The sequence below is a fragment of the Pteropus medius genome, unplaced genomic scaffold, assembly GCF_902729225.1.
Source record: "Pteropus medius unplaced genomic scaffold, Ma_sr-lr_union100, whole genome shotgun sequence".
Classification (NCBI taxonomy): Eukaryota; Metazoa; Chordata; class Mammalia; order Chiroptera; family Pteropodidae; genus Pteropus; species Pteropus medius.
Window position 1 is genome coordinate 24,104,520 of NW_024340696.1, and position 252,172 is coordinate 24,356,691.

General features: G+C 35.4%; 1 protein-coding gene, 1 long non-coding RNA gene, 2 other non-coding genes and 2 pseudogenes across 15 annotated transcripts; 3 read left to right on the top strand and 3 right to left on the bottom strand.

Moving 5' to 3' along the window:
• The first annotated feature begins 44,764 nt into the window (after window positions 1-44,764).
• LOC120609346 (piezo-type mechanosensitive ion channel component 1-like) lies at window positions 44,765-105,446 on the top strand (annotated as a pseudogene).
• A 13,101-nt stretch (window positions 105,447-118,547) lies between these two features.
• On the bottom strand, window positions 118,548-196,597 carry HACE1 (HECT domain and ankyrin repeat containing E3 ubiquitin protein ligase 1). Of its 12 annotated transcripts, none has more exons than XM_039869431.1 (24): window positions 196,263-196,577; window positions 190,639-190,693; window positions 189,760-189,849; window positions 189,152-189,256; window positions 182,267-182,342; window positions 177,208-177,351; window positions 166,652-166,734; window positions 163,074-163,170; window positions 162,060-162,161; window positions 161,334-161,440; window positions 157,200-157,446; window positions 151,446-151,780; window positions 150,257-150,325; window positions 149,916-150,003; window positions 143,701-143,812; window positions 143,505-143,602; window positions 143,232-143,319; window positions 139,444-139,593; window positions 138,770-138,966; window positions 130,240-130,371; window positions 124,797-124,895; window positions 124,443-124,513; window positions 120,856-120,969; window positions 118,548-120,299 (listed from the first exon to the last, which is right to left on the bottom strand). In XM_039869431.1, the coding sequence occupies exons 1-24, from the start codon at window positions 196,336-196,338 to the stop codon at window positions 120,197-120,199; spliced, it is 2,838 nt and encodes a 945-aa protein (XP_039725365.1). In that variant the 5' UTR covers window positions 196,339-196,577; the 3' UTR covers window positions 118,548-120,196. The 12 variants fall into 12 exon arrangements, with proteins under 12 accessions (XP_039725365.1, XP_039725373.1, XP_039725380.1 ...); XM_039869439.1 differs by having other exon boundaries at window positions 177,220-177,351; window positions 196,263-196,576; XM_039869446.1 differs by having other exon boundaries at window positions 157,296-157,446; window positions 196,263-196,576.
• On the bottom strand, window positions 168,959-169,077 carry LOC120610751 (5S ribosomal RNA). Its single transcript, XR_005654998.1, has one exon. It is a non-coding gene; the product is annotated as a 5S ribosomal RNA (ribosomal RNA).
• LOC120610784 (U6 spliceosomal RNA) lies at window positions 169,393-169,496 on the top strand. The gene has a single exon (XR_005655004.1). It is a non-coding gene; the product is annotated as a U6 spliceosomal RNA (small nuclear RNA).
• On the bottom strand, window positions 170,997-174,647 carry LOC120607758 (uncharacterized). Its single transcript, XR_005654231.1, has 2 exons — window positions 172,253-174,647; window positions 170,997-172,219 (listed from the first exon to the last, which is right to left on the bottom strand). It is a non-coding gene; the product is annotated as an uncharacterized LOC120607758 (long non-coding RNA).
• Window positions 196,598-227,308: 30,711 nt separating the features above from the next.
• On the top strand, window positions 227,309-227,954 carry LOC120604453 (nascent polypeptide-associated complex subunit alpha-like; annotated as a pseudogene).
• Window positions 227,955-252,172: the final 24,218 nt, after the last annotated feature.

Sequence of the window (252,172 nt, forward strand, 5' to 3'; positions counted from 1 at the left end):
CTCTTTCAATACCCTTTAAATGGGAACTTAGTCTCAAACCCAGTCCCAGCCTCAAAGGAAACTGGGAAATGTCTCCTGCACTGAGGTTGACCACCTGGCCCCGGGCTGCATATGAGTCTATGCCTCTGTTACTAGAATGCCGAACTGGGGCATATTGACGCCATTTAACACTCTTCATATGATGCTGGTAGCTAGTAAGGTTTACACTGATTCATTATTTTGAGAAAAAAATATATATAATCCTAAACACTGCATTATTCCCAACCAATTTAAAGGCAGTTGTAAAACAGTGTAGAGACAGAAGAAACCAGGACAGAGAGCAAAGAAATCTGTTTCATTCCAAGAGCTGTCTCCAGGTGACATTTGGCTGGTCGTTTAACCTCTCCAGAATGCTATTTTTTCATCCATTACATGAAGGGCTCAGACTAGATGATGACTCAGCTGCCATTATACGATTCCAGACAGAAAGAACCTTTTGAAAACAAATCAAGTGGAACAACAGCTATGATGGAAGGCAATCTATCCTAGTACTGAAAGTGTGAATCTGAAGTTGGAGAGGTTTCAAGATCCAGCTGGATGGACTTGAAAGAATCACTTGTCTTCATCTCACAAGTTGGTAAGGATTCAAAGATATTTTATGTCAAGCACTTAGCACAATGCATGGTACATGTAACTAAATCAATGATAACAGTTATTAATATTTTATATTTGTAGCATATAGTTTAGGATCTAAACAGTATGCCAGATTCTTATATTCTAATATTATAACAATAAAGAAGTGTTGACATGACCCACATTATATCCAGATCCTAGGGGAGGAAAAAAAAGAAGAGAAGTCCGAAGACTGAGGCCGGGGGCATTGCCTTAAATAGCATCTGAGAGGAGTGGAAATAACGTATGCCAAGCCCTTATAGACACTCACTAATGGCTAGCTTTTAGTCCACTGGTGAATATTGGAATATGTTAAATAATCAAACCCATTGTCTTGGTTCACTGTAAATGATTATATCTGCATTACATATACTATCATGCTTTAAGATTTTCTTTCTTAGATTTTATACTGAGTCACTTGGCTAAAAAGAAATTCAATATAAAAAGGAGATAACACAAAATTAGCAGAGGGAAAAATAGTATACTACCAAAAAACAGTTGTATTTGGTTCCTTTTTTCAAATCACCCCTCAGAGAAACTTAATTCAAATACTTCTGGACTTCTGAATGAACTGAAAACTCGCAAAGGAAAGTAGATGTGCAAATAATATCTTAAAGAGTAGTTAGAGTAAAGATTTATTAAGATGGGGGAAAACGTAAAGAAACAGTTATATTTTTTCATTACAAATATTGAAAGATAGCCAATATCTGTTTACTGGATATAATACTTGTAGTTCCCTCCACACAGCCATTTCACATTTGTTGTGGAAGCAATTTTCTCAGTTTCTGGTCGTACACCAGAATTGAAATAATAAGCTAACTTTGCAATACAGGTTAATGTTATCCTCACATATAAGAAACATACTTTCTATAATGATCATCACACTCTCCTCTCCCTCTTTTAAAAATCGATTCCAAATATTACTTTAAAAGCAATCCCCTGCTGTAATGATTATACATATCTAAAGCTCTCTTTTGACGTTGTATGACCTTCAAAATCAAAATTAGATTTCTTGCCTACATGGTCAACATCATTTATCATAGTGCTTCTAGAAATTGCTCTTCCACTGTTTTCCCCATGTAAGTCTCACTGCTCAGATGTGGCCTTCTTTCCTCCTTCCCTCTTCCTTTTTATTCTCCAGGAATTTCCTCCCCCTCCTTTCACTCTTCCCTTCAGCCCTGTATTCTGAACGCTTCCTTCCTAATATTTGTTCTTCTCACCTTTCATCTAATACAAGATTTTCCAAGCTCTAAACTTGCCCTTTGCAAATATATTTCATGAAAAAGAATCTTTCTCCCTTGTCACTCACCTTCTCCCTAAAGAGACCATGCTAGTGCCTTTGCTATTGACCAGGAAGCATGCTGATTGCAAGAAGAGCTCCAGCCTTCGATTTCTTCCTTGTCTTGTGACCACAGGCCAGTATGTTGATTTTAGCTATTAATTGTGACTCTGGCTGACCACTGCGGGGGACTCCTATGGACGGATTCTCTGACGAATCCTTATTCATTTTTCTTCTCGTATCCTGTTGTTATTTTATTTCCTGCTTTATATCATTTCCATGGCCTTGTTCTCCAGCCCAGCTGATATCACCTGAGATTTTCTCAGAGTCAGAGTGGAAAGAACCTGGGGCTGAGGCAATAAGTTGGGGTTCCATACATATTTGAAAACTTTGTGACTTGGGTACATTACCTGACATCTGTCTTCAGTTTTCTTATCTTAAAATTGGGTGTAATAATGATTACTTCATGTGGTTGCTGTAGGGCATAATGATGAAACTGATATAAAAGCCAAAAAGGGTGGGGTGGAATTTCATGCCAAAACATGCTATATAAAATTTCCACATGGGACATGCATTTACTATCAAAAAAAAAAATCTATGATCATTTCCTGTGATTTTAACTAAAATAAGATTTTTATAGGTTAATTATCTTGCTGAGAGGAAATAAATTATATATCCCTAAGGCACAAATGATTTTGCCCAGATTAGAAGACTACCTACTCTCTTAAAAAAGATAAATTATGTTCTTAATAATTATGAAATCATAATTAAAGTTGGATTTTGCCAGAAGACCCTAGCATAATATTGGTCTTTTAGAAATCAATTTCTTCCTGAAATCTTAGGAAATTAATAAAGATAAGTATAAGAGGCACTAGAAGCTCTAAATATTTAATTGAAAGTATTTATTACTTTTGTTTTCATTAATGTTATATAAATGACAAAAGTGATTATTTTTTGTTGAATTTAGTTATTTGTTTGCATATTAGTGGAAGGCAACATTTTATTCAATTATATAATTGGCAAATTTTAACTGCCAAATTAATTTTTATAATATCTGTACCATATTTCTTACTTCATTTAGTGCTGGATAAATACAAAATTATATTATTCTTAAATACTGAGTTTTTTCTTATATTTGTATGAAAAACCTCTTCAAGCAAAATTCCTTATATAACATCTATAAGACTTAAGTTTACATTTAAGTTTTTTAAAAATGTTCCTATTATTTATAGTATTGTTGATATTCCTGAAATAGTTGTCATTTTTTCCCACTGAAATACAATATTCCAAGGAAATAAATGTAAATGAATAGGTGGCACTCCTCTCTCAGGCTTTAGTTTCCTTTTGACAGAGATAAAAACCAAGGAATGAAGGTAATTATGGAAGTTCTGAAGAATATTGGTGGTAGGGGAGGCTCTCCTAAAATGTCATCTCTGCCTGCATGGGAAGTTACACTTGCCTTGGCAGCAGCTGAAGGCCAGTGACAGTGGTTGAGGCCTCACCATTAATTTTTTGGTTTCAGGCAAGAGAAAACGTGGATCTTGGGTCGAATGCAGGGCAAAGAAAATAAAAAGGAATGTTACCAGTTGGCTCTGAAATAGCATCATGCTCCATATCCTTCACAGGATTTATGTGAAGGATATTTATGCCATATAAATATTATGGCAGCCAGCAGAAGGCATCTTCCTATCACGTTGTCCTCTTGGGACCACTTGCAATACAGAGAGTCAAAGAGGGCAAATGGAGCCAGAGTCAACAGGGGTTGCAGTCTAGCCCCATGATGCCCACCTAGATAACACTCAAGACCCTGGCTGGGCCCAGGTTCCATAGTGGGACATAGAAACTTTAACAGAAGGTACCCAAAGCATGGTGGGCCAACTGAGGCACAGATCCTGGAGTAGGAACCCTATTTGCCCCAATATAAAGTCAAAATGGCAAGTGTCATCTAGTCTGGAGGAAGGGAAGAAACAAAAGAGGCTTAACCAGAGGATAAAGTCACTTGGGAACCAAGACGCTGCAGACTCCTATCTTAATCACTTCTTTTTCACATGGGATGTTGGTTGTGTGGAGGGAAAATCACCTATACTTGAAGAGAAATGAAGAAAACCAACTCAGGATCTTCTCTCAAAGTTAGAACAGTGGTGACACACACCCAATTGCATCTAATATAAGACCTTAAGCAATTATTTAACTACCATTTAATATTTGCCTCCAAGAATTGCTGCGAGGATTTAATAAGCTAATATAGGATACATGTCTTGTTTATGGGACACACTGAATGCTAAAAGTTATTATGAATATTTTCTTCTAATTATGTAATAACCATGGACTGGACATTAAGTATAAAAAGCAGCAAAAGAAATAGAAGAAAAGCAATTTCTCCAATAACCAGGAACTTGTCATTAACTGGAGCAATAATAGCTTGGGAAACTATTAAGAACTACTTAAGTATGAATCCATTGAGAAGAGTGAATGGGAATACAGTAAAGAGACAGAGAAAAGGTACGCACAAACATTATTGCATTTAATAGGAATGGCATCCTACAGCAGGAGAACTTTTGAGTCCGACATGTTAACAAGATGAGAAACAAAAGTGGTACAGAGAAGGAAGAGCCCTTGCAAAGGAGACATGAGACAGACTCAGACTGATAGGTATGGCTTTCTTGATGAAAAATAAGATCAACATCATCGACGCAGCTTTGGTAATTCTTTCCTATTGTGACAATTGTCAGAAGCAAACCCAGAAAACACTGTCAACATCTTGAAGGCTATTTCATGTGTTGCAAATAAACATAGCAAAAATCTCTGAACACTGATAGTTTAAAAACAAAGCCCTCCTGGCTTTTATACCCAAGAAAGGAAAGCATGTGAATTTCCTAACTCGATCAAGATACAAATATATCCACACCGAGTTTACAAAGGTTGGAGCCTCAGGTGAAAATGATGCCAAAACAACCAATAGAGGTGTGAATATCAGCTAAATTAGTTGTTTGGCACCATGAAGACTGTTAGAGTCTTTCAGGCTCTAAAAAAAAAAAAAAAAGAGTTTGATTTGGGATACGGTAAATGAAAAATTAGGGCTTAGGTAATGTCCACACAGCTCACCAAGATTAGTATGCCTCTAATCACACAGAAGTGGTCCAGTAACCCTTCAGGAACCCTGTTATCATTCCCTTCCAAGGGGCATCCATCACTGGCTACTCGAATGCTCTACACAGTGGTGTCTGGTAAATGTCTAAGATGGCAAGCACCTTGAATATTCAGTACTCTATAATGTAAGCAATTAAGTGCCTGATCTGTGTTCATGTTAGAAAAATAGCTTTGGTATCATTTGGAAACATCTTCATCTAGACTCCATTTCTGATGGCTTGTCCAGTTTCACACTGATCGGTGTCGTTCCAGAGGTGGAGGTGCTGCAGTGAAATGCCAAGAACTCTGAATGGGAGATATAAGACCTGGACCTAGCTTCAGCCAACGATTACTTTGTCTCTTTTTGTGACCTTAGACAATCTCACTTAAACTTTCTGAATCTTAAGTTTCCTCACTTATAAATGAGATCATTGCTCCTGCTCTACCAAATCCCAGAAAATGTTTTACTGGAGAGAAAAAGAAGAGGAGTAGGAGAGCTGTCATCATAGAAAGGAATTTAAATTTCTTTTAAAGCAAAGTTAACTTTTCTTCCCCCACCCCCCCGCCCCCCACCAAATATATGGGTCTTAAGTGTGAAATTGGAGCTACTCTGATTAAAAGAGACAGCAGCAAGAAGGAACTAGTACCCTACCTTTTTGGCCCCCTTCCTTCATGCTCTGCCCTCCCCCAGTGGATGGAATCCTGGAGGATCTCAGAACATGGCTGGAAAATGACTAGCCTATACAAATGTAAGATATTTTTGATGTCCAGAATTTTTCTTCCAGTGTCAACTTGGAATGAAAAAAGTATTTATCCACAAAAACATTCAGTAATCCTAGAAACAAATAAACAACAAAAGAATCTCTGGCAAATTTTATTGTGAGAAAAATAAATTGAGAAATATTTTAAGAAGAAAGTGTCGAGGCTACTAGAATCACAATTTCTGATCTCCTGCTGGGAGCTAAGTCATGAATTGCCCTTATTTCTACAAAAGATACAGTAAAACATGTGGTATTGTTGTTGCCAAAGGGAGGAATAGAAAAGTAATTTTACCCTAACCTATCCTATTCTGCCACCTATATTTCTTTATTTTTTAAATTTTCAACAATATTTATTTGTTTTTATTTTTTATATTAGTTTCAGGTATACTGTACGATGGTTAAACACTTATATAATTTATGAAATGATCCTCCTCATTACTCTGGCACCCATCTGGCACTACACACAACCATAACAATAATATTGACTATATTCCCTATGCTCCTATATTTCTATTTATTGCAACTCATACACATACTGATCTGAATTAGAATGAGCAGAAAAAAAGCCACATATACACAAGTGCTTTTATTATTGTCGTTGTTGTTAGTACTATTATTAATATTACTAGATTAGCCTCCGAAAAACCATTTTCTTGACCTTATCAATATTTTGGATATTACTGGATAGGTAAATACGAAAGGATGCTTTAAATGTTTAAAAAACATTTGAGATGTTAATTTTCTGTACAGCAAAATGTCAGTTTTAAGTCTTTCTATTCCTATTGAGGGTATAAGTCTAGTCAAAGTGAAGATTGTAGAGGAAGAGAAATATACACTAATGTTAACAACAATATTAAAAGTACGTTCACACTATAATCTTTTACAGTCATCTTTAATCAGATTAAAGTAGACCAACAGTGTTTTGTTATCAATAATTTCTACAAAGGTAGAAGCCGTAGGTAATTTGATCATCTAGCAGCCCCACATCAAATAGCCATTGTATAAGTCAGGGTCCCAATAGAAAAGGAATTATTAGAAAAAATTCCAGGAAGGATTATTTACAAAAATACTAATTACAAAATTAGTAGAGTGGGTAAGGTATGAGGGAACTTCCAGGGATAATGCAGAAACTCAAAACTGGCAGCGAGAGCCATCACAGCACCTAGGCCTGAAGGGATGAGGGAAAGATGAGATTACAAGTGCCAAGAGGAGAAAGAATTCCACAGACCAGTGCTGTTCAATAGAAATAGAATGAGACCCACAAATGTAATTTAATTTTTTCTAGTAGTCACATTTTTAAAAATTAGACAAGTGAAATTAATTTTAATTAGGCCTTTTATTTTATCCAATGTGTCATTTCCACATTGAATAGAAAAATTATTAATGAGGTAATTTACATCCTTTTTTTCATAAGCCTTTGAAATCCAGTGTGTATTTTACAGTTACAGCATATCTCAATTTGGATTTGCCACATTTCAAGTGCTCAATAGCCACATGTGGTTAGTGGGTTCTGTGCTGGACAATACAAGTCCGGCGTACAGACTGCTTTGTTCTCCAGCTGGGGTAGGGGTGGAAGGAGGGACATCGACCAATCCTAACTGTAAGCCAGAGGCCAAAGAGCCCACCAATACAGTCCATATGGCTCAGGAAATCTAAATGGAATAATTTCCATTATCTTTAGCCATCATGTTGACTGACAGATATCCTCAAGATCAGAAATACAGAAGCATGGAGGTAGAGAGGTTTGTTAGTTGGCTGTATCTAGTATTGTGTTAATTGTACCTTTTGAGTATGACAAACATTCCTGGAAGTGCTAGGAATGAGGAGATAGGGGCATGAATATGCCAACTAGGCAACATTCCATGAAACTAATTACTTGGGATGATTAGGACAAAAATATGCTGACACAATAATTCACTCAACATATTAAGTATCCTCCATGGATGGGCCCTGTGCCTAGGTAATGACACTCTTCAACATTAAATGAAAAGAAAACTACTTTAACCTATTATAATGTCATCTAAAAATAGACATAAAGGAGAGAGCCCAAAAAAGTTGTTTCCTAAGCAAAGTTCTTATTTTTCGTTATTAAATTAGATCAATGCTGTGATTATATAAAATATGCATTAATTTATGAAAAATAATCTATCACTTTAGCATCAAAGGTAGTCCATAGATATATGGAAAGGAAGAACTTGGATTCGAAATATCTCAATCTCTTCTACTAATATTAGACTGTAAAGTTGAACATAACGGTCTCTCTGAATCAGTCTCCTCATCTATAAATTGAAAGTATAAGAATACATATTCCCATATATATTATGTATCCAATATTTTCATTCATTCAACAATTTAATAAGCATCTACTATGTGCTAGGTACACTGAGTATACCCAGACAAGCACGATATGATGCTTGTCATGAATTTTGCAAGAAATACAGATATATTAATCCCAAGTCTGCTCACAAGCCTGGGTCACTTGCTGAACATTCTTATTTTATTTGTCTGCCTATAGATTTCCTTGAATTATTTTCTCTTTAATCCGTTTTATCTTTTTCTTTTTAATCCTTACACCTCTAATTACTTTGTCTTGTCTTGCTTCATTGTCTAAGATCTCCAACATAAGCTGGATAGAAGTAATGATAGCATAATTCTTTGTCTTGATCTCAACTGAAATAGAAATCATTCTAAAATCTCACCATTAAGTATACATACTGTAGGCATTTGATATATATGCTTTAGCAGGTTAACGTAGTTTTTTTTTTGACTCCTAATTTGCTAAAAATTTTTGTCATAAAAAAATTTTAAATTTTTCCAAATGCTATTTCTGCAACTAACAACTAACATCAAGAACTGTGAAGGGTGTGAGATTTTACCATACTTGCAGGTTAATGAGTTAACTTGCCACAATTTCATGGATGCTGACAGAAGACCTGAGACTGCAAGGTCAGAGTCAAAAGACTTTTTTACCCATGGCATAGCACACAATATGAATAACAGCATATTTCTGTCAGGTCTTCCTGACCCTAATTCTCAAGGGAAAACCACATAGATGGGCCCTGGTGGATGCCTGCTCAAGCAGTAGGTTGCATTACAACAGTGAAACCATGAGCTTAGGGAACCCAAATCTTAAAATGCCTGTCCTCTGCTCTGGAGGGAGACAGTATCATTATTAGACTGGCCAGTAAGAATGCCTGCTTTTTGCTCCAGAGGGAGATACTATCTCTGTTTTCCAAAACTGTTCACTTTAATAAAACTCTTAAAAATTTTTAGTCCCAAACAAAAGTCAATCAAGATTGCAAGATGTGCAGAAACATAAGAATTATGTCCCAACAATTCTTCTAATATGGTGCACAAAAACAATACATTTTCTAGAGTTGAACAACCTCTCACTCTTCGGAAAAATTCTATTTTATCATGGTTCAATTTTTATACATTTCTAGATTATGATTTTCTATCTTTTAACTTTTGTTTTGCATCTATGATTTAAAAAGAATTATAACTATAATTTACATTTCTTTTATTGTTTTTATTCAGCTTTGGTATCAAAGACATACTAGCCTTATCAAAATTTTTCTCTTCTTGTTGCCAAATAAGTGTACATAAAACAAGAATTTCTATTATTTGAAGGTTAGTTAAAATTAGCCTGGAAAACCATCTTGACTCTCTGTCTTTAGGGGAAAGGAAACTGGATTATTAATTTCATTTCTTTGGTAGATATACATTTAATTTTCCTTGTGTTGACCTTGGTAATACATTTTTTTCTGAAAAATTATCCATTTCCTTTAATTTTTCAAACATAGCTGCATAAAGTTGTTCATAGTATTTATTTATAATTTAAAAAATCTTCATTCGATTTGTAGTTATATATATTTAATATATCTATATAATCTATATATACCTTATATTTTCTCTCAAAAAAATCTCGAATGGTTCTTTATGCCTTTTTTCCCTTATCATTCTTGCTAGGAGTTTGTTACAGAATTCTTTCAAATTACTGGTTTTGGATTATGTGGATCTTCTCTGATTTGGCTTTTACTTCACTGATTTTTCACTCATCTTTATTTCTTCATAAACTTTTATGTTCATTTGTTTTGTTTTTTATTCTTCTAGTTTCTGGGATGGAACATGAATCATTTACTTTCAAACTTTCTTTAATAAAGTAATAAATCCTGCATTACATGCATCCCACAAGTTTTGATATACAGTAGTTTTATTTTCATACAGCTTTTGCATTGTTTTCTTTCTTAACCCATAAATTACATACAGTCATTATTGAGGATGATATAGATACAGATATATAGGTGTAGAAGTACATGTGGTACATATAGAGATCTAGAGATAAAGATGTAGAGAAAGAAGGATTATTGATTTTACTCTTCACAGCTCCCATAATCTTTTTGGATTATATATTCTTGATCTATCAATTTAATTATAATTGAGGGTTTGTTGGTTATTCCTTTTAGTTCTTGCTTTATAAAATCTGAGGGTTTTTTTATATATATATAGATGATAGATAGATGATAGATGGATAGATAGATAGACTGTTGTGACATCCTGGTAGATTATTTATTTTAAAAAATATTTGGTAATGTTTCTCTTTATGTATATACATATATTATTTTATACTTTAAATTCTATTTCACTTGAGGGCCTTGGCCTTCTTTAATTTTAATTTGCACATTACATCTTTTGGCACCTCTGCATTTCGACCTTTCAGGGTCATTTTGGTTTTGGTATTTCTCTTGGATGCAAGGCAAAATGGATCGAGTTTTTTAAACAATTTAATAATCCAACTTCTAACAGATGAGTTTGATCAATGTACATTTATTGTGATTATGGCATTAATGTTGTATATTGGACTTACTTCCATTATCTGATTTTTTTTTCTTTATTCTTTTTTTTTTTTAATATTGTTTCATGGTCCTCTCTTCACTGACTTGCTTCCTGTTGGACTGATTCTTTTTATACCTGTATTTTTTCCTTCTGTTCATTTAAAAGTTGTAGTTTGCATTGCTATTTTTTGGTGACTCACTTTAGCATGTTAATATTCAAACTCTACTAAAATTGTTTTTCTAGCAAGATCCTGAATTACATAGTACTTCTATCCTACTCACAATTAAAACAATGAGTACAGCATACGGAGAACCCTTGAACAGCTGCGCATCTTACAAATTTTATATAGAGTTTCACTACTAACTATTTAAAACAAAGAAAGCATTTTTTTGTAATCAAGAGTTAGATTTGCTGACATATTTCACTCATTCCTGGTTCTCATGTTTCACATCTTCCCTCTGTGTTCATTTTTTCTTACCAAAGAAAAATTCTTTTAGTGAATATGAATGAGAAAGTCTCTTCCTCTGTTTCAAATTCTCTTTATTTTTCCCTCAGTTCTGTATGATTTTTGTGTATATACGTCTAAGTTTACTTATATCTTCTCTTAGCCTTTTAGGATGCCACTCCATTCTTGCTGGCATCTATTGCCACAGAGTAAAAGGTTGCTGCTTGTCTAATTGTTGTTAACTTGGAGATAATTTGTATATTTTCTTTGATAACTTTTAAGATTTTCTTTTATTCTTAATGACCTAGTTCCATTATAATATGTCTAAAAGTGAATTTATTATGATTTATACATTTTTTACTCAGAATATGTGAGTGATAATCTTAAATTCTAAAAATTTTACTAACAATTGTATTTCACATATTGATTCTCTAATATTTCTTCTATTCTCTCTTTTGCAACTAGTATTAGAAAAATATTGGAACCTCTCAATTAATCTCTCACGTTTCTTAAATGCTCTTCCATATTTTTCCTTTGTCTTTGCTGAATGATGAATGAGCACTTCAGTTCTATCTTCAAGTTTATTATTCTCTTTTTGACTGTGTCTCTTCTAGAGTCTATCCAATATATTGCATTTTGATTTCATTGACTACATTTTTATTTCCAAGACAGTTGATTAGATCTACCAGTACGTTATTTATTCCTCTCTGGTTTTGTCTTACACTTTTCTGTTCTTTTAACGATCATTACAGAGTTTTTCTCAGGCTTCTCTAAAATTAATTAATCAGAACATGAGTTTACGTTCTGATCATTTGATCATTTGGTTTTTGCTCACTTTTATTTTGGCCATCTTCCTTAGCATCAGGTTAGTTTTCATGAGTTTTGAAATTTTGATTCATAAGCTAATTTCTAATAAAAATTTTTATTGTATTTCTCTTTCTTACTTCTATGCTTATACCTACATGTCTAGTGGATTGAACTGCAGTAGCCTCCACCCAGCCAACAGAGAACCAGTTCTTTTGACGACAGTGACTGCCATGATGTGTGAAATTAATACATAGCACACTACCCTCAGAACACATTTTGTGAGGTCCAAATCTACATTAAGTGCCACTTCAATGCTCTTCCTCTTGGATACTATAATACAATTGCTATTTACTTTTGAGTTCTCCCTCAGCAAGGCTGTATGATCTATAAGGGCAAGTACCCTAGCCACCTGGTTCATTGGCACCAAGAGCAATGCCTGAAACAAAGCAACATTCATTAAATAGTTGCTGAGTGAAAGAAACAAATGTTCTCATTACTGAGTAATGTGTAGGATAGTATGGCCATTGTAACATTTTCTCAGAAGCCATGTGGTTAATTTTGGAGCTCTATCAGTCATGACTTTCCTAGGTGGCACATACTTACTTCTGAAGAGTCATATAGTAAGCACTGGGCTGATCGTTCAACCATTCTTTATTTCTGAGTTATTTTCACATTGGGTACATCTGATAGGGCCAGCATCTATGAAACTTGGCAAGGAAAGGGGATAATATCTCCTACTCTGTATTTTGTTGCATTGGTATAATTGTTATGAAGATTGTAAATTAAACTTGCTCCTAGTTATTATAACTCCCTCTTTGATGCCCAAAGATGAGGGGTTTCATTCTACACAAAGATCTTCTCATTTCTTTCTGAACAGAAACCAACTAAAATTAGCTCCAAGTCATTACTGAGCTGTCAAAATGGAAGTGTCTTCAGCATATTTATTTCCTGTCAACACTACCTGGCAATCCTAGAATTATTTAAATCTTCTCTCAAGTGGCTACTGGGAAGCACATCGTTTCGCTGTACTTTTATAGCTTACTGAAAATTATATTAAGATAGTTTATAAAAATATGGAACAATGTTTCTTGATGTTTATAAAGTAATCTAATTTTATTTACATATATTGCTTTGTTTTCAAGACCTCTAATAATTACCATAATAACAAATAAATATATACACTTTCCCTTTTACCTATAGGAAAGTTGTTTTTATTTTGTTTTGTTTCCTGTTAGGTTTGGTAGTAATTTCTATTCCAATATTTATGTTACGATTGTTTTCAAAGAAAGCTTAATTTTTATCAAACATGATTCCTTAATGAAGACAATATTGTCATTCAAATATTTTTAAATCCTTTAGAATAGACACAGAAACACTGTCTAGTAATATACTTCATATCTATTTGCCTCTAAGATAACACTGAAAAAAAATTCACCCTATTTGTTTTTTTTTTATATATATACAATGGGGGGAAACAGCACTGTGCCAAAGAAAACATGATTTATAAGGTTAGGTTGTGTCTATGAAGCTAGTTCAAATTAATTCGTCCAACACTATGCTGACCTTCTTAATTCACAATAACTTCCTAGCGAACAAAATATCCTTGGGCAACAGAGACGATTGAGATAATGTGAAATGATCCCAGCAGATCCAGAAATTTGTTCACTGAACCCTGCATTCTAAAGCAAATAAGAAAATTAAGCAATCTAGAAGCCAATTGCTCTGCATTTCCAGAAAAAGTTTTTTACTATGGCAAAGAGAAAAAAGAGAGACAAAAAGAAAGAGAAAGAATTTCGCCCAGATTTTTAAAATAGTTGCTTGTCGAACTTCTAACATCTGTTTGTTACAACTGCAAAGAAAATTAAAAATATCATTGTGCTTTTTAAGTCCCCAACACTGCCTACTAAGACGATTTTTCTCTCTTTGCTTAAATTTTTGTAAGCCAGCGGGAGTCTAAACACTGCATTTACTTACTGATTCAAAAAAAAAACTCTAGAACATTTTCAAAATAAAAGTTATAGTAACGATAGCTCCTATTTATTGAGCATCTAGTCAGTACTGGGCACTGTGGTATAGGCAAAATATGTGTTGACTCATTTACAAAAACCACATAAAGAAGTATAATTCATCCGTTTTCACAGATGGAACAAGCAATGTGCTGAGAGATTATGGGGCTTTCCAAATATCCCAAGTCTGCCAAATAAGAAAACTTAGACTTTGAACAAGTGTATCTGATTTTAAAGACCATGCTTCACTCCCTGTCTCACTACGGCACATAGCAAGTGCTCAATAAATATTTTTGTGTAAATGAGCCAGCTGTGGCCAAACCCATTTTTATCTTAAGATGTTGAAGCTATTCATAAAAATGAAGATTACTGACACTACACCAGATTTGGCTGTCTAAAATACCTTGCTAAGGAATGTACTTTAAGGTTTAATCACATTACTTTCACATCAGTGGCCAATGCAACCCTGAATGTTTAATTATGCTACTAGTTTTATACCTAATCAATCTTTTTCATTAAAACCCAGTGAAGCAGACAATTGAGATAATGACTGCAGAATCATCTTAATTAAAAATTTTAGCTTCTAATTAAGAGTCATTGTTTATCTTATCAGGAAACTGTTAGGACTCATGACGGGGTTGCCCTGTTCATTACCTTTTCAGCCTTTTCTGAGGTGACACATAGCATATGATATTCTTGCCTATGTGTACATTTATGCTTACACATATGCTTGACCATATTTAGGAATGTTTTAACTGTATCAAAGGAAAAAAATTAATAAAATGCATGAAACTAATGGAAACTCAGTGAAATCCTTGATCTAGTATTTATGTCTCAGCTAATTGCAAAACATTCAAAAGTTAATTATTTATCCCTAATTGCTAGTTGAATACAAAACTATATTTGCAACTGAACAAGAGCTGCCTCAAAACTTTTTCTTATAAGTTATGAATTTAAACAAAGACTGCTAAACATCCACTCAAGTCTAGCAGCAAAAAAGCAATAATTATTATATCCCTAGACTCCTTTTTCTGGAAAATTTCCTTTTACCATGAGAATCATGTATGTAGAACTTCAGAAGTAAGTCACAGTCTCCTTGGAGTGCAGGAACCTCCATCCATTCAGATTGTAAATACAGCCATGACACTTTGAGCCTTGGGAAACCCAGCTTCATTACTCACTGCAGTTACACTGCAGCCTCCAAGTGTATATGGGTTGTGTAATTCGTAACCAAATATTGGCAAATATTTTAAGTCACTATCCTTTGCCTTGACAGCAAGAGATCATTTTTTAAATCTCACAATCATAATCCATGAAACTATTATCCTATTAAACTTGATTACAGACTTAAAGGAGAACCAAAGGTAGCCATGGGGAGTGGGAGACAGAAGAGCTGACCAAATTTCTCTAAAAAAAGATCCAAATAACATATCTGATCCAACCTATTACTGAGTATCTATATCACGAAACCCGGAAGCAGGGCAGAGATGCAGACAGAGGAGGGAAGAAGGGAGTGAAACACTGGAAGGATAAAACCATTCACTGTAATTGGCTTAAGTATAGTTTAAATGTTATGCATTTAAATCACACTGAAAAGTTTCTATGTGGAAATATTTGGAAGCCAAATTGCTTCCATCAGCTATAACAATGACCGGCATGGCCCCTCTCAGAATCAAAGCTGACATAGGCAGTTCAAACATTTTAAGCTTAAGTGGAAAAGTCTCATTCAATTTTTTCATGCTAATAGTTAGCTGACATAAAATATAACAGGGGCTGGGGAACGGGGGGAGGCAACAAATAAGGGTCAAGTCATCATCCACAACAGAAGTCTTAAAACTAACCTCTGAAGAAGGCACATGCAGAAATCTGGGGAGGTGGCAACTTGCCCTCACCCCAACAATAAAGTACTTACTTCCTCTCCCTACAGTCCTCATTACCTCCCACCCCAGGAACAGCAGACACTAACTTCCTAACAAAGTAAGCAAATACTTTGCACTCACCCTCGGGCAATGAACAAACATAGGATGATCTGTTTAGCATCTTCTTAAAGGACTTCAAAATTCAATTTAAATTGGAAAGGGGACCAGGGTTGGGGGATAAAAATTAAACCCTTCCTTGAAGAAGTCTCGAAAATAATTACTACTCTCAGTATGAAACAATGATGGAGGTAGGAGGGAGAGTTATAATCAGCGGTCCCCAACCTTTTTGGCACCTGGGATGGGTGCTTCCATGAGAGTCTAATGCCTGATGCTCTGAGGTGGAGCTGAGGTGCTGATGCTGGCGCTGGGGAGCTGCTGCGAATATAGATGGAGCTTTGCTCTCTGGCCTGCCACTCACCTCCTGCTGTGAGGCCCAGTTCACAGGCCCTGGTTTTGGGTGTTTGTTTTTTTTCACCCAAGTTACTAAACATACCTGATTATATTATACCAGGCTCCCTTTTTATGAAGCCTCATTCCTTAGACATAAAACAAACAAAAAGCATAGATTTAAATATGCATACAAGCCAGACTTCCAAATGAACACCAGCATTCGGATTTGTATACAAACTCAAAGGTGCATTTTCTTCTGGAAACAGTTTGCGCATAGTTCCAGATGTTTTCTCTGCCAGAAAATAGCAACCTCTGCTTAGTATCCATTTTGCTGGTGTAAGCGATGAGTACTTTAAATCCTGTCTCCTGCATCGTGGCCCACTGTTATTACAGCCAATGCTTCACCTAAGCCTGTACGGTATATTGATGTTGAAGGAATCCATTCAGATAAATTACTGACTGGCAGCAGATGAGCTGATAAGGAGGGCATCATTATTTTGCAAAATGGCCAATGCAGGGTGCTGTAAAATAAAAATATAACCAAGGAATGCTTCACAGACATAGCACATTTTATGGCAAAGGAGCTGATGAATAATGTGCCTCTGGAGGCCTTGCACTGACTGTGACACATAGTACAATGTTTTGCTGCTAGAAGTATCTGGCCACCAGGGTTAATTGGCTTATAAATTCCTTTGGCAGCAGAATACTGATAGCTTGATAAAGAGATTATTAAAATAAAGGGGCAGAGGTGCATTGATGAGGAAGACTCTCAGACAGGTGTTGAGGCTTCTCACTCCTAACTCAGCTGTTCTGGAAGAATAAGGATAACCATCATTATGGTCACCATTTCTTGGTACTTACTACATTCCCAAGCCCTGGGCTTACATAGTACAATAATTAATTTTGTGTGTTAATTTGACTGGATCACAGGGTGCCCAGATATTTGGCTTAACATTATTTCTGGGTGTGTTTGTGAGAGCATTTGAATCAGTGGACTCAGTAAAGTAGATAGCCCTCCCCCATGGGGGGGCATCATCCAATCCACTGTGCGCCTGCATAAGACAAAAAGGTGGAAGAAGGAAGAATCTGGTCCTTCCTGTCCGGTTGCTTAAGCTGAATTGTTGATCTTCTTCTGACTTCAATGTTCCTGGTTTTCCTGGGTCTCCAGCTTGCAGATGGCAGATCCTGGACTTCTCAGCCTCCATAATTGCGTGACTCAATTCATTATAATAATCTCTTCCTAGGTATATTCTATTGATTCTGTCTTTCTAGAAAACCCTGACTTATACATATACATTCCCTTACTTAATCTATGGGGATACACCTATGAAGAAGATATTATTCTCATTTCAACGACAAAAAAAAAAACTAAGCCTTAGAGCAGAGAAGTAACTTGCCCAAGTTAATACATGGCCAAAATAAAGAATTAAAAATTAGTACTGCTTGATTCCAAAATCCATGCTTTTAACCATTTTGCTCCACTAAGTCTGATATTCAGTATACCTTAGAATATAAAAATTCCAGTTTTCTTAGAAGGCAAGGTATTGCAATTCCCAATACAGGTGCTTGATTAAAAAGGAAAAACTATTAAAAAGAAAAACAAGAGGCACTTAATTCTAATTTTTAAAATTATCCACTAGCAAAAAAAAAAAATTATTCATAGAATATCACTAATTTAAGCTGAAATGCAAAGCAAAATAATTTTTGTGAATTTCACATTACATTTTTAGTATTATTAACATTGGCAAGCATGAGTTGATCCAAAATCTTTCAAAGCAATACCCCACACATATACAGATAACGGAAAAAAAAAAAAAACATAAAGAACATCTAATGGAAACACAGAATAAATTATTAAATTTCTCTTTGTTTGTAGATATTATATTTATCCACATGCACCTTGTCCAACTGCACCCTCAATTGTGAAATGAAATAATTTATTCAAAAGAAAGGAGAGACCTCAGCCCATATGGTATAAGTCTCATGTTCACAAAGTAGTAATAGTACCCTGGAAAGCTGGACAATTTGTAACACTTATGTAATTTCTTTTTAGTTACTGGGTAGAGAGAAGATGGAAGAATGGATGAATGGATGGATGGATGGATGGATGGATGGATGGATGGATGGATGGATAAACGATAGATAGATAGATAGATAGATAGATAGATAGATAGATAGATAGATAGATCGATAGATAGATGACACACAGAACAATAGAAAAGAATTTTCATTTACAAGCAAACATCAGTATTTTAGTTACCTATTCTGTAATTTACCCATTCCTCAAGAGTTACCTATTCTTAATTTGGCAACATACACTTTAGCCCCTACAGGACAAAACAGTCTATATTTAACTTAATAGTTTCCTATTCCTGCTATGACAAACTACCACATACAACACAAATTTATTATCTTACAGTACTGGAGATCAGAAGTCCAAAATGGGTTTTATGGGCTGAATTCAAGGTGTTGGCAGAGCTGCATTCATTCTGGAGGCTCTAAGAAAGAGTCCATTTCCTTGCTTCTTCCAGCTTATAGAGACTACCTGCATTCCCTACCTGTGACCCTTCCTCCATCTTCAAAGAACATCACTTTAACTTCTGCTTCTATCATCACATCTTCTCCAACTCTGACGCTCTTGCCTTCTTCCTACTATAAGAACCCTTATGATTATACTGGGTCCACCTTGGTAATCCACGATAATCTTCCTATCTCAAAATTCTTAATTTAATTGCATCTACAAAGTTCCTTTTGCCATGTAAGGTAACATATTCACAGATTCTGGCAATTAAGATGGGAACATTTTGGGGGAGCCATTATTCTGTCTACAACAAACTCTTTGTAAGTCAACTACTGCAGCTTGCTGGGTGAAAGAGGGCAGTCAGGACATTCTTTATCTAAGAAAGTAACTTATTACTAATCACAAAGGTAGCCAAAGGAAGCTAGACCTCAGGGATCATCCCAGAACTTTTCTTATATGTTCACAGTATTTGGTGATCTTATCCAGTTCCATAGTCTTAAATATCATGTGCAAGCCAAGAGTTCCCAAAATACCTCTCCTGATCAAATTCTATATCCAGCTGCCTATTCAACTTACCCACTTGGATGTGTAATAGGCAGACATCTCTGGCTGAACATGTCTAAAATTGAGCTCCTGACTCAAACCTGCTTCTCTCAAAGTCTTCCCTACCCCGCATTAATAGCAAAGCTCTCCTGCCAGTTGTTCAGTCCAAAACCCTTGGAATCATCCTTGATTCCTTTCTTACTTTCACAGCCTACCTCCAATCTATCAGCAAATCCTGTCAGCATTCCATTCCAAATGTATTCAGAATCCTATATTTTATCTCCTCCACTGCTATCACCCTGATCCAAGCCACCATCTTCCTCCTGGGATTTTGCAATAGCCTACTAACTGCCCATCTTCTTTTCACCCTTTCCCCCAAAGCCACATTATCAGCATAGCAGCCAGCACAGTCTTGATAAAATTTAAGTGTAGTGGATCCTATGGGGCACCACCCATATCCTCCCTTCAGAACTGAGGTACTTGCTACCCCAGCAGCTTGAAGTGTTGGTGATCGATGGCTCACATTTGAGTCCCCTCATCCAACGAGAGCTGCCTCACTGAAGTTTTGACCTTTCCTTAAGGTATAAACAATGACTAATCAATGTAGAGGTATGAAACTCATTCCTTTTACTCAATTTGGGACAACTTGAAGGGCTATGCCAGCACAGGTTTCCCTGTGGATCTGCTGAGGACTCCGCTGCAACTGTATCACATTTCAGCTTTTCCCTCTGCCCAGTCCTACTCCCCAGCCCCCTCAAAGGTGTGGCTTCTGAGAACATTTCCAAAATAAATCTACTACACACAACTATACATCTCAGAGCCTGTTTCCAGGAGAACTCTACTTAAAACACTAAATCACTCCTCTGGTCAAAACTCTTCAATTACTCTCCATTTAATATAAAAACCAATGTCCTCATAATGGCCCAAAGGTTGTAAGTGAAATGGCCCCTATTGCCTCATCTCCTACTACTCATGTCTCCCCTTCACTGGCCAAACCATGCCAAGCACATCCCTTCTATTGGCTCTTCCCTCTTTTTGGAATGCTCTTCATCCACATTTCCACGCAATTTACCTCAACTCATTTCCTTCAAGTCTTTGCTCAAAAGCCGCTTTCTTAGAGAAGCTTTTCCTGACCATCCTATGGCACTAGAATTGCCCTGCACTCCTATACTCTATACCCTACTTTTTTTTTCCTCCATAGCACTTACCTGGTATAACATTCGCTATAATACACTACTTACTATGTGTTATCTCATTTATCTCACTATAAGCATTTTGTGTGTGCCTTTTTATTCACTGCTGTATCCTCCATGGTTTGAACAGTGCCTGGTACATAGTAGGTCCTCAAAATACTTGTTGAATGAATGAATGGGTACCAACTATGTATTAAAGTATTAAATGAAGTAATATATGTAAATATGCACCTCCCTGGGCATAGTTACATATATTACCTCATTTAATACTTAAGACAATCCTGAAAGAGAAGTATTATGATATCTGATTTTTCAACTGAGAAAAGTGAAACTCAGATAATCACGCTAGAATGTCACATTCATGAGAAGTGATAGAGCCCAGATGTGAGCCCCTTTTGGACCAAATTCAAAGCTACATTCTTCCCACTATTCTGGGTGTTCAGATACACGTTTTGACCTCATAAGTATTACAAAATGACTCGCTCGGAGAATCTGCCCTACTGCAGCTACACTACTGTCTTACCAAACATATCTATCTCAACTGAAAAAATAATTCCAAGAAAGAGGTGGAGAATTTGAGTGAGACAGAATCATGAACATTCATTTTATAAAATGTCCATGTGTTCACTGTAACCATAGATGCACTACAAAATGTTTTAAATTCCTAGACTTGTATTAATTACTGATGGATATGCCCACAAGGGACTAACTAACATGCAGGTAACGACTTGCACACATGGAAGGAAAACTTATCAAAAGCTAATTACATTGTTAGTTATATTTGAACCAGTAGGGGGCGGGCAAGGGGTATATGTGTTGATAGAAAACAAAAGTCTGGGTTTTATATCTGAGTTAATGGGAAAAAAATAACTCACTCTCTGTCTTCCACTTAGCCAAAAAAAAAAAAAAAAAAAGCTTTATAGAGGAAGTGGGGTTACAAGAGCTTTCTGAACTCCAGAGAGGAGGAAGTTTGGCAAGTTGACACTATGGTCTTATCCCGTGCTCAACACCCATTAACTTCAGAGAGTGCTTCTAGTCTGGATCAGTTGGGCAGGATGCAATGCAAATGGGAAATGAGCCTGACCCCATCACAAAAACCTTTAGCTCCACACACATGTGGGTCTGATGGAATCCACTGACATAAAAGGAAGGTGAGAAAGCCCTAAATTGGCTTTTACCATCTAAGGATGTTCACACACAAAGCGTGCATTGTACCCACTAATGAAAGACATGTGCTGGAGTGGGTTACACATTGCAACTGAATGAAAACTAATGACATGAAACAGCCACAGTGCCTCTAGACTGACCCCTGTAAAACCTCAGACCTGACTTGTAACAGGCAGAGCTAAACCAATTTATCACTGAATTATGTATCATTTAATAAAAACTAGTGTGACTCAACCTGCCACAAATGCTAAAAGCTTGAGGAAATGGCCTTCAAAGTCCTCTTGTCCTTACACCAAGCTCATCTTTAACCCTTCAGAGACTGATATACTGATGAAAGTAAGTCTAAACTTTATAAACTATACTAAATAAACTTAGGGTAGTCTGACCTTGTGATTCCTGGAATCACTTGAAAATTACTACTCTGGCAAAGTTAACTCCTGTTTCTGTAATTCAACGGAGTGTGAATTAAGTGAAAAGATAGGCATTCTCTCTTTTGAACTACCACTGGCATCTTGAAACTGTAGTTAAAGTATATTTCCACATGCCAAAAGTGTTGACTTTTCTAATATCATTTACACAGTTATCATAAAAATATTTTTTAATTTCAATAAAAATGAATTGTATAGGCTTTTAAACTCTGCCTATAGTTTTATATTTAAAAAAAAAAAATCCTGCTAACTCCATCCCTGTCATAGAAACAGAAAAAGCAATGCATTACAGGAAGATGTTTCAATAGAAGTGAATCATGCAGAGCTGAGAATAGGGATATCCACATCAATTTATAGACCACTGGAGATAAATGATTTAGAAAAATTCAGCTGAACTCAAAGAAATCATAGCAATTTCTACCATCACTCCCATACAAGAGCTTTTTAGTAATAGCCAAAAAACATAGTTAGAGATGGTCTAGAAAGTTAAGAAACTTCCCAAAATCTTTTCTTATTTTATTTCTCTTTTCAGTACACAATCATTTTTTCATGAGAACAAATCTGTACCCCTGTAGAAACATTTAGGTGCCTTGAAATTTTATAAAGCTTTTTTTTCTTGACAATATACCTAGGATCATGTTTTTCTTTAACTGAACCAAAAAAGTAGATGAAGCCAAAATGAATTTATTATTAAGTTCACCAACAATAGATTACATTGAAGACTGAAACGAATGCTCCTGCATTTGGGAAGACACTCTATTAAAAATCTGCCCACTGTGCTTTTGCATTTCATTCCATCTTTTTCTTTCACCAAGGTAATGAAAGCATCAAGAGTCTATGAAATATTGGATAAAGAAAATCGAAAGGAGCATTCACAGCACAGAAAACTGTTACTAATCATTAAGGGATTGTCACCATCTTTTTATTAACCTTTATTTTTCTTGAACTACTTTATTATTTAAGACATTTTAGACCAGGAAAAATATCTGAGATGAGAGGCAGAGACTTTTCTAAGCACTTTATGTATCAACTCAATTTGTACTCACAATGACTTTATGATAAATGTCCTAACATTACTTCCACCTTGCAGCCGAAGAAATCGAGGCATGGAAAGGTGACGTAATTCACTCAAGGTCAATAACTATAAGTGGTAGAGACCAGATTCCAATCAAGGCAAGTCATACTCCAGAACCCATGCACTTACTCATGCCATACTGTCTCTAGACAGGCAGTGATGAAAACTTGAAGATTCCACTTTAATGATAAACCGAAAAGAAATTCTTTAGTCTCCATGCACTCTATTAGGTCCCAAAAGGTGAGATTATACATTTCAGTACATTTCTCTCAAGTAAAACAAAGTAGATCCTAAATTCATCTCAGCATTTTGTACAAAATATGAAGTATTCTTTCTCCAGAGTAAAGGTAGGTTTATTCTTGTTAAGAAGATAAAAATATAATAATGAGAAGAGCTAGGATGAGAAGTTCAATCTTTCAGCTTCATTATTTTCAGTGTTTAGTATCATGTTTCAAAATTACCACAGCAGAAAGTCTCAAAGCAGATGTCCCCAAGCAACTTTTGACTATCTCCATTCCAATCATATTTGGGAGACAAGCAAGATACAAATTTGAATGAAACCAGAAAATAAAAACAATGCATGTCTTTTTGCAAAAATTGAGTGAACCCAAGATAATAAATTTTTTATTATTATGGTGACATTGGTTAACGAAATCCAGTAAGTTTCGAATGTACAATTAATTCAACAGTATGGCATATCTATATTTTTATCTATAAAATGGAGTGTTCACTGCCCATAGTTAAATTTTTAATTTTAGAATTCAAATTTATAAAACAGAAAAAAAAATCAGAAAATAATATCTAGCAATAGCAAGTGTCCATTCTCTCAACTCTACTCTACTCCATACAATTTATCCCAACTTTTCCTCTCCCATTTCTGGATGGTTGATTACCTAGCAGCTTTGATTTCCTACTGTCATTCTTTGAAATGACTTTATATACCTTTTAAGTATTCTGATCATTTAAATGGAAAATTAGAAATCACTATCTCCAGAGACTCTTGAGAAATCTGAAGGGGGAAAAAAAGTCTAAAATTGACTTCTAAAAATAAGTATTTATAGGAAACTCTAGAGTGGAATAACTAAGTCAAGTCCACCAAGTAGACTTGTAGAAAGTTGACAATACTTATTGTCCTCTACAATGAGTATTCTTTTCTTTGACTATTTTGCCCTTTGTTATTACAAAGAATAAAAACAAATATATATGCACATATGTGCTCACACTCATGCACATTTTTCTCTTTTGAAAGGATAAACCTTTGGCAGAAAAGACCAAGAATCCTATTGAAGGTCTTAAATTATGGGAAAGTAGATAGGTGACTACTCTCTTGGCTTCTGTTTGGTGTCTGCATGTGACCCAGAAGTGACACCTTAGAGAACAGTCTCTCTCCAAGGTGCTGGAGGCCTACAGTCTATTCTCTATTTTACCTTCTTCAGATCAAGTATGGGGTTCTGCACTTGGCAAGAGATTGATTACTGTTGACTAGTTTTTATCACCTGGCAGAGTTAGAGGGAAATGTGAAAGTTAATGGACAATTTAATTCTCTAGAGGATGTCTGAATCATCTGGAGAATTTTGGTAGTATAGACATGACAGCCTTTGAATACAACTGGGATAAAAGTAATTTCAAATAACATTAGAGGTAGCTTAAAGCTGTTTCTTATCATGCAAACTGCTTTAGAACGAATCTTGACAATGATCGTAATGATACATTATGGGTGGCATGCCAATAGAAGTCCTATTGTGAGATATCAACTATGAGCTAATGCTTCTCTGATAAGCATGATTAAAGATAGACCATTATGGCCTTCAGCTACCCATAAAGATTCATTTTATAAAATATTATTATTATTTAATTATCAGTGTGGCAGTAGGCTCCTGGTTTTTATGTATGCCCTGAAGCTATCGCTAAAATATTTCAGATAATATAAAAGCATGTATATGCATAAATATTAATAATAATACAGTAGCAGAGCAGAAAGTTAAAAAAAAAAAGATAAAGCCGAATTGTGCGTGGGGGCTCTGGTAATTGGAAGAGCCGATGGCCATATGATTCAAGAAAATAGTCTCCCTTGAGAAGGAGACTGATTGTCCTGCATTTATATAGCAGCTAACCAACACTAAGCAGACTTTCTTTTGCATATTATTGGTGCCAGCCCGATGAGGCAGAAAATTACATCGTGTCATTTAATTTCCCAATCTTTGTTTTCATTGTATTAATCTTTTGGCTTTGCTTCACTTTATAATTTGAAGGCTCAGCAAGAAGCAAACCAAATGGAAATTCAGCTTACTTTCATGTCTAGCTGAATGTGTTTGGTGCAGTTTCCAAAAGTTTAATTCTACGTAATACTGTCCATGAATAATAATAGGCTGCTTTTGCATACAGACTTATTAGTGTTTGTTAAGGGTTGCCTTAAAGTTTCTGGGAAATGTGCCCAAAAATCAGTCATCAAAGCATGATTAACAAATTGGTTACAGAAGGAGAACAGATAATTCTTTAAAACAGAAGTATATCATCCTGTCGAGAAATAAGAACTAAAACCCTCCAAAACTAATTTACCCTAAGTGAGCCCATCTTTCTCCTTTTTACTTTCTTTTTTCCTTCCTTCCTTTCTTTCCTTATCTTTCTTCCTTCTTTCTTTTCTGTCATTCCAATAAAGAAAAGAAAAAGAAATAAATATGAAACAATAAAGAAGATTCGGATTCCAATGAGTTGTACTCAGAGTTGGTATTTTGGAATAGAAATAAAAGGCATTCAGTTTGGGGGGTAACAGTGCAGTGTACAGCTCTGAATTGTTTGGACTTTGGAATCAGACCAACCTGGCTTCATAGCCTGCCATCTCTACTTGCCAGCTATGGGTCTTTCGGTGAGTTATTTAATTCTTCTCAGCTTCGCTCTCTCATCTGTAAAATAGGGAATCTGTAAGGAGTATCTGGCAGAGTTGTTAGGAAGAGTAATTGTGAAATCCATGTCAACACCTCGTGCTGTGCTTGGCACCTTGGACACTCTCAACAAGAGGCATGTGACATTGCTGTATGGGCTGCTCGCTGTTGCTGCTACTATCGTCGATGTGTACTCAACAATAAGTAAGTGGAGGGGGATAAAAATCAGCCAGGTCCATTACCTCTACCACAATAACTCTGGTATTTGCATTTGAGATTGGGCCTTGGACATGGACTTTTCTTTTCCTCCTGACTTGTGTTATTTGTAATGATTACGAGCCTGTAATACATCACTGACCTCGAAACTGGAATATATCTATTATGTAACTCTCACATTATAACAACCATTTTATCAATGTATCAGCTTCACCAAAGATATTGAACTATTGATTCTTCTGTGTTTGTGAGTACATCCAAAATGATTTATAATGAGGCATAAATAGCAAAGAAATAGCAGAGAACCAAGGAGGAAGGTGTAAAATCTTATACGGAGTAAACAGCGGGGTTGGTTAGCTTCTCAGATCTCACAATTGCTAAGTCCCTCTTCAAGACAACATTTTAAGAAATCCAATGGTGTTACAAACAGTGGTCAGAAGAAAAGATATGTAGAGGGAAATTCATTACACTCTTCAAATAAAAGCAAGGTTTCACCTGAAACTCCCTTTCTGATTAAAATTGTATAGTTCTTTACTGATTTTCAATTCTGCTGATAGATCTTTACTCATGTTACACACTAGCTGTGTGGCTAGTATTACTGGTATTATTGACTCTATTTTAAAGATTAAAAAAAACTGAGGATGGGGAAGATTATGTGACATCTTCAAAGCTATATAATTACTAAGCAGCAGATAAGAGTCTTGAATCAAGGTAATCTGACTCCAAATCCCGTGTTCTTCACACCTCCACATTGGCACTGAACACTTAGAAACGTAAAACTCCTGTTATATCTATTCAGAGAAAAATACAGTTGTTCAAGAAACAGCCTTAGTATCCATAGAAATGGACCAGTAAAGTCTACTTTTTAAAGAAGAACATAAACCTTGACTTAATTGTGTTTAAGGAATATATCGGTCTGGGAATAGATGTGGGTGAAATTTTGCTATTTGCTTTTGTTAACATTCCTGTAAAAAACTTCAGCATTATACTTTTCCCTTATTTCGAAAGATAGGAAACTCTTTTTTTTTTCTCATTTTCCTCAGATTCCCATCATGCTGTTTGTGCCAACCAATCTGTTGCATTACAAACTGTTGAAATGACATTTCTCCCTCACCTGAGCAACTCAGGAGTCCACAAGTAGCAACTGAAAGTCCTTAGGCTCCTTATGACTTAGACTTCACTTTTCCAAGAGTCCCTGGAAACAATGTCAAATTAGAAGAATTTGCACTCCTAGTCAGCTCAAAATACCTGCTAAGTTTGGTACTATACATTCTTCTCAAAGTGAGTCATCACTGTTAGAAAATGAATTGGTCTTATATAAATGTCAATTCTGGGTTATATTTGTCAAGAAACTCAACCTGTTTCTAATACCTTGTTTGAAATCAGAGGATGGATGAGCTTCCGTCATATGGTATGACATGGTATAAATTTATTGAGCCTATTTTTTGCCCAGTAGTAGAGGTGCCTTAGGAAGTTAATTACCAGCACTTCGTGCTACCTGACAAGCAACTTCTTAGCTTCATGAATGCTATCCCAAATAGTTAATCATGAAGCTAATACAGATAAGGTGGAGACATGCATACATTATCAGGACAAGCAAATTATAAAGCAAATTATTTTTTAAAAAATCATTATGAACTCTGTAGCTAATGTTTAAGGTTGTTACTGAATGCTGTTGCCAATTGCCTTTTCAAAATTTTCCCCGAGATTTTTTAACTGCCAAGGTATCTTTTTATTAGCTCAATTCATTTCCTATTAGTCTTGGAATTTAACAAGGCTTCATGGTAAAGCAGGTCTGGAAGAGATCTTATTAACTTTCCCCCAGGATAATAAGTCCCATATGGAATAAAGAAAGAAATCTAACTCCCAAAAGACAGAGTCATTAGAGTCAATGGAGGGTTAATGTGATTTTTAATAGGAGGCCCATTATAATTCTCAGGATCCATAAAGTTGGTACCACACTGGGCATCTATTTAAATATAATCAGAGCGGTTCCTTTATTATTCTCTTCTAAAGAAAAAGTAACATCTTGTTCCCTACAATCTCATTTTTTCACAGGGAATTATATAAAACCTGTTATCCCTTTTCTTGTAAATAAACAAGACAAACATGCTTGTCTTTTCTTACCATTTTTCACTAGTTAAAAACAAAAAAAAAAAACACTTTATTCGGTTGCTCATTAGAAAATGAATTTAAATTAGGAATTAAGATAAGTGGCGCCAGTGTGAAAAGTAGTAACATGTAATTGACGTTTTATATAATTTTATTTCAAGTACATGTATGTAATACATTAAAATATATTTTCCACCATATATATTGCTGAATATCCATACTTCATCTACAGCATTCCCTGAAAAAACACCAAACCAGGGAAGAAAAAAGTAACAACACAATTCAAATAATTAATTCATGAAACTGAGAATGATTTCCAATTTCTATCATTGAAATAGCATGAGAAAATAAAGATGGTCATTTGGAAGGGCCTTTGGAGTATAAAAGTATAGAGAAAGAAAACTTTTATCAGGGATGACAGAACAAACGCTAGTTTAGGACTCAAAACCTGGGCTTAGACCCCAGCTCTGTCCCTAACCAGAAGAGAGATTTTAGCCAAATTATTTCACTCCTAAGAGCTTTCAGCTCCTTGACTGTAAAATAAAATGCTAGACATGATCAAGAACAGCAAACAGATCTCACCTGAAGTCCCACTAATTGTAAACTGGTAGTGAAACCGCGGATGACAGTGTTTCAATGCTCAGATTAAATTCAGGCTCAGTAGGAAAGAGTATTGTGTTTAATTAGTAATGTCTGCTATGGAAGGGGAACGTGTAGCACAAATTCACTATCCTTAGGTTAAATGGTTCCTAAAATTCTCTTTCAACTCCAACATTCTGTGATTCTTTTAACTATAACATAGAAGAGATTTTTCTCATCCTGAATTCTCACTTGCCACAAATGATTAAATCTTCATCTCAACTCATAGCAGAACAATCCAAGCCACTAAATTTGGAAATATTGAACAAGATGATGCCCAACTTGACAAAAGAGAGACTCAAAATAAAGCAAATGTGTAAGAAAAGTTGGGTACAGTAGGCTTGTAGACTTCCAATGAGTCTGAGAAGTTTCTAGATGGAAAAGATCACTGTTAATCCTACTCACTCTCCCTCACAGACTAACAGATAAATACCTAATTAACTCTGTAGAAGAAGAAAATTGTTTAAGTTGGTGAAGATTACCATGGAAGTGATTCATCTCCCCGCAATCAAATGACATAGCAATATTCATTGCTTATAATGAAGTATAAAGACTGGATAATGCAGATTAAAGTATCAGCAACTCTAAGGTTTACCAATAAGCTGATTTGCAAGACAGCAATATTTCATATCATGTGCTGTAATATTATTTATCAATGTTTAATAAGCACTTCATAAGTTTTGACAAGCAAATAAGAAATGAATTACCATAGAGAGGTGATGAAATATTTACAATGCACAATAGCTACTATTACACTGTAGCTGTTCAAGAAATCTTAATAGTAAGTTGAATGGAAATATAATACTGTAATGGATGTGAAAGTGTTCAATCAACCATTTGTAATGAAGTAGAAAAGTATTTAAGAGAATAAATACATTTGTAATGGTTTTTGATTAGCTATAACTACATATGATCCAACCATCCATTATGAACAATGTGTGGATATCATGAGGGTTTATAATATTTATATTAAAGTGGTAGCTTTGGAAAAAAATTTTAGAAATCTTTGCATGTATTACTAACTTTTAATAATTAAATCTGTATCCTTACTTTGGAAAAATTCTTTCACTTATCATACATTCCTAAAATATTAAAACTATATTTCTTTAATAAGTGGTCCTTATTTGTGATTATGGCACTGTTTCATTTTTTATAAATCATAAATCTGAGCCCTGTTTTCGCTATGTAAGACTTTCTAATTATAGCCAATGGATCAAAAACAACAAAGAATTACACACACACACACACACACACACACGTGCATACGCACACACACACAACAGGTAAGGAATTATTCTCTAAAATTAAGACACTTGTGTAGAATTATCAAGCATTCCAGTTTCCCTGTACAGTTTAATACAATGATCATATCTGTAACTCAGAACAGTCCCTCATTCCTTCAACAAACACTTCATGCTTCTGCTTATCACTCTGCAATGGCCTCTCTATTGCCACAGGAAACAAGCAACAGGTGCTATTGGGCCTACACAGGGTGACAAAGCTCCTCCCCAACCCTGCAGCCTCATACCTCACCCCTCCATTCTGGCTCACTAAGCGCCAGCCACACTTGCCTTCTTTCAAGGCCTCAAGATAAGTTTATCTAGTTCTTGTTTCAGGTGCTTTGTATCTATTCCCTCTGCCTGAGACACTTCTCCTGCCCCATCAGCCCTATTCTTTCTTTAGAGCTCTGCTCACCATCACTTCCTACAAGCTGGGGCTAGCTCTCCTACTAAAGGCTCTCAGTACTCTCTACTTCTTTAAGCATTTGTCACAGTCATAACTAAATGATTAACTGTGTAAGTTGTCTCACATCTAACTCTTCTACTAGAATGTAAATTCCATGAGGGAAGGGACTGTAAATTTTTATCTCCTAATAATCTCCTTCCTTGAGAGATAATCCAGTGTCTTGCACATAACAATGCTCAGTGAATATTATTTATTCTTTGATATATAAACAAAAAGCCCACTCACAATGTGTCAGTTACCAAGAAGGGTGAACAAGGTAGAGCCCAAAATTACTTCATTAAATCTGAATGTGGTTTGATAGAGGCCAACTGTTATAATCAGGTTATTATTTAGAAGTTCAGGTATTTGTTTTTTTAGGTTTGTAAAGTGTTCTTTCTAGCAGATTGTGACTCAGGACCTATGACATTTTCACCTAACATACCCATTTGCTAATCCTCCTGCTTCTAACTTTGCTACTGGTATGAGAGCCTGGTTTAGGATCTGGCCTATTTTTCTATCCTTGACTCTATTAATTAACTAGAATTGTACTATCTTAAGTCCTCCTACTATATTCTTGTATACTTTACCCTTATACTGGGCAAAGTAACAACAACAACAACAAAAAGCACAACAAGAACAACAGGACTATATCAGTCAGGGATCACCAAAGAAACAGAACCAATAGATAGAGAGAGAGAGAGAGAAAGAAATTGATTTTAAGGAATTGGCTCATTTATTTTAAGAGGTCAGTTGGCCCCTAAACAGTGGGGCCTGGCAAGTCTGAAATTTAAAGGGTGGGTCAGCAGATTGGAAACTCAGACAGAATTTCTATGTTACGGTCTTGAGACAAAACTCCCTCTTCTCCAGAAAACCCCAATTTTTGCTTTTAAGACTGCCAATCAATTGCAAACAGCACCCTCATATTATCGGGGATAATCTCCTTTACTTAAAGTAAGCTGATTGTAAATGTAAACTGCATCTACAAAATACCTTCACAGTAACATCTAGATTAGTATATTAGTATACGGTAGCTCCATAAATTGACTACATGACTTGCTTTGGCAAATGCGACATATGATCATTCTGAGACATATAATTCAGTGTGAATCTGTGGTTTGGTTTAGCTCAGTTTGGCCGTTCCCTACTGTCATGAGAATGGTTTTTTTTTTTTTTTCCCCACATAGAGTCTTCTCCTTTATTTCAGAACTAAGCATTAAGACAGCATGTGGAGCAGACTAAAATCTAACCTCCGACCTGGAGAGCTGAAGCAAGAAGCAAAGCCATGTCATTGACCCATTGCAGCTGACACATGAACAAAAATAATGCTTATTTATTTCATAAACTACTGAGATTTGAGGATTTGAAATTTGTTTGTTACACAGAAAAATTACTAGCAAAAGCTAACTAATATGACACTTTTGTGAAGCCTAACACATTTCTATAGTATATGGCATTATATCCAGTCCATTTATACTACCACTGATAAATACACATTAGCTATAATGAGACCGATTCTTACCTGAACAGGCATATAGCATGGTCTCTGTCACAGAGACTTTATGTCTTATAAAACATCATATAAGTATAGCTACTTAAAACGTGTTTAGAACTTAGTATGTTTCGGACAATCTTCTGAGCCCAGCATATACAAAGGTGAATGGGACATAGTTTCACATTTCAAAAGCCAATAACTAGTGGGGAAAACTGTACATGTCAATGTGTAGAATAATGGGATTTTGACATTTAATTCCCCCTCATGAATTCTGGCTATCCCCCTCTGCTAACTAAAGCCTTCCTCTCATGCCTCAAGACTTGACTTATTACTACTTCCTTCTATTGGCTCCTGAGAAAGATCCATTCCCTGAAAACCAACATCCATGTACACATCTTTTCACCAAAACAAAAAAATGGCTTTATTAAAAGAACACAACTGAATGAGTATAATACTATCATGACTTAGAATCCCATCTTTCCTCCTAGTCTCTAAGTCTCTTATGAAATTCAAGTCTAAATGGCTCTTTCTACCATTCGAAGTTGTCTATCATCTGTCCCCGCCAACCTCTATAGCCTCATCTACCATCGCACCCGACATGAGGATTCTGCTCAAATCACATTCCCCACTGCTGCCCAACTGTGCTGATTGTGCTGTTTATTAAAAAGCTTTTGTCTCTCAGCTTCACTCGCCCTTCTCAATTTGGCTTTCTGGTGCTGGAACTGAGATCTGCAAATCACATTTCTGTTTTGCCAGCTGGGCGCTGCCAATAAGGGATATTAAGGGAAAGGAAAAAGATCTTGCTCCTTCCTATTTGTTCCCTGTGCCTGTCAGCATCAGGAAGAGTTCCTTAGCTTGGAAAGGAGCAATTAGCTGCTGTAGAAATCCTAGTTTGGTGTGTTGTTTGACTCCCAGAGTCAGCCTTATCATGCCTCCTCAGAGACAGCAGCACCGGGCCCTCTTCTGAGGTTCGAGTCCTACTTTCTTGGGATCACTCCTCCATACTTCTAGTTTCTACTAATCCCAACTTTTCCTTGTTTCACCAACCCTAGAGATGATTGCTGCTTCCTGTGGTTACTGCCTCTGTGACATCTCTTCATCCGCTTGTGCCTTTTCAGTTCTCTAATACCTGGTTAGTAATACTCTATATTAAATTCTTCCTGCTAAATGAATGATATGGTTTCTATTTCCTGATTGGATCCCAATTGATATATCCCAAAATAGCATATTTACTATTAACTTTTGATTTGCTTTTGGTTGTCCTTTTATTCCACGTTTCCCCCTCAAACCAAATAAATAGTTACTCCTCCTCTCATCCTCTAGTCTTTGATTCTAGTCATGTATCCTCGATGAAGACTTCAACCCAAACTGTCCTCTTCTTCTGAACTCCAACGGTATCATTATCACAAGAAGATACACCATCTGTAGAATGAGATGTGGAGGACTGGACTAGGGCTCAGAAAAGCCAGGTTCAAGAACAGCTCTGCTACTCACTAGTCCTGTGAATTTGGATCTTTCCGAGATTCAGATTTCTCACCTATCAACAGGGAGAGTGGATTACTCTGGACCCCCTTACAACTCCGTTCTTTTAGAAATCTGTATCCTAAGTTTCTCATTGGTAAATCCTATCTTTCCAAAAAGAGTATAGCTCCCTTAAGGCCAAAATCTTTGCCTCCCATCTTTAGTACGCCTGGCACAGTTTTGTGGACTGAAGACACAGTGAGAGCTCTTTCAATCCTTTCTTACTAAAAATCTCAGAATTATATTGAAAACTTGTGTGAACCAGAGTCTGCAAATTGTGGTCTGGGAACCAAAGCTTGCCCACAAATATGGTTTGTTTGGCCCATGGTGAAAACTTTTGTTAACTAGTTTCCATGATTTTTAAAAGTGAGAGATTTTATATATAAATCCAAAGTATATCTTTCAGACTCCACGGATCAGAAAATTTGTGATGAGGAGGTAAAGGAAATTGTCCAATGTCAAAGATCCCAACAAGAGTAAAATGGTAAGAATAAAAAAGTAAGATTCGAGAGTCACTCAAATCTGAATGCTTCTTGATTTTTTTGGGATCCTGAACCACCTTGCCTCTGTAAAGTGACACCATGAAGTGGGGGTGGAGAAGAGAGTGCTATAACAAAGGAAAGTTTAAATCTTAAACTTTATTTGCCTTTGTTATTTGCCAAATCCTCTCATTGATCATTGATGTACCGCAGGTTTTAAAGCTCCACATGATACCGCTGGCTTTAAAACTTTTTCAATGCAATGTTATTTTCAAGTAATTATAAATGATCGACATTTCATTTCATTTGTATTGGCATTCGTAGCTCACAGAATTCACTGTGATTGATTTTGAAGAAAACTGATACCAAGGTATTTGTTCTTTGCAATGTAAAATTAACAGCAGATGCATGACTGAGGGAAATTTTTTCCTGCTGTTTTCACAGTTATCAAAACTCTTGGACTCCACTCTCTGTTTCGATCCCACAAGCTTTACTGTCTCTCCATTAGTCTAATTCCCTGCAGCAACTAAAAGTGGTGGCTACTTGCTCTTTCCTAAAATCCTCTCTTTCGTTGCTTTCTGCTGGGAAGTAATAACAGCAGCCACCATTTGCTAAGCACTAATTATGTCCCACATAGCAGAATAAGTCCTTGATAAATGCTATCTTGATTAACACATGAGAGAAGATTTGAAAATAATATTAACCCCATTTTACAGAGAAAAATCAGTGAGGATCAGCGACAATAGACTGACATCGATGACACTGCCAGTGTCTGGTGGTGCCAGCGTTACTGACATGATACCATTTCTCTTGATATTTTTCTTCCCGTTTCCTTCATAGCCTCCTTCTTAGCCTCCTTCATAGGTCCCACTTCCTCTGCTGGACCCCAACAGATTGATGTTCCCAGGCTTCCATTTTCACCCATGTCATAGACCAATATAATATGCCAAATGAACATGTCCAGCCCAGACCTGACTTCTAAGTTTAAGTCAGTACATGGTTGTAGTTAAAAATTGGGATCTGGAGCCCAGTGATACTGGCTCCTTCCCTTACCAGCTATATGACCTTAGAGAAGGTACTTAATCTTTCCAGGCTTCATTTGCTCGTCTAGAAATAGGATAACGGAGCTATTCCAAGGGTTAAATGAGAGACTGCATGTAAAGTAACTGGCACTTAATACATATTCAATAAATATGAGCTGCTATTATTATTATTATTATTACTATTATTATTATTATTACTATTATTATCTCAAACTGCCTGGTCATCCCAACATAAGTGCCCCATAGTCCTTCGAACTCGACACATCTATAACAGAGACTTTGTTTCTTCTTCCGAGCCTGTTCCTCTTCGACATTCTTTGTCACGGTGAAAGGCATCGCCGCTCTTCCTAAATTTACTCAAATCAGAAATCTAGGTAAATCCTGTTCCTAATATATGCACTCTCCTAGGAGATAGAAGAAAAATTGCCCCAATTTTTTAGCTAACTTCTAAAATCTATCATCCATACTTGTATAAGAGAGATCTCTTTCTAAATTTCAAATCTGTTCACCTCCGCCCACCTCATTTAAACTCCCTCAGTGGAACACCATGACCTTTAGAATGAGGTCTAAACATCTCAGCACAGCACACACAATCCTTCAATATCCAGTATCTGCTGACTCTCCAGTCTCACCGCCCACCCTCTCCACTCTCCAAAAGGACAAAATTACTACTGCTGTCCTGAACAGAAACTAGTCTTTCATATCTTAGTATGTTGGCAAATGCAGTTTCCAGGAGTCAAAAGTACCCTCCTGGCTAACTCCTTTCTACCCTTCTAAATGCTACTCATTTCCTCTTCTTTCTATGTCTTTGATGGCTCCCGAAGTCCTAGTTCAGCCTCCTCCTCTGGGTGGTCCTCACGGCCTGCTTTTTTGCCTCTTTCCCCGCTCTTTCACAGAGGACCTCAGTATTACTGCTAGTTTGCTGCTCAGTCTCACTTCCTGGACTCTAAAGGTCCTGAATTGAGTCTATCAACTCTGCGATTTGGCATCAGGGACAGTATCTTAGAGGCACTCGACAAGTGAAACTCGACAAGAAAAGCCAACTAAGCTCTAAGATGAAAAGTAGGCATGTTGATGGCACAATTACACATTTGTCCATACAAACACAAAATTTTAGTGCTGAGGACAACTTTGCAAGTCTAATCAAATACTTTTAATTTGCATATGAGAAACAGAGAATTTGGGACAGTTAAGTGACTTATTCAAGTTCATACAGCAGTTCATACAGTCCAGGTTCATACCAGAGCACCAGTCAGGGAACGATTCGTGAAATGAACCTAGGACTCAAACTAGAACACGATCACCTTCTGAGTTCACAGAAATAAATGATTACTTATAATCTGTCATGTTACAGAAAGGACTTTAGACAGTTTGGAGGAATATTTAAAAGGAAATAAGACTTTAGTTTTTGTACAGCCAATGATGGAATCCTACAATGTTGGAAGATGGAGATTAGCTGAAAGAGGCTAAAATCTCTAGTGAGATTAGTATTTAAAGCCCTGTTATAAGAGCTGGTACATTTTCTGAGAGTGGATTACAAACGTGCCTGCACACAACTTGGCAGCCAACACAGCGAGGTAGGAAGAATCTATTCCTGAGTCACAGTGTAAGACAAGAACAAACCAGTGGTTCAGGAGAAACACTCCTGATGGTGAAATCCGAAGGGAATTTCTCCCATGGGTCTTTGTGAAGAAAAAGAAAACGAGAAACAATGTCTTTTAAAATAGTCTTGAGTTTCATAATGACACTTTGTAAAATATTATTCAATGAAGGCCCAAAGCCTAAAAAGGGACAGCTCAGGAAAACTGGGGAATTGGGTGGAGGGCAAAATGCTATGGGCAATATACACATTTCTCTATACAAAACAGGCCCTGTGCTTCATGAGGGCAAGAAGCCCCTGTTTTGTTCATTGCTGTGTTCCTTAGTACACTGTCTACCAGAGCAGAGAGTCTCAATGGTTCAAATGTGCAACAGAAAAGCAAATGAATAAATCTACATAAACAGTTCATACCGCACTTAGTCAAGTGAGAAAAGTAAAATGTGAGAAATTAAAGCTTTTCAAGGCAGAACCAGGTTATTGACTGGGATCCCAGCAGACATCAGTTCCAGGCACTACATTGGTATGCAAAGAATTTGAACAACAGTTTCAGAAGAAACATTTCAACTTTGCAGTTAATACTAAATTGGAAGAGACAGCAAATAATGAGAAACAAAGCAGGCAGATAAAAGGGTTTTAGATATTTCAAGTACCTACCCAGCTAATAAATGCAAATGAAGTTCAGTGCAGATAAGCACAGAATTATGAGTCTGGAAGCAAAAGAAGAAAAAGGAGGACTATCTGCTTAATGGAAATGAGCAGCACGGTACTGACCAGGAATGAGATCTAGGGAATTATTGCAGGAGAAATCCCTCAAGCTTTCAACCCACTTTGTTGCAATGGAAAAGAAACAATGATGAGCTGTATTAAACCTCCATACGTGACTATCAAGGCACGCTCCACACCGGGTGAAAGTGAAACCAATGCAAGGAAGAATAAGATTTTTTTTTTTTTTAATTTAAACTATCATTCTATTCAGGGCAAGACCATCCTCGATGATTTTTAAAAATCTCAACCTTAAGCAATTGCCTTCTACAGATTTGTTGGAATGGAGTTTCTTATGATTTGCTTTTATTCTCTATCATTTTTCACGCCATTTCAGAGGGTATCCAGAACACAGCCATCATACCTGATAGCAGGAGATGTCACTGTAAAAATCAGAAGGCATTTCAATTAGAAAGATTGGGTGCTTCTGTCGTCAAGGCCTTACATTTTTTTTTTCTTTTTTTGTTGGTCAAGGGAAAAAAATCATAGATTCACAGCTTTTAAAGCTAGACAACATGCTGAGTGCTTCTTTACAGCCTCCTAGCTAGAATAGCTAAATACCAGGACCACGTTACAGTTGAACTTCTCAAACTCAGGGTGCCAGTGGTCAGCTGACCATAGTGGAGTCTACTCTAGAACTGTTCAACTCAACACACTGTTGAAAGAGACAGGTGTGATGGAAAGAGAACCTGGCCAAAACAATTCTCCCTATTCCTGTTTTAGTTCCTGAAATTCCATATTTGCTCATCTAGCAAATATTTCTTGAGTCTCTACTATGGGCTAGGTACTGTTCTAAGCATCAATGATATAGATACAAACAAAAGAGATAATATCTCTGCCTTCATTGAGCTTAAATTCTAGTGAAAGGAGACAACAGGCAAATAAACACAGAAATGAGGTGAACACTCTCAAGTAAGCGGAAGGTAACAAACTGCATAATGTGGAGAAAAACCAGAGAGGTGTGTGGGAACTATTTAAGGAGGATGGTCGAGAAAGACTATTCTGAGGAGGTGACATGTAAGGACTTAAAGATTTGAAGAATGAGGAGCCCACAGAGAAATTCTACAACGAAATACAGTTATGACCTGGATAAGTAAAGTCATTTAAAAATTATCACTTGCTAAAATATCATTCTGAATTAATTTCTCAAATTCTTTAATCCAGTCACCTTGTAGAACTGTGCAAAAGAACACGCCTGGTTAGTACTTGGATGGAAAGGGAGACCACCTAGGAAGACCAGGTTCTGTAGGCCTAAAAAATAAGGGATTGTAAGCTGACAAGGTCCTTGCAATCTGTGAGGTCAACTGCCATGGGGGGCGGCGGCGGGGAGGGGGCTGTTACGAGTTGTTCACGAAAAAAAAAAAAAAAGTTTGTAATTCAAATGGAATTACTTACTTTTGGATTAAACATCATCGTTTTTCTAGTATAAACTCAAGTTTATTTAGGTGAGCTTAAAAGGAGCTCTTATTATATCTAAATAAATAACGCCCTCCTTGCTTATCTATGAAAAGCTACGAAATTTCTCCAGAACACTGTACAAGGTTGCTCCCACAATCCCAAAATAAATACACACTGATCAAAAGAGACAGTCCCTATATAGCACTGCCACTGGCTGTTAGCAACAGGCTCTACACAGTAGGTCTTCATGACCACAGCAACCATAATGATATCAGGTTTTGCAAATTCAAAGAGGCAATTATGGACTACAGAGAACTCCTAAATATAAGGACCAAGAGTACATTTAAAGGACCTTGGAAAATATTCCTCCCTTCCCTCCACGGCCTCACCATGAGAGGGACCAGTTCAATGGAGCCAATTCGAAGGAGGAAAGCCTGAGAGAACTCCCTTACTTCCAGCTCTTTGTTTTAATCTCTCCACAGCACTGACCTACATAAAAATCAGTACACACGCCAACCTTTCATCAACAGTTCTTTTAAATAGGCCTCTTTTGGGGAACGGACATAGATTTGAGGCCAAGCTCTCTGCTCTAGCACCACTGAATGCCAAGCAAAATTACCTAAATTAGAATTTGGTCCTAAAAACACTGACACTCCCTGCCACCATTTAAAATTTACCTTCAAAAATGGAACTTTATGGGAAGCGATGGGAAAATATGCTTTTCCTGTAAACCTCTGCTTGATATATTTCATCTACAAATGAGGAAATCTAATTTCAATTTTAAGGTTTCCTTTGCCAAATTCAGTACAAGTTCAGGCCCAAGCTTTTTAATCTGTGTCCCTTACATTGACACTAATAACTCTCATTTTCACCTTCCTGCGTATCGTTTACCTTTTAAAGCTCTTCTTGGTGAAAATCACACCGTATATCCTAGGGTTAAAGTTTGGGAAGTATTTTAGATTAGGTATGTATTTAAATTTCACTTAAATATAAACAGTTAGATAGTACTTGCTTTTTTGAGAAAAAATGAGAGCAAAATCTCAATCCTATTGAAGCAACAGAGACTATACCTTCTCTGACTCTCCACTGCATTAAGTCATCAGGAGCTTTTTAAAGTTAGAAATTCATTTTTCCTTTTTTGTTTGAATCCTGCACATAGGTGCTTTATGTTCTGTTCAGCCTAGTGCTCAAGTATTTATGAAAACAAAACATTTGAAAAGTCAGCAATCCAAGATAGCATGCCTGTACCAAACATGGGGAGCACAAAAGGGCAAAGTGAGACAAAGGCAATGGTCCTCTAAAATGCATTAATATTGCTAAGCTACCAAATAAATTGAAAAAAATATGAGGGTTGATATAACATCTTTTTATGAAGAAAATGAAATTACACTATTTCCCCACACACCTTTGTATTTATCATTTTATTCATCAGATTGCTGGTTGTGCTTTATATGCACTCTTTAAAACAAAAATTATTCTAGCTTTCATCAAAACTGTATTTTCCATAATACGCAAAATTCAATAAGCTTACAGGAAAAAGCTTGTGGGAGAGTCACCGAATTTAAAGATTGCAGGATAAAAGGACTGTTATAGAAATTACCTTATATCCTTACTCCTGACTTGTAAGAAAAGTGAAACTGCATTCATTTGAAAGAAATATTCATGTAAATAATATTGTATTCATTATAAAGAATAATTAAAATTGGGCAGAATAATCAATTCTATACACCAACACTAAGATGTCGAATGTTTTAATGTTTTCATCTTATAAAATTATTGAACATTCGTTATTAATTTTCCCTGAGAATCTCCCCCAAAATATGTCTATATTAGACTGCCAAATCTTTTAAAGGTATAATTTTATTTTTTTAAATAAAATAATTCTGGACTCTAAATAAAAATGTTTTTAAAATCTGTTCTTCACAGGAGGAAAAACTTGTGAAATCCAAATAAAGTCTATAGTTTAACACTATTACATCAAAGTTAGTTTCTTAGTTTGCTGGAAGTACCATGGTTATGTAAGATCTTATTATTAGAAAAAGGAGGGTGAAGAGTATACAGAAACTCTCCGCGCTATCTTGGCAAGTCTTCTGTAAATTTAAAATTACTTCAATAAAAGTTTTTTTTAAAAAAATTATTCTTTGAATTTCAATTTAAGATAGGCAATTGGAGAAAAAAAAACTTCTAACATTTTATTTGGAGTCTATTCATAAACATGCAATTAACAGAGAACATGTGTTCTCACTTGACTTCTGACATTAAGCTTATTTTATAGTTCTAGAGACCACACCAAGGCAAAAGGGTTATGGCTCCAACATGAGCACGACATATTTGTATTCTCACTCAGACCACGGCCTTCCAAAGTCTCTGCAAATCGACATCTATTTCCAATCTCAGAAAAGCAGAGGAAGCAGTTATTTCTGGAATAAAATTCTCCATACCAGTAAAGCCTCTTAAAAAGCACATATTATGAAAAATCTGTATTCATGGACAAAGTAGAGTATTGAAGTTACCTGTCTATTTTCATTACCTACATGGAAATATTGCATATAGAACTAATATCTGTCTTGACTCATGAGAATTTTGAAGCCTTTGTGACTGGCAGACATGTTATGTAAACCCTTAATAAATAGTGAAATCTCATTATACCAAAGTATAATGATGTCTACATGTCTGCCCAATGAAGAACCCATTGTCAACTCAAATCCAATATGGAAATTATTCTCCTTAGCAAAAATCAAAAGAAACCCATAACCCTCTCCACTTCAGCACAGAGGTAAACAAGAGAATGACTCAGATGCAAATGGAAAAATGCATAACTGGGAAAATAGGCAGAAATGTTATATCCAATTAATTATGAATATACTTTACAGTAAATCAGAAGCAGCAACCCATGAAAGCAGTACACATGATAGAGGAACGAGAAATCAAATCTTTTATTTGAGCAACTGCAGATATAATGAAAGTCCTCTGCAATTAGTAAAAAGAGTTCTTATAACAGGAAGTTTTGATCCTAATGCAAATGAATGGGACAAGAACAGAATAAATAGCACAGAGAGAAGAGAATGTGGAAAACCTGAACAACTAACAAGGGAAATGGGAACCAGACCAGAAGAGAAACAGTTCCCATAGTGATTTGAGATAGAAAATTATGAGTCATCATTTCCTAGTCAGGAGGGGCCAGAAATGAATAGCTGAGTGCCCTGGTATACCATTTGATATTTTTACTTAATATAACTGCACTTAAACCAATAGTATGATAAGGCATGTGCAATTCACATTCCACAGTATGGGTCAATCATTCTCAATACATTCATTGTCTTAAACCAATGTTAAAGAAACACTCCAGGTATTCAAGATCCTGCCTGGTTGCTGGACAGAGGGAACACACTGACCATGGTGTTGTCTGTGTGCCTGGAATTGCCCAGAGAGCAAAGCAGCAGTATGCTGACCTGCCACTCATCCTCCAAAGCAGACTGCTGCTCTACCAAGGCTTATTTCTGGGTGCTACAAACTAAACTTCATTCATCTGGCTATGTTTTACATTTAAAATGAAGTAGTAATTGCCACTTGGCTCACAGCAACATAACGAAAAGTTTGTTTTTAAAAAAACTTCTAAAATTTATCCATGTTAAGGACGACTTGTTTATTATTACACTTAATAACACTGAATATATGTTACAGATGTTATTTTGTATAAATATTTCAAAACTAAAAAAGGGAGTCTGCTGAAAGTTCTAAAACAACATTTACATTTACAAATTTACATATATATGTGAATATATCTATATATACACATATCAAACATATATATTAGCCTTTATATTTGCTCTTCAAAAACCATATTCTAGAAATATTTTCAATTTTGCTCTACAGTCCTTCAAAGAGGTAGCTAAAAGTGCTGCATATTATCTTAGTTTTAAATACTCAAATATAAAAATTACAAAGCTCTCTGCATTATCACACACTGACTCAATGAAAGACAGAATAAGGAATAACTTTCAAAACATTACAGTAATTCCACAGTTCATAAAAGTTTTATACTTTATCAAGATTTCAACATAATTTAATATTAGTAAAAATAATTATTTTTAGATCCACTAAATAATAGATGTACTACATTTGTAGATTATAAAGTCCATTACACAGGTCCCTAAAAGTTTTGAGCATGCATTGAATAATATGGACATTTGTATCGTTTTCTTCTCACTTTTATGACTTGAGGTTGGTTAATTGTAAGCTTCTAAAAACAATCCAGGCTTTACTTGAACTACCTTCAAATGAGAGGTCAGCAATGAAACAAGCAAGAGTTTTTAGCTAGAGGTCTGGTTTTGATAAACAAGAATAAAAACACTCAAATCTTTAATTCCTTGAAGCATTTTTTTTTTTTAAACCAAGTAATTTAGTAAAAGCTTTTGGCCTGATTTCCTAAAAGGAATATAGGTGCTAAGAAAATCAAACTGTAATAGAACTGGAGGGTATTTTAGTGAAATGCAAAATCATTAGACTATTCCAGACTAAAACTCACGCTCGCCCAAAATATCTCCACATCTTCATAGTCCCAGGTAGGGCAGCCCTCACCAGAAGGAGGAAATGGAAGAACCAAAGAGGTCCAAACAGTGGACCCTTGAACTTCCTGAGCTCTCTTCACTGTTCCTCAACAAATACTTGCTAAATGCCATGTAGGTGCTTAGCTCTGGGCTACCGGGAAACGATGAGTTAAATGATATGGGAGACCTTCCTCCTAGAGTTAACAACAAACCAAACATTTGATTTACTCTTCTAATCATGGCTAAAACAAGTTTGAGAAGGTGGAGCCAGCCCAGAGAGAAGGTTCAAATACATTTAGGAGATGGGGCAATTAAAGAGAGGAATATTGATCTCCTTAAATAATGACAATAATAATCAAAAACAGCTTCTACTTGGAGGGATCATTCTGTGTTAAGAAGTATTTCACATGCATTATCCCATTTAATTTTCATAGAGGGGCATGGGAGCGGGGGAATGTAGGTGGGGATCGGTAGGCTTTATTATCCCAGTTATTCACATTAGAGAATTGAGGCCCAGTGAGTAAAGGGACTCACTCAAGCTGCCACAACCTAGGTGATTAACCCTTCCGTGAATGGTCTCCACTGTGGTGAACCCAAAGGGGTTCATACTGCCTCATCGCACTTAGAGGAGTTTGCTGGGCTGCCTGCATGATGGTGGGGTGCGGCTTAAGCCATTCCCAGGAAACTTCCCCAGGACCTGTACTTTCCTCCGTCAGTGATCTGGAGAGTGTGAGATTAGGCATCTTAGTCCTTGGAGGTCCCACCCCGCCATCCTAGAGACCCAAGCAAAGCAGAAGAATATCTTACAAATGTACTTTGTCCAAAAGAGACCAGGTAAAATTATTTCAAAATGTGATATTATTTCATAATAAAATAAAAAGTTGAAAGAGAGAGAGAGCAGGGCAGCTAGCACATTAGCTCTCTTTCATTAAACATTTTCTTCAAGGAAAATTAACCAAATTAATCAGTCCAAAAACACTTCCCGTATCTACCATCGCATACTGAAAGGAGAACTTTCCTTTCTTCCACCACCTCATCCAAAACTTCAGCATTGGAGGAGATTGGTAGGTAACTGAATAACCTTTGGGTTTTTTCTTTTCTTCTCTTAAAACTGTCATGCTGCACACATCTCAGCAATGTGTCTGTCTTCTCTTTATTGAAAGCAGCTCTATGAAATCGAAATACAAGGTAAAAGATGACCTCAAGCGAGACTCTGTGGTTTGGCTATAAAAGAGGCGGTGGTGGCGCTCTACGTGCAGTTCCTCCGCCGGCCCCCGGCTTCCGGCTCCCTGAGAGCTTTGCAGGACTGCAATGCAGTGCAGGGTCGCAGTAAATAAAAGGAGGCGGGAGAGCGAGAGAGCGAGGTTGCAATTTCCTTGTGTGCATTGAGCCTGAGCATTTTCTATTTTGACTGAATATGAAGAATCACGGCCTTGTTTTCAGGATTTAAGAAAAAGAAGATAGTTTAAAACCCAATGCCTGCTGTCTGCTATGGCAGTTCTAGTGGCAGACTGTAATTTGTCGGAGATGGATAATGGAAATGCAGTTATGTTTGTACAATCCATGGGCTGTTGATCAGCTAGGTAAAGCCCAAAGATACTGGTAGCAGCAAATCTTTCTGTCTGGAAAAAAGAAAATCTTTCAACTCTGTAAATGAAAAAAAAAAAAAAATTCTCACCATTTTAATATAAAATGCAGTTCCATTTCGTTTCTTTATAGGTAATTCTGAAACAAAGGGAAGAGGTTAATGGAGGAAAAGAAAGAATCTGTGGGACAATAGGCATGTTTCATATCACATATGGCACATGAATGTGCTTTTCTCAAAAAGAGATATTTCCATTCATGTCCTGACATAACTTCAGCCCATAATTTGGAAGCAAATACCACAAATGACAGCTCCAAACAAATCATTCCTCTGATACTAACAACCAGAAACCTTTTTGGAGGGAGCGGCGAGGAGCCAGGGGAGGTATTGTAATCAATGCAGGCAATAATTTGTTCCCATTTTTTTCTCGTTATTCTTGGCTTTTCTAGAAGAATCAAGTCCTCAATAAAACCTCATCCTTATCTGAAAGCATTCACTAGTTTTATACAGTAGTGAGAAATAACATACACAGATATAAAGGTAATAGGTTTCTTAAGAAACATGTAAAGCGAACTCTGAAAATTGCTTCTTTATTCACAGATATCGGTATTTACTTCTGAGTTTCTGTCTCTAGGCTGCATGTTTTACTCCGAGATATAATCTTGCTTCATCTTTTCAATGTCAGTGTGTCAGTCTTCGATTGAATCAACAACAATGAATGTAGAGTTTATTTAGTAATAAACAGGAGGTACATGCACAGACTACAAAACCACCATGTAAATACATCTCAGAATACAGTAGCACTAAATTTCCATTTCAGCATATCTTGCAATCACACTACATAACACTGAAGAGACTGGAATGAAATGACATTTCAGACCAGGGTTTCCCTGCATGGTTTCCATCCTGATCCGTGTCTACACTGTTTAAACGAAAAGAGAAAAACACATAAATCATGGGCTTTTTTCTCTTGCTTTAACATCCCTTACTGTTATTTCATTCTCTGCAACCTCAAGTGAGCTTCAAAAAGTATTTCAGCCATCAGTATCCAGCCACACAAATAGCCAACCATAATAGCTTTTATTCTTCTGATTCTTTGGGAGGAATACTTGCTACCTGAACTAACACAGTCCAATTTTACCAAGCTCCTAAAGACACTGGGGTGCTTTTTCACAGGGTCCTTGTTAGGATTCAAAGAAGCAATCCTCATAAAGACCATCACACAGCACTTCACACATACGAGCACTCATTAAACCATGATATTTTCAGCACCATATTACAATTAGTGATTTTCTAGTTGTTTTTTCAGACTGAGATTTCTAATTTGATGGTTATATGACACACCCAGAGAAAGACTGCAACGAAGGAAGTTGTATAATTTTTAGGGGACCTGCATTCAAATTTTGGGCTTACCACTTAATGGCGTGATCTTGGGTAAGTTATTTTAACTCACTGAGCTTCAGTTTACCTATCTGTACAATGGAGATGACAATACTTAATTCATAGGTTTGGCATCAGGACTCCACATCCCAAGAGGCAGTATGGCAGAAAGGTATAGAACACGGAAACTAGGTACAAATGCCAGTGCTGCCAATTACTGTGTAACCTTGAGCATTCTTTTTCTCTCTCCATCTCAGTTTCCTTATCTGGAAAATGGGCATAATGACGGTGAATATGCTTAATATGGCTGTTGTGAGGATTGAATGCGTTATAAATACATTCCAGAAAAGTGTGTGAAAGGCAGCAAGTGTTAGTTATGATGATGGTTGCCATGTTTTCATTTAGTAATGAGATATTTATTGAGCAACTACTGTGTGTCTGTCACTGTACAAATTACCGAAGATACAAAAACAGACATGATCCCTGTATTCATGAAATTTAAAGTCTGATGGGGAAAAAAACATTTACCCAATAATCACACAAACGTATACTTATAAGCTGAAATGTGTGCTTTGAAGAAAGGGAACGATTTTATAAAAGCATAGTCAAACAGTGGAGTCTTCTCTGGGAAAGAAGCGTTGGAGCTGAGAGCTGAAAGATGAGAAGTTCATTAGGCAAAGAGGTCTAAGGAGATGGATGCAGGGAAAATGAGCTGTATGTGCAAGAGCCTTGAAACGAGGGAGTATGTCGCACCAGAGGAAATGACTGGACACTGGAGAAAGGGGAGCACAGTAGGAGCTGAGGGTGGCGATGTATGCAAGTGCCACATCATGCAAGGCCTGTGTACCAGGGTGAGTACTTGGGATTTTATCCTAAGAAATTAGGAAACTTAGCAGGAATTTAAGCCTTGGAAGGCAAGGGGTGTCGGTAGTGACATAATCAGATTTGCATCTTGGGAAGATCTTCCTGACTGACATGACTTGGATATAGCATAAATATATTCAGGACAGCAATTAGAAGGCTAACGTGGATGGGACCAGTGGAAAAATGTGAGTGAATTCAGTTTATGGTCTGATAAGAGTGCACTGTGACAGTTCCCTTGCCTTTAGCTATCATTGCCTTATACATGTTTTTCATACCTAAACCCAGGGCACAGCTAGAGATAGACATTTATTAACACACCACAGAGTAGGACCAGTTTCCATGCTCTATATTTGTCAGCCCTAAAGATGGTCTGGGTCAGAAAAAAAAAAAAAAGGTGTAGAATGACAGCTGAGGCAAGCACTCCTGAGGGAGAGATTACTTGTGCAGCCCAACCCCACCCCAGCCAGAAGAGAGAGCCACCCTATCCTCCGGAAGTTCTGGAGACCCAAGGAACTCTAAAACAAGACCACAGCTGCTTTCTGCTCCCATTACTGCCTCTTTGCTACCTGGCAAAGGAAATCATCCCTGAACCACCTAAGATCCACTTCTTGGTCTACATCAGCGACCAACTGAAGCAGCATGCATTCATCTTTTATGTCCTTCACTTTTCGCTAAAAACTCTACATAACATAGCTTGTGAACATTATCTGGTTGGTCTTCTCTTCGTTGAGAATAGGTCAAATGTTGGTGTTGGCCCCCGTCATTGCTGACACATCCCGTGGAATACTATTTCTAAGCCAGACTTTCTGTAATGAGGTGTGTTTTCTTTTAAGCTGCCGTTAACTAGTTTCAGCTAACTGTTTTACACTGACTTTTATAAATACACATTCTCACTCAGAAAGAATCAAACATTTACTGAGCACGTATTACATGTCATGCCTGTGTCAGGCGTGGAGGACCAGAGGGTAAGTGGCCCATCCCCAGAGTGAAGTATCAGCCTTCTAGTGGGGAAGACAGACATAAACTGACTAATTACAACACGAGATGGAAGTGCTATAATGAGGGCATGAATAAACCATGGAACTCTAGATCTGGATATAATTAATTTCTGTCTGGGGTGGTACATAAAAACTCCATAGAATTTGTTGCAAAGCACAATAAAAATTAGATAGCCTTTAGCTTAACAACTTCCTTCTGGCATTTTGTTCTTATCCTTTAACTTCATTTCAATTGCCTAGAAGTTCCTGCACACTATTATTAATGGAAGTGTTTCTCCTCATTATCCAGCAACTTTGTCACACAGACGATTCTGTTCTGAAAGATGTTTGAGAACTTTAGTTGATAAAAGAATTAACTTTTTAGACTAAAGCAACTACTTACCACTGGGCACAGCTCTCAAGGATTCTGATTACTTGGGAGCATCTGTTTTACATGTGTATGCAGTGTAGCCTAGCAAATAACTATTTAAAGAGTAAAATTTTATTACAGTTAAGGGATTAAAGAACGATAATCTTCATAATTATGCTACTAAAACAATCAAATGTCAATTTGGGGGGGGCTCCCAAAGAATAGAAATGTCACCAAAAAATAATCTTTGTGACCCAGGGCCAACATTATAGGAAGCAGAAGAGGCAGCCATCTGCATAAGATGACTTCAGAATTGTTGGAAAACTATTTGCTCAAAAAATATATTCTTCAATGAGAGGTTACTTAGTTGTTAGAGGGAATGTGTCTTACGTTCTCTAACTGAGAGAGAAATGAATCAAATTTAAGAACACAAGAATGGGGGGACAGGTGGCATAAACAGATTGGTGACTCATACCCTGGGTCCTTTGGAAACATGTCTTTCTTTTATCCTATCACATTCCATAACCTAAAGAATAGAATCCAATGCTTTACCCAAGCATTCAAAGCCCTCTATAATCTAGTACCAACTTACATCTGCCAACTTGTATCCCGCCTTCCCCATAACAAGCACTTTACTCCAACCAAACTAGCATAATCACTGTCTTCAGTTCCTGCTTTTCTCTTTCCCTCCAAGTGGAGTCTGGGGCAGGCAGAAGTGCTGCTAGAACTACAGAATCAGCTCCATTACTTGAGGGATGTCTCAGCGTCATTAGCAAACGAACCAAAGAGTAATCTCAGAAATAAACATCTGGAAGTAGACACCTGACACTAAGGAATGAACAAAAACAACGGGTAGCCTTCCTGAAGGATCTAGGCTCTATGCCTTCAAAGGCATTAAAGAATGGATCAGGCTTTAATCTGAAAATGGCATGTTAACCAAAGATCTGATTAACAAAATCTTTGTTACCAAATGAAAGATAAAGACATAATAATAACAATAATAATAGCTGGCATTTTTTGAGAACTTGCAGTGTACTGGGCACCGTTCTAAATGTTTTACATGTTTGATTCATTTAATCCTCACAGGAGCCCTCTGAGGTAGGTAATGTTTATTATGCCCACATTATAGGTGAGAAAAATCAGGTCAGAGGCTGGGTATCTAAGTAGTAGAATCAGAATTTGACCTCAGGCTGTCTAATTCCAGAATCTATGCTCTTAACTCAATAGCCAGGTAAGGAAATGTGAGACTATAGGTAGAACTATTTATGTGAAATGGATCGTAATACTTCAAGCTTTCTGGGTTAGAATACTTTCTGATTAACAGTCAAGGAAAGGGATATGCTTGCTATTTTCTATAATCGCTAAATTTATTTTACCCAACCAAAATGCAAAAAATTAAAAAGCCTTTCTACCAAATTCATCTTCAGGCACTGGAAAAGTGAGCAATGCCTTGTCCCAAATTGCAGTAAAGTTTACAGAACTGGGTCAAATTCTTTTCCGAAAGTCTAGATAAAAGATACACAGCCTGACTTCTGAGGTTTACTATGAATTTATACCATTTGGCAAATGTCTTAATCTGAAGCAAGGTTAATTAATTTTAGATAAGTTTTCGCTGAAAGAAAATATTTAAACTTATCACACCTTACGTTTCTCTTAATAGTTCTAAACAGTAGTCATAATAATTGATTTATAAAGTGAGTATTTCACGTTTGTTTCTAAGTTACACAATGGAATAATATGCATCTATTAAAATTAGCTTTATGAATAGTGTTAAGTGAAAAGTGACACAAAATTTTATATTTAATATAAATATGTCGCTGGGAATATACAATCATAGGAAATAGGCTAGCAGAAAATGTTCGTGTCAATAAAATGATTGTCTTTGGGTGGTGGCATGTTGGGATTTTTTTCATGTTCTTATGTATTTCTGTTTTTCTAGAATAAACATCTTTACATTTGTAAGGAAAGAAAGTAAAACTTTAAAGTAAATGTGAACAAGAAAGTCATTAACAATCCACGTTCTGTTTCTATGCTCAGCTCTTCTAAGGAACATTTTACCGTCTAGTTAAGAAAATTCTCTTTGAACCACACACCAGACATAAATTTGACTTTATGAGGCCTTTCAGCATTTTATAGACAACTGCTAATCCAGAATAATAAAGAAAATCAGGCATTCTTTCTTCAGGGGGGGAAAAAACACTTTCTCTTTAATTTAGAAGAAATAAAATGGGCTTTGGATGGCGTTTGAATCCTGGTTCAAATACTTCAGCAAATTAGTTAAGCTCACTGAGCCTTAGTTTTCCCACATGTAAAAAAAGTTGCTATTAGAATCAAATTCAATAGCATCAGTCAAGAGGCTAGCTCAGATGACTGCAGCCCCAGCTGACGTCTGACTGCAACAGCAATGCTGGTTTCTTTTCTCACTCTTGGCCCTTAAAACGGCTGCAGCATCCAAAATTGGGAGGAAACACAAGTAAATATCACATAAGAACTGTATTTTAGATTTACCTAAAATACCAATGGCTCCAAATTGAGAGACAGAAAAAACTCAATACTCTTTTCCAGTCAACATGTTTACTGTTCTTGTCGATATAGAATGATTACAGTTCTTAATTATATTTAACATTTCTGAAAAATGATGTTACTTGATTTTAAACATTTTTCATAAAGTAATTTGTGTTAAATTTGCCCATCTTATTTATTTTCTGATTTCTCTTCTTTTTGTCTTTCTTTCTTAGATTATTTTGGACACAGGGAAAATGCAATAATTACTTTGTTAAACACTCAAAATGCTAAGTATTTTCTTATAGCTGGATAATATATCAGGTACAATTTGATCTCTAATGATAAAATGTGTTATAATCCACATATGTCAAGAAATATATCATAGAAAAATTTTCTTTCTGTGTGTAAATGATTAGTGCAAATGATTATTAGAATGGGTTAGAACCCTCATGTGATATTTATAACAGGCACTTTCTCCTTGCAAACATTTACAATCTCTGTCTCATCTCCTGACCTGCAAAGTTTAAAATTTTCTAGTCCTTCATAATATACTTTTTTTAACCAGGTCCTTCCCTAGTATCAGTGACAAAACAAGTATAAAATAGGATTAGATGACCATAATTGAGATTTTATCATAAGTATGTTATTTCTATAAGCATTCATTATTCTTAAATATATGGAGTTGGTAATGCCTCTCTCTGCCTTGCTAATTCTCACTTATTTTTTCAGATTTTATATTAAATAACACTCATTCTGGGAAGCCTTTGCTGACCACGTCCCACTCCCATTCCTCCCTGCGACTCACCACCTAAGATGAGGTTGGGGGCTCTAATTATATTCTCTCATTGTACATACTAGATTTTCACTTCATACCACTATTATGACGGTAACTAAATTGTTACTAGTATAATCCTCTGTTTAATCTATCCAGATGGACTGTGATTTCCATAGGACAAAGATGTACTGTCTTGTTCATCTTTGTACTCCAAGCCTTCCTGTGATATCTGACCTATAAAAGATGCTCAATAAATAATTATGAATGAATGACGCCTTTCTTCCTGTCTGTGGAAATAACCAAGTTTATGCTTTCAGTTCTAGGTAAAACAGTCTGATTCTCAAGGGCCCATGTAGAATCACATGTATTCAGTGTGTAGTTTAGTAAAAAGTGTCAAGGAACCATTTTTCAGCTTCCAGTAACTATCTACACCAAAGTAAGCAAAGTTTGGCTGTCATTCACTTCAAGTATTTGCATTTCCAAAAAATATTTATAACTGTAGAGTTGACAGCAAAGGATGCTTTCTAAATCCAGGTATGTATGATATGTATAGACTATGTTTATCAAGTTGTTTTTTTCTCTTGAGGATTTACTATGAGAATTGATGGAACGTCTGTCTTCAGACGTAACGAGGGCTATTTCTGACAGTTATCAGAAAAGAGTATATTCAATAAAGATAGAGTATGAAAAAAATTAAAATCAGAAGAATTAAAGTTAGTGCACTTAGAAAGAATATAAAATAGAAATCTGTCTAGTGAACCAGGGCCAGATCCTCAGCCTTGCCCTAAACACCATAACAATAAACAAGCCCAGAGAGCCAATAAGATCAGTTTTATGGAGCACAGTGAGTTTTTTAAGCTGGTGGAATGTTTACTGTGGAATTGCCTCTAGGTTTATACATTACTTTAATAACTGGATAATTCAGGTTACTCTACTTGTCTTCTGAAGTCATGATAAACAACTTCATTCTGGGACAGAAACCAGGCATGGTGTCAAGTGGGCAGCTTAAGTTCCTGCTGTGTGCTAAAAAGGAAATAATGAGAACAGAAGAGTGGAAAGCAAAGCTTGTAACCCTCATTACAGCAGGCACCAAACAGTTAACAAAAAGCAACACCAAAGGTTTTGAGACAATGATGTAGGCTTTTTCCTAACATTGTTCAACAAATAATTATAGACTATGCACTGAGCATGACTTTACTGATTAAGACAGGTACGGTGCATGTCTTCACTGAATTCACAAAATGTTTTTTTTAAATACCAAATAGCAGCACTGGTTTCTAAAGAGTATTAATAAATGTCCTTTACCCGTTTATCATTAATGAAATGTTATAAATGACATGTCGTGTGTACCAGTCACTTAGAAACCTACCTTTCCAAGAGGTGAATTAGACTTTGGACTACAATCCAAGTGATAAATGAGTGGCCTGAATAATACAGGCTACGACAAGGAGGGCACTCGAGTTGCCAGGGTGGACAGGTTCTCAGGTCAGAGAGGTGTGACTTGAGTTTCGAAAGAATGGAAAACTGAAGAAGAGGGAAGAGGACACTGAGGACGTGAGGAAAGGCACGAAGAAGACGTGAAAGCAGAAGTACTGATGGCATCAAAGAAATCAGTAGGTGAACTTGACTGAAGCAGAAGGTACCAGTAATGAAGAAATAAATGAAAGACAGAGTTGGAAAATTGGTAGGCAGACTCCTCAAATACTTTATATCTTAGAATGTGAGTCCTGAGCATTCAGAAGAGAAGGCTGAAAAAAATCCTTGCATGAGAAGGACTAATCTGACAGTAGTTCCTAAATCTGGTTTTAAAAAATGGTACCAGCTTAATTAGAATCACCTGGAGTACTTTATGAATTATTAAGATTCCTAGAAATTTACAGTATATATTTTCTATATATAGCCATTATATATACTATATATGTATTTTTTTAACTAGTACCTTAAGCGATTTCCTATGTGATTCTAGGGCATAGCCAGGCTTGAAAAGCACTGCTAAAGAAGATGAAAAGAAAGTCCCTGACTACATTGGCTTAGGAAAAGCGACAAGGGCCAGGCCTAGGGAGAATTTGGACTGGCCTGACCTGAAAGACAGGCAGACTGCTCAATCTAAGTCAAAACTATAAGGTCTAACTGACATTCGGAAATATTTGTAGGAACTTTTGACCCTTAAAAGTACATTACTCTCACATCGCTTTGCTCAATGAATAAAATAAAAGATTTACAAGAGAGGACTCTAAATGAATCAACTACATCTGCACATCTAGACTCCATCTGTTTTCTCCTACCTCATTCCATGAGAAGTCAAGTTCCTCAAAGCAGAGAATTTACTTCCTGCTCTATCCCAGCCCCTACAAAGGCATTAGCACAGACGAGGTAAGCGATTGTTTTATTTTGTTTTTAATAAATGCTTAAATGAATGAAGGAATACCAGTCTTTTTGATCACTGGAAAAAGCTGCTGACATTCACAGATCTTTGGATTCCTTTAATCGAGATTTTAAAAAATCATCTTAATTTGGCACAGTCAGAATGACCATGTTGTGAAGTAACCTGTCTAGCTCCCTCGATAATGACCTTTAAGAACGTTGACCTGACTTTAAAATAGGAGAAGGAAGCCCCAGAGAGCTGATACTGCTCCTGAGGTCTCAACGGTTCATCAGTCTCAGAGCCACCACTACACAGAGGTCTTTGCAATCAAGAGGGAATTCTACAATGGAACACTGCCTCTCTTAAAACAAGACTAAATAAAACAAAGCCTAAGATTTAAAGTCATTTACTAGTGCTTTCTTATTGCATAGGAATTTTTCCTTCAGTAATCAAGATGAAACAACTCAATGAGAAACTAGTTTTAAATTTCTGTAGATAAGATTCCTAATTTTAAATAACTCGATTTCACCAAATTAGAGAAATTAAATTGCCTCTGAGACAAGCAGGGGGGGGCAGGTATAAAATGTAAAAATATAGTATGCTTAGTTTCTCCAGCACAAGTTTTTGATAGAGAGCTTCTGGTCGGGGGGTGGCATTTGCTCCTACAGGTAGGAGGACTTTTATTACTGGCATTGTTTAAAGTTGACAGAGCATGATAACAATAGAAAACAAACTGGCCTGGTTTTATTACTGTTTTTAAATTCTCTGCAGACAATATACTTCTGACCGATTGCACCTGAGGTGGCTGGTTCCCATTACTGCCCTTGGTAGACCTGCAGAGGACCAAGTGGGAGGTGTGCTGAGGTAGCCCAATGACACGAAGCACTGCCACATATATTGTCCCCAGAGGTAGAAATAATATTGGAGAAACATCAGAAAACATTAATACCTTACTAAAGGGGATAAAAATGGGTAGCAAGAAACTCAAAGCACTTCAAAGCATATCTCGGTAATATGTTAGATGAGAGAGCTCTGAGCATATGGCACATGAAAGTTCCACAGATTGGAAGAAAGACCATTCTGGAGCAGCTCTTCAACCTCCTAAGACCAGGAGAATTAGCTTTCAGCTTCCCCATTAAGATCAGGCCCCAGCTTGCCCTTGCCATCCATTCATTGATGTATTAATCATTAATTGATAGGTTAATGTAAAAAAAGAAAGAAAGAAAACAGACAGTGGATGTAAATACTACAGAATAAATTCTATGAAGCTGAAAAAAACAGCTCAAAATGTGACATGGAGGAAGGGTCCCCATGTACCTCACCTGGCCTCTCACGTTCCTGGCTTTGCGCTGTTCAAGATACCTGTCCAGGCCATCCATCCTTCAAAAGCCTATCTCTGTGGCAGTAAAAACACTTTGGATTCCTGAGCAGGAGGCCTGTGACCTGGTGTACTAGATGGATGTGAGCTTCCTCACTCATAGTTCAGATTCTAACCCTCATCTGAGGTATACGATGAGTTTAATAAATAGGGAAACTGGTTTGGAGCAACACATTTTTCCATTCTATGTTCAAGGATTCCTCTGTTCAGAGTTTCATGTCCAAAACATTCAGGTCAATGCTAAGGGCTACATACTCCTCCAAGAGAATCAGAAGGACTTTAAGCTCTAAGAAGTCGCATGTTGAAACATGTTTAACTTCGTTTTACCAGATGTTCCTGCAAAATTAGTAGAGCACAGAATCCTTTTTCCACAGAGCACCTATTAGTATGAATGTTTCTGTGGCCAGCATTCTGCATCCACAACCAAGTGGAATTAGGGAATTCAATCTTCCTCTTACACATATTTTCTGAAACAGAGCAGTCCTGAGCAAAAGCAAGTACTTACACTTGGTTGTATGAATAAAGGAATCACTTGAATTATAGAATTCCAAAATTAAAGACCAGGCTAAATGACAGCCAAACATGGAAGTAGAAACCCTTTGTTGCATTACTGGCCTTCACGCATATGTGAAATTAATAGTAGAACAATGAATATTTCATTGATTGCATTCCACATACACAAGGATATACAAAGCCTGTGAGCATTCAATTGTTCACCTCAACTCTCCCTCCCCAAGAATCCTTTCTTTTTCTGGTCATGAAGTATTATAAGATTAAAGCGTAGATTTTACTTTTTTTTGTTCTCCATTTACATCAATGAGAGTTTTCTATTATAATGGAATTCAGAGTATCTCTACTTTATAAAAAATACTACACATTTTTTCAAATCTACGAAATCATTTAATAGGAAGTTTTAAAGTTTTGAAAATGCATGAGTATCAATTTAATTAATGTGCTATTTAATACATTAACCACTTGTTAGTCTGACACTACATTTAGCAAATGTTATCTCCAAGGCCAATTAGGTTTTTCTGTCTCATAAGGGTGTGGGAGGTGATAGATCACTGTTGCCTTGTAAGAGGAAAACTTCACATTCATTACTATGAATTTACAGCCTATTTTTTCTGGCGCCTCTAATTTTTTCTGTCATATTCTTTCCTTTACCCTTTTAAACAACCTCTCATTAGTGAACATTCTCTCTTTGGGGGATGTTAGTTACAAGATGTCCTGAATCAGATGTCATTAACTGATCTGGCATTCATCATCTTTCAGGACTAGAAGAATCACCAAATAATGATTAGAGACAGAAGAAGACTTTTAAATATCTTAACCATATATCTCAATTCCATATTGATTTAAGTGATAAATTTTTCTATGATGATACAGCATCCTGACCAATCAAATATAACGTTTATAAGGTGCATTAATCATAGTTTACAGTTCTCTTTTAGGAATGATGGATAGTGAGCGTTTTATGAATCAATAAACTGGCAAAAAAAGTATTCAGAACTAGAAACATGGGAGAATACACAACCTGTTCAATCTTTGTTTCTAAAATTCCAGCAGTCTCTTAATTATAAGCTTTATTTTAGTTTATATTAAAGGGTTTCTTTTATCAGTTTGTTTTTATCATTACAGAGCAATGGAAAACAAGTTCAAAACATGGAGCTATTTCTGCATTTTAATGTGATGTCAAACCGCAATGATAGCTATCAGTGTGATTTACCCAGAGAAAACAATATTTTAAGTAGAGCTGTATAAAAGGATCTGCATATGTTTTATTTCCTTGAAGAACAGTCAGGATTTAAAGATTAAACCTAAAGTACGGTAGAAAAAAAATGGGTCACGATTTTGCTAAGCAGAAAAGAGATATCGTGACAATAAAACTTTCCTCTCACAATTCTGAATTAGCATATTTCCTTTTGTTGTTTTTTACTCTTCAGTCTAATTCATACGTTCATACCATTATCATACAGATAATTCATTGATTTTTAAATTGATTTTTATGTAATTTTGCTTGTTGTCACTTTCATCTTATATACTTTAGGTCCAGTTTTTTTTCATCCTTCTTCTTGGGATCCAGGAATTACATACACCCAGAGTTTCAGAGGCCCTTCCAGACCTTCAGCTTATTCCTAGTCCTAACATGAGGAAATTGCCTGCATTGTTCCAATGGCTGCTCCTTCCATGGAGCAAGTTTTCCAAAGGTAGAATTTTGAGCGACAGTCTTTTTATCTTACTTGTGCTTGGAATAAAGATTCTAAATATGCAGAACTGGAAAGGGGACATAAAAATAAGTATAGGATCGTATCATTTGTTTCCTTGCACCCCCTAAATAGTACTACTGCAAAAGAGCATACATATATGAGAACGAATATCGAGATGAAAGGTGATATAGGACCAGTCTCACATTCATGAAACATGTAGCTCCCAGAGCTTGGTCTGATCTGCCCAGTGGGCAAGATGGGAGGAAATGGTGTCCACTGACTGTCCACAGTTAGGACAAGGACTGAACCCTAGGCAGTGTGCTTGAGCTTAGGAAATAGACTCTTGGAAATTTATCTGAATTCAAAATGTTACTTCTCTGAGTTTTGCATTTAACTGGTTTTCTCTGAGTTTTAACCAAGAGAGAGTTTCAATTTACTCGCAAAACAGCCCAGTGCTTGAGAAAAAAGAAATCTGAAAATTCTCTGATGCCCCCAATTGTATCCCAAATATGGAATTCATTTATGAAAGCATCCTTTTGGGGTACAAGATTAACATTAGAGAAGGCAGCTTGAAAACACTATCTTAAGACAGCAACTTTTCATTGTGTTTTACTCAGCAGACACATATCCAGGAACTGTTATATAATAGACATATTTTTATACCAAGCACTGAAAAAAAAACAGGATAAGACACATTCCTTACTCTCAAGGAGCTCAGAGTCTAGTGCGAGAAGTAGACCAAAAAAAAAAAAAAAATACACACACAAATATTTTGAAATAGAAGCAATAGCACCATGACTTAAAAAAAATAAAGAACAATAAATGTTTAAGGTCTGAGCAACTATACTGCCTACAGAAGTCAAAGTAGATCCCAGAGCGGAAATAAATTTGAACTAAGTGTTAAAGAATTAGTAAAAGTTTTCCAGAAAAAGAGGAAATACATTCTAAGAAAAGGGAAGAGTATGCACAAAGTACAGTCATGAGAGAATCTGGTATATCCCAGGAATTTTAAAATCCCTGAGACAACAGTGTGAGGTACTTGAAAATTAAAACACTAGCAAAAGATGAAAGTGAAGCAGACAGATATGAAGCCCCTTATAGTAAAGATGTGTTGTCTATCTACCTATTGTTGGGTCTTTTAGGAAGCACTCCTAGTTGGAAAGTCTGACTTTTGGCCCCAGTTGTGGACAAGGGAGCCAGGCCTGGCCAACTGGAGTGCTCCATACACTGGCCCAAGTGATAAGTTCATGGTAGATGGGTAGATGCACAGCCCAAGCTGGGCCAATGAGAATTCTCGTCAGGGCTATCGGCACGTTCAGCTTTGTGTGTGTGACCTGTTCAGTCACAAAGTCCCCGTGCTCCAAAAAGTACTGCACTTCGTTCAATGCTCTGCTGCTGCCATTTTGATATTTTTAATAATTTTGCCTTTGAACTTGTGTTTTATAAATGTAGTCTAATGAGAAAATAAGGCATGCACATGAGCTGAGGAAATGCACACTCCATTTGGGGTACAGCATTTATGACATCCCATGAGCACAGCATTCCAGTGGACCCACAATGTGTGGCAGTTTTGTGAGAATCAAAATGAGTACAAGGGTCAGCATGTTACATTTAAAACCAAATAAATGGAGGTGCTGACAATCCCAAGAGGCTATGTTCTTCATTTGAACCATAACTTGCTTCCAACGCATAGTTGATGGCATTTTAAGAAACAGAACGAAATAACTTCACCATATCCTTTCTCACTTATATTACTTCCCATTATGAGACAAATTCACTGAAAATGATGACATAGAAGGAAAGATAAGGCAACCATAGTTCCTTTTCCTTTCAATTCTTCCTTATCAGTAAGCTGAAGAGCACTGGCAGAATGTGAGTATACCAAGAAGTGAAAGAAAAACAGTTGAGTTCATTTTGTACAACATTTCCACTGGTCTAGAAAGAAAAAAATAAAGATGCATGTGTGAAATGTAAAGTGTGCAGTTTCAATGCTTCCCTGTATGAGTTATCTGCTCTTATATTTGCACTGAAAACTGCCATTGCACAATATAAAAACAGCAAGATTCATGCTCATGATCTAAAATTTTAGTTTTGCTTTACTTAGAAAGACATTAAATAAGAATTTTTTTAAAAACTCAGCATGACAAGTTAAAAAAGAGAATAGAGAAGAAAGGAAAACACTTTAAATTTTGTTCCTTTAATGACACTCTTTTTCCTGGATTTTGAATAAGAGGCTCCACAAATTATGCAGCCAGCCCTGGCTATGCAGAAAAATGCTTATTTTCTGCTGGGATCCTGAGTTAGAAGGATAATGTTAGCTAGAATTGCATGTGACTGTCTTCCCTGGCCAGGTGAATGAAGTCGTCTACAGTAAGGGAAACTGAAGCCAAAAGCAAAGAGAAACATGGCTGAGAAACAGAAGAGAGAGAATTCATACTGTAGTGCGAGCTCCTGGGTCTGCCCAGTCCGAAAGTTAAGGGCACTCCTGTTTTCTGTTACATGGGTGGGAGGCCTTAAATAATTTGAATGAGATATCTGTCGCTTTTAATCCGAGTATTGACTATTACAGCCTTGTATGCTAAGCAAATATGGAGTTCTTAAATTCATACTCCTAGAAGCTGAAAAACCAAAGTGTCAGAGAGCTATGAAGAAGGGTGATCTGGGTTCTTTTTTAAATTACTTTTAAAATTTCAAATGATAAGATATTTATGAAAGGTATAAATAATATCTGTAAAAGGTAGAAAAATATCAATAAAAATGAATATGTAAGTATTTATCATCCAGTTTAAAAATATCAGTGCCTTTACCGATGCTATAAGGCCTTCCCCAATTCTGAGCATTCCCATCCACCTACCCCAAGGTGACCGACCCTATAAACTTCATAATAGCCTTTCCTTGCTCTTCTGTATAATTTCATAGTTTTTTTTTTTTCTCGTGAACTGTGAAAGAGGAATTGAAGGAGGCTAAGCTGTAGTGTGATTGTATGTTGCAATCCTGAGCTCGGCTGATCATCACCTGTGAGTGCTTTGCATAGTCACTAGATCATGTTTTGTCAAATTAAATTTTGAAACAGATGAATTTATAAAATTACTTTTCCCCCACAAGTAAAACAGCTACTTTGCCTTTTTTTTTTTTCATTTTAATCATGGGCAAATATTCATGCAGGTCTAGTAAAATTCTCACTATGCCATCACCCAGTTACTTGAGCACAGAAATGTGGTTGGGCTTGGGCTTGAGCTAGGGGCACAGAGAGTAGTGGATTTGGTACCTGCCTCACCAGTGAAAGGGCAGTGGAAAATGAGAACGAGGAAGGAAGGGAGGAAAAGCACCGACAATTCCACGTCTCATCCTACGTTCTCCTCTCTCAACGTGTAAAAAAGCTACCTGATACATATTATGGTGCTTCTTGAGGCTTTATTTAGGACTGCCCTTCTCCCTCTATCAAATTAATTTTAAATGAATCATAGGAATAAAAAAAGAAAGTTATCCCAGAGAAATAATACCTACCCATGTAACTTTGTGCAGTGTGGCGCTTAGTTGGAGGTACATAGGAACTGAGTTTCCTGGTGTTAAGTGGAACCTGCCTTTCGCATCCTCACATTCTTGCTGGCTCACAAAACAACAACTTCTGCTCCAGCTGTAGACACTGTAGCTATCTGGATCCTACTGGTAGGAGGAACAATTTTTCTATGTTTTATGTTGAGAGTTTGCCATCCATTGGTCCACTTTTCACTGTTGGATGGATCACTGAGTTAAAGCTGCTATATATGAGTGGCCTCTCACTCAAGTTATCTGAGCCCAGTAGGTGTGAGTTGGGCCACAATCCTTCAAGAAGATGGCAGGGGAAATATCATTCTGCAGGCCCATGAAGGTCCCACCAGCTAAACTTGTGGAGGAGGGAAGTAGGAAGCCCATTTTGGCCTCACATCCAAAGTACATCCTCCAATTTTATCCATAATAAAATCCCTGTCTGTTTCTGTGTTTTATTCTCAGTGTCCATTTCCTGTGTCTCAAGCTGATTCAGAAGTCAGAGGGGAGATGGAATGGACTGACTGGCCCCTTCAAACTCCAACACCCAACATCCCTCAGATTATATAGTTTAGTTAACTATTTATAAGACTGCCTTGTAAATCACAGAAATTTTTCCCTCCTTCTGAAGAAAATTAAATGGTACACTTATATAATATGACTCTGAAGAGTAGAAAAAAGATAGACGTGTAAACTCTTAATACGAAAATTTATTTTCTCCCTAACTCATAAAGTCTTCAATAAAACAATATGATTTTTTACCCTCCTGTTTTTCTATAAGCCATAGCCTCCTCGAATAGACTCACGATTCATAATGCTCTCCAGACTCCATGTAACAATCTCCAAATACATAAGTCAGCAAAACAAATTTACCCATGAGCAACCTAGGAGCTACCAGCATCAATTAAAAATAAGTGGTGTAAAACGAATTGATGAAGGATAATTTTAATGCAACACCATTTCAGTTTACATAATGCCTTTTATCTCTAAAAATAAGCAGACCTGAATAACAAAAAAAAATTCCCTAAGAAACAAACATTTGTTCCATTCAATAAAAACAAATTGCTTTTATGTTATCTGAAAGGGTTCAGTCAAACAGAGATTTTGGCGTTAAACCACAACATTTGAATGTTTTGGCAGAAGGGCTTTTAACCCATTCCTTTACATGAGTTAGTAAAAATGGCACTACCACTGGAAAAATAATGGCACAGAAAACTTTGCAACATACAATCACATGACCATAAATTGTAAACATTATAAAATCAGTTATTTTACTGTACTGCCAATGGTTAATAAGGGCTCATTCCTAAACGTCCTTGAAGTTATATATTTTTAAAAAGTAGGTATTAAAATAACACAAGATGACTGCAAATGCTATAAAACATAATTTTCTATAAAATAGGAACGGTTGTTTCCAAATAAGTAAGGAAAAGCTATTTCTAAATAAGTCAGAAATCCTTACATACTCGGTCGTCCTCTTTAGGGCATTTCCCACCCCACACCCTTGAGTCCAAGTTTCTTTTCGCTAGTCCTTATTATGATTGTTCCAAATCTTCTCCATATTGTTCAGACCCCTGTGCTGTATCCCCCACCTAATTCGCAGTGAAGAGCCTGTGATACTGAGGCTGACAGGCTTTCATCTTCCCTTCTCTCTTCCCCGAAATCTCTATCTTCATGCATCCTCTTTTCCCTCCCCACTTCTGTGTTCTTCTTATTGCAGACTAACCCTGAGAAGCTCTTCCTTATTCCACTACCCCTCTACCTGTTCCAGTTCCCTGATCCCCCACGACAGCCTTGACACAGACTTCTCCCTGCTCTCCTACAGCGTGCTCCAGGCTTTTCCTTGCCCTTTCTCAGACAAACCACCCAACAGACATTTGGATCTAATCGAAGGCCCACATTCACTTGCCTAGAGGCCAGGGAGGCCATGAAAATGAGAGAAATGAGCTGGGGGGAGAGCATAACCGCTGGGGATGGGAAAAGCACTTTATTTCTAAGGCGTACAACCACACCTCTAATGCAAATTGCTGTTTCCAGGGTCTGCCAACCACTGTGGCTCCACACATTCATTCAAAAAGGATTTCTGAGTGCTAAGATGTGCCCAGCACCATGGTCTAAAGGCAGGCAATGGAACTGGCTGAGCCAGGATGGGTTGTTGAACATCCTCTCTCAGATTAGATCTTATAGAATCTGAATAAACTTTTCTATGAAAGTGTTTGTTTCATTGGAATGTAGTTTGTAGAACCTTCTATCATACCAAGCCTTTTCCTTTGGCTTGTAAATGGAAACCTTCCAAATCTGTTCTCTCTCTCTCTGATACTTAATACCCTTATAAACTTTACTTTTTCATTTCCAACTGCCTGGTGGACGTTGCCACTTTTCTTCTCCTCCTCCCAATTTTCCATTATTATGGAAGTGTGAAATCATGACACAATCCTTGACTTCTCCCTCTAACTTCTCCCTTACATCTAATATTGATTCTTCTCTCACACTGTTTCTGCCATTTGGCTATGCCTCCCCATTCCCACTACACCTTCCAACATAAGACATTGCTACTTTGTGATTGGCCTACGGCAATGGTCCTCGGTACTCAGTCCACTGTGCAGTAGAATTGAGTTTCCTCCTTCTCACAAACTCTGTTGCACCTTGCAGGAATCGGCTTAGACAGGCCTACAGCCTGGGTTTGCTGAGCTGTGTCACTCTATCACTCAGTCTCTTGAGTAAAGATTCACAGCTGTGCTGAGTTTATTTTGGAACAGTTTTGTACACCTGGTGAACTGGCAAAGACAAGCCAAAGTCTACTTCACAGTCAGGTAGGTGGCCGGGAGGTTACAAAATCCCCCAAGAATGCAAAGATGAACCTTTCGCTCCTGACCAAATTCTCACCAACAGAAGCAGATTCAGCAGCAGCAGTGCCCAGTCTAAAACTATAGGAGACTCATGCTCCCATTTGGGAACATGCCCAACCATCTTCTGCTTTAGATAGTTACTTCCAAATGGGTAGGTTTCTGTATCTTTTAACATTAAAGAACTTCTCATCCTCTTGTTCTGTTTATTGGCATCTGTAGTCCACATCACACTCACAAAGTGACAGATCAACAGATCTCCAATATTCGACATCTAAGATCCATTCTCCTTGGAGGTGGCATTCCAGGATTCCCAGTCTGGCTTCACTAGTCTCCCACTATGCCTATATTTCTACCTGGAGCTCTGATCCGAAAGGGCTGCTTGCAACATTCATTAAGGCCCAAAAGAATCTGAATCACTGAGATGCTCCATCCAAGAAAGGGTATGGCCTTTTACATTTTCTATTTATTGAACTTTATTATAAAAACCAAATATTCCTGAAGCTAAAACTCTAGCATAATGTATGCAATGTTAGAAATTATAACAAAAATTATTCCTGTTGATTTAATAACTTCTGTCTATTTCTCACTTTAACATTATGATTATAATTTACATAATGGTAACGCTTGACACACTACTTCACTTATACTATCTCTTTAAGTCACACAACAATCCTGTGAACATTTACAGATGAGAAAATGGACACAGAGATATTATTTTGATTTTCCTATGGTCACATAGTTTATAGGAGGCATAAATGGTTCCCAATCCCACATCTTCTGATTTTAAAATCTCACTAACATTCTATGACCCAGTCTTGCTTTATTTTCTAATGTAAATCTCTATGTTCTAAAATTCACAATGAAAACTAAAATTCACAATGAAAATTAATAAAATAAACTACCTGTATTCAAATACCTGAATTTCAATGCAAAAGCTATGCTTTCCTGACACCATTCTGACTCTTTTAGACGGTAATAAGGATATATGCCTCTCTCTAGATCAGTGTCGTTAGAAACCTCATATACCTAACCAAGACTGTCCACAAATGGAGAAATAAAAGCATATAAAAGGCATTGGAATTGAACAAAACTGATAGAAATGAAAAGGTAGAAAGACAAATGGCATTTCTGCAATTACACTGTTCTACACAGAAAGCTGTCCATCAACAAAGATTGGCCTCTTTATGTTGTCATGTAAAAATTTAATTGAACCATTTACCTTCTATAGTGCTGAAGAGAGACCAAAAAAACTAAGCATCATTTCTTTATTTTTGTCATTTGCCATGATTCTAACACCAGAAGGAAGGAGTGGAGAATATATGAAACTGTAAGAACCACTCTGTTCTAATACTGGTGAAGATAAATGTATGTCCCTGGAAAAGCCCTTAGCATCCAGATTAATACATAGGGCTGGAAACAACTTAAATGACTGAAAGAGGCATGGTATGAATTTCCAGAACCTGTCTCATGGCGCACTACTAGGAGGGCTCAAATGGCTCGATTTAAAAGTAGTCAAATATAGATATTTTTCAAGGATGAAAAATTTACTCACTTTTAAAAAGAAATGTCTTGCACATCTTTGACTCAACTCTCACTTCTAGGAATTAACCTAAGGAGAAATGCACATATATGCACATACACACGTGCGCGCATACACACACACTCACATGCTCATATGTGATAACAGTAGTAGAGACTGAGGAGGGTGGCAGATGGAAGACAAGAGGGGTTGAAAGATTTAATTTTTATTGTATCCTTTTGTACCTTTGAACTTTTGTCCAAAGAATACCTATTACATGTGCAAGAAATTATCTAATTTAATGGAACTTTTTTCAGCCCATGCTTCAAATACACATACTCTACAATCCAGAAATTTCTCTTTTAAAAATGTTTACAAATAAGCACCAAGAAGTCTGTATACAAGGATATTTGGAGCACTAATGTTCATAATACAAAAGATTAGATGGAATATAATTTCCCATCAATAGGAGCATGGCTCAATAAATGCCAGCATACCCACTCAGTGTAAAATTCAGCAGCCACGTAAAAGAATAGTATATCCATGTGCAAAATACTTTTCAAAATAAGTTGTTTTTTTAAAAAAAAGCAAAGTGAAGATCAACATGTATGGCTTGCTACCAGTTTTTGTAAAACATAAAAAATATATAAATATGTAGATATAAAAATTGATGTAGATATAAATATTCCTTACATAGACTTCCCAGAAGGAGACTAAGGAAACTAGTAACAGTAGTTAACAGTTGGGAGGGTTTCTGAGAGATTGCAGGTTTGAGGTATATACATACCCCTTTTTGTTTTTAATTTTTAGTATTGGTATGCATTAATATATCAAGTAAAAAAAAAGGATTTTTTAAAAAATCAGTGTCTCACCACAATGACACAAAGAAAATCCACATTAGCTATCTATATTAATCAACCTTGTTCTTTATTCATAAATCTGAGGAATCAAGTGTTAACAATATCTGAGGAACAGCAACAATCTAAAATAAAAGAACCAAGATGAGCAAAGGAAACTACTGTCCTGAGATGAGAGATACTAAGTAATCCCAGACGTAGTTGAGATGATATTTCAATCCTCCCACCGTCCAAAAAAAGAAATAAGGGAATAAAAAACAAATTGTTCTTGGAAACTAAAAATACGGTTGATATATATAAAAAGATCACACGTATCATACAATCAAAACAAAAAGAGAAAATATGAAAGAAAGTCAATATATAGAGGGTAATCTTCAAAAACACACAGTTATCTAATAAAAGTTCCAGAAAATAAGAACAACAACAACAACAAAAAGAAATAGAGATTAAATGATTGAAGAAAATCTCCTAGCACTGAAGAAAGACATGAGTCTTCATACTGAGAGCCCCAGTGAGAGCCAAACAGAAGACATGAACGAATCCTCATGAAATTTAAGAACCCTAAGGATAAAGAGAAGGTGCCAAAAGGCCTTCCTGTGGATAAAACAAAGCAACAAAACACAAGTCTCTTACATAGGAATGAGAAACAGAATGGCATCAGATTTATCATCACTTGTACTACATCCTGGAAGATAGCTAAATAATGGCCTTGAGTTCAGAGGAAATAATTTTGAACCTGAAATTCAATATCCAAGAATCCTATCAAATGTGAGGGTAAGATAGATATATTTTCAGAAATAAAAAAAAAACAACCAGAAAGTTTATTTCCTTTGCACCCTAATATGGCACCCTTGTATCTAGTATGATTAATCTATCTATAATAAAGAAATATTATGATTAAGCAGCTGGACAATCTTAAAATATGATGTCTTTCTTACATAAAAAAGAAAAAACAATTAGAAGTGTTTGGAAAACACTTTCTTACATAAAAAAGAAAAAACAATTAGAAGTGTCAGGAAAACAAAGATAAAAGTAATACGGTACAAATAAAAAGTGGTATGATTTTAAACAATTGATAGAGTGTTTAAAAAAATTAAAGTCTGTTTGAACTCTGTGCTTAGAACATTTTTTTATGAACAGCACAAGCTTTGTGAAATTAGTATTATATCTTCTCCATAGGTCCAATTATACTATTTGGTCTTAAAAAGAAAATATTTATATAATCATAATATCAAAAAAACTTTATTGATTTTCAATCTTCATAATCAACATACAGACCAACATGGAAGACATAAATATAATTACAAACTGAAATAAATATAATATATCTTGAATATATAAAAGTAATAACAATATCTGATGATAGTTGGGAGTTAGTTATTTGGGAAAAGGAATTAGAAAGGACGGGAGTGCTAGTGTTAATAGTGGGAGCCAGGATTCTGTCTGAAGTCTGCAGATCAAGAAATAGGGCTTAAGTATATATAATTTAAAGTTATAAAAGTAATCAACAGAAAAACTAAAATATAATTAACCCAAATAGGGTTAATGGGGGAGGAGTGGAAAGAAAATGTGAAAGTAGACTACATTTACCAAGTTTTGTGGCATGTAGTCAATAGACACTGCTTAAAGTTGATAAATCATCTTAATGAGTGAGAGATCGTTTACATAACAATTTTAAAACATTTCTCAGTGGCTTCTTTTGAAAAGTGAGTTTAGGTTGTAGGCAACAAAGTCTTTTCATTTTTGTTTTACTCACATTTATGCTGTTTGAATTTTTATTTCAATGTTTTTGTGCTTTTTTAAATAATTTTTTTAAATGTTCTTGTATAAATGGGCTGCCTCATAAACTCTAATGAAGATATTTATATTAGTATTGTTATTACTAATTATAACAGTAATAATGAATAATAGCTAAATTTTACTGAGGACTTTTTATGTGCTAAAGGTTTAATGAGCACTCCCATTGAATCATCATAATAATTATGACATAGATATTATTATTTCCTACATTTCATGAGCAAAATAAGACTTAGGTAATTTTCCAAGGGAACAGAGCAATAAGAAGCAAGGAGTCAAACCCAGGACTGTCTGACTCCAAGTTCATGCTTATAACCACTAACCCCCACTGTCTGCATTTATCCTGTGATTCTGAACGTGCACCTCACAAGTCTATTGTCTCTGATGGCTACGTCAGCTCTGACAGATCTTTATTTGAATTCAAGGGTGGCTCCTTCGACTAAAGACAATTTCCAAGACTAGTATTTTATATATCAGTTGCATTAACTGCCAGAAGACAGCAAAACGATGGCCATAAATTCAAAGAAGAGATAATGTTGACTAAAATTCAATGCCCAAGGATGCCATCAAACATAAGGGTGAGACAGAGACATATTTCCAGACATAAAAAGCAATGATAAAGTTTATTTACTTTGTACCCTTTCACAAAAAATTACCTGAAGATTTATGCTAGAAATGGGGAATACACGGGTCTGCACAGTTGAAATTCTCAAGCTGAAAAAAAAAAAAGTCATTCTCTTTCTAGAAGGTTTGCAATTAAAGGTTTACAAATAGGAATGCATTCTGGTAATTCTGTCACTCAACAAGTGTTTAGAATCACATTGCTTGGTGCTGGTGACATGGCAGTGAACCACAGACATGATTTTAAGATCACTATAAGCCAAGGAGTGGCTTGAGGCCCATCACTTCAACCAGCCCCCACGGCAACCCTCACTACCATTCTTCTGATAGTTCATGATTATTTCAATACTGAAAAAACAAAACTTCAAGCCCTTTACACATTTCTTCCTTTCAAAGAGATTGCTGCCCCAATCCTACCCTATATAAAAATTCAGAAACCGTCTTTAGAATTTAGAGTCCAGTGGGGTTAACAAGCAATTAACCAGAATTATATAATTCATTACACATACATGGGTGATGAAGTAAAGGGTTCTAAGTTTTTGATTATAAGATTTTATTATATTAACAGGAAGAACAAGAAGTTGTGGTCAAGCCATGCAACGTAATTACAAAGTAAAGGATAAGAATAATCAGTCACATTTCTTATCTTTGATGTATTTTAATATGTTATGAATTGTAGTTTTCCAATTCAAAAATATTTTAAATTTCCATATTTCCCATATAGGGATGTAGTGTACACCAAAATCTCTTTTAGAAATATGTTTCTGTTTACCAACTTCAAACAAGCCTCAGGATAGTACATATTATTAAGATAACATGACATGCATCCATTTCTGAATTCTTTTGATAAACTCCATGGCCAGATATTTTGCAGAAGGCTCTTCAGCTTAAAATAGAAATTCACTTCTAGAGATAGCTAAAGAAAGATTTGTGATGAAGAAGGTTAACCTCTCTTTTGTGGGTCACAGCGCAAATGTGCTTTGGCCCTCAGAGCACAGCTGAACTTTTATTCATTGACTTGGTTCCCATTTTTTCTTTCCCTCAATGTCTTTAAGCTCAGTTCATTGTGGCACATTGGTTTATTAACATGTGGATCCATATGTGGTAAATTCACATGATAGTTCCTCCCAATCTCTTCATACTGTTTTAAAGTTTGATTAAAGATGGAAAAGTGATGCTACCCATATAAGAGACCAAAATCCAGCCCTCTCCTCCTTTCCCTATGTGTCAAAAGTGCCTGTGTTGTTTGGATGTTCCATCTCTATTTTCTGGTGCTCAGAGAGGTAGGGAGACCTACCCCACAACCCCTGCTTTTCTGTTTCTATTGCCAAGGATTAGTTTCAACAAGTGGCATAATTCTGGATATCTAGAAAAGGCTCTCCTTATTAACAGTAAAAATGATTATTGGGGATAAACACCCCTGCTGCTGGATGTCACTGTGTCTATGATGATTCCTATGGCAGCCAACTTGCGACCTCTTGAGGAACTAAGCCAGGAGATCCAGGAGGGCAGAACAGATAGATGCAAAGAACTTAAAAGTTCCTGCTCTTCTTGAGACATACTAGTAACAATGAATCAACCAATCTGGAGCTTTCCCACATTCGGACTTCCTGTTACGTGAGAAAATAAATGTTTACTCATTGGTTAAGCCATTTCGAGTCAGGATTTTCTCTTACTTAGCAGCTATACATATCCAAATTGGTACATATGGATTAGCTCTCCCTGGTATCCCTTTCTTCCTCCACCAGTCAACATTTTAAATATTCTGAAGAAAATTTAATTGGTATTAACATTTTTACATAGGTAGACCTTAGCTTTCTTCGGTGATAAATTTAAATTTGCCCTCATGTTTTATACTTTACCTTGGCAATCTACTTTAAGAAACAATCTTATCAAAGATATCTAGTTACCATACCTATGGGGCACTAATTATATCCTTAAGATCATAGAAATAGCAGTATGAGACTAGAGGGTTTTTTGATAGCCCAATAAATCCATTTTGACGAAAGACATTTTTCCCCTATTAAAAAGAATTAAAAAAAGAAAACCCTGAGTTATATGTGGAAGCTTTCTAATTCTTATTTCACATTTTTTTGATAGATTTTCATTACAGCAACTCTTTGAAGCCTGACTATTTGGCTTTCACAATTTAATTTCGTAGCTTTGAGTTAATATTATTCCCTAATCTCACTAATCCCCTAAGGAAGATGAACGTAATGGTGAATTTCATATAAGAAATATTCTATTGAATTCTGAATGATTAAATTGTATACATAAAAATAAAATATGAATCCACATTGAATTTATATAATGTCCTGCCCAAGCTCCTGAATTTTAAGCCATCTTTTCACCAGCACCACCTACAAATGTCTCTCTACGTGAGCTTTATCAAGTGTCAGAATCCATAAAATCAATCGGAGCAAATTGAAAGGCCTATGTTAATTGCAAATCATAACACAAGTCAAGGTTAATTACGATTAGATTTTAAATATTTTGCTCGAGGATGCTAAGTTTATCTAGTCTGGAACATATTTTTTCAGATTAAATGCTTATGTGCGAAAGATATAGTAGTATGCATACTACAGCTGCGGAGATGGGGGGAGGAAGCACTACTCAGCACTATTTAAATTTACATATTCATCTCAAAAGTAACAAAAATAAGCAGTTTTGATGTAAATTACTCTCAGGACTTGTTAGCTCTCCAGAGAAAATGTAAAGGCCATAATCTCTTAAGTACGTCTGGGCACTAACAATTTTTAAAAATTCTAACTTAGATGAAGCTAAAATGCCAACATTCATTTCTGGAGTTTGTAGCCAATTTTCTCATACAAGTGCTTTACTAATATTTTTTCACTTCTGTGTTCTGTTCCAAGTGGGGTTCTCCAGAACAAAGCCTTACATTTAAATCAAAGTCAAGTTATTCAGAACCCACCCTACAATATTTTTAGTGGCTCTCTAGTTCCTTAGAAGGAAAAATATCAGAGATGGGATTAGAATCTTTAGAGGTAGCTATGAGGATATGACAGAGAACAATCTTACCCAGTCTAAAAACTGAGCATAGGATTTCTAAAGTCCAAGAATAGTAGGCAGTCTAATGTGAAAGTGAACAGAGATATTCCTTAAGAAAAAAATGAAACACTTTCCTTAAGGAAAATTTGAAGGAATTTTGAAAATTATACTTTAGGCAAGATATAAATATCTAGGGGACTGGAAAGAAGGTGTACAGAGTTCTTATTTTTGTAATTTTTTTGAAAAGTCTAAAATTATTACAAAATAAGAAATTTTAAAATATTTTAAAATGTTTAAAAATATTACTATTTTGGCATGAGAAATTAATTCAATTGTCGAAAAGGTTTTACTTTCTGACCAGGATTATACTAGTTAACAAGAATATTGTGCTGCAAAGGCTTCAACAGTGGTCCATGGCCTTAATTCTCATCTTGGTTCTCGGTGGTATTTAAAGACATCAACTCCAGAGACAGACAATTTTTTTATTTTCACACAGCTGAGTTCTCCATAGAGAATTATTTTTCAATTAGCCTGAGTCTGGTTGGTATTTAAAATCTGACTTAAATACACTGCTCTTTTAATAGATAGTTTATCAGTTCCTGTCAAATTCAAAACATTTCTATTTTTAATGTTTCTTAAAAATAAATCACAAAATTATAGGCCTAAAATTACCTATAATTATAGACTCAAAGATTCTCAGAGCTCAAAACGATACTACAGATCATCCTATACCACCCATGAATGTAAAGGGACTTATCCAAGTCCACACGATACAACCCAATACATCACATCATATGTCAGTCAATTGCTATGTGAGAACCTAGACTGGCTCGTGTAAAAGACATACTACTAACAATTGGGAAAATTTAACTATGAAATGGCCACTGAATAATGTTATAATATCACTGCTAATTTTTTTAAATATAATAAAGTATTTCCATTATTTTTATTTTTAGATAAAAGAATGTTGAAATATTTACAACTTTGGAACTTATTACTAATTTTCAAATGATATAGTACCAGCATGTGTATGTGTTAATGGGTATGTGGGTGTTAATATATTTAGAGAGAGCAAGACAAAAAATATCTGGGAAAATGTTAACAATTATTTTATTTAGGTGAAGGGCACATGGGAATTCAAATTTTCTGTATGTTTGAAAACACGCAGTAGCACTGTACTTCACCAAAAGCCACAATGGCTCTCATAAAGATTATATTATGGCCTTTGTTTAGAGCTTTACTCTTTTTAAGCAGACCGTTCTTAACAAAGTTGATTTTTCTGTTTTTCTAGAATACAACAGATAAGAAGCAGAAAGTTAAAAGAGAGAAATAGATGTTAGAGACAGTCAAGATCCATTTGACGAACATTTATAAAGAGTCTATCAGACTTGGAACACAGCATTAGCCAAGATATGATCCTAGCCCTGAAGGAGCCCACAATCCAGCTGGCAATAGAGACGTGTAAACAAGTAGCAGTAATGGTAACTAAGATACCTAATATAAAGAATATCGAGCAGTAGCTACAACTGCATTAACATCCAATGAGAAATGAAACTCATAATGGTGATGCCAAATCATAAGGAAAAAGTTAAATTTTATTTCATATGCATTTAGAAGGCTAGAAAAAAATTAATGTCATATTTTATAAACATTACTGTGAAAATATTTTATTATCAATGCTTAGAGCTTACAGAGAAATATTTTTACATTTTACAGAGAAATGTATTTTCCTGAACAGGAAGATTCAGTATTCTTAGGATGTCGATTCCTCCCAAGTTGATGTATAGATTCAATGCAATTCCAATCCAAATCCTAGCAAGTTATTTTGTGTGTCAACAAACATATAAACTAAAGTTTATATGAAAAGGCAAAGGATAACCAGCACAATATTGGACAAGAATAAAATCTGAGGACTGACACAAACTGACTTCAAGTCATATATTATAAAGCTATAATAATTACTAAGACAGTGTGGTATTGGTAAAAGAATAGACAAATAGGTCAATGAAACAGAATAGAGAACTGAAAAGGAGAACCATACAAATATAGTCAACTAAACTTTGAAAAAGGAACAAAGGCAAATCAATGGGAAAAGGGTGTCTTCAACAAATAGTGTTATAACTGGACAGTATCCAAAAACAAAAAAGAATCTAGACATTGGTTTTGCACCTTTTTCAAAAACTAACTCAAAATGGATCGCAGACAAAATGTAAAACTCAAAATATAAAACTTCTAGAAGATAAAACAGGAGAAAATCTAGGTGGCCTGGAGTTTGGTGAGGAGTTTTTATATTGAACACCTAAAACATAATCCATGAAGGAAAAAACTGATAAGCTGACTTCAAGAAAATCAAAAACTACTCTGCAAAAGAGAATGTTACAAGAATGAAAAGACAAGCTAAAGACTTGGAGGAAATATTTGTAAAACATGTCTGATGAAGAACTTGTACCTCGAATATATAAAGAACCCTTAAAATTCAAGAAGAAGAAAAGAAACAACCCAATTACAAATGGGCAAATGATCCAACTAGATACCTCAATAAAAAAGATATACAGGTGGCAAATAAGCACATAAAAAAAGTTCAACATCATATATTATTAGAGAACAACAAATTAAAAAATATTATTAGAGAACTGCACATTAAAATACTACATACCTATTTAAATGGAAAAAATATAAAAAACTAACAATATCAAATGCGGTATGGATGTGGACAAAAAAACTCTCATTCATTGCTGGTGGGAATGCAAAATGGTACAGCCGTTTTAGAAGACAGTTTGGCAGTTTCTTACAAAACTAAACAGTTTTTACCATACAATCCAATAATCACATTCTTTGGTACTTACATCCACAAAAAAACCTATACACAAATGTTTACAGCAGCTTTATTCATAATTGCCCAAAACTGGAAGCAAACAAGATATTCTCCAAAAAATGAATGGACAAACTATAGGATGTCCATAACAATGGAATATTATTCAACTATAAAAAGGAATGAGCTACCAAGTTATAATAAGAATATAAATACATAAAGGAATCTTACATGTGTATTCCCTAGAAAAAGGAACCAATTTGAAAAGGCTACATATTATATCATTACAACTATACAACATTCTAGAAAAGCCAAAACTATAGGGACAATGAAAACATCAGGAAGAGGAGTGGAAAAGGGATGAATAGGTGGAGCACAGGGGAGTTTTTAGGGCAGTGAAACTATCCTGTAGGATTCTATAATGATGGACACAAAACATTATGCATTTGTCAAAACCGACAGAACTGCAGAACACAAATGTAATCTATGGACTTTAGTTAATGATAATGTGTCAACTATGGACTTCAATTAACTCTATGGTATCAATGTTGGTTCAATGTAACAAACATCCCACACTAATACAAGATGCTATAAGAAGGGAAACTGAGCTGCTGACGAGGGAGTATATGGGAACTCTGCACTATCTGCTCAGTTTTCTGCAAACCTAAACTGCTTTAAAAAATAGTCTAGTAATTTTTTAAATTTATTTTTTATGTAATACTCAGTTTCCCCAAATGCCAATACCAAAGCTCTATTAAAATAAGCATATGTTGCTCACAGTTAAGTTTTTATCTACATTAAACTGATGTTTTATGAATTGTCAGTCACTTTTAGATATTCTCAAATAATGAGCGCACAAATTATGAGTAGGCCCTGGGCAGGGTTTCAAAAAGTATGGTCTTCAAACTACCTGCACCAAAATCGTTTGGATGCTTGTTAAAAATCATATCCCTACTAAATCAGAACCTCAAGGGGTGGGCAATCTGCATTTTTAACAAGTTCCCCGGGGATTGTGATACACGACAAGTGTGGAAAGCACTACATTAATAGTGTATAGTGATACTTAAGGAATACTTCTATTTTACTGCTTATAAAAAGCAAACAATTAAAACACACCAGCTGCCCGGTAATTGAGAACAGGTTTCCCTTCATCTCCCTGGCACAAGATGACAATCAGTGACTCATTTTGCAGTTTCAGGAATTCCAGCCATAAGGACTAAATTCTCAAGAAGCACTTTATTATGTAGCGCCATGTTTTTAAAACCGCTAGTTTTTCAAGAAAGAAATAACTAGATAGATGGTGAAGACCGGAATGATGCTCATGGCCCTTTTGTATGTTTTCCTAATTCGAGACTTATGAATCATAGTTTTAATTAAGGTTTAAAGAAGCTTTTTGAAGTTTTATCATTTATTATTCCCCAAATCGAATAAATATCTTAATAAAAACTTCAGATGACATTTCCAATTCCTTTTATTCCCCAAGAAAATTAATTTCCGTGAAATAATTCTGGTCTTGCCCTTTTCAAGAAGATATAATTTTACTGTATCTGTATCAAAGAAGGTCACAGAGTCAGAACAGAGGACAATGCTTCACGACAGTGAGCTAGAACAATCACACTGTGGGCCTGATCCATCCTAGCTGTTGTCATTTCTTTCAGACTCTCCACCTTGCCCTTTTGTGACCTTGGCAATCCACCTTTAAACTGTACGGTCTTACTGTTACTTTAATTTATCCAGTGGTCAAACTTCGAGCAATCTTAGCCATTCTGAACACAACAGAGACATGTGTCTTTCAAATCTTTGCCTTACCTTTCTGCATCCTTTCCCTGTCCCACCGACATATCGGTTATAGTCCCTCCTAAGTGGAAACAATCTGATGTTAGTCATTTATACTTACATCTCAGGCAGTGCCGCTCAAACCTGAGTGTGCATCACAATCACCTGGGAGGCTTGTTTTAAAAAAAGATTCCTAGCTCCCACCAGAGCTTCTGAATCAGTGGGTCCTGGATGGGGCCTGAGAATTTGCATCTCTAATGAGTTACCAGGTGATGCTGCTGCTGATGCTGCTAGTCAAGGGACCAGTCTTTGAGAACTACTGATATAAGGTGATTTGCCACTTTAATTCTGGTATTTGTTCCAGATAATGTTGTGCCAGGTGTTGCAATTTATGTAAATTATTCCAAGACTCATCAAAGTAAGAATCCGAATTAACAATGCCTAGGTGGTATATTAGGGATGATACAAATTGACAACTCTTTCTGACAGTGGTCAGGGCTACCACACATAATTATTTTTCTATTTTCCCAAAGATGATCATGCTACAAAAATCTCAAGTTAGCACATGAGAACTCTGGCCTTTTATTTGTTAACCAAATCTTAAGTGCCAGATTGTTCATCTGTCTCCACGATAAGCACTCTCCCTCAATTTCCAATTGACTACCTGTATTCTCAGCTACTCTGTTGGACTTGGACCCACTCAGGAAGACCTGCCTCTTCTCACCATGAAACCATACCCCTACCCCACCCTGTCAAAACCAACCTGCCTTTCTGTTCTCTAGCCATGGATCCTCTCCATCTTGGCTCTCTTAGGACCTGAGGCATTCCAGCCCAACTCCTTCCTGGGCTCCCAGGCTTCTAGGTGTGTGATACATCTCTGGCATCAGTCCTCATGGCTGCCTCCCCGAGAATGATTTGGCGAAAGATGTTTACTCTCTTTTAAAGCACGCCAGAAGAGAGGTGAAAAAAGGGCCACACGGAGAACTGGGTAAATGAAAGAGCCCCCTCGATAGATGGCAGGAGAATAAAAGGTAGCTTTCACACATAGGAGTATATTGTTGAAGAACTATCAAGTCCTACTTTCTTTGATTTTCTCTGATCTTTTCCCTAAGTTAAGTGCCAAACAGAATGGTTACTCACCTTCACATAAGAGTGGCACACTCTGCTGAAAGATACTGCACGAGGAAAATTGAGGTTAAATCCAGAGAAACCCAAGGGACAAGAAAGGTGGGCTACTTTGCCAGCAGAGGGCGGCAGACCACATTGCAAGAGGGACCCCATCCATCACCAGCACTTCCCACAGGAAGTGCAGGTCTGTAATTGCTGGGAACTATGAGGACACTGAAGGGGGTACATTGGACTATTATTATTGCTTCCACATTATTATTTCCCATAGCTGGAAGAACAAGAAGGAAATGTCAGTATTGTATAAGAAAAAAGCATAGAATTTGGAGTCAGAAAAGCCAGAGTTTCTAGCTGTTCGACTTGGCCAACAACCCAGAGCTTCCATTTTTTCTTATCAGTGAAATGGAGTGAAAAAAATAATAAAACCAACAGCAATCACCTGTGGCACATCTAATTCATAGGTTTACTGTGGGGCTATTAAGTAAAAGGAAAAAAAATGTATATGCACAAACATTAGTTATTTCCCAGGTTGTGAACTCAAAACAAAAGAAGTGTGTTAACCCCAAAAGACCACCTCAGGTCTTCATTCTACAGGTGTCAATGCCTGAGAATTCTTAAACCTTATTATAATTGTGGAAAGATATCTGGGGCATTGGCCTGCAGAGATCGAGGGGATTTCTAGAGTAGGAGCCCATTCGGGGATCCAACAAATCCCATTCCGCTATTAATGGCACAGACCACTTCACTCCAATCCCAGGTACTTAAGTGAAGTTAGCAAAAGGGAAGCCAGGAGCCAGGGGGAGAAAAACCAAATGGAGAGCTGTCTTTCCTAAACAAAATTGCAGAACCAGTCTGCCCAGGAAACCTCAGGGAAAATATTACTTTGATTGTGTGATTGCATCTTTCGCAGAGGACACAGAGCATTGCTGGGCACTGCAAAGCAGAAGCTAAGAGATCTGATAGTTATTATGTTATGCCTTTATGGGGTTGTTATGCTTAGCTAATATTGAAAGGAGCACAACATTTAAATGCCAAAGTTAAAATCACCAATTCCGGACTAAACTACAAGGCAGAGTTCCAGATGATTTCACTCTATTTTTAATGTGACAGGCCATTAATTGTAATCACTGCACAGAATTTTTATTTTAGGACAGCTAAGGTTTTTCTTGTCTCCAGGTCCCAATGAACATTGTCCTCCCTGCTGGAGAAATTTCTCTAACCAATCTTCCTGTCATTTGCCTCACGGGCTTGTTTAAATTGACACTTGAGAGTTAATGTATACCTTCCTATTTTACAGAAACAATCTCAGACAAAGGTATCAAATGATCTATCCCATTTGAATTAAAAGTATAAATTCTGCTACGGATTATATAAATGGGAACACTTGAGGGGATGCTCAGATGAACTAGGAAAATTATTCTAGCCTTTAAATTATTTTCTCAACATATCCATGCTGATTACTTTTAAATCTACTTCTATCTCATCCTTAAAATCCAGCTAACAAGCAAATCATTATAAACAGTGCCTTTTTAGGGAAACAAAATATATCACCACTGAATTCTTCTATAGGAAAGACACTAAAGTATATAACAGAATTAGAACAATCTCTAGAATAGTCACGTCTTTACTGAAACTTAGAACAGAACTAGGGACCTTTTTAATTGTAACAAATATATATTGGAATTTTTAAAAACTAAGGTATATTTAAAATCAACATAGTTTTCTTTTGGATACATGCTATTATGCTACTACTGACACTGCTTGTTTTCTGTTTCTGCATTCCAAGAAGTGGCGGGAACACAATTCTCTTCCCTGAAATTAGAGGCTGTGGGACGGGTGGGCTGGGGGGGTGCGGCGGGGGGGACACGGCAAGTGAATTGCTTTGGCCAATGAAATGAAAGAGGAAATGCATATGTCATTTCCTGGCAGAAGGCTATATAAGAGCCAATGTCCAACTGGCTCATTCCCCTGCCTAGTGACAGTATCCAGCTGTGTAAACTGGGCTCTCAGTGAGGAAATCATGAATCAAAGGACGCTGGAAGCCCAAATAGACACGAGGTGCCAAGGACTGATGGAAAATAAATCTTTGCTGCTTTAAGTCACTGAGAAATTGGGGTCACTTATACTACAAAAAAAAACCCAGCCTATCCTGACACCATATCAGAGAATTTTACCTCAATAATGCACCAGAACACAGGCATCTATACCTGGCAGAGATCAGAGAAGGTGTCACCAAGCAAAACTGTAGAGGAATTTAGTTCTCAAAAAATGGTAGGAAACTATCGAAAGAGCTAGGCTTTAAAAATCAAGATAGTCTAGGTTCAAAATTTGAATCTGATACTTACTACCCTTGAACATACAGGCAAGTTCTTAAATTCTCTGAACCTCCAATGCCCCAAATATCCTTCCACAATGAGGGTAATAACACCTTCCTTAAATGAAAGCCTATATGCAAAATACCTTTCATATAGTAAATTTTTCATGTAGATTAATAAAAGCTGCCATTATTATCACTTGTTCTTATAGAATTAGAAAGTGCAAGAAAAAAAATAAACATCTCCACTTGTTCATCTTCGAAAAATGTTACATTAAGCACTGCCACTTCTATTTTCTAGTTAAACCAGCCTTGTACAGGAAATATAAATGTTATTAATAGTAGTACTGGCTTCTTATGAATGCAGAAAATAATGAATATATATATATGTTAAGTACACAAAAAATCATGATAAAGAGGGATTTATTTATTTACTCAATTTATGAAATTGTGACCTTGAAACTCTTATGCAAAACAGCCATTAATCCCAATTTGTAAAGTACATGAAACTAACAACAGAAGTAGTAACACAGATAAAAGAACAACATGAGAAGAATTAGAATGGCTTTTAAAGCAACATTTCTCTGCTACCTTCTCATTAAGCCTGTTTTAAAAGGTGAGGTATATTCCTGACCTTAAAAATTAAAATTTCTCACCCTAATCAATTTGGTTTTGTACATGAGATATATTGCCTTCCTCTACACGCTCTAAGAGATTTCATAAACCTTGGAGTAATCAGAGATGAATTTCTTAATAAAATTTCAATTTGTAGGTTTTAGATATTATTTACTTCTTAACTGGAGAGCAATACGTGAGCCCCACCCAACATGGCTCCATAACTTCCTCTGGCAAAGAGGGTAAAACTGATTGGATCTGTTCACGGAATAACATGTGGCTGATCCAAGTTTTTTCTCTCCTAGCTCACATATCGCCTTGCTATTTATTTCCGTCAAAATAATCCTACCACACCAGCCACCAGGCAAAACATGGATTTTTATCTAAGAATTTTCATCTTTGTTTAGTAAATGATTCTGTCTATAACAGGTTTCCTCTGCTCACCAAATCCACACAGAAGAAAAAAAAATAAAAAAGATAATTCAAGCTTGTCCATTTGTTTCACCTTAGATAAAAAATATGCTGACATAAGTGCTTGCTTCTCATTTGTTCTAAGTACTCCTCTCCCTTATTTTGCACTTCCAGAGCTATTAGTTCTCTTCAATAATCACTCAGGACTTAATTATACCCTCAGCGCCAGAAAAGACACATCTACCAGCCGCAGCCATGTCCCTGCCTGTCAGTTCCACAGGCCAGTTGGAGGCTCTGGCTCTCTGGACTCAGTCATGTTCCACTCATGAAGCACTGGCAAGAAAAGACAATCCATATGGCCATTGCAACACAAGACTTTCAGAGCCTAAAGGAAAATAAATCCTATTATGTTCTCTCTGAATTTATCAGTTCAGGTCATAAATGCTTGGGCAGAGCTCCTCTGTCCCCAGAGGGAATCACTGCTAGGAATGATAAGCGTGAACACATGTGGCTCTGCAGTAGCATCCCAGTAAGCTGTGCCCCAAATGACCTCTCTAACTAACTGTTAATCATCCAGCTAAACTTAAGTGAGGGGAAGAATAACAATAGTGAAACTAAAATCTCATAGCACCTTTTAGGAAAATTTCAGGCAGCACCCATAAGCCAAATAATGTGGATAGCGTATTTTAAAGTTGAAAACCGCTTTTGATTCTCTCTGGAGCTAGGACAGAGGACACAGTAAAGGAGATATCTAATAGACACTGTCCAGAAGCCTCCAAGTGCTTCGGGCTGAAAGTCACCAAGCACAATGTGGAAACTGGCTGGGTAGTCTGCATTTCCTCTGGGCCACATCCTGGGAATCTGGTTGTAATCATGGTCGCTAATGATCAGAACCGGACTTTGGTTGATGATGTATGAAGTGGCATAAGGATGTGGGCTCTTGTGTGCAAATGTAAACAGTTCATTGACTTTACTCTCAAATTCCCACGCTGTGCTCATCAAAATGGTACAGGAGCTGCCCCAGAGAGGAATATCCATCCCAAACAGTCAGTTATAAGACATGCCAAGGAGACTGCAGCCAGAGAAAGGAATTCCAACATGACAGATGTTTGACTGTTATAAGTTCAGGAAAACAAAGAAAATGAGAAACAGAAGCATGAAGCTGAGGTTAGAAAGTCTTCTCTCCTGAAGTCCTAGACCACAACAGCAGCTGCTCGGAAAGCACAAGGTGCCATAAAGGCACGGCTAAGAAGGGAATCAATAAGAAGGCTTTATCCCAAATGCTAAAGATCAGAAAACTGCAGACATCTTGGTCCCAGCTTAGAATATCATAGGTCAGAAAGACCCAGCTTAGAAAGCCTCTGGCAAGAAAAAATAATAGTTTATTTTGAGAACATGCAATCCAAATAAAGTTGTGCCTCCTCCACCTTTAGCACCAGCCTCACTACAGATCTATTTTAAAAAACAAAAACCTTACTGAAGATTTTCATCAAGGGGGCTGGTTGGTGAGCAACAGAGGTATAAATTACAACACACAACATACAGTAACATTTCTAAAAATTCTCTCTACTCATCTCTGTCCCCCAAGTCCTACTTCTTCACACAACTGTCCTGTTCTCATTCTCTGTCCCTTAAAATATTCCGGCATCCATGAGCTCTACTTCTCACTAACCTGTCAGCATCTCTCTTTTTTTATTCAGACAGTTTCAGCTTCTTTCTTATGATCAGTCATCAATCCTCTGTGGCTTCTTCAGCTTTTATCGCCGACCATTTCCCCAACTGGATCTAGTAGTTCCGTAAGGAAGAATCTCGGCTCCTGACAAGACAGAAGAAGGAAAAGGTTTATATAAATTTCTCTCTGAATATTCATTTTTCATTGTACACACACACACACACACACACACACACACACACACACTCACTCATACACCACAATTAACACACACACACCCACAGGTACAGTCACTCATATACCAGAGGCTATATGGAGAAGCTAAAGTCATTATTCACTAATGAGCTGATTCTGTCTACCCACACACTCCTCATAACCCCATCTATGCACTGCCATGCTCTCTGAGTGCACCATTTTGGTTAGTATCATATTACTACATACTAAGTGCCTTAAAATACCAGACTTATATTCTCTCACAGTTCTGGAGGTCAGAGTCTCAAATGAGTCTTGAGGGGCTAATATTTAGGTCTTGTTTTTTCTGGAGGTTCCGAAGGAGAATCCATTCCTTGACTCTTCTAACTTCTAGAGGCAGCAGGCTTTCCTTGGCTGGTGGTCACATCATGCCAATCTCTTGCTTCAAATATCACGTTTACTACTCACTCTGATCTCCCACCTTCCTCATAAGAACCTCTGTGATTACATCATACGCACCCAAATAATCCAAGATAAAATCCTTAGGATCTCAAGAGCCTTAACTTAATCATATCTGCAAAGTCCATTTTGCCACATGAGGTAACATTCAGAAATTCCATGGATTAGGACCTTTCTCTGTCATAAAGGAATAGATACAGTGACTGGATGTGTAGACAGAGTACTATGCTAGAAAGATCAAGAGCATAAGGGAGAACATCCAGTTTAGGCCCTTTTCAAGACCATAATTAAGTCTTGAGTCAAGGCGGATGGATTTTTCACGATATCAGATGTCACAAACTTTTAAAAAAATCAGTACAAATTCAATGTAAGACAATTTCAAAGTGAAATTGCCAGACTTGGGAAAAGATGAATGAATTCATAAAGTCGACAAAAGTTATGGGTGAGAACTGCTAGAATTATGAGCAAAGCCACTGACAAATGATGATTCAGCAGAGAGAGAACCCTTTACAATTGAGAAAACAGAAAATCAGCAGGGATAATAACAGCTGGCTACAGCAAAGAAAACATTATTTAAATAATACCTGATTAAGAGTGAATCTTAGGAAATCTCATGAAGCTCTCAAATTTTTGCTTATGATGCAAAAATGTGAGAAAATACATAAGATGATAGAATTGTCTTAGAAAAATTTTTACCAAAATGAATCAATCTTGATCAACTTCACAATCTTTTATAATTGTAATTAATGTTAATTTTATTTCAATAAGACTTATTTTCATAACTTTTAGTTTTATTTTTGAAGAAAAGTAAGCAATTTAAACCTCTTTTCGCTATTCACTATAAAGTTTTTGGTCCCTATTCTAAGCAGATTCATTTTAAATAACCACTTGCTAATAAAAATTAGCCTTAGAAAAAAGACGGGGAAGGGTAAAAGCTTCCAGTGAAGAGAAAGAGTACTCCACAGCTCCAGGCAAGAGGCCTGAAGCCATGAGCAGCGGAAGAGGGAAAGCTGTGGAGAGCAAAGTCATGTACCACCCTTTCTCTCTCTGAGCCAAAAATTTTCTCCTTATTACAGCCTGAAACTTTAGATATAGGGAGAAAAAATCACTCTCTGGTAAACTACACCATACAAAATTAATGATGTCACATGAGAAAGTAACATTTCCAAAGGAGGGGGAAAAAAACAAAATATTTATTGAGTGCTTCCAATGTGCCAAAATGGATAGAGTACATTCTCACTAATCCTCTACAAATTAAGTACCATCCATTTCTTGAAGAAGCAGCTGGATTTCTACAAAAGTTGAATTTTCCTGAGATCTCACAGATAGGAAATAGCAACGTCATGGGAGAACTGGAATCTTCCTCCCCCTAAAGGTGTTTTTACCATTCCACATTTCTTAGCATGATTGCATGCGACAACAGGTGTACCCTTAGTCTCCAGACCCTGCCTCTCCCTGACACAAAGGAAAAGATAGAATGACTGGCTGTGTAGATAGTGTACTATGATAGAAAGATCAAGGATGTAAGTGAGAACATCTGGTCTTTTCAAGACTTGTCATTTCTGTGACTGTAAGGAATAAAGATGTTTGAAACCTCTCAGAAGAGCTCTGCTTCCTCTATTAAATGAGAATATTTTTAATACTTGTCCTCATACATTTGTTGGCTTCAAGAAAACTCACCTTACATTTCAGATGAATAGCTAATAAAACTCAGTATTAATTAAAGATGTCTATTTCATGCTATCCTGATAAAGATATCAACAGGAATATCTGAAATGAAGCAAGCTAATTCTAAAGTTAATATGGAAAAAATAAACTCACAAGAACAATCAATATTCTGAGAAAGGAGAGTAATGAGAAGGTAAGCCCAACCAGAGAGGAAATTATATGATAAAGGCATACTAATTAAAGCAGTAGGGTATTATATGCCTGAAAGGATAAGGCAACAGAAAGAAAACACAGAGTCCAGAGATGGACTAAAATACAAATAGAAATTTAAGATATGATAAAAACGCCCATCTAAATCAGTAGGCAAAAGATGAATTGTCCAGTTAACAGAACAACTGAGCAGCCATCTGGGGAAAAATGTATATCTACTTCTTACCTTTCACAAAAATAAATTATGGATGGATAAATAATTTCAACATACAAAATGAAACCATTATAATTGCTCAAAGAAAAGACGGGAGAAATTTTTACAATCTCAGATAGGATGGTCTTAAAATTACTTTAAAACTGTAATATAACATATAGAAATTTTACTATGTAACAATTTTTAATTTCTACTTGAAGAGAAATAACAAAGTGGAGAAAAACACCCCACTGTTCTTTCTATTCTTTTCTCATACCTCAGGGTAATCACTTGCTATTCTTTCTGCCTCAAAATGCTCTTTCTCCAGCTTACAAACAGGAGAAAATATTTTCAATATATACAAAGATTTCAACAAATCAATAAGAAAATATCAACAACTCGAAAGGAAAAAAGTGGGCAAAAACAGTAAGTCATAAAAAATGAAAGACAAATCATTTTCCAAAATATCAGAAAGTAGTCAACCTTGCTCAAAATAACTGAAACTTCAATAACACTATGATTCCTGAGTTTTTAACTATCAGAATGAAGAAAAACAAAAATGTGATTGCATACTATACTGAAGATGTGAAACAATTACTTTCATACAATGTTGGTGGGAATGTAAGTAAAACAACTTCTATATAGAGAAACGTGGGAGAATTGATTAAAAATATAAATGAACAAATTTTTGACACATAAATCACACTTATATCAAAATTAAATATTTCCAAAAATTTGCATGTACATATTCTAATCCTAATACATCCTATAAAACTACTCTCATATATATACAAATAAGTATGTAAAGGGAAATGAAAAGGTAACTTTTTTTGTAATAGAAAATAATGAGATAAAAATCAAATACCCTTCAGTTGAGGACCAGTTAAAAAAGTAATAACAAATACACACAATGAAATACTCTGCAGTCATTAATAGCGAGATATGGTATGCTACCATTTATGACTGTTTTAAGGGATATATGTGTACAGTTACATGTATACATTATAAGATCAAGCTTGAATAAAAACTTTTGAATTTTTTATCATGTTCATATATTATCTATTCAAGAAATTGAAAAAATAAATGTTCAAGCAAGGCCTTGAAACATTTGGGTAATTATCTGTGATTTACCATAGCCAGCACCACTGACCTTTATTGTTGACATAGATAATGAGGAACTGACTGCATATAATCTTTAATTGTTCATGGAGAACTGAATTCAGTGAAGTCTGCAATTCAATAGGAGATAGCATGATGCAATGCGAATGCACAGTAAGCATTTGGAGTTAGAAGACCTGTGTTCAGTTTCCAGGTCCATGTCTTAAAAATTGTATGATCTGGAAAAAGGCACTTATATTTTGAACTGCAGTTCTCTCAACTAGCAATAGGGACAAATAAGATAGAGGTTTCTTGTGAGGTTCCAATTGGGTGATGATAAAATTGAAAGTACCATGTAAACTTAAAGTGACATAAACATGCTATTTAATATCAAATTAATAAATATCTGATTTTCTTCCTTTTTTTCTTTTCTTCTTTCTTTTCATCGTATCTATATGAGAAGATGGATGTTAGCTAAACCTATTGTCGTAATCATTTTAGAATAAATGTAAATCGAACCATCATTCTGTATGCCTCAAACTTACCCTTTGCTGTATGTCAACTATTTTTCAATAAAACTGGACAACAAGTAAATAAATAATATCTGAGAATTTAGTGCCCTATATTCTTAAAGTGACATAAACAAGCTAGTTAATATATAATTAATTTTTAAGAATTAAGAAACTCAGTGGCCTGAGTAGAAGACAATAACCTAGAAAATCTTGATGAAGGCCACATGACAGTGAGGATTAAATAGAAAATCTTGAGCTGCAGCACACAAAGAAAATGTTCAATATACCCAGGCAGAGGCCACTGTTCACACATTTGTCCAAAGGATTGTGATGGAACATACACAGTTTCTACATACACACTTTTTCTTTTTAGCTCGAACCCCAACCAAGAAGTTAGTCTTCCTCATCGAGAAATTCATCTGCCCTGGCAGACGCTGAACACAAAGAAATAGAACCCAGAGGCAGCTGGCCACAGAGCAGAAAGTTCACTGAAAAGCAGAAAACTGACAAGCCATTTCCAGGTGGGCCACAGCATTTCATCAAGTAAATCTGAAATTCATGTTTCTGTTCAATTGTTAAAGACATATTAAAATCAAAATTTGACTAACCTCAAATAAAAACTGGGAAAAACGTGCAAATAGTACCAACGACCCTAATATAAGGGAGAGACAATACACAGGAAGCAAGAATGAAGAGATTCATCAGCAGAACACAGAAAAGTCAAAGAAAGAAGGAATCAAAAGAATCTGGATGTGAGGATTTTAATACATGTGCGCAAATTCTTTGACACACCTGTCATCAAAAGATGGGTTCTATGTTCCCTCTCTTTGAATTTGGGTTGACTTTAGTGACTGTTCACCAACAGTACAAAGTGAGAGTAACACAGTATGACTTTCATACTCATGGGTCTATAAAGTCATAGAGCATAAAACCATGCTCAGAAAGTTTTAATGCTTTTCTGTTTCTATCTTGGAATTCTTAATAATCTTGGAACAAGGTACCCACACTTTTCATTTGGCACTGGGCCCCACAAATTATGTAGCTAGTCCTGCTTCTGAGCCTGGGTCACAAAGACAGTGCAGCTCCCCCTTGGTTCTTGGAACACTCACACTAGAGCCCTAAGCCCCTACAGGAGCATCAGGAGTATCCGAGTTACCCTGAGGCCACCATACTGTGAGGAAACCAAACTCTTCCACCCAAAGAGACTACAGGTGCTGAGATGACATGAAGAGAGAGGTGCCCAGCCAGCCCCAGCTGCCCTAGGCACATGTTACAGTTCCAGCCATTGTTTGCACACAAGCACATGAGAGACCCAAAGCTGGGATCTATCCAGTTGAGCCCTTCCCAAATTCCTGACCAGAAACTGTGAAAGAAAATAAAATGGTTGTCAATGGTGCTGTCTTAAAAGTTTAGGATTTTTTTTTTTTAAATAAAACAATAGTTTTATTTAAAAAAAACTGGGACTCTGAATGATGCCATAAATTCTTAATCAATTTGGGGGCAATAAAGGAGAGAGGAAGAGGTAAGAAAGAGACATTTTCTTTACACCTTTTGCTCCAACTATTTGCCATTAAAGAAGAAAGGGAGATATTTTAGGGGAGCAACTGGACCTGGAACCCAGGAAATGAGGCACATTCCAAGTCACTGCTTGAGATGAAGCCTCTACCTGGAACCTGATAAGCCAGGGGTGCATCGACTCCAAGAGCCTAATAAATGAGGTAAAGAGAGTGAAAAGAGACCATATCTTATTAACCTAACTAATCTCCATTTGGTTTGCGTGTCTCCAGGGATCAACCCTCACACTCCTGAATGCTTCCGCAACTCCATCCTCTGATGAGGTCTGTGGGGCTAAGGGATAAGGCTGCTATTCATCAAGGAGTCATCCTGAGCCAGACTCTTGATCTGCACTAGTTCTAATTCCACAAACAACTCCATGGAGAGGGTTTTACTGCTTTCATTCTAGGAGTTAGGAAAGGAAGCTTAGGGTAATGAAGTAACTTTATAAAGCTGACATCTATTGAGTGCTGATTATGTGCAGGCTCTGCTGCATGCTCCATATGCATTATCCCACTGAATGCTCACAGCTGCTCTCTAAAGTAGGGAATGACATCATCTCCGTTTTACAACAGATGCACCTAGCTTCAGAGAGGTTTGCTAACTTGCCAAGGGTCACAGAGCAGTCTTAGGAAAGCAGAGAGGCTGGTTTGACACCCTGCTCGGAGCTTCTCTGCTATGGCAACTCCAAAAACCAGGCTTGGCCCTCGGGACACCTTATTGCCTCTCTGGGGAAGCAGTGGCCTCAACATCAAGAGTATGGTCTTTGGAGGGTGAAAAGGGATATCTCCCATCAACTCCCACGGCCCTGTGATGAAATTATTGGAACGCATGGATGTTACAGGTTGGGGGATGCATGAAGCCTATTATATGATAGGTATCATCATAAAACTTTGGTAAGTTCATTTTGTGCCCCACAAGGGCTCCCATCAATAGAGTCTGCCATTCAGACTAACTGTAGCAAAGAGTACAGACTTGGCAGTGGCCTGGGGAAAGCTCTCTGGAAATATACTAGTGCATCTTGCCTGCAATTGCGTGAAATGTCTTTGTGTGGCTGGAGACCTGACCATTGTTTGGTTCCACTTCTCGCAGGCAAGTAGGGTAGTGCCCTTTAAAACAAATGCAGTCAGCAGTGCTGTCCAGGCTGAGCCCTATCACCACTATGAGAGTAATGTGGATCAACACAGAATCCAAACTTTTCCTGTCTCTTTGGCTTATATTCACAAGCATTTTATAACTTTCAGAGCTGATTATGCTGTCAGTTGCTGTCAGGTTAGCGACATCACCCCCATCAGACACCTCTTCTCCATGTCCTACGTGGGATCTAACACCATCTATTCCCAATCATGGCTTCTTGCTTATTGTGTAAATTGCATTTATCACTCTAAAAGGACTTGAAACATCCTGACTATTTCCTCCTATGTGAAACTTGAAATGCATTGATTTCTGTTGCTACAGCCCTAGCTATTGTTTATTATCTGTCAGTTCTAGTTTACTTAGAAGTTGCCTCTACAGAACCTAGCAGTCTAAAACTAGCTCACAGAAAAAAGAGACTCAAAAGTCGTATTTCATCCACATGTTGACACTTGCCATCCGCCTTCCCAATTCTACTCAATTTGTTTCTACTGGAAAGGCCCCTGGCATCCCAGGGTTCTCTCTCCTTCGGCAGCCAGCAAACAAGCCCTCTTAATGCCTCCAGTTGCTAGAAGAGAAGAATGTTGTCACTTCTTGTGATCAAATTCAGAACTTCTTGTTATTGCTGTCACAATCAGGAATGTGTGTCACACAGCAAAGCCATGTGAGCTTCAGTTCCCGGGACTCCCATAAAGTCAGAACAACGCTTACTCCCACGGAGGTCCTGGGGAGCTAACTGCCTCAGAGAAACGAGAGCAAGTTGAGAGCACAGAGGATGGACTTTGGAGCCAGAGAGATGTGGTGTTGATAAAGTCATTTAATCTCTCTTGAAAGGTAGTTTTCTTCTCTATTAATGGTGATGATGATAGCTCACTTTCAGGGTTTATGTAAAAATTAGAAATAATGTCTGCTTAACAGAAAGTCCTAAGTAAACAGTAGCTATTATTGTTAGGAAAATAAACTGGCATAACACCTTTCTTTAAAATGTTACACATGCACGTTTTTTAATGGTCAGATAGGGCTATCAGTCTTGTTATAAAACACTACCCTTTAGGTATGCCACAGGCAATACCAAACTGTTTTCCAAACTGGTTGGGTGCATTTACACTCCCAAAAGTCCATGGGCTCTTTGATTCTAAAAAATCATGTCCTTCAATACTGGGATATTTTTTAAATTATTTTTTGGTCTACATTCTGGCTGATTCCTTCAACTTTATATTCCTGACCTTCCACTGAATTTTTATTTCCTCTCATAGTTTTATTTGTCTAGATATCTTATTGTTTTCTGAATGTTACATTTTTATAGCCACTATTTTTTGTCTATGGTGGTAATATCTTTTTTCATCCCTCTGACTATATTAATAACTTTTTTTGATCATTTTTTCTTCTTCCTATTGCCTTCCTATTGCCTTCACCTATTCCAAGATGACTTTTTAGGTGCTTTCTGTCTCTGCCTTATTGAATGCTTTCCTAAAATGTCTGAAGATCCCTGGTTATCTGCCTCTATTTAAAAGTGTTGCACTAACAAGTTTATTAAAAACTGTGTGCATGGGTGAGTCTTGCAAGGCAACTTCGTTCTTTAATGTACTCATCAATCTAGGCTGTTTCACTGGCAAACACTCAATGTCAAAAGATAAAGATGTTTTCTCTCGGGCTGGTCACATTTTTCAGACAAGACTCTTCTAGTCTCCTGCATATAGGTGCAGCCTGACTACAATCTGGGAACCAGTGGGAGAAGTGGAGAGAGAGTGGAGCCACAACTGTCGGTATGTAAGCATTCACTTACTCTCTCTATTTTTACTATGGTCCTGCACAAATAAACCTCCAGTCTCCTGCCAAGGTTGTGCAGAGTGGAAGAGAAGATCTTAAGGTCTGTTTCTACGTTCATTAGGAAGAGAGTTTATTCCTCTTTCAAGAACTAGTTCAGAAGTGGGCAGAACTAGTTCGTGAATGGGTACACTTCGCTTTATGAAATAATCCAAAAATCCAAGTGTATTCTATTTGTTGCTCCACTTCTCCTAGGAAGTCCTCTTCATCTACATGGTCAAAACTTACTAGTCGCATGTTATCTACATTCCAGCCTACAGGAAGAGAGGAGAGAGATAGGACAGTTAGCTTCTTTTCTAAGGACCCAACATAATCACATCCCATTAGCTAGAATTCATGTAGCCATATCTCCCTGCAAGAAAGACTGAGAAATGGAATCGCCAGCTAGGCAGCACGTGCTCAGCTGCTACTCTGTGATGAAGGGGTTCTATTCCAAAAGGAAGAAAGGGAGGTTGGATTTGGGGATGGTAGCTTTCTCTTCTACAGCTTCTCAGATTTTCAAACAGTCCTCCTATCCTTGGCCCCACCACTACACTTTCCCTTCCAGAAGAATCTGTGACACCAATTCTGTGGCTTTCTTTGGGTTTTACGGTGCTAATCTGATTGTTTTTTTAACTTTCCCAATTCTGGGTCAGGGTTCAGATTTCTTGAATCTGCTTTACCATTTGCAACTAATCTATCTGCTCTCCAACTTCCAGAATTTCATGGCTGTTGTCTTCTCCTTATCTCCTTTTCTGTGAAGATTTATTCCTCGTTAAAGAAAATCTTTCACTCTTATTTTAGTGGGGAGGGATGTGGAAAGGGGTTAAATATGTGTGCTCAGCCAATTTTGATCAATTCCCATTTCACCCATTCTGACTTTTAATCAGGATTAAAGGTGATAAGCATCTGCTTGTGGTCTTTCACTCGTCATCTTGCACTTACTGATTTATTCATTGTAGGTATGTATCTATTGCATATTTGCTACATGGCCATCATCGTGACAGACACTGGAAACACACTGGCTTTATCAACCTCAGAGCCCAAAGGCAGAAACAGAAAATAAATGGATTAAGAGGTAATTATGAAATAAAGTAAGAAACATGCAATAAAGAAAACAAACATTACCCTGGAATAAAAAATAAAGAGGTAAGAGAAAGCCTCTTTGGAATGGTAACATTCCAGGGAAGCAAGGTACATACGCTAAACTTGTTCTGACTGAGGAGCTAAAAAGGCACTACTTGTGACTTTACGGCTTCTTATCTTTACAACTGCTTACCTTCTGACTTTGAAATAGTTTCATATAATTTTTCTTGTTTTTCCTTCTCAACTTATAGTTGGTAGTGTGATAATGAAGAGAACATTATACTTTGACTCAAAAGAAAAGGGTTCAAATTCCAATTCTGCCATTTTCCAGCTATGTGACTTAGCCAGGTTATTCAACTTCTCAGAACTTAATTTCCTCTATTAAAAAGTGAAAAATCACAAAAGGCTTAAATGAGATTCAAATTGGATAGTTCACATGGAAGTGCTAGGCGTATTGTACGTACACAGAAATTATTTGTTAAAATCTGAATAACGAATACATTCTCAGCTAACATTAAACTTGAATTCTCCTCAAAACTGGCAAAAGACTCGAATTAGTTTTACATTCATGTGAGAAAAAAAAACATGTAAATGTTGCAAACATTTACTAGGTAATGAAATCAGAATGACTGTATCAGATTCATGGCTTCCTTCCCCATCCTAGAATTACTTCTGATAGTGACATCCAAACCATGTTGTGTAAGGCAGAAATATGCTCCCTGACATTTGTTTCAGGGGTAGGGATGTAACATACCTCAACACTCTACCTTCCCATAGCCTATTACAGAACTACAGTTAATGGACTTAATGTGTTATGATTCTCTTTTTTCATCACTTATGAACTCTTGGAAGGCATAAGCTCCAAAAGTCTGGATGTGAAGTAGTCTGTTTATTTTTCCATGACTTATGTTTTGAATATTGTGAAATGCCCATAGTGGTATCATTTAGATTTAATTCAACAAACCTTTATCATTCACCTTTTAGACACATAACGCGGTATTAAGGTGTTGGGAAAAATACGAACATGCTCCTAATATTTGTGGTCTAGAAAATAATAAATAGATTACTCCAAAGTCTTTTATTCAGTGATTCAGAGGGCACTTTACGATCTTACAAAATCTCAGAGTAATTATTAACATCAGTTACAATTCTATATGGACCTGCTTATAAGGAAAGGCTGAATAAGGTCTATAAGACAAAATATTGGCAAAAGAGTGAGTTGCTCTCTTCTCTGTGCTCCCACGATGCTCTGTTCTGCATGGAACTTGGAGATTTTGTGTTGTAGTACCCCAAATGCAGACTGCCTCCCAGATTCTAAAGTGTTCAGTGGCCAGATCTGTGTCCTGTTCATTTTTAAACCTCAATAGCTAAAATCAGATGAGGCATACAATGTACACTCAATAAATATGGAGCACTGGATGAATGGATAAATTGATAGATGGGTGGATATCTAAAGGCTTTCTTTCTAATGATTGCCCTATTAAATATTCAGTGGTAAATGTTAAAATTAAAGACATTCCAGTGGCACAATGAAGCTTAGCACAGCATTACACATAGTGATGCTACCATTTCAACAGCAGCATGTGTGAGTGTGATTAAAGGGTTAATATCAGTCCTAGCTGAGGAAGGTCTGCCTGAGAATGACCTCGGTCTCCCATTGCCCTGTTTCCTTGGAAACAGTAGAGTTAAGATAAATGGGGAACAGTTGTCTCTCCCTCTGTATTGTGTGAAACAAAAACCTGCTTTGGGGGATCTGTGAACTGGCATGCAGACTTCAGGCTTGATGAAAACCATACACGAGACTGGTGGGGGAAGGAGACTGTGGCCTCTCTGTGACAAGGTGACCCCACACACCTTGGCTCTCGCACCTTGGCCCTGTATGGGTGAGGGGGCAAAAAAAAAAAGCTGTACTAGGGTAGGGGTAGCTGCTGGGCCTCCTCATGAGTTGATGGTGCTGTATCTCCTTGCTATCTTCTGCCATGTTTCCTTACAAAAAGCTCAGTAAGAGTAGTATTAGATTAAAGCCTATCTGTCGGTGTCTCTTGAGTCTGATTTGCCAATTCAGACTCATAACAGCAGCTGAGCTGTCAAAGTCAGTAATTTTCATACTTGGCTTGCCTGCTCCCAGATGTCACTCTCAGCCCAAAGAAGAGGGAGTTTAAAAAGAAAAAACAAAAGAGAAGGGAAAAAAAACCCCAATACTTCGTCCCCAAAGATAGAAAATAAATTGACTGTAAATCTGGGGTTGCCATGAACCCCAGGCAAAACCCAAACTGGCTCCCAAGAGGTCAGCACCTTTAATAGTCAGCGTCCCAGCAAAATTAAAATGGAGGGGGTTAAAATTCATCCAAGCAGCAAGTCCAGAGTAGGCACTGCACAATTTAAACTGCAACACCAAAGAAAGGCCATTTGGGAAAGGAAGTGCAAAAGAGAAAAAGCAGGATGAGGGTAATTTGATGACTAGGAAAAGGTCAAGGGGCATATTCACTGAAGGCCCCACTGGATGGGTAAAACAAGAAAGAATAAAAGAATATGCATGTTCATTGAAATTAAAAACCCTTTTAGGTTGTCCTCTGCTAAATTCTTATGGCTTGAACATTATTTTAAATTCCTAAAGCAATTCTTTCCCAAGTGAATGTTTAGTCAATTTAGGATGCTTTACCTGAGAGTTTGGTATAAGCCCGCAGCCAGGAAAAGAGTTTTAACAGGGCCTAATATTCCTTGCAGACATATGTATATTTTTTCAAGCACCAAAAAAAAAGAGAGTCCACAAGCTAATGAAGCCTAAGGAGACCACAGAGGTGACAGACACCATGCAAAGCACCTGACTCATAGATCTTAGAACTCATATCTACGAGGCTGACCATCTTCACTATCATTCATTCACTATCATTCTTTTTTTAATGTATCGAGAGCCCACCATGAGCAAATCAAATTGGCCCTACATTTCTTTTACTTCTTTTATTCTAAATGTTTAGTTCCAAAAAGAAGTGCACTATAGGTCATTATCCTCCATATATTTAAAAACATTTAAACAAACTTCAGCAAATCAATCCAAGAAATATTGATAGTTTTAGTTACTTCAACATAAAAATAAGGTAGATGTGAAATGACACATCTTCCTCCAGTAAAATGTTAAATGTAATGTATTTAAAGTAGAATACACATGCTAATATTGTTTTAAATAAAGTTGCTTATACTCCTATAGTCCTTTATACACCCATTTTGCACAAATCTCATTTAATATTCTCAATAACTATGTGATGTAGTAAGACAGATATTATTATTACTATTCACCTCTCTTGGAAATAGAAAGTAGTTTTAAAACGTCCATAAGAACACAAAGTTCTTAAATGATCTTAAACTACAACCCAGATATTCTGACTTTTAGCAAAATATTCTATTACAGAACTTAATAAAATTAATGCAATTTTTTTCAGTTCGATTTTACAAAAATTCAACGTTAGTAATAAACAAAAATTGTTAAACATCTCCCTCAGTCATAAAGTAAGTATGCAATTCATCTGTAAGCTCTTAATTTAAAAATTCAAGCTTTTGAAAAACATGTAGCCATTTTGAGATGCTAGTGGGTGAGGAACTTATCTATTTATTTTTTTATTCCCCAGGAAGGATTTATTAGACAAATACCAAGTTTAAAAATTCATATAGCTCAAGCACCAGTTCAAAAATCTAATTCTAGCAATATGAATACTTTAATTTCCTGAGAATAAAATTTCTTAAAAAATCAAAATTGGGACCCATTTCCTCATTCTAAACAGTTCACCAAGCTCCATATTTTGTTTCAGAATGGATTTGGTGGGCATTTCAACCCACTGAGGTAATCTTCAGATTTGCTTTAAATTCTTCTGGAAGATTCATACTGTTTTTTAGTTGGGAAAGGAAATTAATAACTTCTGTAAAGGATAGAAAGAAAGTATAACGAGATTTAGAGGCAGGAGCTTTGCAATTAAAAATACCATTTAAACATTCTACTTAAATCCAACCAAACTGGAGTGTCAGCACAATTCTATTCGTTAATTTTGACATGATTTACTGAGTGTAACCCCCTTAAGTCAGAAGCTGACCTCAACAGCATTCAAGCTTCCTGTGGGATCAAAAGGAATAATAAGAAACATGTTACTACTGTAAAATAAGCAAGTCTGGTGTTGTATGCGGGTTTGTTCCTGGGTTGTCAAGTAGACAAGCATGCAGCAAATACTCAGCAATAACAAAGTAAATGTCCAGAGACCTTTTTCCAACCAACAAGCCGACAACTCAGCAACTTCAAACAGATTTTTTTTTCTTTCTGAGCCAATTCACTTGCAGTGTAGGCTGATAAAGCAGTATTAATCTCCTGCTTTAAATCAAGTTTCTGTCACTGGGCTCCATTAATCTCCCCCCTGTTATCAAGTGTCTCCATGGCAGGAAATTATATTTCTAAATTGAATTTTGTTCTGTTTCGATGTAGTAAGAAATATTTTCCAGACTACTAATAGGATGCATAAAGATTGTGACTCTGACAATACTGTTAGATAAATAAAAGCTATAAATTAAAACCACCTTCATTCTCTAGCCACCATAATAGCAAAATAGAAAGCATTGATTACCTGAAAAGAGTAATCAAATAAAAGATTTTAAATGAAAAGTAAGGTAGCAGATGGTTAACTTTTTAATTTACCTTTTATAGCAAGTGCCCTTAAAGGTAAAAAGAAAAAAAATCAATCCAATGAGTCTCTTAGTGCTAATAAAACACATATTGATTCTTAGTGCATATGCTTACTCTACAAGATGCCTGAACCTGGTCCACCACTGGTAATGGAAGCAGACACTGTTTACGAGCACTTCAGTGGACACGAATTTACAGTAAAGAAAAATCTTTGGGCTAGATTTATTATGAAGGAACAAAAACTTATAACTACAAACAACAAAGAGATTTCATTTTATGGGCAGAGATCCACTGACAGTAGGCCAGGACAATTCAGCCAAATGCAAGTTCAGTGACTGGAAGGAGCCTTCAAAATCAGTGTCCTTTTTTGTCAGTGCGCAATACAGTGATTTCAATGAAGTTTAGATTTTTTTCTGTTGATATACATTGCTTTGTACTGCCTTCTTTAATGCAGGTCTAAGTTCTCTGTCAGTAGCAATTTGGGGAAATTCTCTTCAACATGTTATTGAAAGCACAGTCCCAACGTAGTCCATTTCGAACTTCCCATGTTTAAAGAAACATTGCATGAAAGAAGCTTTGCATTGTATATCAATGTAAGGAGCTTGTAGAACACGTAATGAATGCTACTGTACCAAGATGCTTGAAGAATAAGTAGGATTTGACAAATGTACAAAAGAATGTCTGGAAAGTTTTCCAGACGGCAGAGGGCTGAATGGATACCAGCATCTCTTTCTGAATCTAACCTACAGATCTTGGCCTGAATAGATAGGTGGATCAAATCACTATACCCTCTTTAACTTCACATTCAGAACATTTAAAACAGAATGATCTTGGTAGACTTACACCACTGTTACAGATATTATCTTCATCAATTTAAATATTTGGAAGCTCCAATCGATTGAACAAATAAAAGATATTTATAATTTAAATTTAAGAATAATAATAACTTAAAGTTGCAGACCTTACCTAAAGTTAACAAAATTAAAACTAAGAATATGATAATAATGAAGAATACCTTCAAAATAATAAATATTAGTCAAAACTGGGAGGCAAGCTGAAATGGAATGAATTACTTTCAGAATAGGAAGAAATACAACGTGTCCTTTTTTTATAAATAAAAGCAAGTGGTAAAAGGGTAGTCAGCATTCAAAAAATATACAACCTCCTCCTTTACCCTTTGAGCAGATCTTACCTATGTGTGAAAAAAAATTGCAGCATCCCAAAGTAGAGGTAGGTCATAAGTCACATTCCTTAAGAGCAACCAACGGGGAATGGTACATTTGGAAAATTATAAAGCTTATTTTTTATTATTATTTAACATAATTTTGACAGGAGAGAGGACAATAATAGGCTCCTGGGAGAAATGGCAGCAAAAGAGAACAACAGTCATTATTTCCCTATATGCTACAATTTGACAATGTACATAAACAACAACACCGTATGTCTAGCCTCTGGACTCACTTTTTATCACAAAGGCCAGCCATCTTATCAAGTATGATGTATATTCTAAGCATTTAAACCATGTTCCACTTAATGACAAAAGGTTTGGTGGGATTCCACATGGAATTAATTTCTGATCCTGAAAGCCAGTTTAGGACAGTCTCAATTTTAAGCTAAGCCCATCTGCCAAAATGTTGCTTCACACATGAAATGTACCTGCTAGTGGCTAATTTTCAGAAGCATCTCATTGTCACCTATTGGTATATAAAATGTATATACTTCAATTGTTCTTCATTAAGGGGGAAAAAATTAAGTTGGAGTACAAAACAGAAGTCACAAAAAAGAGTGTAAAAGCCCTTCCATCTTTCAGTAGAGAGAGTTCTCCAGCATCAGGCATTCTTCTGGGCTAAAAGTTTGAGACTTTCATTTTTACCATTAAGTGGCCCCATTTTAAAAGGATTGCCTTACCTGGCAAAACATATTTAGACAATCCAGTTGTGTTGGTGCAAAGACTTCTAATTCTAAATGTTTATAGGTAGAAAAGAGAAGTGTTAGGAGCCTACTTCACTTTGCCTTTTCCTGAGAGCTGAAAAAAAATCAATCGACCACCCACCAGAACATCAGGATGTGGCCAGAGGCTTTGTTCTTCCACCGTGAGACAAAGTTTCCTCAGGAAGGAAATATTAAGTAAGAAAGGGATCAGGAAACTAAGGACTATGGCAGTTATCGGGAGAGGGCTCAAAATACTTCAGATAGCAAAATGTTCAACCAAGCTCTTTTTTGAATGGAGAAATCAAACACCTAAATCAGCCAAGGAGGAAAAGATCACAAGAAATATTCTACCTCTATCTCCCTCCCCCCAAAATAGCACCCATTCTCAAATTTTAAAATACCTTTAGTCACTTCCAAGTATGGCTTTAAATATATTGAGAGCTTTGCTTTGAGTAATGGTGCTGTATTCTCCATGGGCAAGTTTCCCAGGTCATTCTCCTTGAATGTCAGATGGCCCAGGATGCTTCTTTATGAGAGCTTCACTTCCAAAAGATAGCATTCCTTAAAACTTGAGCTGAATAGCAGAATAGATGCTTGATTTTAAAGCATTTCATCAAGTTCTAACTGAGTAGAAGGGACAATTCCCAGAGCTAACATAAAGTGTATTTGAAGATCCAACTTTATAAATGACTAGTTAATCAAGTGTGAAAGCTTAAGGAGGGAAGAAAGTTCACTGACATGACTTCGTAATACCCATCTGGTTCCAAATAGCCGATATTTATATTGAAAGGCTGAAGCTAATAATTTTTTCTTGTCCGTGTCAGTCTTAAGATCTAGTAAGACTTACAATCTCCTAGAATTCCTTTCACTAAACCCTTCAACAACTATCACCAAACCACAGCACAGTGAGGATAAAGCAGGACACGAATAAACTAAAAGAGCAGGGCCCTTGACCTTAAAAGAGTTTTAAGAGTTTTGAATTCATTGCTGCCATTTAAAATTTTGGAGATTACCCATAAATATCCAGATATCGAGATTTTTTGTTTAAATTGGAAGATCCAGCATCTCTGGGCCCTCATTCCAGTCTGGCAATAATTGATTGGCACCGAGTGGCTGATGCTTAATCCCTGGGCCAGATAACCACCAAAATCCTTCCACAAACAAAATTCTGAGTTCAAATATGACTGTAGTAAGTTTGTTGTTAAACTTTTCATTCAAACAGCATTAACAAAATAGAATTCATAAGTGTGAAGCTCAGAACACTTCTCTGAAGTTAAAGTGAATTTCAGAATTACAATTCTTTAAGACGATGGGGCGGTTCCTCTCCTACAGAGCAGAATTACCATGGCAACAACACATCATCAGTAGGGTAAAACTAACCTGTCTCACCACAACAGGTCTAATCCCAATTCCCGCTCCCTATTAGTGCGTGAACTAGCCAATGCTTGGTGAATTCCGCTTCACGATGATGGTAAGAACCAACACGGAAGGATCAAAGAGCAACTTCACTATGAATGTTTGGCCGTCATGGGCCAGTTATCCCTGTGGTACCTTTTCTGACACCTCTTGCTTAAAACCAAAAAAGGTCAGAAGGATCCAAGGCCACACTTTCACTGTTTGTATTCATACTGAAGATCAAGATCAAGCGAGCCTTTCTGCTTCCTAGGAGGTTTCTGCCCACCCTGAGCTTGCTTTGGGACACCTCCATTACCATTAAACAGGTGCACCTCCCAGTCTTAGACAGTGGCCTGCTGGCCTGAAATGCCAATATTATTGTTGAAGGAGACGTTGGGGTAAGGGGCGACTCTCAGTACCCCATCCTGTCAAAGAGGGCTGAGGCACCATCTTCCTCCAGGTTCGTCTGCTCCAGATCCATGACCTTGAACTGTAGCCTCTCGAAGACCTCTTCCAGGATCTCAGAGGTCTTACAGTTAAGCTTCTGAACTTCACTCCTAAAGCTCCACACACATCACACCTTGGAACAGAGGAAAGATGCAGCCAAGAGCGAGGAGGAGTAGAAAGTAGTGCTGACCAAGGTGGACCAGTGGCTCCGGAAATAGCCAGGTCTGCCACTACAAGGAGGAAGGGGCTGTCCAGGCAATGATGCCTACACCCACAGTGCTTGACACAGGGGCTGACAAGTGAACGACCTGACTGGCCACAGTCCTGCCCAGCAGCAATCCCTGTACCCCAGGCTGGCTAAGCCTAGAGAGGCAGCTCCACTGCTCGGCCTGGGCCACCTCATCATGTACTGGAGCTATGTGTGTGCCCTCATCGCCATGACGGTGTGGAGCATCACCTACCATAGCTGGCTGACTTTCGCGCTGCTGTTCTGGACCTCCCTCTGTGCAGCCACCCCAGTTAGCCATGCTCCGCTGGCCCTTCAACCCTCCACAGCAATATGGACTAGTGCTGTGTGGCCTACACTACATAGACCTGGGTCCCCAGCTGCCCACCACCCTGGGCTCCTGTGCCAGTTGGGGTTGGAGCCAACCCACTTCCCATGCCTAGACCTCCGTGCCATGTTTCCGCACATTCTGATTTTCTGGCTCCTGCTACACCAACTTGTCAAGGAGAAGCTGCTGAAGAAGGCAAAGGCTGTCATTGCACTGATGGAGGGAGGTCACCGTGGCGGACAGCTGGTGGCCTTATATACCATCTAGGTGGCCCCGAAAGAGGCCACCTACTGGTCCTGCTGTGGGCCTTCCCACTGCCTCCCCATCATGGCCAGCCCTGTGGACCCACATCATCATCATGTGCAAGATGCTCTACTGGCTCAAGATAGTCAGCCCACATGAGTACTCCAGCAACTGCAATGAGTCCCTCTCTTGCAGAAGATGGAGATCGACTAGTCCTTGCTGTACCTTATCAACTGGTCTGGGGTGCAGAAGGGCTTCCCAAACCTACACCCAGAACCGCCTACATATCCTCTTGCTGCTGGTGTTTGATCCCATGGTGTACCAGTGCCAGGGACACCATTGCCCACAGTACCTGCTGGCCCCACTGCCAGCAAAGGCTGTCTGTGCTGACGATACTGCCATTAGCTAGACTAGAACCTGCTCGGGTGGCTTAAGCACTTCATTAAGTTCTTCCACAGTCTTGGGCTGGAGATCTGCCATAAATATGATTGGGCAGCACATGAACTTAACAGTCATCCTGCACAGATGCTGGCTGGTGGCCAACCTCATGCACTGGCACTGCAGGCCATCCCCTCTGCCTCTGGCCCAACTACCATCTATTCCTAGCACTCTTCCTGCTGCACCAATACCTGGAGTGCCTGGGCATCCCCCTGCCTGGACTACCCTTAGCACTGGAGCCAGATCATCCCCATAAACTCCACGCTCATCAAGTAGTTGTATCTGCCTGACTTCTTCAGGGCCCCAAACTCCACCAACCTCATCAGTGACTTCCTCCTGCTGTTCTGACCTTCTCAGAAGTAGCAGATGTTCTCTGCCAAGCACACTGAGGAGCAGCAGTGTGTGGAGCCTGAGGATAAGCAGGGGGAGCCCAACCAACCCTGTGCCCAGCTTCATGCAGTGCAGGCCCTACCTTGATACTCTGAGGGCGGCCATCCTTCACCACCTCTTCCGAAATGTGCTGGTGGTGGTACATAGCAAGGGAGCCGTCCACATCAGCATCTTCAGGGTGGGCTACCTGCTGGCCTGCTTCTACCTGCTGCTCTTCAGCACAACCCTGCTACAGAAAGACACATGCACCTGCCTCCTGCTATGGGATGGCCTCCTTCTCTACAACATCACTATCTCCAAGAACATGCTCTTGTTCCTGTCTTACATTTTCATGAAGCAAATGCAGAGCAACTGCTGCTTTGTAGCCTTGTATGCACTGTCAAAGGCTACTATGATCCCAAGGAGATGTTGTGCAGGTACCAGGATGCCTGTAGAAGAGGCGGGCACTCTTCCAGACAGAGTCTGCTTCCCGTTCCTGCTGCTAGAGCATGCCTTCCTCAGCCACGACTCCCTGCACATCAGGGCAGAGCTCCAGGTCTCTGCCCTATAGGCCTCTAGGCACTTCTCCCTCTGTAACACTATCAACCACAAAAGCATCGACCTTCCCCACAAAAGTGGAGAAGTCCCTGGCCCAGCTAATAAGACAAATGGAGCACATCCCTGCAAGCAGAAGAAGCACAGGAAGGGCCAGGCAGGCCGTGGCCACCTCCGGAACCCCTTGGACCCCAGCCAGGAGCCAGAGCCTGGCAGTCCAGGGGCCTCCTCCCCACCACAGGCCATGGTGGTGGCCCTGGCTAGACCACGCCACAGTCATCCACTCCGGGAATACTTACTGTTTGAGTCCAACAGTGAGGAGGAGGCGGAGGTCCAGCCCAAGGACCCCAGGCTGTGGACACTGACAACCTCCTAATTGGTGTACCAGGAATGGGTGACCAAAGCCCAGATGCTGCTAAGGCGGGAGCAGTGGCGGGATCAGGCGCTGCAAGAGCGGTCAGAGCAGCTACCCACGGGAGACGGCCTGAGCCAAGAGGCAGACCAACAGAGGGTCTGCAGAACGAAGTGTCAGGCCACAGCCCCACGAGACAGTGAGTGCTGAGCACCGTGCATCCATAGCGCTAAGAGCGACGTGGGGGCGCAAAAGACACTACCTCCTCCCGCGAGAGTTACTCGGGGCTGGGAGGGGACTGGAGTTGAGCATGCTCCGTACGCCAGCACCCCCGGAAGCGAGGCCGCGCCGCCAGGCCGCGCTCCAGGGCCTGCTGAGGCCCGCAAAGCACCAAGCATCGCATCCAGCGGGTTGGGGCAGAGAAATCGCTGAGCGGAACGACCGAGGACACTAGCAGCACGTGAGCACCGGCTATAACACCTGCAGCAGCAGCAGAAGCAGCGAGAAATGGTCACCAATCCCAGATCTTCCCTCTCTGGTTTTCAGGAGCTACTAGCCAATGCTTGCACTGGATGCACACGGCCAGACATTTGCTTCTTGCCCGGCGGCTGTGCAGCCTGGAGCTGGAGGAGGCCGGGTGGTTCCTGGCTGGCAGGCTCGGTCGACCAGTGTGTGATCAACCCCTCGAAACTTCTGCTTCATCGTCCTCAACCACATGGTCACCACCTCGGATGCCTCCCTGGTGCTGCCCGTGCTCGTCTTCCTGCGGGCCATTCGGGCCATTCTGTCCATCTCGTCCATCCCGTCCATCCCTCAACCCAGCAAACGTTGGGTGACCGCCATCGCCTTCACTAAGGTCACAGCAGTCACCAAGAACCTGCTCTAGTTTGGCTTCTTCCCCTGGGACAGACACATTATGCGGCCGCATTATGAGAAAAGCCCTACTTCCCTGGACGCATCCTGGGCCTGAAGAAGACTGACATCACCTACGACCTGGTGCAGCTCATGGCCCCCTTCTTCCACCTTTCTCAGCTGCTGTGCTATGGACTCGGCCCAGGAGGAGGACTCGCTCTCCAAGGAGCACCACACGGACAGTGGGAAGGAAAAGGTGGTTACAGAGGCCAGTAGCCCAGGGCCCCCACCAAGAATGATATCCAGGCAGAAGCAAGGGACTGGACTTCTCTTCCTGACAGCTGGCATTGTAATGATCTTTGCTCTCCTCCATGTATTTTAGTAGGAGAAGGGAGAGCCCCAAACCCAGAGAACGGAAAGGAGGTGGGGGAGGGGGCTGGGAAGAGAGAAGACAGAGTCACTCTGAGGAAAGAGTGAGGATGCCAGGTCTCCAGCTGCAGAGCTACTGTCTGCCTCTGGCCCAGAGCATGTATGGGCTCCTGTGCCGTTTCTTCCATGACATTCTGCACCCAAGTATGGTGCAGGCACTGACCTCTACGTTCTCATTATCTGGCCAACATCGTTGACTTCAGCAGCAGCAGCTTCTGGGCCTTTGGGAAGCACTCGGCAGCCACGGCCATCCTATCCTCCCTGACACAGATGCCCAGGCCTTACTGGTCATGCTGCTGATCCAGTTCAGCACCACAGTTATAGACCCAGCCCTCCACCTGCACAAGACAGTGTTGGGCATACTGGCCTTCCAGGTCATCCTGGTGCTGGCCATCCACCTCTGGATGTTCAGCCTTCACTAAAAGGATGTTCAAGCCAGAACGTGGAGCCCAGCTGTGGTGCTTGGCCAAAGGCACCTACTCCACCCTACCAGACCCACTGCAACTACCCCATCAGCGTCCTCAGCCACTTCCTCATCAGGAAGGGAAGCATGGCCCTCCCATGCACTTCCCATGCATGCTGAGAGTTCTCTGATTAAAAACGTTTTTATTTTTACAAACGGACAAAGTTTGGGAAAGGCAGTCTCATGTGCATAGTCTTTCGTCTTGGAACACTTCCTTGACAAGAAATAAAGAGCCTGTGGCCGAGTTTATCAGCTTGTATGGTATTATCTTTTCCTGTTTCATACTTAATGAGTGCCCCTTTGTCCTGCTTACGTACATGTCAGTGGCTCTCAGGTACATCCCAGCCTTCAGTATTTCAGAATCCACAGGGGAAGGGTCAAGGTCCTTCTGCTGTGGTGCCATAGTAGTGTGTATAGGCCAATTGCCCCATGTCAGCTGCCAGGAGCACCTGCCAGCCATGAGTGACTGACTATACTATGAGAGCTAACCTTGCTCTGTCTCTTCTCCATATAAGAGCATTTCTGCATCCAGTGCTTGATCATGTTTTCCTTGGTTACTCCGATACCAAGACGCAGTAGGCAGAAGTGTTTGGACTTTTCCTTATGGCTGGTATTGTGATGATCTTTGCTCTCCTTCTTGTATTTGGAGTTCTCTCCTGGCATTGATTACTGATACACAATGTTCTGCTTGACAGATCGCTAATGGATACCTGGGTTTCTTTTCAGTGATGAAAATGGTCTTAAGTTAAATCATCACGATGGTCGCACAACTCAACAAACATGCTAATAGATGGACATAATGCTTTTTTGAAAAAAATTCACTAAAATTAAAACTGTATAACCAATGCTTTCTGTAGCAAATGTCTACGTAAAGATTATACTCTCAGAGGGCTTCGACTTCTAAGAAAGATAAGAGAAGCCCATTAGCCAGTCTTCTCTTCTCCTCCACTTTAAACATCGCAGTCAGCCTCCATATTCAAAGAGATCAAGGAGCCTATGTATAAAAGGAAACTGTGATGAAAAGGAAGGTACGTATGGGACTTTCCTCTTACTCATAGTAATTTCAATCCTCTATTTGCTGATCCACCAGAGATAAGCTGTGTATCAGCTTAATATCACCTCAGCCTCCATTTTATCTACAACTCATGCAGGCTGGGAATGTAACTGTTGGCAGTAGTCTTAAATTTCACTTAAATCGGATGTTCCATTCATTTTTTTTTTAAGATGACTTAAATGTTAGTATACTTCTATTTCCTCTTGATGGCTATTGTTTCTTCTATTAAATTCCTGGACTCATTCAGGAAGGGGCAAGAGGGAGATACCTGTATCTCAAAACACTTTCCATTGTTCAGCCCAGAAGACTTTCAACATCAGTTCTAATGGTGGTCAATGTTGTATGAAAGTGGAGCAGAGTGGCACCTCAAACGCTGTTACTGACTTAGCAGTACACTGGGCACAGATAAAGTTGCCATTAAAAGCAATGTACTCTTCCCTCCTTCACATATGCCTGGGGTCACTTGTGTTTGGCATTTACGCTCCTTCGTGTTATTGCAAAACCATACCCTGGAGTATTGCTAACTCAGTTTTCTCTTCACTACATTCGATGTAATTTTCACATCGAGGTGTTTCTATAGACTGGGCAGAGTTAGAGTTCAGCTCCCTCTAGCCACAGTGTTCAAATTTGACTAGACAGCAGCAATTGCTTTTTAATCTAAGCAAACTGATCTGTCAAAGGCAATCAATTCAGGGAAGTTATTCCAGGAGGATCCTAATAATCCCGATGAATCACACTGCCCTATATGAAACTCAGCCGCTGAACTCTTGACATAGTATGTCACAAGTACTTAGAGGAATAAGTACATAGAGCTGAACTCCGTGTTGACACACAAAACGCTAGCCTCTTGTGCATAAGTTAACGATCATTGCATTTGGTCTGGTGTAGGAGCACACTGTTGTGTGTGGTGATGTCAATTCATGTTTAATGATGTTACATCAACTAGGCTTCCTATCACACAACCACTGTCCTCACAAACACTTATCAACAGTGTGCCTGATTCCTCCAAATGAGAATAAAAGTTTGTCATTTTTAATCACCTCCTATCTTTTAAACGATGGTTCCCAACCTCTTAATAATGCCCATACCAACTTAGGGCTTTACAGTTACCAAGATCTTAATTATTGCAACAACACTGAGAGGTCAGTAGAGATGGAGCATCGCTTATGTCATTAGTAAGTCATAGATCTGAGACTCAAACTTTGATATGATGGTTTCAGGTTTTGAGGTCTTCTGATGCTGTAAAATCTTGTCATTGAAGCTTTTGTTCTAGCGTTAGGTTTGCTAGGGTAGGTGAGGTAGGGTTGGATAGCAGTGCTGAGAATCCTGTCCCTGAGTAGAGTAGCACTGTCAGAGAACCCCGCCCCCACACACAGAGAACCTTATCACACTTTAGATAAGGAAATAAAGAGCAGATGGGGATGCAGCAATCATGAGTGGGGTCTGGTGGAAGGTAGGGGTGAAAATTCTTCCAAAATGATAAAACAAGAGTTCTTTGAGAAAGACCTCCTCTTATTAACAGCTGGAGGAGAGCTTTAAGAGAGAAAATAGCACACACTCAACTTAATCAAACGGCAAGGAATAGATTGGCTAGAAGGTAAGCTTTAAAGAATTACAGCAGTAATAATAGCTCGTGCATATTGAGTACTTAATATTTTCCACCATTCTAAGAGCTTTTTGTGTATTAGTTTATTAAATTCTCATCATAACTCTATGAAACAGGTACTGTTGCTCTGATGAGAAAATTGAGGCAATGCGAAGTTGATAAACTTACCTGTGACCACACAGCTAGGAAATTTTAGAACCAAAATTCCAACCTAGGCAAACTGATTCTCTAACGTGCTCTGATTATTTTGTGCCAGTAATGATGAATTTGGAGACTTCCTGAATTATGAGAAATTTTATTAGTATTTCTGACTTATAAGCAATAATGAATATCTCCATTTCTGGCAGTATTGCAGCCTAGGCAGTCTGACTGAAACTCCCATGAATACACCCAAAATTCACACATAAAATTAAAAGAAAAAAAACTTTTTTTATAATGAGATCAATCTAGGCAGTTTCGGCTTCTCCACTGAACGCTCAGTAGCTCTCTTCCTCACAACGACATTGAGTTACTGCTACTGAAGAAAGTTCTCATAACAATGAAGACTCTCTGCACACTTGTTTGGAGATAAAGGAAGAAAGCATTTAAAGCCGGAGCTTCTACCTTGATTAAAACAAAATGGATTGGTGCTCTGCAAGGACTTGAAACTGGCAAACTCTCCAGAGTTATGGCAGGATGAAGGGGGAGAAAGGGCACAACATAATTAGAGATGACAAAACTCATTTAGTGAGAAGGCACCAGGATAATAAGGAAGTTCAAAGTTATGACTAAAGAGGAATTCTTGAAGGCTAGAGAGATGATGGCCTGGAAGGTACTATTTCTAGATCTGTATTTCAGTTCTATTCAATAAAGAATAAAATCCTAAAAAAAAAAAACAAAGACAAAAACAGAAAACTTTAAAAAAATGCTAATAAACTGGCAAGGAAGGAGGAAAACTGAGGTGCCTAAAATTACATGAAAATGTGAACCCAGAGAGGTGAGCTGAACCCTGAAGTCAGTTTTTACTCTGATGATATTCACTGATCTTCATTACCTTGATCTTTGATTTTCATAGGGTCTCGGGGCATGGAGTCACACGTCAAAGTCCAGGGCTTGACCAAGGTGGAAGTCTGATAGAAGACATCACCACACACAGATCCATTTTGCATATTAGATATAAGAAAAACTAATTTCTCAATCCCCAGTGCTAGTACAAAAGGAAAAAAAAATCTCTCCTAAGAACTCATAAGCACAAAACAGAGCTTCATTGGAACGCTTCTAGTCCAAAATCACACTACTAGAGTGGTACCAAAGAAACTTCAGGTTAAGAATATGGTAAATGTTTCTAGGTTGATAATATGCTTAGATGCCTGGCAGAATGGGAAGCAACCCCACTCTAAAGGTGTTAAAACCTTAAAGTCAATTCTCAAAGAGTTCCCACAGATAAACTACCAAAGAATAAAAGCTCAGAGCAAAATTTCACAAAAACACATAAAGCACCATTTGTGCTTAAGTGTAGAGCCAGTAGAAACTATACTCGTAAGAATCAGACTCCAAAAGACACGATAGTGCAATTACATAATTGAGAATGACATGTATAATCTGATAGTCTTGCTTCCACTGTACCACTTACTCCTCTCTGGCCCTGGGCTTCTCTGATGTCATCAGGATGTCTTCAGAAATCAACTAGGCATTCATGCATGCACATCTAGAAGTACAGGGAAGCTGGAATCCCTGGGGCAACCTTTGACTGACAGGGTATGAAAGCCAACGGATAAATGCTCTTGTCTTTACTCCTTTGGTGGACAATTCTGAGGTGCCATTTCTTCAGAAAGTCCTGCTGGAATTGAGTCTCAGCTGCCCACACTGGAAATCAGCCCACAGGGCACCCTCCTATTGGCTTTCTTCCTTCCTCGTTTCACTTTCTCCAATCTCCCATTCCTGTTTACTGGGTTCCCGTCTCACAAAAAACTACTTGCCTGAGGATTTAAAATATAAATAAATAACAAAATACTAACAATAAAAAGGAATATTTGGGGGAAAAAAAACCAAAACTTGTAAAAATGAAAAATAATTTTAATTTAAAATTCAAAGGATGATTACACAATAGACACAGAATAATAAACTGGAAGATAAATCAGAGTATTTTGCAGAATAGTGACACAGCATATGGAAAATATGAAAAAGATGGTAGAGCAGAAATAGTCAAATTGGAATTCCTAAAGGAGAGAATAGGGAAACTCTGGGGAGACAATATTCAAAGAAATAATGGCTAAATCTTCCAGATTGAATGATTTAAATCTTCAGATTCGAGAAGTTCTAAATTTCAAAAGAAAAAAAGAAAGAACAGCTGGACAAATAAAAAACATAAATTAATGTTTTAATAAATAATATATAGAAATATAAAATATGAATTATTATGTAAATTTAAATGGAAAAATAAACCTGTTTAAAAGTAAAATGATCGGATTGGATAAAAATAGATAAAATCTGTATATAAAGTGTTTTAGAAGCCTGTGACATAAAGGATAAAAAATAATTGAAATCAGGGTGAAAAAATATATATACAGTGCAAATAAACCAAAATAAAGCTGATGTTACTATAGTAATATCATAAAAAAAATAGACTTTAAGGCAAAAGGCACTGAGAAAAACTACATAATGAGAAACAGTTAATTCACCAGTCAAAAATAAAAATTCTAAACTAAATTCTAAAGAATATAGCTTGAAACTATATAAAGCAAAACTTGAAAGAATTACAAGAAATATATAAACTCACCAATAGAGCTTAAGATTTTAATGCACCTCAGTGGTTTATAGCTCACAAAACTAAGCGGAAAAAAAATATCAGTAAGGACATAGAAGATTTAAACAATACAGGTAATAAACTTTACCTAATGGATATACAGAGAACATTTTACCCAAGGAGCAGAGACGCACTTCAAGCAGAGACAGTAATTTATAAGAACTGAATACATTCTGGGCAATAAAACAAGATTCACCTAATTTTGAAAGACTGATATCATACAGATTATATTCTTTGCCACAATAGAATAATGAAGCACAAATGGCCAATAAATTATAAAAATCACACTTACATTTTTAGTAATAATGAAAATCAGAATCACACTGAGGTACCATTTCACAAGAACTATATTGGCAAGATTTGAAAAATCTGAAAATCTTACGTGTTGGCAAGAATCAAGAGTAACCACATCTCTCACAGACTGTGAGAGAAAATATTAATTGGTATCAACACTTTGGAGAACAATTAGGATCACCTAGTAAAGCTAAAGGTGTGCATTCTCCATGACCCAGCAATTCTGCAGGGAAAACTCTGGCACAAATGCAGATGAACAAGAATATTTATGGCAGTGATATTTTAATAGTAAAAACTAGGAACAATCCAAATGTCTATCCTAAAAAAAAAAAAAAAGGCCACATTAAGCAAATAACCTTCCCCTGTGGACATGTGTGAAATTCCACTGGAAAACATGCAGCATGAGATGACTGGGTCATAGGTACCCACATGTTTAATTTTACTAAGATTTTCCAGCATTTTCTCCTGGATGGCCCTACCAGTTAACACTCTAGATAGCAGGGCTCAAGAGTTCTCAAATTCTCACTAAAATCTAGCATTTTCTATTTTCTAATATTTGCTAATGTGGAACCGAATTTTTATTTCAAACTTTCTTTTTTTGATTTGTATCTCTTCATAGAATTGTTAACTAGTCATGACGACTTCTGCAAATTGCCTAACCAAATCCTTTGCCCATTTGCCTCCCGGGTTTCCTGCCGTTTTCTTGCTAAAATACAGGTATGTTTGTATATTCCGTATGTCAATTCCTTTGTTGGACTTCGACATTATGGAAATCTTTTCCCAATCTGTCATCTGTTAACTTTCTCTATGCCGGCCTTCAAATGAAAGAACCTCTTAATTTTATAGTAAGGAATTTTTCATCTTAAAGTTTGCGTTTTGAGGGCCTTTCATTTTTTTCCCCACTCTCATAAGTCCTTTAAACAGTTTTAAGGTTTCATTTGTAAATTTTTTTGTAATTTTTGAGAAATTATTTCTTAGCAGCTATTGTAGATAGTATCTAATTTCCAATAAAATTTTCTGATTGGCTAATGCCAATAAAGACAAATGCTGTCATTCTTATCTCTCATTAGTTCTAGTAGTTTTGTTCAATCCATTTATTTTTAATGTACATAATCATAATATCTACAAATACTTGCAATTTTGTTTTTTTTCTTTCCAATCCTGATAACTCTTCTTTCTCTTACATCATTGCATTGGCCAAACCTTCAGTTTTCTATCAAACATTAATAGTGAGTATTCTTGCCTTGGGGTAGATGATAAAGAAAATGAAAGTTTCCCCACAAACAGTATTTGCTGTAGAATTTCTGGTACATTGTTTTTATCAAATCAAGGAAGTTCTTTAAAAATCTGAATTTTATGATAGTTTTTATCATCAAGAGGGGTCGAATTTTATCAAGCATTTACTTTGAAATTTATTGATGTAATCAGGATTTTTTTCCTCATTCCAGTAACGTTCTGACCTCTAAAACTATCAAGATAATAAATGTGTGTGGTTTTAAGCTATCACGTTTGTGATAACTTGTTACAGCAGCAATAAGAAACGAACGCAATACGTAATTCTCATAATTTTACATCTTGTTTATAAATTGTAGCATACAGAGGTTAAGAGACTTGCCCAAGGTCACACAGCTGAGGAGTCTGGCTCCTGTTATTTCTCAGATCTCTCCATAGGCCATTACAAAAGCTTTACCTGGCAAGCCTCCCTGTGGAAGGCTGCCTCCCCCGACATGCACACCAGACTTGGTGCACAGGTTATGCACTGCAGTCTCTAAAGGCTGTTGCAGTCAACAACTCAGGCTCCCCTAGCCGCTGATGCTCCTTGCATATTTGCATTCTTGCCCAGGCATATTTGATTTGCATTCCAAGCCCTGATGCCTTCATTCCCTTGGTCTCTGTACCTAAGGCCTCAGGCAGAGATCTTCAGACACCTCTGCCGACGTCTCCTTATGAGGAGAGGAAGAGGAAACCTTGAAAACCCTTTGTTCTACTCTGACTTTTCCTAACACTTTTCCATTCCTTCACTCTTCCCCGCCAAGCTCAGGGTCCCTAGAATTACTTGTGCCTTTAGTTCAGGGCTTCAACAGTGAGACAATCCCCATGTCTGTGCTGATATACCTGACACCAGATCAGTGTACCGTTCCATGCGGAAATGGAACGGGGGAGTTGGCACCTTCTCCAGTTTCAGACTCTCGTTTATACCATTGCCATAGGTGATTAAGGGCTTAACTTTTAATTTTTTGGCTTGTTGCATTAATCAGCTACTCCAACACCTAACGCACCTGACAGTTCAACTCTCTCTCAGCTCTACTGAGTTCCTGACAACAGCTAATAGTGGAAAAGCTGGAATTCAAACCCAGGCGGCTAACCATAAGTCTGTACTCTAACCATGGGGCTCTACTGCCGCCTTCTGTGTTACAGCAGTACAGTCCAGGGAACTGACGATGGCGACTGGGAAAGGGCAACAAAAGCTGACTAAGATGTATTAGACAGATAAACTCAACAAGAGTTGGTGACAGCCTGAATGTGGAGAATGAGAGAAAAGGAAGAATAAAGGATGACTCCTTGGTTTGCAGCTTAGAGCAATGAGGTAGACAGTGGTGCCTTTACTGAGACGGGAAAGAATGGTATAGGCTGGCAGGGGGACAATGGGGAAACAAGAGATCCTCTCTGGATATATTTAAGGTTTGAGAATCTTAATAAACATCCAAGTAAAGACGTCAAGTAGGCCACTGCATATAGAATTTTAGAATTTGAATGTGAACATCCATTTTACTTTTTTTCTCTATTCCTAGATATTAGGAAAAGAGTAATACTGTATAAATAAAAACTGTACAAGCACCACTTTAAGCATCCTCCCCACTCCTATAAGCTTTTCAAAAAGAATCAGATATTGCCACTCTTTGGAGAAAAATGGAGAGCCACCTTCAAATATGGTTGGTATATGAACACGACAGTCTCCAAATCACGAAAACTACCAGATCAGAATTCTCAAGGAATGACCAGAGCCTAGACTTAAGCAAGCTAATAATTCATTAAAAATTTGAGAAGTCAAAGACTGTCATACATTAACCTTATTATACTGTAAGCTTATTTTTAACCTTTCAATTATTTGTTCGATCAACATGTTGATCAATTTATTAGTCTCCAAATCCGGAGGGTAATTTAATAATTCAGTTGGGCCAAATATTTGAAGCTGCCTTGGTCACTTATATTAAACTCTTCTTCCCCTACACTAATACATTTCTGTAGCTGGTTTTTACATTTAATCATATATTACACCGCATAATTTTAAAACCTATTTCAAATATGCTTTCCACCTGCCCAATTGAATTTTATTTCCCTTTAGAGTAGGGACTGGGTCACAGTGCCTAAACCAGTATTGAGTACACAGGAGGTATTTAAGGGGAATTTGTTGAAATGATTTGAACTTTTCTCCACTATCTACATATCCAGCACCCACCGAGGGCTACTTCCCTTCTGTTGCACTCAACAATTCGATTCACTCACACAAGTATACAGTAATAGTCATAGATTCTCAGTTTATGGTTTTAATGGTTTTGCAACATTAGATGCACAGTGTATTCCCAGGCACCAAGTATGCTTAAAATTGAATATTTTTTAAAGATAATAAAAGTTAATGACTACCCATGACCTATGATCTGACAATACGTCTGGTCTTTTTCATCCTGAGATGGTAAAATACCTGCCCTAGCTTACTGTCTCACAGTGAGGAAGAAAAAATATAGTCCTATTAATCACTCTTAACTATCAGCTTATTAAGTTATAGTTTCCCAAAAGGCTTATCTTACATGACTGTTAATAGGCTGCGGGTGTTTTCCTAAAAGAGTGTTTTTATAATGTAGTTATGTCATAAACAGACAGCATGGAATAAAAGAAAACCTAGTGGAATAAGAATCAGAAAATCTAGGTTCTAAATTCTAGTTTGGTTAAGCAGCCCTGAAACCTTAAACAAGGTACCACCTCAATTGTCTCCAATTTTCTGATCTGTAAAGTGAAAGGATTGATTATAAACAAATTTATGCCAAATTGCACCAGACCGATCAGGAGGTAACTAGAACCTAAGAATTTCACAAAGGACCTTCTAAGAGAAATCTGTCCACAATGAAACAGCTTAAGCTGAACTATAAAATTGGGATTTTTGTTATTATTGTTAACCTTACAGGTAAATTTGTTGCCTAACAACTGTGGAAGTACACAGAAACAGAGAAGAATGATTCACATGAAAAAACAATCATGACTACTGATATACATTGATAAACCTAAATTGTGTGAAAATAACCAAAATTTTAATATTGGCTGAGTACCTACTCAGAGAGATAGCTATTATACATACATTTTCCAATGGACAAAAAGGTTGCACTCCAAAAGACTGTAAATCTATTTTTGTGAAACTTTGTAAATGGAGGCTAGCAGTTTCTAGACTAAACCCATAAGGGCCACAGTGACACTTGATGTAGTTAAACTATAACATAAAAGCAAATGCTTGAGTTTGAGGTTCTGAGAATGGTGTTTGTGTCATACGAAAAGGTCAGTTTCCTTCCCTGTTCTCAGGGAAAGGACTGAAAGTAAGCAATTATTAAAACTAATTTACCTTAGTCACGCACTTCTACTTAACTTTCTAATCCTTTTATACTCTGATAGGCCACAGAGCCCGAATCATGATGCTGAAAAAATCCCACCTGGTCCTACCCACTAAAGGGTTCTGAGTTACAACAGCCCTTTCTTGGGCCTTCCAATTGTCATTCCACAGCACGGAGCAATTGATGGACATTTTGACAAAACACCCAGAAAACTTTACCACTTCTACACCCTAACTAGAGCTAAAACAGACCACTTGTTACTTATAAAAGCAAAAGTATTAGAAATTTAAGTGTTAAAAATTTTAGAGACGTGGTCAAGTAAATTATACATCCATACAATAGAATATTATGCCACCATTTAAAAAAATGTTTACAAATGAGCTGTAATGACATGGGAAACATTTAAAAGATAATACAGAATAAATAAGGGACATACTAAATGCCGTATTCTTTATGAACTCAATTACGGAAAAAACGCATTGAGAAAGACTAGAAGGAATCACAACTGTTGGGTAGTAGAATTATAATTTATTGCTTTTTTCTAGCTAGTACACAAATCCATGCTTACCAGATTTTCTCATGTTAAGTACCACTTTTGTTATTTTAAAAAAAATGGGGAGAAAAGTATAAATTCAAATAAATCTCTATTAGAACTTTAGACAGCTATAAACAGTGCTAATTATCAGGCATTGTGGAAATAAAGCTTTGAAGGAAAGGGAACATTCCTTTCTTTCACTTTGCAAAAGAGTTTAATTACAAGACTTATATTCACCACTTTATAAAGTTGTGATTATGAAAATGTTGCTTACTACCACTGCTACTGCATTTTATAAATTCAGTAAAATGTTATTAGTGATATTTGTTACCCTTGATTAAAGATACTGGATATTTCTTTCAATATAAAAAAATAATGCAGGTTTGTGATTTAGACAAACAGGAAAAAATGCTTTCATAATAGAAGCCCTGATCCCATTTTACAATGCTTTCTCAGATATAGCAATAGTCTCTGACTTCTAAATTTTTCTTGAATGTAACCCTGTGTATATTTTATTTACACACTAACTGCTCTTCTATACATCTTATTTCATTTACCATACCTTAGAAAATTTATATATCAGTAGGTGTAGATCTTTTATAAATATTAATTAATATTCTAGGATATAGATGTAACACAATTTATTAGTAACCCCTTACTGATAAACATGTAAATTATTTCCAGTTTTTCTCTATAACAAACAAGGCTTCAATGACACTCTTGTACAAATACTTTTACGTACATGAACAGGTATATCCTTAAGATAAGTTCTTGAAAGTATAATTGTTGAGTCAAGGAGTATGTGTACATTTTTTAAAAATCTGGTATTGCCAAACTGCCTTCCAAAAAATTTGTACCAATTAACACTCTAGGAGAACATTTATGATCAACGAAGATTTTTTAAAGCAAACTTCAATGCTGTCAATGGCCAGGAAGGTAACAAATTAGTGAACAGACTAGGGTAAGAAAATGGCAAACTGGAGAGCATACTCAGTCATCAAAAGCAGCAGCTTCTACTCAAGTCCAGTCTACTAATAATGCCTTCTAGGAATCTGTGCTCAATGTCGTTGGATTCTGACCTCTCATAAGCCCCAAATCTAGACTTCTGCATGAAATCTCCAGATTTTTTTAATGTTAACAACTCATTAAAATTTTAGAATTGACATTACTAACAAAACACATGTGTGAGTGGAAATGTTGGTACAAAACTTTGGGAGCTTCCCCAGTGAAATGTGAAACCAGGCCCCATACACAGAGAGCAAGGAGAAACCAAAGAAAGAGGCAGACAACTCCAGATTGGTAGGTGGCAGTTATAACAAACAAGGGAACTTACCAGCTTATCTTGGACGGCTGCAAGACAAGTAGATCTTCGCACTCACCTGCCAAATCCTGAAAGTTTATATAGAGGCCTTAACTGGGAACAGTCACATATACCTTACAGATGGTCTTTACACATTGCTCTGTCAAGGCTGTGTCCTTGAAAATGGCTCCCACGGTGGGAATGGTGGGCAGTACATACATTAAAAGGACAGGGAGGAGGTGAGGAGCCTCTGATTGCCCAGGTCCAATTCTCAGGTCGCACCCTCTCAATTACCTTTTCTAACAAGGAATCATCTGTTGGACCTCCAACTGGTGACCTATGCTTTAAAACTTTCATGCCTCCCATCATCCCACATCCAACAAAGATTGTCATGGCAATCGGCTATATTCAACGTATTGCTTTAATGCTGGGATTTTCTTAGATCACATTTAGTTTTTGGATGAACTATGTGGTCACTATCCACTGAAACTATTTGAATAACTTAACTCTGGCCCAGATGTTTCATTAATCAGGTTACTATAAAATGTTCCCTTGACATACATTTTTATTTCCTTAGAGTGCTGTGTTTGTTTTCTTTCTTATATGGAACTACTACAGGTTTTAAGACTTGAGTCATTTTCCTATTAGTGTAATCTTCTTTTACCCAAAGGGAAAGAGAATCTCTAATCACTTTCTATACTACCTTCCATTCAACATATCCATCTACTTATAGAAGAAATTGTAGGAATACAATAAACTAAAAAGCCTTGCTGCCTCTAGATTAAAGAGTATTTTTAATACATATAAAATCTTTTTTATATTAACTACATTCTATGGTTTAAAAAATAAGGATAATGTAAAAGAATAAACCCTGAAATTGCCAGATCTATTTAAATTCATGGATAAAATACCATGATATTTTTAATGTTTTATTATTTCATCTACATAAATACTTGCAAAGGGACCAATCTGACAAAACCAATGTACTGTGTAATTATAAACAGAAATTAATGTTTATAAACATTAAAATTAAATGTAATATTAAATAAGTCAGTTACTTATCTGAAAATACATAAGGCCACGCTCTCTTCTACAATTAAGTTTTAAAAACCAAACTTTAAAAAATTATTACCTTCATGTATTATAAAGCATATAAATCTTAATTTTAGAGCTAACAGTAATTTTTAAGGAATTCCTAGTTTTTAATGTAATCCATTGAGAGATGTTTTAATATCTAAAACATATAACAAATGAGAACTAAAAAACATATTAAAGAAGCTTTATAACTTAGCAAAGCTTTCAATGTATATGTCTATATACGTATATACACAATACATATTTGTCTATATGGACATATACATTGTCTACATTTGTCAATGACAGATATACCAGCGGATCATATGAGAAAATATGTATGGATATGCATAGCCACGGATATGCCACTGGATAGTCTGCTTTTAGTTTCTGGATGCAAAGTCCTAAACATTACAAATTTCTTCATTAGCATTTCTAAATATGTGTATGTTCCTACTTCCCCTTAAAAGATATGCTGTAACTACTCAAGTGTGTCTTTTCAAAATAAAAATTGATTAGACACCCTAAAATTTAAAAACCAACATTATGCATTAGGCATATTTCACTGGAACTCAACATTTTAGTCGTAAAAAGTGAATTTAAGAAAAATTACATATTTAAATTGTAATCTGCACATCAGATTACTTCTTTAAATTGTGTCTTCAGAAGTCACAGATAAAACAAGTTATTTGAGAGATATAGTAAAATATTATATTTTAATTTTACCTAAAATATAAATTAAAATAAGGCATAAGAAAAACTTTGACCACAATATATATGGAAAACTGACCACTGAATGATGTAAATAATTCATACAATACAGTATAAGCTTTAATACATAAACTAGATGTCATTTCATCAGATTAGTCACATCGTCTAAACTATACAATATATATTAAAATATTAAAAAGCTAAAAAACATCATTGCAATATAGATTCAATATGGGAAAATACATATTTGTGGCTTTATATACAATCTCAATTAATCCAGTCTATACAATAGTTTTCCAAAATATAAATGGCACTTTACATGCAACAGAACATACCAGGCTGGATGTTCTAATGTATTTTAATATATAGGAAAATAAAGAGAAAACATCCTTTTAAACAAGACAGTTACACAGCAGAGGTGGAATGTAGAAGATTTTGCCTTAACACAATCTTGTATAAGGTTAAAGAAACATCAATAAAGGGCAGTTTCTACTACTTTCAATTAGCATTTTTTTAAATGGAGATTACTGTGATTTTATATTTTTCTAATTGTATCACAAATTGAGAAGATATAAAAGGGAAAAAAGGCAGGCCTGGGGTGGGGGGAGAAAACCTGATCCTTCATGAATTTTAAACATCAATCCTGCCTATAGGCTGCATTGAGGAATGCTTTTCTGTTGCCAGTTTCCTAAATTACTTCTGCCATTCTGAATTGTACATCAGTAGTCAGATGAATTTTCCAGACTTTGTTATGCCATTGTGTAACCATAGCTGCCACAATGTAATGCCACAAGAAGTCTGTCCTTGAGTATTTCTTTACTTGGATATTCAGGTAACTTGAGCATGTTGATGCTTTAAAAAAATATATACAACACCATTAAAAAAGAAATTTATGAAATTTCTAATTCGTTTGTCTAGCAGTGAAAACATTAGGCAAAATTAACATAAAACCACCCTGTCAAATTTGCATTCAAATTGGAAAACCCTGCAGTAGTATTTAAAAAGTAAAAAAACAAAACAAAAAAAAACACCAAAAACTGCTGCATTGCAGTTTCCTTTAGCATGCAAATGTAGTGGAAGAAAATAACTTTGTTTCAGCCCAAAATAAATAAGCAATAGGGCGATTTAGTTTGAAATGATGGTGTAACTCAGCGATATTATGACAGTTTAACTTTAGTGATAGTTGAATTATATTCAATTAAATTATAGCTAGTTTCCTCAATATATTCCCTACCAAAAAAGAGAGAGGCAAGGAACTATGTAGCAACTTATTTTTCAGTGATTCCAAAATGCTGATAGAAATCTCTGTTGAGGTTTTCCTCTTGATGTAGCAATACAGTAAACTTTTGATTACTCAATATTAATCAAAACAATCCAAAATGCATTTAAATAAAACAACTTAACATACCATGTGCTTGAAGTGGGTAGAAGATTTGGAGTATATGGCACAGCAGCAATTGTAAAGTTTTGCAATCCACTTCCACCCATGATATTAGCAAATCCACCGTGTGGGACCCTGGAACTAACAATTCATATCTTACTAAGTTGTAATCATGAAAGGAAAATCTTTGTGATAAATCTACTTCAAATTCTAAGATAGCATAAGAATATATTCAACTCTAGGTCACTGACATGGTAACATTCTGAATCTGCCAAACTCCAACTCATTACTAAAAGGTGCTCTGTGGCCAGTCGGCAAGCTTCCATGGAACCACCTCTCCCCATTTCTAAGCCATACTATGCTTTCAATCAGCCACAGCACTTATCTCTACTACTGCATTTGGCATACTGCATGTACAATTATTTTCTTTCATGTACCTCCCTAGTAAACTAGGGCTGATTTGAGAGTCCAAATACATATTTGTACTTGTATTCCTGGGGTTAGCAAAGTGACTGGCATGTAGTAGACATTCATTAAATATTTGCTGAATAAATGAATGTTTGCTTGATTAATTAAAGCAAAAGAGGCTCTTACATGTAATCCAAATAATTTCCTTATTTGTGAAAAATACCAAGGGTCAAAGAGGTTTTGTTTTGTTTTTCACAGTGGAAAAACTAGAAAATTCTTTACATTTCTCTTTCCAGAGATTCACAATATCAGATGTATTTTTTTAAATGTCACCTAACATAATAACACCACTAGAAAATTTAATCTTCGGTGTATGGCTACAGAGGATATAGTTACAACTTCCAAAATTCTATTTTTTACATTTGAAAGAAACTATTTCAAATTAGCCTTTCTACGTATACCATAATTACACAAACTGATCCTATAATAAATTTTGTTGTTTTTAAAATGAGATGCTGTAGTGCTCTTTAGATAAATTACAATGATGACAAACATTTAATGTGTATGTATTAAATGCAAAGTCAAAGTCAGTAAACTAATATTAAAACTGTTTTCTAACATATTATTCACAGTACAAAGCATAATTCAGTTCATTTTAAAAAACTTTTGAAACCTAAATAACCAAAACAATCTTGAAAAAGAACATGGTCAGAGAGGTCTCACAGTTCCTGATTTCAAAACTTAAACTACAAAGTAACAGTAATCAAAACAGTGCGGCACTGGCATAAAGACAATCATATAAACCAATGGAATAGAGAACCTAAAAATAAGCCCTCGCATATATGGTAAAACAATTTTTGACAAGAGTGCTAATAACATTCAATGGGGAAAAGACAGTCTTTTCAACAAACTAGAAAGACTGGGAAAACCACACATACACACAAAAATGAATTTGGACCCTTATCTAACATCATTTACAAAAATTAACTCAAAATGAATCAAAGACCTAAACTTCAGAACTAAAACTACAAAATTCTTAGAAGAAAATTATCTATTTTTCTTTTTTTGCCTGGGCTTTTAGTGTCATTAGAAAAATAACAAAAGAGCCCTACCTCACAACATAAACCAAAATAAAATCCAGTCAGTTTAAAATTGAAATGTAAAAACAGACTCTATAAAAAGCTACAGGAAAAAAATGTACTATATAAGTAAAATGTACTATATAAAGTACTGATAATCATCTTGCAACATAATTTAAAACTTTTATTTTATAAATTGTATAAATTAAATTTATAATTTAAATTATATGAAAACCTCTATAGTTAACTTAATAAAGTTAAAAGGCAAGTGATAAACTGAGAAAACTATTTAATGTCACTAATATACCAAGAATATTTAAAACTCAATTTTTTTAAATGGCAGCAGAATAATACACAAAAAATGAAGACAGGCAATTCACATAACACACAAAAAATTATATAAATAAGTTATATTAAAATAAAAACAATTACATCTTATATTGATAGAATAAAAGGAACAGGCCCTCTCACTCTCTGCTGATGTGAATACTGATCTTTCTGAAGGGTAAATTAACCATATGTATCAAGGTTAGAAAAATGTATATATTTTTTTTTATCTAAAATTTCTCTGTGAAGAATTTATCCTATATAAGTAACACAGGATATTGGCCTGCAAGTATACAAGAATTCCTTATATGATCAGCATTATTCATAAACAGGAAAATTTAGCAATAAAGGACAATATCAATTAAAGGAAGTTTATAAATTGAAGAATAGGCAGCCATTTAAAAATTAGATCTATAAATGGAACAATTTTTAATGATATATTGCAAAATACAGAAGTTATAAAACAGGAACAATGTTTTTAAAAAGTAAAAATTTATATATGTGAGAATATTATAGAAGAATAACAAATATGGCATCAGTGATTATCTTTGGTGACTGAGATTACACGATATTTTTAATTTGAATTGTCTAACTTTACTACATAGAAAATATAATTTTTAATTATTTTTATTAAACTACTCAACCTCTAGGTATTTCTTGGAACGAAGAAGCCAAAAAAAAAAAAAAAAAACCCACACAAAAAAAACTCCCAAAACTTAACAAGGTTTTCTTTCACATCTTTAGTCTATAATCTGTGAATATTCATGTTTTATTTACTCTTTAAAATTAGATAGATGTATTGTGTGACTCCAACTATTTATCTAACATATAGTTAAAAAGACTATGAAAATAAAGCAAAATGCTAATAGTGTTATCTCTGTATAGTAGAATTACTTAATGGGATTTTCATTTTGTTTTATCTTCCCCATTTTCCAAATTTTCTATAATGGTCATATAGATTTTTTTAAAAAAGACAAAAGTAGACTTTAAATTACATACATATATCATACATATATAGATATACACCCACAATTATATTTTTAACATAAGCAAAAAATGGAGAGAAGTAAATTGTTTATAGTAGTTTACAATAGTTGCTGCTGGCAAAGGTAGTTTTCCTCTAATATTCCTATTCCTCTAATATTCTGTGTTGCGACTTTCCTCGCAGAACCATGTACACTTACAATGAAATAATCAAACTGTATTTTCATAAATAGGAGGACACAGATAAAATTCTGAGTTATCAAGAATGAAAATCAAACTTTTTTTTTACATCTTTCAGAAATATAACTTAAAAGATTTAAATCATCTAGTTTTCTAATCTATAATATTTAATTGGTTGCAAAAGTAAACTTTTCAAAGTGTGGTATCACGAATTATTTTTTGGCCATGAATCTTGAGAATTTAAAAGTTTGGTAAGAATTGGAGAAAAATTGCTGTGTATGGGTATAGTGTATGTGTGTATGTGAGTGTGTGAGTGTGTGTGTGTTGCCCAGCAACATACAAATATTAAAAATTGGGCTACTATCATTGACTTATTTATAGAATGAAAAGATTACCAAATTATAAAATTAATATACATGCTGATAGTTCTGCTTGGAACATATTTTTTTTTAATACATAAAATAAACATTTACTGAAAACTATATGTTTTATAAATGCCTAAATAAATCCTTGTTCAATATAAAAAAAGCATAAAGGGAGGTAAGAAACTGACAATTCATTTTGGTTGTTTATCACTAAACCATTAGAAACGGCATACAAAAATTCTTTCCACATTATCATGAAAACACTTCTTACCTGCCAGTAACAAACTGCAGGAGAAGAACTCTCTCCTCTGGAGTAATATTTTCCACAACTTCCCAGAACCACTAACAACAACAACAACAAAAAAGACTTAGCTCATATTTCTGAGCAATTGTAGACTTCTTAATACCACAGAAATATGCAGCATTCATAAAGTATATTTTATTCTAAGAAACTCATTTATCAAAAGTGATTTCAGACAAAGCTTTCATATGCAATTCCCATGAGAAGAATTCAGGAGAAAACTTTACTTTGTTAATTAATGTAGATTTTCATCCAATAGTGCTGAAAAGCTTACAAAATTAAATGGCAAACTTAACTTCATTCTAAGCTCTGGAGAATTTTTACCTGAATAACGGGATCTTCTCTTTCGTAGCCACTTGTGTATTCTGTATTTTTTATCCAATCACTCACATCAATTTCTGGCATGCCAGAAAGCAGTAGCTCCTTTGGGGAAAAAGAAAAATATTTCATTAATCTTCTCTGGGAGTAAAAAAAAAACTATTACATTTAAATAGTAAATCTGCCTTAATTAGACACTAATTCCATGTAAAACTGATTTATTTTTGTGACAGTTTCTGCACGTCATCAATTAACAAGTAGTACATGGGAGAGAACCCTTGATACTGATAATCTCAAATACTATGAGACTGAAGATATCTCTTTACTGATACAATTTAAAACATAAGAAACAATAATTTATGTTTATATATAAACACATGTGCAACAAGTTTATATGTGCAACAATTTTATGAACATTATCTTTAGTTTTATGAATGTTATTAAATTCTAGAGACCATACTCTCAATATGAAAGTGACAACAAAGATCTGAATCCTAAATTAAGCAAAATAAATAAATAAATAAATCATCAAGAAACCTTAATCATTAGGGAAAGGAGGTAATATAATAATTATTTTTTAAAAAAGAATCAAGCCTTTGAAGAACTCTATTCTGGAATAATTTGGATCCTTTAAAGTTAACTTTCCTCTAGTTGAGAGAAAAAGGTAATTTTCCTAATAACTTTTAGTAGCCTTTTTTCCAGGAACATCATCAAACGAAATAGCAATCAAACAACTAAAAATGAAATTAATATTGGCAAAAGTATTTACCACTATTTTCCCAAGAGAAAAGAGAACATGAAAAAGAGCTTGTCCACATCTCAGAATCAGTCCATTTCTCACAGTTGGATGTGTTTAGTCACATGAGGCAATAACTAGCCTACACTGAACTAAATGCCAACAAGCCAGAATTGCAAGGTTTGTTATTACAAAAATATAGATATAATGTGGTTCAAAATCACATTTCCTACAGCAACTACTCATATTATATAAATGACTAGAGGGTGCTTTGAAGATTAATGAAGGTTAACTTAAGTCGATGCCTAAGAACTCTTGGGGGTTCCTGCAAGGTTCACCCTTTTCTAACTTATCTGAGGCTCAACTTTCTCCATATAATTCTACCAAAATATCACAACAGATAATGTGCAGAAGCAGATATGAAAAACCAGTTGTCTTCTAATAAGACAGCCATTAAGGAAACTTGCAAAAATGTATAATACCACTCTACCTACTATTTTTGTTTTATTCTGGAAAATAGTTTTAATTTTTAAAATGTTATTTATGTTAATATGTAATGTTTTATATGTATAAGACATTTTACATTTCTGTTTTAATTTCAAATACAATAAATATCAATTAACATAACTCACATAAATAAAAAGGCTTTTGTTTTAAGGTGGTCCTAAGATCAAAAAGTTTGAGAACTGCAAGTGTTTTAGTTCTCCTTGCCGTAATACTATAAAATCTTTTACTAGATGAAGGTGTTCCGGTTAGTGTCCATTTTCCACCGCCTTTTTCTGCACTGTCCTGTGCCCTAGGAAACTGATCCCAGCAGAACGGGCCTATTGGCTTCAGGTTGGGCCTGTCACTGTAAACAGTCAAAAGTCTGAAGGTCAGAGTACTTTCTGCTCCCTCCCGGCATCAGCACATCTTTTCAAAAGCCATGTCTGCTCATCACAGGGCTCCTTACAATAATTCTTCCACCTGTCTCTTCAATTCTAGGAATGATAAAGGCTTTCCACTATCTCTGGATGCCTCACCAAATTTTATTCCTAACACTGCCCACACTTCTGCAATACTCCTTTTCTTAAAGCTTCTTTATTTGAAACATCTGGGGAAATTCTGTTTTGTGGCTGGACTCTGATACAGATCTGCCAAAAGGGAGTGAGAATGAATTTTACATGTTTTTTACAATCTATAAGTTTAATCTTCTTCCTTCTAAGCTGAAAATAAGCTTTTAATAACATTAAGTATGTGTTCACTGAAAACAATTAATAAAAATGACTAAAACTATATTCTCTCAAGAAATTTGACCTATTTCATGAATATCATGTTATAACTTTTTATGAAGAGGATAAAAGACTTTTATTATCCCATTTAACACTTGGGCAAAAGTTATTAAATTGACTGAAAACAAATAGTTGGAAGGGGAATTTTACAATAAAAAGTACATATACCAAAAAGATTTTAAGTCCTAATCAATAATTTATTATTTTTTAAAAAATTACAAAATAACTGAATTAATCTGCTAAAACTGGGTACAACATATATAACCCATACTACCAGGCAGAAACTGAGTCATCCAAGTGTTTATAACCATTAGTGTAATTAGCAGTCACGTGGACTCAATGTTTTAATCTTCTGGTAACCCCATTGATAAATTCATAAGCAACACAGTATGGAAGGACAGTCCCTCAGACATTTGGTAGGAACCCCTGAACTGCAGCAGTATTATAGATGTGTTACAACAATGTTGCCACCATTTTTGAACGTAATAATCATCTCTTGACTTAGGACTGCATTCTGTACACAATGGATGATACACCTCCATTTCAGGACACTGACACTACTAGATACCCTCGTCTCACTAAAACTCTGGAATCTAACCTGTATCCTTTAACTCAGATGCACATCTAAGCTTAGATGCTTACGACAACTTTTTAAAAAAATTTCCTATCCCAGTGTAGCATGGCTTTTTCCTATGAAAGACAGAGTCATACAAAAGGTCCTAAAACCAAGTCCCACTTAGAACTCATGCCACTGAGAGGCAGTTTGGCAACACTGATGAAGAGAATCTGAGTTCTGGGTCACAGCGGTTCACAGTCTGACTCTAACACATACTCTATGAACATAGGCATGTTCCGCACCTTCTTTGGCCTAGTGTTACCCATGTGTAAAATGGGAATAATAATACTTACCTCAGAGGTCCGTTGTGAAGATTTTAAAAGTTAATATGTAAAAAGCACCTGGCAAATACCAAGTATTTGATAATAAAACTATCATTACTGCATAAATCAGGGTCATCCCTACAGCATGCTCCATAATCCCACCATCTGAATCAGCTCAACCTAGTAAAGCCAGAGTCTAATATACTCTAGCAAACCTGACCTAACGTCTAATATAAAAAACACAATTAAACTTTTTCCAGCAGCAGACCTGAATGTGAAAGGCAGAATAAAGCTTTTAGAGGAAAACAGAAGAAAATACCTTCATGACTTTGGAATAAAAAATAGTTTCTTAAACAGGACACAAAAAGTCTCATCCATTTAAAAAAAGAAAAGAAGAAACAAGTGACAAACTGAACTGTGTTAAAATTAAAACTTTTTATTCACTAAAAGACACCAAAGTATAATATATATATATATATATATATATAAAGACTCCTATAAAGAACAAAGAATCCTAAAAATCAGTAACAAAAACCCAGAAAACACAATAGAAAAATGGACATATTACTTAAACAAACAGTTCAAAGACAGAGTACACAAATGGCTAATAAACATATAAAAAACATTTAACTTCATTAATCACCAGGGAAATGCAAATTAAAAGCACAACAAAATACCATTACTGATACACTAGAATAGTAGAAATGAAAAGGAAAGAAAATATCAAATGTTTGTGAGGAACAGGAATACCCAGAAACTCTCTTATTTGTTGATGAGAGTGTAAACTGACATACCACTTTAGAAAACTATTTGCTAGTATCTACTCTAATGGAATAAATGCACACCCTATATGCCAGTAATTCTACTCCAAGGTATGTAACCTACAGAATGAAATGCATGCATATGCTCTCCTAAAGACATGTACTCGAATGATTATAGCAGCACAATTTTAAATAGTCTGAAACTAAAAAAAAACAAAAACAGAAAAACAACCCAAATGTTCAAGAATAGAAAAGACAAAAAAGTATACTGATACAATGAAATATTATACAGGAATGAAAATGATCAAATTACAACTGCATGCAACAACAGGAATGATTCTCAAAAACAAAAAGCTGAGTTAAAGGAGTCAAATATATTCCAGGCGATTATTCCATTTACATTAAGTTAAAAACAGGCAACCTAATCTGTGATATCATCATAAGTCAGGAGAGTGGTCACCCATGACAGGGGATAGTGAGTGGAAGAGGACATGAGAGGAACATCTGCAATGCTAGGATTTCTCAGTTCCTTGATCTTTCATGTGTATGTACTCAGCCTGTGAAAATTCATCAAGCTATACATTTATGATGCATGTATTTTTCTCATGTATATTCTAATTCTATAAAAAGTTTCATAGGACTTAAATTATGTGGCAAAGTTTTTGTCAATTATTTATTTGTGGCCATTTGTTTTTTATACCACAGGCCCAGAAATAATGTAATTCTCTGTTTAACACTTCATAAGTAAGTATTCCTCCATTTTTAAATGCTAAAAATAACTTTTATCATTATGAAAAAATTAGACAAGTCTATGCTAAACCATTAATCTTAAACCTAAAAACACAATAAAAAAACCTCAAAACTGATTATTTAATGAGACTAAATCAAAAGTGACTTAAAATTAATTAGCAAATTTTGTTCACTACTTTAATAAGATATACTATGAGTGATTAGTTAAAAATACTGGTATATATGTAAAATTGAAAGTACACACCAATGTACTTATTCATATATTAAAATGAAAGGTATAGGGTAAAACTAATTCTCTGAGATAGAATAGAAACTAAAGGATACTTTTCCATTGATCTAGTTACTATTCCAAATTATACTTTTTAAAATAGGAAAAGACCTATACTCTATTAGGAAGTCAAAGAGTTTGAAAATAATTTATTGCCAAAAATAAGAGAAAAAAGAAATAGGAGAAAATGCAGACATAAATCATATATAATTAGAAATCCCATTAGATAATAATAGTAAAAAGTAGGCAAACTAAAGGATCATAACAAAACATTCAATAGAGACTAGAAACTAGCAAAGAGTGGATTCCACAGAGGTTTAAAATGGAAAATTATAAAATTACATATAAGCTGAAATAAGAAGCTGCAGAAGGTAACACAAATACAACAGAAAAACCCTCTTAATTCTTCTTTTTGGAAGTACAAAAAGTTAGAATCAGGATCCTTTACTTCATATGACCAAATAAAAAAATTCAGAAATAATATGAATGTTGCTTTTGGAAGACTGCCCTTCAATATCTCCCACGTATACTTTGGAAATAATATTCTGTTCCTGTTTATCGCCACAGCACCCCATTTCACATTAAAGAATTGCTAATCTGATTATGAAGCTCAAGAGAAATGACAATCACACATTTTATAACAAATCTCTAAACATAAACATTAAACATATTTCTTAATATACATTATTCCATTCATCCTAGTACTCCAAAATTATTTCTGAATTACATCAACCGTAGTTTTGTACTGTTGAGTAACAACAAAAGAATTGATGTTTTTCCTTACCAATTCATATTCATCAAAAAGTTGTATTAGAGAAGGTGGAATGAACATATGAAAGCCCTGTAAAAAAGCATTGATCTGAGGCTGAATAGCTCGTGTCATTCGAAGTTCAGTAACAAGCTGGACATACTCCGCCTATAAAAAAAAAGTTTTTGTGGTGACTTTGTGGTGACTTTTTTTGATTCCACATACTTTAGATAATGTTGATACAATCACTCTAATTTAAGAGGTAAAGGTTTAGAATTAATTTATAATACTGAACGTCAACTGTAATTGAAAAATCAAAAAAAGGGGAAAAAAGAAGGGGAATAAGAGGTTCAAATTTCCAGGAATAAAACAAGTCATGGGGATGTGGTGTACAGCATAGGGAAAAAAGTTTATAATATTGTAATAGTGTTCAACGGTGTCAGATGGTTGCTAGGCATACAATGGTGATCACTTCTGTAGGTATATAAATGTTGAATAACTATGATGTACACCTGAAACTACTACGAATTGTATGTTAGCTATATTTGAATGAAAACTTTAAAAAAAGAATTAATTTGGCACCAATATTTATACATTCAGTAAACCAGTACCTACCATTCACTAAATTGTTCAGGCCGAAATCCTAGGAAGCAATCACCCATGATTTCTTTCACATCCTGTAACAGCAAGTGCTATCAGATCTACCTTCAAAAATTATTCCCAATCTGACCTTGTCTCACTACCTCCACTTTCAGCACCCTGGTCCAAAGCCAGCATCATCTTTCACCTGGATTACCGCAATACTTGGTGTCTCTGTTTCCATTTTGCCTCTGTACTGCTTCTTCTTCACACCAATTTTTTTTAATATGGATGTTTTATATATATCTTTATATATAATTCAGATCACATAGCTCTCCTGCCCAACACTCTACAATGACCTCTCATGGTACTTAAAGTAAAATCTAAATTCCTTTCCTAGTCTATAAGGCCCTAAGTGACCTAGGCCTCTGCCTTCCTCTTTCATTTCATTTCCATCCACTCTCCCCCTTGTTCACTCGCACTATTCCCCAAACACAAGCTTGTCTCAGTGTCTTTATATTTCCTGGTGTCTCTGACTGAAATGGCTCATTAGGATATAATCTCTCTGCAGGCAGGGCTCTGTCTGGTTTACTAGCATATATCCTCAGCTCCTCAAACAGTGGTGGCCACTTTGTAAGTGTTCAAAAATATGTAATAAATACATATATTCAACAAATTCATTTAATACATACTTGCTAAAATAGTTCATTTAAGTGTAGCCGATTTGATTTAGTTAAGGTAAGCTATTTTTGCATATTTTAAAATACATTTCCATCATCATAGAAAATACTGTCGCTTAAAATTTAACTGGTAATAAAAAAATGTATACTGGCTCAGACTAGAATGAATTATCATGTCTATATATATATCAATTGTCATTTTTATATTTTAAATTACATCTAAGTGAAACTTTTGAGTTAAAAGCAATGTTGTATATAGTTCTCACGTCTCAGGAACAAATGCTTTAAACACAAAGGTCAGAAAGCTTGTTTTAGGACCCTTTATTTATGTATTTATTTATTTATTTATTTAGGCACTAATCTGATGCTCTGTTCTCCAGCACCCCACTCCATGCCCCCCCCTAAAAATACGACAGACACTGAGCCAGCAAATTATATATGACTACTAACTATGAATTCTCCATATCTCAGAGCTACAGAAGTGGTATAGTGGATTTCTCACAGCTCTCCCCCAACCCCACATCGCTCCTTATACAATCTGGTACAGGGAAAGCTGCCATCTCTGCTATTTAATCTATTCCTACCCTAAATCCCACTCCCTACCACTCAAAAGTTTTTCTCCACTATATAGGAATTAGTTACTACAAGTTACATTACTAGACAGAGAGAGACAGAAATATGTGCCAAACAATCAAACAGAAATATAAAACTAAATTTTCAGGGTCCAATCAAGAAATAGTATATAACAACATACTAAGTGATAACTAGCAGTGATTTCAGCATTAGCACATGATTATCTTCCAATTTCTATCTGCTCTAACTAAAGTTGCTTACTGAACATACAATTTTCCTCCTCCATTCATTCATTAATTATATGTTTAAGGTGCTCTATGAGACCCTATCTTCCCTTAACAAAAACAGCTTTTTCCCAAGAGGTTTTACTTTTATAATCTTAAGGTTCAATAATCATTGCTCAAGACCTTAATAAATTAAAGCATGAAAATAAAAGATGTGTGAATCGCTCAAGTACACTTAACCTATTTTAATTTGCCATTGCATTCCATATATAAGAATAATACACATTCTCTTTATCTATTCCCATTTTTTCCTCATACATTCTATTTTTATAAATTTTCACAAGTGTACTAAACTCTCCTGAAACATCCCTTATATTCCATCTAATATTATTTTCCACATTTATTTCCGTAACTCTGGTCCACAGTTATTGGATATCAATTTATGAAAATCACGTCCTTCAGGTACCACTCTCCATACTGTTAATTTAAATGTGAACGGATGTTGGTCTAAATTATTTCTCAGTACAATAATAAATCCTAACCATCACAAATCCTTCTGAGTATAGTAAAATAAGTTTTCCAAGTAGCTGAGAGATACCGTGTTTAACTGTTAAAGTCTACAGAAAACAGAAAATATCTATATCAAACTGCTTCTAAAATATGTTGCTCTGCCTTCCTTAAACAGCACATCCTCAAATAGAATAATACACATTAACATTTTCTTGATACAATAATTACTATGAACATTCGCTATTAGTATGCACTAACATTTTGACTGTTCATATTGTGCTATAGAAATACACTGGCTGCATTCCCACTACTTATAAAGGCAGCTAAATGATTCACTTCCACACTTTATGCCCTTGCATAACTACACCAAATATCTTACATGCCTTAAAGAAACAGTGGACCCATAGACAACAATCAGTCTACAAAACAATGGCATAAAGAGCTGCACAATTAAACATTAAATATAAACCAAACCTAAAATCTCACTTTGTTCTAAGGTTTTAAAAGAAATGATATAATTGGGGGGGCGGGGGGAGGGGAGGGAATCTTTTATCCCCAAGAGATGGCATATTTATTCCCACCTGAGTTCTGTTGTTAATTCTTTGAGGGCATAAAATAATACCAGATGCCAAATCGAATAATTATCTATATAGAAGAATTTGAGTTAGTACTTGTGTTAACATAAAGAAAGTTTTCAACTTAGAAATCCATGGAGGTAAGAACAACAAAAAGTCCTAGCATCTTTTTTTCTAGCTCGACTTCTGAGCCTGATAACTGATACAAGAAAGCAAAAAATAACAGCAAAGGGAAAAATAACACTAAAATTAAGGAGATGCAACTTTCAGATGCTATGTTCCAGTTAAATTACATGTCCAGTTACAGAAACATTTTAATAATATCCTAGTCTTCTGAATGTGTACAATGGACAACAACACCGCTCAGAAATAGTCCTAAAAATTCTAACTTCTTTTCAGGCTTTGGATCTATACTATGTCTTCTTAGGAGGGATGGTGGTGATGTTGAAACTTGACACACTTTTTGAAACTATTTTTCCTCTTAAAAATCTTTTTCATCACTTCTAGAAAAATATCTAAATTAATCATATTTAAATAATAAGTATAATGATAAACTTGGTCACATTTGTAAAACTGTCTGGAAGTTATTCTTTTTAGCAATTAAAAGTTTAAATGGCATTATTATTGGCATAATTCAATTCACTGTTTGAATATAAATACTTTAATAAGAAAACTTTCTTTCCTTTATTATTATTGCTCTGGTTTGCAAGTGTTCTCATTGAAAATTTCTCTACCTAGGAGTCAAAAGAATACCAGGTTTCTTTTGTAGGAATAAGTAGATACAAGAAAATGGAGAGGCACATTCTTACAATGTGATGTTTTTCAATAATTTTTTCTTTACCATTATATTCTTATTTTTAAGGTCACAAATTAGTTACAAAGATTGATAGTCTGGTAAAAATCCTATTCAGCTTCCTTGAAAAAAAAATTAGTCATTTAAAACAGTGATTCTTCAGGTTACTATTTCATAGATTTCTTGAATTTTTAGACTATACTAACTGAAATGCAAGGAAAAGTATGTTCTCCTTGTTGACAGGAAGATATTAAAGATAATTTAAAACACAATATAATACACACATACACTCAATATGGAGAACCTCAGCTCTGAACTGTTTAAAAAATCTTCAGAGTAATAAAAGATCTTTCATAGTATACTTTTCTAAGGATAAAAAATGAGGAATCCACTTTAAGTCAATAATCTATATACAAGAGCCTGTATTTTGTGCTTATATGTGCATCAAATATGTTTGCGTGTGAAATAAACCAAATAGAAATAAAATATAAGGTATTAACTACGTAAAAATGAAGTGGAGGAAAACATACCACATTTGTATTTGCTACCTTGTTCTTATTTACTGACTTAGTAAATGAGAGGCCTAGTAGTTACACAGTCATACAGACCTTGATTTAAACTGAAGGTCCACCACTTACTAATTTTGAGCCCTTAAGACAGTTATTTAACTTCTAAAGAAATATAGTGTCATAGTTACAAGCTCAGGCTTGAAATTTATAGTCTGCCTGGATTCGAATTCTAGCTCTAACACTTATTAAATAACCATGTGATTTGGATGAAAGCTACTTAAACCCTTTATGCTTCGGTTTTCTGACCTATAGAAAAGGATATCTACACTTCATTGGATTGTTTAAGTATAAGTTAATACACATAAAGCACTTTGAACAGTGCCTAACACATTATAAACACCTAATAAATGTCAGATGCTTTTAATATTAAAGCTGTTTCCACACTCAATAAATAGAAATAACTATCTCAAAAGGCTGTTATAGTAAATGAGAAATGCACAAAGAACACATCTCAAATACGTAAAATATATACAAAGGACTCAACAGGCAGGAGTCATTATTGTCACTAGAAAACAGAACTGACAGTAATGAGACTGATGAAGAGGAAGATGGCAATACCAACAGTCATTCCGGGGGCCAATCCATATAAGTGGCAGTCATCCTTGAGCTGATGTTTTTCACCTTCCCAAACAATTAATTACGAAGTTCTATAAATTCTATATCCTTGAAAGTTATCTCATTTTCTCCATCCTCAGTGCCACTTTCTTATAAATCTCATACACGCTCCACAGACAAATGCCACAACCTCCTATCAGCTGTCCTGACTCTAGTATTGCCCCATTTCAATCCATTCTTCACAGTTTGTTTTTCTTAAAAAATAGAAATTTGACCGTGTTACTCCCTTCAATGTCCACATTGTCCACACATCCTTCAGAATAATTTTCAAATTACTAATTGTGAATGCTAAGTCTTTCAGAATTTGGCCCCATCTACCTCCCTCACTTCATCTTTTTCCACTAACTCACTTCGCAATCAAAGCTAAGATCGACAACTCTGATTTATCTGTGATTTCCCAAACACATGCCTGATCAACTCTGTACCTTCCTGTAAGCTCAGAACGCTTCCTTCTCCCTTTCCTTACTCCTATCTGACCACTTAATGCTTCTCCCCTATAATTCAACTTCCATGCCACCTCCTCCATCCCTTGACATCCAATCCCATCCCCAGCCCCATTTTCTTCTCTCCCAGCCTGAATGAACTTATGATTAGTATTGTAAAAGTGTTGTTAACATTTAAAACCCACGTAGATTACTCTTCAGTTCTAAGAGCTGGAACTAAAGATCTAAGCAAAAAATGTCGCTTTTAACTCAAGATTTTATGGTTCAATGATTTCAGCTTTTGATCAATAATTTAAAAGTGAAATTAAAAGTGAAAAAGTGAAAGCCTAACTTAAAAAAAGAGATGAAAATTCTATTTAAATGTAAATGTTCAGCTTCTGGTAATTCAGTCATTTTCAAAAGTGAAACCAAGGTTCCCCCCCCCGCCCCCTAAGTTTTAAAATCATTGTCAGATACAAAATTACTTAAAAGACATTATATTTCAAAAATGGAACTGATAGTCTTCTGCCTTACATTATTTTTATTTTTTAATGTACTGCTTTTTAAACAAAGGAATTTTCATCTATTTGGTTTCACTTTATAATTACCAAAGCCTTTCCATAAAACTTAGGAATAAATGACTCCCCCATGTGGAGATCAGCTTACACAGAATTTCTCTTACAAACAAGTCTAGCAAGTAATTTAAGCTTCAATATGCTTAAAATTTTGAAGCTGAACTCTGAACATGACAATTATAACTTTATACCTATAAAGATAAGTGGATAAAAAGCTGACCCTAAAGTTAACAGAAAAGTTCATGACAGAACATATGTTAAAAAATAAAACCTCTAAATAACATGGTTTGAAAATTTTATTTGCAAATCAAATACTTTAACAATTTAAATGAGTGATCAGTTTAAGATATGGGCATGTTTACTGAATAAGCATTAAATGTTTAAGTATCAACAATTAAGATATAAAATTATACTTGACTCTTCCTGGTAATATTAAAAAATGTAGAGGCTCAATTTATTGTGAGAAATGTTTACACCAGAAAAATGAAAGCTGAGAATTAGCATATTAGTGATTGAGATCCAGCTTTTACCTCTATTACCAAAACCAATCATTAAAAAAGAAGTTAGCCTGTAATCACCAAGCAATTAGTTAATATAGTTAAATATAAATGTATTAAACTTAGAAACAAAAGTTTCAACCTTATTAATATTACAATAGTATTCCAACCTCAGACTAGACTCAAAATGAAGAGTATGTGAATATTATTAATTATTTTTCAATACCTTCCTTCTCTCTAGATTTCAATAAAACACAAATGCAAAGGAATTAATAAAATATAAATTTAAAAATTTAAACTAAAATCATATCATAGTGAGAGGGGAAGGTGTTAGAAGAAACAAGCATAAATATAGCTATTATGCAATTATTGATGGGTCTTTCCACTTTGTCAAACTGTATCAGGGAGGAATGACAAATCTACTCATCAGATACAGTATTCATAGATAAGAATCATGTTTGAAGTTCTCTCATGAAAAGTAATCACTGGCTTATAATAAAGATTATATGACTTCAGTACTCCTAACTGAGAGTAGATCTCCAGTATAAAATAAAGTAACAAATGCACTAAAAGGTGGACAATCTAATAATTAGAAGATTTTTAAAAATATTTTCACTCATTAGCAATCTCATACAGATTTTAAAAATCAATTTAGGCACTTTACTATTTTAACCTTCTAGAGCTTCACATGACTCACCATATTAAAAGTCAAGTAAGCGCTTCCTCAACATGATTAATTTTGCAGTATGAAGAACATTAGACTTGACAGTAGGAAACCTGGGTTTTGGCCCCAGCTTTAGGATTCGGTGTCTTCATATGTAAAATGAGAGGGTAAACTAAAAAATTTCTAAGGATAAATGTGCAAAAACTCAGCTCTTGATTTTATTTTCTAAAATTAAATTTCATGTTATTTTATATGTAGTGGCTAAGTTTCAAAAAAGTAAAATTTTGTAGCTTAATACAGGTTTCCAAATCCCTGTATGTATCTAAAAGCTTATTTTTATACAAAACTATCCAATAACAACTAACTTTTGTATCATGCTTTTCAGTTTACAAAATACTAGTAACAATTCTGTATGGGAGGTATTATTAACTCAGTTTTACAAAATAGAAAACTGAGGCTCAAAGAGTTTAATTAAAATAAGGCCAAGTCTTTTGGCCTTTAAAAAAAACATTTATATTTTACTAAATCTCTAGTTTACAAAATAGTTCAATGAACATTGCTTTTTACAGTTAGTTGATTCTGAAGCTATCTCGGAATTATAATTCAACTATAGGAAAGGAAAAAGGTTTTAGTCTTGTTTAACCATAAATTGCTACTGGTAAGAGACAGAATTGGAATTCCAAAACCAAATATTCTGACTCCCAATTTCCTATATATCAAAACATAAAACTGTGTTATATATTAACATGATTTCAACAGTGTAATTTAAAACATACTCTAAGATCTAAAAATAATATGTATAAACAGGAGCTATAATAATATATAAAAATAAGTTATAAGGTTAAAAAAAAACAAGTTCTGTAACAGATTTACTATATCTCAAAAACATGTACAGTTTAAACACTAGAACTTCTTTTCTCTACTGAAAGTCTTTAATATGGTACTTTTAAAAAATGAAGTAGTGATTAGTACAAACGTGACCCTGATGTAAGCTTATATTTCTAATCGAATTTTTCAATATGTAGATGCCCAATTTATATAATCAACAGAATTGTGCCCTAGGCCACTTCAGGAACCGCCTCAGTATATCTAACACAATACTGAATTGGTCCTTTCTAATTTCAAAGTCTGATATTTGATGGTTTAACTAACTTAAATATTTTACCTTTCATAATATGTTATTAAACAGCAAAAGTTTTTTAGCTAGTGTCAGAAGACTTTAGAGTAATTGGCAAACTGTCAGGGCCAAGTTACAAACAATATGGCTAAGGTAAAAATTCAGATACTTACTTTGTTATTTTGTGTCACAAGAATACTTCCACCCCCAGGTTTCAAAGGCACCTCTTCCATTGCTCCAAACACATCAGTCTCAACAGAAAAAGTTAGTTCTAGACCCAGATCACTAATATCATTATCTAAAATCCACTGCAAATTTTTGGCATATTCTGGATCAATAGATGCCACATCTTGGTAATTTACAGGAATACCTAAAAATGCAAACATTCAGCAGTTATATTCTAAATGTTTCTGCCTTTCCTTATCTATTTAATGGTAAAATACTGCCCTCTACAGATACTCTGTAAAACTGCAAAAAATACTCCAATTCACAGCATGATTAAAATAGATGCTAATTCCTGAATTTGAAGGTCTGTTAATTTAAGCTTATGTTTCTTCCACATTAATACAATATAACCTTTCTTTGAAATAGCTATTTAGAAAATTATTAATTTTAAAAAGTGTCAATTCTCTTAATATATTCATATTAAAATGCATTTAGTATAAATACACACAAAATAAAATTTTTTTAGCAGAAAATAGGTTGCTTTTCTTTCCCTCAGTCCCCTCAAATGCCTTGATCAAAATAAAAATTACCTCATCTAAAATTCTTCCACTTATCTTTTCCCTAAAGACTATAGGAAAAACAGTTTAAGTAACTGCCTATGGAAATAGCAATAGAACCATACCAAGAATGTGCTTGTAGAATGATCTTGTAAAATAAATGTTGACCAGCTGCCTATGGTTCAAAGCTAATCCCAAGATCTGTCCAGCAAACCGGAAATAGTTCAAATGATCAGGATTTACATAGGAGTTGCTATTAGGCTGAAAAGTTGTCCCTATTAAAATAAATACAAAATAATTTATTTTTAATAATCTATATACAGAAGAACATTTCAATGCAGATAAATCAGTTCACATAAAAACTTCAGCTAAGGTTACATTATGTGTAAATTTTCATGGGAATGTTCTTTATGGAATATATAATTGGCAGTTAATTTACACATACATATCACAGTTAAGTCTTTGTGCAAAGAGAAGATTTTTAGAATACTTTTAACTGAAAGTAGTTCAAAGATGTGTCACAAGGGATCCTGGAAATAACATATTAAAAGACCACACACACATATACACACAGTTTTCCTAAGCAGTGTGGGCAAATAACTACTAGGCTTCGAATTAGGACAGACATTATCTCATTCACCTATAAAGGCCCAGCGCAGTAGATATTCACTACTTCTTGCTCCTTAAGGAACAGAATTTAAAACTGTTTTTAAGTGACAGATCGAATCAACGAACTTGATGCCTTTTAATAATTATTGGAAAATCCCCGAATTCCACAAGTCAACAATGCCATCTTCATGACAAAAAATCAAGGTTAAATAAGTATCACTGAAGTATAGAAGTAAAAATGGCAAGGGCAATAGTTACTGATTATTATCAAAACGTAGAGCAATGGAGTATGATTCCACTTAAATGAAAAAGGTCTGAAAACTTGTGATAGTTACAAAACACTGTGAATGTACTTAGTGCCACTAAATTAGATACTTTAAAATGATTAAAATGGTAAATTTTATATTATGTATATTTTACCACAATAAAAAAACCTCAAAATAAAAAATCTAGTACAATGGGAAAACCAAATACCGAGGTCTCAACTTTAAAACATCCTCCTCCCCTGTGATCATTAACTCAGATTATAAATTCTCTCATCATTCAACAAATATTTATTGAACTCATGCTATTTCTTGCTCTTCTAGGCATCTGAGCTAAAAGAAAGAATAACTGATAAACCTAATGAAAAAGCATCAAAGAAAAATAAAGGAAAATGGAAAAGTATTAAAAAGTGAAACGTCTGGTCATTTAATATACATATTTTGACAGTAATTCACTTTGTGCTTCGTTATTCTTTGATTTATCAGAGTTGGCACTAGACTAAATTGCCCTGGCCAATTTACTTAGATATAAGGTACAAATTTGGAAGCTTATGGCTAAATGACTTAAAAGAGACACATGAAGCTAGTCGTTCACTGTTAAGTACATTTTGAGACTCATTCCCAGGCACAACATAAGAGTTAAAACAAAATTCTCTGAGAAGAAAGACTTCAAAGATACACATAACCATAATTTCAAAAAATATAATGTTCTGAGAATAATCACAAATATTTTTACCTATTAAAATAATGAATGTTTAGGATTATTGACGAACTAGCAAAAATTTTTGATGACTCAACTTTCCTCTTCTAAGTCTGTGTATAATTCCTTTTCTAAGTACTTTCTGGGCAGTTTGGGTTATTTAAAAGAACAGATAAGGACATGGACATGGACAATGAACTAGTGGTCAACAGAAGGTAGAAGGGATGGGGGAGAGGCGAGGTAGACAGGAGGGGGGGTGATAAATTTAAATTATTTCTTCAATTTAAATATATAAATAAATTTTTTAAAAAATCAATTAATTGAAAAAATAAAAGACTAGATAAGGAGAAACCAAAACAAAAAGGAAACAAATGGGAGAAGATCTTCGGCAAACAATTTTTTAACTTGAAAACTAGTTAAAACTGAATATAAAGTTTATATTGTTTTAAGTTCAAAATAAATATATCTGAGACACTCCCAGCTATTTTCATTGCTCCAGAAAAATCCTATTGCACAAGAAAGTATCATTTTCACAAAATAATAGCATTTAATAGTTATTTCTGCTTTCTATATGCCAGGTACTGGGCTAAGCGTTTTTTACATAACAGCTAATTGATTTCTCACTACATTTCAAAAAACAGGTTATCACCATTTTAAACAAAGTAACTGAGGTCTAAAAAGGTTGCATTTACTGGCCCAAGATCATAGTAAAATGAGGGACAGAGTCAAGATTCACATCCAGTGCAGTACCAAAGGCCAAACTCTTAGCCACTATAATATATTACCTCTCTATAGTAAGCATCTTAATTTAATTAGAAGCAAGTTTTAAAGAAATTATTATAAACATTAGGTCAATTTGAACATTTCCCGCATTTAGGACTTTTTAATTCTTACATGTAATTCTCTATCTATTAACGAAACATAAGAAAAATTTCATCTAGATTTTAATTTATTAATACTATGACCCCAAAGAGAATACTCAATATGGCTTACAAAAAGAATAAACCACAATTTTTATAGTTATGTGCTTCTATATATGCTCTGCTAGAAATTTTCAGTATGACTAAATGATTCCACATCAAATCTGTTTTTCATGTATGAAACTAAACAGACTCAGAATAAGGGGCTATAAAAAAGAAATCTAAAATACAATGTTTTAATGCTAAATCTTATGTCAAAGATTAGGCCTAAATAACTAAGTGCCTCATCAATCTTGTCAAATTCAACAAATTCACCTCAGAGCAAACAATCAAAGGTTAGAGAGTTAAAGCAAACAATCCCATATCCCTAAATAACTTCAAATACACCAGGTGTATCTGAGGCGCCTTTCACATAGGTGAATACCTGCAGCTGCCTAGCATCACTGCAGCCTACCCCACCTGCCTCTCAGAGTCATCCTTATTCAATGGAAATCTGCTGCTCGGTTTATTTGGATGCAGTCAGGAACTACAATTAATGAGGCACTCTATCCTTATAAAAGAATTTAAACACTGGGAAAGAAAAAATTTTCAGGTAATAAAAGCAAACGTGCAAAAGCATTTAAAAGCTGAAATCCCACCTTCACTTGGCTATGTCTTTATTAAATTACAAAACTCTCAAGTACACCTCACACAAATAAGGCAATAGTAACCATTTCCATTTAGCCTACAATATCAAATTACAAATCTTTAGGTCACAAGCGCCATTTCAACAAGATGAGTTTTAATCTGTAGTATATAGTTAAATAAGAGCTTTCTAGTTGTCAGGTCTTGATCGCTTAAAAAGACTGAAAACTAAGTTACTATACATAAATAGTTTATATGTTAAGATTTAACACCATGATTTCCAGACTTTGTTTTTTTATGATCAGTAAATTTAAAGACTTGGAAACTCAAACAGGGTTAGCAAATTTTAATTTTTTCAAATAAAAACTTGTATTGTTTTTAAGTTCATCTATTATCACAATTTCACAAGAGGAAATTTTAACTCAAAAAAATAGACTACAGGACAATCCTTAAAGTGAATAAATTTAGTTTTAGTTTACAAAGGACTGACGAAAACTTCCTTAGGGTAAGCACTAATATTTGAGACAAGCATTTGAGAACTATTTAGAGGAAAGAATGCTAGACTGAGCCAGGTTCCAATCATGACTCTACCAATCATTAACTATGGTAACAGACAAAAACTCTGAATTTTAATTTTCACATAGACAAAAGCTCTGAATTTCAATTTTCTCTCCTATGAAATGAGAATACTCCACCTATCTCACAGGGCTGCTATGGGAATCAAAGAATAAAATGTACTACAGTAGTATGAATAAATGACAAGTCACAGAAAAAGTCATCTAGACTGTATAACTTACCATCAGCTGACTGGGTAAACAATGCATAATCTGGATTGACTATCTCATTAGACAGAATATCAAACCACTCACGCACAACACCTTGACCCTGAGGTTCAAGAAAATAAAATTAAGTATCAACAGAAATATATAACATAGGGAAACATTTTTCTAAATAATAAAATTAAAATAATTTTAAATCTCTTCCATTAGCAATTAAATAATAAATTTTATTCAAGTTCATGTTAGCCTTTTATATACAATGATCTTCATAGCACTTATTTTTATACCCACCATGCCTTCTTCTCCATGGAACCGTACAGCAATTCCTTGCTTTAGCTTTGCACAATTTGCTTTTGACACAACTTCACAGCTACTCCTAAAAATAGAATCTAAATATGTAGCATTGGTTAATTTTACATATTAAAATTTACAATAACTAGTATTTTTTTGTGCCTCAGATACACATCCATTTCTTTGTTAAACATACCTCTGTGAACGAGCAGGATATCATTTTCATTCACCGGCCTGTGTACCATGTCTGAATCTGGTTGTCCTGAATGCAAATGTTCATAGAACCATTCACAGCGATCTTTAAACGGCTACCGTAACAAATAACAGTAAAATATGTTAGCAGTATTTCATTCACCTATTAAATTTACTTAACTAGCATGCTAAATGCCCTTTCTACAAATAATCAGTCTTATATCTTTATTTATAATAAGTAGTTCTAGGTAATGTCCTGACATTTAACAACTATTCACACAAAAAAGCAGAGTCTAGCTGAAATCCTTTATCTAGAGGGTGTATTTTTAAAAATTCCCTAAATTTTCAACAGAAAAGACTTGATAAATTAGAAGGCTATATCTAAGAACTGAATATAAGATATGTAATTGAATATATTTACTCTTAATTTCTTTTAAACCCAACAAGGCTTACAAAAATAAATTTCCACATTCAGAAAAGTTATGTTGCATCTTCCATTTTTCATAAAAATACTCTTTTAACCTAACTTTGTTTTTATTTCTATCCTTTGAATATATGCAGCAACTAGAAAAGAATTTGTTACCTTTTTTCTTTCCGTCCTTCTTCCCTTCCTCCACCCTAAAAATTAAGATCTCTTGAACAGTAGAGAAAGTCTCTGCCTTTTGTTCATTTGCCAGGTATGCAACTGCAAGCGATTTGCAATTTTTTACAACTAATCAGAAAGTATTGCTGAGTATCCAGTATGTGCCAACACTGAAGGTAACATACAAGCTGTAAAAATCTCAATTTCATTGCTAAAAACTGTTTAATACAGTCAGAGATGAGACTAACATTAACACAAAACAATACATATACATTATTAAGATCTAAATAGTGAAGTACAGACTATAATGCATTAATAATTTAGATACTGTGCAGATGAATGAAGTACAAAGGCTTCATGAGGTTATGGTTTGAACCAGAACTTAAAGCTCAGTAGGACTCGCTCAAGCAGGGAAAAGAGAGCATACAAGGGTAAGGGAGACAAGGAAAACAGCAAAGAAATTGTCTCCCTGAAAGATGTAATGAAGGCACACTGACATAAACAGAGTCCTATGCTTACACATACTGAAGGAAATAAGTTTGTGTAAGTAAATCAAGGACATAATTATGGATCCTGAGAATCAAATAAAAGAGAGGCCATTGTGGATATCTGGTAAGAGGAATAACAAGGCATATGCAGTAATTAAAATGAGAGCAGCACCAGTATAAAAAGAGACCATCTAGGCAACAGTTGAAATAATAGCTATTGAGTGATATGGTCTTGGTCATGGTAGAAAAAAGGAATAGTAAGTTATCTGAAAGACATTACTCCTTTGAATAAAGATGAAATGTAAGAGACGATTTCTAGGGATAGACCGTAAGAAAAGAATTAGTGAGGGTTTTCCCCTCACAATCTACCCCACACTCCTAGAAGGTACTGGTAGAAAGATACTGAGATTTTATATATTCTGAATTTAAGGTTATTTAGGATATAACTACTAAGGGCTTGGAAATAAATACTGGAACGTGCTGCAGATGAGACACTGGAAACAGAGCCAAAGTTGAAGCTAAAGACAAGGTTAAGGTCTCTTGTTGAAGAGATTAAAGATACAGATGACAAACACCAAGAATGGAGAAGTTTATAATCATAAGTCAGGACTGAGAATTTGCTTAGCAAAGAAAACACACAGCCAGAAAAGTCAAAGAAGAACCAGGGTAGTGCAAGATTACAAAAGCCAAGAATTTCAAGAGATAAATATGAACAATATCCAATACCACAAAGAGGTTATCTTTCAGGCAGTTTTTAGGACACCAGTAAATTTCTTCATCTGTGCTAAACTAAACATTAGTCTTGCTTCAACAGACTTATATATTTTTATTAATTCTTAATAAAAATTTTATTATTATAAAAATTTTATTATTATAACTAGTGAGAGATTAACTTCTGCCTTTTAATATGTGCTCTTTCAGTAAATGCTTTTTAAAAAGCTAAATGTATAATTTTGTCCATATTTTTAATAGTCTTCCACATTTTTAATAAAGTACTGTTGTTATATTCTTTACTGGGCATATAAATTGAATATTTCATTTTACATAAACAGATTAGAATGTAAAGTGCTTAAAACTTTAATGTTGATTATTTCTAAAACTTTGGTAAATGAGCACAAAAAAAATATTACATAGAAATAATTATTTTAGTATGGGTTTTGACATTTCATAAACATTGTTTAAAATCCTGGCTATCATTTCTAGGTTTGTGATCTTAGGGAAATTACTAATCCTCTCAGAACTTTAGTTTTCTCATCTGCAAAATAGGGAAAGTAATACCTACTTCAAGGGCTAATTGTGAAGATTAAATGAAATAATGCCGATATAGAACATAATAATCATAATTATAATCATAAATTAGCCAATGCTTATCAAAGCACCTTTCAGCCAGGTACTGTTTTAAGCACTTTAGATGCATTCTGACATGTAATCCTCACAATACTATGAGGAAAAGAGACTCTAATTATCCTCCTTTTGCAGAAGAGAAAATGCAGCACCAACAGCTTACTTTGTGGAAATACTCAACACTCAGAACGCTCGATAAAGAGGCACTGTTCTTATTACCATTTTATAACAATGTTAAAATTATTGTGAATAAGTATTTAAAAAGACCGTAATTTGCCATTATAAGATATTAAACATTAAATTATATCCTTTATCTATAAAATGTGAACCAAGAAATAAAAGCAAATGGCAATTTTAAAAAAGTAATTTAAATGGAATGTTAAAAGGTACAAAATGCTATCTTCAAAAGCTAGTAAGATATTTGTAAGATCAGAATACCCACACATATATGCACACCTACAAAGCCACAGGGAACATTTTTGTATGTAAACTTTCTGAGTTCCTGCATTTCCACAAAATAATTCACAAAACAGGACTGATTACAGAAGCTCCTCTTAATAGCATTTGCACAGCAAATGTAGTTAAATGCCTTTAACTATAGGCCACCTGAAAACCACCAACAAAACAAGAAGTCAATCCTTAAGCAGAGATAGTTTTTGTTTTTACCATTTTTTTTGGAACAGCCTCCAAGTTACAGAAAATTTCTAAGAAGAGTAGAATACAAAGTATTTTTTTCTTGATTTGAGTAAGCTGACATGACGTCCAGTCACTCCCAAGTACTTCACTGTGTATGTACTTCCTACGAACAAGAGAATTCTCCTACATAACCAGATAACGACCATCAAAATCAGAAAATTGATACGTTATTATATCTAATCCCCCGACCCGATTTTAAGTTTTGCCAGTTTCCTAGTAATGTCCTTCATAGCATAATGACTCATGAATACCGTTTAGGTGTCTTGTCTCTTCCATTCTGGTAGAGTTCTTCAGTGTTTTAATTTTCATGACCTCAAAACTTTTCACGATTGCAGGTAAGTTATTTTGTAGAATGTCCCAATCGGAATTAGGCTGATGTTTTCTCATGATTAAATTCAGGGTGTACATCTTTGGCAGTAATACCAAAGAAGTGAGGCCATGTTCTTCTCAGTGCACCCTATCAGGCGGCACACTGATGTCTGCTCTGATCACCACCAAACTTGTCCACCATAAAATTCCTTGTTAATCTTTGTGATTAATAAGTATTCCATAGGGAGATACTTTGAGACAGTAAAATATCCCACATATCATCAAATTTTCCATCATTCATTTTTTTTCGGTACTCATGGGTTCTGATTTTATTTATAATATCTTGCCATCATTGTTTATTTTAATGTTAAAATTGTTTTAGATTTGGCCAGGGAGGCCACTGGAGGTAGTTCTGAGTCATTTTTAACACAACCTCATCATTCTTTAAACAATTTTCTTGCACAGTAAGATATTCCAGGCTCATCTGTACTTTCATTGACCCAGTCTTGTAATTAGCCATTTCTCCCATGAGTCACGTTTCATTGATAATGATATTTAGAGATGTGAACTGGATGCCAGGTTTACTATATCTATCCATATTTAAGTTCTCACTGATATCTCCCAATTCCAGTCCAACAGTACGTAGTTCAGTTTATTTTCCTCCATTTTGTAACTCCTTTCTTCAACATTGAGAAACTAAACTCCCATAACCTTTACTATACTTACTTGTTTGATCAACCCATATATAACTAATATCCTGTCACTAAGAAGCACCCTTCACTGCATGGATGCTCTCTACCCCACTTGGGCTCTGTCAAACTACTCTGAGCAACTGTCACCGCCCTCTGCGTTGGACATCCTCCATATGCCATTCCAACTCACGTGCTCCATGCTGAGACCCTATTCTACACAGACATCCTCCTTACTAGGCCCAAGTTCTAAAATTCCACACTGGAACACCACAATGCACACAATGCATGTGGACAGCTTTCTCATCCCGGTCAAACAATAAAAACCTCTCTGTGGGTCAAAAAAGTGGATAGCTAATGCATATGCTTTTTGACTGAATTGTTCAGGAAGGGAAGGGGGAAAAGGAAGTGAAAAGTAGAGATAGTATTAAAAAAATAGCAAACTACTTCTTTCAAAAACTAAGTTTCTTTCACAAATAATCAATTTCATTTGCCCTAGAATGGAGTCACATAATATGTTAAGAAAAGAACTTAAGAACCAGAAAGACTTAAAATTTTGGTTCTCCCACTTAGTAGCTGAATGACTTAACTTACTTGACTTCCTCAGCTTCAGTGAAAGAGTACCCATCTCACATGACTGTTATAAAAATAAAATAATCCATATAATGCAAATGTATGGTACCTGACTTAAAGTTAGCATTCAATAAATGTATATTATTACTACCTTCTCTTTTACATTATCATTAAATAGATGTCAAAGAATTTATATAAATGTGTATAATTTTATAAGCTTTTATAATTTTTAGCTTTCTTTAACTTCTGAAAGGGTCAGTGTTCCTAAAGACATTTAAAAACACCTATAGTATTTCTTATGATTACTAATCAAACCATAGCCTCTGGTCTATCTTACATTTCTAACAAATTATTTCCTAAAATTTTGCCATGATCATGTCATTCTCTTGAAGCAAAGTTATCAGTGGCTCCTGACAGCCTAGCAAACAAAGAAGATTCTTTAATCTGGCAATCAAGTCTCAACACAGTATGACCCAATCTACCTTTCCAGAATTATATCTCATTCCTCACCTACACAAAATTTCTGCTTCGATCTCTACAGTTTTATACAATTTTTCACCAGATATGCCCTGGTCCAAATCTTGGCTAGAATATTCATCTTCCCCCATTTACTCCCATCAAAATTTTGCATGTTTTTCAAGGTCCAGTTTAAAATCCACCTCCTCTTTTAAATTTCCCTTGATTATAGCAGCCGGAAGCAAGCTCTTCATCTCTTAAACTACTAAAGAACCATGTAATACTGTAATTACTATTTTATAGAAACATTTATTATCTCCCTTGCTAGACTGAATTAAGAACCTCTTAGAGAAAGGATATATGTCTCTATCTCCAAAACGACTATTATTAAACATATATACTAGTCACTATTTAAAACTTATTCTTCACAATAATTTTATGAGGTTGGTGTCCTTATCTCTATCTTACAGATAAAGAAACCAAAGCTCAAGGATGTTAAAAATGTGCCCAAAGTCACACAATTGTTAAGTAGCCAAACAAACTTTTTCTAACATGTTTACGAAACATGAGATTTGTGGAATGAACCCTGGCAGAGAAAGGTTCTCAGGTCGAAAAGTTTGGAAGATTAATGAAGTTAAATCACTATTTTTACCAAAAGGTTTCTCAAAGCCTTTAATAACCTGCTGATAAACTTTATGAATATCCAACACAGCATATGTTATATTTCCCAAATGCATCTGGAAATAAAATCCTTTTCTTAAGGACTATGAGCCTTATAGCACTAGCGTTCCTAACATGAAACTCATTTCAGGAAATGTGGGAACATATTCTATTGTCTTTGAACAAGCCATGGCACATAGTAGGACCTCAACACACATTTCTTGAAGAAGAAAAATTACTCCTCATACTAAAGTAACATACTTTAGTATATAGTGTAACTCTACCTACTAAATTAAATAAGGTAATTTCATTCCTCTTATAGCAGAAGGTCTCAAGTATAATAATTACTTCATTAAACAGTACTCAAATTTAAAAATTAATTTTCATTAGACAAAGTAAAAAGATTAAGAGAAATTTCTACCTGTGCTTTTATGATATGCATGAATCTTGACATCAACTCAGGACATTCAAGGAGGAAGTGAAAGTGGTCAAATATAATTTTGGGATTTCTAAAAGAAAAATATATTTTGTTTAAATGGAAAAGAAGGATGAGTAGCATTAAGTGATTCACACAGGTAGATTTACATATATAAATACTGAAACAGAAGAGTTAACACATATTCATCCATACCTACTATACTTGCACTTGTCATTGAGCATTTTTTAAATAGTTTAACAGAGGTAACATTTTTTCTGTTGAGATAAGAACAAGTAAAGAAGGAAAAGACTGAAGGGCATTCCATGAATCCAAGAAAGCCTTACCTGTTAACAAAGCATTTTAAGACTTCATCGTGTTTGCAGACAAATTCAATGAAACGAGGTGAAGTCATTCTGGGGGTGGGGGTAAAAAATAATCAAAACATATACACGAAAGTTGATGATACAACATATTTGATAACTATGTATTGAACTGGACTGGCTTCTAGACAAAAAAATTGGGGATTTGGATTGTCTTTTTAAGTTTAAGAAATTGAGGCACGCCTAGTCAATCTATAAAATGAAAAAATTTATAGAACTTTTCATTAACAGATGATATGAACAAGTGACTTCTCAAAAACCTTGAAATGTTAAGCATCTCTATATATTTCAAATACATAATGTATTTGTATCCTATACAAAGTAGAAGTCACCATTCTACATGTTAATAACTTATACAATGCTTAAAACTCAAATATTTTGGACTAACTCTAGATCAGTACATTAAGTATCCTAAAACAAGATCAAATAGAACCTAAAATCAACAAATTACTATTTGTTGTCCTGAAATTACAAAAAAGTCACAGCGTTTCTTTGTCTACCACAGAAGGAAATAATAAGCATGTAGTGTAAGCTTTGACAGGCAGTTAGGTTTTCTCTTTTTTGTAACACAAGCGCCTGACTTAAGTTTTGGTTGCCAAGGTTCTACTTCAAAGAGGCATATACTTCAAAGATGGCTATCTTTAATAAACACATTGCCAGCCACACAACTAGATAAAGAGCCAGACCACCTCCCTCCACAGAGGCCTTTTTGTTTTAAAGATCTTGGTTGATTTTGATAACTGACCAGTTGGCCCACTTGTTTTTTCTCTTCTCACACTTTAAATTCTCACTTATGTTTTAAATTCACCAATAAAGAGTGAGCCCCAGAAATACTAGGTCCCCCACCCTGACTCCCCAAAAATGAGAACTTCTCCAGGCCCATATGCACACCCACTTGTGAGCTAGCTCTTGCGGGCACACGCTCTCACTCTTGCTCTCTCCCTGAGACCTTGCTGTGTGGTCCCAGGTGTGCCATGTAATTTCCAGACCTTGTAAGTAATAAACCTTTTTTCTTTTTTTTCAAAGTTTCCTGATGGTTATTGCTGAAAGGCGCCTTGGAATCATAATAAGAACCACAAGGGCTGGTCCAGCCACAAGATTGGTTATTGATAGGCTGAGACCTGCACACAAAACAAAGCAGAAACCCTCTTACCCTGGAGGCATCTGACAAGAACAGCACATGTAAAAAGCTTGAATGACAGCACTTAGCCGGTTAGCTGTCATAGAAATAACATCCTGACAGTCTGCACTGGCTTCCTGTTTCCCTCCTAGAGCATCTGGTTTAGATTCCCTGGTGCCAGTGGATAGATTTTCATAGCTCCCAGGTCCTGGAGGTTCAAATGGAGGAATGGAAGTACCATCTTGATCTTGGCCTTTTTGTTTTAGTAAAATAGAAGTGATATCCGTTGAGTCCTTTTTGTTTTTCATCAGTTCTGTAGCTATTAAAACTAGCCATTCATCTAATGAGTGCCAAAGCAATTCGAGAGGCTAAGAGAAAAAGAAAAGCGTTTTTTAAACATCATTCTGAAACTACAGGGCAAAAACCAGACAAATATTATAAAAGAGAAAATTTACTGTAGATACTTCTATTTTCCCAAGTTAATGTAACATCAATGCCTATAGGTAAATAATAAAAACATATGTCATATAAATAACAATTTCTTCATTTGTAGCAAAAATTTAATTTGCATTTATTTACTCCTTGGGATAGAAAGGGAAAACTAAAACTACAAAACATGTACAAGCAATCTTTCTTCTTTTAAAAATTTTAATAAAATATTTAGTTTTAAAAGCATTATTACATATATATAATCCCCCAATCTTTACTGTATTAATGTGTCAACAATTTTAATTATGTCTTTTTTCAGTTAAAAAAGATAATTCCTAAAGACCTTAATAGTTTACTATGCTCTTTACATCTAATTCCTAGAATTTTGAAAATTTATAACAAGAAATTTTTAAATGACATATTTATATATACATATACACATCTGCATATTTATCTGCTTACACATACACACACACACAATTCATCTCTAAAAAACAGTAACCATCAAATACTGACTAGCAAATTCTTAATTCCAAGTAAAGATTAACAGCTTAAAAAAGAAATGGTGGAAAGTAAATTGTTTCTTTGGAGAACAAAAAAATGTCTTTTGTAAATTAACAGCAAATAAAATTTTATTTTTTAAATATTATGTTATCACAAATGCTACAATAGGACTAAATATTAGAGAAGACAGAATACATACATCCTCTGTAATAATTAGTAGTTTTTAACACAAGTGGAAATATAAATGCCCAACTACTGTTAAAAGACCTGCTACCAGGAATCCAATGTACAGCAACATGACTATAGTTATCAATACTGTATCACATAATTGAAAGTTGCTATGAGTAAAGCTTTAATGTTCTCACTATAACAACAAAATGGTAATTATGGGAGATGAAGGATGGATGCACTACCTAACCTGTGATAAACATTTAGCAATATCTATGTGTTTCAAATCATCACATTGTGTACCTTAAACTTATATAATATTATACGTAAATTAAAGCTCAGTAAAGCTGAGGGAAAAGAACCCGCTAAACATTTTTTATTCCAAATAATGGTTAACAATGTGTGTGTTTAGGGGGTGGGGGGAAGAGCAGGGAGGTAATGATTAAATGGTCCTTCATTCCTACAGTACTTTAAATATTCCTATAGAGAATGATAAATTTTCTACAACTGAATGTAAAAGTTAATCTTACTTTTTGATTCTTATGTGATCACAGAATGGTATAAACTAGGCCATGAATTTGAGAAAGACCGCCCTTCCAATACTTCAACTAAAAGAAATAATCTTACTTTTAAAGACCACTACACAAAGGTTACCATATTTGGAAGCTTAGAAAATGGTTAAATAACCTGTTCAGCCAGAAAATTCTTTCCAATTATTATCTAAAAAACCGCTCTGCTATATCTTCAGCCTTTCTTCAAGCTTCCAGAAAATTCTTTCCAATTATTATTGAAAAAATCCCTCTGCTACATCTTCAGCCTTTCTTCAAGCTTCTAGAACATTCTCTTTCCGAGAATATTTGATTTACTGAATTTGCAAACAATTAAATCATCCCTAAGTCTTCACTGAATCATTAAACCAGAAAATGGAAAACAAAATTTACAAACACATTCGCCATCAACACAAACCTAATTCACTCATTCAATAAGTATTTAGTTAGTACTACTACTAGGTAAACAGGTAAGCAAAGGGAGAAACTAATTATACACTTTCTGAGGTTGAAATTAGCATCCCGCTGCCCCACAAGAGGGCTTTTCCATGATTAGGCACAGACAGCAGTTGGAAGATTCAGGGTCCCTGAGCTGCTTAAAGGGCAAAAGAACCAGTTGCCATAAACACTGACATGATACCATCACTGAAAATGTCTTAATTCTAATCATGATCCAAGTTTGGGTCTACAGTTTCTCTTCATGAGCAAAACATTCAACCTGCCGTAAATGATGAAAAAGAACTTATGTCAGCAAAAAATATTTAGCTTTACATCAGAAAATGAACTTCCAAAACGGAAAGAACAGGTGGTGGTGATGTAAAACTGCTTGAAACAAAAGGAAAAAGGAGTAATTGGCCTCTGAATGAGAAGGGCTAAAACCAAGAAACTCAACACACTGGATGGAGAGGAGCCTAAGGCAGGAAATGGTATGTGCTGCTCACGCACATGAGTGCACTGAACCTGAATTTACAACAATCCTACTTTCATAGACTTACTACGTGCAAATATTAAAGGCAAATTTTGATAAATTCAGATAATTTAAAAATAGGTCTGTGTAAAAATGACAGTAACAATGAAGATACTGAAAAGCTAGTTTTCAAAATTCTTTGTTGTGTAGCAAAAAATTAGAATGAGGGGAAAAAAGAGAAATGGTAAGTCATCTTAGGCCTTTCTTTTCTATTTCTTTCTTCATTCACATGCACTAAAACTAAATCCCATCCTTAAAGTATTTTGCCTAGAGAGTGGTCCCTATGAAGATATATTCAGAAAAGTAATTGTTCAACATCAGAAAGAAAACTGTGACTACAACTTTAATTTTTAACTGTGATAGCAGCCACAGACAAGGATTAAATTTTAAAAATTAAAAGAAATTATTGCAAACCATATCTATGATGCTTTCTACATTCTTAAATAATGATAAAAACATTAGATAAGATACAGAGCACTGTACATATCAACTGTTACTGAAAAATGAGTCAATGACTATGGCAAATATTAGTGGTTTCTTGGCAGTGTGAAAATATTGCTTCATTTCATATTACTGAGTGATCGTCACCACAAAATTATATTCTACTTATAGAAACAATAACAATCATATACGATTTTCAAAACATTTTAAGTTATATTTCAATGCTATAATACATAATCTCAAACTTGATGAACAATTAAAATTTTTTCAAGATCCATGTTCCACGGTAAGATACAAATTTGACAAGAAAGCATTACTAACTTAAGTTCATTAATAGCAATTTGAAATCCTGTTAGTCTGTTCTCAACTTGATAATGTCAAATGCTACAATCCAAAAGGTAAGATCTTACAGTTACAAGTTTCTCAAGCTTTCCTGGCTTCCAAATTTTCCAAATTATACTTCTATGAAACTGTTAACAGTCAAAGCTTACTGTTTACAAAAAAAGCCTAAATTGTCTTCTCCATGTTCATCCTGCTCTGACTGCCAGAACTACATCCTCCTTCAGATGCTCCAAAGTTCCCATGGCGCTAGATAAAAATTTCTTAACACTGAAAAAATGGCTAGGTGGTAAGATTTAATTTAAAAGACTTCTAAGATAAATTATAAAACTAGTAACAGGATGTTAAATAATTTCACCTACTAAAAACACATGGCCTATAAACCCACTCATTTTAATGGAAAACCCATTAGTTAATCTTAATAGTGTGACATATTCCAATTAATGAAATGGAAAGTGGGGATCAATTGCTACTTGGATAAAATGTAGTAAAAATTAAAATGGTATTTCCAGTCTAACATTATAGCAACTCAGCATATGTTTAAGATTTTTATAACTTGAATCATCCCACAATGAAGAGAATACTTTATAATACATAGATGACAATGTAAGTTCTATTTTATCCTTCTAAGACTTTTTATACACAGATGACGATGTAATTTCTATTTTCATCTTTACAAAATTTTTATTTTTATTCATATATATCATTGAAACATGGAGTCTGGATTCCATAAAAGAAAAGTTAAAAAAACAAAACAAAACAAAACAAAACAAAAAACAGTGCTATTCTCTTCTACTCAGTTATATCTATACTGGGTGGGTAGAAAACTAACATTTAAATCAAGCATTAAGGGTGGATAGAGAGGCTGGCTACTTAGCACATACTTATTTTCTGATATAATCAGCAAATAGATGGCAAACTCAAATTTTACCAAACAAAAAAGAAATCAGACAATAGTGAATACAAATAATAGACCATAACTATACCTGATTTAACCTTTCTATCTATCATTATAGATGAGTTGAAAGAATGAGAAGAATATCAAATCAGGGGTAGAGTCAGTAACTTAACAGCATGAGCCATGCCAGAACACATAAATATCACATAACATGAATATTGAGGAAAACTCACTTAAAACAGCACTTGACAAAACACCGGATCAACAGTTGAGAAGTTTACAAATAGTAAGTTAACACTCTCAATTAGAGGTCAAGGAAGTAGTGTGTGAAAAACCAAAATGTGAATTACAAGAAGATGCATAACTTCCTTCTTCCAGGAGGTGGCACAACAGGGGAAGGAAAAAAAAGGGGGAGACAACAGCTGAAAACTCTATTTTATACTGATTTTTTTTAAAAAAAGAGCAAAGCAGACAAACAGATGCACAGATACTTATACATACTTTCTTAAAAAAACTATACTTGTTTACTAGTATTAAAGAATCTACTAGTGTCAAATGTTTACAAACCATTTATCTGTGTCTGCCAAAACTTTTCCAGGTAAAAACCATTTAGCATAGCTCATTAATTTATTTGCAACTTTTTATAGACAGTAAAGTTCTCAATCACAACTAGTTTTGGAGGAAGTGGCACATAAAAGCAGTTATATCACTTTTTGGATAGATAATCTTTTATACTCAAAAGACTTAAGAAATATATAACTTGTTATGAAATTGAAAGCAAATTTTATACTATGAAAATCTCTTAAGATAAAATACCTTTAAAAAAATAACATGAAAATCTTATTAAATTACACATCTGTCCAAAATCTGAGTTATTTGAAAATTCAATGCCATAAAAGAGCATTAACAGTAGCAATTACAGCCAGTTCATTTTGTTTACTTCATAAAATTATAATTTAATATCGTTAGCAACACTACCTTAGGCTTTATATGGAATCATTCTTCCAAGGATTCCATCCATAAATGTGCTTGTATGGAAGAAGCAACTGAAGCAATACAAAGTATTTTAAGAAAATATGTATCTCAATTGATTCTTCCTTGAAGTGATCCCAGGAATTAACTGTTGGTAAACCAAGTAACTAAAAGTAACCCTATTTTAAAAACATGTACATGGACACACAAAGAACACATACATGATAACAAAATCTAAATAAAAACTGAATATTTTCTTTCCTTCTGAATAAGAAATATTTTTTTAAAAAGCATCATGGCTACATATTGCCATATTAAAAACCTATAATCCGATTTAAAAAGTAGATTTAATTAAACATTAAATACCTTTACCCTTAGAATAAAACACTAATGTAATTAAAATTTTACTTGTAAGAAAAATATAAAAGCTCACCAAGTAAGACTTGCTGCTGATTAGACAGAGATGAAAGGAGATAGGTGTGCCTAACTTAAAAAGTGATATGGGTATGAACCAAACTTACGTTCTGTGTATGAGGTTTCTGATTAATGAATGCATGCTTTGTCAAATTCATCTCTTTTACGTCTATCTTCCTAACAACGTCATATACTTTTCTGACCTTGAACACCTGGCTTCTTGGAGTTTTATTCCCGTTGTAGCCCATATCGATTCCATTACTGGGAGAGGATGGACCAATTCGAAAGACATGACAAAATATCCTCACAATCCTTAAAAGACTCTTCATTTGAGCGTCATAATTACTAGACAGGCTAAAAATAAAAATTAAAATATGAACAGATTAGATAGAATAAAACAAATTACATCTTAAAATATTTTAAAACATTTTCATCAACTGACCATTTGTTTCATAATATAAAGAGTAAAATTCTTTTCCTATCATGACAGAAGATGGAATGTTTTGTTTAACAGGAAGTTGCCAAATATATATTATTTGGATTCCCTATGAATAAATTGTTAATTTTTAAGCCAATAGAATATAACCAATGATCAAAACATAAAATATGAAGAAAATCACCACTGTCGAACAGTTGGTTTCTTGAGACACCAACTTCAAGGCAATCTCCAACTTTCACTTCCAAGAGTATATTCCTAAATTAAACTGATTCTTTAGAACTGAGAACAAACATTTCACAGAGAAGCAACATAGAAATGTTGGCCTTATGTTCTCAGGCCAACCCACAACTCAATTGTAGATCCTGAACGCTCTACTATTCTATCTCTAACCCCATTTCCCCTCCCTACCCCAGCATAATAATCAACAGTTCACATATAGAACATTTACAAATTGAATAATCTTAAAGTTACTATCTCTATCAGGGTGGTTCTCTATATAATGGGTTGTCTTATGACTCTATATAAATATAGGAAATATATCCCACTATGGAAGAAAAAGAAGATTCAAATCCAATTAACACTAAACCATATTGAATATAATAGAAATCTTTGACCAATCGCAAAGCCCTTCAGAATCCCATAGTGCTTGGGGATTGATTGTTCATCATTATGAATATCAACCATTACTCTTCCATGAAGAAACTGAAGAAGACAGGCTAAATTTGTATCGAATCTAATGTTAGATCTTTTTTAAAAAAAATTGTTGTTGTTCAACAGGTGGTTTTATTTTGAAATCTCTAACATCAATTATCTTATATTAAAATAGCTATTGCATGAACTTTTGGACAGAATGGTATAATTGTCTTTGTACAAATTTAATTATCAAAGCTTATCTAATCTTACCCTAAGTGTATTTTACCCAGTTCAGTAAAATCTTCCTCTAAGACATTTTTAGCTATCTCTTAGCATTAAAAAAATAATAAGAATTAGTAATTAGTGAAAATAGCAAATGCCTACTTCTAAGTATTTCAGTTTGATAATATCAAATTAGAGGGTATTTTGTATCCTGGTGACATGTGAACCAAAATTTCCTGACATTTTCACTTCAATATTCACATTGTTTTCTCATTCTAAGAATTATTAAATTGTTAAAAATAGCCAATAAAATGAGTTATCAGTTATAAATATTAGTAAAACACAATAGCTATTGACTGGGACAACTACAGCACATTAGCAAATCTTTTTCTTTGTTTCAGAAACTATGAATCGAATGTGTACAGAATCATTAGTTTAGCTTGTACTGATTTTTACATGTTTGTCTTTACAAACTGTTTCTAATTCAGTATCATAAGATTCATGAGACTGACAATATGGAAAGGTAGTTTGGTTGAAACTATTTTCTTCTTTTACTGTGTTGCAGCTCTTAGAAAAGCTAACTACAATGATTCTCAAATTCTTCTCCATGAGAAAGGTGTGATTTGATTTTCCTCTACAAAATTACCATATATATAAATATTTGTTTTAAGTTCCTGATCAGACTTAAGTAGTATTATCTTGCACAATGGAATTCGATATATTATCATCGTATTAACATAATTTAATGATTTTATATTACTTTACCCAGTTTTAACTTCTTCCAAGCTGACTGGTCTAAAAAACATCATTTCTCATTTTCCAACCAGTGAAATATCTTTCATATTATGTAAAAGATTATGAAATCCAAACTTCATAATATTCTTCCCCAGTTGATAATAAAATAATTTCTTCCCAAGACGCCAGATCTCAATATAAAAGTTTACAAATGAGTTTCCTAATTCAAACTCCTATCAATGTACCTACTACTTTTGGTTTATATGGGAATTATACTTCTATTCAGTTTCTTACTTGGCAAATAGCTGTAATTTGTTCATTTGTACACTAATCACAAAAAAACACAACATCATGTGCAAAAGGGCCCTCAGTAAATGTTATCTTTAGCAAATATTCCTAGAATTGGTTAGACAAAAGACTTCATTTTTCCAAAAGTCTTCTAAACACCACCTCAACTGTCACTAATATACATTTGAATCAGTCATTTTCTTAATTAAAATTTCTATTAAAGTAGCCAAAATTAGATCGCATTGTAGATTAAGAAACAAATGATTCACAAATGAAAAAAAAAAAAAGACAATCTGCAAAATTAATTAGTGGGTGAAATGATTTGTATTTGAAATCCTTTTAGGAATCTTGGTAGCTGTGAGATAACAGAAAATACATCTACTAGGTTTCTGTCCCCAGTTCCTGGCACCAATCTTCTAAAACCTTTATAATTTCCTATGTGATAAGAGCACTAGGACCATTTTTCATTCTAATATTTGGTCTTTGATGCCAGTTCTTCACACAGAATTCCTAAACAACTTGACACTGCCTGGGTGATAGCAATGTCTTGTTCTATGAGGTGACTCTTGGTGGACTCCTGGATGGAGTTGGTCATCGGGAAGACCAAGCCATGATTAGCAGCTTGAAATTTTCTGCCCCAACCCCCAATCTCCAGAGAGGAGAGGGGCTGGAAATGAAGTTAATGATCAACATGCCTATGCGATGAAGCCTCCATTAAAAGCCAAAAACTATGGGGTTCAGGGAACTTCCAGGTTGGTAAACACAACCATGTACCACGAGGGTGATGCACCCCAACTCCGTGGGGACAGCTCCTGTACCAGGGACCCTCCCCCACAGACCTCACCCTGTGTATCTCTTTATCTGACTGTTCATCTGTATCCTTTATCATATCCTTTAATAAACCAGTAAGCATGAATGTTTCCCTGAGTTCTGCGAGCTGTTCCAGGAAATAATCGAATCCAAAGAGGAAGGAGGTCATTAGAACCTCCAATCTATAGTCAAGTCGGTCAGAAGTTATGGGTAACCTGGGGATCTACGACTTGCTATTGACATCTGAAGGTAGGGGTGGGAGCAGTCCTGTGGGTTCGGACACTATCTCCAAAGGAAGACAGAAATAAAGGGCTAACCTAATGAATTTGAAAATGTAGTGATTTATAGAAACAGCACAGAGTTTGAAGGAATAAAGTCCAGTTGCAACTAACAGAGGTAAGAGAAGACCATGACCTATTCTTAAGACTGTCAATGTATTAAGAAGTGAAAAGAAAACAAAGGGGAGAGCATCCAAATTAAAAGTGGGCCAAATTTGTAAGCCACAAAATAACAAAGTAGCCATTTCTAAATGGCTGTTTACTCCTAATTGGGGTAGCTAACTACATGCAAAGAAGTGTAGCTGCAGGAAAATTTAATATACTTAAATGCAAACATTATAAAGGCATTAACTGCACAGATTTAGTGATTAGCCATTAAAACTAAAGAATCTTTTGGAAAGAATAAAGAACTGAAATGACAGAACATTTCAGGGATAAAACTCTATAAGGAATGATGAGAGGCTGAAAAGTAGCTTATACCGTTTTATAATTAGTGGTCAAGATTCCTAAACTACTTCCTTGATTCTTCTTTATGCACATTATACTTACATGACTAGTCTAAACAGTCATTTTATAAAATTCTAGACATGTATGCTCAAACCCATTTAAATAAATCTCTAGTTTTAGTCTCTTCAGAGAGATTAAAGTCTCTTCAGTAAAAGTTGACTGCCCTGGTCCTTTAAAACAAAACAATGATGTGTCAGCAAATTTACAGAACATCTTACCACTAACAAAAAGGGATCCAACAAAATAAACTATTCCCAGAAAAGCCTAAAAGGAGATAAAGCTGACAGACACTGCTACCTACTGATGTGTTTATGTTTTGAAACACTTACCTAAGCAGTTTATGACCATTTGTTGTGGCTACTTCAGCAAGGCTTGTTAAAATCTTTAGGTACTGGCTTTCACTTTGCTGAGACAAATGTTCTAAGACTTGCCGTAACTAAATTTTTTATAAATAAAAAAAAGTGGTTATATAATAATCCATTATATTTTATCAAGAAATTAAAAAACTATTAGTTTAATAAATATCCTAAAGCTTATTAGCTGAAGTTAAACCCTTTCTAGTTATTTTGCCTTGCATAACTAATAGAGATGACGTAAAATCTTTGTTCAAAATCACCCAGTAAGGAATCAATAAAAAACAAATAGAATAAAAATCACCAAGTTTATTTACAAAAATTTAAATCTAAAATTTGAGAGAAATTTAAACTCTGCAATTTTTTAAAGAGTAAAGCTAATCTAAATACAGAGCTCAGTTAAGTACTGATTACCAATCTTAACATGACATTCCTCCATAGAGTCTTTTCCTCTACCTATGGGGAATATCCTAATTCTCTTAAGGAGACCAAAGACCCATAGGACAGAAGATTCATAAGGTCGAATTTAACAGAAAATTAATTAATTATTATATAATTCATACTTATCCTAAGCAAATTCATATATTATTGTAAACATTTAAGTATTTATAAGAAAATTATGAAGCACATTTGTAAACTACCATATATGCTAAGCATGAATAAAGTTCGTTCGTTTACAAGCTACTAGCACAATTACATTACCATGTTTTCTCGGAGATCTTCATTCTGTGTCATTTGAATAATAGTCTGGAAAAGCCTAGGGTGATACTGAATTAATACTTCACAGGTCTCTCCATATCCACCCTAAAATAGATAGATAGATAGACAGATAAATAGATAGATAGATAGATAGATAGATAGATAGATAGATAGATAGATAGATAGATAAAGTGATTTAAAATTACAGGTTTAAAAACAAAGTTCCTGAAGAAAAACTTGTACATCCCACAGGTTAGGAGCTTAGTCCCACAAGAGTGTCCGCACTTCAGAAGTCAAGCACAAATCCAGGCCACTCATACATTTGACTAATCAGCTATAAGTCAGGAGTTCCCACAACTCCCTTAAGTTTGATAATTTACTAGAAGAGTTCACAGAACTCAAACACTTTTCTATTACCTGTTCATTATAAAGGATGCACCTCAGGAACAGCCAAATGGAAGATTCATAGGGCAAGGTATGTAGGAAGGGGCATAGAGCTTCCAAGCCCTCTCTGCGCTTACCACCTTCCCAGCCCTTTGACACGTTCATCAACCCCAGAAACTCTCTGAGAAGTCAACTGTTTAGGGTTTTTAGGGAATTTCCATTACATAGGCATAACGGATTAAATTATTGGTCATTGGTGACTGAACTCAAGCTCCAGCCCCTCTCTGCTTCCTGGGAGTAGGGGAAGAGGTTGGTTGCTTTCTAATCACATGGTTGGCTCCTCTGGCAACCAGCTTCCATCCTGAAGCTATCTAGGGACATTCAGCCACCAGTCTGTCATTAATATACAAAATGACATATTATCTAGAAATGCCAAATGTCTTAGAAGCTCTTGTGTCAGAAACTGAGAGAGAGACCAACATGTATTTCTTATTGCACAGTTCCTTTTAAAGATCATATTCTTTTCAGAATAAAAATCTTTGTACCCGTCCTCTCATTTGAGAAAAAAGTGGTTTTACCAGTCTCAATGTCTATTATAAGGTAAGGGGCTAAGAATGTATAACAACAACATACCTGTACACATAAATCCAGAGGGGTTACTCCATTTTTGTCTGGCAGATATTTGGCTCCTCGTAATAAAAGAATCTGTGCTGTGTCTCTCTGACCATGACTGTACAGAAATGGAACCAAGTTAAAAACATAATCGTTTCAATTTAAAGTCTTTCTCTATGAATTATGAACGATTAATATGAATCAACAGAGGATTAAAATTTTTATAAAACTCAGAGTTGGGTCTGGTTAGTACTTGGATGGGAGACCACCTAGGAAGACAAGATGTAAAAAATAAAAAATATGGGATTGTAAGCTGACAGGGTTCTTGCAATCTGTGAGGTCAACCAAAGGTTGCCCCATCTAAAGAAAAAAAAAATGTCTAAAATTTTTTAAAAGCTGAGAGGAAGATATGAACTACATCCTCAACAATCAGGAAAACTTTTAAGTCATACTTTCTCTGTGCAGATAAGAAACTGATGTATTAAATCTTAGAAGTGATCTTGGTACACATTACCTACAACAAATCATAATATTTGGGGATAAGGAGCTGTTACTCAGGCTTATGCTTTTTTTCTTCCAATCACTTTCTTCTCAGCTCTAACCTACCGCCTTCCTACCACACACATCCAAAAGAACCTCGATACTCAAAATAAGAGTACATTTTATGATACTTTTATACTTGGTAAAAAATAAAAAGGAAAGAAAGAGAAAGAAATATTAAAGTAAAGGAATGGGAGAGAGGCGGGAGTTAATTAGCCAAAAATATTGTCACGCTTCCAAACTTCATTTTATCAACCCAGGCAGCTTCTGCTAACAGATATTCAATCTGATCTAGAATGGACAACTCTTATCCATATGCTCCATTCTCTGTAAGTACTCTCTTTCTAGTAGGAGTAAAATTAGTAACTACCACTTTTTCAGCTAGGAGGAAGTTACTTTGGATGTAGCAACTACTAGACGCCAGGTCTTGTTATTCAATGAGCTAATCTGATCCTAGATACAGGCGACAAAATATAAACTTACAATCCAGAGACATTAAAGTTTAAAGCTAATTTTATGAAATACCCAAGAAAGCCATATAGTTTGAATGAGTATCTGATTAAAAAATTTTATTCTGTAAGTAAGAAAAGCTACTAACTCAAGCACAGGTGAAACTAGAACTGGTCTTCTAGACCAGTTCTTCTTCCACAATACCATTACCTAAAATGGTTCATCATTTTACAAAGAGAAAGACTACACAGATTTCTCTGAAACTTAAGGAAAAAACAAACTATTCTTATCTACAAAATGATACTGCATAAAGTTTAACTTATAACCAATTGGAACTTAACATTAAAAAAATAGGATCGTATTATAATCTGGTGGCAAATAATAAGTTATATCACTCTCTTGTTACTTTATTGTAATACTGATTTCTTTCTTTAATATAAAGATCAATAGGCCAAAACTAACTTAAGAACAATAGATAATTTACTCAAGAGCAGAAAATCAAGAAACCAAGTTATTTAATATTCATGTGTCCAATCTTTCCAATTAACTATATGCATATGCTAGTTCTGTATATTTTGCTACTATACATAGCAATGTTTTATACATTTTTCAAACACGTAATTATAGTGATTCATTCATTCGAAAACATTTACTAAGATTTAAGCACAAAGCACCATACTACACAATGAATATAAAGTGGTGAATAAAATAAACAAAATTTTTGCTTTCATCGAGCTTTTGGTCTAGTAAAAGAGACACATTCTACACAAGTAAATAAACAATTACAAAATACAAAATACTATAAAGGAAATGATTCTAATCCTGTGATTGATAATTTGGGGAAAGGCCCACTTAGATTAGTCAGAAATTGCCTTCTTAAAAAGTAAAAATGAAGCAGTGACATGAAGGAGTCAGCCATATAAAAAGCCTGGGGAAGAGCATTTTAGGCACAATAGCACGTAGAAAAGCCTGCTGGAAAGCATTCGCTGTGTTTAGGGAACTCAAAGAGAACCAATGCTGAGCAGGGGTCAGACCATGCTGGTCTCACAGGTCAAGGTGGAGTTTGGATTTTATTTTAAATGCAACAAAGAGGCACTGAAAAGTTTTAAATAGAGGGTTTAAACACAAAGTGACAAGAGCTGATTTGTTTTTTGTAAAAATCACTTTGGCTGCTAAAGAAAGAACAGATGGGAGGGAAACAGAGGAATGAGGAAGGTGGGTTAAGAGACTATTGCACTACAGTAGACAAGAGGTAACAACTTTAACCAAAGTGGTTTCAGTGAGTTGGAGAGAAGTAAAGAGATTAAGAAAGACAGAGAAAGAAATAAAAAATAATGACCTAGTTTCCGGTTTAAACAACTGGAGGATAAGGGTGCCAATAACTGAGATTTAAAAAACAAAAAAAAAAAACGGAGGTTTGAAAAGGAAAATCAGAAGTTGTATTTTGGACATATTAACACCTGAGATTCTCTGAAACTTGCAAGTGATGATGTAAATCAGGCAGGTGAACGTTCAAATCTGAGGCTTGAAAGAAAGGTCTGATCTAAAGATAACTCCTCAAGATAGGATATCATTTCAGGGAGTCAATCAATGATATTATTCATAAATTCAGGATACTATGGAAGGAACTGGTTTTCTAGCCAAGTAACCAAATCAAATACAATTTTAGAAAATGGCTGAATTCACATAAAATCTAAAGTCTAGAGACCCAAAGTCCTTATATTCTAATTCAAGGTTGTTCAATGCTAATTTGAATCATTCTGATCAAAGTAACATAAGACACTCTAAAGAGAACGTAAACAAAAGCAGATATAAAACAAATTTCCAATAAAATGTTAAAAGAGGAAAAAAGGATAAGAAAAACACAGCTTTCTAGAGATCTGTATTTGAATATATCAGAGCCTAAATATTACAATTCATATAATCTAAAACAAAGACAAGAATCACTAGTGTACTGTGAGCTGCTCCTAACTGTAAACTACATTTACATATATTTTGTGTGTGTGTGTAATTATTATATTGCTACCTCCTTAAAAACTGGGGTATATTTATTAATGTATCACTAATGCCTACAATAATGCATGGCAACACAGTAAGTACTAACTAAATGTTTGATTACTACATAAATGAGTCGATCAAGAAAATGAACCAAGACAGAGTACAAATAACTTAATGCATAATTTAATATCTATCAAGAATGATACAAGAATTTTTTTAAAAAGTTACAAATCCAGAAAAAGCAAAACCATGGCTCTAGATCAAAAGATACTTTAATAGCTTATCTCACTGGAACTGACCTGATACTTAATAAAGAAAACTATGGCATTTACTGGATTATATCTTTCCTTATTATTTTATAAATAATTAGTCTAAAATTAAGTAATCAAGTATATCAAAAGCTCCCGCCTATACTATATAAATGCAGTGACAATATTAAGAAAAAATACACTTCCTTATGCAGTTAACAGAAATATAATACTATACTTCATTTTAAAAAAGGAGCATAATATTTGTGAGAAAACAAGAGAGCTTTAATATGTGTGTGTTATAAATATAGTAGATATACAGCATTCTTTAATGAGAGCATCTAGAAATATAGAATACCATACCTGCAAGCAAAGTACAATGGAGTGGCTCCTGATACATTTGGCCTGTTAATATCAGCACCACTGTCCAACAAGCATTGCACTGTCTGGTGGGGAAAAGAAACATTATTAAAAGTAAAGTCATAAAAGTCAAACAAAGACACAAATATCACAATTTTAATTCAAATAAGGGAAGTTCTTGCCACAATCTGAAGCTTTAAAAAAGAACAAGTAGGAACATGACAATTACGATGGCTGAACCAATTCAACTTTTGGTAAGCACTCTGAGCCTCTCAGGCACTACACGATATATGTGGAATTATCAACGTAATATAAACTATGTTAATCTGGTAATGTTCTAGAAAACTGACACATAGAGTGACCAAGGACTAGAAATTTAGCTAGTACAACTGAGGAACTGAATTTTAATTTTTTTATAATTAATTTAACTGTAAACAGCCACATATGGCTAGTAAATTGGACAGTGCTGCTCTAAATATTTGAATTTAAAAACCAGAATTTTTTGTCTCTAAACTGAAAAAATAGGTACCGGAGCTAAAACTCTCTCAAAGTCAAAGAGCATAATGTTAAAAGTGCATTATGTTTAAAAAAAAAAAAAAAAAAAACTAAGTCTTTTTGCTAGCAACAGTAGCCAATATTGACTCAGTTTTTCTGAGTCATTCATATATACTCTGTCCCCTAAGCTTTACTTCTGTAATCATTTGACTAATACTATTGAAAAGTAAGCTAATATAAAGTCTTAAAAATACATATCTGATGATTAGGGATTGGACAAGGCTCACCTAAAAACATTAAAAAAGAGAACCTTTTCTGGTTTTATTCCTATGAGCCTCACTTGAGTTTCTCCTCCAAAAAGGAAGTGTAAAAACTTAAAAGTTTTTGGAATTAGACTGTTTAATATTACTTCTGGATTGAGCACATGTGTTCATCTTTCTTGCTGCTCTAAAACCTAGTGCAATGTTGATAAAAAAATAAAATAAAATAAAGACTATAAAAACCTGCCAGGAAGAACAGGAAAGAAAGAATAAAAAGCATACTAGATAATCAATAAATTCTGGGAAAATGGCAAGCAAGTAAAGGAATAGTAATTGACTTAGGAGATCAAAGAAAGCTAAAGTCTAAGTGCCTTTATTTGGTTTATTCCAACAATAAACCAATTCTCGCTATAAAACACACAAAATACAGGAGCTGGAAGTACCAAGTATCATGGATGATAGGAATAGTTACTTAAAGCTAAAAATAGGAGTAGTAGTTGAAAGTCTATATAAATATATTAAAAAAAAAAAAAGTCCTATGCTTCCCCAGGACTCTTCTTCCCTATCCCACAGAGTTAGGTACTATTCCTCCCTATACAGTCTCAGCCTTCAACAAAGAACTTTTAAGCCCAAAATATCAATAGTGCCAAGATGGTGAAACCTTGGCATACTGTGAGGCCAGTCAACAAATTGTGCCCATGAACATCGTGCTTCCAGCCAACACTGTAGTTCCTCATCACTACGCATGAATGGACAGACAATATTTAAGAGACATGAAGCAGGCCTCTAACCTATAAAACAAAAATTAAAAAAAGAAAGAAAGAAAGAAAAAGGAAGTCAGAAAAATAAAGACAATAGAAAAATAAAGAAAACAAAAAAATACAACAGTAAAAATGAGAAAACTAACATATACTCCCGCAGAAAAAAATATTATATCCATGGGAAAAGAACAAGATCCTGGTGGAGGGAAGGGAGGGGCAGATAAAGAATAAAATATTAAAAATATAGAATAAAAATTCAATAGAAGTTTAGAAAGACAATGTTGAAAAACTCTGTAAGAAAAAAGTAAAACAAAAAGACAAGGAAAATAAGAAAAAATGAGAATGTTAACAGATCAACCCATGGATATATATTGTAGAAATTGAGAATAAAGAAAATACAGAAGGTGGGAGACCAGAGAAGTAATCAAGAAATAATACCAATAAATAATACCAATAAATTGAAAAGGTTCACCAAATATCTGTTAATAAATTAAAAGACCTTCAACGAGGCACATCAAAGTGAAATTTCATAATACTGGGGATATAAGACTGCATAGATAAGAAGAAATCAGACTGGCATTTTCTCAACAGCAACACTGGAATCTAAAAGATAAAATGTCTTTAGAATTGTAAATGACTTCCAATGTAGAATTCTATAGCTAGAAACACAATCATTTAAATATGTTTTTTGTTTTTGTATTTTTTTTTTTTTAGGCAAGGCAACCCTTGGTTGATCTCACAGATTGCAAGAACCTTGTCAGCTTACAATTCCTTATTTTTTATTTTATTTTTTATGCCTACAGCACTTGGTCTTCCTAAGTGGTCTCCCATCCAAGTACTAACCAGGCCCAACTCTGCTTAGCTTCCGAGATCAGATGGGATCGGGTTTGTTCAGGGTGGCATGGCCGTAGACTAAATATATGGTTTTTTTTAAATGCCTAGGTATGTAAGATTTTGAAAAAAATTACCTCTAATGTACCTTTTCTCAAGAAGTTACTGGAGGGCATCCTCCTCCAAAACAAGAGACTACACCGAAACAGAAGACGTGGAATCCAGAATATTGGAGATAAAGCACAGAAAAGACTAAGAAATTTTCAGGTTTAGAGAAAACAAATGAAACTGACATATAGTAAATCTGTCTTTGTAGAAAACAGTACTGAGATACCCTTCAGCTCCTGTTTTGTAGAAACACACAGGAAGAATTACTGACTCATAAAAAGAAAACTGAGTGCTCACATCAGCAGCACATATACTAAAATTGGAACAATACACAAATTAGCATGGCTCCTGTGCAAGGATGACATGCAAATTTGTGAAGCGTTCCATATTTTTTACAAGCAAGGAATTATCTAAGTATTGAAAGGTAAGACATTTCATGCTGAAAATATATATAAATAGGTGAGTTGCTTGTAATACATTTAAAATTCAATTCCACCACATCCTAAGTTATATAAATGTGTTACCGCTATGATGTACACCTGAAACTAATATAATATTAAATGTCAACTGTAATTGAAAAATAAAAGCTAAAAAAATAAAATGTAATAAAATTTAAAAAAGAAAACTGAGAAAAGTCAATTTTTAATTTTAAAAGGATTATTCTAGATAGGAAATGTTATTATAGTTCACAATTTGATTCAACAATAAACAGTGTTTACCTAACTACATATACAACTAATATTGTCCAACCAAAATCTGTGACATAATTAATTTTAGAAATTGGGGAAGAGAATTTAAATGAGTTAAATCTTCACTTACCATAACAAAAAATGATTCAGTATCTAAAAGTCATAAATTGAGAAAGAACGGTAGAAGCATATTATTTGGAAATAGATAACAAAAGATAAGCTAAAAAAATTGAAAATTGTTGCCTGGTTATCATGACTTGACAAAGAAGAATGGTGGTTTAAGGACTATCATTTTTTATCACAAACATTTTAGTAAAAATATAATATTTTAAGATATAGAATTAATGTACTGCTACTTGAATTTACTTCTATCCCAAGAATTCCAAATTCTGTGTAATATGTATTAAAAATATTGTTAAATAAAATTTTATTAGCTATATAATTCCTTTAAACTGAGCTCAAGTGGTCAAGTACAGCTTTCAAATATAAGAAAAATAAGCATTTAGGTCATTATTTTATAAGCTAAGGCCTATTTAAGCCTTTTTATCACGACTTTCCCCTTTTTCATTTTTGATCTAGAAGCTGTGTCTGTTAGGTCCCGAAATAAGAGATGGATAACAGCAATAATGTTCACTGTTACAGTAATTATAGACAATAGACTCTCTCTCAAAAGGCTCAGGAGAAATGAAAGCAAATATATCAAAAATATGTATTAATATGAAATTAAAACCTAGAAATCCAGAGAGAAGCTGAAATAAAGTAATTATTAACATAGTATGCATTCATAAAAATTATAGTTGTTAAAACTATAAAATGGTAAAATAATAATATAAATAACCTTAACACGTGCCTGGACACTGTGATAATAAGCGTTTATCATTTTATTGAATACATCCTGTGAGAAAGTCAATATTCCCTCCACTTTTACAAGGAGGAAACTGAATCTCAAAGAGGTCAAATAATATGCACTCTAACACATAAATATACAGGGAAGCAGAGATTAAAACCTAACTCCATGTTCATAACCACTACACTATTTATCAAAAAGTAGGAATTCTAATTTTTCTGAATTCAGATTACTAAATGTATTATGGCTAATTTGGCACATCTTCATAAGCTATATTAATCATAGTTGATCTAATAATTCCTTATTAAATAACTATTCGAGAGTCAAACTCAAATGCCTAGACATCTATTTTTTTTTTTAAATAATGGCATTTCTAAACCATATACTTTTTACTTCTCTATTTTTATTTACACTGTAAAGCTTACATTATATAAACAATTTAGCCATTAGACTAACATATTCCACTACTGTTCTCTTCAACAAAGTGGTGGACAAACCTGGGGAAAATTATAGCAAGAAAGCATGATTTACAATCATATCTTTGTATATAGGAAATATTCTTTGTTCTTAAGAAAGAAAAACAAGAAAGTGGATATAGCTCATTCTGGCATTTTCTTTTTATTATAAATCTGTTTTTCTGTTTTAACAAAATTATCCCAATTAAGATCCATTAATATAAACATTTTTAAAAATTTTTCAATAGTTTCACTTGTAACTTGTAGATAAAATGTTGCCTAAAGACAATCAGGAATAAAAATCTATTTCTCTCAGAGTAAAGATAAATACATAAAGGGATTTTAATGTGAAGAATAAAAAATCCCCTTACAATACTGAAAAGAGTGAAAAATCAACAATCTTTGTGATTAAGAAAAATTTGCTTGCAGATTTCTTTTTGTAAAAGTTCTGAAACAGGAGAAAGTCTAATGTAGAATTCAATTACCTATTAAAATGCATAATGAGAAAAAGAGCAAGCAAGTCACAGAGAACACAAAGCACAATTTTAAAAAATTGTCCAATCTATGTAAAATTATTTATATGCACAGAAAGAGTACAATAACTTTGGAACTAGTAAAACTCAGGTGGATGAAACTGAGTATTTATTAAAGTAAAATAAAAACATAAAAGTTCTTGAAGAAACAATACTACTTGGAGATTTTAAACTATGCAGAAGCATATGGCAAAAATATAACTGAAGAGAATAACTTCTGGATTCAACTCTTAAATCCCTAAGAATTCTCAAAAGCAAAAATTTTCAGCAATAGATACAAACAAATCAGAAATGACCTCTTATAAGAATTGGCACTATCAATATACACCACACTTAAAGGTACAAAGAAAAAAGTGATACTCAGAAATGGAAGGAAAACAACAGAAAAAAATGGTCAAAACAATACTGCATCTTACTAGTCGATTCCATCTTTCAACAAAAATTTCAATGTCTATTATGTGCAAAGAACTACTCTAGAAGCTAGAGTTACAGCAATGATTCAAAATCCCTGTCCAACCCTCTTCCTCTTAATAAAAAAAAAAAAAACAACTATTCTCTTGTTCCTAGATAATCTACAATGGGGGTCTTTCACCTTACAGAATAAGAAACAATGGGGGTCTTTCACCTTACAGAATAAGAAACCGCGAGGAAGGAATCTTGCAGGAAAAGCATTGAACCGGGATTTTCATATGGCCTTCAAGAAATCCTTTAGAAGAAACAATACATTTCCACTGACTTGAGGACCTTTCAAGTGATAAAATAATATCCTGAGTAGAAAACTAATGTGCAAAGCTAATGTTTGGGTCAATCACAAAAGTCATTTAATTGAAGGCAGCGACTAACAAAGACCACCTGTGTCCAATACACTGATACATTACAAAGAAATCCAAAGCAGCTCTACTTTATCAATGTCAACACTGATCAAAGTAAAACTGAATAGATATTCAACATTAAAACTACAAGGAAAAATCTGATTATTGTATTATCATTTGCTAAAAGATCAAACGACAAAAAAAGGAAAAAGAAAACATCTTTGTTTTATCTTTTATTAAAAATAATTCTGATTATTAACCAGTTATCCCAATAAATTTAATTTAAAAAAACTCCTGAACATTAAAAAAATTCTGATGACATGACTTAATAGCAATGCACAATTAACTTATACACTAAGAAAAATGGCCAACTCGCTAATCAGTGATTGGTTTATATAGGTCTTCTCTAGAAATGTATCTATCTAAATCTATTAAGACTTTGAACTCTTATGTAATATCTAGCAAAAAAATCAATATTACCCAGTTGTTAGAAAAATCAGAGTAAAGAGAACTTTCCATTACTTGCTCGCATTTACCAAAAGTGATCAAAAAAAATTCTAACTTTAGAATAAATAAACTTACTTTGAATGTAAAAATACATTGTAAAATGTTAGTCTATATCTTTGTGCCTCAAGGCTGAACCTAATTAATGTTTTTACAAAATCTTTTAATTAATCATGGTTGTTTCTGGATGAAAAGCTTGGAAGCTGGCTAAAGATAGCAAGAGAGCTGACTGAATATGAGTAAGCACTGTTGCTTAATTAACAAGCCTACAATTTCAGTAAAAAATGCAGTCAGTTCTATCAAAGATAGTCTATAATGACAGTGTCAAACAACTGCTTTTAAGTTTCAGGAGCTAAAATCTACTCTAAGCAGGGTTCAACTATCATTTTACATGTTTGTGAAGCTTCATATTCAGCTATACAAATTTAGCAACACAAAGTTTATTCTAATAAAAATAAAATTTCTTTTATAAATGAACTGAAATTTGTCCATAAACTAATCCTGCTGTGTACTCTAACTTAACCATTTGACAGTTCTCTAGGGTTTCTAAATCCAAATTAATCCAGGAAAACAGTAAGCAACCATTTGTGGCAATTCAACACATTAATAAACCTTAACTAATGACCAAAAAAAGTTACCAAAAAGTAAGTTCAATTCATGGCCAAAAGATCAGAATTGATTATACCCATGTAGAATAATATTAGGTTTTACTATTCCTAAAAATGAGATTAAACCTCAAACAACACATGCTGGGCCTAGCTTATTGCAAAAAGTAAATGAATTAAGGATTCAAACAGCGCTCTCTATATTCTCATGCAGAATCACATCATCCATTATTAATAATGGTAGTAACTGTACCAACACTAGGGTTGCTCTTAAGTCTTCCAAAGTGTTCATAACACTTTCTTTAATTATGTAATCAATAGACAAAACATACCTTAGGTGGTAGGTAAGAGCAGAAGAAGAGAAACTTGTCAAAGACTATATAATAAGCCAGGTGAATAATCAAACTCTGAAACGATTTGTTAAAATCAATATCCAAAGACAAACAATAATTCTGGTATTGTATTGTACAGCTAATAATAGGAAAGTTATGAAGAATTACAATGTTAAGGAGTTATGATTTCTTTCATCTGATCATTTATAAATAGGAATAGAAGCAGTTTAAAATCATACACCATTATGCTGCAAGGACAAAAAAAAGGTCACAATGCACTCTTCGACTACCCAAACCACTTCATTCCAACAAGAGTATGATGAGACCTTTATCTTGGTTTATCTCTAACAAAACAGATGCATCTATATGAGATACTGGCAAAAACTACTTAATTTCTTAGTTATGACAAAAATGAATCTTTCAAATCATTTATTTTTCAAAAAAATAGAAATCTGAAAAGCATTTCTTGTCATTAAAGCAAAAATACAGTATTCAATTACAAATTCTACAATGCTTTAGAGCTTTTAGGCAGTTATTCAAAATCTTTTCATGCACTCCTGAGATTTATACTAAAATGAGATTAGAAGGTAAATTTCAGAGGATTTCTTTATCATAACTGCCTCTTCAATTTGCAAAAAGTGATACACTTTTATTAAAAATTTTTTTAAATGGAGTTGCTTCCCCTCTTTAAAGTTTTATATTTCATTTTATAAAAAAAAATATATGGTCAATATGCAAGCTTTTAAGCTTAAAAATAAAACAAAATCAGTCTATGACCATGCTACCCTGAACAAGCCTAATCTCATTTGATCTCAGAAGCTAAGTAGGCTCGGACCTGATTAGTACTTGGATAGGAGACCACCTAGGAGGACGAGGTACTGTAGGTGTAAAAAATAAAAAAAAATAAGGGATTGTAAGCTGACAAGGTCCTTACAATCTGTGAGGTCCACCAAGGGTTGCCTCCCCGAAAAATAACTACTAAATAAATAAAAATAAAATAAAATCTTAAAACCTATCTCTAGATGGATGTAACTTTTGAATTAACTTTTAATGAATTTATGCAAGAGCTGGTTACTCTAAGACAACAAAAACACCATTTTCATTTGCCACTAAAATAAGTCACTATGATAACTAACACAGCATTTTAGATTCAGTATTCAATTTATGGAAAGATATACAAAGTGTCAAAAAAATCGATAATCCCTATCCTATGTAGTAACTCATCATATCGCCTAGTCCAGTAAATCACATCCAACTCAGGATAAAAAGATATGCTCAATACCTGAGATGTGAATACATCCCAAAAATAAATGAGTAATTATGATATAGGTAATATTAGCACAACTATCAACACATATTCAGCCTGGAGGCTAGGAGATAGACTAATTTTTTTAAGATTCCTTCTTGTCCTATTTGAAGAAAGATTAAAGATGAATGCAGTGATTCAGAAAACAGTTTTAAATATTATCTGTATATGATCCTTGCAGATAATTATGATTGATCAACTATGACAGAATGGAATCTCTCATTAATACAATCAACCACAAGTTAACATGGCTTTCTATACACTTCCTCCTCTACTATATCTGCAAAATCTCACCCTGTGAAACTCATCACCACAGTGAAATCAGGCTCCCTATAAATCTTCTGAGAATACAATTCTTCAAAGGCATTTGACTATGAGGAATTCTCCCTTACTTTACCACACCTGCTTTAGGTTGCAAACCATATGGAGTATATTATATTTATACTAACTACTCTTCAATAACTTCAGAAGGAAATTCTAAATTTCTAATGCAGCCTGTAATGCATATGTTCTGAGCCAAGGTTTTGGTATTAATTCTTGCTTCTTCATTGACTCAAGAGAGCTAAAATTAGCTTTTGTAGATCATTTCTAATCTGAACTTGTCTTTTCCTACACAAGTTCCTAGTAGGGTTTGTTGTAATCTTATTAAATGATATTCCACTTACCTGTTAAACAGTGTTTATATTAAAGTAAGTGCTTTTCTGTCCTATGAGAGCAACCAGCAGGACTAATTTTAAATATGCAAGAGTGGCTTAAAAACCTGGGCCATTTAAGATTAAGACAATTCGGATAAATTTTTTTTCCATAGAGAATATGTTTTAATTAATTTGTTTATTTTAATTTAATAGTGTTACCTCTGAGAAACTAGAAACTAGTGAGAAGAGATACTCCTTGAAAACAATGGGTTAATTTTTAGATGACAGAAGACAAAAAAGTAAATATGAACACTGCTGTTCAGAAGAAATTCCAGGAAAGAAAAAAAAAAATTCTATATCCTTCTTTTTATCAAACTCTGATTAAAAATAAGACAATGTCAACCTTGGCCTCACTACTTTAAGAAGTGAAATATTCTCTGAACTGAAGTTATAATAAAGCATCTAAACATATAGGATCCTACATCCTGAACCCAGGTTAGGAAAAAAGTGTTTGCAGAGACAGAAATCAGAATTCTACCAGTTTTCCTAACAAAAAGAGAATGCTCATACAGTGTACAAAAAAATAAATATAAACAAACAACTTTTGTAGCTGTTGGTGATTTTTTGTTTTGGGTTGGTTTTTGTTGTTATTGTTAGCAAATAATTAATATTCTATTATTAATAATATTAAATACTAAAAAAAACCTGAAAGTAACCAGGATGGGAAATTATAGCAAAGCAAATACGCATCTAAAATCTTAAGCTAACAACCTTTATATAAAGCAGCAAAGAAAGTCTGCTAATGAGAGAGGAAAAAAACAGCAATTTTAAAAGCCAAATGTTTGCACATAGGAATAACAGGAAGGTATTGCTATAAAACAAATGCATGATTTTAGAAATTTAAAGTCAGAAAGAAAACAACAGCCACTCTAGTCCTTGAATCTTATTCCAAGACAGCAGACAGATAGGATAACCCAAGCTGAACTAGTTAAGCAATGTCAGTGATCACTTTCTTTACTATCTAATCCCATTAACTGAGACTTAATAGAACAAAATATGAAAAATTTAGTTGATAAAACTGAGAAGTGAATAAACATAATTATTAAAATTGTATGTGAACATACATTTAAAATTTTAATACATTCAGCTATTAAAATCTATGAGTCAGAAACAAAATTGAAATCCAAATTACTAATATTTTAAACAGATTTAAAAGCCTATTTTCTATTCCTTTAACCATGTAAAATATGTTAATCAGAAGTCTGTATCATGTAGAAAATGTTATAAGATTTTGCTATGTTGCTTCACGTTCCCAATTATGCACAATGAAAAACTTCATGGATTCAAAGTTTTCAAAAATAAACACATGCAACTTAAAGTTCTCACAGTCGAATTTACCGTCTTGTGACCATTCTGGCAGGCCACATGCAGCGCTGTCTGCCCCATCGCGTCCTCAACATCGACGTCACTGACGTGCTGTACAAGGTCATGGAGTAGTTCTGTCCTCCCATTCACAGCCAGCCAGTGTATCTGTGCAGCCATTTAGTTACTTAACATTTATGCAAGAGTGTTTCATATAAAAACAGGAGATAAATAATGCTATTATTTCTCAACTGTGAGCATGCTATGCACACTACAGACTAAAATTAAAATTTAAGCCTATATTTTTTTCCTATATTTTTATACAGGGAAAAATATGTGTCAAGATGTAGGTTACACTACCATGTATTTCAAAATCAAGCACTTAGTGGCTCAAAGCAGTTAAACTTAGAATCACTAAAGACTTTGCTTCTTACATGATCTGGGCTCCATGCACAGCTTATCTCTAGAGAAAAGGTACTGGATATTTTTCCTTCCCCAGAAGCAAACATAAATTAAAAAGTAATTAATTCATTAGGCATCATATTATTTACTTCCTATATTTTACAAGTAATACATGTTTCATGTATAAATAAAATATGTAGGGAGGATTAAAAAATATAAAACACCTGTAAGTCTGCTAGAAGATAATCGATGTTAAAACTCTGGACTATGCTTAAGTATCAGTAGTAATCACCCTGCACCACTTGAAGCACGGACAAATGCAGGACTAAAGACAGAGCAGTTGAAAGTTTATTTCATAAGATTTAGACCCTTAGATCCCCATCCCCTCCCAACTCTGCATGGCCAGTAAATGCCACTCTCCAATCTGACAGAATACAAGAAGCTTGAAAAAAAAGATGCCTAGATAAGAGACACTAGGCACATTTAAGCAAGACTATCACACCGAAAAAGGGAGATGAAGGGCAAGTTTACACTGAATATTGAAATCTCAAAGCATTCTCTTCTACGCAGGATCCAGATGCTAACATCCTCCTGGTAGTTAGAAGAGCTTTCTCTGAGGAATATAACCAGCTCAAGAGTAAATGCCTAAAGAAACTGACATCAAAAAGGCTCCTAAAGGTAAATGCTCTACACTAAACAGTGAACAAACCTCACGCATTCAAACAGCTTTTTCCTGTTCCACCAAACATTTGACAAATACATCTAATCAGAAAGACAAAAAAAAAAAAAAAAACAAGCGAAAAGTAGAGGAGAAAAGGAATCATGAATATCCAAGAAGAAAACTTTAAAAAAACCCTATCTTTAATAATTTCAGAGAGAGAACATACGGACAACCACATCCTTGAAACAAGAAAAGGAAAAGAGGTACTATTTAAAGAAAAACAAAAAGCAGTTCCCCCAAAAAAGGAAAAAGCTCTCAGAAATTAACACCATGACTAGACATGCAAACTCAAATGAAGATTAGAAGACAGTATTGAGAATGTCTCCCAAAAAGGACAAAAAGACGAAGAAATGGAAAAATATGAGAAAAGGTAAGAAAATTAAAAGGCTAGCCCAAAGAAGTCCAATATTCAAGTAATAGGAATTCAAAAGGAGAGAGCAGGGAAAACAGACGAATGGAAATCATCAAAGAAATAATTTATGACAACTTCTCTTGAGCTCCCATTACATGAGTTTCCAGGTTGACTGAATCTCAGTATTAACCAGCCAAATGAATAAAATCAATCCAAATCAAGATATAAAATCGTGAAATTTAGAACTCTAAGGACAAAGTAAATTCTTTAAGTTTCTGCAGAGAAAAAACAAACAAGTTTCATAAAAAATCAATCAAAATGGCACTAAATTTCAAAACTGAAAGCCAGAAGACAACAAAGGAATACTTCAAAAATTTTAAGGGAAAACAATGTCCAGCCTAGAATTTTATTGTCAGCTTAATTATCTAGTACATAACCAGATAGACTGAAAGACTCAAGTAATATGCAGTCAAGCAAAATATCAACAAATTTACCTCCCATGCACTCTTTCCCAGTTAACTACTAGAAAATGTGCTCCAGCAAAGTAACAGAATAGTTATCAGGGAAGGCAACTATTTAACGAAGAACCGAAAACGAGAGAAAGGCAAAAGGAATCTCCAGGATGATGGTGAAGAAACATTCCAAACCACTGTGAAGCAGGCTTAGAAATCAACCAATCTGGCTTAGAGGTCTTCAGGAGAGAATCCTTCAAAACTAATCAGAGATGAAAGGTATTGAATACATATTATGAGGAATATTTACAAAACTCAGGGAAAGTTTGGTAATGAATTAATACTGAGAAAACTTGAAAACAATATTTAAGCTGCAATAAGGCAAGAAACAAATAGAAGACATAGCATTAGAAAGGAAAAAATAAATCTCTATTTGCAGATGACAAAAAATCCCAAGGAATCTACAAAAGATTCCTAGAACTAGTGAGTTCAGCAAGGTCTCAAGATACATGACCAACACACAAAAACAATCACATTTCTACATACTATCAGTGAGCATGCAAAAACCAAAATTAAAAACATAATACCATTTACAATTGCTCCAAAGAAAATTACTTAGCTATACAGTTAATACATGCACAAGACCTGCATGTTGAACAGTACAAAATGCTGATGAAAAAAAGATCTAATACCTAAATCAATGGAGAGACATACTGTGCTTATAGATGGAACATCAACATAATAACGATGTCAATTCTCTCAAAATTGTTGTTAGCTTTAATGTAGTCCAATAAAAATCCCAGGAAGGTTTTTTGTCATAGACAAGTTTATTCTAAAATTTATATGGAAAGGCAAAGGAACCAGAATAGCTAACGCAATCTTACGAAGAAAAATAAAGTGCAAAAAATTACTTTAGCTGATATTAAGGCTTACTATATAGCTACAATAATCAAGACAGTGTGGTATTGGCAAGGGGACAGATATATAAATCAACGGAACAGAACTGAGACCCAGAAATAAGTCCATACAAACATGCCCAACAGATTTTTGAGACTGATGCAAACCCAATTTCATGCAGGACAAACAGCCTTTTCAACAAACAATGCTAGAGTAATTGGACTTCGTAAGCAAAAAAAAATGAACCTTGACTTGTCATATGTTATACAAATATTAGTTCAAAATTGATCGTAGACTTAGATGTAAAATATAAAGTTAGAAAACTTTTTGAAAAAAGAAAATCTTCAGGATCTGGCACATAGTAGATATTCTAGTAAATTCTTGTTTAAAGAACAAATGAAGAAACATGAGGAGTCTTTTGTGAGGGTGACCAGCCTAGAAAGCACACAGTCAACAATTCTCTCCCTTTGTAAAAATACCCTGGGACTCTTGGCTTCCCACTGAAGGTTTCTTCCATCTCATGAGCCCTTTGCTTTACTCCCCAAAATATATGGTAGCAACTATTCAGTTCTGCAGCAGCACATTTTCACCATCCCAGCTTCCTTCAGTTGACATGGTTAATGAGCCCAACTGCTGAATTATTTTCACCATGGTGGTCTGGGACTAGGCAGAAACATGTTTGGCGGCCAAAACAGTTTCCACGAGGAGGTGGCACGCCACACCAATCAGGGCCACACCAATCAGGGCCACAGGAGAGAACATGGTAGTTGATCCAAGGCAGAAAGAGTAGAGACTGCTTTTCTATAACAAGCCTTATAGAATCAAATGTCTCTTTAAATATATGCATGAGTGCATGAGTCTTTTTTTTTTTTTTTTAATTTTTACAAATTTTCTATTCCACTTCTCTTAAAGTTCAGAAGTAGAAGAAAGGGGTGGGAGAAATTAGCAGATAAAAACTTATGTGATTAAACAGATAATATTAAAACTGGACATCTTATCTTGCTTATACTAGACAGTGACCTAAGGACAGATCTATATCCATTCCAAAGTTTTATACCTCCTCTGTGGTACCTACCATATCACTAGGCATTCTGTAGATATTCAAAATACAGTTTTTCTTTACAGACTAGATGGTGTTATATTGTTAATATATAACAATATCTGAATTATCAAAGGAATTATGGATTCCATATAATCATGATTGAGCTTATTTTTTAATAAGTCAGTCACAGAATAATTCAAATCTCAGGGAAGCTGTTTTTTTTAATGTGCAACCTTCCCTAAACCCCACTCCCATCCAAAATTTTTTTAATCAGAAAGGTCTTAAAAACTTGCAAATACTCAATATTCTTCTTTATTCACAAATTAAAATATTCAAAACCTACAAATACTACCAAAGGGGGCAAAAAATTTTTTCAGCTTTATTAAAATATAACCGACATGTAAAATTGTAAAATACTTAAAGTATGCTATGTGATAATTTAATATAACCATCCAGTTAATTAATACATCATCTCACGTATAAGAAGGTAAAATTTAATAAATAAAACTTAACATCTTCTGTCACAACTTCAAAACAACTTCCAATAATCATATAATTCTATTTTATCTCTACTTCTAAAACAAATAATGCTACATTAAATAATGACAATCTGATTAAAATTTTTGGATTTCAATAATCTTCTCAGAAACACCCCATACCACCTCTCTATAATACCTATGTGGATCAAAAATATAACAACTTATTTTTGAAAATAAAGTGACATGACAAAAATGAATAAAAACACTAGGCTAAGTAAGACAAAACAAGTTTGAAAGGATATTAGGCCAATATATTAACAGTGATTATCACTGAGCACAAGGAATACAGGTGGCATGATCATTCCTTCTGATACTTTTTTTTTTACAATGTACACATTAAAAGAATTTAAAAGATATAATGAAAAACAGCTCTCCTATAATGACACCTTAGCAAAGATGCTCCTAAAAAGTCCCTTGAAAGTCAGTGCAAAAGCTAGGAAAATAAGACTTCAAAACAAATGAAAAGTCATATACTTAAAAATGTAAAAAAAAGAAACTTGGTGAACCATAACTTCTCTTAATAAACACTGCTGAAGACTATATCTCAAATCATTCTATATCTTAATTACCACATATAACTTGCAGAAACACTTGTACTACACTTTGCATTACCATCCCCTTTAATATTATTTTCTAAAAAGTATTTTAAAGATTTCACATAAAATTCTTAGCACTTACTGCTGTAAGGCCTTCATTATTACAAATGTTGACATCAGCACTGTATTCTAATAATTTACTCATGCACTTCTTCTGCCTGAAAAGAGAGACAGTCACAAATAACTGATACTAGAAAAATAAACAAATGACAATTATTTTACTGAAACAGTAATTACACTCAACATTAGGTGATACAAGTATCAATCTATATCTGTAATATTTAAATAAACACTATAAAATTTGAAATAAAATACAAAATTATTTCTATGAACAAAAGATAGAAAAGGAAAAGAACAATGAGATTTTCATGTCACTGGAACAAATTCATCACTCAAATGCTGAGAAATTTCTAGTGTTGACTGAATATTTGGAATAGTAATCTTCATTAGAAATACAAGACAGTATTAGTCTAATGGACTTTTGCATATAGCAAAAAGGATATTTCAATGCTGTATCCTATATTCTTGGTTACAAAATATTTAAAAGTTAATACTAAGATGAATTATAAAAAACAACCACAAAATTAACAAAATGCATGTATGTGTCCCTCTACCTTCTTCATTTTTTTTTTATTATTTTTACTGTGGTAAAATACACATAAAATTTATCATCTTAACTATTTTTAAGTGTACAGTTCAGTGGTACTGAGTATGTTCATATTGTTGTGAAACCATCAACATCATCCCTCTTGAGAACTTTTTTCCTTGCAAAACTGAAACCCATTAAACAATAACCCCCATTTCCTCTCCCTGTAGCCCCTGGCAAACACCATGCTATTTTCTGTCTCTACAATTTGGGCTTATCTAAGTACTTCATAAAAGTGGAATCACACAGTTGTTTTTCCTTTTGTGACTGGTTTATTTCACTTAGCATAATACCCTCGAAGTTCATCCATGTTGTAACATAAGTTAGCATTTCCTTCCTTTATAATGCTGAATAATATTCTACTATATGTATATACCACATTTGGCTTATCCGCCCATCAATGGACACAGATTGCTTTCGTTTAAGCTATTGTGAATAATGTTGCTATGAACATGGGTATACAAATATTTCTTCAAGACCCTGCTTTCAATTTTACTGAGTATATACCCAGAAGTGGAATTGTTAGATCATATGGTAATTCTATTTTTAATTTGCTGAAGAACCACCAAACTGTTTTTCAATGCATCTGTACCATCTTACATTCCCATCGACAGTGCACAAGGGTTCCAATTTCTCTACATATTCACTAACACCTGTTTTGGTTTTTTTTTGATAGCTATACTAATGAGTGTGAAGTGGTATCTCATCATCATTTTGATTTGCATTTCCTTAATGATATGTTCTTAGTGGCCATTTTTATATCTTCTTTGGAGAAATGTCTATTCTATTCAAGTCTTTTACTACTTTTTGAATTGCCCACCCATTTCATTTTGCTCACAATATTTCTTCTTAGCCTGATATATTACTGGTCGCTATTCAATATTCATCTCAATTTCCCCTTCATTAAATAAAATGAAAATGTATGTGGAAACAAAGTAATACATACAATATGTGTGTGTGTATATGTGTGTATATATATTGCTTTCGTTTAAGCTATATGTGTATGTGTATATATATATATGTATACTATCCTTTATACATATATTCTTTGATTAAAGAAATATTATACAATCCATGGCATAAAAGTTTATGATCCAGTTGAGTACTTATATATAAATAATACAAAATAGTGTGTGTAGTAGTATATCATATATAGTATGTTATACAATACGGTGTATATATTATGTATACACAGTATCAGTATATATACACACACTAATATAATATGTATATATACATTAGTATAATATACTTGAGAACAGTATCTACAGACATAGTACATAGTATATAGAGAGTATTTAGCATATATGGTACATATGTATATATTACTATTTACTCAATTAGATAAATTTCTTCATGGCATGGATTATATATTTCTTTAACTCAGTGCTAAGTATAGTTAAGCACTCTCAATAAAACTATTAATTCTCAATCTTATAAATCAATAGCTAAAAATTTTATCGACTGAATAAATCTTTTAAACAAATTTCTTGCTTTGATTTTCATATCTGAAATGAAGTTAAATGTCATTTAAAAGCATTATAATCAAAGAAATGGAAGAAAATAAAGCTCTGAGTAAACTTATAAGTTCAAACATTTACAAAGTTCTTTCATCTACCACTGTTACAAAAACCTTAGAAAATAAATCTTCAATAATTGTGAGAGGACAGACCAGAGAGTCCTATTAAAATACACTGTTTAAAATGTGTGTATGTACGCCCATGGACAGGCGCCTATATACGTATTGCTGCATTTCTAAAACCTATCGGAAGCCTGTTGTGCACCACTGGCCTAATTGCAAAACATTTAGGTGGAAACAGGCCAGTGAAATAGTCCCAAAGAAATGGTTAGGGAAGAGGCTAATGAAGAAAAGCAGCAATCCATAATGTTCTCCCCTTTCAAAAATGAACTGCAAAAGGTACAGGGCAATATGAGAGACATACATCCTCTTTTTCTTAACAATCATTATTGCTACTTTCTAGAACCTGAATTTAAGTCAAAACAACTCACTAAGTGAGCACCTGTTTTGCTAAAAATTGGACCTAAAATACTAACACATAGGGTCTGCCTTTTATGCGTTCACAATCTAGCCCAAAAAATAAAGAAAAAAATCATGTTTCAAATCTGACCGATATGAAACCTAAGGATACACAATAATTTTGAAGTCTTCCCTTTTAACATTCTCATACCATTGTGAGCGTGAGCAATGATGAATCCTCCTGTACAGGAAGCAACTATTTTCCTGCCCTGATGCTGCAACAATTTTAGGAAGCTTATGGTAACCCAAATAACACAGGGACCAATCATCTAAGTGCTCAGTGGAAGCTTAATGGGTCTTCTACAAAAAGGAGAGCAATTCAGTACTAATGCATCGAGCACTAATGCGTAAAGAGAGATAGATGCTAAGGCCATCTGAAAACGATAGCTGAGGGAACAAAATAAAAAACCAATCCCAAAAAACAGATGGACCAGCAAAAGTGGCAAAATTCCTCTATGACTATGTTTCAGTCTACACAAATTTAAACTCATAGAGAAATTTCTGAAAACACCAAAAGCAAATATTCATTGAACAACTCTAAGTTGTACGAGGCACACATTCAATAAATAATAAAAAGCAAAACAGTTAAGAACTGAAAGGCATCCAAACTGATGTTATGCTAGCATTGCGAACTCCTTATTCCTTTTCTCCTCACTGACTTGCATGTGAATCATGCAAACTCTCTTATATTTCTTCATCTTTAAAATGTAATGGCCTCCAACTTAAGTGTTCTCACAAAAAAAAAATAATAATAAATGTATAAGGTGATGGTAATGGATGTGTTCATTAACTAGATGGGAGGAATCCTTTCACAATGTATAGATATATCAAATCACTACAATATACATGTTAAATAGCTTACTATTTAATTTGTCAATTATACCTCAACAAAGCTGGGGGTGGGAGAGAAGTGACAGTCTCCAATGACTAAGTCTTCCTACTACAATGGCAGAAACATTTTATCCCTGCTGTGCACCAATCTGTCCTTTCATTTACAGTTGTTGAGACAAGAGTACTGAGATATTTTTCTATATGTAACTTTTCGAAAGAGCTTTGTCATTATCCCACCAATACCTGGGATAATGTATCTAAACCTGAGGTTAATTCGGCAAGGAAATGAATGATTTACTCTATGACGAACTTGGGTGTAACGCCCTACAACATATCTAATGTGGCCAATTATTATAAAACAATTGTTTAATCAGCACACTATAACCTATTAGAACAGTGGTCAACTACACTGGTTCACATGCAACATCAGGAAATGGGTCAGACCAGCTAGGGTAAAAGGATTAAGACTTTCCCTGTCCAAGCTAGACATCACTATGATTCTTTGTGGTTTCACTTTAATCCTTGCACACAAAAATGTGGGCTCAGATTGATGCAACAGACAATTTTAACACCATCTCACTTAGGCAGCTGCCTGATCTACCTAGAATCCCAGTCCAAAATAGAAAACAAAAATATTTTCAAGAGTAATCAAAAGAAGAGACACATAGAGATATACTTTCATAGAGAAATTTTATAGCATTCAAAGATGTTTAAAAGATTGTCAAGCCCTGACTCAAAAACTTCTTTTCATTTTAAATGTCATTCCAACCATTTTGGTCTGATTTTTCAGTCCAACAGAATTTTAAGATATGAAAACAATGGTAGAGGAAGATACAGAGATGTGACATCTGAAATTCTTGACAAAAAAGGAGAGAAACCCATAACAAATGTAGTAGAATTTAAAACGGTACACAATAATATCATGGTGTTTATAATGATGATCGGAGTTATCAAGAAAACGTAAAAATACAACTCACATTTTGGAAATACTACTTTTATAAGAAAAAGTTTATTTGATAAAAAAAATTAATGCAATCTCCATCAAAATCTCAACAGCAGTTTTTAAAGAAATAAAACCAAAGAAAAATATTTGTATAGAAGCACAAAATAACCAATACTATCCCAAGGAAAAAGAATGAGGCTAGTGGTATCACTCTGCCTGATCTCAAATTATTTTACAAAGCGATGATAAGCAACACAATGATACTGGCAGAAAAACAGACACACAGACCAATGGAACAGAACTGAGAGTCCAAAAATAAACCCCCATACATTTGGGCAAATAATTTTCAACAAAAGAGCCAAAAACACACAGTGGAGAAAGAAAAGCCTCTTCAATAAATGGTGCTGGGAAAACTGGAAAGCCACATGCCAAAGAATGAAACTAGACTACTATCTGTCACCATACATCAAAATTAACTCAAAATGAATCAAAGACCTGAATGTAAGACCTGAAACAATAAATTGCATAGAAGAAAACATAGTAATAAACTCATGGACCTTGGTTTTAGAAAAGATTTCATGAATGTGACCTCAAAAGGAAGGGAAGTAATAGCAAAAATTAATGAATGGGACTATATCAAACTAAAAAGCTTCTGCACAACAAAAGAAACCATCAACAAGGCAAAGAGGCAACCATCCAAATGGGAGGAGTTACTTGCAAACAATGCCTCCAGTAAGGGCCTAATATCCAAAATATACAAAGAACTCATACAACTCAACAATTAAAACAAATAATCCAATTAAAAAATGGGCAGAGGACCTGAACAGACATTTCTCCCAAGAAGACATACAAACTGCCAATGAACATATGAAAAGATGCTTAGCATCACTAGCTATGAAGAAAATGCAAAACAAAACCACAATGAGATACTACCTCATACCTGTCAGAATGACTCATAAACAGGACAATAACAAGTTTGCAGAGGTTGTGGAGAAAAAGAAACCCTTATACACTTCTGGTGGGAATGTAAATTGGTACAGCCACTACAAAAAACAGTATGGAGGTTCCTCAAAAAATAATAGAATTACCATGTGACCCAGGAATCCCTCTTCTGGGAATTTACTGAAAAAAACTGAAAACATTTATCCGCAAAGATATATGCACTCCGATGTTCATAGCGGCTTTATTCACAGTAGCTAAGACATAGAAACATTCAGTGTCCTGAATGTTTGATGACTAGAAACATTCAGTGTTCTGAATGTTAGATGACTAGAAAGAGAAGATGTGGTACATACATACAATGGAATATTACTCAGCCATAAGAAAAGATAAAATACTGCCATTTGCAACAACATGGATGGATCTTGAGATTATCATGCTAAGTAAAATAAGTCAGAGAGAAAAAGTTGAGAACCATATGATTTCACTTATATATGGGATATAAACCTAAAAGCAACAAACAAACATGACAAACAGAGACTCATAGACATAGACATCGACATCGACATCAGATTAGTGGTTACCGGGAAAAGCAGGAGGTAGATAAGGGTAAAGGGGGTCAAATATATGGTGACAGAAGGAAATTTAACTTTGGGTGGTGAACACACAATACAATATACAGATAAGGTATTATTGAATTGTACACTTGAAACCTATACGGTCTTATTAACCAATGTTACCTCAATAATTTTAATTTAAAAAAAATTAAAAGGAGGGCTAATAAGTGCATTATCAAGTAAACTTTTTTTGTCATAATTAAAATGAAAACTAGTTTTAGAACTGAAAAGAGTAAGCAACCCTTATCTAGAAAGCTTACTCTAGTACAGCTCATTCTCAAATAATCACTATAAACAAACTGGGTGTAATATATCTACTCTTGGCTTTAATTCTAGTAATAAAATTAACTAAACAAGTAATGTGGAAACTAAGTCATGGAGTTAGATGTGGCAAAAGATTAGCAGGAAAAAAGACCCAAATAAAAAGGTTAAAAATTATGCTTTTCAGAAAATAAAATGTCATTATAATTCAAGTAAAAATTAACTTCAACAAATATATTTTCAAGAAGAAAAACATGAGTAAACAATTTAACAAATTATTAGCTATAACAGTTATTTAAAAATGGAATATAGGGGTGGCTCCATAATGTAGTGGTTAGCACATCTGCTTTACACGCAGAAGGTCCTGAGTTTGCATCCCAGGTGGAGCCACGGACCATACCCTGGGTGTGCCAGGCCCCAGGTGTGCCAGGCTCCAGGTGCACACCACGAGCGTGTGGGAGGAGACACCCCACCTTCAGAAATCCAGTTCTTAAGGGGAAATGGCAATATCCATAGGCCAGGGGTGGAAGTGGGGGGGAAGGGGGATTAAAGAGGGGCAAAAAATGGAATATAATGACCCAAGACCCTCTTCTCAAGGCAAATACAGGGTGAAACAAATATCACCAAATCAAGGTAAAGTGCCCTGAATACTGATATACAACTTAACCTACTTAAGAAAACAAAATATTTACCCATTTCTAGCTGCCAAATGAAGGGGTGTACAGCCTGAAATATCTTGATAGTTAGGGTTTGCTCCTTTCTTTAATAGCAGAACCAAGCATTCCACCGATCCACAACTAAAACAATATTAAAAACAGCTGAGAAGCATTCAATAAACAGCCTAAGTTGACATAGCTTAATTAAAAAACAAAATGCTCTATAAAGCACATTATTTTTGAGATGCACATTAACCTAAAATTTGATTAACTTCTGTCACAAATAATATATTTGTTAAAATATAAAGTCAATGACCTCATGTGTAGTTAGTATATAAAATCTCATATTGGTTGGATAAAAGAAAAATTTTAGTGAATTTAAATACATCCAGGAAAGACAATTCCCATGCCTAACCTACTGATTTTATCTAGTACAAGCTAAGACAGTAGATATGAGACTTGAGTCCAATCCCAAGGTTAACAATTTATTTAGAGAAAGAATATAAGCTTTGCACACTATTTCCTAAACAGATAACCACTCAACTGTCCTCATATCTTTCCATAATTACTGTAGGCCAACATTGATTCAAAGTTTCCTGACCATTACTCTAGAACAGGCTTTAACTTAAAATCTTTAGACTTACTTTGCTGCAATGTGAAGCAAGCTTCTTTTCACACGTCCAAACGCATAATTAACATCAAACTTAGAATTTGATAGTAGCTCAGAAACAGACCTATGCCAAAAGAAAATTAAATAAGTTGATATGTTTTTTTAAAAAGTTTGAAAAGAACATAATAGCTAAAGTTAACAGCTCTTTAACAATTACTCAAAAGATTCCATCCCACATAAACCAAAAAAAAACAAGGTACCACTCCCTAAGTACAGCATGGAAGGCAGCACAGTATCACCCAAACACCAACTGCCCTGACCTATAAACTAGTGCTGAAGGTTACTTCATCTGTGATCTATGTCATCTACTCTGAAGACATCTAAGTTGCCTTCAGTTCCCCTTAGATTCTTAAGAAACCTAGAGGAGGGCTGGCCTCTCCCCTTGCAAAAAGTGGAGCTCATCTATATTAATTTTGGCCAAATTAAGAAAAATCAGAGACAAAAAACATATTTTAATTCTATCAAACAGGAAGTTTAAAGCAAAAAATCATTTATATTTAAAATTTGTTTCAAAACATAGTTTCTCTTCACTTTCTTCTCATTACACCAAATTACCTGATGGCTGGCTACCTCATCCCAGTCAGATGGCTGTATCTTATGTGACTAACCAAATACCTGACTTAATATTGGACTACTCGTTTAGAAAATCTCTTACCATAGAATTTCACAACTGACATGGATCTTAGAAAAATCTTGTTTCTTAATTCACAAACGGAAAATTATAACAGATATTTAAAAACTTGCCCCAGGATAACATCTATGGTTCAAACTGCATGTGTGTGTATGTGTACACACAACATTTAAGTAAATTTACACTTACCGAAAAGTATAAATTTGTGAAAACGGCACTTACCGATGTTGATCAGCCATAACCATTGGCATTAATGTATAAACAGCAGTTTCATTATCTGAATTAAAAAAAGAAAAGAAAAAATTAATTTATCTCCTACTTTTTCCAAAGGGTGGTACTTTAGACTATTTTGGAGTTTTCTTAACTCCATATTAAAGGCAAGAAGAGGTGAAAGAAGGTTAAGAATAGTGCAAAATATCAGAGGTACTGAAAAATTTTCAATAATGCAGAATTTCTTATCCCCACTAATGCTTGTCCCCTCTACATCACCATAAAAGTGCTTAGCTTCTGGATTTGAGGAAACATTAGACAGCTAATATTTTCTGTAGCTTTAACAACTAAAATTTCTTTTACTTCCAATGAAGTGTTATCAACTTCATGTTTTATCATATTTACAAGTACTTTGGGGGAATTTTAAGCATATGTAGATATTAAAGATATATATGCTAAATAATTTTTAAAACATTAAATAGGCATATTACTTGCTTCTTGCCAATATTATAAAAAAAGAAATTATTTTAGAAGCTGTTATAAAACAGTGTTAAAGTCTTTTACTTGTTGGTTTAAACTATTCACATTTTCATCTACATCTTTTATAGAATAAATTCATAGAAACATTATCCAAAAGTAAAGGTTAGAAGTCAGCAACATCTATGATGACATATTATACTTATGTAAATTTTAGCTAGTGTTTGAATTTATTTTATTTATAATTGTCATTTCTCAATTCAATGCATATTGGAGGTTTAAGTTTATTAATAATTTATTTACAGAGAAGTAACAGTGACGACTCCCTATTAGCCCTTAAAAAATTAATAATGAAGCTTAAATTAATGAGTTAAAGTTTGAAGAGAAAGAGAATACTTATATAGTATCAAAGTATCTCCTAAAAATATTAATTACAAAGGAAAAATAGTAAATTTATAGTGGAGAACCCAACAGATATCACCTTAACTAAGTAATAAATGGTAACATTACCAAAAATGATACATATTGATATCATGTAGCCCCTGGTATGATCCACTGAGAATTGGCACATCACTTTTGTAATATTCTTGCCATTGTAATATTCTTGCCAAAAATGCATAACTTTAATCATGAGAAAACATTAGGCAAACCCAAATTAAGAGGAATTCCACAAAACTGATTAAAAAGTCTCAAAGCCATTAAAAACAAGGAAAGATTGAAGAACTGCCACAGAGTCAGGGGAGGCTATCGAAATATGACAACTAAATGTAATATGGTATCCTGGATTGCATCCTAAAATAGAAAAAGGACATTAGCGGGAAAACTTGTGAAATTCTAATAAAGTCTGTAATGTAGGTAATAGTATTACGCCAATGTTAATTCCTTAGTTTTGATAATTGTACCATGGTTGTGCAAGATGGGAACATTAGGGGAAGATGGGTGAAGGGTGAATGGGAACTCTGTACTATTTTTTGTAACTTTTCTGTAAATCTAAAATTTCTTAAAAATAAAAGTTAAAAAAAAGAAAAAGAAGAGGGAATTAGTATCATTAAAAGTCTTAAGAGACAAATCAACCAAATATAATGTATGGACTTTGGATACTGACTCAAACAAACCAACTGTAAGGGGATATTTCTGAGAAGGGAAACTGCATATGCACTGGGTATTTGGTGATAATACAAAATTACTGTTAATTGTCTTAGCTTTAATAATGATTGTATGATGTTTGAAAAACATTAGGAATATATAATAAAATATTTAGAGAAAATAAGGAAAATAGTTATTACCATTTCTTCGCATTTTTGTTTGTTCTTTTATTATTTGGGTATACATACATGAAGAGCAGTTTAGTCCTAATCAACATTTCACAAGTTCAGTATGCACATACAACAACTCTTTAAGTATAAAAATAAAATACCAAAGAATCCTATTAATTAATAGTCAACATGTTTTAAGCTAACTAGCTTAAAGGCACTATTTGAAACACTTTACATGTATCATTTCTTTTATCCTCACAACCACCTTATGATATAGGTAGTATCATTATCCATTCCCATTTTACAAATGAGAAAACTGAAGACTGAGTAACAAGCTGGTGATAGTGGCATTAGTGGCTGGAATTCAAACCTGGATGATTCCAACCCCCACCCCGCCCTGCCGACCCCCAATAAAAATGTTACAGTGCACCACATACACTATCTGTTGTAACCAAAGGTCTAAAATACTTATTCTTCACATGTGCAACACATTCTAACTAGTTGTATTCTCTTCTATTTAGTTTTTTAAAATCATCATTGAAATTAAATTGTTCTCATTAACTATCAGTGAATCACACCACCAGTTGAAAAACACTGCACTTAAGCCTCTGTGGGCATGGCAACATTCTTTATATCTCATTTGATAAACACCCCAATAAAAATCTGAACTTCTAAACCATGACCATTTCAATTGTCACTTCATAATAAACAAAGTCATAAACAAGAAATACCTGTATCTATGAAACTTGTAAATCAAGATAGTACATAATTTTAAATGAGCATGAGTGAGCATCATAAAGTTCATATGAGTTTTATTTACAAGATGTCTATTTAGATAAAATTTAGAAACAGATCTTATTGTTTAAGTAACATCTAACCCTATGAAAATATAGCTTCCATAGACTAAGGGATATGAAGAAAATATAACCACAACCATAGTGCTAGAAGACGACTATCTAAGAAATAGTATATTAAGAACGGAATAAGATTTGGTGTCAGATGCTTCTTCTGTACTCTCATGAAGATACCCTGAGAACTAGCTAGATATACAATAAAGTTTTCAGACTAATAAGTAAAATTTAACCTCTCACTTTATCAGATATGTTGGCCATTTTTATTAACAAAATTTCAGAATCCAACAATAAATGGAAAATCTTAAACAGGGAGCTCATACTCATATTATACACAATTTCTCTTCAAACCATCAAATGGGAGCGATTTTTTAAAAACTGATAATTACTCTAATCAACATTCAAATATATGCTAAAATAGACTCATTATTTTATTAAACAAATTACATTCACTGTAATGCAGTAATTTCAGACTTTTCTCAAATAAGCAACAACATAAACCAACTTTTTAAAGTCAACTGAGAACGCATATCACTAAAGTAATTTCCTTTCATTTCCTCTCTCATAAGAATATTTCTGTCCACCCTGCCTAGGATGACTCAACAAATTGCACTTCATTACTTAGTGGCAATACTCTGATTGTCATCATCCCAAGGAAATAGAAATGTGTCCTCCCAGTATCCAATTCAGTAAATCAAATATCTGCAATTTAATTCTATGCAACAAGGTTAATTTTAGAGTAAAAGCTGATTAAAAACTTTCCAATCTTAATAATCTGTTCCAATTAAATGCTTATTAATCAATGAATTCTAACAAAGCAATTATTTCCTATATTTAGAGAGATCTCGTAACTTCTGATCAGTCCTTCAAATTCAAGCACAACAATCAGGATTTTCATTATTAGAATGTTATGCTCTTTCTCTCATCTCAAAGAATTCAAAGATTCATCAGAACTTAGGGACAAAGACAAAGAAACAAGATGAGCAAAAGCATAATCAAAGAAAAAAACATAAGCAAGATACCACTTTTGTCTAGAAACATAGGGAAAAGTTTCATTTTCAGTCCCTCTAGTTTCCAGGGTGTCTCAGACTGTTGGTGGAAACTCCAAAGTTTAATTGAGAGGGAACAGTCGCAATCTTAAAAATGTCAATATAATTAGATTTACAATTCTTCTTTTATGTATTAACCTAAAGGAAATTTACAGAGGCAGACTAACTTTAAAAAGTACAAAGCTGCTCCTCATAAAATCTATTATAAAAACAAAAATTAGATTCAATATTTGTTACACATATTTTATGAAATCCTAGTCATTAAGCACATTTAAAGATACAAAAAAAGTGGTTTTCTAAAAGCAAAATAAGATATGCAGTATGATCTTAATTTGGTAGAGAAAAAATAATAATGGAAGGAAATAAAGAAAATACTAACACTGGGTGGTGGAATAACAGATTTTTAAGTTTTTCTTTCTTTTCAAAACTTTCTACAGTAAAAAATTATTACTACTTTTATTTATTTTTTATTATTATTCTGGTGACATTGGTTAACGAAATCCAGTAAGTTTCAAGTGTACAATTCAACAGTAAGTCATATATATATTGCACTGTATGTTCACCACCCAAAGATTTGTTTGTCACCACATATTTGACCTCTTTTACTACTTTTAAAACTAGGAAAAATTATCAAGCCTTCTAAATCACATTTATGTTAAAAAAAGAAAAAAAGAAAAAGATGGGATTTAAACTAAGCAATATAAATTGCTGTGTCAATACCTACACACGCAGTGTTCTTCCTCAATCTATACCTCATCTACTTGACTGTGGAAAATGAGAGCAGCGCTTAAGAAATGGACTCTAAGTTGGACAGAAAAGAGAAAGAAAAAGTTGAAGCTGGGTGTCTGGTTACTGAAATTTATAGATTTTTTTCGGATTTTCAGTCGATTACTTCATACTGGCAAAGTATCAAATACAAAATTATTTTTGAGAAACAGTCACCACAAATCATCCCTATTCTGAATCCTAAGTAGAGACGAGGGGAAATTTTTTCAAAAAAATTATCCCTCAAATTCCCAGTCCCACGTTTCTTTGAAGATTCTCCCCAGGTCTCCTTTCTTAACCTACAAATCACCTCTCCAGAAGCAATTCAAGGAAAGTTTGGGGGTGAAAATTTAATTAAACTAATACATAAAAAAAAATCACCCCTTAACTCTTCTCTCATTTGGGCATACATAAACAAAAGTCTCTTAGAGACAGACTGCCATCTCCCACTGCCACTAAAACATCTGAATTCATGAGGCTGCAAACAAAACGGCTTTCTCACCGTTTTTATTACTAGTGTTTTACCTGTCCTGAAGGAACCCTGGCATACTGAACTAAAACTCCAGAACTACAGGGATCATGCCTTATTCCTCTTCGGAGACGGTCCTGAGCCCCCACCTACGTCTGACGAATAATGAAGGCAGGAATGCATATTAGAGTGTACATAGGTATACACACAGTATCTTAAAAGTATAAGTTTGATATTTGACACCCTCTTATTTATCTGTTTGTCAAGATACAGTACTGTTCTGTATTTTCAAAAAGAAATGAAAGACTGCTTAACCCCTTCCGCAGTTTAAAGTAAATAATACTATTTTGGGAGCATGTCTCTATCCCCAGCAAGCAGCGACTGTAAAACGGCCCACAACTGTAATGTTTCCTAAATCCGGGTCTCCGCCGGGATTTATTTATTTCTGCCCGTTTGCCAAAACCCCTGAAATCGACAGTCGGGAGAGACTTCGGTCTTTTCTGCTTCTTCCACCAGCAGGATCCGCACTGCTCGGGCCCCTCCCGCAAACGCCCACCTGCCTGGCTGGGAGCCGCAGGCGACTAGTGGTCGGGGATGGGGGCCGGGGCGGGGGGGTCCCAGCGCCCACCCCTCACGTCTCAGGAAACTAAACGTGGGCGTTTTCTCAGCTTTCGGTTCGTTTTCCAACCCGACCTCTCCACGGCCTGAGCCCCGCCCCCGCGACCCCCCGCACGCGGCCTCCGGCCGCCAAATCCGCGATTCGGCTCACCATCCGGCAGTTCCACGGTGCGAGCGCGGCGCAGCGAGCGCGTCAGGCGGTTGAGTTGCTCCATCGCTCTCTCCATCCTCGGCGCGCCCTCGGCGCTCCCCTAGCCGCGCCGGCGGCCTCCGCGCTCAGCGCCCTACATCCCGCCCCGTCCTACGGCCTTAGGCACCGGCTCGCCCCAGCCAGTGCCCGGGGCTGCACGGTCCGCTCGGGGCCGCGTCCTCCGTCCGGGTCTCGGGTGTTGCCTAACCGATCACAGAGGGAACAACCGCCACCACTGTGACTGGCGCCCTTCCTGCCACTGCCACCGCTTCCCTCCTGGACTCGCACGGCCTTCTGGGAACCGTAGTTCCGAGTCGGCCGATCTCCGCAAACTGGGCGGAGCCACGCTATGCGCGCTGGTGGATCCGCGCTCCCGCCACGCAGAAGCCTGGGTGGGGCGGTGTGTGCGGGAAGCGGTGCCAAACCAGGGCGTACCTCCAATTTCTTGGAGAGACTTCCTGGATATCTCCCCTCCCACCTCTCTTTGTTTTCCAAAATTGTACGGGAGCCACTTCCTTCAATTCACCTTACATTCTGTCACTCTCCTGTATAGAAGATTGGAGATTTGCACAGTTCTTAAATCCATCATCCCAGTTTTGGTACATTTGTCTTTCAGATACATAAACTGTTGAAATATACTATTTTCGTATGTCAAATTTAAAGAATAATAAAGTCAAATGCAAAACCAGTATCCACATTTTCCTTCATTGCAAGTAATTGAGAGCTTAATTATTTGTCTCCCCTGCTGGATGACTTCATGAGAGCAAGGACATCATTCCACCTTGGGCCTTGTATTCCTGTACTTAGCACAGTACATGACACAAAGTTTCAACTTTGGGAAAGACATGGAAAATGAATATTTTAGTTTACCTAGTACAATGCTGAAATGTCAGGTGATGACAGATCCCAGTGGGAAATCCAAAGACTCTGACTTTGTAAGTGGCAAAAAACAACAACGCCAACAAAGTATGGAAGAAATGAATTATAAAGAAATCAGTGGCAGGGTGGGGAATCATTTGACAGCTCTACACAGGAGGTGAGCACAAACCAAGGTTAAAAAAATAAATTTGAGAAGCTGAAATATTTAAGAATTAATCCATTCAGGTGAATATGAGCCTGGCTAACACCACTGACAATGAAAAGTTAAGGTGGGGATTTTCTCTTCTTGGACATACCCAGTGCCAAGATGATATGAGAGTAAGAGAGTAGCAAAGAACTTGGGCTTTCTCAGCTTCTTCTTGAGTCAAAGTTCTTCCGGCAATGGATGGGCACAGATGTCTTGAAGATGTTGGCTGGTCCAGAGGAAGAAAGCAAGTCTCACCTGCCCATCAAGGCTATTCAGGAACAGATGGAGGCTGGCGTGGGCACTTCCTGCCAATACATTCCTAAATCAGTTCTAACCTGCAGCTACCAGTCACTTGTGCCAGTGGTGCAACAGGCTCAGGGTAGATGACCTAACCGGTTGGTTCAGAAGAGTTCTAACCAGTCTGGTAACAAGGTGGAGAGGTCAAGGTTTCAAATGAATGCCAAATGCTATGAGCCAATCTGGGCCATGCCCAACCCTTTGCAATCTGGCTTCAGCTGGAAATGTTCCAGCCTTTCTAGGCTTCCCCACACCATTCAGAAAATCAATATCCCCACTGCGGTACAGAAGTTAGCACTTCAGTTCTAATTATCACCATCACTCCTTAAGCTGTTGCTCTGTATATATCACTTCCAATGTCCAATGGGCGCCAAGCCTGGAGATTGTGTGCAGAAGCAGGAACCTCCAATAGCCTCCATGGTAGGCATTGTTACCCATGCTGGTCACTGTTTGCCACAAGAGCAGGAAATGCTGGAAAAATGTTACACGAAGCTGCTGTAGATTTCCAGTTACAAATTCTGCAACATGATGCAGTCAGTCTCTCAAATAGTTCTGCTCCAAGGTATATGAAGCTGCAGTACAACTATAGGTTTATCACCACCTGTCCAATAGAACGTCCTACAATGGTGGAAATGTTCTATAATCTGCACTGTCCAAAGTAATAGCCACTAAGCAAATGGGGCCACTAGGTGCTTGAAATGTGGCTAGTGTAACTGAATTTTAAATATGTATTTAAATGTAATTAAATTAAATAGCTACGTGTGCCTAGTGGCTACCAAATTAGACAGGGTAGCTTATCATATCAAGAGGGAAGTTGCCCAGGAGGACAACAAAAAAGCCAAATACCTCCTCATATGTTATTAGCTAAAGAATTCGTAAATATTTTTTAAATAATTCTTTAAAAATTAAGATTTTTCTCACTTGTCCTGTGGAAGCCAACACCAAGATTATAATATGAAAGCTTTAAAAGGGCATTTTTGTAACATAAGTTCCATTATCAAAAGCACAGTTTTTCACTTATAAGATACCAGATTTTTCTGTGACTCAGTTTTAACTTTCTTTTTTTCTATATGTAGATTTTTTTTTTCTTCCCTGGAAATTGGTTTTCTTGGAGATACCCAAGCTTAAGTTTCTCCATTTAAAAGATGAAAACAATCAATTCAACAAAAGGCAGGAAGAGAGCAGGAAAAATAAAAAACAAAGAACAAAGACCAACCATTATAAAAACGAAACACAAGAGAAGATAGTAGAAATAAGTCTAAACACATCCATGGCCATAGTCACAAAAAATATAAACAGAGTAAATGCAATGATTAAATGACAGAGGTCTTAGATTATATGAAAAGGTAAGACAAAACAGCTATTTGTTATTTCCGAGATACCACCATTTCCAGGAGACCACCATTTCCAAGAGAAAATGGGAAAAAAAAAATATGCCCAATAAATATTAACCAAAAAATCTGGTTATTTTTATGTATTAGGTCAGCTTTCTCCAGGGAAACAGAACCAATAGGATGTATTCATATATAGAAAGAGATTTTCAACAAAGAATTGGCTCATGCAATTATGGAAGCTGTTCAGTTCAAAATATACAGTGTAGGCCGGCAGGCTGGACATTCAGGAGAGTGGATGGTGCAGATGAAGTATAAAGGCAGTCTGCTGAAGAATTCTCTTTTGCTGGTCTTTCTGTTCAATTCAGGCATTCAAGTGATTGGGTGAAGCCCACCCACATTATGGAGGGCAAACTGCTTTCCTCAAACATCACTGATATAAATACTAATCTCATTTGAAAACACCCTCAAGATGGACACATAAAATTAACCATCAAAAACAATATTAATATCAGCAAAGTAACTTGAAAGCAAAAAAAAAAAACCATTATTAAAGTCAAAGACAGTCACCAAGAAGTTTACAATAATGCTGAATCTATAACAACACAGACTAAAAATAAATCTATGCTTGACAGAATTATAAGAATAAATTCCACCACCAGCAGTCATAGATTTATAATACTCTTCTCACTGAAACTGATAGAGCTAGCAGGAAAAGATAGGTAATTATGGAGAAGCCTCATCAAGGACATGTGCATGTGTGGAATATTCACTATACCTAACAAAGAGGAAATACATGTTCTTTTAAAGAGCGTATGTTACATTTACAAAAACATAAATAGTAGTAATGCTGGTCTTCAGATCAGTGTCAATCAAGAGGCAACATAGGAGACCATGACTGAAGCCAGACTGGGATTGCGTGAGAACTGCAAGAAATAAAGTGGACATAGGTGGGTATTAAAGGAAAACAAAGTAGGCTGAAGGTCAAGGAAGGCAGAGGACACAGGAGCCAGTAAAAGGAACTCTGGATCTGAGCCATGAGAGACAGCCACAGATCTCACTAAAACACACTCTCAGTACTCAAGCAATAGAATTTTAAAAATATAGTGCAGGATCTTGTACTTGCTCTGTTGGATTTCATCTTCAAATATTGAGGCCATTGCCATAACATGCAAAGATCCTTTTGGATCCCGTATCTACTAATCAGGTTCTTGGTATCCTTCTATATATGTATATCAGGTGCATCTTTGACAAACTCTCTCTCTCTGTAGAGATTTAAGTCCGATATAAGTGCTTAAACAAGAGAGGGCCAAAAGAAAAAGTCATTAAAATTGCCCCTTAAAACTTTTCCCAGATTATTTTTGATTCATTAATGAGCTCTTTTGAGAAAAATGTTTCATCATCTATTAATACATCTAATTGTGTATTGAAAGCCATTTAAAAATGGTTGTGCACCTTTTGATCTATTCATTTCATCACTGGGAATATAGATCAAATAAATAATCTGAAATAAAGACAAAGATTGATAGATAAATATAATCATCTATTCATTCAGAAGTACGTATTAAGTACCTTCCATGATCCAAGAACTATACCAATAAACAAATAAACAGTACCAGCATACTATCTATGGGAGGAGATACTTCTTAAATGATAGTTTTCAAATAATTACACAAACAAATATATAATAACAAAAAGACATAAGTGCTCTGGAAGGAAAAAAAATCATTCTGTGAAAGACTGAGGACATCTAGAAATGCTCCCCCCAGAAAGAGACACTTAAACTAAGAATCAAAAGATGAACAGGGATCTCTAGACACAGGAAAGGGGATGGTGAGGAATGTTTTGGATGGAGAAAATGGAGTTTGCAAGGATCGTGTAATGCATATAATGTTTATGGAACTTAAAGCTGTCTTTCAGTTTTGTCACTGAAAGCCAAGGAGAGAAAGGGAATAAACTGTAAGATGCGACAAGAAGAAGCGGTCCATGCAGAGCTTTGAAGACCACAATAGGGCCTTTAGCATAAATGCAGTGAAAAGGCATTAAAGAATTTTAAGCCTATGGGAGTAATATAATCAGATCTGTCTCTGGAAAGGAAAAAAAAGTCTCTCCATGTAAAGTATGAAATATGGATTGCATTGATGGTAGATTAAATAAGGAGAGACTAATTAGTGGGCTACCAATTATTCCAGGTGAGAGGTGATTGTCGTTTGGACTAGCATGGGTGACTCTGTAACTAGAGAGAACTGGATCGACTGAGAAATGTTCTAGTGATAAAATCAATAATACCTGAGGATGGATTGATATGGGAAAGGAGAAAGAGAAAGGTGGCCCATGCAATTGCATGTATGATGGTACCATTCCCAGGAACAGGAAACACTGCAAAAGACCCAGGTTTGGAGGAGGAGATCATGTCATGGAGAGTTTGAAGTGCCTTTGAATTAGTGAAGTGGGGATATCAGGTAGATGATTTTACATATGTGGCTATTCTGGACTAGAGATATATTCTTTGAGATATCAGTGTACAGATGGGGTTTGAAGCCTAAGTTGAAAGTACAAAGTGGAAAAGGAGAGTTAACTTATTTAAGATTGATACCTGCAGGTTGACCTCCCAGAGAAGGAGCTAGCTTCCTGAAAAGCTCAATGGAAACTGGGTAATATAACTTGTAAACATAGTCTATCCCAGTAGAATATTGATGTGTTGGCTCAGGCTGTGCATGAAAGAAGAGTAATAGAGAGATAACTAGAGTCGGATGTGGGGTTGAGGGAAGGTTTTTTGATTTTTGTTTTGTTTAGTTTTGTTTTAGGTAACCAGATAATTGAGGATGTTTTAAATGTTCTGGTTGAAATAACTGAATATTCTAGAGAAAGAGGAATGTCTTCGTCCATTCTGGCTGCTATACCAAAGACACCACAGGCTTGGTGGTTTAAGTAACACTTAAACACTTATTTCTCACAGTTCTGGAGACTGGAAGTCCAATATCATGGTTCCAGCATGGTCGGGTTCTGGTGAAGGCCCTTTTCTGGGCTGTCTTCTTCTTGTATCCTCACGTGACAGAAAGAGAGCTAGAGAGTTCTCTGTGGTCTCTTTTATAAGAGCACTAATCCCCTTTATGAGGTTCTATCTTTATTACTTAATTACTCCCAAAAGACCTCACCTCTTAATACCATCACATTGGGAGTTACGATTTCAACATATAAATTTTGGAGGGACACAAATATTTGGTCCATAAGAAGAAGTAATTGATGATGTAACATCTAAAGTGCAGGAAGCTTTGTAAATAAATAAGAATTCCTTAAATGTCAATAATAAGAAAATCAGTCCATAAATTGTGGTATGTTTACATGTGCAATATTTGGCAGCCATCGAAAATGATACATGAGAAAAGGATAGCATTGATTCCAGTGTAAGGCAGGAGAGAATCTTTGGGGATGGAAAACTAAGTAACATGGGCCACCATGGGAGGAAGACTTAGCACTATATACCCTTTTAGATCTTTCTAATTTTGACCTCTATTAATTCATTTTATTCAAAACTGTGAATATAAACAAAATTAGTAATTTTAAATAATCAGAAATAATGATATATATGAAAAGTATTAATAGAGTGGGCACTATAGTTGTCTCCAAAACATTCAGTATCCCTATTTTTTATGTCAATCTCTATTTCTTTTTTCTTTTTTTCCTTTTTAGGGTAGAGGAGTTTTTAATTCCATGAAGGAAATTTTCTACATAAGAGTAAGGAAAATAATAAAATAATGCTCATATACTCATCACCTAACCAATCTTGTTTTGTCAATAGTCCCATTTACTCTCCCACCTTCACACTGGGTTAGTTTAATGTAAATCTCAGACATCATAGCACATTATAAACATTTCTTATGTATCTCTAAAAGATAAGGACTCCAAAAATAATTATAATACTATTGTTATACATAAAGCATTTGCAAAAATACCCTGATGTTATCAAAGATCCAGAGAATGTTCAAATTTTTTCAGATGTCTTAGACAATTGTAACAATTGGTTTATTTGAATCGGAATCCAAATAATGCTCACTATCACATTTTGTTGATATATCTCTACAGCCTCTATTATTCTATAGGATCTCTATCCTGTTTTTCTTTTTCTTTTTCCTTACACTTACAACTCTTAATTTCATTCAGGTGCCCATGCTTCTGCACAGCCCATTACCAACTCTACCTCTGACTCCAGGGGCAGGTGGCTCAGTTATAATCTCATCCATGGCCACTCTTGATAGTTGGTGGTTCAGAATTAGACTAGTGAAAACAAGAAGTTGCTGAGAACTTGTAGGAAAGAATCTTCCTCACTCTTCTGAGGAAGCCTCTGGAACTCAAGCACTCTCTCTCTCCTTCTCTCTCAAATATGATATTTATGACAAAATATCTATTGTTTTCCTAATATCAGGAATAAGGCTAGAATGTTTGTTTTCATTACTTTTCTTCAACATTAGACTAGAGGTCCTAATCAGTGAAAATAGCACTGGAGTAAAAAGAGAAACCACAATCCCTACATCACATTACACACAAATTAATTTGAGAAAGATCTTAAATCTGAACATAAGAGTTAAAAATTTAAAGCTTCTAGAAGAAAATACAGGAGACTATTTTTGTGACCTGGGAGAGGCAAAGACTTCTTATGCAAGACTCAAAAAGCAAAAAAAGTATAAAAGCAAAAAATTGATGTTAGTTTTCAAAATTAAAACTTATGCTCATCATAAGGTACCATTATGAAAATGAAAAAGCAAATTCTCCATGGAAAAAAATATTCGCATTGCACATATCTTAAAAAGAATTTGTATATGAAAAACTCCTACCACACAAAAGACAACTCAGAAAACTGAAGATGTTTGTGCTATAGTATTCTCAGGAAACATGATAATGGCCCCTGCAATAGAAAGACATTCTAACATTCTGTTATTACACACAAAGTTAATAAGTGTTTATTTCATCAAAGCAAGAGGCTTCTTCTCTAAAACTAAGATGAAATAATATTGGGATAGGGTGAAAGGTGTTCTTTCCAGATAACATGTGAGCTTAATACATGGGAATTAGTGCTAAAAAAAATCTAACTGCAGTAAAATATCTTTTCTATTTTCTTAAGTCCTGAGATTATACACTACAAATATTAAAGACATATGCATTAAAAATCCATATTTAACTCTATGAATTCAAAGCACTGTAAATATCAATTCTCTTCCCTGCATATCAACCATTGGAAGTACATGCCAACCACAGCTGTTCCTTGTGGACATAAATTACAAGTCACTAGAAACTTTTCAGGAGTAGATTATTGCAAGCCTACATAAAGTTCAGTATTAAAAATGTGTTAGCTCTTGGGAGAGATATAAATCATGAGATTTTCATAAATCGTACAAATTGTGAGTGTGTAAAGTAGGTGTTTTTGGCTATGTTAAAATAATTTTGATGTTTCAAACTTTCTTATACCTGTTGCAAAAATTTCATGGTTCATGCTAATATTAAAAACAGTACTATGTCTTCCAAAGTGAGGCATTAGAATATAAATAGACATATTCAACATCCAAAATGAGATTCATACTGAAGATTTAAAAATTTTAAATCAGTAAAGCATTTGTAGAAGTCTCTAACTTTCACAATAAATGAATTGAAATAAGTGATTAGCCCTACAAAAGTTTTCCGAATTTTGTAGTAAGTTTAATTACCTTAGTGATCCTTGAGAGAGTGTGAAAGATCATGTTTCCTACCAACAAAAAAAATAGTGTGACGAAAACTAGTATCATTGAACTTGTGTATATTTGAAACCATTTTTATTTGTATTGAGTTTTTTCCCATTTCAATAAAATTCTGCCTTTTTTTAACATTCAATTTGGTTTAGATAAAAGATATTGGCGAATTCATTCCATCATCAGTAACTTATTCCCAAATTCAATGCAAATGAATACTTACGTGGAAGGTGCAAGGCAGAAGTACAGTAAAGAATAAGACTTTTTTTACTCCCAAGGTTTTGAATTTTTGGAAAGAGAGTTAAGACATGTACAAATATGACAGTAATACATAGAAAACTGTGGAGAGTCCTTCAGGTTGTGCCAATAACCCTGGAAATGTGAGAGAGAGCATCATCACTTCATTGTAGAAAGGGAGTAGACTCAATAAAAGTTTCATGCCTAAAAGTTGGTCAAGTTTACACATGGGGAATAGAAACAAGCAGGAAAATCTGATTAACAAATAATAACAGTTGATACTTGTTAAACATTAATAGCTGATTTAGCTGAGACTTATAAGTATTTGGATAATTAAGGCTAACTAACATGCGTTAGTAAGATTTCAGTTGGCCTTGAATGCCATGCTTAAGAGCTGGAAGCCAATTCCTCAATCAGTGAAGAGTAACATAATTAGATGGTGGTACAAGAGTGACAACAGCTAAATGAGTTAAGAAGCCACTACAATTACACAGGTGAGTGGAAACAAAACACTGTATTAAGGTGGGAGCGAAGATAGACAGAATAGACAGGTTGCAGAATCTAGATTCTAGATGCGTAAGAGTTAAAAATGACTAGGGGTAGTCAGGAGTAAGTTCTTTTGAGAGAGAACAGCTTGTTCAAAAGTTGTTAAAACTTTTTAACAGATTTTCATGGAGGAAGAAAATTATTTTAAACTCAAGTTATCCATTTCTCATGAAGCTAGGTCTGAAGCATTTGTATATGTTTGAGCCTGTCTTTTCTCCACTTTGATGCAGTGGACTTGTTGATGAACACACGTTATCATGTTTCTCACTATTTATGTGCACGTGCTGTGTTTCTAACTCCAAATCATCAGATTACAGTCTGAAGAGCCTTATCAAGTCTGAGTCTGGAGTATGGGATGGTCTTATGCTAAATACATTTAATAAATGCATCCGTCATCTGAGTACTGGTTTTCCACATCCATATCAGTGTGGATTTAATTTACATAAAATCACTTTCAATTGTCCATGAAGAATTGATTTGGCCACCTTTTCTTCAAGACAAATAGTGACATGAAAAAAATAAAAGGTCTAATTTCCCAGGGTAGAGTGATTTAGGACCAGGGATCAAAGATATGGACATTCTAGTGCCAACTTTGACACCAGAAAACTGTGATTCATTTAAAATGTCTGGTTTCAAGTTTCTTCATCTGCAAACAGATTTATAAATTAATAATCAGGACTTTTTCAGTTGCAAGTGACAGAAATATGACTTCAGCTAGCTTATGTTGAATAAAGAATTTGTTAATACAATTAGATAGTTTATGGATCCCAAGAGGAGGGGGCACCATTAGAACTCTCTCTGGCTTCTGTGAGAGTTATCTTCCTAAAGAACAACTTAAAACATTTCACTTCTCGCTTCAGAATCCATGTCGGTGTCCCCATTCTCCATAAGTAAAAGCCTACACTCCTAAGCATGCTATTTAAATCTTGATACAGTCTGTCCTCAAACTTTTCGGTCTTATTTTAATAATTGCCTGCATTTATGAAGCCCTTCTGTAATCAAGATTTGTCTTAGAGGGAAACCAACCAGCATTAGAATTCCTGGGTCTACCCCTACTAACTATGTGCCTTGAAAAAACTTCAACACCTGGAAGCCTCCATTTTCATCATTTGCAAAATAAGGGTAATTACAGAATCAACAAGTAAGTATTATTTCACTTATTTCATTCTGTATTTCATGGTGGAAACATGGTCTCACATCTTACAGCTTTTCTTGATGGCCCATTCTTGGACCAGGGTGCAGGGTCAAGCTATCTAAATGGGCTGCTCTATTAGGAAACATGTGCATAGGTGATGCAGTTCCCCAAAATGTAGGAGCCAAGAAATGCAAAATAATTTGGCCAATACAGAGGATGTGGACTTATTTATTCAATATTAAAAGTCTGTTTCCGGGAAACATTATCCTTCTTTGGCACATCTTTCACATCTATTCTTCCAAAATGTTCTGTTAATTTTATTTTATTTTATTTTATTTTGCTTCTTTTGTTTGTACTTCCAGCTTTGCATTTATCTCCTGAATCCTTCTTCATATTTAGCACTATCACACTTCCAGGAATTCTCAATTAATTGAATATCTTAGCACTAATTGCTTTTAGGAAAAAGGTAAGCTGAGTTGATCTAATAGAAGCTGCTGTTCCCTCTACCTTCCAAATATCCACTGTGCCTCCCACCATTCCCTTGGTGCAAATTGGCCATTTGGGATAGAATCAAGAATCCTCGGTCAGCCTTCTCACTTTGCATCTTGGGGGTGGTAGATTTCATGTTATCAAGGCACAAGCAGTTTCTTTACAGCTTTATTGTACCTGGACACATACCACAGCTCCAAGTCCTTATTTAAGTTCAGCTCTACCTAATTAACCATTGACTTCTGTGCCTCAACCTACTTCCTACATAATCCCACAGTTCCAGTTCAACCCCTACATTTCAACATTTTGGACACCATTTCTTCAATTAAATCTATGACTGAGTATGCCTATAGCATTTACAAAAGCAGGACTTGACTTCATATGGAAATTTAATGAAATAGAGAAAAACAATAAAGAAGGTTGGATGTATCTTTTCTTCACAATTATATAAAATGTGGATACATGGGAATGCAAGTATACAGATTTAGAAGTTGAATGTAGTAAATCTTTCATGCATAGTGGTACTTTCTTAACTGAAAACTAACTCAGTTGGGGAGGGGAGATTTTTTTTTCATCTTCCTAAATAATCTATACAGAATATTTGCAATCTCTCTCTCTCTCTCTCTCTCTCTCTCTCTCTCCTACCTATCTATCTCTATCTCAACACAATAGATCCAGTTACAACTCCTGAGTCATTGTGGAGAGAGGTTTGGTGGGGATGGGGCAGAAGGCAGATGAAAGAGGAAGTAGGTACTCTAGACTAGATGGCTGAGAAATAGTGGGGGCAGGAAGGGGGGGATCATCTGCACTCCTGTGCTCACTCACACCCAGTGACGCTTGGAAGTGATTTCTGTTAGAGGATTTTTATGGCCCTGACCACCTCGTTTCTGGAAGGAACTGTTCCAGGAGTACTGAGGATGGAAAGGGTTTTGATTCTCATCAAGAATCACACATGGCCATGTACTGCTTATAATGATGCTCAGAAAAGTGCCACTAGGCTGGCACTTGGGCTGAGGGCAAATGCACAGCTATTCTATTCTGAGCAGCTTTTTATAATTGTGTTGATTATAAATGTAAACATTTTTTGCAAGATATTATCAGATTATAAGGCTAAAAGAAATAGCTTTTCCTTCTTCTGGAACCTCTTTATTTCTCCAAATCCTTATTTCATCATGTGTTCAACAGATGGAAAAAGGACAGGGCCTGTGTTTCATGCTGAAAGAGATACTGATGAATACAGGGTGCTGTCCTTGTCTATAAATGAGAGCTAGTGGTGGAGATGGGAAAGAGGTAAAATACATGGGAGAAAACATATTAAGACATGCACATTTTAATTCACTGAACACATATTTATTCTGTACCTATTCCATTCTAGGTACTATTCTAGGTACTGGGGATATAGCACTAAACAAGACAGAAAATATTCTTGTCCTCGTGGGTTTATGTTCAAGAATAGAAAATTTTAAATATGAAAATAAAAATAAATAATATAATATTACCTATTTAAAAGTTGTGGTGGCAAAAGTCAGAAGGAACCACAAGTACAAAAGTCATGAAGTGGAAAACAGTTTGGAGTTTTTGAGGAATAGCACAAAGCTCAGTGTAATTAGAGTATAGTGAGCTTGAGATGAGTGTTAAGAAATAAGGTTAAAGAAGTATTGGGGTAGGTAGAATGTAGTTTGATGAGCCACCAAATGATTTGTACCAATGGAGTGATGTAATCTAATGTATATTTTTAAAAAATATTTCTCCAGCTACTGAGTAGAGAGCAAACTGTAAGAGATACAAAAGTACAAAATAAGAGGCTGTAGCAACAGTTTAGTAGAGGAATGGTGGTGGCTCAAACCAGGATTGTTTCAGTGAAGATGGTATGGCTTTTGAAGATTTGCTGATGGATAGGATGAAGAATTTAAGAGAGAACTCAAGAGTCTAAGATTTAGAGCCTAAGGATTTTGGCCTGATTTACTGGGTGACTGGATTTGCTGTTTACTGATGTGAATGACACTAGAGGCAGAGCTGGTCTGTGAAGGGAAGAATCAAGATTCCTTTAAATTTGAGGTGCTTATTAGAAATTTAAGAGGAAATTCATCAGGCAGAAGTTGGATCTTTAAGTCTGGCATTGAAGAAAGAGGTCAGGGCTAGATATATTACATTTCTCATCATATTACATTATATATCTCATCAGTATTGGATAGTATTAAAATTATAAAACTGAATGAGACCCCTTAGGGAATGACTGCAGATAAAGAAATCTGAGGTAATATGCCATCCAAGATTTACAGCTAGGGAAGGGTAGATAGGTGTAGCAAAGCAGTGAAAGTTGGTAGGTCAGAAGCCAAGAAAAAAAGTGTTTAGTGTTCCCAAGAGTTAGAGTTAAGAACACTGAAAACTGACTCTTGATTTTGGCAATATAGACGTCATTTATATCCTTGATAAGTGCAGTTTCAGTGGAGTGATGCATGTGAACCTGACTGGAATGAGCTTAATGGGAAATGGAACAGTTTTTCTATATTGCCGAAGACAGTGTTAATTGGTATAACTCATTCAGAGACAGTTTGACAGTATCTATCAAAATTGTAATACACATATCTTTGACCTAGCAATTCAACTTGGAATTTACCCTGTAGATATACTTGAATTTGTGCGAAATAATACATGTAAAGGTAATTTTTTTAACTGTGGTAAAATTTCCATGACAAATTTTTAAAAATTAACCATTTTTAAGTGTACAATTCAGTGGAATTAATATATTCACACTGATGTGCAACCATCACCACCATACAACTCCAGGGCATTTTTCATCTTACAAAACTGAAACTCTCTATCCACTAAACAAAATTCTCCATCCCCTCTCCTCCCAGCCCCTGGCAACCACTAGTCCACCATTTTGTAAAAATTAACACTTAAGTTAGTTAAACACAGAGATCATTAGACTGAGGTGGTTCTAATGCCTTAGCCGCCTACATAAGCAAACCAAGTACTAAGCCTGTAAATGCCTCAAAATTAAAACCTAAGGACAACAGATCACAAACATCCAACCAGGCTTTCCCAAATAAGGCAACCACTTATGCTATAGCCCAATCCAATAATTTCCTTGCTTTGCTTACATGTCTTCTCTATAAGTCTTGACTCTAACTCCTGTTAGTGGAGTGCTTCTAACTACTTCTGGTTGTATGCTACCCAATTTGAGTAGAATTTTGTTTAAATAAACTCTTAAAAATTTTTAATATGCCTCAGTTCATCTTTAAGCAATACCCATCCAACTCATCCTATCATTTTCTAGCTCTTTCATCCTGTTTTATTTTTTTCTCCTTACACTTATTTCCATCTGACACATATAGTTGTTTATATGTCTCCCCGCACTGGAATGTATGCTCCCTGAGAGCAGGACCTTCGTTTATTCTTTTTCGTTCCTATATCTTCTGAACCTAGCATAGTACTTGGCAAGTGTAGGGGCACAACTATTTGTTGGCAGAAATAAGGTTCTGGGGGAAAAGCACTCCTATTCTAATTTCTTGGTTATTTGATTAGGTCCTGTCTTTGAGGATGTACATTCTCCAAGTGTTGAGCCCTTAGTTCTTGGCTCCTGTTTCTCCCCAACCGTCAGTTCTCTACCAACACAACTTTTTTCTTAATGCAATTTTTATTCAATCTCTTATCTTTTTCACCAGTTCAAATTCTTAGTCCCCTTGCCCTTCCTCTCTAACCTCCTGACAACTACTACCTCCAGTCCATTGATGGCCTCAAAATACAGGAATATATTATTTCTTCCTTTTTCTCCATGTTTATTAATTAGTATTATCCTGAACATATACACATATGGTTTCTGGAGTAGAGACAGATCATTATTAAAAGCAGTGCTTAATTGCTTAAAAGCAAATAAGATTCTCCATGCCCCAATTCTTTCTCCTGGGGTGGTACAACAAAAGCCAGATATTACTATACAAATACAGGGCTTATATTGTAAGAGAGGAATGCCCCCTCCCTGCCAAGAATCTGGACCTTTATACAAAAGAGGCAGCTGTTTCTTTCCCCACTGAAAGTCTCCTTGGAGATAGGATGGAGAGGATCCTGGATTCCCATGCAACTAAATCTCTCCAGGATAAAGATAAGACCACTCTTTTTAGCTTTAGAAGCCAGGGATGCCTCCAAAGTCTTGACTTTCATGCCCCACCCCCAAGTGTAAACACATGTCTGAGGTAAATCTCTCTAGAAGTCTCTCATTATCTAATCAGTCATAAGTTACCTTTCAGGCCTTGTTGGAACCAAGTTTCAGTAACATTTGTTCAGAAAGCCCTAGCTGTGCAGAAACAGAAACATTTTCTCTGCAGCCCCACACTATCTTACTCTCTAAGTTTGCTAGTATCCATCAAAAATCTTAATCACAAGCATCAGAAACTTACTCTGAATATATTAGGCTGAAGAAGAGTCACTAGGAGGCATAGAGTCAGGTTTGGAAACCTGGCAAGTCCAAGGAGATCTGGAGAGCAGCCAGGGTTACAACCAGAATCATTCCACTAAAAGAGTCTGATGTGACTGCTAATGAATGGCAGACACCACAGCCATATAGCTGCTATCAGCTGTTAGCTGAGGACAGCAAACACTAGTTGATGCAGCACAATTTCTATTGCTACTGCCACCACAAAAAAAAAAAATAGATTAGAGAATCCATTCTTAATATCACTGATTTCCAGTTTAAACTCTGGGGCTGAAGTATCTGGTTGAACATAGGACATGTGCTTCTGACCTAGCTGTAAAGGACAATAACAAAAAAGCGAGCCTGTCTTTCTACAGTGAAAGGTAGGCTCTGACTGCAGCTAAAACTTATGGACAATTTACTGCTCCTCCCCCGAACCCCGCCAAAAGAAGAGAGTTCAGAGCTGGGCAGCCACAAAAACAATTGTCCACCGTCTTGCTACTCTATCTGTATTTCTTATCTCAGTTTTTATCTACGTCCATCTAAACATATAAGCATCATCTTTGAATTGTTCACCCTACTCTCAATCATGGCATCATCTTTGAATATGAGATCCCAACAGATCTCAGTTCTGTAGCTGCTCCCTTAAGTATTTCTTCTTCCCCCTCTTAGGGTTATATAGATATAATTGACATATAACATTGTATTAGTTTAAGATGTACAACATACTGGTTTAACATATGTATATGTTGCAAAATTATTACCACAACAAGTTTAGTTAACATCCATCATCTCAAATAATTATATATTTTTTTCTTGTTATGAGAACTTTTAAGATCTACTCTCTTAGCAACTTTCTACCATACAACATGGTATTGTTAAATGTAGTCACCATGCTGCACATTATATCCCCAAAGCATATTTATCTTATACCTAGAAGTTTATACCTTTTGACCACCTTCATCATTTCTGCTACCCCCTTAAACATTTCTTGTATCTATCCTTTTATCTCTATCTCCATTACCATTGCCACAACTGGGCCTTCATCATTTCCTCTTGGATATCCATCTCGATATTTGCTATAGTATCCTATTTGGTTCCCCTGAGCCAGGTCTCAATCCCTGCAATGAATCTTCCACACTGCTATTATACAAGTGTCTTTCTAACATTTGAACATATCATCCTCCTACTTAAAGTCTGTCAAGATGTCTTCATCACATTCATAATTAAATTCAGACTATCGGAATAGCATACAAGGCCCTTCTAAGGCTCCATTTTCAGCTTCATCTTCTTTCAGTATTCCGCTATATGGACCTTTCAGTCCAATTGTGACAAAATACTTGTTCTCCAAATATATAGTGCTTCCTCACATATCACAACTTCATTTACTTATTTAACTCCTTTTTCTTCAAGACGCAGTTCATGCCACTCCTAGATGAGTCAGAAGCCCACCTTCTGTGATCCCATAGCTTATTCTGCAGACATATATCACATCTTGATCACCATGTTTTAAGTTATTTTACTGTCTCCCTCACTGAGTGATTTCTTTGAGGTCAAGTATTGCTATCTCCATCTCATCATTGCCTTCAGTATTCAATATACATTTGAAGGCAGAAAAGGAAAGGATTTCCATTGGACAGATGAAACTGAGACCTAAGCAGATTAGATGAGTTATCCTAAGCTATACAGCTAATTATGGCAGAATTAAAACTAGAATTCTTAATACCTAACTCACTACTCTCTCCTCTCTACTATAACTCATCTTCTACAAGGCATATTGCTGCTTATGAAAATCTCACTGCTAATTTGATTCTGAAAATTTGCTCCTACCTATGGAAGGGCTATGTATGTTTTTAAGTAGAAATTTTTCAAAGATATTGCCCCAGTAGCAACTAAGAAGTACCTCAGGAAAAGTTGTCCAGATTTTACTCATTTCATATAACAGAAATTCTATAATAAAGTATTTAAAAGTCGATGTCTTAGAACACAGCTGGTGTGCCTCAGTGAAGGCTGAGGTGATGGTACTTACAGGAAGGCAAAACTCTGGGTTTTGACAAAGACAAATACTGTATGATAGCACTTTTATGTGCAATCTAAAAAGGACAAACTCAAATTAATAGAGTAGAGACCTGGTTACCAGGGCAGTAGGGGCAGGGGATGGGGAGATATTGGTCAAAGGATATAAAGATTCATCATACAATTAACAAATTTGGAGATCTAATGTACAGAATGGTAATTATAGCTAATAATATTGTATCACATACTTAAATGTTGCTAAGAGAGTAGATGTTACATGTTCTTACCATAAAAAGAAATGGTAACAATGTGATGGGTTGGAGGTGGCAGCTAATACAACTCAACACATTGTGCACTTTAAACTTATACAATGTGTTAATCAAATCTCAAGAATACTGGGGAAAATAAAGAAAACAGCTCATTCTAGGGGAAAAAATCTGGGTCTTAAGGAAGCAAGTACTGTTGAAAGACACTGACATGTCAATAATATGGGACAGCTTTGTGCTATCATTGTTAAGTAAATTGGATGTTTGTTTATACCCCTGTCAGTGTTTAGATGCTGTAATTGCAGTAACTGTTGGCTTAGTAAAAGTAACAGAGAGTAACAAGCAGCCATGAGCACATGGGTGATCCAGAACAAAGTTGTCATTCTGCATATGAGGCTATAATTATAGAGCCAGAGCAGAATCCACCATGACTGAAAGTCTAGTCTGGGTCAATACCAGGAGTCTGGGAAAATTAGAGAAGTATTTCCAAATCACTACTGACAGGTGTTTTATAGCCTCAAGTTAACAAATTATCACACCTACCTGGACTATGGTAATAGTAGGCCACAAATGCTTTTTTTTAGTCTTTGAAATTTCATTCTTTCTTTTGTTTTCTACACCAGAAAGGCTTAGAAGTTTGTCATTAGTCCTATGAAAAAATAGGTATTTTAAATAGAGGAGTAAATTCATATTTAATGGGCATTACTACCTCTCAAATACAGTTAAGTTTAAAATTCAATAGGCAGAAAAACATTATACAATATGTATATATATATGTATATATAACAGAACTATATACTTATAAATTTATACACTAATATTAATTCATTTTTTAAATGTCTACAAGGATAGTACCTGTGAAGAACTTCATAATGGTGTCACCTCTGATAAGGAACATTATATTGAGAGAAGTAAAGTTAAGGTGACATACAGCAATTTATATTTTACATGTCTCTGAACTTTTAAAAGATTTTATCAGCAAAAAAAGAAATCCAAAGTTGAATTAAGTATTAATCTCATAAAAAAAAAAAAACTCATGGATTGGTGGAACAGAATTTGACCTAGGCTAGATAAAATTTCCCATGACCTTCATAACTGTTACTATGACACAACTATATTAAAAGCATGTTTACATGAAACAGTCTAGAAGTAATTTTTATATGCATCTGGTATTTTATTATATAGATGCAGTATAATTTTATTCCTAAGTGTTTTGTTTACAACTATTTAAAACTTTTAAAATTGTTGTTATGTAGTTCTCCAAACACAAACAAAAGTATATAGAACCCCCAAGTATCCATAACCCAAATTCAATGATTATCAATTTAGTTCAAACCTGTTTGCCTAAAATGAAAACTTTATTTTCTCTACTCATATAATTTCTTTCTCTTTGTAATCATCTTTATCTAAAGCTAAACAGATTTTACGAATAACTGGATTCTGATCCATTCACCATTCTTGACCACTTTAATTAACCTTTAAAATCATCTTCCATTAAGTACAGGATTACTTATCAGAGTTTCACAACTATCTGGGACAAAGTTATTTAAAATCTAAATCCCTTACAATTTTTCTCTGTCCCTGTGACAATTCAAAAATATAAAAATCTTGTGCAAAGAACTACAATGATAATTATGTATATAAAGTTATCAGGGTGCATTGATGGAAAGTTAAAGAGTTGAGTAAAATAGAGGGAGTCGAAAAGGAAAATAATTTGGAAAAAAAGATCTAAAGGTTGTATCCACACTTACCATTTTCATTCAAGCCATAGTCTTTGAGTTTAAGCATCTTTTGATCAAATGAAAATAAACTCAGGTGGCAGATGCAAGCCTAGGTCACTATTTAATTTCCTCCACACAGCATCCTCCTGGATGTGTTTGAAACTTAAAATAGTGTTCTTGTCCAATGCATGACAAGTGGAACTCAGAGGCCAAGCCCATGAATCAATCTGGAGAGCAAGGTGAATGAAATGTAACCATATGGTGTTTCAATACAATGGTGATTCAGGACCACGGACAGCGGCATGCATACCCTCACTTTCTTTATCACCCCTACTGCTGGTAGTTTGCTCATATAAAAAGGCATCTGCTATTGTATATTAGGAGCAGCTAGAGCAAAGGCACAGAAATGGTTCAGAGGTCAACTGTAGAGGCCAATCTAGCATCGCAGAGCTCAGGCAGAAGCATGGTAAATACCAGCAAATCCAAAGACAAATATTCAGGAATCACTCTCAGGGAAAGGACAAAGGGAAGGATTGGGGTACAAACTAAGAACAGACAAAAAAGAAAAGGGAAGACAGTCAGACTTAAGGATTAGAAACAGCATTTTGTAGTACGGAAGCAGGCAAGCAGGTCTACACAACAGTGCAACTGGTTTAACGTCCTCCTGCCCTTTGATCTGAATTCAATTCAGTTCACGTTGATTCAAATCCACAAGCACTCAATGCATGGCAATAATAGTGAGATAAAGGTTTTAAGCAGTAATCCTGGTGTGGACAGATAACAGCTAACAGATTTGCCCTCTTCGCAGACATGAACAAGATTGAATGGATGCTATTGATTACATCTGTGACCTAGGTCCTCCAGAGCCCTCGTGGTCTTGACATTTGGGAGCAGATACCTTAATTCACTACCAATTATTTTGCACTAACCCAGAGGAGATCAAACAGAATGAAAAGAGAAGTGAGGCTGAGGAAGGGAAATCTGATGAGCATGGCATGATTACCCCCACCTGCATTTTAGGTATTTCATTTTAACATTTTTTAAAATCTCTCAAGACAAAATATTACTTTATATGGACTTCCTTTAGGAAGAAAAACAGTTTTTGTGTGTGGGTGTGTGTACATGTGCATATAAGTTGAGAAGAATTTTGGTCCTGATATTATCCAAAATAGATAAAGAGTTGCCAAAAAAATTGGAATAGACAAGTAAGCACAGTATAAAAGAAGCGCTTTTTCATTTCAAGAAGAAAACTATCTCTTAAAGGTAAAAAGAGAATCCTTATACTCTCTTTTTACATATTTTAAATTAAAGACAATCTCATTAGAAGAAACAAACCAAGAGAACACTGGGTAAGATTCTTAACATCAGAAGCTCCTTTCTCAGAGATTGATAACACTGCCAACTTTGTGGGAAGAAAATGTGAAGTTCAAGAATTTGGTAAATAAACAAACAGAAGTAGTGGAAGACCATATACCCACTTCATTTTGCTGCATCACTAGCATAACTATCGTATATGCAAATGTCTGGTACTAACATAAGTCTATTCACTGACCTCTACAATGGATTTGGTATGATGTGACTGACTGTGTGGATGCCCTCAAACTTCTTCAACGCTCCATGTGTACTTTTTTCAGATTTGTGCGTTGTTGGTTATAGGATACCTTCCTAGAAAAGAGACTCATTCTTGTTCAAAGATATACAGGAAACTATACTTCTGCTAAAATCATATTCAGGTCTTGCCTAACATCTAGGACTATCGAGGGACAAGCCTGGATCATAATGATTTTTCTTCTGCAGATGCTATAATTAGGAGCTTTGAGCCAACTCCTAGTATAGGGGTTGGCATATTTTTTTTTTCTATAAAGGGTCAGATAAATATTTCTAAGCCTTTGTGGACCACATAGTTTTCTTCATCACATATTCTCTTTTGTTTTAAAATTTTTTTAAACAACAATTTAAAAATGTGAAAGACATTCTTAGTTTAAACAGACCACAAGCCAGGTTTGACCCATAAGATGTAGTCTGCCAACTCCAGCAAGAAAAATAGTTGGAAGATTAGTGTTGCTTGGCCTAAAGAAAGTAGTGAGATGAGGGTGTGTCAATGAAATCAGGGAAATATAAATAACTTTAAAAATGTAACTTTTTTTTTACAAGGAATATATGGACATGCAATTTATGTTTTTTGTTTTGACAACTAAAATTAATTTGTCTCTTGGAAGAGGATATTATTTGTGCATTCTATATAAGCAATAATGTTTATAGAAGTAAAACTGATGGCCAAGACAGCTGACAAACTCAAGTATTCACTACCATTCTTGATTTTCTTCCTGATATAAGAGCTATTTAAGTAAAAATTTGAGAGAAAAGTTTCTTTTTATATTATGTGGAGAAAATTTGCATATGTGTGTGCATTTATACATAAGAATAGATAAATTGTGTATTTACATATGTGATAATTAATACATAAAATGTATATTTTCATATAAGGGAGTTAATAGAATATAATTGGATGAATAGGAACAGTCATTACACAGCCATCCAATTAACTAGTTTTGTTCAATCCTTGCCTCCGACCCCCATAAGGTACATACCCACTTATGTAGTAAAGAGGTCTCCAGTGTTACTTTATAGAGCAGTACTCATGTCTGGAGTGAAGAGGGTTCTGTGCTTGCTTGACAACCATTGCTAAGATACACCTTACCCATTTCTATTTAATCAATCAGTTGCTCCTCTTAAGAGTGGAAGTTTTTCATAAATACTTATTTAGATTAAGCTTATTGTTAAGGAGGTGACATAGCCTGCTACAAATGGATCCCATATGTGCTAATTACCTTACGGAACACAGAAGCTATAGAGATTAGGGTAATGACTTGGATGGATGAACAAATAGGTCAGCTAGAGATGAGTGAACTGATTTGTCTAATATTAGAAGCGAGCCCTACAAACTCCCTGCCTGAACTAAATCATTCAATTGCTTCTGTAGCTTTAGAATTTAAAGTATGGTTTTAAACCTTAAAAGTTTTAAACTTATGTATTTTTTAGTTTTCTGCCTCTGGAAATTATAAGTGATATAAAAACATACTAACAAAACTACATTCCTAGGGGTTAATGATTTATCAAAAGATTCTCTGCCATCCTGCAGGGCTTTCATAATTTCCCTAATACCCATCATATTGAGGCTCTAAATGTGAAAATCCTCAGCCACTGCATGGGCTGCAGGCATGAACGAATATCAAAATGTAACATAAGATATTCCTCCATAATATTTATCAGCAGATCATAATTTCTGAATTGGATAATAAAAGGTGGTAAGTTCAGAAGCCAACACAGATGGTTTGCTCTTCTAGGAGTCAAGGAACACAGATCCTTAATTCATTTCTGTCTGTAGGGGCTTTGTGAAGTTATGACATTTAACCCCTCACTGCTTCATTTTTCTCTTTTTATAAAATTGATTTCACATACTAGTATCTATAACTCAATTAATGCTAAAGTTATTTAAAAGAAGAAAAAGGAAAAGGTTCTTTATTTTGTACTTTTACCTGCCTTTCAAATGCACACATCTCAATTTTTATCCCACAAAAATAAAAATACTGATTCAGTGATAGACCGAGAAGGCTCATTGGTCAAATAAAAAAAGAAAGCTAAGATATTAGGCAATGTGATCTGATTTAACACTAGTTTTAATTTCCTTCGTCATCCAAAAACTATCTCTATATGTCCTGCCCAGACATCTTAACTCTGTGGTAAGAATTAAGTCAGAGAGTTTAAATAACACCAGTTTTTACTACCATAGGAAAACTTGAAGGTTACTCATATGACTGGATGTAGTTGGACCCTATTGAGTCAAAACAGGGGTCTAGACATGTCTAGACTGACTTTTAACTTTCTATTCTTATTCTCTTTTCTCCCTTGTCATCTTTCACATATGCACACACTCCCCTGCAGACCACTCACCTGAATAAACAGTATGTTGTGTGTATTAGATATCTGTCCCCTGGCTCAGCTCCATTAATTTTCAGTGGAACCCTCTAGAAAGAGAAGCTACAAAATGAATTCCAAGGAACACTTTGTATGGCACTTTAGGGGCCACAGCTTGATACAAGTGAAAAAGAGGGGCATTCTCCACACATCTTCTCACAGCACACTATGACTTGGCATCATCAACAACAGCTTCAGAAAATGCAGTGCTGCTTCCGCACCTCTGTATTTGGCAGCTCTGAAAGCAAAGAAAAATGGCACCTTTAATAAATTCAATACTCTATTGGACAGGGGTAACAAAGGCAGGCACCACTTTCAGGGGCTTCTTTTCTAGGGCAGCATGCTAACTAGATGACCAAAATTACAGAGCATGAGAAAGGCTTCCTAAGATGATACAAGACATGCCCTGGGAATTTTGAGGGTGCTTAAAGGTCCTATAATAGATGGGGGGGGGGCAGAAACATTGAAATTTGATTGATCACTTATTTAACTCTATTTATACCCAAAGTCTGGTAAAGACTGACAAATTCAGCTTATGTGGATTTCCTCGTAAAATCCAGATTTCAAATATCCTTTCCATGGTGGTCATAAACCATTGAAATGCATAAATTTGATCTTCAAACTATATGTCTGATTTTGGCAGAAATATAGTTCCCATATTCACATGTTATAATGAGAAAAGTGTTGGGAAGAACTCTCACTAAAAGAAAAAATAATTTCCATTGATTTTTGAAATTCTATCATTACTTTTTCTTAAGTACTGCTCTTTGAGAACAGATCTATTCCTTTACCAGGTGAAAAGGAGCTGGAAAGAAAGTTGAGGGGGCAGTGAAGAAGTGAAAATGATGGGAAACAATGAGGAAATGTCTCATGCCTCAGTCTCAACTAGTGTTATTCCTCTGGCCATAAGTCAGGACAAAAGGGTCCTGTCATTCCCTGCTTCAGTCTCCCCCCAGCCACAGTGCATCTCTGAGCAGTTTCTAATTGTGCTGGTGAGATAGATGGCAGGACTTGGGGAAAGGAACACTGGATTTAGGAACAGAACACCTGGTTTTAGACCTTTCTCTCTAAATAGCTAACAAAGGCCTGGGGGTGATGGGAGTGGCCAAATTTATAGTATTTGCCAATTTTTGTGATGTAAATATTCCCACCATGACCTATTTCAAGCTACCAGCATGACACCAATAGATGTGGAGTTGTGAACTGATTTGAAGTGGCACCCTATCATATAATATTGCCCTTATACAGATACAATAGATATAAATAACCTCAAGAACACAGATGATAAAATGTAATAAATTAGGAAATGAGTTCTGAATATTTCTTATTCGTGTGTGTGTGTGTGTGTGTGTGTGTGTGTGCACGCGCACGCACTTAATAGTTAAATTTTATTGAATTACCATTGTGGATGAGAGTTTTTCTCATTTTTTTTTCTGACTGAAGTATAATTGGCATATAATAAACCATACATATTTAAAGTGTTCAATTTCATAATTTTTGACACATGTATATACCCATGAAACCATCAACAAAATCAAAAAGGTGAACCTATCCATCACCCCAAAGCTTTCCTTGTACCCTTTGTAATGCCCCCGCTTGCCAATCTCCATCCTCACTCTCTCTCCCAGGCAATCTCTGATCTACTTTTTGCCACTATAGACGAATTTGGATTTTCCAGAACATTGTATAAGTAGAATCGTACAGTATGCACCCTTTTGTTATCTCATTTCTTTAAAACCCTGTTATTTTGAGATTCATAGTTTATTACTTTTAATTGCTGAGTAGTATTCTGTTGTGAAATATACCATAATTTGTTTACCCATTCACCTATTAATGTATGTTTGGGTTGTTTTTCAATGATACTCTTCATTTAAAATTTTCTTTTAACTCTTTGGGTGTCATTGTGGATAGTTTCTATTGCTATATATTCAAGTTTACCAATATTTTTTTCTGCAATGTCTAATTAGCTGTTAATCCAAGCCAGTAAATTTTTTTCATTTCAGACATTTTAGTTGTCATCTCTAGAAATATGGACGGGTTTTTTTTGTTTTTGTGTGTGTGTGTGGTTTTTGTGGGTTTTTTTTTTTTTTTTTTTTTGGTATCTTCCATGTTTCTGCTTAAATGTTGAACACAGGGAATATAGTTAACTGTTTTTATCTGTCTTTTTTTGCTAATTGTAAACTCTGTATCTGTTCTAAGTTGGTTTTAATTTATTGATTTTTCTTATACTCCCTATTTTCCTGCTTCTTCACATTCTTGTTATCTTGGAATGCATATTGTGAATTTTACTTTGTTAAGTGCTGTATATTTTTGTACTTCTAAAAATTTCCTTGAGCCTTTTCTAGATGTAGTTAAGTGACTTAAAAAGTTTGTTCCTTTGGGGTTTCAATTTTAAGATTTTTTTAAGGTGAGGCCAGAGCAATATATTGTCTAGTCCATGGTTAATTATTCCCTATTATTGAGGTAGACCCTTCTAAGTATTTTACCCATGTTATGTTTTTCTAGCTGAGGGGGAACGTGTACTATTTTAGATCTTGTGAGCACAGAGAACTATTTCCTCTAATCCTTTCAGATAGTTCTTTTGCTAGTCTCGAGAGATTTCCTTATATGCATATGCTGATCAGTACTCTGCAGAATACTATAGAGAGACCCTATATAGAGTCTGAGATGCTTTCTCTCTGCAGCTCTCTCCTTTCTAGTACTTTGTCCTGAGGATGCTAGCAGCCTTGGTCTTCCTGAACTCTCAGCTCATTCTCCACATCTCAGGGAGTTCGGGCTCTACCTGTGTTCTCCCCTTCTGCTCCATAGCCATGAACCATTATCAAGGCAGTAAGCTAGGGACAATTGTAGAGTTCCCCTAATTTTTTTCTCATCTTGCAGGGATTATTCCTTTATTACCAAATGCCCAGTGTCTAGAAAACTGTTGTTTACTGTATTATGTCCAAGTTTTAAAAAAAAATTTTCAAATAGACAAGGAAACCCAGTCCTTATTATTTTAACTTGGCTGGAAGCAGAAGTGATTACTTTTATTTTTAGTATAATGTATTTAATCATAAGTTTACACTATTTAATTTTTAATGATGGCTGTAATCACCATGTCAATCTATTGGCTCACAAAATTTCTGAAAATTCAATACTGGCTCACACAAGCCAGTATAAGCTGCCTGCAGCACACCTCTGCTTGAGCTTCGCTTTCTACATCCATCTGACAAAGAGACTATTTAATACAATTTAAGATTACTTCTAGTTTAGCAAGTCTAAATTCCGTGGCTGTGGGAAGAACTGCTCTGGTCAGATTTATTCAATAATTTTTAAAAATGGAGTAAATAAAATAAAACTAATAAATCCTACAAGATTCAGACTCAGACTCAGGATTTAACCTTCTGTACTACTCTGTCCTCTTTACTCCCTTTATGCAGGCCAAGGCACATTTCTAGTTCACGCCTTTGTCGTCTCTAAACTAAGACATTACTGCAACTGGTATTTCTGCTTTTTGTCTTGTTCCTTTTCAATTCTATCTTCTGTACATCTGGAGAATTATCTTTCAAAAACCACAGATTTGATCAGGTGTGTCCATGACCTGCAGGATGAAGTCTAAGCTCTGTAGGATGATATATAAGGCTTTTGCAATAAAAGAAATATAGCAAAAAAATTACTCCCACATCTCATTTCCCTCAGTAGTGTAATATATTCACACCTAGGTCAGGGCTCGTGGAGGCACAGGGTGCTTCCTGCCCTTTGACTTCAACTTGGCTATGTGGTTGCTTTGACCAATGGGATGTTAGAAATGTGACACAAACAGAGGCTTGGAAGGAGCTTACATGGTTAGACTTGTGCTTCTGCCATCACTATAAGGAGAACATATTCTGGCAGCCTTTGTCCCTACAGCCTGAGCTCAGAATGAGCTATGTGGGCTGGACCCACAGCCTGAAGCAGAGCTTCCCATCTACAACTGACCTGCAGATCAATGAGCATGAAAATAAATGCTAATTGCTACAGGCCACAACGATTTTTGTGGTTATTATGTAACAAAAGCTGATGGATACGATAACTAACCTTTAAGTCCTTATTCCATGCCAAGAAGTTTCATATTTATTAGCACATTTAACTTTCACTATAACTTGTGAAATAGTCTTACTTGTATAGTACAAATAGAAGAAATGATATTTAGTGAGCTTGTTAGTTACTTAAGTTTACATACTAAGTAAGTATGATGTATATGGGATTTGAATTCAAATTTGTCTTTCCTCACTATACACTTTCACTTCCTACTGCTCCCCCAATTTCTTATAGTTTCTGCTTTAGCAATAATACTCTAAAATAGCATTTATATCTCTAAGTCTTTGCACATGCTGTACTGCACTAGGCACATGTAGATATCCAATACATATTCATTGAATGGTTAATGAATAAATTAGTCTAAAATGCCTCTCTTTTGTCACCTGGATAATTTATATTAATCTTCAAAGCCTGGTTTAGAGATCACTCCTATGTGAAGCTTTTCTTCCTCTCTCCAATAATTTCCTGCTTTATGTTTTTCAATCTTTACCATAGTTCAAATATTCTACCTATCAGAGTAAATCATATTATTTCATGAAACATTTTTCTTGCCTTAAAATTTCTCAATGTTAAGGTTAAAAAAATATTCATTTTGTGTTCCTAGGGCTAGTCTGGGAATAGTACGTGCCTAATAAGTGTATGTTTTCATTCTAAGCATTCTTTGTGATCACCAAAATTGTACTAGACCTAAGTTCCAGCAACTTCCAGTGAATTTAAGCATCATTACCACCTAGTGATACTATCAACTTTCATAAGCAGACATTGAAGAACAATTTTAAACTAGTAAATTTCTAGGGGGTTGGAAAATGCCTTACCTGTACCTCAGGACTTCCCACCTCTCTTCCATGCACCTCTCTTCCATTCACCTCTTGAAAATCATTGCATATTAGCAGGATATAATGATGGGAAAGCTCTGTACTTATGAATGGCATACTTGCAAGGGGAAAAAAATTTGAAAATCCTATGTTTAATTTCAAGGTTTCAAAATGATGTTTCTTAACCAAACTATTTGAAATGAATAGTTTCATATGGAGAAATAAAATTACCTTAAGTTTTGAAGTCAGTACTTTTAAAACCACTTATGAGAGAGCCTGCAGAAAAAGACTCTGGATAAGACTTTATCAAAGAACAGCAAGAACCACTAGATGTCAGCACTTATGAACTGTAATCCTGCCAATAGCTCTGATGTCGGTTTTATTTTTAAGATTATGATCTATAATAAAAGAATTAGAAAATATGAAATGTTTGCTTAAAATATGTAAAATAATATATTGAGCAAATAATAAACTCAATCATGCTGACAATTCTTATAACAATAAAAATCTCATTTTAATTGACCAATTTGCAAGCTCTAGAGGTCCATAAATTGGCACTTTGCCAAATCAGGATCAGGACAAAATTTTGCTTTGCAAGGATTCTCCATAGGCAATACCCTCTTGAGATGTCAACAACCAAATAACTGGACTTTGAATCTATGTATATGGGATTTTCCTCAGGTCATGAAAGCAAGACATTCTTCACAAAAGAACCACACACTGTAGTCCTGCACATGTACCCTCCTATGTAGCTTCTTACCAATTGCCCAACAACTTTCTTCAATTTTTCCTTTAGATTTAAGCCATGGAATCACTAAATTCCCTAGTTCCTCTCTTTTGAAGTACACTCAATGAAACAAATCAAAACCAGTGCACTGACAGGCTGCTTACAGTAGAAAAACATTTTTTCTTTTCTTTTCTTTCTTTTCCTTTTTCTTTTTTTGGTCCTCTAGAACACAAATAACCCTCTTGGACTGCTTCTGAATAGCAAAACAAAGTTAACATGCACCAAGAGCAAGGATCATGCCAAAGGTGTGTCCATTGGGCAGGGTGTGTGAGCCTGTGGCTGAGAGTAATGCAAGTCTAATTACTTAATGAACCATTATGAAGCTCTCTGGGGTTGAGTAAGGCATGTATACATTTGGTTCAGCTGAATGACATCATTTTGATCAGAGTCTGAGATAAAACAATAGAATTTGTTAGGCTATTAGATAGATACTTTCGTAAGTAGCCTTGGAGATCTCTTCTGTATCTCAGGTTCTATAACAACAAGAGGCTAATTAAATAGTCCCCATTCCTGTACCACCTGAAGTTAGTTTTAAACAAAAATGGTCTTTATTCTTAATTAAAAATAAAAATATGGTAAAATCACATCACAGAGTTAACACTCCTATTGAGCATACCTTATGATAGAGAAATGAAATAAGGCACTAATAAAATAAGGCACCATTTTCCCCAACTACAAATTTTTGTTTGCATGCTCTGAGAATTTTGTATTAAACTATTACAGTTAAATTATCACTATATACTAAGATTCTATTTTAATAATTATAAGATTTATGCTCTGCTCTCTAACCATAATAAGTAGTTATTTAAGCTTAATTTCTTTAAATAGGTTTGATATATATCACTCATCCTTTCCTACATAATATGATCATTTATTTTTATTTATCTCTTAAAGATTAAGAAAAAATTCTTGAAGTGCTTTTTTGTACTTTAGTAAAGGCTATATAGATGGTTATAAAGAGTTATGGTTATTTGACATTGTCTTTTCTTGTTTTAGAGTCCATATTTCCTTTAATCTCCTTGAGAATCAAAGCAATTACATAAAATTTTGTTCTTCTGAAGTATGCTCTTCATCTGTAATTTACATCCTTTATTCCATTTTGGTTTGGTTCCATTATTTCTGTACAGGTCCCATGTGAGTGTTTCTTGCTATTTGCCAAAAAATAGTGTGGTGGAATTGTCTTATTGCCTTTCTTTATTCATTTGGAGACTGTTTGAATCCTTACCTTCAACTACAAGCTAGAGGTTTCATTCTGATGCTTTTTAATCAGTCTCTAGTTGCCTAATGGAGTAGGGGTAAGTTCAAAAATTGTTGCTATAGTCAGTCACAGAGTTAAGGCTTTATGTTAAAAACTCTCTACACCACTGTCCAGTTACATCAAATTATGAAAAATATTTTATCTTTCCTATTTAGTGGGATATCTTTGGTTGTTGACTTATTCTTTAAAGTGAGTCACATAATTTGGTTTAAAAATCAGGTTACTGTGACATCCCACGGTTAACAATTTTCTTTTTTTCATCCAATCATCTTTGTTCCTCTGCTGCAAATGTGGTTCCTAACATAGAATCCCCTCTCTTATCCTGATTAAAAAGTCAGAGTAGAGAATTTTAAAAATTGTGGGTAGTGGCCACATAGTCTGTTACAGCTGACCAGCTGCATTGGAGAAATGGGCTCCAGGAGACTTGGTTTTTGCCTTTCTTGCTGCCTCCCAATGCTTTCAGCCTTGCATCTTCAAAATGGGAGTACAATGGGCACCTTATTACCTTGACTTACTTCCAATAACACTACAAATGCCCCAAGTAGGGGAAAGTTTTGTTGATGCTTTGGAAAAGCATATACCAAACTCTGAACTGAGAATTCTATTTGTTACATTACGTACTTTATCATGTTCTAATTTTTTCAATAAACTTGTTTCATTGCAATAATTTTTAAGATTAAAGTTTAAAAAATATATTTTTTAATAGAGTGGCAAATAAAATTTCAGTACATTGGAAATTTAAATGTGGAATGGCTACATGAAAATAATAAAACCATTTGTAGAAAAAAATGGATAGGATCATGATTAAATAAATAGCAGGAGGCTCTCTTTCTGCTACCATCTTGGTTCCTCATTCTCTGCACAAAATGCCCAGTGAAGCCACAGAAACTATCCCTGCTACATAGCAGGAGTTGCCCCAGCGCCAAGCTGAGACAGGGTCCGGAAGAGAATCTGACAGTGATGAATCAGTACCGGAGCTCAAGGAAGAAGATTCCACATAGGCAACCACACAACAAGCCCAGCTGGCGGCAGCAGCTGAAATTAATGAAGAACCACTAGTAAAGCGAAACAGGGCCAGAGTGAAAAGAAGGCATGGAAGGCTATGTCCGAACTGGGTCTTCGACAGGTTATAGGAGTTACTAGGGTCACTATCCAGAAATCTAAGAATATCCTTTTTGTCTTCACAAAATCAGATGTCTACAAGAGCCTACCTTCAGATACCTACATAGTTTTGGGGGGGCCAAGATCGAGGATTTATCTCAGCAAGCACAGCTAACAGCTGCTGAGAAATTCAAAGTTCACGGTGAAGCTGTCTCAAATATTCAAGAAAACACACAGACTCCAACTGTACAAGAGGAGAGTGAAGATGAAGAGGCTGATGAAACAGGTATGGAAATTAAAGACATAGAATTGGTCATGTCACAAGCAAATGCGTTGAGATCAAAGGCAGTTCAAGCCCTGAAGAACAACAGTAATAATATTGTGAATGCTATTATGGAATTAGCAATGTAAACATCTTAAAACAAGGACTCTTTTCTGGTGTTTCGAAAGAGTAACTGCAGCTTGGTTTGAAATTTGTACTGTTTCTATCATTAATAAAGTTATGACTCCTTGTGCGATGAAAAAAAAAAGAAGTATCAGGAATAAAAATTTTTCCAAATGAAGATAAATATACTAGAACAAGTACACAGATTGAGAAAGGGCATCAATTTTATTGAAATGCAATGAACATTGTATTCAATATAATCTAAATGTCAAATTGAAAAAATACTGAAGAGGGTCTAGAGCTTCTTATTGAATTAATTGATTTACTTCAGAAATATTAAAATATTTGAATATGCTGGAAATGCTCTTGCATTTATAGAGTGCTCTGATTTTCCCAATTATCATGAAAACTATTCCAGCTCCGTTGACCGTGGGCACCAATCATAAGCCCTTGAAACAACCTCCCAGGTATAATCACTATGAGATAGTGATTATACTATAGATGCTCATGCACACACACAGATATTATAACTTGAAACGGACAATTTCCTCATGACATACTAATTATTATTCAAACTGCTTCCAAGTCACATGTTCAGCTAAGTAGGGATACCTGTGTTCCAGGTCCTTGGGGAACCCTGCAGAAACTTGAGTCCAAGGAATTTCAGCATCTCTGGCACCAATATGAGTTACTCATTTATTTTACAGCTAACTGCCTCAAGTTTGTTTTGCAGATACAGCATTACTGTAGCAAAGTGAGCTGTTAGATAAAAACACTGTTCTATAAATCAGTATCAGATATTTTAGTCCCAATCCTGCTTCTTATTAGTTGTGTGAAGCACAGATCCAGTTGTCTCATGTTCATGTGTCCTATTATTGTCCAAGCAACCCTTGGGGTAATCATATCATCTCCTACATCTCAGTCCAATTTGTTTCTGGGAAGAGATGAGAATTGGCTTCAGCTTCTACCCACTGTTGGGACCTGGACTCCCTTCCAAGGCTGTTCCCTTGACTAGCCCATGTGGCTCATTCTCTTCTTTGGTAAACATTGCAGGATTCTGTTCCCTGGCAACACTTTCTGGGATACTGCTTTCACTATTGTCCTGATGTTGGCACATTTCTTTGCATCTCCAGCCACGATGTATTCCTGGACTTTGTTGTACTAACCCTGCAGTGGAAAACAGTGATGTGATAAAGTGTTCTTTTTTAATGATAGCCTTTTGGCCTCCAATACAGCTATTAATAAATGATTCTTCATGTTACTGAAAAGTCCCCTTTTTGAGGGCAGGCACCAAATCTATCTTGTTGATTTCCATATTTCTAGGACATTTCCTGGCACATAGTAAGTCTTCAATAATATTTGTTCAATGCATATTCCAGGTCCCTCTCAAGGACTGGCTAGAGAGTATTTAAATAACTCTGGCTTTAAAAATTTCCTTTCTGGTAGACTTCCTTCCGGTCCAAGCAAGATGGCATAAATTTATATCTCCTGTTCCTGCTAATAAGTACAGCTATAAACTCTGGAAATAATGAGAGAAGCAACAGGAGAACTCTGAAAGGTGAAAGGGAAAGGCAGATTAGCTAGGGACCCAAGAACTGAGGAACAACACAATGGCAGGGTATCTTATGGTCCTCCCTTCTCAGCAAAAGAAGGCAACCGAGACCGTATGTTTCTCAAGCCCCAAACTAGTGACAGAAGATGTCCCAGGTAGGGTCATTCCTCCCCTGGATCAAATGGGAGTCCCTCCAAAAACACCGACAGGCATTGGCAAGGGGATAGGACAGAAGCTCCTATGACAATAAGTGGCCCTGAGGAACTATCCTTCATCCCAGTGAGCTGAAAACTTCCTTTTGCTACCTAGAGACACAGGTGGCTTGGATTGAGGAAATGCCTTTTGTCCCCACAGGAGGCAACAGCAGGGATCAATGGAAAGCCTAGTGACACTAGAGGAATAAAGAAGACCAAACTAGTACAGCAAAGACTCTGAAAATTAAATTGTCATTGGAACCACACTCTACATACAGGTTACCAGGACCTATATGTTAAACCTAAGCAGAGTGATTGCCTGCCAAAATAGAAAGAATTTCCCAGCACAAGAAAGAATTTCTATTAGAATTTCCCAGCGCAAGAGCCCAAATAACCAGAAAACAATAGAAAAATCACCTGCCATACTAAGAGTCAGGAAAACCACAATTTGAATGAGAAAAGACAAGGAAATGACCTCAACGTTGAGATGAATCAGATGTTGAAATTATCTGACATGGATTGTAGAGCAGCCACCATAAAAATGCTTCAATAAGCAATTATGAATTCTCTCTCTTGAAAGAAATGAAAATACAGAAAAACTCAGCAAATAGAAGTTAAAAAAGAACCAAATGGAAAATAGAAAACTGAAAAATATAATTACTACGAATCAAAAAGATCACTGGATATGCTCCATCATAGAGTGGAGAAGACAAGATAAAAGCAGTAAGTTGAGAAGATAAATAAAATCAAATATTAACAACAACAACAACTAAAAAGACTGAAAAGAACATTTTCCCTGGTGACGAAGAAGGACCTCTTTTTTTGCTATGTAGTGAATTGTTTCCCTTACTGTGGCCTTAATTCCCACCCCATCCTCCAAGAGGTTGGCTGAATTTCATCTCCCCTCTTTGTCCTAATATCTGTATCACAGGGACCTAGCTGTCAGTTCCCAAAGCTTTCCTCAAGCACTCTGGGACTCTAAGCAAAAAGGAAATTTTGTAACCTGTTTTGAGTTTCACCTTGGGTAGATTACTAATTAGTGTCACTCTCTCCATTCTTCCACCTCCCATCCATCAGATATTTCTTATGGTTCCTTACTTAAAATAGCATTGGGCTGCCTCATCAGGACTCAGAAGCACAGTCTCCTAGCTGGAATCTATTTATGACAATTCTTTAAACTCCAGAAGAAGTTAGTTCTGTAAGTTTGAGAAGTAAATATTTAAATCTAAATATATAAACCTTTATTAAGGTAATACTATAAATTAGTTAGCTATTCATTAAACAAAGTGAAAAATATACAAAAAGAGATACTAAAAAACATATCTTTTTAGATAGAAGTCACATTCTTTTCAAAGTAAACCTTAACTTTTATCAATGACTCTTTAATCTTTGGTTTTCTTTTCTATCTTTAAAAAGAATAGAAATCTTGCATTTCTGGTATTCTAGACCTGTTCACAATTATGTTTGCTGCTTCAATTTGTATGTTCTACTCTGGGGTCAGTTTCAACATCTAAAGCCTTACCTTGGCTCTTTCAGATGCTTCGTAACTTTAGGTTTTTCAGAGCTCAGACTGGATGTCTGTTGTTAACTAACCTGCTCTGGCTAATTACTTGCATATTCTAATTGCCCTAGCTATCTATGCCTGAATCCTCCATAATCTCTAGGACCCGAATTCTTGGCACTTTTCTCACTTGTCAGATTTGGCTTCCCTCTGTCATGAAGTTTAGCTGCTAAAGACTCTCTCTCCTGTCCCTCTCTTCAGACCAGGAAAATAACAATGGAAAAAGTGGACTCAAATCACAAAATGTGACTCCTGCTACTTCCTTCCCCCAGACTCCTAATAAACTCATTATGGTTACTTACACACACATACACAAGTGCTTACGGTGTTCTTGTCAAGGTACTGGTCTATTGAGAAAAGGGAGTTGGCAGCAACATGCTTAAGCATCTCCTCCATTGAGTACCTCTTCCCATCTGATCTACTACGTTATGTGTTGATTATACTTTGTATATTATTTTTCCTGCATTTAAATCTGAGCTCAAAGACCTATTTTGTATGTCCATGTTTAAGCTCTTTAACATCCAGCTCCCACTCAAGTCTCAGTTTATCCACCCATAAAATAAGACTTATATTAGTATCTATTTCATGATTCTGTGGTAAGGATCAACTCTGTAACACAGCTCCTGGAATATAGAAAGCACTTGATAAATGTCAACTCTTGTCACTCTTCTTATTTCTATTATTAAAATAAGTTGTTCTCATCTCCTTTATCTACTAAATTATACATTCCATGAAGGTAAGGCAGTCTTATTCATCTCTGTATACCATTTCAGGAGGGTTTACCTGAAGTGGATTGACCCTATTTCATGGTTGCTGCTATTGCTACCATTGTCATTATCACGGCCATTATCACTCCTTCAATCAGAACTTTCAGCTACGTGGCTATAAAAAAAGCAGTAACAGTAGCCTTCTATGGGGGAAATCCTATATTTGCTTTATTATGATGTTGCCAAATATATCAAAAGGGAGCTGAGATGTCCCTGGCTGTTTTTTCAAAACCCCGATTCAAAGAGTCACAGAGAACTGGCACTGGGGCCTGGGCATCTGCACTTCTAACAATCATTAGATGACTTCTTGAACCATATATTAATTGCCATTGGATGATTTAACATAATTAATTCACATACTCATGATTCTATGTGATTAGATCTCTTCAAGCAATGTGAACTTGGTAAGGAATCTATATGGCATCATTTTATTTCTGTTCCTGTATTTTATCACTGGGAGAGAGCACATAGACTTAAGAAGTAGTCATAGGTAAATGCTTCTCGTACAATTATTCTACCAAGACTAGCACCCAGCCTCTCGAACTGAAGTATATGTAGTAAATATGTCCCAATACACATGCACCAATAGCCATACCCAACTTAAAACTGTATTTTAGAAATATGGCTGGAGGCTACTACTTGTCTGTGTTATGACTCTCTGGACCTGACATTTGAAGCAGTGATTCCAGGTAAGTGGGTCAGTCTAAGGTTTAGACTTGGTAAGAAGTATTAGGAAGCTTGACTGGTTGTTAATTTAAGCCTACTTTTCAATCTAGCTTTTTTGTTTTAATCTCCATCTGTCTTGCTTCTCTGTATATATTTTAATTTGTTCAGACGTGGGAAAGGGAAAATGGGGTATTATTTAATGCCTCATGAAGTCACCAGAAACTAGTGACAACCTAAAGGGAAGAAATAAGGGAAGAAAAAAATTGGTGCACAGTAAGAAAGGAAAAAAAGATTGACATAAGGAAAGTAAAATAAAAAGAAAAGGATATATTTTTTCAATAATTACAAGTGATAAGAATGCCTTTTACAATTGCTTTTGGTGTTATTCCTAACAGTCAATTAAGGAAGAAACTAGATAGACACTAAAGTCTATAATCTCTTTTCTCTTTATTTTGTTGCTGATTAAAAAAATAATAATTGACCATTTATAACACAAAAATGTAATTATAGATTCAGATACTGGTCACTAAAGAACTATGTCATGAACAGAGCTGAATTAATTGATGACTTTAATACCTACCTACCAAAAGAGAAAACTTTCATATATTTTATAACTTTTATATAATTTAGTTCATTGGTTCTTCTGAAGTCCCAAAAATTATGTTTCAGAGGAATCTGAACTGAGGTCTAGGAATTTAAAATCTATTAAGCTCTCTAAGTGATTTTCCTGTGGGTGATCTGTGGAACATGCTTTGAGAAACATGAAGCCTTAGAATCCTCCTCCGTAAATGAAAATGAGTATGCTCATTTCATAGGTTTATTATAAGCTACAAATGAGATAATACACATAAAGGCTTAGAACAGAGTCTGGCACTTAGGATTCAACACGTTAATTCTATTTTAGAAGTTTCCACCATACAAAAAGAAAAATTTCTCCAAAATCCATCATATCACAATAAATACATTATGGTGTTCAGCTAAATTTACTTCTGAGTAGACTAATTGACTGCTTAAGACTGGTCTAGACCTGCCCCAGGTTAATATCCATTGTACTGTGATCTAATAAATGTAAATCAAGATGGTATCACAGTATTTTAATTCTGTCCCATAATTTGAGCTAACTTGTTCATGCCTATCTTAAGTATCAAATACCATTTGTACTTTAACACTAAATCTGGAGAGCTGAAAGCAAAGCAATTTCAGTTACTAAGATAAGACTGATGGAAGAAATGACCGTGGGCAGATCATCAGTTGGGAATTAATTCTTCACAAACCAACAGTATGATGATTTTTTTTTTAAAATCAGGTGTTCGATATAATCTATCTTAAAGCTAAATAACAAGAAAAGCTGTGTGTGAATCTGCAAAGTTATGAGAGGCATCCTGCCTTTTCCTTCTTTAATATTTCAAAATATGTTGCAACGAAATAAATCCAATGTCTTTCTTTTCTCCATAGATCTATTTTATGGATAATGCTTGGACCCTCTGTGAATTTTTGTTGGGAGAGAATCTAATATCTAAAACTTGATAATGGGCTCTAAAAGTTATCAGAGACATCTTCATGCCTACCACTACCTACAACTCTGAGGGTGTCTTCCAGTTTAAAAAAAATCAAAAATTATTTAAAATATATTGTCTCATACGTTGTGTTTCTGACAATACTAAAAGCAGATGACTCCAAGCACTCTTTTTCCAGATAAAATAATGATCATACAACAGAACCTTGAACTATAATGCCTCAGTGCCTCCTATAATTTACATTTAGCAAGAGTTCTGAGTAACATTACTGAAAAGAAAACTGTTAAAATACAGAAATTCCTGAATTTCTTTTTATTTGTATGCCAATCATTAACTTTTTTATTCAGTAGCCAGTGAATCAGTAATAATTCTTGGTAAAGAAGATGGGCACGATTTGAAGATCAGCAAAGTGTTCTCTATCTATGCTCCCCAAATACCACTCCCTACTCCCCAACCCTGTGAGTGACTCAGAATGAATTTGCCTGTCCTGGCAAATTCCTCCCCAAGAGTCCTGGTTAGAAAGCAAAGACAGGAAAAAAGTATGAGAAGCCACTTAAAAAACACTAGCATGTGCACAAAGATTTTATTTACCAGGTTAGTTCTCATCAAAGAGATGGTGGGTCTGGATGAAAATGGAAGAGTAACAAAGAGGCCACGAAAAAAATGTCTTGATGCACTTATCTAGAACATGTGAGTTAGTGGGTTCCCACAACCTGGTAGAATCATATAATAGATTCTAGGCAATAATGTTGGCATTACTTGAGGTGGCAGGCAGGAAGCCTGCTTTCTGATGTATTTGGGTGATTTGCTGAGCAAGCCAAGGAGAGGTTGGATGATTAAGCAAGAAACAAGGGATTCTTGGTTAAACTGAAGACTTCATTTGAGAACCAAAAATCTTAACAAATCTCTTATACCTTTAGCCACATATTTTCCCTGAAAAGAATGCATTTTTTTCCAACAATTTTGTTGGGGGTTATGTTATTGAGTAATGAACTGAGGTGGGTATGTGGAACTTATTTAATGGCATACTGTACAAGAAATCTAAAGACCTGCAGGAGATTTAAAACCAACTCTTGTTATAACTTTTTAAAAGATTGTGAAATTATCAAAATGCACATGAATCAAGTTTTAATGTACTGTATGATGGGTGGATGAGGCTGCCCATTGTACCATTTCTTTCTTTGAATTCTCAGGCATGGTTTGGTAGTGCAAGAACTCTGTAACATTAACAAATTCAATAAAAAGTAAATATATGGAAAAAAAAATAGCAGCTTAAAACCTCAAATACCCATTTCTCATATATCTTTGGTTTGGCTGGGTAATTCTTTTGGTCTGTACTGTCTAGACTTGTGGCTATATGGTCTTGGATGACCTTACTCACTTGTGTAGCCATCGGCCTGCTGGTTGATCTAGGAACAGTTCATCTTTGCTCCATCCTCTAAAAGGCTGAACTTCCTCACATGGTCTCAGGGTTCCAAAGAGCAGCAAGATTCTTGGGCACGAGTAGTTTCAAGCTTGTGCTTGTATCTCATCTGTCCCATTGTCCAAAACAAGACACAGACAAGCTCAGAGTCAGTATGCAAGGGGGATACCCAAGAACATAGAAATAGGAAGGGGAATTATTGCAGCCAGTTTTACACAGAATCCACCACAGAATTGTAAGATATACTTGCCTTCTTTACACTTTTATCTAGGGTTGGCCCTAGTCATTAGGTTTGCTATTTTTGTACTCTATTCCTTCAAACTTTAATGTCTATTAAAATTCTACCTAAGATTATTAAAAAGTTAGTCTTCTTTTAGATTGATATTCTTATTAATTTCAGGAACAGAAATCTTATTTTTCTTAAATCTAAGATCTATTAATGTCGACAGCAAATATTTCAGATAGAAATCACTAATAAACATACTGACACTGTCAATTACGATACTGAACACTGTATCAGTCACCATAAACCAAGTTATGCTATGGTAATAATGAGAACAACTCTCATATACCAGTAGCATAAACAAGTTTTAAGTCTCATTCTTTCTACATGTCAATTTTATTTTGACAGGGAACTCTACTATGTGTAGTCCTCAATTTAGGACTCAGGCTCCACCTGGAAAGTTGCTGCAGCAGGCAGCACTGAGGGTTCTTATACTGGCAATTAAATATTCTGGCCCAGCAGAGACATGTGTCACTTCCATCTCTAACCCATTGACAAGAACCAATCACTTGGCCCTGTCCAAGTGGAAGTGAGATTTCTGTGTAGCCAGAAAATGCGATGTGGATGTAGAGAAGCATCAGAAGAATCTTCTATAGTCCACCCTTCTTGTCACCACACAGCCATGTGTCTCTTCTTCCTAGACAAAGAATCAGTAACCTCTTTCCCAAGGGGGATATCCCAAGAACCTGATTCAGTTATGGCGTGGAATTCAAAATTCTAGATCATTGTTATTCACAGCCACCTCCTCATTGGGTCCATATGTGAACCCCTGATTCTAATATATATGAACCAAAGAGCTATCTGCCTTCCCCTCCCTGAAAACACCCAATATATAATGGCAGAACTGGCACTGCAATCGATACTCTCATTCTGAAATGGAGAAGAATGAAAGGCACACAGAAGTCACTGGTCTAAAGGAATCTGGGAATCCTGTAGGTGGATGTTGTGAGGCACTCCCATTCCAGATGTGGGAAAATCTTCCTTGATTAAGTCCTGATTTTACTCAACTGGAGTTCACTTGTATGTTGCTCTCTGCGGCTTCTGCTCCCCTCTCCCACCTCAGCACCCTCCCCCCACTCCCAAGATTCTTCCTTTTCCATTATCTCTTTGGCCACATGAAGTTGTTGGAGAATATGCCTTCCTTCAGGGCTGCATATGTTTCTCAACCCTTTTCCTGCCCACAGATTCTTAGCGCTTAAAAGCACAGTATTTGAAAGCCCAGAAGGGTTTCATGCAATTTTAGACAGTCCAGGTTGGTAATACCTGGGCAGTATAACTCTCCCAAAATATAGGCTTCTTTTCTAAATAGCAAGCCAATCACTGGCTCCACATGCCATTAACAACATCTATAGTGTATCTGATTTGAATTTCTAATGATGATCTGAAAGACCCATACCGAAGCCTCTTTTTCTTAAGACATCTCATTGCAATGAAAAGGGTGCCACATCTTTGATTTGATCTTTGCCCTGAGATATCTTAGTCTCTTTAGAGGTTTTTTAAACATGTTGGCTTCTGCTTAGTCAGTGTTTCAAATTCTTATGTTTTACAGTATGAGATGAATGTGTAGTTAGTTGTCTTTTTAAATATGGCAAGATCCTGGATTTCTGATCCTCTTCTGCCTAGTGCAAATAAATCCTTTTCTGTCTCAAAGTTTTGGAAGAATTGGATGAAAGTAGTACAAGTATTCATTTATTCAATTTATCCTAAAACTATTTATTGTGTACAAAGGAAGCAAAACACCTGGCCTCATGGAGTTAAATTATTCTTACACTATAAAGTATGAAAATAACTCTACTGATGCACCATCATCGAGATTAAGATTTGGATCTTAGTTTTCCAGAAGTAATGGAATAGGGATAAATTTCCTATTTATCAGCACTTTTTCTGTTTTCATTGTGCCCTTAAGCAATAGTGGAACAGGATTAGGGATGTGCACTGTCCTCAGTATCCAAGCTGGACACTCAAATCCAATGTTCTCCAAGTGAAATAAACACAGAAGACAATCCAGTGATAAATGGAAAATACCTAATTACAATTCACAAGTAAAATGACATGATATCTGGGATTTACTTTCATATAATCTACTAATAAAAAGGAAGAGATATAACATGCTGCATTCTATAATTTCCAAATGTCTTGTTAAAAATGTGATCACGGTGCATTCTCGGGGACTAATTAAAAAGCAAAACTGCTTTCACACTCATTATGTACCAGCACTATTGTAGGCACTGGAGGTATTAAGAATAAGATAGTGTGTTCTTTCAAGTAGTAATTATCAGATATTATTTTAGGAGTTAAGCAAATTATCACCATGGCCCTAGGTAGAAATATACATTTTTAGAAATCATAAAGAGACACACACTAATGATAAATTCATTTGCCTTTAACTTTCTCCTGTGGCTTTTCATCCATGTCTAATTATGCTAAGATATTCCTTAGTAAGTGTTTTGTCTATCAAAGTTCATTACCTCCCCTTTCCCAGCACCTAACTTAAAATAATACATTAAGTATTATAACGCCTCACTTTTCATTTTTGTCATAGCTGTGTGATGCCATGATGACAATTAGTTTGAAATCAAAAGGAAAGATGACCTCTTGATTACTTGGGATACTAACTCTAGGTTATGTTTTAATCTGTTTTAATTTTTATTTTGTTTACAGTTTTCAGGACTTCAAACAGGTATTACATCAATATGTCTAAAGTCTTATAAAGAACATGAACAGTATAGTTTTTAAAAAAACAGTTAATTCTGTATGTGCATCATTTATAAGTTCTACTCATAAATAAAAAATTACTATAATGCTTTTAAGTCAAAGCATATCATATTTCAGATAGTGATGTATAATTAATTGCTGTTTTTCATTTCTAGTGATCAATGTCTGCATCCTTTTCCACTAAATTATATTTGGAATCATAATGTAAAGTATGTACCATTATAACAAATCAATTGCAATTGATACAATGGTTATAACTAAGAATTGTATCTAAAAGAATTCTCTGTAGTACTAAATGAGTAACTTAAATACTTTATGTACTTGCCAATGAAAAAGCATCTTTAAAGTCAGTCACACTCTACACAGGCTTAATAGAAAGTTGGGCAGCTATCTAGGGAATTTATCGAAGGCAGTCAATCTGGAAAATTCTTAGGGAGTCACAATGAGATTCTGCTTCTCACTAGTTTGTCTGCATTTATCTCACCCTCAGGCCAGAAGGATTTTTTCTAGACTGTGGTTATCCCTGAGGGATGAACTGATCCAGGAACTGGAAGGGGGAATACAGTCATCATTACACAGCAATAGTTTAGATTTACCTCTTAGTCATAAAGGCCAGCTAACTGGTCTTTATTAGTCATGTTCAAAGGTTTCCACTTGTAACTTTTTATACCATATACATGATATATAAATATACACAAATATATATATTAGAACGTGTCTGGTTTTTACTTTGCTGAAATAATTACTCTTTAATAACTTCCACCAGTCTATATTTAATTAGACCAGATCACAGACCATAAGGGTATGTTTGGTTCTATAGCTGGTCAGACAATGGTTGATCAGGACTACTTGGTTTTGTGAGTATAAAGAGAAACTTCGAATGACAATAAAGAACTATCAAGTCATTAGGTATAAAGACAAGGAGAGAAGGCAGTGACATTTTGGGAAGATATACCACCATACCAGGGTTAGGTATACACATATTATAGTATTTTTGGCCACAGATCTTTCGGTACTTTGCGAGATAAAGAATGTTCGTATTCAGTTTGAGGTTGACTATTTTACTGGTTAGAAAAGTACAGTGTAGAATTCAGCCGATAGTAGGTTTCTCAATCTTCTGACACTACTACGCTTCTGGATTTTGTGATTCAATTACTTTGAATTGCACAGTTAGCAATTTAGTATCCCTTGGTAGCTTCAGAGCGTTTGTTAGTTAAGAAGAAAACGACCCGGTCGGTACCTTCTTACAGTTTTGCTCCCGCCTCCCTCGAGGAACACACCCCAGGGACCGCCAGCTGAGGTGCCTCCATGATGCGGCGCTGCGCGCGGCGGGACAGAAATGACAGGCCCCGACACTTGCAGCCTTCACAAGAACAGCCAGCGGCGCGACGACCGTGCGCGCCCACGTCCTGCGCCAGAACGCGCCTTCGGGGTGGAGGGAGGCAGCGCGCGTCCCCGAGAGCCCGCGGGGAAAGCTCCGCCACCGCCGAGCGCGCCCGCCCAGCCCAAGAATGAATGGAAAGTTCAATCTCGCGCGCTCGGCGCGGACAGCCAATGACGCGCCCGGGAGCCGCGGCGGGCAGGTGTGCGCGTGCCGCCGCCTGACGCAAGGCTCGAGTGGAGCAGCCTGGTGCCGCCGCCGCGCCCCGCGCCCCCCCCTCCACGGCCCGGCCCCCTCCTCCCCACGCCCGCCACCCGCCGGGCTGCGGCGGAGCGGCGGCGACAGCACATTCCGCGTCCGGCAGCCGAGCGCCGCCCTCGCTCCCCGGCCCCTCCGCGCCGCGTCCCCTTGCCGGCTCACAATGTGCTGACCCTCCCAGCCCCGCCGCGCGCACCCCGGGTCTCCGGCCGCCGCGCTCCCTCAGGAAGTGACAGACTCCAGCCCCCTTCTTCCACCCCGTTCCCCTAGACTGAACGCCACACGCGTACTCACACCCTCTCCCCCGCTCACACCCGGGCTAGCGACGCGACCATGAGGCCCCGGAGGTAAGCAGCGCGCCCCGCGGCCGTGCGAGTGCGAGTGTAGCCGGGTGTGCGCGCCGGTGCGGACGCCGCTCGCGGCTCAGGGTCTGGCACGTGAGCAACGTCGAGGGGAGCTCGGTGCCCAGGAGCAGGAAGAAAGGAGGAGGCGCGAGCGCCAGGGAGGGGGAAGGACAGGGCAAGGTGGGGAAGTGACAGGACTCGCAGCAAGTTGCCGTTCGGGAGCCGGAGCCGCGTCCTTCCTTCGCCGGCCCTGATTTATTGCCCCCGTGTTGCCACTGAGATGCGGGCGGTCGATATACTTCCGGGTTCACACCTTTCTCACCCCGCTGCGCGCTGCTGGGTCGGCTTTCGTTGCGGGCGAGGCGTCGCCGGCGCTGCTGCTCACTTTCGCTGTCGCGGTTGCTGCCGGGCGCCCGAAGCCGGCTGCGAGCGGGAGAGCTGGGCGGGGAGGGAGCTCAGGCTACTCAGCGCAATGGTGCGGCTCGGGCTGGGGTCCCGGCGGCGGGTCGGCGCGGCGGGTGCGGGCGCCTCGCACACGCGGGGCGGTGTCGCCAGGGGGCGTCCGCACCTGCCCTTCAAGTACTCTCCGCAGACCGAGCTGCTTTGTAGCCAGCAGGCGTCGGGGAGCCTTTTCGCTTCGGTGTCGGTGATGTAAATTCATGAATTAAAATTAAAGATTTGAAGAGAACGGAGAAAAACGCACTTGGATTTAGGTTGCATTTGAAAACAAAACCAAAGAAGAAACGGTACATTTTCAGGAACATTAACTACTGACTGGAACACCGGATGCGTGTGCATTACGAAGATTTGTACTCCAAAAACTTTTTAAATTGCACGTTGGTAAATATTGAGTGTTTTCGAGTAATATCTTACAGTATGTATTTAGTGTCCTCATTGCGGAAATTTCTTAAATGTAAGTAATAGTAAGTCCGCCATTTTGAATTGTTTCATGTAACACAGACTGAAATCTTAGGTTCCTGTGTTTCCTTGAGTTCCTTTCTGTTCTTTCTGTGAATCTGTTTTTATCCATAGGTTTTTAACGTTACCAAGTATTATTACTGTGCATAGAACTAAATTCTCCACTGAGGATTTTTATACCTACAATTGTTAATGCAAGGTAAAAATAAAATATGTTCATGTTTATTGTATTTATTTTTTGGTCACAAATACCGTGGAAGTTAAAATTACAGATAACTAGTATTAGAATGAATTTAAAACATTTTACAGCATTGTTGGCAAAGTCTGATCAAAAAAATCATCGTGTCATATTTTTGTGCAGATTATTACCGTATTTAGATAGGTGGTAATGTAAAAAACGCTTTTTAAAATTCACTTGTTGGTAAAGCAGATTTTTAAGTTCAAGAATAATTTATAAAACCACTATTTTTATAAAATATTTCAGGGAAATTTTTAAATTGAAAATTAAATTATTGGAAATTTATGCCAGTTTATGTGATTTTGAAAACAAATTCAATTATTATAAAGTTTATGTCATGTTTTTTCTCTGCTTTGGATTTTACAGGTTTGATAGAGAAGTCATACAGTAAATATAACAACATGTAATAATCAGTATTTCATTTAGATGAATAATTAGACCCTTGTTCATTTGAGGGACAGTTCTTGCTTCTCAAATTCTTTATCTCAATATATAAAATAGGACAGTCCGCTCTGCCTAAATTTCCTGAAGAGCTTTAGAAATCAAACTGATACAGGCCTCTTTCTAGTACTTGGTGGGGAAGTGAAGATGCTACAAAGTATAAATTATGCTTTTTTTGACTTTTGAATTTTACAAATAAGATACTAATCATTGCTTGATGATAAAATGTCATAAGAATTTAAGAATCTGAATCTATTTGTAATGCACGTGGATGATTAAAACTGTTTAGAGGTGCTTTTCAATGAATAGATCTGGAACCAAATGATTCAAAGATCAATTCTCATTAATCCTTGTCATATTGTAGAGTGTCTTGTTATATATCTGTGCCAGACTTCTTTCAGAAACAATGAAAAATTTGTTGTGAAATTAATCAGCATTTAAATAAATCTGGGTTATGGGGGGAATACAGTCAACTATGCTTTGCAAGTGAAGCACATTGAGTTTTAATATAGTGCTGCTCAAAGTTAGTCTTCAGAGTAACTTAAAGTGTGTTGCACATGTAAATTCCAAAGAAACCACTGGAATTTTAGTAAATATAGTGGATTTAAGGGTTTTTTTCCTGTTTTCTCTGAAGAAAGAGGTTAAACAGATCTTACCTGTCTGATAGTTTGATAATATTTGGTATCTGACCGTGTCACTTTTTTTGGTATTTGTAACACTGCAATTATATTTCACAGATCATGATTAAAGGAAAAATAAGATATTAAATAAAACGTGTACAAAAGTCTTAAGTATAGGACTGATGTCTCTTTAAAATAATTGAAGTTTATTTGTAACTACCAAATTTGAGGACTGTGTTTGAAAGCTCAGGTAAGTAAATGATCTATAAACATTTATCTTAATATATAGTTGAGTTGATTTTAAAAAGAGGAAAGTGGGGAATCAGAGATGAGTCAATTTAGAAGTAATTAAAGCTATAGAGTATAAAAGGGACATTCCAAATTTTTGGTCAGTTAAAGAATTTTCTTATTTGGTAATTTTTAGTAGAATCTTATTTTCTTTTAAAATCCTATAGCCCATAAATGCCCAAAGTTTTTATATTTAAATTCTTTAGAACCCGTGCCTGATTTTCTTGCCTTTTTAAAGGGACAATGTTTTCTTTACAAATTAGTTCTGTTTTCAATAAACCACAAGGTAAAAAATTTCTAGCTTACCAAGCAGAACAATGGAAATTATTTATTTTAAAAAATTAAGATTGATTTATATAAACATCCAGGAATATATGAACTATAGAGTCACATTGGTTTGAGAAACTTGCCCACTGTACACATGAATACTGAGTTGGATTTCTCTGACACAGTGACTCTCTGTGAAGTCGCTGACCATAGTGCTGAATCAAGACAGCCATATTGGTCACTGCTAAATCTGACTGAAAACTGTACACAGAAATTGTGTAGAGGTTCAAGTAGCATTATCACTGTAGGAAATATATACATACATTTCATATATACTTTTAAATACATTCTTTTTATCCAGCTGCATTGGAATCAATCAGAAATTGTGATAGAGAAATTCTGACCCTGAAGTATATTAATTTACCGTATAACATTGATTTTGAATAATGTCGGTATAATCAATGAGATCAATGCTAGAGGCTTTCTCTTTCTTTGAAAGCTGCCGCTTGCAGATAAAGACAAGATTTTAAAACCAATTTAAGCAACTAATGAGTTCTCTGAAAAAACTCGTTTTGACACCACTGTCTGTAAGGTTGAGTATGAATTTGATATATGCAGTTTTTGATTGGGGTTTATAATCTGGCACTATCCAACATCAAAATATGTGATTATTAAAATTAATCAAATTAGAAATCACTCATGAAGTAAATTCTACTTAGAAACAATAATAATATAAGCATTTCTAAATAGGAAAGTATAAATTTTGAAATTATAATGATCTTGACTTAGTACTTTGGGGAAATTTTCTATTGTTTGAAGCAGGACAAACACCAGGCTGTCACTGCTTACAATATTGTGTTCTACATTGTGTGAAATGAACACTGATAAGAAACCATTGTGGAATTACCTGAAAAGGAATGTTGTAATACATTTAATATTCAGTAAGAGTACTATTTTAGACATAGAACTTTGAAATTATTTTTCTAAAAATAGAATGGGTTGATATGCAGGATCATCAAATTAAGGGTCAAAGGTGACCAACCAGGACAAAGGGCATGCAGCTCATTTTCAAGCAATCAGTTTCTAGTTTTTTCATGGCTGAACAAAAGCTTAATTATATAGAAAAAAGGACATAGTGTTGTCTGACCAGTTGTGATGGTGAAAAAACATGTTTTAAATTTTCTAGATACTTTCAAATTAGTATTTCTTTTACAGACTTATCTGTGAATGCAAGATCCAAAATGGTACTTTTATATTTTTCAAACATTTCTTATGTAGCTTTTTTTCACACACTACAAAAATTTTAACTAAAATATTCTATACTGTATAGGTTAGAAACACTAGTTTTTTTGTAGATTAAAATTTCTAGAAAAACTGTAAATTACATTTTATCTTTTTTCATTAGTCTCTTGGTATGAGTCTTTGACATTAGTCTTTCCTCTGCTAGTTAAAATCCTGTTTTTATTTAATGTTTATTATACCATTAGATCAAGGCAGTGACATGAAGATGAGCAGCCTCTAAAATAACTCTTGATCTTTATTATATTAAAATGTTTATTGAAACTATTTCAAAGGCACTAAAAATTCTTAATCTTTTGTGATATAAACTTTTAACCATTAACATTTTTGTATATTAAAACTTAAAAAGTAAAATTTCCTTTTTAACATTGTAATTAAATAGAGATGTTCAGGTTTACTTAGAATCTTTTTTAAAATTTTTTTAACCAAATTAGCTTATTGACATGCTAATTTAAAGTTTTTACTTTAGAAGGAAGCTACTTTAAAATTCTTATCTTAAAATTATGGTAGGTCTTCAAAAAATATGCAATTAGCTTTCTTAAGCAAGAATTTTGCCATTATTTTTACTCCTTAATTTAAAACCACTATTTTATTTTTTTTCTTTAATTCAGTGTGACCTCAATGATTCATCTATGAGCTTTATTATATGAAACTATCGTGTTATACTGTGGAAAATATAAACTATTTGTATTAGCAAAACCAACTGTGCTGTGGCTCAATTGTGTTATAACTTTCACATTTAAGTTAAAGAATTGTGTTTACCAATTAACAATTGTGCTATAGTCAGCATCTTTAAACAATTTTGACAATATGCCAGTTGACTTAAATTATTATTGAAGTTTTTTATTTTCTAGAATAAGTTATTTTTTACTGTGCTATTTGAAGAGAATGCTAGAACTGCCCATATCTTATGTGAAACCAATAAAATTTCAACTTAAAAATGGTGGAGAAAATTAAATTCATCTCTGTGATTTAGCAGTATTACAAATATTAGCCTCTAAAGTAAAGTGTTTATATAATGTATTATAAGTAATGTATTAAAATTTACTTCATAAATGCCAAAAATACAATTTTGAAGTACTAAGTACGATATTAAGTACTATAAATTTTTTCATTCTTTCGATGTTCACAATATTTCAGCAAATATGAAGTTTCCTGTTTTAACACTTCAATATGTATGATTTTTCAGGTGTGTGAAGTCACATGTAAATGTCTTACTTTAAAGTACATCATCATTAAAAAATTATCTTACCTGTATATAATTGAGGGCACAGTATTTTCAGTTATATCTAGAGTTACAGTAGGATATTTAGTTAAAATGAAAAATAATTTAACCTGATTTTGCTTATGCAGCATTTGAATTTAGTCTATTGACTAATTTGCAAAATATAATTACAGTGAAGGGTTTTAATACTTATTAAACATTCATTTAGAAGACGGTGTAAGAAAACATTCACTTCGCTGTTGAACTTACACATTTAAAATTTTATTTGCTGTGTTTATATGTTATATTTGTTATAGTAAATATAAATAAATATTGTTTTTAGTTTTAGTCTAGTGTTTGTGTAGTATGTTTGCTGTATGATTTTCAGTACAGTCATTTAAAAATTTTTCCCCAATTCTAAGAAAGAAAAGTCATATTGTTGCCTACTTTGCTTTTCAAAGATTGTATTTATTTCAATGACAGTTGAGTAATATTGTAAATAGGTTAAAAATTTTTATTATAAGCCATAATGAATATCTCGTTTAGTAAACTATAATGTATTTTACACCTGCATTATTATAGAAAATACTGATAAGAGAAACAAAAATTTTGTTTTCTTGAATATTTTTTAACATGTTGAGAAATCACAGTGATGAGAATAAATAATGAAATAATTTTCCTTTTATTGTAATATTCTTAATTGCTTAATCATTTTTTGCCAACTTAAAGTAACTTTTCCTTTTCATTAATACTAAAGGAAGGCTAACAATGTAACTTGAATTTAAATAAAGTTTAAAATAACTCTTGATCTTTATTATATTCAGTTCTCTGGTCTTAACAGCTTAATTGGCAATTTTTAAATAAATGAGTGTATAATGTGTAGTAGTAATTATTTTTCTTTACATTGAATATTACAACAGTGGATTAACAATATGTAAAGTGCTTGAGAAGAATATTTTTACATATTTTATTAGTATGATATCTAAGAATGTAAAGGATAGTGTTTATAAGTTAGGCAATTTTATAGCAGTAAGTTATGTATATTTTAAATAAAGATATTGGAAGCCACTTTATGTACATAGTTTATATTTGCAATAGTCAAATGATTAATTGCCTATCACATTCTCTTTTTATGGAAAGATAGTTTTTAAGCAAATGTTATATGCAAATTCACTTATTTCATAAAAAGCACCCTAGAGATAGTCAACCAAGGTTCAGAAATTCATTAAGCCATTGATTCATTAAAAAATATATATTGAACACTAAGGAATGCCATGATTACAATGATAAGCCAAATATACACAATCCTACCACTATAGAGCATAGAATCAAATTGGGAGAGAGAATATCTTCATGGGCTATTACATAGTATTATATGGTAGAAGTGTTGTACTTAGTATGTAACAGTAAGAAAAAGATCTAAGTGGAGATTTAAATGATGAACAGGAATTATTCTAGTGAAGGGTCAGAAGTGTATTCTAGGATATCACAATTTTAAATTTTTTTAATATTTACCCAATATTATAGTATTAAATAAATACACATGTAGAATTCTAAATAGCTGTGTTTGATTATTATGCATTCAAAGAATTATTTTAATTCTTTATTATTTCAAATAGTCATAAGGATATGAACATTTAATATTGTAAATATTTTATGTAACATTTACCTGTCTCATTCCTATCATAGTTGTTCAGTAAACATTCTGTGGATTGCAACATTCATTTTAAAACAATTATTTTTTCTTTACTAACTTGTTTTTGAAAAATTTTATACCATTAACATCAGTGAAATATATCGATGTCTGTGAAATAATCTTATCTTTTCCTTTGAAAAGGGATGATAATATTAAAACTATCATGTTGAGAAAAACTATCATATGTAAATTTAGATAGTGAAAAATCGAGACATCTTTATCATTTGAATTCACTGGCTCTTTTTAAACCCAGAAAGCTCATAGTTAGAGCTCTTAAATAGTGTTATAATATTTGGTTTTCACTTTACTAAGTCTACCATTTATAATAATTTATCATCTGAATTATTTGAAAAGTTTTTTTTTTAACCCTATCAATTGTTTGATAGGGTTAGTTTGAACTTCTCTGTAAATATAAGCAGATAGAGAAGATTAAGCATGGGTTGTGGGGTATTAGAATAGAAAAACATGAGTTAGGGTTGTGCTGAAATTTATGTGTATTTAAATACACCCCCACAGAAACCAAATGTGCAAAATAAAACTTAGTATAGTATAGCCTCAGTGTAAGGGAAAGCTCTATTTCAATAAGTTTTAATAATGAATTTTGTTAGCATTAAGGTCTGTCATTATCTTCTGTCTTTTGGTTGTAAACACAGGATAACTGAAGGATTTAATGTACAGAGTTTCACTTGCCTTTTGTTCACATTCTTCCTCTATTCTTTTCAAATCTTACTCAGTGGGATTATCATCCCTTGTAAGAAGAATCTTGGGTCAACATTCAGTAGAACTCTGCACTTGGAAAAGCCTCCATTTAGTTTTGAGAAGAAATGAGATTGCAACTTAAAGAATTTACATACAATGGCTTATTTTTTTGTGAATTGATATAGTAGATATAGTGTGTAAAACTTGGTTAAGGGGACAAAGACAACCGTGAGTGGTAGCAGGTGAGTGGATGCATGTTCAAACCAATCTATTTTCCAAATCTTAATAACTGAGCTCAGGATAAAAATGTTAATCCAGTGGCCAGTAGGACTTTCTCTTCCAATTGCTATATTTTATTACTGGGTGACCTCTTTATTGCAAGTTTTATTGTGTTGTAACATCTGCCAGTGGATATATTAGAAACATCAGTACTTACATTTTTTAAAAAAGAACAGTTGTTGCTTTTCAAAATCTGAGATAATGCATGTTAGATACCTTTAATTAAATATACTTAATGATTAAATGTATTACCATTAAAGTAATTTTTCTCAAAGTAACAGAGAGACCTAATATCAATGATGTAGTACCACAATTTGGTTCTCATTATCTTCTAAAATATATCTGAAGAGAATAGTCAAATAAGTTCATCAAGAAACACACTTGTGGATTGGGTTGATTTTTCAACTGGTTTTACAAAATGGGATTCTTGAATTACAGTGTAATAATAAATATTTCTTAAAATTTAACTGCATAATTCATGAAGTCAGTATCTTGGACTACATCATAATGGTCTTGTTATACATTTTTTTTTAAACATTTTTTCAAACCTGTGTTTTTTTAATAAGAATGAAAGACAAGTTTATGCCAATTGGTTATCTAATTTTGCTTGGTGAGTCTTTGACTTCACAGAGTCAAAACCTAGGCATTTTATTGCTTTCTAATGAGTCATTAAGCTGAAGAAGATGCAATTAATTAGGCAATTAATATAGTACTGACTTGAGCTTTCTGATTTTAGGTTCTTCAGAAGATGAGGTCATTCAACCAGTTTTCATCAGCCCCAGGTTAGTCTTTCTTTCTTTCTTTCTTTTTATTTCAATACTTTACTTTTGTTTAAAAAGACCAGTAGAGGCACGTGAGAAAACTTGACAACCTTCAGGAATTCACTTTGGCAAGATGGGTACCATATCCTACTGTACTCCAGATCACTCCATCTATAAACATACTCCCCCAGAATGCATGGATGAAATGTTCCTATTAACTCCTTTTCCTCCTGATTTTAGCAATATTAGATTTTGTGATTCCCTTTTCCATAACTTGACCAAGATAGATATTTACATGCTTATAGAGCTGAATGAAAATTATTTGTAGCTTGTTCATTTTTGAGACTCTCATAACAAAATAGGCACTCATAAATATATGTTAAATTAATTTAAAGATAGAGATTTGGTGCTATTTTCAAATAATTTACCACAATATAAGCAGCACAATATATTAGACATTTTTCAGGTAATAAGGAAATTTCTCTAATTTTGGAAAGCTCCATTTATTTTACATGTAAACTTGTATAATATTTGTTCCTCATTTTACTGCAAAAATGAGTCTCGAACTTTTAACATTTTAAACTTAGACTATTTTTGTACATTTCATTTGTTTAGATGTACTATAAAACCTAGATTTTTCAGTACATAAATATTTTATATTATTGAAATTAAGTTAAAATTTACAACAGTATTTTTTCAGTAAGTTTTATTTGATAATGTAATACTTCAGTTTATGTTCCGGTGAATTTAATATCTTAACTCTAATCTTGACTAATAATATTACTTTGAAAACACACTTAAGAGCTGTAATATGACAAAGTTTATGAGCATTAATTAGTACAAGTAAAAACATTATTCTGTTATTAAGCTTATCAATTTTAGGATTGTAGATAGCAAGAGGAAAATAGTAGGGATCAAAAGATTTAATGAGGAAACCACTGATAGGCATTGTCATTTGACAAACACTTTCCTTTTTTCTAGAGTGAATCCTTTGACATGGAGATGATGCTCTAATGAGTATCATGAAAAAGAAGATTCTGAAAAGTTGCTACAATATTTTAAATTACCAACTAGTTTCTGATTACTATAGATTGTGGTTTTTCTGTGGGGCAAACTGGAGGCAGTCGAGAGACCTTTTTCTTTTCTGTGGGAAATAATGTTAACACCAATGTGTTAAGTGACTGCAATAAAGTTTCATGTCTGTGTTTCCTTGTGATTAAAAAGGGGTTGTCCGGGAGAGGTTCCATATTCACCAAAAGAAAGGTTATTTCCAGAGATTACATTTAAACTGAAAGACTTGAAAATCAACTGATCCAGTCTCCTCACTTTGCAGATAAGTAAACTGAGGCCCAGAGAAGCTTAGTGATTAGCAAGGTCACAAGGTCAGTAAATGGCCTCCAATTTCTAGCTGGATGCTCTTTCTCCACAGATTTGCTTCCCACACAGGCGACTATCTGTAAAGGCTGAAGATTTCTTCTCACTGGCCTGATCTTTTACTCCCCCACTGTTCTTTTCCTTCCTGTTTTCCATCCACCTGTCTTCATCTTCCAAATAAACCCAAAGTGAAAATATTAAATACTTAGGAAACAGTCCACAATCTTATTTCAGTTGATTATTTCTTTCGATGAGATTATTATAGAATCAACTTTCATTCATTGCTTTGGGGGAGGGGAAAAATTACGTTTACATTATTTAGTGTCATTTCTACAGACTCAGAATATATACTACAGAAGATCTTTAAATTATGAAATACATGTTCAAGTAGTACAGGTGAAAAGTACTCATTTTTCTTATAAAACATGAAGCTTTTTGTGCTATTCTGTGCAAAACAATAGTGTTATTACAAAATGATTTTTCTATCTTTGTTCTGATTAAAATCCTTTAAGAAAGTGTTGGCATAGTTCAGAAGCAATTTGGAAGGAGTAATAACGTTTTTATTTTTTCTTTTCATTGGAGGAGTATGTTAATGGAACAGGATTTTTTTTGCTATTTCAGTTTTTTTTAAAGGAATTTTTTACAAAATGGTGGTCTTAAAATACTGCCCCTTTTCTGAATAATTTTATTGCTCTACTTTGCTGAAATGTAGCAGACCAAAAAGAAAGAAACATTTGCAAATGATTGTTTTTTGAAATATGAAAGCAATTTGTCTAGAAAATTTTAAATATATGCTAATCGGTTCCTGTATTTTCTATAATTTTATTTAAGTCTGTGGAAGTGTGTTAAGATATTTAAAGAAAAAAATTTTAAGAGACTTTTACAACTGTGTAAAAATTCTCAAATTGGAACAATTGTGTTAAGCCAGAGCATTTTGCTACGAGATAAGGAAATTAAATGAGAACGGAATTTTGCTTTTCGGAAACAAAAACAAAATGCCCCCGTATTCTGAAGTGCCTTTACTATAAGATCAAGGCATCCAGCCGAGTACTCTTTTCATTTGACTCCGTATTGTAAGAATTTAAAGAAAGTTATTTGCCAGGTAGTTTGCTGAAACGCTGTGGGAGGGATCGGGAATAGTTTGCCCGACGTGCGCGTCGCAACTTTTAGGCTAAAAACCTCACGCTGAGGCCATAGGGTGGGTTCCCTAAAATCTCCTGGGGCCGACCCCCACCCCCTTCCAGGCCTACGGCTTTTCCTGATCCTCCAAAGGCGCACGGCGATGTTTTCGTGGCTGCACTAAAGTACGGCGCCAGGAGTCTGGAGACCGCTCCATTTTAGGCACGGCCTGGTGGGGGAGTGGAGGCGGGTGATGGCAGTGGTCATTTTTTCGGGTGCTCCAGAGTCCCCTTTTTTTTCGACTTCACTTAGATATCCGAGACTCTGACATCTGACAAAGGGATCAAATTATAAATGATGTATGTCTGGAAAGGCAGTAA

Excerpts from the sequence above, each read along its gene's own strand:
- HACE1 (XM_039869431.1), bottom strand. The coding sequence starts at position 196,338 with ATGGAGAGAGCGATGGAGCAACTCAACCGCCTGACGCGCTCGCTGCGC. Across the intron at positions 161,441-162,059 it reads AAGATCTCCGAGAAAACATG|TTACGGCAAGTCTTAGAACA; the intron begins GTAATGTAATTG and ends TAAAAAATTTAG. Across the intron at positions 143,813-149,915 it reads TGCATATCATAAAAGCACAG|CCGTTTAAAGATCGCTGTGA; the intron begins GTAGAAATTTCT and ends TTGTTACGGTAG.